The sequence below is a fragment of the Lissotriton helveticus genome, chromosome 6, assembly GCF_964261635.1.
Source record: "Lissotriton helveticus chromosome 6, aLisHel1.1, whole genome shotgun sequence".
In the NCBI taxonomy this organism is placed as follows: domain Eukaryota; kingdom Metazoa; phylum Chordata; class Amphibia; order Caudata; family Salamandridae; genus Lissotriton; species Lissotriton helveticus.
This window is the reverse complement of record NC_136067.1, coordinates 82257412-82545769: the sequence shown is the minus strand read 5'-3', so window position 1 is coordinate 82545769 and position 288358 is coordinate 82257412. Positions and strand designations below refer to the sequence as shown.

At 46.9% G+C, this 288358-nt stretch overlaps 1 protein-coding gene across 2 annotated transcripts; it reads left to right on the top strand.

Annotated features, from left to right (window-relative positions):
- Positions 1-108270: 108270 nt before the first annotated feature.
- On the top strand, positions 108271-267791 carry LOC144762251 (beta-1,3-galactosyltransferase 2-like). 2 transcript variants are annotated; one of them, XM_078647394.1, is made up of 2 exons: positions 108271-108690; positions 264788-267791. In XM_078647394.1, exon 2 carries the CDS (start codon positions 264829-264831, stop codon positions 265882-265884), a length of 1056 nt encoding a protein of 351 aa, XP_078503520.1. In that variant the 5' UTR covers positions 108271-108690; positions 264788-264828; the 3' UTR covers positions 265885-267791. The 2 variants fall into 2 exon arrangements, with proteins under 2 accessions (XP_078503520.1, XP_078503521.1); XM_078647395.1 differs by lacking the exon at positions 108271-108690 and adding an exon at positions 115380-115491.
- The last annotated feature ends 20567 nt before the right edge of the window (positions 267792-288358 follow it).

Genomic DNA, 288358 nt, shown 5'->3' with positions numbered 1-288358 from the left:
TCGGGGCGGCTCGATAGCAGCCCAGGATTCTACCGGCATTGAGTGCGATGAGTTCGGTGGCGTCGTAGTACAGTCAGGTCGTCTTCCGTCGGTGGGGGCCAGGGGTCCTGGCACTGGGCGCGGTCCAGGCGCGGACGGGCGCAGACGGGCTTGCCTTTGGCGCGCCTTCGGCGCTCAGTCGGCGCTCCCGCTGCGCGCGTCCGCTGCGCGGTCACTCTGGGGGCGTCATAAGAAGGGAGCCGGGAGGGAGGGTCTGCTGGGAGGCGGGAACGTGGTAGCCTATCGGCTGGCGGCGGGGCAGGGCCGCAGGCAGGCAGCGGCGGGAAAAAAAAACGATTGCGGGCTTGGCGGGCGGCCCTGCGGCGGCTGGGGCGCTGGAAGAGGGAGCAGGCGGCGGCGGCGATCAGGCAGGCACAGGCAGCAGGTGAGGCACAGGAGCAGGAGACACGAGGAGCGTGGGGGCGACCAGGCCGATAAAGGCGCAGTGGTCGCTCTTCCCTCAAAAGGCTTAGGGGGTCAGGGTGTTTTTACCCTACCCCCTATTCTTTTTTTAACACGTTTTCCCGTGACTCAGTTCAACCGAGTCACTAGATGACTGCCAACACTTCCTGGTTTGAAACATTGGCAGCCAATCAGATCTCAGCACGAGATCTCGGCAGGGGTCACGGATCCTCCGCGTCTCTAGTTGCATTTCTGGAAAACAAATAAATAACTCTGTAACTACTGAATGCATTTACACCAATTTACAAAAAGTCGCTTTCTGGAACAACATCTACTTTTCTGACAAATTTGGTATAATTCTATTCAGCAGTTCGGGCTGTAGGTTTGTCTAAAGTTTCCTATGGAAATGAACATGGGGAAAATGCATTTTTGGCCTCCCCCTTTTTCTCAGCCCCAAAACTACCAAGACAGCAGCTCAGGTGAGCTTGAAACTAGTTTTGAAAATTTCCCAAAGATTCGTCAAATGACGTCAACGTTATTCGCAAATGAAAAAAAGCTCTTCCTTTGAAAACTGCATCCTAACTATAACTACCTACTTTATATATATAAAAAACAAAATTAGCATTTACCAATGAAGGACATAACTGATAAAACAAAATTAAAACTAAAACTAAACTAACCAATAAAATTAAACTTAATGTACAAAATGAAGGCAGTGGTTTCAAAGAAAAAAGCCAGCACCTCTGTTTTGTTTGCAGATGTATAACGCAATATGTCCTCTGACGTGCTCAATGCAAACACTGTGCCATTCACAGTGTCACTCAGTACATAGAGAGAAATTCCTCCATACACATTGATTATAGAAATTTGAACAACAGAGCAAAGCACAACAAGGAGTTCCAACTGACTATCATTAGTCAGTAATGTATTCAATTCCAAAATGAGCAATGATGAAACAATCAGTATAGCGTAATCTTGATCATAGGTGGATCAGTTTTCAAAAATGTTGACACGTGGGTGTAGCAAAAAACAGCCGACACGTGTTTCGTCGTTAAACAACTTTCTCAAGGCTTGAGTTACTATCTGTATGCAGAAAGATCAACAAAAACACCTTTGTCTTCTCCAGTATGAAGATTCGAAGGTGTGTAGCAATTTCCAATACGAATCCGTGGGTCGCAATATATCTGAATAGTCGCTAACTAAAAACAGGTGAGCTGGAAAACCCGTTGTGATAAACGAGTAGAAGCCAATATGTCGAGCCTTTAAAAAAAGTATTGATCTTCAGTACCTTTCGGGATAGGAGCTGGAAACTATGGTACTTTGGATATCTACTGAAGATCTATATTTTTTTAGAGGCTTTACATATTGGCTTCTACTCGTTTATGACAACGGGTTTTCGAGCTCACCTGTTCACGCTATACTGATTGTTTCATCCATTGCTCATTTTGGAATTAAATATATTACTGACTAATGATAGTCAGTTGGAACTCTTTGCTGTGCTGTGGTCTGTTGTTTAAATTTCTAAAGTAAAATCAAACTATAAACAAACCTAACCAATACAATTACACAAACAATTAAATCAACAATATAAAAGGAACACAAATTTTATCAACTGAATACTTCAAAAACGACAAACACTGCAAGATGCTGAAACTCTGCTGGATTCTCTGACCAGACCCTGCAAAAAGAAATATATACAGCTCGACAACTATCTTGCAAAGTAAGACAAATTTATATTTAAACTAAAACTTACTTGTAATTGAAATTATAGTTATAATCGTAAATAGCAAATAATTAACAAAACACTCTCCAGCTTCTCTCTTTACGTTGTACTTACTAAAAGATACATAAATACAACTTAAAAAAGTGCTAGCCTTCCTGAAAACAACACCAATCAAAAACCTGAAAAAAGACATAAAAAGTAAGCATATATAAATTACTATGAAATAGAAACTCACCCCAAAAGTAATTAAAATAAAACCTAACAACCTCAAACTCTACAAACTACCAACAAATAAACATTTAAAATGTAAATTTAGCTTCTCTATTTATAAACACTTTATTAATCTCTTAATATTATTCAATTTTCTAAGTAGTTGCGGACCCCTTGAGGAGGCTTCATGGAACTCCAGGGGTCCCCGGACCAGAGATGGGAACCACTGTCCTAGAAGATATACTTACTTAAGTCCCTGAACACATCACAAGCCAACTTCCATCTATACCCACATTAAAATGTTTAATTGCATGAACTAAAAAAAATGCCAGTGATGCTCCTTCTGCCCCTAGACAATACAATGCCTGGGTGGAATTAGCAGAGTTTTGTTCCACGGAGTGCCGAAAAAACTCAATGAGATTCCTAGGAACACAGCTAACAGGCAGGAGTGCTCGTCCACCGATTTGCACTGCTGTTTTACATGCCTGTAGCACAATACGCACTGAAAATTCAGTTTGATCTGCACCACACAGTTCACATGGGCACGGCCATTTTGTTTTACATGCTTTCTGTTCTCTGCATGGTGCTGAGCCTGATTTTGTAATTTCTTTCAATCCTCTCCAATCCCACTCACCCACACCTCAGTTAGCTGGTTTTGATCAGTGTGTGTCTTAGTGTATGTGTATTTAATATTTTTGTCTTTTTTTCTTAACTTTTTGCTATGATTGTTGGTACTTTTTTTCACTCTAATTCATTTAGTTCTTTTTTTCTGCATCTGTTCCTTTCATTTTCAAATTTTTCTTCCTACCCAGCATTATGTCGAAGCACCAGGGAGTAAGTGGTGGTGCCAGTGCGGCTTCTACAACCTGCCCACCTTGTGATCGCCGGGGACACAAATGGGTGTAGCCCATGCCGTTTTTTCTGAGGTGAAGGTGGCCGCGCTTGTTTTGTATGTGTACCTCCCATCCATGCTGGCAGCAGGCAGCAGGCCTTAGAGGGGGTCGCCCGGCAGCATTGGCTGCTGTGGGAGAGAGTGTGTCGGTGTGTGCAGTGGCACAGTGGGGTGTAGCGTACGGTGCAGCAGCTGATGCAATGCTGGGCAGATATAATTGACTGCAAACAGGACTTGCTCGACCTGCTGGCTGTCAAGGTTGCAAGGGTTGGTGAGTAATTATTTATTGTTTGTTTTCTAAAATGCAAATATATATTTTTTTCAAATATCATGCTGCTCACACTCAGAGGTAAGTTAAGTTTACGTTACACATATTATGTGATCCAGTTTGAGCTAGGCAGGTTCTCGGCGCTACCTAATTGTACTCAACAGTGGCAGCGCTCGGTTAGGCTTATTATGCAATAAGTCATGGAGACTCCTCTGTCCTGTCACTAAGTAGTGGCAGTGGTAATATCAGGGAGTTAGCGTTCTCTGTGCCTTTCTTTATGTAGCTCGCACAGTCCCAAGTAATCTGCCAGTGATGTTTGGTATGCATCTATGCATTGAAAAAGGAGACTGAGTTGACCCATCAAAGGGGTTTGGATGAGAAACAAAGATGATTTGTTGCAATTCATTAGTAGTTTTAAATGTAGTTTAGGTTTAAAAGATTTGGAATAGGGCTTAGTTTAAGGAAATCAGGAATAAGTCAACTCGAGTCGGTACTAGTACTATAGGCAATCTGATTTAGAGAAGTACAATGTTCCTGAGGTTGCCTTTCCCTGCCATAATATTTTTGGGGAGCTTAATTGTACCACTAATCTATTTGTTAATCTTCTTTATTTCTTACATCAGCACCCAAGGACAACAAGAGGGCATCGGAGGCGGGTCAGGAAGCCAGGGCTGCCACCCCCAGTGCTGCGGCAGGTGGTAGCACCACCACCAGCACTGATGGAGCTGCAGGCCCCAGTAAGCTCTCCTGTTAATATATTTCTATTATTATTTCCCTAACTTTACCTCGCCCCATTTAGAATAATTATTCCTTGTTTTCTTTATGCTGGGACTGTCTCCTTTTTTTCAAATCCACTTTGTTCTAGCCAATTTCTGTTAAATTCTTATTGCCCCTGCATTATCCTTTTTTCTAGTAGCTAACTTCCTCCTGCCTGTACTAGTCTGTAGCTTTTTTGTGCTTTGTTAGTAAGCTTTCTCTCTCAGCTTATATATCTTGTGGACTGATATTGTAAGACCAACAGAACAGCTTTTAGTTACTATACTGTGAAGATTACAGGCCCAAGTAACCTATTCTACTCATGTTTGTTGAAAAGGCTTTCTTTTTCTTGCTCATACTCTAACAGTAAAATGAGAGAGTGCCATGATCATGGTGGACCCCCCAATGACGTGTTGTAGTATGTATTATCAATTATCATTCTTATAGAGTTATACAGTATACCTACAGTTTTGATGACAGTTCAGCATGACAGGAAAGTAGCATGAGGACGGTCCATTGCATTTTCCAACCAAGAGCATATGCCCTTCATTTACCAGTGTATTCCTCCCCCACATTGTGTTTCAATGGCTCAGATTAATTATAGCTTTCCCCCTCCATTACAAAAAGGTTTTGGATGGCTTGACTACCTGGCCTTTCTAACATTGTTAACCAACAAAATTCCCAAAGTAATATTTTGGATAGAAGATACTGCTGACCAAACTGTAGTGTTGCATTCCAGATGTATTTTGTTGGAAAAAAAAGATGGGAAGGTATCGGTATTGACACACTGTAAGATGGCCGCTGCAGTGGGCCACACGCGTCAGTGGGTCTCACGTAAGCTCCAGCCCGGAACGTGAGTCAGCCTGTGCCACGCCCCCGACACGCGCGCACGCCTACAGGAACTGAAATATACACCGCGACAGGCAGCGGTATCGGTGTTCCTGGTGCGGCGATTGGGGGTAGGCGATCCAGAGTGGCTCCACCAACGGCAAGGTAATGTTAATGGGGCTCACACGCAGTGGGACGACTGGAGGGTCCGACTACGGCTGATCGTCTCCTTTTCCGACTTCCTACCCGTGGTTCCCACATCGGGGGGACAGCCGCCGGCCGGGAGTACTGCGGATCCTAGGCTAACTGTTTCCCAGCACGGCTGGATCTCCACTCTACCCAAGGGGTTGGAGGGGGTCCCCTTGCAGGGGGAAGGACGGGCGGTTTTAACGGCAAGCGACCGTGAAGCACACATTTCCCGTCTATTGCAGCTCTACTGACCCACAATGCTTGTGTTAATCCCTTCCACCATACAGGGCACCTACTTTGGAGACGCCCTTGAAACTCCCCGCACCAGCTGAGGCATCTCTTTGAATACAGGGAGGTGAGTTTGAAAGTCACAATATGCCTCTTGCATTTAACAAAGTAACCACTGGGCCCAGACCGTGATAGGGCCCTGTTTGCGCTTCCCTTCCCCTGTCTACACGCTTAGCTGGAGTATAAACCCAGCTCGATATACATGACCAGCAGTGGATTACCTGTTTATTTCACCCCATACCACCACATGCCAATAGGGTGGTTATGCTTTCATTACAGGACGTATCCACCTCTAGATGGAGTTTTGTTCTATGTCTTTATGGTTTTAATGTTTGACATTACACTATTTACAAATGAATGAACACTGTATCCAGAATGTGTATAAAGAAGAGACAGTTTACGCTGATTACCGTTTAGGGAGTACCTATTTAGATGATAGGGAAGGATTGATGTAATCTTTTTCCCCTCTTCCTTTTCCTCTACTCCTTGTGTCTCCCTAGGTCTTCAGACTGGCACTACAGCAGAGTACCTTGGCAGTGCCCCCTGAGTGGTAGTTAACATTGAGCAACACCATTCAGTGTAGATATATACACACACATACCCCCCTTTTTTATCACTTTTTCACAGTATAGGTCCTGAAGAATTGCCACGGTATTTTCAACCACTAGGCAAGAAACATGTCGACCGTAAGAGTTGAGCATAGGGTCAACTGACCACCTCTCCCTGAGGATATTGCCACACTAAACATTTTAATAAGGTGGATTACCAACCGGAATAAAAATTATTTGGAATATCCAACCTTTTTTAACGCACTCACTGCACCCCACTATATCTACACCCTCCTGGCCCACACACCCTCACTTCATCATACGTCAAAGGAACAAAAGATCTCCGATAAAGAGCCCCTTTTCGGGGGCCCGTTGAGCGTTGCAGCGTCGGCCCAACGAGGAGCAAGTCCAAATGATGAAGGATGACACCTAGCTTGCTGGGTGTGTGAGGACCCTAGTTCTGCCAAAGCGGGATCCCCACATCCCTCTTCCTCCCAGTGCTCTCAACAATAACACTGTCACCACCACTGACTAGTTGGTGTTTGGCTTGCACATCTCAAACTTTTCAGGCACAATTCTTAGAGGAACAGTATCCCTTTCTATTGTTCACATGACCTAATGGGCACATTTACTGGACCTCCCTAAAAAGCGCCACTGTCCCTCCTTCTTTGAAAATAACCTAAAATGTGCAACACTTTTTCTAGATGCACAAACCACCAGTGTTGCAACCAGCAGCAGTGCCAGTGAGGCAGATGGGGAGGTGGTTGGAGGGCAATCAATCAGAACATTTGTAAAGTGCATTTCTTACCCATGAGGGTCTCAAGGCGCAGGGGGGGGAGGCTGCTACTGCTCGAATAGCCAGGTCTTGAGGAGCCTTCTGAAGGTAAGCAGGTCCTGGGTCTGCCATAGGAGGATGGGGAGGGTTTTCCACGTCTTGGCGGCAAGGTGGGAGAACGATCTGCCGCCGGTGCTTGCTCTTCGGATGCGGGGGACTGTGGCGAGGGTGAGGTCAGCGGAGCGGAGCTGGCGGTTGGGGGTGTGGAAGCTGATTCGTCTGTTGAGGCATGCTGGTCCAGTGTTGTGGTGTGCCTTGTGTGCGTGGGTGAGGAGCTTGAAGGTGATCCTCTTGTTGACGGGAAGGCTGTGCAGGTCTCTCAGGTGGGGTGTGATGTGGCTGCAGCAAGGGATGTCGAAGATCAGGCATGCCGAGGCGTTTTGGATCCGTTGAAGTCATTTCAGGAGTTTGACTGAGGCTCCTGCGTAGAGGGCGTTTCCGTAGTCTAACCTGCTGCTGACGAGGGCAAGTACCTGTAGCGGCAGGGATGGGGGTGGTCAGTCACATTGTTTGCTTATTGACAAATTAATGACTAATATACTCACTGTATTTGTTAAGCGAGGCAGATATGAATCCCATCCATCATCACTCATCACCTCCCTGCCCATGGCATTTTGCCATCCATGATCTAAGTGCAGCATGATTGAATTCAGCACTGCAGTTTTGGATGTGCAATGTGCATCTGCTTTAGTTAAAGCGGCATTTACAAAGCTTTCAATCCATCGCAAATCGAAAACAAGGTGTGTTTCCCTTTTCTCCCAGTGCCCAGTCAGTCACCTCCTAGTCATAGTATTTCACTCCTTTATTCTTTCCTAAGTACTACGCCAGCCTACTAAATAAATTGAAAGATCCTTGGCATGTGCAACATTTTTATGTTCAAGTGATTCATATATTGTATGGCTTACATAACAGATTTAAGCCTGTTAAAATGTTTCCCTTTCGATATTCATCAACTACAGTGACTGACATAGCCAAAGCTTAGGCACATGATAATGATCAATGACACTACACTATTCTATAGCAGAGCCTACTTACCGGCATATTCACTCTAACTTACTCTGCAGTAGAGTAAGTTAAGTTTCCTTTCCTTACTGCCAACAGTGCCAAGTGATTGTATTTTTTTAATTTGTGGTGGAGGGCGAGGCCAGGGAACAAACTGGGACTAAGTGCCTTATTTAGAGTTTTGCGGATGGTCTACTATGTGAGGAACGTGCCAAATAAAATCTATATCCCGTTCCTTTACCTGTAATGCAGTGCATCGTTTTTCCCACCGTCTAATTACGGCAGACAGGCTATTTGTATTTTATACATGACGTGTGTGACATAGGATCTTATTATTTATCTGCCTCTTTGGAGTTAGGGTAGAATTGAAAGGCATTTGGAGAAGAGCATGGCCAATGGAATTAAAGCAAGATAATTGTCCATTACAGCTGCCTCAGCTAGAGACAGCAGAGAGTAGCAAAGTACCTGATGCACTAGCTAGCATGCCTCCATGAATTTAGCACAAGGCGACCTGCACTCCATAATGCATAATGATTTACTCATTAATGAGAGGTAATTTATTTTTTATTTTCCGCACAAAATGTCTGTTTAATTTTTTACTAGTAAATCCCTTAAAAGAGAAAAATCCTTCTGGTTTTTTATCTGTTGTTATTCCCTAGTTCTTTCAGCCAGTCAGTGCTTTTCTGTGAGGCTTGATGAGGTAAAAAATGGCCCTGTGACTCTTCTAATCACATCAAATTCCAATGACCCCGCAATGTACTGCTACTGTGCCACTATATAATTTTAAACAGGTGTTTGCACAGAGACTTGTTTACAATTTGTATTGTTTTCTTTCTTGATTTAGCTAGTACTGCTGGTCCACCACTGACAGGACAGGAGATAGCAGCCCAGCTGTGGTGGCAGAGGTTGGAGGCCATCCAGCTTGAGAACCAAAGGCTGGTGGGTCTGGAGGAGAATGAGGCTGAGGCAGTGGCATCTGCCCTTGTCCCGGCTCTAGTTCCTCCAGCCAGCGGCCAGCACCTCCATCCACCTGGCAAAACCATTGCCAGTGCCAGCGGCAGATGGCAGCTGTCCGAAACACCACTGCTGCCCTCCCTCCCACCAAGACCCCCAGTTCCAACTATGCCTGCTGCGGCGGAAGGCGCAGTTCAGCCGTCAGGTGGCACGCCTCCATGAAGAACAGCAGGAACTCCTGACCCACATAGAGAATTCCCTCTTCTTAGCCCTTTCTTTTTTTTGTTTTGGTTGGAGGAAGTTTTGTTATGGGTGGAGAGGGTGGGAATTTGGAAGGGAGTTGAAACCGGGAGTTTGGACTTTGTTGGACAGTTTTCTTTGGACATTGGCTGGGGTTTGGGTGATTTGTTTGGAGAAAGCAGTGGGCCTGTTGTGGAAAAATAATTCTCCTACTTTGACTTTTTAGTTTTTTCTGGGGTTTTACTGCGCACTGCTGCTTTTCGTGCTGCCTGTAATCCGCTTATCAAAGTGTATACCAGTTAGTTATGATATATAGGCTTGTAATACTACCCTCGGCACCTATATATTGACCTTGGGGGTATGCTGCCATTGCTTATATTGCCTACAACAACGTAGATAAACAAGGAAATTCAAAGTACTTATCTGCAGTAAAAGTTACTTACTTACTAACTAAACCAGTTCACTTCACTCCATAGTTTTCTTACCAAAATAGATGAAGCGATGGCTGCTCCCTCACTCAATCATTTAAAACATTACTGCAGAATTTCCCAAGATTCCTTCTTAATGGTGGTGGTACTAGTTGCAGGCTAAAGCGCTAACAGGGAAGGAATCACAACAAGTGAGGTCCCACTCGCACTTAAGTGAGCTTTAACTGTAGGATTAATCAAAAGGATTATCCATCACAGGCAACTAACCTGAAAGAAAAGCATAGTTATTGGGATATATTTATATCATAGCTTTACAAAGACAGACCAGACTACAACCACCATGACACAACAAAAAATACCTGATAATATAACAAGAACTAGTGCTAGTAACTTTTTCTGAGCAATGGGGAGCTACTATTCAATTAAAACAAAAGTTACAAAATCCGCAAGGTCAGGGAAGTGGACTCAGCGTCAATAATGGAGGCGACAAGGGTAAGCGTTTATGCAACACAAGGCAGAATTATGAGGTTGACAAATGATGTTCTATATCTAAAATATGGTTTCCTTTAATGGGTGGGTAAGTGGAGCTGATGTGGGCTATTGCTCAGGTAATAGAAGATCCTGTGAGTTGGTGTCACTTTCACCACAGCCGCCCAACCAAGTGTGTGCCCCATTTCTGGTGTAAATTAAATCACACCTCAATGAATCACACAGACCGGGGTAAGAGGGTTAGGGGTTTGATGAATGGATGGAAAATGGGATTTGGGGAAAGGTGTGACAAAGACAAACACTACACAACAACAATATTCATCAGGGCAATGAGCAGCACATCATCATCAATCGGCTGTGGAAGTAAATGAAGGAATGAGTATAACTAAGTTCAGTTAAATGCTTTGCAAACAGTCTTTCAGTCCCAGTGACCAAATTATTTATCTATGTGTTCTGTCATCTAGGTTTGAAAAATACAAATGATGGATGAGTGAAAAGAAATTACTGAGGGTGTGCTGCGAGGGCTGTACAGAGTGGGAAGTGCCTGGATACCCAAGCAATTTGCATCCAACTGGCCCCTTGAGATTGAACAGTGACAGAAGCAGATGAATTACTGAGAGAATTCAAATGGAAAGCAAATAAGAGGGGTGATTGTGATCACTTAAATGCTTAAAAATGGGTTGGTTCACTCCCGCGGTTGGGATACCACGAGGGAACTTTTGAAAGGCAATGAGGCGGGGTATTGAGAGGTCAACAAAGGTGTCAGAGGCACAGAGGTATGGGAATCCTGGACCTACAGTGAGGGGGTTAAATGTCCCTGCTAAAATTTACTGTACATCACTGACCAAATTTTGTGCAGCCTGGCTCTCTCTGTAATTAGTGAACCCACACAGTTCTAAACATTATGATTGTGTCAAAGAAAAATGATACTGTATTGCCAAATTGGGCGGTGCATCTGCATCTTTCTCTAAATGTCCATCTTGGCTGCGTGGCTGAACCAGTCTGGTAAGGTAAGCAGAAGTGTTAATGAGTTTTTGCCTTTCATTCAGGAGAAGAAGAGGCCTGCGGATTGTAAAACAGAAACTATATTGTAGGTTAATGAGAAGGACAAAAGGTAAGCTGAGGAGTGTACCAACTACCAAGACTCAGAGGCAGAGCAAGAGCACAGGCTGCTGCAATCATTCATGTTATCACTCATGGCAGATCGATACACTGAGAAATTAGAGCTGTTTACCATCAATCATAAACAAGAAGCTGCATATACCGGACTGATCAGTCTCACAACTCTCACCATAACATTTAGCCAAGTGCATGCATCATGGGATGTTGGTGATAATGATGTGGCATCACAAGTCTGTCTCCAGTTACAAGCAACAGGCCCCCTTGACCACAACCACAACCACAACCACAACCACAACCACATAAGAGGAGTTTCACATTTGAGCCGGCACACACACTCAGCAGCATTTCCCAAATCAACCCACCCCTCAATAGTCCACAAGGCCGAGTAGGCCTCTGAGTCATCATCATGTTGGTTTCTCTTTGAAGTCAATAGACGTAATACCTTCCTTCTTCCAGCTGTTGAGCTAGTTCCCCACCCCAGAGTCCTTCGATCCTCCTCCTGACTCTGAGTAATGATGCAGTCCAACTCCATCCATACCCAAGCAACCTGAAGCTGCAATGCACTGCTGTTGATGAACAAGAAGAGAAACAGAATTTGGGTATTTTGTGTAGATTTGTGTTTGTTAACTAAACAGACTGGTCTGGTCTATGAAGGACCAGATAAAAGGAGTGGACCCTGCAAGTAAATTCACTAAGTGTGAAAATGCCAATAACCTTCAGGAAATATGATCACCCATCAGGCCCCAAACATTGCAAATCATCGAAATCAAGTTTACAAATTATTAGTTGTACACCTTCCCTCACTATCTGCCACTACATGAATCACCAATCATCACTCACAATTACTCAATAATATACAGTCATTGGTTCAATAGATAGTTACCTGTTCCAATCCAAGCACGGTGGTAGGTACACAATTGTATCTCCTATTTGATACAAGCAACACCTTGAAATTTAGCAGTCTTGTAAATCAAATGATCTTTGCTGGACAGCCCTGCTAGGGGATGAAAAAAGAAGGGCATGCATGGGAGGGAGGCAGACGTATCCAAAGTGCTTGAGGGGAATGAGGAAGATACTTCAATGCACACTGGTTCCACTCCAACCCAGCCACACATGTGCCTAAAAATGGTCAGACACAAATATAGTATTCCACTACCCCTGTGTATTAGATGAAAACAGTACCACATATCTGTGTTACACAATACTGTGGTCCTAAATCCTCAGATGTTCGTATGTCTGATATATCGCTATCGGTGATGTATTCGTCCTATATTTCATCAACCATTAACAAATAGAAAAGTCTTCTTCTCCTGTGCGTGCAACAAATTACTGCTTGTCACAATTTTGGGTATAATAGCAAGTAAGCACCATGCATCCTGGTGTCCCTGGTTCACGCCACAAGTATCTTGAGATCACAGATACGTGGTACAGAGAAGGTTTTCATCTGATGAATGGGACAGAAGTAAAACTGGTATCAAGGACTGTAGCTACTAGCCATGCAAAGAATAAATTGCTCTGAAGAAGTCATGGGGTACACCCTTCATGACGAAAAATATGTTTGCTAATGCTAAAATGAAGAAAGAAAATAAAGAAACTGAGAAAATAACATATGCCGTTTTATAATTGTTCTCATAATATGTTGTATAACTAATCTTTGGTAAGGTGATCAAATAATCACAGAGTTTCTGGGGAAAAGGTGAATCCCGCTACTCTTCAGAACACCAAAACATATATTGGAATCTAGGAAAATAATGTGAGATAGTGGGTGAGCGCCAAGCAAGTACACCCCAATTATATTCAACTTGACGCAAAAATAATAGCTATATCCTTTTTTTGGCAAAGCAGTCGACAACAAATAATCTAAAAGTTCTATGGTGGCCTATTGTCAGTCAAAGAAGTATAATTTGTCCTCAATCTCTGGTTGTTTGCCCAGAAGATAGTCAGCTAACTCACTTGAGTCTGGCCAATCATTCTCATCCTCCTCCTGTGGCATTTCAGGAATGATGTACTTGTGTGGTATGAAGTGTTGGTTAATTTTGATCATGGTCAATCTCTCCATGATTTGAGGTAAGAGACTGGTCCTTCTCACTATGACAACTGAGCCAGCTGCACTGAACACATGCTCAGCAGACACACTGGCTACTGGACAGGCCAGATACTTTATTGCCAGCCTGCTGACTCTGGCTATTGGCTCATCTTCCCATACAATATTTTGATCCACACAGACCTCTCTTGGGTCAATCAGATAGACCTGGAACATTCTCTGACTGGTCATTGATGGTGTCAATTTCTTGACCTCTTTTGCCTTTACCTCTGCACTGAACATAAGACTTGCTACTTGAAACCTATCTAATGCAGAGGTTAGGGCTCATTGTTGTGCTCCTGTTGCTGTTGTTGCCAACGTTGTTCTTCTTGCTGGTGTTGGCTGCTGTTAGACAACAGGACTGCCCTCTCTGGAAGTTGAAGGTGGCATCCCTGAACTTGTACCCGGAAGTGGGGCTCTAATTTCCAGCCATTCTTCTTCCAGGTCTCCGGCTCATTCAACAATACACATTTTATATTCTGAAACAACCCCTTCTGAAAAAGGAATGAAAGTGGTTAATATTTTTTCTACCATGGACCAATTATTGTAGCACAGATGTACTCTTTGATTGACATGATGTCTCTTTGCAGCCTTGTATTATCAACCAAGCAAAGGATTGAGCTCTGAAACAAGTTATACGCATCTTTGTTTTCTTTCACACCTGCAAACCTTTCAGACACCATTTTTACAGCTTTTTTTATATCTTGCCCCATCGTACCGTCCTCCATACTGACTTCCCATATGAAAACCTCAAAAGGAAATAGCATCTCTGTCAGGCATTTGACGAGACCCCATCTGTCCATCCCAGTGATCATGTTTTTCACAGTTGCACCCCCTCCTCTTTGGATTAAATACTCATAATGTTGGCACCTCATGTATGAGGGCTGTAACTGGCACACTGAGTGATCCTCAACTGCTAAGGGGGTTTAAAAGAATGGCTGAAAGGAGTGCAGATTCTTCGACACATGGTAAGTTGCTGACCAGGAATTCTTTTTTGAGAAAGTCCTGCAGAATGAGGTTGATGCAATGTGCCAAACACAGGGCCCTGAAATAGCCACCATCTGCAATGGTCTTAACTATATTACTGCCATTGTCCACGGCAACCAATCAACCTATGAGAGCTGTGGGTTGTAGCCATTCAAAAACCTTGCTTTTAAAGTCTTCCAATATGTTTGCAGCTGTATGGGATTTCTCCATGGCGAACATGGCTACTGTTGCATGCCGCCGAATGCCCTTAAAAGTTTCTTCAGTGCCAGGACCTGTAGATAGCTGTTGCCTAAGCCGCACAAAAGAGATCCAGTGTGCAGTGATACACATGTAATCAATAGCTTGACAACTGGTCCACATGTCTGTTGTCAGGTGTATAGTGTGAACAGTACTCTGCTATAAAGCTTGTCCAACCAATTGCAGAATATCACGAGGGAGCGCTGGAACAGCAACTCTGGCAAAATAGGTCCGGCTGGGAACTTTCCATTTCGGGCAGATGGCCGCCACAAATTCTAACAAACCCACTCCTTCCTCAAAAGAAAAAGAGAGGAGGTCCAGCTCTAACATTTTAGCCAGATTCCTGTTGTTCAAAGTGCTGTTGGGTGGTTGCCTTCATAGGGCAACTCCTGCCTAAACATGCCCGGAATAGTGGCCTGGATTTTTTTCTTTTCCAGTGCCACTGTCGCAGAAGACTTCCAGAGAAGAAACTGCAGGCAGACTCAATGTGCATCTTGAGGCAGTCCATGTATTCTGTTGATGTGATGTCTCCATCTGACTCTTGTGCCATTTTGAGGTTGCTGATGGAGGTGGTACTGGTGCACTGCTATGGACAGGGCTGCTTTGTATAATGAAGTCACCCTCTTCTTTCGCATCACCTTCACCTCCCACCATGATCGGAGCAGATTCCCTACCCTCATCACCTTGACCACCACCACCTGCAGCTATATTTCAAGGTGAACCTCCCAGCAGATTGCTATTTTTTCATATGGGTCATTTTGCCTCCAGTACCATAGAGCGAACCTGTTGCGGCGCACCGGGCTGGCCGCCATAGAACACTGTAGGAATGAACCGGCATTGCCTCTGCCGGACATGCCTACTGAAACCACAAGTCCCATGAGACCTGGGGAGAGTGACGCCTGTGATGTCACCGCGTTGAGGAAGCCAGGAATAAGGAGGCTTCTGGGGCACCGGTCGGGCGCTGTTGATTTCCAATTCCAGGCAGATAGAAGAAGGACATGAAGAGGACCGGTAGGGGCGCTACATGCACTGTTTTCACTTCCTCCTTCTGCATTTTGACATTCGTGGGGCTCCGCTGTATATGTGCAAGTGGAGGTTGGTCTAGCTGATGGTTAGCCCTGTTGTATGAGCCGTGCACTGGCTCTTACGGGGCTGATTGTTCAGCATTTCTGAGTAGTCCTATTTAGGGGTTGAACCTAGATACGCTCTCAAAATCTAACTATTTATTTACCAATTTGGGTCTTTTTGTTGTTTTACAAACCTATCTGTTCTCTAGCTATGGTCCAGACTGATTGCTGGACATAAGCTGGATACTGGTTTGCTATCTAACGACACATGCTGGAGAGTGTTTCCAAAGGACATTGCGTTATTGTTCTTATTTATTTCCTGACTTTGGGGCAGTGGCATGACTGGATAATAATCATGTTGTTCTATTTCATAGAGTAATAGTGGCCTCATGGCGCAAGGGACAACGGTTCACAAAAGAAACAGTTATTTTTCTTTACAGGTATTGGTACTAGAGATTTATGTGGTACAGTGTTTTATCGTGCCTCATGGTGTATATACTCTGATCTGATAGTTGTTTACTCTCATTGCAGATCTCCCTCCCCGCTGACCCCATCCTTCCCTTCCCTCACTTGATCACCCCGTTGAGTCTGTTGTTTCACTCAGACCGTGAGGCTATTAAGAGGTGGACCCCCATTTGGGCATCGTATGACTCCAAGGATTCAAGGCCTTGACAGAACCAGGCTTACCTTGATGGACACTCGCATGGCAAATGGAGCATATTGCAATATTATCCTCCTGCTTGCTAATCGTAAAGAAGTCCAAAACTGGGAAGAGGAACTTTTTCAGTGGGCCACTGGTGCCGCTGCCAATGCCCGAAGAAGTGGAGGGAGGTGGGTGTGTCGACGATTGCCTCTCTACAGTATGCAATTCTACTGAGGTAGTGGTGGAGCAGGTCTCAGCAGGGATCTTAAAACTAAAGGCGCTGGAGCTGTCTATGGTATCAGTGCCATATCCCTCGGAACAGGTTGAATAGGAGGGGTAATGTTGGTCCTGTGGGCCAGCTTCCATGACAATGACTGGATTATCATCCTTATCCCCTTCCATAATTTAAAGGCTTTCGGGAACTTTCCTTTTCCCTAGCCTTTCCTGGCATGTCTCACACTCAACCGGGGTCCAATCCATGTCCAGATCATCAGTAGGGGTTTTGGAGAAGATGGTAGAGTGCCTTTCCTTGTTCTTGCTGGAGATCTGGAAGCCACTGGTTCTAAAAGAGGAGGTTCTTGCTCATCAGGAAGCTCAACCTCCTGTTCTGCTCCTACTTCAGGAATATCTATTAATGCTGGCTGTGGATGTTGTCCACTGGGCTCAGTTTCCTGCAACGATTGGTTACTAATTTGCGAAGGAGACAAATCCAATTCATAGTTACTGCTCATCGGTTCGGGTTGGAGTGATGTCGTTAATGCGGGAGTGCTTCTCCCAGATTGCCCCCTGAGGCTGGTGAAGAAGGCATACATTGCCTGAAAACGGTTGTGGTTGGCACACCAGTGGCGAAAATCTCCTCTTCTTCTCCTCACTGGCCACTTTCTTGGCAGCACCTTTCTTTGGGGCCATCTTGAAGCTGTCAGTTGGAAAGGACACTTAGCTGCACCAGCAGAAGGCATTAGAGGACTCACGTCATGTGTTGTGTGGTCACTTTACTTTGTACAGGTCTTCTGTTTAGCAGTACAGTGGGTGATGTCGCTTGTGCACCTAAAAACAAACAAGCATAAAAAACATTTAGTGAAATGTGGCATTGTAATTATTGCAGTTTGAATTAGTACAGACAAAGACAATATAATTAATTGTGGTTACTTTAAGTTATTATCCTAAATAATTAACAACAATAGTGTGTCCATTCCAAGTTCAAATCACACCACCATTACATATTTCATTTTCTATCATGAGAACAGTATACAGTTGTATCTTTTTGCTTTATGGAAACTAAGGGAGACACATGTTATAATCCTTAAAAAATGAGTGCTGGTGTGTGCACCTATGGCAGGCAGACGGTCCAGGGGGAAATGGAATAATCCTTAAAAAATTAATGCTGGTGTGTGTTTGTACCTATGGCAGGCGTTCCAAGGGGAAATGAAAAATACTTGAAGAATGAATGTTGGTGTGCCCCTACAACAGGCACGGAGTGGATGGATGGATGGAGGGAAAATGTAAAAAAAAATGTACATTTATAATAAGTAAAAAAATAAAATGTCATTAAAGAATATTCTTTTTAAATTAAATTTAAAACAAATTGATTGCTGGTGTACTAGGGCACTGAGGAAGGCAGTGCAGGTGAAAATGCATAAAATGCATATAATATAAAACACTGTTCATAATATACATATACTACAATGATTTTCAAGCATATTATTAAACTGATATCAGGAAAAAGTAAAAACAAATGAACAAAAACAAGAAGACATAGTCCTCTCTTGTCATTCTCCCTGGAAAATGTCTTTAAACTGGAAAAAGAGGGTTGCTGCACAAAATGGCCACAGGCCACATGCTCAAGCAACAACAAGGAGCAAGGAGGCATTGCCACAACAAAGAACACATGCAGGTCTATGGCAGAAGCACGCTGGCAGGCTATACAAAATGGCCAAGGACCACATGGGCAAACAGCAACAGCAAGCATGGAGGCGTGGCCACAACAAAGAACGCATGCAGGCCTATGGCAGAAGCATACTAGCTGACTAAACAAAATGGCCAAAAACCACATGGTCAAACAACAACAGCAAACAAGGAGGCATGACCACAACAAAGAACGCATGCAGGCCTATGGCAAAGGCACAATGGTTTGCTACACAAAATGGCCACTAAACACACAGTCAACCAACAAGTGCAGGTAAAGAGGCATGACCACAAAAAAGAACACATGAAGGCCTATGGCAAAATCACACTGGCTGGCTGCACAAAATGGACACCAACCACTAGGTAAAAGAACAACAGCAAGCAAGAACACATACAGGTCTATGGCAAAAGCACATTATAACACAAAAAAACCCTTATGCAAAGGTTTTTGAACTTACTACTGATATCACAAAAAAAGTCCTTAAATCTAATGGTATATATGCAGCAGACTAAGAGAGTGATCCTTCCACTTCAAAATCCAAATGAAAAGTGACTCAGAGATGGACAAACCACTGGGAAGAGCCTGCTGGACAGGAACAGGAAGTTGGAGTTTCTGGGGAACTTCCTTCTTGTTGAAAAAAAAAGTAAAATAAAAAACTACTTTAACAGTCCATTGGAGTAGAATATTAACTCGAAAACGCCTTTTAGAGTAGATTATCTGCTTCTCAAGTAAAGAATCAGCTCGAGGTACAGCCTTTGCTCATGCTTGCCAGCGTCACAAAAATAGGGTAACTAGCGGGCACCAAATCTCTTATGTGCTCACTAGCTGCCAGCAAATCACGTTGCACTCGCAAGCTAAAACAAGTCTCACATGCTTGCAACTGGAAAACAAAATTCGCCGGATGCCAGACTTTAGTGGGAATTCCACATTACACATGTAGCGTAGACAATACCAAGATATAGAAATACCTGAAACCTTACAGATTACAAATAATGAGAATCCCTTCGTGTTATATGACAACCTGAATGATGATAGACAAATCCTAATATTTTCAACAGCAAATAGCTTACAAAACATAAGCTATTGTCAAACATGAATGATGTATGGGTCCTTCAAAATGTATGAAAAAACATTCACTCCGATATACACCATACACGGTGAATATCAAAACACAAATATCCCTTTTATGTCTGCCATATTACCAAATAAACAAATTGACAATTACTACAAACTCTTAAACCACATTAAACATAAAATAAATAACTTCTACCCACAAAAAAAAATCCAACCATGATGGTTTGATTCAAGCCATGAATCAAACCATTTAAAAAATGTACCCCCAGACAGCCACACAAGTCTCTTGCTACCATTTCAATCAAATCTTATGGAGACACCTACAACAATCTGCACTAAGAGGCAGATTACTATGTTGTGCAGAAACTTTATGCCCAACACCGTCTCGGAACCGTGGCAGACTGGCGGCCGGCGGTTCTGCCCGTGCGATTACAATGCGACTGACCACTGTTTGGTCGGATTCCCATTGTTTCCTATGGGAGTTTGTGTTCCACCTGATAACACAGGCCCCTGTGGGGAAATGGGTTCTGTGTGGAAAGCCCTGCATCTTGTCACGGGCACCCCACAGTGCCTGCCACACAGTGCAGGGTTTAACAGGGGGGTCTCTTAGGTACGCCCCTCGGCCCCCAACTGGAGGCCACAGGATGAAGGGGGCCCTGCTAGGGGCCCTCAAAGTCATTTTCCGACAGCCTTTCTGTGTCAGGCCGGCCGATTTGGAAAGGCTGTTGGAAATCGGCATCGTAATCACAAGGGCGGAAATGGTCCCCATAGAGGTGTACCGATTGACACAAATCCTCCGAGAGCCAGTCGGTACTGATTTGGAACGACCGTGCGGCTTACATTCCGACCGCGGACATCGTAATTGGTCGGCCCAAATGTAAACCAACGAGTCGGTCATAAGGGTTCCAACATGGTCAAGGAGATTCGGACTATCGGGAGGATGCTTTCTGCCCGACATCGCAATCAAGCCCTAAGTGTAGAATATGCTACAAACAGCTAATTTGCCTTTGAAATCAACAAATGAAAGCAGTAGCCACTGTCCCTGTCATTGAGGTAGCTAACCACTTTGATTTACTAATAGAAAGACATTTCTACCAACAAAATTAACACAAACTATTCTCCCTTATGGATTATTTAAAAGATACTTGCGTTGGCATACTTCATCACTCCGTACACAGAAGTCAACCCAAATTTCAAATACCATGTTGGAATGTCTGCAACAGTACCTTGGCGCAGGAAGCCAAAACAAACAACGCAGTGGAAGGATGGAAAAAATGCCTTCCAATCCATCCTAGGCAGAACCCAATCTACCCTCTATAAATTTATAGAAGCATTACAAAAAGAACAAAGCTACCACCAACTACGAATGGAGCAATCTACAACCCAAATTGCACCTAAACTTAGCAAACAACCTAAAATAATGTTCAACGTTCTACAACTTAGTCAACTCTTCATAAACAACAAAGGAGTAGATTACTCACCAGTAATAGTCAAAAACATATTATAAAATAAATACTAACCTACAAAACTCCCCCAAAACCATAACATAATCTTAACAAGACAAATTATTTTTTGTATAAATAATACACATAGGGCCTGATTACGTGTCTGGTGGTCCATGGACCGCCAGACATATGATGGAAGCGCTCTGTCTGCTGGATTACGGCTCTCTGAGTCATTCCGGCAGTATACAGCCAGCTGCACCAAGGATCCACCGTTCTCTGGCGGTGGCGCAGCGGAGGGGCAATGTAATATGCTGAGTGGGACTCGCACCGTCCCCGCAAGCATATTACGAGTTCCTCTCACCACCAGCATTTTCATGGCGGTGAGCTTGCCATGAAAAGGATGGTGGTGGGGGAAAAAAGGCAGCCATACAGGGTCCCCATGCCTCCTCACCATGGGGATGCACTTGTGGGGCACAACATGTGCATGTGCACCCCTGAGGGAGCCAGGGCGGGTAGAGAGAGAACCGAAAAATGATCAATTATCCTTAGCTGATTTGTATAACAAAACTAATTTGTTGGTGTAATGTCTGTCCACTTTGCAATCTGTATCCTGTGAAGTAAGATGGTGTGCTGTTGTTTCAATAAAAAGCTTTATATAACAAAATAAACATGTGCACCCCTGTCTGCTTGCACCTCCAGTTCCAGCACGGCATGGACTTCAGAGTCCATGCCGTGCTGGAAAATTTTTTCAGGGCACCGCCATGGGAAAGGCAAAAGGACCATCCACCTGCACGAGTTGAACGCATAATCAGGGGGCGGTCCTTGCATGGATTTGGCGGTGCTGTGCTGGCGGAGAACCGGCGCAGCACCGCCACAGTCGTAAATAAGACTGATATTATAAAATAATATCTAAATTATTTATAATAAAAATCTCAACCTTACCATAAGGAAAGCTCAAATAACTAATGCAATCCATTATATAAATTAATTCGAACAAACAAAATACCCATTTCCAAATGACAATCACATTATAATTACACAAATAATAAAATATAATGTTTCCGACAACTAAAATAAATATGTTTTACGATTCTCTAGCTGTAGATCATCCTCTGTAACCACATAGTAAAAAAGCATAATCCACCTCAAATGTGAAAGATGTTTTCCAGAAACCCCCAAAAAAGCAAAAATAAAACCAATCCAACACAGAGCCCTCATAATTATCAAAAGTATCTAGGAACCATAAAAAAAACTCAATAATGCTCCTGGTAACCCCCCAAAAATTAAATTAAAGTTAAAAATATTGCTTTATTATGTATCAAAAGAGATTTCCTTTAGAAAATCTGAAAATCCACATGCCCACAAAGTGCTTATACATTACACTTAATAATAATACAAGTAACATAACACATTATAAAATATTATATCAATACATTACTAAAACAGTGTACCAAAAATGAAACCTAGTCACTAGTGAGAAATACTACAATTAATAAAACTAAATGCACAAAAAACCCACAAACAACACTGTAGCTAACCTCTAGACCTCCCCCTTTATCCCTGCTACCACCATAGCCCTAAAAAACCATCAAAATGGACTTAGCTGCTCCAACGAACAGCAATATCTTACAGTGACCTGGAGCCCGGAAAATGCACTAAAAATTACGCAAATAGACTACAAAAAAGAAGATAGGAGTAAAAAAAAGCAAGGCAGCTAAATGAAACTAAAAAAAGACAATCTTCCCATAGAAACGAATGGGAAAATATGTAAAAATAGTTGAACATACTAGAAAATGTAGAAAAATGATTAAATAATGTAAGTCTTAAAAGTTGTACAACAATGGTTAACAAAATTTGAACTATAAATTAAATAATAGTTTATAAAATATACAATTCATAAATATGTACTGAAAAAACGTATTTTAAAATTATGTTGAATATATGTATTTAAAGCAAATTTAGAAATGTGAAAAAATATTAAACCATAGAAAAAAACCTGGAAAATGTACAACATACACTACTATTTAAGTAAGATTTACATTATTTATTTAATAATAAAAATGTATCGTTTTTTTTATTTATGAAAACATCAATATTTTTATGTGCAAACATTTTGCCACTATATACATATACATATAGGGCCTCATTACAATGTCGGTCGGACAGGCTCTGACCGGCATTCGATGCCCAAATCCGTGATATATGTCCGACTGATTACGATAGTCAGAACCAATCGGCCTTTCCGAATCGGTTCCAACCAGCACTCAGAAAAGCCGACTCGTACAGGTCTATGGACCACGTATTACGATGTTGGATCTGGACTGTCTTCCCAACTCGGTTTGTACGACACAGATCGGCTGTCGGAAACCTACTTTGAGGGCCTGTAGCAGGCCCCCCTTCACCCAGAGTCTTCTGGTTGAGGTCCTTGGGGGTACCCATGGGTCCCCTCTTTCCAACCATTCATGGTGTGTCAGGCACCAATGGGTGCCCGCCACAAGGTGCAAGGTTTTCTGCAACCACCCCTTTCTTCAATGGGAGCCTGTGTTGTCAGTCTGAACACAGACTCCCATTGAAGTCAATGGGAGTCTGACCGAATGGTGTTCGGAAGCATCATAATTGGTCAGTCGGACTCCCTGAATCCGGTTCAGTCGGAAACCATTCCGACAAGGAGTCTGTCAGAATGCTTTCTGACCGACATCATAATGAGGCCCTAAATAAACTTTTGAAAGAATAAATGAAAATTGAAAAATGTGTAACATGTCTTTATTCTATAAAATATGTAATTAATAATGTTATTCATTACAATATACTACTACTTTTAAATTATCTTTATAAATACTAACTATCCTAACTAAATGACAGAAACTACTCTTACCACATAGAAATAAAAAAATATATATTTAAACTTTCTTTGTTTTATCACAGCATGCAATATTTTTCTTTATCTATACAGTCCAATAACAAGAAAATACTTTCAGCCCCCACCCACACTGCCCACCCCCCACCCTTGAGTTGAATCAAAATGTATTTAAAAAGACAAGAGAAAATACATCAAAACAAGAGAGAACAGGAGAACCCTTTCAATCCATTGTCTGATAGGAGCCCATATTTCCATTCCCCTTTTTAAAGCGTTGCCTCCCCTACATTCGTAAACTGCTATTTCAGAGCTATATGTTGCTAAAAGTCTCCCCAGCCATTGTTGCCCAGATGGAGGTTCGAGATCTAGCCAAGCTGTGGCCTAACGGAGTCTGAGGATAGTCATAGTTATGAACAAAAATATTTGGTGCCACCAACAAATTCCCATATCACTCCCTCCTAAGACCAGTAAAGCAGGAGAAAGAGAAACAGGAAAGCCTAGCTGCGCTTCAAGTAATTTCCCACGTTATTTTTTCAAGTTCTCGAGCTTGGGACAATTTACAAAGAGATGAGTCCGCACTCTGCAGCAAAACAGCCACACTGTGGACGAGTGCCAGTGGATCCCCCCATTTAGCAATCTTCGCCGGAGTGATATAAAGATTGAACCATGTATTATAACATTGTATCTGTAAGTTAGCAGCGATGAATGAAATCTGAGCAAGATACATGGAGTCTTCGCATTCTACCGTCTCAATTTGCAGAAGCTTTGACCAACGAGCCGTATGTTTCGAAAGGTCGCCTGCCATTTCCTTATTTAATAATTTATACAAGATGTCAAGGGAGGGTGGAGATTTCAGCAGTAGATCAACAAGTACAACACGAGTAAAACCAGCACTTCCCCCTCTTTTTTTCACCGACAAAATCCCTAATTTGTAAATACTTGAAGAAGTGTATATTGCTAATGTCTGATTTATCCACATAAGCACCATAAGCAAACAGAAATTTACAGCATATCCCTCTGTATATAAGCATTTGTTTTCACTATAGATATGTACCTATCTTTGTGTATTACTTTGTATAAACATGTAAAATAATATTATGTTGTTAAGAGAAAAAATAATAATAAATAAATAAAAATCATCTTTGGTCCACATGTACACTCTTCCATTGTGCATATATGTACCTTCCATGTACTTGGATCTGTGTGTCTTTTACTTTTCTCCTGAAAAAGCATATCCAATACACTACCCTATTTCTCATCCTGTGCCTCTATCAATATCTTTAATCTACATATACTTACCTCCTTTATGTATCTATATACTTTCAATGTACTTATGGATCTATATATTTATCACTTTCTTCTAATTTAGCATTACCAATGCACTACCCTATTTCTCAGCCTATACTTCACTCAATATATCTTCTTGCCCAAGCTTATGACTCATCTCAAACTTCTTTGTACTACTCCTTCCAATGCACTACCCTATCTCTCATCCTATACATCTATCAATACATCCTCTACATCCACTCTCGCATTTATCCCAAACCCCATACCACTACCATGATCACCAAAATAACCCTTTCTAGACTCTCTCCTACTCTACCCCTCCTTGCATCATCTGACACCTCTTTTTACTATACCGATCCCCTAAAACAAACCTTTCTAAACTCTTCCCTCTGACTCCTCCCCTCCAACACTCCTTTTTACTCATCCAAAAGCCTCCTACTACTGCTAAGACCTAAAACAAAAAAACAAAAACAAAATTCTTCACTCTTTTATCCCTCCACTATCCTTTTCCATCAAAATTAACAGACTAACATGTTCACTTCTCACATGCCATATTCAACTATACTAATATTTAGTACCCAAATAACTGAATACCATATCCACTACTCAAATTACTTCATATTTATACTATACTAATTTTCAACACTAATCCTTTATGGGTTCCGGGGTGGCGTGCTACTCACCAGAAAAGCGCTTCAACACCCATCAGGGTTAACAAGTGCTATATGAATGCAAATCTTTCTTCCCCTTTTATCCCTCTGCTATCCTTCTCACGCCAAGTAACTGACTAATATCCACCACTGAAATTACTTCATATTTCACCATATTAATTCACCAATAATCCTTTATAGGCTTCCTGAATAGCGTGCGTCAACAAGCGCTATATAAATACAAACCTTTGTCCTCCTCTATCCTCTGCTATCATTCCAAATCCAAATAACTGACTAACCTATCCACCACTTAAAATGTACTTGCATGTTTCACTATACTAATTCAACACTAATCCTCTATGGGTCTACGTGCTACTTGCCGAAAAAGCGCTTCGACGCCTCGTCAGGGGTAGTAAGCGCTATATAAATGCAATTACAATACAATACAATACAATACAATACATCCATCTTTAAAAATATCAGAGAGTAGAGTATTATCATATAAAGGAGTATATCTATTTACCCTACCTAGACCAAATTTCTTCCAGACACTTGTCCATACCGTATATGCTCCCATCACCACCTTGAATCTGACCCTTTAAAATAACCGTATTCAATCTGTCGAAGTAGGCAACCTCTGGCCTCAATACCCATGACCAATTCATAGATAGACACTGAACCTCACTCCTCTGGACTAGTTCCCACAAATATTAACAGTGCCGTCATTTGCTGTAGCATTGATGCCCAACAATATCATTGAAAATTGGGAATGGCCCACCCCCCTCTTTGTCTTGGAAGAGTCAAATATTTTAAGGCTCTTCGGGGACGTGGTCTCACCCATAGAAACCCAGACGCCATCTGATTTAAGGATTTAAACCAACGGCTTTCTACCTCTAGTGGGATGGCCCTAAACAAATACAAAATTCTGGGGAGAAACATCATTTTAATCACATTACTTAATGTGAGCTTAAGGTTTAATTCGGGAAAAGTCAGTTTTGAACTTCTGTAATAATGGGCCTAAATTTAAATCAACAATGTTCCCTACGTCTGCTGTTATATCCACCCCAATATATTTCGCCTTAGGAACTAGCCGAAAATCCTCTAGCTGGACAGGGCCATTTATTACAACCAGAATTTTACTTTGATTAAGTAGATATTCGGAAAGCCGTCCGAAGTGGGCAGCTTCCCTTTCAATCACTACCAAGTCTTCTGTAGGTTTGGGTGTTGTAATGGTCAAGTCATCCACGTAAGCAAGAATCTTAGTATCTCCCCACTTATTGTGCAGATCTACGATACTAGTATTTTGCTCGATCTTCCTAATAAGGGGGTCAATATACCGAGCAAATAGTAAAGGTGAACATGGACACCCTTGTCGAGTTCTGCGGCAGATCATAACCGGATCAGACCTATCTCGCATTACGACCACCCTGGCAACTAGATTTCGATACATTGTCTGAATAGCTTTAATAAAGCCGCCACCTAGGCCATTTCTATCTAATACAGCCCATAAAAAAGGCCAGGAGACCCTATTGAAGGCTTTCTCTGCATTAAGCAGGATTAAAGCCATAGGGTCTCCGGCATTCTATGAGGCATCAAACAAAGCAATTGTCTGTCGAATATGATCAGTAGTTCTACGGCCAGGACCAAACCCATGCTGGGCAGGAGAGACCAGCCTCTTGATCACTCTAGCTAAACAATTTGCCAGTATTTTGGCATATATTTTTATATCACTATTAATCAGCATGATAGGTCGGTATGAACCTAGCTCATTAATTGGTTTGTCCTTTTTTTGGAAATACCGCTATATTAGCAAACCTCCAGGAATCCGGAGCCTCCCACCTAGTTGGACATTCGTAACAATCTCTCTCAGCATCTCATTTAACCATGGATAAAAGATTTTATAAAATTCCCCTGGGATTGAATCAGTTCCAGCTGCTTTCCCTTCGGGAAAATAATTGAACCCCTCCCTTACTTCATCCTCTGAAATTGGGGCCTTAAGAAGCTCAAACTCCTCTGCGGTTGGCTCTCCAATAGGCAAATCCATAATATATTCCGCCAATTCTCTATCCTCAAAGCGTAGGTCTTCCGTGTAAAGTTGTTGATAGAACCTCTGAAGTGCCGAGCGGATCTTTAAGGGATCAGAAATTGAGCCAAGGATAGGATCCTTTATTTCTGAGATATCACCCTGAACAGTCCTCTCCCTTGTGCGTCGAGCTAGTAACTGTCCTATCCTTTCATTATTCTCATATAGTTTACAACGTCAAGCCATATACTTTCCAGCTGCCTTTTTGGCTGATAATTCTATTATAGCAGATTTCCCCACTTCGAGTCTGGCTTGTGCTTTATCGAGACCCCCTCCTGCCATAATTGTCGCAACTAATTGACCTTTGGCTTCTTTTAATTCCTTGTATAAATCCTGTTCTAATTTCTTGTTCTTTTTCTGTTCCGCCCAGCAGTGTCTAGAAGTCTTCCCCCTTATCCCTGCTTTGAGAGAGTCCCACACAATATCTGGTCGCGCATTCCCTTTATTTTCCATAATAAATCTGGGAATCCAGACCTTCATATGCTGTATATATCCGCTATCAGAGAACAATGCCTTATCAAAAGTCCAGCGTGAGGCAAATAAAAAATCATCCTGCTTAGTTATTTCAAGCACAAGGGGGTTGTGGTCGGGCATAACCCTGGGATACTTATAGATCTGGCCTTTCTGTGCAATCAATGAAGATACCAAAAAATAATCAAGTCAAGTCAAAAACATTTGTATTGCGCACATATCACATCCAAAGAGTCTCATGGCGCTTGCAGACGGCTCTGACGAGAAAGGGAGAGGCTTAGGGGCCCATTATGATGTCGCCCGACATCCACACTCGTTTTCCCCCCCCCCGCCATATTAGTATGGCGGGGGGACCTCGGCGGACGGAAAGACCGTCCACCGCTTTTCCGCCCCGGTTGCCTTGCGGGCGGGGCGGAAAAGGAATATTATGGAGGCGGTGTCTATCAGACACCGCCAGCCTTATTATGATGGCCATTTTTCAATGCCTTTCCGTGGCGGCATTGCCGCCAAGGAAAGGCATGAGGTCTTCACTTTATGGGCCCCCTGAGGGCCCCCAAAGTGAAGGAGGGGTGGGGGTGCACACGGGGGTACCTATGGTACCCCCCTGCATTTGCATATACAATGTGGTAGGCACCGCGCGGTACCTGCCGCATTGTGTATGCAAATGCATACATGCATTTATGGCATTGTGGCGGGCGGTGCAGAGAGCACCGCCTGCCACAATGTTATAAATGCAGGATGTGGCCGCCACTGTGGCGTGGCGTCCGCATCCTAATACCACCCACGGGACCCCCGCCCTTATGGCGGGTGGTCCCTAGTCCCGCCACAATGTTATAAATGCAGGATGTGGCCGCCACTGTGGCGTCCGCATCCTAATACCACCCACGGGACCCCCGCCCTTATGGCGGGTGGTCCCTAGTCCCGACAGGATGGCGGGCGGACTAAGTCCGCCCATCATCCTAATGACCCCCTTAGTTTGCAAAAAGCCAGGTCTTCAACTTCTTACAGAAGCAGCTGTGCTCAGAGATAGCGTGGAGATTGATGGGCATTTTATTCCACAGGGCAGGGGCGAGGAAAGAGAAGAAACGACCACCATTTCTGGAGGTTTGTATTCTGAGGGGAGTGAGCAGAGACTCGGCGCTAGATCTGAGTTCTCTTCGGAGCACATACCATGTTAGCTTTTGAGACCAATATTTTGGACCCTTTCCGTACATGTGTTTGTGGACTAGACATAGCGTTTTAAAACAAATTAATTTTTTTACTGGTAGCCAATGAAGGCTGTTCAAACATGGGGCCGATGGAGGCCTTCGTGGTGTTCTGACATGAACCAGATGAGGGGCAGAAAAAAAAGTATAACCGGGATCTTCAGGTTTATGTGTAGCCCGGATATCCAAGAGTCCATGAAGCGCACATAAATGTGCGACAGACTTGAATACCTGAGGCTTGTGACCTTGATATGATCTTTCCCCAAGATGACCTCCTTGAGGTATTATATTTATATTGAAGTCTCCACAAATGACTAGAGATAGCGGCCAGCCTACTAACTTGATATTCAATGAAATGAAAAGGCGATTTATAGAGCACGAAACAAACACCCAAGGGTGTCAAGGCTCTTGCTCATTGAGACCATATATGGCTATGGGTTCGCAGGCACTTTAATGAATAAATAACCAAGTTTTAACGCTTTTCTGAAAGCTAACAGATGTGTCTCCTGTTTCAATTTTACAGGTAGAGAGTGCCACAATTTAGCTGTGCCCAATAAAAAACGTTTTCCCCCCACAGGAAAATTTTTTCACCCCAGCAACAATAAGTTCATATGCAGAGGATGAGCGAAGATTGCGTGCTGGGATGTAGGGTGTCGATTTCCATTCTTTTTTTAAAAACATGGCCCTATGTCCTGTGTGGTCGTAAAGACAATACATAGAGCCTTAAACTCAATACATTTGTTTATTGGCAGCCAATGTATATCCTTGAGTGTCTTTGACACAGATTTGTGTCCTGGGATATTCATCAAGAGCCTAGCTGCTGCATTCTGCACAACCTGCAATTGCATTAGGCCCTTTTTCCGGAGGTTGATAAAGAGCCTGTTACAGTAATCGGCCCTGGAGAGGACCAGCACTGAGACCGCTAATTTACGAAGGTCAACCGGGATGAAAGAGAGGATTTTTCATAGGAGTTTTAACGTATAGAAGGAGAGGGAGGTGACCTTGTTGACATGTTTTTCAAATGAAAGTTTGGAGTCAAAAGTGACTCCCAGGTTCTTAACCTTGGTCACTGGTGTCGGTGGTGGCCCAAATTCCAGGGGCCATATATCAGGTGACCAGAAGTCAGTGTGTGCACCAAAGAGTAGGACCTCTGTCTTGCTGGAGTTAAGTTTTAAACAATTAGCAGTCATCCATTCCCCGACCTGACGGAGGCAGGTATGGAACTGTATCATAGGGTCAGAGGGGGATCTTGACACAGAGACGATAATGTGCGTATCGTCTGCATAGGAAACACCCGAAAAACCTAAGGAACTGATCAATTTTGCCAATGGTGCCACATAAATATTAAAAAGAGTCGGGCTCAGGGAAGAGCCCTGAGGCACCCCACATGGTAGTATAAAATTGGGTGATCTGAGATTATCTAAAGCCACAAATTGTTCCCTGCCTGACAGGAAGGATTCAAGTAGGGTAAGTGTGATCCCTTTGACACAGATTCCCCTTAGAACTTCCAGGAGCTTCTGATGGTTCACTGTGTTAAACGCAGCTGAGAGGTCAAGCAGCACAAGTGCTGCACTGCCCCCCGCGTCGACAGTTTGCCTAATCAATTCCGATGATGTGATCAGTGCCAGTTCGGTGCTGTGGTGTTTTCGAAACATTATTAATGGCTTTCTCAGCCATTTTTGCCAGTAGCGGAAGTCTGGAGATTGGGAGGTAATTATTACGATTAGCATCATCCAGATTTGGTTTCTTTAAAAGGGGGAGCACAGAGGCCAGCTTCCAACTGGTGGGGAATATTTGATTAAAAATAGGCATCAAGTGAGACACAAATGTATCAAATAAGAGATGAAAATGTTTTGGAGGACACAAGTCCAGTGGAGAGCCTGATTTAATGGATCTTAGCAAGTTAATTGTTGCTGGGTTGCATAGTACAGAGCCCTACACGGAGCATTCATACAACATTGAGCAATAGCCTATCTCCCCATTTTATCCGAACTTGTACGTGGAAACTTAGCTCGTCCTTTCCGGGCCATGCTGGCTACACCCCGTGTTCGTGTCTCCTGGGAGGTACTCGCAATTAATTGATAACCAGCCAGTTCCACAGCCTTCTGGCGGCCCGCTTCTATGTGAGTCTCTTGAAGACACACAATATCTGCTTTTAGATATTGGATGTCCTCGTTGATTCTGCGTTTCTTCTGCGGGTTATTTAAGCCGCAGATGTTAAAAGATGCAATCCTTACCTTGCCCTTACTCATTTATCCCCTTTTAGTACTAAGGTTCCAGTTCTCTATGTCCAGTAATACCATCCCTTTATAAACTAAACTTGTGATTATGGATCCAACCCTAACCTTCTCCCAGCCCCCTGAACCCGGCATAATAGGTCCGAAGACCCTTGTGAAGCCTCCTGCATCCTGCTGTCACCCAATGCCGCCACCACCCCCATAATAAAACACACCAAAAATAGAAGAAAAAGAATTACTAGAAGACTTACATGTCGTCTTGACCATTAGGAATCAGACAAATGCTCTCTATTTCCCTTCACCCGATATTTCCTGCACCTGGATTTCTGAACTGAACACTCTGATAACCCCCCTGTGTATAACCTTCTGATGTACAGGGCCTATTAGGTATACTTCGCAGCCTACTTTTTGAAAGGGAGTAATTAACTGTCTAAGCCGCCACCTTCTCTCCACTGTTGTGTGGCAAAAGTCTGGCCTGACAAAGAAAGCATGCCTCTCCGCTGAACGTCTGCTTCTGGTCGGGCCTTGTCAAAGACTGCCTGTCTCAACAAAAAATGCCAAAGAAAATCTAAATAGCTCTAGGTTTGTCATCTTGATCGCTCTGGCCCCTTCTCTTCTTCAACATAAGAGGAAATCGGTGTACTCTCTGCACTTCTGAGTGCCAGTCCCAATGTTTCAGCTCCGGGAGAGATCCCTTCAGTAGTCGCAAGACGAACCCTTGAATGTCCTCTTCATCTGCGTTTTCAGGTATGCCGAGTAGCCTCAGATTATTTCGCCGCTGGGTATTCTCGAAATGCTCGAGCTTCTACATGACTCTGTCATTCTGGCCTCATTTGCAGTTGCTTGTTGCCCACTGGTCTCGGCCCCCGCCTCCAACACAACTACACATTCTTCCAGCACCATGGTCCGTTCCGAAATCTCAGAGCAAGCTTTGTTGACTTTCCTTATGGCCCCCTGTAGTTTCTTTGTCGCCATGTGAGCTCTTTTATGTTCTTGTCGGGCTTCAGTTTGTATTTGTTGAGGGTAGAATAGACCATTGAGGGGGAGGATTCAGAGGTGGCATTTGACCCAGAGAATAGCTTGGCTGCCTACAGCTGGATGCCGTCTTCTCCTGTCTCTTTAGCCTCTGATTCCAGAAGGATCCCAGAATAGTCCCATTTCATCTGGCCAGATCAGCCCAAGCCTGAATCATACCCCTTAGCTTGAGAGTTTTTTCTGCCAGTGCTTTTCTGTTTTTTCAATGCAGAAGCCCGTTTCTGAGTAACGGGTTAGGTCTTAGAGCTATCTGAATCTTCTCTAGAATTGTCAAGGTCCGTTTTGCCCAGCTCACTGTCATTACAGATTTCAGAATCGTCAGTAAGGGAGTAAAATTTGTCCCCCGGGGATCCCACTGCTTTTAAGTTAGTCATAGTCATGTTAGGCTCTGTGAGCGTAATAGGTCCCCCTAGGTCCAGCTCCCCTTCTTGTCTCCCAGTAGAGGCTTGTTGTAGAGCTGCCTTGTCAACTACCCAGGCCTCGCAATCGGCCAGCAGCACACTAGAAGCACTTATCACACTCATCAAATTTTCAGTATTTTTCGTATTTTCAGCAAGAGGCTGAGCCAGAGTTTCATTACTCACATTTGAAGAATATTGTTCTGTTCTTTCAGTTCCTTGCTGCTAGACCCTTCTTTGACAATAGTTTTCTTGTTACCGGGTGGTCTGCCTTCCGAGAACATCCCTGGGACTGTAGGCTGCCTGGATTTCCCTGCTGTGTTCAAGGGACGTGCTCCCCCGTCTGACGTCTGGAATTGGTCTCCTCCTCCTTTTCGCTGCACACCGGGGGAGTAGCGTCTTCGTCTTTGCGGCCGACCGGCGTCTTCCGGGAAGAAGGCAGACCTCTTGGCCCCCCAGTCGCAGCCGCCGCCGCACCGCTCTCCGTCCGGTCCTTAGGGAGATTCACTACTACTTTTGGAGGCCTCCTGCACCAGAAAGAGTGAATACCAGTGCGGACGATAAACCTGCTGACAGTGTCTGTCACCAGGTGTACAACTCGTCTCCTAAACTGACCGATTCCTGCTCCAAAGGTAAGTTTCATGGCAATAGTTTCTCTACATCTTTATCCTGCGAGGTGGGAGCGCCACACACAGCAGTCACACAGCCGCCATCTTGCCTCGTGTGTCATAGAAATACATTTTTTTAAACTATTTCACACAAAATGGTTAAACGAAATAATCAAACTCCAACATACACTATTTTTAAGGAAGAGTTTGACATTAAAGGGGCGACTTTTACTATTTCCACTCCAATATAAGGGCCTGATTTGAGTTTAGCAGCACAATCAGTGCTCTTCCATCTGCCCTATTATGATGCATGCAGCATGATCCACCGATCGCATCGACAGAGAGTGTCCCGCCTGTGCCATGGCGGACTGCAATGTTGGCAATTCGTACTCCGTCGTCATCAGGGTCGCAGGTTGCCATCGAGCTAATCATAAAAACATAGTTGTACTGGCGGTATGCTTGCAGCAGTACCCTGACGGCGGTAGTCAGCCACGGTATGCTTTCAGCAAAGCACCATAACATTGCCTATTGGATGGATACAAATACAACACACCTGAAGTCCATTGGCCAAGTGTCTACACCTGCAAATCACACTATAAAACAGACCGCATTTCAAACCATGATCCTTTGCCACTCCAGTGAATCATAGCAAGTCAGAGCCCAATTTTTGGCGAGATAAGGCAGCACTTTTTTACTCCTTCCCCTTTACCACTCTCCACACACTTTTTTCCAAATGTTTTTTATCACATCTCTATGTGGTTTTTTTTCATTGTCACTTGATTTAATTTGGAGCTATGTTAAACGAAAAACAACCCACGTTTTTCAGAGGCTGAGTTGTTAGTCATGGGGGATGAAATCATGCGTAGAGCCGCAATTGTTTGCTGCCCAAGTCCAGCATACTGCTCTCAGTAAGAACATGGAAATGTGGTCCAGAATAGTCATCAGAGTGAATGCTGTAGGTACCACCCTGTGCACACAGGAGGAAATGAAGAAGATGTGGAATGACCGGAGGGGGAGGTGCGTTCCCTGGCCTCCACGCAACACCTGGAGGCCCAAAAGACTGGCGGTGGTCCTCCCAGCACCCCAATACATCTTTTTCCCTGGGAGGAGAAGGTCTTGGCCATCCTATATTCTGAGGTCTTGACAGGAAGACCTGGGAGAGTATAGTCTGGTAAGTTAAACCTCACTAGCTGTCACAATTCCTGAATGTACTAATAATCAATCAGAAGAGGACACTGGTATCTACAGTAACCATTGGTTATCTTTGACAACCCTCATAGACGCTGAAGATTGTAACGATGCGGTATATTTGTTTTTCCGCCCCTCATCTAGCGTCATGGCATAGTCATTGGGTGGTCAAAAGGTATAGTATGCCTGCCTCGCCCGAGGCAACCTCTGGAGAATGTAGAAGTGTCCAGAGATCAAAGGACACCTCCGGAGGGATGATGTCCAAAAGCCAAACTTAGAGGGTGAATTAAAAAACAGTTCTTCACCGAATTGACAGCTTTATTAGAAAAGGTGAGTACTGTTAATAAAATAACTGGGTATATTCGATAATCGAGTTACTGGATTATCATATATGACATTATAAAAAAGTCGACATGTTTCAGCTCCTGTTGGCCCAGCCGGGTCTAAAGAGCTTTCGTCAGGACAAAGACAAAGGGAGGGGTACTTACACAACTTGTGCAGTATACTTGTGCTTACTGGCAATCACAAATTCATATTCCTGTATATTGGAAACAAGAACAAAACATCATGCTGTACACATATGCGGGTACTCTTGGCATACTTGACTGTTCATTTTATTGGCTTATAGCACAATATTATAGTAAATAGGTGCCGATTTTTAGGGGTGCATAATACTAAATGCACTAAAGCTATTGGAGAGCAGTGAATAGGGGGAAAAAAGGGTGAGGGTCTCAATCGGAAAGTGAACACTCTAATTAGATTAGGGCGCTAACATGCTCAATCTCTATAATTGTGAACAGTTTTTGTGCATAATTTCTAGTAATGTTGTCTATTATGCCATCATCTTGTACAAATGTCAGGTGCATATTGGTGGGTTTCTACAAACCACTAGGGCATTGTGTGTTATTAATAGATTTCTTGCAATTGTGCAACTAACAGAGATCTCTCACAGCATACTGGTAAGTCATTATCTGTGAGCGTTTAATATCTCCTTTTGCGTGTGGCCATCAAAGGATGTTGAAAGTTTGCTCACTTATTTCTAGTGTGGTAATAAGTGGATGTTACACGGTCCGGTACGGGCGTATTATGATCAAGGACACAAGTAAATCAAAATACAAGAAGAAGTACCTGATTGCTGGGAGAATTACTCATCTTCAGGGCGCACGATGTTGCTATTCAACATGGTCTCGGCTAAGATATTAAAAACAATGTGTAAATACCATAGTAATCCTGACAGGGCGCGGCGGTTGCACGCGCTCGGTAGCTTTCCTCTTACCCACGTGGAGACTCAGAAATTGCCTGTGCTGACTCTGCCCCTGGAAGCGCCGGGCGCGGTCAGAGCGTCGTCTAAAAGCACTGCGAATAGACATAGACGAGGTCTGACAACAAAAAGCTGACTCTCGTCATGGATTTAAATGTAAAACTAGTGTGTACACTAACATGTCGACTTTTTTATAATGTCATATATGATAATCCAGTAACTCGATTATCGAATATACCCAGTTATTTTATTAACAGTACTCACCTTTTCTAATAAAGCTGTCAATTCGGTGAAGAACTGTTTTTTAAATCACCCTCTAAGTTTGGCTTTTGGACATCATCCCTCCGGAGGTGTCCTTTGATCTCTGGACACTTCTACATTCTCCAGAGGTTGCCTCGGGCGAGGCAGGCATACTATACCTTTTGACCACCCAATGACTATGCCATGACGCTAGATGAGGGGCGGAAAAACAAATGTACCGCATCGTTACAATCTTCAGCGTCTATGAGGGTTGTCAAAGATAACCAATGGTTACTGTAGATACCAGTGTCCTCTTCTGATTGATTATTAGTATATTGTCCTTGGGGAACTGAACAGGACAAGAATTCCTCATCCTTCTTTTGATGAATGACTTTAAGCAGCGTGCAGCTGTGGGAAGAATCTATCCGTGCTATAATCTCAGATAGCAGCGTGATATTGTGTGTTATTGCGTTCCAAGCTTTGAGTGGTGAATGATGGAGGGTAATAGTGGTCTGAGTTTTACCGGAAGTGACATCGATGAAATCCTAGCGGCGCAGCCCCTGCTTCACAATACGGATCTTTCTGAAGCAATTGCGCAGACAGATGATTGGGATACTTTGACTAATAAAAAAAGAGAACAAATACGAACTGCAATTCATGGTATCATCATGACGGAGTATTTACGATCAAAAACTGCACCTAGAGGCCTATGGGTATCAAACGCACCGAGGATTTTTTTACATGACCTAGCATTTCGCCGTGATTGGTCGTCCATATCATGGAAGTGCACTCTTGACTACTTAGTCCTCATAGTCAAGACAGCCAAAAGACTTTCTGAGGCCCTACTTGCAGAGATACAAACCTGTGAAAATTAACTTAAAAGAAACATCAACCCTCTAATCTACAAAAAAAGATTAGATGAGATTATAAAAGAAATGGACGAAACTCAGGAGTTCCTTATGCAAACAAAATTACAAAAACTAGCAAAAGACTTAAAAAAGTTTAGCCAGGAACGTATGCACCCGTATTCCAAAGAAGACTACACGGCAACAGACACTGGCTCTGACGCCGACTCGACGGGTTGGTCGTCAGATGGATCAGAAGGGAATTCTGAGCAACAAACGACAAGAAGAGGTCGTTACAATCCCAGATATCGAGGACCTAGGCGAGGCAATAGAGGAAACAGAGGTAACAGATGGCAAAGACCACCCTTTTTTCAAGGAAATCCAATGCCCTTTTTTCAACCTTACATGCCTCCTTTTGGTGGATGGATGAACCCCTATAACCCTAATATGGATCAACAGCCACAAATGGGAAATCAGATGATGCCGATGCCCATGGCCAGTACCTCTCATCAAGCACAACAACCTTTTTTAGGACAAGGCCAAAACCAACCAAGAGGCAAGAAGAAAAATCTGACGTGGCAGGATCATCTACCAAACGTACAAACACGGAGCATGTCATCAGCCCAGTTGGAGACGAACAAAAAAACTCTCTGATTGTTAATTTATCGGAAATTCCTTTGACACCCGACCAAGTGACAATCCTCAATAAAGGTCTGGGATTTGTCCCAACTCCCCCCCTCGACCCTTTTAAACTCAAGTGTGAGATGTCTGAATTCTGTAGAACTCTGAAATTAAAAGCTTTCTTTGATGGATCACCAACTCAATCTAATGAAGGAGACACTACGCTGCGAAGAAAATCAAAATTTGTACCACCTGCTAACGCTGTTCCTTTAGAAATTCTAGCATTCGAACAGGCAATTTTTAAAGGCATTGACAACTTGGATCACAATAAGAAAGTTTTCCAGAATTTGACCAAACATGAACGCCGTGCCCTAACAGAGCTGAGAGACAATGACAATATAGTCATAAAACCTGCAGACAAGGGCGGGGGAGTTGTCATTCTAACTAAGGAAGGCTATAATCAACAGTGCCTTGCCCTACTCTCCAATGAAACTTTCTACAAACGTCTTGACTCTGACCCCACCGAGAGGATTACCAACACTATAGCTATCATGACCCACGAAGCGGAGGTGAATGGGTGGATCTCTAAGAAGGAAGCAGACTATTTAACACCAAGATCTACAAAAGTCCCCTTCTTTTATTCCCTACCAAAAACTCATAAAAACAAGTCCCCTCCACCGGGTCGCCTGATAGTTTCGGGGATTGGTTCCCTTCTCGAGCCTCTGTCCAAGTTCGCTGACCAATTCCTGAAACCTGTAGTGCAGCGGACACCGACGTATCTAAAAGATACACGAGATCTTCTGATACAAATTGCGAACAGAGATTTTGATCCTGATACTATGCTTTTAGTGGGATTAGATGTCGAATCCCTGTACACCAGCCTGCCACAGGATGAAACGATGCAAATGCTCGAAGACCTACTCTTCCAAGAAGAATGGACATACTGGACTCCCCGCCATTTCATTTTGGAATGTTGCCACATGGCACTAAAAGAGAATTATTTTGAATACAATGAACAACTTTTCCTACAATGCCATGGAACTTCTATGGGCAGCGCCTTCGCTCCTTCGGTAGCTGGACTATACGTCAGCCAATTTGAAAAAAACTGTGTTCTACATAATCACAACCCATTCGTTTCCAGTATACTCTACTGGAAACGATATATTGATGATGTTCTGCTGATTTGGGATATCAGTAAAGATCTGCAGATGTTCATCGATTGGTTAAATGGGCAGGACCGTTGGCTTAAATTTACGTTTACAGCAAGCAACAAGAGCATTGATTTTCTAGACTTGACGATCTTCTGCGAGAATGGAAAATTGGAAACTAAAACATATACAAAGCCCACTGCCAAGAATAGCCTTTTGTCGTACCTGAGCTATCATCCCCAACCCCTAAGAGACAATCTTCCATATAGCCAGTTTCTACGGCATAAACGCAATTGCAGTAAAAACAGTGATTACGCACAACAGGCACTAATCCTGAGCAAAAAACTACAGGCCAGAGACTATACACCACGGGTCATTTCTAAATGCGGCAAAAGGGCACACAATCAACCACGAGATTGTTTGTTACAGACCTACGAAAAAGAACCAGTTAAAGACCTTGTAACATGCATTACTACTTTTTGTCCAGCCACTTATGAAGTCCAAAAATTGATAAAGAAAAATTGGCCGATTATCACTTCGGGTGCTTACAACTGGCCCAAGCCAAGATTCGCCAACAGGAGGACAAAAAACATAAGGGATGTTTTGGTGCACACACGCCCTATGATAAGACGACCACCACCAATCATTAGAGATACGAACATGGCCCCAGTGACCGGACATTACCCTTGTGGTATGTGTGGGGTATGCAAATTCACTAAGAACACCAAAACATTGCAACTGACTGAACATCTACTCTGGACTCAACGCCAGCACATAAATTGTAATTCCACACACGTGGTACACCTAATCACCTGTCCGTGTCAACAGCAATATATAGGTATGACCTGCAGGAAGGTTAAAATCCGCATCGGTGAACACAGGAGTAATGTGAGATTAAAAAAGAAGACAACGAAACTTTGTACTCATTATGTTGAAGCAGGCCATACATGTGACGACCTAAGATGGACGGTCCTCGAAATGCTTCAGGATAAAGACACTAATGCTGAACAAATCCTTTTTGAAAAGGAACAAAGATGGGTGAATCGTCTCAAAACACATCTGTCAGGAATGAACGATAATATTCCTTGGCACCACTTTTACTGATTCTCATCTTATTCCTTGCGATTAGAATTACCGCACATAGCGCTGTAACTATTCTTTCTGTATCTGGGTAATATATACCACTCGTAATCCCTATTGACCACCGAGCGAGGTGTAGCCTAGCCCACACTGGGTCTTTAAAAACTAAATCATCTTTAAAAATTTAATATATCACATTATACCACCTTGAGTATATGAATTGTCGACATTTGCATTGGCATTTTTCAATCCATCAGAATGTATTTATTGAATAACTTTTTGGATCTTAATAATATTGATGGCTCTTACGAGGTGCCGACAGCGCCTGTACCTAATCTTTCCTGTCAGATTTATTAAACTGTGTACACACTAGTTTTACATTTAAATCCATGACGAGAGTCTGCTTTTTGTTGTCAGACCTCGTCTATGTCTATTCGCAGTGCTTTTAGACGACGCTCTGACCGCGCCCGGCGCTTCCAGGGGCAGAGTCAGCACAGGCAATTTCTGAGTCTCCACGTGGGTAAGAGGAAAGCTACCGAGCGCGTGCAACCGCCGCGCCCTGTCAGGATTACTATGGTATTTACACATTGTTTTTAATATCTTAGCCGAGACCATGTTGAATAGCGACATCGTGCGCCCTGAAGATGAGTAATTCTCCCAGCAATCAGGTACTTCTTCTTGTATTTTGATTTACTTGTGTCCTTGATCATAATACGCCCGTACCGGACCGTGTAACATCCACTTATTACCACACTAGAAATAAGTGAGCAAACTTTCAACATCCTTTGATGGCCACACGCAAAAGGAGATATTAAACGCTCACAGCTAATGACTTACCAGTATGCTGTGAGAGATCTCTGTTAGTTGCACAATTGCAAGAAATCTATTAATAACACACAATGCCCTAGTGGTTTGTAGAAACCCACCAATATGCACCTGACATTTGTACAAGATGATGGCATAATAGACAACATTACTAGAAATTATGCACAAAAACTGTTCGCAATTATAGCGATTGAGCATGTTAGCGCCCTAATCTAGTGTTCACTTTCCGATTGAGACCCTCACCCTTTTTCCCCCCTATTCACTGCTCTCCAATAGCTTTAGTGCATTTAGTATTATGCACCCCTAAAAATCGGCACCTATTTACTATAATATTGTGCTATAAGCCAATAAAATGAACAGTCAAGTATGCCAAGTGTACCCGCATATGTGTACAGCATGATGTTTTGTTCTTGTTTCCAATATACAGGAATATGAATTTGTGATTGCCAGTAAGCACAAGTATACTGCACAAGTTGTGTAAGTACCCCTCCCTTTGTCTTTGTCCTGACGAAAGCTCTTTAGACCCGGCTGGGCCAACAGGAGCTGAAACATGTCGACTTTTTTATAATGTCATATATGATAATCCAGTAACTCGATTATCGAATATACCCAGTTATTTTATTAACAGTACTCACCTTTTCTAATAGAGCTGTCAATTCGGTGAAGAACTGTTTTTTAATTCACCCTCTAAGTTTGGCTTTTGGACATCATCCCTCCGGAGGTGTCCTTTGATCTCTGGACACTTCTACATTCTCCAGAGGTTGCCTCGGGCGAGGCAGGCATACTATACCTTTTGACCACCCAATGACTATGCCATGACGCTAGATGAGGGGCGGAAAAACAAATATACCGCATCGTTACAATCTTCAGCGTCTATGAGGGTTGTCAAAGATAACCAATGGTTACTGTAGATACCAGTGTCCTCTTCTGATTGATTATTAGTATATTGTCCTTGGGGAACTGAACAGGACAAGAATTCCTCATCCTTCTTTTGATGAATGACAATTCCTGAATGTCCTGTTTGCTCTCAACTCAGCTCTTGCCATTGTTTTGTGTAACTAGTTTCCTAACATGCAATCCTCAAACCATCAGTGATGTTGGTTTGTCTGTGTTAATGTGTAATGCTGCATATAAGATCACATGTATCAATCTCCATTAAATGCCACATGTTGGAATAGTCTCTGTAAGTGTATTACCATAACAGTATCAGTCCAGGACCCACGATTTATTTATTTACTTTATTTTATTTTATTTTTTTTATTTGAAAAGTTTTATATAGCGCTGGCTAGACCCGGGGGTATTAGAGCGCTTTACATGAGTTACAGCAAGTTACAGGTTACATAGTTACAGCATTTAAATCCAAGAGTCACAGGGGGGGAGGAGGGGGAGGGAAAGGTATACACAACGGGGAAAACAAGGAAAACAATGTCAGATGTCCGGCTGGGTAGGTGACCCCCGAAGGGGTGAAACCAGGGCCAAACTCCTCTTTAGCTGCATATGACAGCTCCACCGGGCATTGGCCAAGGTAGCTCGTGCATCGAGGTGAGTACAAACAGTTTTGGTATCAGCCCAGGGGGCGTCATCAAAGGTCCATCAGAAGTTCCATCAAAGTTTAATCAGGTAAGGGCCATGTTGATTCCGGCTCCATGGAACACTGCCACACTTTCCTTTCCTCCAAGGATACCGGTGGGGATGACTCAAGATCTCCAATCCTGTATGTGGGATGTAAAGTTTCCTGGATGGCACTATTTCGGCCACCATTTTGAATGACTTAGCAAAGTGATCTCCACTGGTCTCAGTGGCCGTCTGACACTCGTGCATACACTGGCAGCACTCCGCTTCAATAGGTGTTCCTGGCAGACCTCCACTCGAGCCTGGAATTCAGGCTCCTCATTGGGTTAATGGCGGGAAAGAGAGCCGCTGCATGTTAGCAGTGATGGCGGGAGCAGCCCAATGAAGCACGCAACCAGTGAGCGGAGCATCTGGATATGGGCAAGGCTACACGGGGTAGAGACAGCGGTAGACATGCATCAACGGCAACCATGCATGGCGGCCAGGCTCTGGGCCGGTCACAGGGAAGCAGAAACAGGAGGCTACAAAATGTAGCTTGATGGTATAGCCCACTACTTCGCAGAGTCTATTTAAATCAAAGCTAGGCCCCAACCACCTCCGCTCCCGGCTGGCTACCCTGATGAGTTTAGGAGCGAGTGACCGTGCGTGGGGTCAAAGTAGTATTACGCCAGTCGGGGGAATCCAGGGCCAAAGGCAGGATAAGGTAGAGCCCATGCTCCTTCCTCCCAGGAGTCTCGTCGTCCACCAGGAGGCCCTACCCAGTCCAACAGCCACACACAGGTGAATAAAGCAAAGTAGGGGAGCACGGCCCCATGGCAGACAGGCCCTGCAGTCGATAATCAGCAAGACAGCCGTGTGGGGGGATGCTGGTGAAGTGAACCCAGCGCGAGCCTCAATTGAAGCTGAAGGGCAGGAGCTCCGGTCGTGCAGAGCCGCCGCCAGCCGAGGCTGGGCCCCACCTCCTCCCCTCCTTACCGGGTGTTGTGTCGAAGCGCCGACGTCCGCGCTCAGGGCCGTCACTGCTCCCCACCCGCTCGGGCACTCAGTATGGATGGTAAGGGCCGCTGCGCAAGGCCGTGCAGTCGAGCGGGGTCCCCCAGCTACGAGCAGCAGAATACAACGGGGTCCGCAGCCGTACCTCGTGTGGTCCGCACAATCCCCAGGCAGCCCTGGTCAGTCCAGCAACAGTGGTCACAGCAGGTCCAGGGAGTACGGCCTTGCCACGCCGTGGTGGCCGCTGCCCACACTCTGCTCAAGCAAGGCAGGAGGGCAGAGTGAAGTGGAGCATAATGGCGTACTACCAGGTCCCAGGAAGAAGAGAGTTCAGCGCCCCAATGAACCCAAGACGCAAGGAATCGGCTTGCTGGGGTCCCCAGGTGTCACGGAAGCAGGGAGCAATTGTCGGGTAGATTGAACTCCCTTTGCCAAGGAAGGATGCTGCAGGATTAGTCGGTCGGCCGGCCGGCAGAGCTCGCCTAAGGTGCAGCCATATTGCTGCTGGTGAAACCATGCCCCTCCATGATGGGTGTTAATATGAAAATGTATGGTACGTTTTAACTGCATTTTGGCAATAGGTATGTAACACTAACCATTTTGCAAGTGTTGGCAAGTAGAGATTGAAATGACTACAACTACCATGAGGCCCTCTTTCTGTAACTCAATACAAGATGAAATTGTGATTTTGCCCATTCTCACTTATCTGACATGCTTGAATTTGATGTTCATTTCTCATGGAGGTAACCATTTTGAAAGTGTTAACAAGTAGAGATTGAAATGACTACAACTACTACTTTCTATTGAGGAGGGAAACATGGCGGCCGCGAGCTAGAGCGGCTCGCACGCATGTGATGGTCTCTACCCCCGCAGACTGATCGAGACGCAATAATACCTGCTTTTCGGAAATATTTTCCGTGTTATTTGTGTGCTGGCGTAGCTGGCAGCTTTGCCTACTCCCCTTCTTATTTGTTGGTGACCAATAAGCGCTTCATCTTCTGACCGATTTCCACTCGAAGGCAGCAGGGGAGGATCGGACGCGGATGAGTGCAATCGCGGCTCCAGCTCCAGCCCCGGCGGCATCCGCCCCTCCCACTACCTTGCAGCAGTGGTTCCGAGCAGCCGTGGAGCTGCGGCGAGGACGCCGGGTGGCGGCCCGAGGTTGTTTTAGATTTGGAGGGGGCACAGAAGGTTGTGAGAAAGCTCACCCGCCAACGGTAACTACACGTTCACGCACCCAGCCAGGAAATGGAGAGCTCGAAGCCGTGAAGACGGCTGCCAGAAAGCTGAAACTGAAAGCGGCTGCATTACACGAGGAGTCTGCCCTCGGGTTCAAAACAGCAGGCAAGGACAAAGATAAAGACGTAACCTACAGTGAAAGTAAGGAGGCGGGCTGGACTGTGAACTCAGAGGGTGGCGGTGGGTTAAAAGTAGCCCCGATTTTCGACAGTAAACAGGGTCCGAAATCATCAAAAACCACTAGTTATAGCAAGAAGAGAGAAGCCTTGAAGAAAAAGGGTGGTAAGGGAAAGAGGAAGGGAGCTAGTCCAGGGTGTAAAGAACATTGTGCGGGGGGTTCCCTAGAGCTGAATGACCCGAGAGACAAAAGTGGCGGTTTTGGAGAAGGGGCAGCCGTAGGTATTACTGGGGAAGCAAGCGGTTATACAGGGAAACTCGGGGTGCCTGGACAGGGAGATAATCAAGCCCCTGTTTTTAACATACAGGTAAGGGGGGAAGACAAGAAGGCTCCAGGCTCGAGAATAACTCCCTCGCTACGTGCCTTTTTTAAGGTGTTGCCTCAGGTTCTAAAGGTCACCCACAGTCCAGACAGCCTTGTTAGACAAGCCCCTGAAATATCCACACAGAAGATGGCAGAGCTGAGGGGTCCAGATGGAGTCATGCTAGAAGTACCTGCACAATTACATGTGCCTGAGGTAACTACGTCACCAATAGAGGCCTCTGGTGAGGTCGTTGAAAGGGATAGTAGTGGTGGAGAAGAGGGGGGAATAAGGCATGTGGAAAAGGAGAAAGAGAAGGAGATGGAGAAGGAGTTGGGGGAGGAGCAAGGAGAGCAAGGAGGGGCTACCCTAGAGGACTTGTTAACTGTCATGAGAAAAGAGATAAAGTTGGGTTTTGCAGAATCCAAACAAAATCAGAGCGAGATCAGGTCAGCCTGCGACACCCTGGAGCGAAAAGTAGATGGGCTCTCGGAGAGAACTGAGACACTAGAGGGATCGGTAGGGGAGCTTAAAGCTAATTTGGAGACAGCACAAGTCAGGATTCAGTCCCTAAGGAAAGAGGGGGACGAGTTGAGGGAAAGGGTCGAATCTTTGGAGAACTTCTCTAGAAGAAACAACTTACGAATCTTAAAGGTTCCTGAAGCAAAGGAAGGGGGGGACCTTAAGACTTACGTAATATCTCTATTAAAAGGTGCCCTTAACTTAGAAGAAACTGAGGAAGAGTTGGCCAAAGACATTCAGAGAATCCACAGGGACCCATTTCGCCTCAACTCTGGGAGAGTGAAGCCAAGGAAAATTCTTGTGAATTTCCTGACATACTCCCTGAAAGAGAAGATTCTCAATCTTGCCCTGAAGGCCAAGCCATTAAAAGCTCCGGACTTTTCATTTGAGGTGCGGTCAGATTTATCAAAGGTCACCTTAGAAAGGCAGTGGGAGGTAGGGCAAAGAATGGACAAGTTCAGGGCAGTGGGGGCATCGGTACAAATGAGGTTTCCTGCCTTTCTTAAAATAATGTACAACAATAAGATGTACAACATTCGCTCCCCCGGGGAAGCAGATGAGTTAATTATTTCCATCTCTGAACATGCGGGGAGAACGAAGCTCTAGGAACAGTAAATATACCTCATAGTTGTTCGGCGGGGTGAAGTACTAGCCTTTAAAGGAAATAATGAGTAAAAATCTTAAAACATAAAATGTAGCACAAATGTAAGGGAAAATAGGAAAAAAAAAATAAAAAAAAATAAGAAGATCAAAAGGGAAAGTATAAGGTTATAGAGGAAAAAACACAAAACTATAATCTAAAAACACATTAAGCATTAAATAAAAATAAAAAAAATAGATACAAAATTAACAAAAAAAACCTTCTTCTCTCATTTTTACTCTTACTTAAAGGGGGATACGGAGGTTACCACTTCTAAAATAAAAAAAATAAAAAAACATAAAAACCAGGGAAAAAAAAAAAACATACAAAATATAGAAAAAGAAGCAGGTAATCAGTCTCACCGAATGAGGGTAGATGGGGTTAGAAACCAAACACACCTACGTAAACCTGGCAAATCAACACGCCAGGAGAAAGTGAGGGGGGGGTTTTCAAGGGTGGGGGGTGGGCAGGGGGGTGCAATGAAAAAACATCAGATGCCTGTATCCATTTTCTTTTTTACAATCACACTCTTAAGTTCGCCCACAAACAATATCAATTGACATCAACCAATATCACAATGTCACCCCGAGAGAGATTAAAAACTCTGCTAAAGGGAGGGGGATATAAAAGGTCGTGTAGGCTTAGAAGAGGAGAAAAAACATGACAGAAACACACTTTTTATCCTGGAACATCAATGGGCTGCGAGTGAAGGGGAGGAGACATAGAATCTTACAATACTTCAGGGATTCCCCGGCCCAGATAATAGTGTTACAGGAGACACACCTGCTCAAACAGGAAGTAGAAACAATACTGAAAATACAGAAGTGGGTTGATTTATTTATTTGTACAAATCAGTCCACAAATATTCGTGGGATTCTCATTCTGTTTAAAAAATCTGCGAAAGCACAAATTTTGGCTTATGACGAAGATCTTAGTGGCAGGTGGCTGGTTTGTAAAATAACGTTAGATGGTCAACATTATACACTCGTAGGGTATTATGGTCCGAACCAGGACGACCCATCCTATCTCCAAAAAATCCAAGGGGCATTAGTCACATCGAATCATCCTATCATATGGGTGGGGGACTTCAATATCGTCCTGAACCCCAAGCTTGATAAGTCCCCAAACTCCAGAGCGCTGGTATCATCTAAATCAAGACAGGTTATGCTGTCCATAATGTCGTCTCTGGGGTTGGCAGATGTATGGAGAGATAGGGCTGGAAATGCTCTCGGGGTTTCGTATAGGAACCTCAAGTACAAACATGGGTCAAGGATCGATTATGCTCTTTTTAGTTACAGTATTCAAGAGACGGTGAAGGGGCTACGGTATCTACCCTCACACTTCTCAGACCACTTAGCAATAATGTTCTCTCTGACACTTACGCAACAAAAAAAAATGTCATCATGGTCTTTTGACCGGACGATACTTTTAGATCAGGTGGAGACCGACTTGTTGGCAGAAGAAGTGTCAAACTTCCTGGAAATAAACCTAGATTCTGCGGAAATAAGTATAGTGTGGGAATCCCTCAAAGCTTTTTTAAGAGGGCATATTACAAATCGTGCATCATTTAGAGGCAAAGTTTACAGGGAAAAAATCAGGAACCTAGAAAGGGACCTGGTTAGTCTAGATAGGATTTGTGGGTCCTCTGGGGGTACCCCTGCAGAGCAGGAAGAACGAAATAAACTGAAGCAGGAACTGAATAAAATTTTACAGGAAAGAGTAGAGAAGAGGTGGGAGGCAAGCAAGATTTCGAACTTTAAATACGGAGAGGCGGCTGGTAAGGTTTTAGCTTTGAAAGTCAAAATAGACAAATCTAAAAAGTTTATAAAGGGCATCTGTAAGGAGGGAGACACTACTGCTAGGAACACCAATACCGAGATCGGTAGGGCTTTTCAGGAATTCTTTCAAAACATATATACCGAAGATATTGAAGACAATCCCCAGGCAAGAAATCTATGGTTAGATAGGATTCAACTACCTACCCTCTCTGGAGATCAGATCGACCGCCTTGATAGGGAGATATCAGAGGAGGAAGTGAGTAAGGCGATAGGTCAATTAAAGCAGGGGAAGGCGGCAGGGCCAGACGGCCTCCCAGGGGAATTATACCGGGTTTTGTGTTCAGAGCTAGTAACAACATTGACTTATTTATTTAATAACATCTTTACAAAAGGGTTAGTGCCTCCTGCATCATGGAGCGAAGCAACTATAGTCCTTATACCAAAACCAGGTAAAGATCCAACTGACTGCGGATCCTATAGGCCGATCTCGCTGCTGAATATAGATTATAAGATCTTCGCTGCAGTTTTATCAGCACGTTTGGCAAGCGAGATCGGCTCTATAATCCATGAGGATCAAAAGGGCTTTATCAGGGGACGTCAGATGGCGGACCTAACCAGGGATTTGGTTGCGGCGATAGATATCGCCACAACTTTTTCCTTACCCCTGGCCACCCTAACATTAGATGCCACAAAGGCCTTTGATAGGGTCAATTGGCTCTATCTGACGGCTGTATTAAGGAAGTTCCAACTAGGCGAGAAGTTTTGCCGTACTATCCAGCTTCTATACAGAGCTCCTACCGCTAAGTTACTAGTAAACGACACACTCACTGAGCCAGTTAAGATTTCACGAGGAACTACGCAGGACTGTCCCCTTTCCCCGCTTCTGTTCGATCTTTATATAGAGCCCTTTGCGCAGATAATAAGAGAAGAACAGAGTATTATCCCCTTTGAGTTCAGTGGATGGGTGAAACGTCTGGGCATGTATGCAGACGACATCCTGATATATACGTCAGATCCCATTCAGGCATTTCCAACAGTTGTCAGGAGAGCAGAAGAATTCGGGGAAATCTCGGGGTACCAGATAAATGCGGGGAAAACCGAAATAATGGAGTGGAACATTAACAATTCACAATTGGACACAACCTCCTCAATGCGCTATCTGGGAATTACGATCACCCAGGAAGTCAAGAATATAGCTCAGGTAAATCTGAATCGGGTATCCCGAGAATGTCGGGCGCTTCTAAAAGCATGGACATTTCTCCCTCTGACGATCTATGGGAGGGTAAGCCTTATAAAAATGTCAATTATACCGAAGCTTACATTTATATTTAACAGCATCCCATTAGCTTTTGATTCAAAACAAATAAAGAAGTGCCAACAGGACATTAACTCGTTTGTGTGGAATTACAAAGCAACTCGGATAGCATGGAAGAAACTGAGGAGGAGGAGGGAAAAGGGTGGGCTCTCCCTCCCAGACATACAATACTACGCCTGGGCCTTTCAGTTATCATTCTCAAGAATGCTACTGAAGACCCCAACAGACTCAACAATAGGGAGAATGTTTAAGGCCATGTTAACTGGAACGGGACTGCCAATGGACGGGTTTTTATTCAAATTTGGAGAACAGAAATTTTTCAAGAAGGTGAGGTTGAAGGTCTTGCAATCGTTGGCCAGAGCCTGGACAAGGATTAAGAGGTCAGCAAGGCTGGCATACTATTCAAACTGGGCTCCAATGTGGGGTTCCCTGGGGCTTCCACCGTGTTTGGGTGACAACCTCTCGACGTCATTAAGAGAAGGGGGGATCACGAGATGGGGAGACTTGTTAGCTGGTGGGGCATTAATATCATGGGATAAGCTGCTTGAAAAGGTGGGCCCAGGGCTATCAAGGTTTAAATACATGCAACTAATAAGCTGGTCTAGAGAACTCTTCAAAAAGAACGCCTTGGTGGGGAGGTGTAGCATGTTAGAACAACAACTGGTGGAGAAACCACAGGGAAGCAAAGAAGTGGCACATTGGTACTGGGCAATTTCGGAGGAGGTGGACGGAGACTTCGACCTTCCTGACGAAATATGGGCGGAGGATATGCTCCTTCAAGGAGAAGATTGGTGGATAAGATCATTGACACTTTTATATAAAATTGTCAAACCGGCATGGTTGAGGTGAAACCACCTCTTTAACTACACCGAGCCTATTGGTCACCACAAAAGCTGGCAAAGTTTCAAGCTGGTAAAGGTTGTAATAAGTGCGGTCTTCAGGGCGCATCAGACGTTCACATGTTTATGGACTGTCCACTAATCAAGACCTTTTGGGCGGAAGTCCTGGAAACACTGGGCTCGATACTTAAAGTATCTTTAACCTGTTCAATAACCCTGATAATTTCAGGAATGGCTGATAATGTGACTGGTACAGCAAGGCCGTTACTGTTTTATGCAATTTTACTCGCCAGACGTCAGATATGTAAATTTTGGATTGACTCAAAGGCGCCAACACATGCCAGCTGGCTATCATCTTTAATTGAAACATCAAAAGTAGACCTGGCTAGATCTTGTAGCAGACAAAACCTATCTTTTTGGAATCTGGTATCTTCGTGGTGTTAGAGTACCGGGTTTTTTTTTTGGGGGGGGGGGTTTTCCCCGGTCCTATGATTATGCCTCCAAACTTCAGAGTCCACTGTGGCGGTTCCGTTAGACAAGAAAAGGACCTCGTGGTAGTCCCTACCTTGATGGAGTCTGTGTCGGGTATGGCTGGTCGCCACTCGTCATAAAATACCTCAGTAAACCCAGATTCGGTCTCCCGCCAGAATGTTCCCCAAAGAGGTGGAGATTGTGAGTGCGTTCTATCCTGAGTCGCACGAATAGGTGGTTGGCTATATAGTCTGCGGGTAAGAGGTACAGGCAAATGAGGACAAAAAAAAAAACTACTACTTTCTATTACCCAAAAAAAAGATGACATTGGGAATTAGCCTATTCTCACTTGTCTGACATGTTACAACTAAAGTTAATTTCTCTCGGAGTTAACCATTTTGCAAGTGTTGGCAAGTAGAGATTGAAATGACTACAACTACCATGAGGCCCTGCGTCTGTAACACAAAACAAGATGAAATTGTGATTTTGCTCGTTCTCACTTGTCTGACATATTACTAATGATGCCCAGTTCTAATGGACTGAACATTCTACATGCAACGCAGTACTTAGAGACGGGTCTGTCTACTTAGATTTATTTTGTCCTGGTCTCCTTAACTGATAATATTGATTTCATGAGTTACATTATACCAAGTGTGTAGCTCATATATTTGTACGGCATGAAGGTAACTCAGCTAATTAGAAGTGGCAGGTGACCCCTTGACTCTGCACTGCTCACATGATGACTAATGCTAAATATACAACCAAGTTGTGTGATCGCCTGTTTTGTTCACACCTAGCCCTTGGAATGGTCAAATACACGTTACCTCTCCGCTGTGTTGCCCTAAATGTTTGTGAGATGTCATGTTTATTCCTTAATCCAAAACGAAACATCTCAGGACATCTAATGAGCTGCTTTATTCAAGTACCTGTGTTTAATATCTCCAAATGTCTTGTTAACTTGTTCAATAGCACGGAAATATAGCACAATAGTAACCTCTCCATATTTTGTTTTTCTAGGTTTCTATTTACTGTGTCACAAAACATTTGGATGTAGATACCACACTTCCACCAATAACAATGTTCTCTATTTCAGAACAGGTCAACCTGGTAGAGCACCTGGCCAGAGCCTGGCCATCGAAGAGACTCCCACTCCACACCAGGATCAAGCCCTCAGTGATGACAACACTCGTTGAGATCTGGAAGTGACTGGTCTGGTGTTGCTTGTCCATCTGGTAAGCCTGGGCAGACGGCAACAGTGAGTCTCACTATGCCTACATCAACAGCGCCGACCCCAGCTGTAACACCTCAGCCAACCTGTGCACCTAGCAGTCCTGGATCTTGAGGAGACAATCATCAGCCCAGCTGGAGAGGTCACGCTGGGCCAAGGGCACAGGTTCACGGGGGTAGAGGTCATGGGAGGGGTACGTGGGCCAGCTGAGTGAGGCCACTGTGGCCACTCACACCCAAGGGATCATCGGCCAAGTCTGGGGAGCCTATCAGGACTCCCAAGGCGTGATGGGCCAGTTACTAACTGAAATCTGGGAGATGATGCAGCTGCAGAGGGACATACACCATGAGATGCACCATGAGATTCAGACCCATAAGGCCAACATTGGCTCCCTCATAGGGGTGCTGCAGGCCATTCACATACACCTGTGCAGGGCTTTTCCAGTACCATCTATGTCTTCCTGTGGTCCAACAGCATAGGGCCCATAAACATCTGTGGCAGCCACAGGAAGGAAGGCCCTGCCAGAGAAAGACATGCCTGCAGACACCCCTGTTTCCGCAGCTGTGGATCCACCGCACTGTCAAGTGGGGACGTCCACACAAATTTCCAGGTGTGAATGGCAAGACCTCCACCACTACCAGCAAGACACCTTGCACCTAATTTCATTCAGTGTGTGTAACACATTCACTCTGTGGACTATTTCTGGACACATTTATCTTTCTAATGGGAGTAGTATTTTGGACGTTGGATTTCAAACAATTTGGCATCTACAACTATGGTTTCATTCACCATGACTGACTTCTTCACTTTTGGTTTTTACTGTTTAGTTTTGCACAATATTTATTTTCTTCTTGTTCACTTCAATAAAACACTAGTCAGAAACTCATTGCGTGCTGTAGAATATCTCACATCTAGCAATAAATATATGTACTCCATTAACTTTACAATGCAAAAAATATCTACTTATGTAAGCATGGATATGTTGCATGTACACAATGTTTAGCTCAGGATCACAACCATGTCTCTCCAACACATACATACATGTGTATTTTCATATACCATCTTTATTCCATTGTTCCAAAAATAGGCTGGCATTATGTCAGAAACAAAGCAAATCACACAACTCAAATATTCTCTGTCCGTGATAACATTTTCAGTTGCAGACCTTAACAACATGGAAGGAGGGGATACAGCAGACAAATTCCTACTGAATAGGCAAAATAAAATTGGTCAATATCATCAGCTAGAAGCATATTGCCTCGCTCACAGAGTGAATCCCACTTCAATAACACCAATACACAGACACTTGGCAGTACTACATTTTCTGATGACCGGATCAATCCAAACTAATGTTGCCGCATCTTGTGGAATGTTACAACCAAATGTCAGTGGTGTGCCACAGGCACTTTGCCCTATAATGAGGAGACACATCAACAGCTACAATACACTTTATACTCTAAGAGAATGTTGCCAGTGTGAAGGGTGACTAGCATGATATGGCCCCACAACAACATTTTGCTGGAGCCCATGATGGCACTCATATTGCATTAGGACCACCACATGACAAGGACCAAGTTCACTGGATTCCTCATAACAAGCAGCCCCTGACCTATGATCCTGAGTGCCGCTCCCCCTCTACTGCTGCATCACTCCTCATGCCTGGAACCGCCTCGGCGCATCGAGCCAAGTCCCTTTGCCACCAGTTCATTCCTGCTGCCTGGAGGCCCACTGGTTGAAATTTCTTCTCCTTCCTTTCTGGGCACATCATTTCAGTGATTATGCTGGGTTGAGGTTAACTTATTTTGCATTTCTGTAGTCTATTCAACATTTTCATTTATTTGGTATGTGGCCTGTTAGTGTTATTTTTCACTGCTATTCTGGGTCACTATTCTGCTGGTTGACCGGCCTGTTTTCCTCCCTGTCTCTCCCACCCCCACCATGGTTACCGTTTCTTGCCCTCCCGTCTCCCTGACAGCCCCTCCCACCTTCCAGGGCTACACAGCAGCCCGCGCCAAAGGAAAGCCCCTCTGCACATGTCTGCACTGGGACCACGCCCAGTGCTAGGACCCCTGACCCCCCCACATCCACTGCTATACTGCTGAGGAGTTCTTAGCCCTGGGCCACAGACACTGAAACAATAGTTGCTCCACAGCCTCCCCATGATCGACCAAAGGACCCTTCATCTCTCACCACTGCCGCTTCCCTTGCCACAGGACACTCTGCTTGCACCTGACTACACATCGCTCCCGCTCAGAAGACTAAGGACAACCCAGCACCGCTCCGATGCATCCTGCTCAACAACCGCTCCCTCTGAAAAAATGCCACAAAAATCTGGGATACCTTCACCACCTTCTCCCCGGACATTGCCTTCATCACCAAAACATGGCTCAACACCTACTTGAACTCAAGCATCACCACTGCAACTCCCAAAGGATACAAGATGATACACTGAGATCGCACCAACAAACACGGTGGGGGCATCACCATCATCATCAAGGAAACCATCTGATGCACAGTCACCAACGATGACCTGATGCCTCTTATGGAGCACCTCAACTTCCAACTACAAACTGACACCAAGACAACAATAAGAGGCACCCTCGCTTACGGATGATTGTAAGACACAAACACTAAGTCCTAAACCATGCATGCCTTAACCCATGGTTTTTACAATGACCACGGATGCCAGTACCATAAATGCCTTTACAATGAATTTCATTGTAAAGGCATGTTTGGTAAAGGTATATGAGTGGTAAAGATCCAACCCCAGCCACCCCTGTCCTGAGCCCTAAAATCCTGCCTTAATTCTAATCTACCTGCTCCAGCCCTATTAACTACCCTGACCGTCAACCCTGAGCAGTAAAACCCGCCCACAGCCTACAAAATCTACCCTGACCCCAGGCCCCCCACCAGAGCCTCAAAATATGTCCCCAGCCCTGAAAACTGCCCTTTACCTCCCTTCCCTGAGCTCTAAAACTCAGCCCCCTGCCCTAAAACCTACCTCGACCTCAACTCCCTGAGCCCTAAAACCAGCCCCCACCCCTAAAACTTAACCCCCACCCCCTCAGCCACAACCCAATTTCCCACACCACGTCCCAGTCCTTCCTGCGCAATCCTTCCGGTTCCTCTCCCTATCTGCTCAGACAGCTAAAAACGCTGACTGCTTTAACCACAAATGGTTAACGCATATGTGTGGTTAAGGCAAGCGTTGTTCAGCTTGCAGGGAAATTACACGTGTGCTAAAGTCTGCATTGTAAAGGCTGTTTCCCCCTACAGACCCCCAGAACCTCAGCCACCTTCGTGCAACGTCATCTCCCACCTCATCGCCCCCCTTGCCATCGATTCCCTCCACTACGTCCTGCTTTGCTGCCTCAACTTCCACATTGAAGACCCCAACGACACCACTCTGCCACCCTCCTGGAGAACCTCAGCAATATCAGCCTCACCAACTGGTCACCGAACCCATGCACAAACACATACACCCAATGCCATATTTATCTCCAGTGACAGAATCAAATTCACCCACGTCACTCAACCCTCCTAGATCGACTACGTCATTTTGTTTACTTCACCATCTCCGACACCCAGCACCCAACTGCCAAGTTCCACAGGACCACCCGCAGCAGCTGGGACAAGGTAACTGAGACTCTATGGACACAATCCCTCAGCACCTCACAACCCTAAACTTCAGCAGATCTTGACCAGGCCATCCAGAACTTCTCCACCTAGATTAACCCCTTCGCTGCGGTGGCTATTCCGCTGCAGCGCTAAGGGGGAGACGGCGCCGCGCGGCGCTCCCATGCTCGTGACGGAACCGCTCCGTCATGAGATTCGGGTGCGCTGTGCTTATGGCGGAACAGTTCCGTCACGGCCCCGCCCGCCTCATAGAACGCTCAGCGCAGGCGCGGAATTCGCGCCGTGCAGGCGCGGCGAGCGGGCCGTGACGGAACCGTTCCGTCACCAGCACAGCCCACCCGAGGCTCGTGACGGAACGGTTCCGTCACGACCATGGGAGGGGTTAACAAATGCATTAACAGAGTCGCCCCAATGAAACCAGCGAAAACCAACAATTCTTTAAAACGTGCCCGTTGGTGCATCAAGCGCAACTGCTACCGCCTCGAAAAGTGATGGCACGCCACAAAGGACCCCTCAGACAGAGCAGCTCACAAAGCGGTCCTAAGCAACTACCACCTGCACATCAAGGAAGACAAGAGAGCAGCCATCACAGTCCATGTCAACACCGCAGCCAGCCACATGAAGGAACTTTTCAAAATTGTCAAGGAATACTCCAACGCTTTAGCTTCTCAAAGTACTTCCACAGCAAGATTGCCACAATCTACAACAACTTTGACCCCCAACCTGACACCCTCAGCTTCGACAATCTCAACCAAACAACAAACACCACCAGAACTATAAACACCTGGTCTCAGCTCACCACCCAAACCACCACAGCCATCATGTCATCCATCCACTCTGGGGTGCCCAATGACCATTGCCCCCACCATTTGTTCCACCTCGGAGCCAAACTAAAGAGCTCAGAACTCACCAGCTTCATCAACACCTCACCTCCATAACAACCTTCCCAGACATATGGAAACACGCAGAGGTCAGACCCTCGTAAAGAAGCTTTCTGCCAACCCCAGCGACCTCAAACTTTTCCCACCGATTTCCCTGCTCCCCTACCTGCTAAAGTACTCTAGAAAGTCACCTACTCGATGCCTCGCAATTAGGATTCAGTTACAACCACAGCACTGAGACCGTGCTGATTACCATCACAGATGAAATCAAACCTCTTCTTGATCGTGGAGAAACTATGGCCCTGATCCTCCTCAACCTCTCTGCGGTGTTTGACTCTGTCTCCCATCACACCCTCCACAACGTCGGTATACAGCACAATGCCCTCAAGTGGATAGCCTTCTTCCTTTCAGGATGCACACAGGTCATCCAACTGCCTCCCCTCACCTTCGCACCCAGGAACATCATTTGAGGCGTACCCCAAGGATCATGTCTTAGCCCCACCCTATTCAAAATCTACATGGCCCCCTTCGCAGATATCATCAGATCCCATGGACTCAACATAATCCTCTACGCTGACGACACTCAACTATTCCTCTCTCTCACCGTCGACCCCTCCAACGCCAAAAACAACTTCCGCAACGCCATAACCAACATGGTAAAATGTATGAGACAGCTGCCTCAAACGCAACACCGACAAAACAGAAGTTCTGATCTTCAAGAACAACACCTCCGTATGGGACTATAGCAGGCAGAACTCGGATCAACACCCACTCCAACAGACCATGCGTGCAACCTCGGCATCATCCTCGACAGCCAACTCACCATGAAATGACAAGTCAACGCAGTCACCTCCTCCTGCTTCCACACCCTCTACATCCTCAACAAACTCTGCAAATGGATCCCGATTAACACCAGAAAGACCATCATGCAGGCCCTCATCACCAGCCGCCTCGACTATGGCAAAGCACTATATGCCGGAATCTCCACCCAGATCCTCAAAGACTTCAAACCATATAGAATACCACAACCAGACTCATCCTGGACCTCCCCAAATGGACTCGCATCACCCCTCACCTCAGAAACCTCGGCTGGCTCCCCATCCAGAAGAGCTGCCAGGTCAAGGTCCTCATACACACATTTAGAGCCCTCAATGATCAAGGACCATCATACATCAACTATTGATTGAATTTCCACCTGTCCTCAAGGCAACTGCGCTTCACATAACTCTCCCTTACAGACACTCCGGCATTCATCACAGTCACAGCAGGGGTCGCATATTCTCCTTCATCGCTGCCAAGGCCTGGATCGACCTGCCCTTCCACCTCTGTAGAGCCCCGTCTCCGGCACACTTCAGGAAGAAACTGAAGACCTGGCTTTTTAGAGACGACACGGCACCCTCAGCGACCAGACACCCTTAGGGATGATAGTGCTGCGCTACACAAATACTGACTAATTGATTGATTTATATATTCCATCCTATTACTGTACAAGCTGATTTAATACAGGATTTGTACACCTAAAGTCTGTGATAGTCATTCCCAGGAGTAACCCATGTCCCCTTCATGCTTCCAAACAGCATCATATACCCGCAAATGTCACAACTCTGAAATGTCCAAATAAAAATGCCATGGTGAAGGGACCTAAAACAGACAAAAACAAAGACATTAGCTATCAAACCATACATGTAAGACAATTCACACAGTCAACCTCTGGAGAACACAGTCCATGATAAAAAGTGAAAGCTAAACAAACCAAGACAAAAAAAATGACCATGTGTCAAAATCTACTTCAACAAACAACTTTCATCTGTATTTTTCAGAGCTTGACCTTTGTAATATTTTACCTTAACATACTTCCTCCATCATCACAACAAGAGTTGCAGTAACAGTAAAATTCATGACATGTCACAAAATACATACACTCATGAGAAGTAGTTGTCGAGATCTTGACGCAAGTCAGCTCCTTCCTCTTCACCACTATCATCATCATTTGCCATTGAGTATTCTCACATAGTGACACTTCCTGGGCTTGTCCAGTCCACCACTTATGAAAGATCTGAATATTGTACAGACAATCACCCAACCTAAGGACTCGGAGAGCCTGACTGACCAGAAGAGGTTGAGAATTAGAACAATCGTACATGAGTGAGTACCTGAGGTCCAACACAGCACACGCTCCCCGCATTTTTCTGGAAGATGCGGATTTCAGAAAAGACTGGCACTGCACTAGAGATTGGATCAATTTAATCATCAAAAAAACAAAAAGATTATCAGATGCCATGCTTATCGAGATCCAAGTCAAGAAGAACAATTTCAAAACAACTCTCACTTCCTTTAAAAATAAGTTAGAAGAGGTGAACAAAGAAGTAGGTAAATACAAGAATTAATTGACCCAGTCAAAAATCAAGAAGTTGGGATGGGCTGGATGGGAACTGTCCAGCCCGAACTGCCAGGCCAGGTACTCCCTGGACTGGAAACAAGCATCTTAGGACTGGTTTCGGGCTTCAGCCCTCATCAGCCAGGATAGCTTGACTCCAGTGGCATGGAGAGCACGGGACCCAGGTCTGGGCATAACCGTCCCACTCAGGGTGACAAATGCAAAAAGAGCAAATGATGGACAGAATGCAGAACAATGTCATACATTCACCCCAGAACAATGATCTGGGCCTAAATCCATCGTTTTTTTGCTTACCATGCCATTCCAGTTTGGACCCAGCCATATGCAAATCAGTCTTGACCCTGCGCCCAATGGGAACAGTCCAGCCCAAACTGCCAGGCCAGGTCCTCCCTGGACTGGAAACGAGCATCCTAGGACCCGTTTCGGGCTTTCAGCCCTCATCAGCCCGGATAGCTTGACTCCAGTGGCATGGAGAGCACGGGACCCACGTGTAGGCATACCCGTCCCACTAGGCGTGACAAATGCAAAAAGAACAATTGATGGACAGAATGCAGAACCATGTCATACATCAAAGCTGATCTTCATATGGCCAGGTCTAAACTGTGGTGGCATGGTGAACAAAAGCATGATGGATTTAACCCATATCTCTTGACTGGGTCTTTTGCTTCCTCACCCTAAGTGCGCCGAGTATGCCCAGATGTGGGTCCCGGGCTCACTCTGCCACTGGATTCAAGCTGTCCTGGCTGAAGAGGGGTGAAACCCCGAAACCGGTCCTAGGATGCTTGTTTCCGGTCCAGGGAGGACCTGGCTTAGCAGTTCGGGCTGGACTTTTCCCATGAGGCACAGGGTGAAGACTGATTTGCATATGGCCAGGTTTAAACTGGGGTGGCATCTCAAACAATAGGCAAAGGAGTTCTATGAGGAAAATCGTTATAGTACATCCCGCAATGGAGTTTGGGAAGCCTTTAAGGCCTCTCTAAGGGGTGAAACTATAAGTTGCTCAGCCCGACTGAGGAAGGAAGACAAGAATAAGATCGAGACCCTGATAAGGGAGCTGGCAGTGGTAGAAGAGCAGCATATCAAGGAAATTGTGCAGGGGATCGATAGCCAGGCAAGCCTAAACAGAATGGCCACTATCAAAGCAGATCTTCAGGAAGTAGTGGCTCAGAAGGAGACCAGGGAATATCAGTCCTCCAGGGCAAAGCGCTATGAGACGGGTGAGCAGGCAGGAAGGGCATTGGCACTCCGGATCAGGCAGGAGAGGTCTAAAAATTCAATTGTCAGTATACAGGAAGACGGTATCGATTATACTGAGCCAAAGGATATCTTAAGAGTTTTTCAAACCTTTTACCAAAAACTGTATGATGAGGAGGGTGGGACGCATGCTCAAACCCCAGAATTTCGGGACGGCGGCCCCGCACTAGATAGTTGTAGTAGGGAGACTCTGGAACAGGACCTGACCATGTCTGAGATTAGAATGGCGTTGCGGGATCTGGCAGCTGGTAGGGCCGCAGGTCCCGACGGAATTCCCCTAGAGGTATACAAATGCTTGGAGGAAGAGATTGCCCCAATCCTCCTGGATCTATTTAATGGCATAATTTGTACAGGCATAATCCCAGATTCCTGGAGGGAGACAAATATCCTCATATTCCACAAAAAGGGTAAAATTAAAACCAACCCAGGCTCATATTGGCAAATTTCGCTTATAAATGCTGATACGAAATTATATTCCAAGATCTGGGCGAAAAGAATGGGGGGGATCATTCGCCGACTCGTTTCCCCTTGGGAGCATGGTTTTGTCCCTGGTAGAGGTACCACGGATCATATAAGACGCGCTATCACCTTGTTTGATACCCATGCTGCCAGGGGAGGAGAGATGGCCATGATCCTCCTCGACGCGGAGAAAGCATTTGACCGCGTGGTCTGGGAGTTTCTGTGGGGCATTCTGGCAGGAAGGGGTTTTGGGGACAAGAGTATGAGAGCTATCAAGGCGATGTACAGAGACCCGGTGGCAAGGGTCATGGCCATGGGTCAACGATCGGAGGAAATATTAATTAAAAGGGGTACCCGACAAGGCTGCCCCTGCTCTCCGATCTTGTTCTCACTGTATATTGATCCACTCATTCAAAACATTTTGGCCTCGGAACAGATCACTCCAGTAGTACTTAATGGATATACTACGAAACTATTGGCATACGCCGACGATCTGGCAATTATAACCACAGACCCGCAACAATCAATGGGTGAGCTCTCTCAATTGGCCAAGGTCTTTGGTGTACATTCAGGCTATCGCCTGAATGAGGAAAAAACACAGATAATCTGCACGAATAACATCACTAAGGTGGACCAAAGATATATGGAATCAGCAGTATATTTGGGTGTTAAGGTGAATGCTAATGTGGATAAGATCATCGCCGATAATTATATACCCCTGATAGATCTGATTGAAAATGAGCTGAAAAGGATTGATATCATGCATTTATCATTGATAAGCAGGGTAAACGTGCTTAAAATGACTATGTTCCCCAAGATCCTCTATCTGTTTCACGCTATCCCTTTGTTACTGGAAGAGGGGATGATTAGGAAAATAGAAACAGCATTTATGCGATTTATTTGGCAATATGGAAAAATTAGACGATCGATTACTCATATGTTACTACCATTGGCGAGGGGTGGTTTGGCGATGCCCAACCTCAGGCTGTATCACTGGACGTGTCTATTGGTACAAATGAACATCTTGTTTCAGTATGACCCTGTAATATCAGAAGCCATGCCCGCTAACATTGTACTTCCCTCCATCTTTGAGCTCTTATTGGGGAGAAAGGCTGTGGGTATATTAACGTGTGAAGTTGATCGTAGGTTTTATAAGAGAGCTAGATTTAAGGTTTTGTTGGGGGCTTGGGGGACTTGGAAGTCTGTTATGAAATACCTGAATATCCCTAAAATTAATCGAGCTATTAATCTCTGGAACTGTAATCTCTTCCCTAACCTAGGGCAAAATAGAAATAGTCTACTTTGGAAGGAGCAGGGTGTAAAGTGCCTGGGGGATGTTATGGAAGGTAATGATATTCTGGGCTTCGAAAGACTACAACTGAAATTTGGTATTCCAGCAAGTCAATGGCTATTATATAGCCAAATCTGCCAAACATTTCGTTCAATCAGGCCCAGAATCCCCCTCCCTCTGTCCAATCCTATAGTCGACTACCTGAGAAAGGGGGGCAGGAAAATTAGCATAGGGTATAATCTCCTACTACAAGAGCTCGAGGACGATATGGAAAAAACTGAATCCTCTTTGGCTCAGAAACTTGGCGATCCCGATGTGGACCTAGATCTCGCCTTAGTCATGAGCAAAAAAATCTTCCGTTCCTCAAATCTGAGGGCTCAACATTATAAAACCCTTTTTAATTTATACTATACCCCCGCTAAATTGTTTAGCTGGGGAGTAAGAGATAATGAGAGATGCCCTAGGTGCAACAGGAGTACAGCAGATCTACTCCATATGTTTTACCACTGCCCAAAGTTGACTCCAGTTCTTAGGGAGATACAGCTGTTTCTGGAGGGGCTGCTAGAACAAAACATCGCTCTATCCCCTACTGTGGTTTTATTAGGTACCGATGGTAAGCTGAGGGCAAATGGGGGACCAGAAGCCTTGGTTTTTATCTCAGCAGCTGTACTGCGGATATTAATTTCCGCTGGTTGGAAGGACACAACTGCACCCACCTTCCAGATGTGGCTAAATAGGTTTTTAGGAATACATAATATAGAAGAATGTTTGTATGATTTTAAGGGAAAGAAAACCCGGGAATTGGGCAGAAAGATCTGGGCCCCCCTTAGGAAATGGAGGGAAGCTAGACGGTGACGTAGGAAAAAAGAAAAAAAAAAAAAAAAGCTAGGAGGAAACAAGTATATGTTTTACCCATTCCAGTGTATATATTTATTGAGCCTGCCAGGTTATGAATTTTTCTCTTAACAACTGTGTGCTTTTTAATATCTGCCATTTTATTGTTGTTAATGTATTTACTCTGATTATGCAAATGTGATATATGTGTTTCGTTTTTACCTCACTCATCGTAACATCTCAATAAAGATATATAAAAAAAAAGGATATTGTCCCTGGAGACAGTGGTTTTATCTCTGTTACTGTATGGTCTCTGATGGCAGTGGTATTATCTCTGTTAGTCTGTAGCCTCTGCACAGAGTGGAATGAACTATCTAAGGGGTCGATTACGATGGCGGACGGAAGGACGACCGCCGTCCTGGAGTAGGCGGAAAATGCCTTTTTACAGTCCGCCAGCCGCGGCCAATCCGTCCGCCATATTAGGATGGGAAGCACTGTCAAATGTCCGTTCGCCGCGGAAGAACATGCACTGCCGCGTAAATACACTCGACCCCGCGGCGGACGTAATCAATCCAGAGACACCGCCGTACAGAATGATGTCTCAGAGACACCGCCGTACAGAATGATGTCTCTGACCGTCCTCTAAATCACGATGGCGGAAAAGACACAGCAATTCGCAGCGGAAAAACAACCAGCCTGAACACGGCGGATTCACCACAGCGGAGAGACAAAACAATGCAGAGATACCCACCACAGGCAGATCGCCGTCATGGACCCAGCACTACACGCATTTCCAATACTCTTCGTGCTTCACCACCAGCAAGTCATGGACCGTCGCTGACGACAACGCAGGTAGGCAAACACTCCAATCGCTGTCGGAAGGGGACTACCTGCCGGGGCCGTGACGTGGGGAGGGGGAGGGGCATGTTGGGGAAACAGCATTTACGATGGCACCAACATATCAACAATGCAAGGAGACAACCAGGAATGACACAGAGAAACCACTACACACGAATAACTTGCTTTATTGCACATAATAGGGGTTGAATCCTAGAGTAGCCAGGAGCATGGGCACTGGATAGAACAGAGCAGGTACATCTGAGGCAGCACATGAGGGCACAATGCAGTATCATAACATCAACAGGGCAGTGTTCATAACAGAGCAGGTACATCTGAGGCAGCACATGAGGGCACAATGCAGCATTTTAACAGCAACAGGGCAGTGTTCATAACAGAGCAGGTACATCTGAGGCAGCACGTGAGAGGGGCACAGAGCATCAACAGCCCATGGAAAAGAAAAGGTACAACTGGGGCCCACATGAGGGCACAATGCAGCATCCTAACAGCAACAGGGCAGTGTTCACAACAGAGCAGGTATATCTGAGGCAGCACATGAGAGGGGCTAAGTGCATCAACAGTCCATTGCACAGAGCAGGTACATCTGAGGCAGCACATGAGAGGGGCTTAGTGCATCAACAGTCCATGGCACAGAGCAGGTACATCTGAGGCAGCACATGAGGGCACAATGCAGCATCCTAACAGCAACAGGGCAGTGTTCACAACAGAGCAGGTACATCTGAGGCAGCACATGAGAGGGGCTAAGTGCATCAACAGTCCATGGCACAGAGCAGGTACATCTGAGGCAGCACATGAGAGGAGCTAAGTGCATCAACAGTCCATGGCACAGAGCAGGTACGTCTGAGGCAGCACATGAGAGGGACTAAGTGCATCAACAGTCCATGGCAAAGAGCAGGTACAACTGAGGCAGCACATGAGAGGGGCTAAGTGCATCAACAGTCCATGGCACAGAGCAGGTACATCTGAGGCAGCACATGAGAGGGGCTAAGTGCATCAACAGTCCATGGCACAGAGCAGGTACGTCTGAGGCAGCACATGAGGGCACAATGCAGCATCCTAACAGCAACAGGGCAGTGTTCACAACAGAGCAGGTACATCTGAGGCAGCACATGAGAGGGGCTAGGTGCATCAACAGTCCATGGCACAGAGCAGGTACATCTGAGGCAGCACATGAGGGCACAATGCAGCATCCTAACAGCAACAGGGCAGTGTTCACAACAGAGCAGGTACATCTGAGGCAGCACATGAGAGGGGCTAAGTGCATCAACAGTCCATTGCACAGAGCAGGTACATCTGAGGCAGCACATGAGAGGGGCTAAGTGCATCAACAGTCCATGGCACAGAGCAGGTACATCTGAGGCAGCACATGAGAGGGGCACAGAGCATCAACAGTCCATGGCACAGAGCAGGTACATCTGAGGCAGCACATGAGGGCACAATGCAGCATCCTAACAGCAACAGGGCAGTGTTCACAACAGAGCAGGTACATCTGAGGCAGCACATGAGAGGGGCTAAGTGCATCAACAGTCCATGGCACAGAGCAGGTACATCTGAGGCAGCACATGAGAGGGGCTAAGTGCATCAACAGTCCATGACACAGAGCAGGTACATCTGAGGCAGCACATGAGAGGAGCTAAGTGCATCAACAGTCCATGGCACAGAGCAGGTACGTCTGAGGCAGCACATGAGAGGGACTAAGTGCATCAACAGTCCATGGCAAAGAGCAGGTACAACTGAGGCAGCACATGAGAGGGGCTCAGAGCATCAACAGTCCATGGCACAGAGCAGGTACATCTGAGGCAGCACATGAGAGGGGCTAAGTGCATCAACAGTCCATGGCACAGAGCAGGTACGTCTGAGGCAGCACATGAGGGCACAATGCAGCATCCTAACAGCAACAGGGCAGTGTTCACAACAGAGCAGGTACATCTGAGGCAGCACATGAGAGGGGCTAATTGCATCAACAGTCCATGGCACAGAGCAGGTACATCTGAGGCAGCACATGAGAGGGGCTAAATGCAGCAACAGTCCATGGCACAGAGCAGGTACATCTGAGGCAGCACATGAGAGGGGCACAGCGCATCAACAGTCCATGGCAAGGAACAGGTACATCTGAGGCAGCACATGAGAGGGGCACAGAGCATCAACAGTCCATGGCACAGAGCAGGTACATCTGAGGCAGCACATGAGAGGGGCTAGGTGCATCAACAGTCCATGGCACAAAACAGGTACAACTGAGGCAGCACATGAGAGGGGCACAGAGCATCAACAGTCCATAGCACAGAGCAGGTACATCTGAGGCAGCACATGAGAGGGGCTAAGTGCATCAACAGTCCATGGCACAGAGCAGGTACATCTGAGGCAGCACATGAGAGGGGCACATAGCATCAACAGTCCATGGCACAGAGCAGGTACATCTGAGGCAGCACATGAGAGGGGCTAAGTGCATCAACAGTCCATGGCACAGAGCAGGTACATCTGAGGCAGCACATGATGGCACAATGCAGCATCCTACCAGCAACAGGGCAGTGTTCACAACAGAACAGGTACATCTGAGGCAGCACATGAAAGGGGCTAAGTGCATCAACAGTCCATGGCACAGAGCAGGTACATCTGAGGCAGCACATGAGAGGGGCTAAGTGCATCAACAGTCCATGGCACAGAGCAGGTACATCTGAGGCAGCACATGAGAGGGGCACAGAGCATCAGCAGTCCATGGCACAGAGCAGGTACATCTGAGGCAGCACATGAGAGGGCACAATGCAGTATCATAACATCAACAGGGCAGTGTTCATAACAGAGCAGGTACATCTGAGGCAGCACATGAGGGCACAATGCAGCATCCTAACAGCAACAGGGCAGTGTTCACAACAGAGCAGGTACATCTGAGGCAGCACATGAGAGGGGCTAAGTGCATCAACAGTCCATGGCACAGAGCAGGTACATCTGAGGCAGCACATGAGAGGGGCACAGAGCATCAGCAGTCCATGGCACAGAGCAGGTACATCTGAGGCAGCACATGAGAGGGCACAATGCAGTATCATAACATCAACATGGCAGTGTTCATAACAGAGCAGGTACATCTGAGGCAGCACATGAGGGCACAATGCACCATCTTAACAGCAACAGGTCAGTGTTCACAACAGAGCAGGTACATCTGAGGCAGCACATGAGAGGGGCTAAGTGCATCAACAGTTCATGGCACAGAGCAGGTACATCTGAGGCAGCACATGAGGGCACAATGCAGCATCCTAACAGCAACAGGGCAGTGTTCACAACAGAGCAGGTACCTCTGAGGCAGCACATGAGAGGGGCTAAGTGCATCAACAGTCCATTGCACAGAGCAGGTACATCTGAGGCCGCACATGAGAGGGGCTTAGTGCATCAACAGTGCAAACAACCCCCTTTGCAGCCGAGCTGCGCTGCCTGGGGTCCTGACCACCATCCGCCATCTTAGGTGAGGATCAGGGCGAGCAGACTAGTGCTCGGCCCCTCCCGCCCTCGACAGCATAAAAAGGTCCCCCCACCTAGGAAGCGCAGCGGGCGCGCCGGCGGCGCGCCAAAGGCGAGCCCGTCTGCGCCCGTCCGCGACAGGCCGGGACCAGGGGCCACAACCCCTGTTTCTCCAACTATTGACAAATCTGGTATGTCCGCACTGGTATATTCTAGAGGGGAACTTCTTAATCTTAATACAACCGCATCACTGGGTCATTCCCAATGTGCTAAAGTAGGACCCTTAAACACCATGGGCCCCTTTGGCTGCTGGAATTGTAGATGGGATGGTAATTACATAGACCGTCCAACATTCGAAAAAGCCCCTACTCTCGATTTTTCTTGCATTTATGTTAATGCAAGGTCCCTTCCTAAACATTCTATAGAAATATGGGACATGTTACAGGAGATTAAACCAGATTTTGCTTTCCTCACGGAGACTTGGCTTGGTAAGCATAGTACCCCTGACATTGCAGCAGCACTCCCTATGGGGTATAAAATTGTAAACTTGAATCGATCAAATAAGAGGGGAGGTGGGGTGGCTATGATATTTAAAGACACTTTTATCTGTCACCAAGAAGCAGCCACTCAAGTGGGTAAACATGAAGTCCTGATCTTCTCTATTTATATAAATACTCAGGTGATGCTGGGTGGCGCAATTATTTATAACCCTCCGGGGAGCACGACAGATTTTAGTACCCAACTCCTTGAACAAATTCTCCCTGTCTGTCTCAAACATAAAAATATTCTAGTCCTAGGAGACTTCAATGTCCACTACGATTTGCATGATAATCCATTAACTAAACATCTAGCAGCTGATATGGAAATCATGCAACTTACACAGAAAATTGTACAACCTACACACAGAGCTGGACATATGTTGGATATTATCTTTACTAATATAGCAAACATTACTATTACAGATATAAAACCTCTGACCTGGACTGATCATCATAGGATTGAATTTAATTTCACCCTGTCCACAAAGAATACAAGACCAACTGTCCAGTCTACAACTAAAATAAGATGTTAGAAAAAAAATTATGTGGATAAATTCCAAAAATATTTTCATCATAATACTATCTTAGGAACCTCTAGTGAGCAAGAAATCCATCAACTACTAGATAATATTGGGAACGCGTTGGATCACTGTTCAACGTTCCGCGTAAAAGATCGACCCAGACGAAAAATGTCAGAGAAATGGTATGGTCCAGATCTAAAGGTTGCTAAAAGAAAATGTACCACATTGGAACATAAATGGAGATTAAGCAAAATTCTTGAGGACAGACTTGCTTATAAAAAGGAGCTGAAAATGTACAACGCCGCTATAAGGAAAGCAAAAAAAGATTACTTTTCGCAAAGAAAACTAGATAATAGAAACTCCTCTAAGGAGCTTTTTAAAATAGTAAAAGAACTCTGTACCCCCTCTAGCCTCACTTCAAATCTGACTCCTTCACAGGAGAACTGCACTAAAATAAGTAATTTTTTCAGTGAAAAAATCGATAAAATCTATGCTTCGTTCTTAAACAACAATCAGGAACAAGCAGAGTATCACTCAGACTCTACTTTGCTGACTAGTTGCTCCACTTTTGGCCCTTTCTCTGAAGAAGAAGTTAGCAAGGCAATGCCAGAAATTAAATCAGGATCCTCATTGGACGTATGTCCACATCACATTTTTTCTCAACTCACTCCCGTAATTTGTCCAGCAGTAACGCAAGCTCTCAATCTGTCTCTGGATCGAGCCGAATTTCCAAAAGTCTGGAAAAATGCAGTAGTAATACCACTATTAAAAAAAGCCGGGGCGGATATAAATAACCCGGCTAACTATCGCCCCATCTCACAGCTGCCATACCTATCAAAGGTCTTAGAAAAATTAGTAAATAAACAGCTGCCAAATTTTTGGGAAACCAATAATCTGCTGGATGTTTCTCAAACGGGCTTTAGATCCAACAATAGTACTGAGACAACGCTCCTAGCTGTGATGGACGATATTAGAACCCAGATTGATCAAGGAAAAACGGTTGCCCTGATATTACTAGACTTATCAGCGGCGTTTGACACCGTATCCCACAATCTTTTAATAAAAATGCTGGCCGCTAAAGGAATACATGACAAAGCCTTGAATTGTCTGGAATCTTTTCTATCGGACAGATCTCAATCTGTCTGCTTTGGTAATTTTACCTCCACCCCACGGAAGATCAAATATGGGGTGCCACAGGGGGCATCATTAAGCCCGACATTATTTAATGTCTACGTATCCTCCCTTGCGTCTATTGGCAAAAAATGGGGTATCAATATTTGCTCATACGCAGATGATACGCAACTGATGGTAACCCTCAATGGCGAAGAGGACGCCAAAAACAGGCTGCGTAACTGTCTTTCAGAGCTATCTAATTGGATGCACAGCCATTATTTGAAATTAAACGCCGACAAATCAGAAATCCTCCTGTTCGGCGGATCCCAACATCTCTGGGATAACACCTGGTGGCCTAATACTCTGGGCATTCCACCTTATCCAACCCTGACTGCTATAAATCTGGGAGTTCATATTGACAGCACTTTGTCTATGAAACATCATGTCACCACAATATGTGGCAAGGGCTTTGCAATATTAAAAATGCTAAAACGCGTTTTTCCATGGATCCCTATCGAATGCAGACAGATATTAGTCCATTCATTACTGATAAGTAGGCTGGACTATGGGAACTCGCTGTTTGTTGGTATGGCAGATTATTTATTTACGAAACTACAACTTGTCCAGAATGCGGCAGCAAAAGCAGTCTGTAACAAGAAAAAATATGATTCTGCCAGGAACTGCTTGAGAACTTTACATTGGCTACCCATGAGGCAAAGAGCATCCTTTAAAATGCTATGTATCGCTCATAAAACTCTGCATAAAACTGGTCCTAATATCCTGCAAAATAGAATCAAGTTTGATGCACCGGCTCGGAACCTGCGTTCACAATTTACAGCTAAAGCAGTCACTACACGAGTAAAAAGAGCCAGAATGGGCGGGCGCGCTTTTTCGCATTTAGCCGCCAACATTTGGAATGATCTGCCAATAGATCTAATGCTCACGGAGTGTTATCTTACTTTTAGAAAAAAATTAAAGACTGCGTTGTTCCCTAAAATAGAATAAACATTAGCCTCTGGTAATTGCTCATAGCATATTGTTCAATCTTAGCGCCGTGATATCCTGCAAGGATGAATGTTGCGCTTTAGAAGCACTAATAACAATAACAATAACAACAATCAACAGTCCATGGCACAGAGCAGGTACATCTGAGGCAGCACATGAGAGGGGCTAAGTGCATCAACAGTCCATGGCACAGAGCAGGAACATCTGAGGCAGCCCATGAGAGGAGCTAAGTGCATCAACAGTCCATGGCACAGAGCAGGTACATCTGAGGCAGCACATGAGGGCACAATGCAGCATCTTAACAGCAACAGGTCAGAGTTCACAACAGAGCAGGTACATCTGAGGCAGCACATGAGAGGGGCTAAGTGCATCAACAGTCCATGGCACAGAGCAGGTACATCTGAGGCAGCACATGAGAGGGGCACAGCGCATCAACAGTCCATGGCACAGAGCAGGTACATCTGAGGCAGCACATGAGAGGGGCTAAGTGCATCAACAGTCCATGGCACAGAGCAGGTACATCTGAGGCAGCACATGAGAGGAGCTAGGTGCATCAACAGTCCATGGCACAGAGCAGGTACATCTGAGGCAGCACATGAGAGGGGCTAAGTGCATCAACAGTCCATGGCACAGAGCAGGTACATCTGAGGCAGCACATGAGAGGGGCTAAGTGCATCAACAGTCCATGGCACAGAGCAGGTACATCTGAGGCAGCACATGAGAGGAGCTAGGTGCATCAACAGTCCATGGCACAGAGCAGGTACATCTGAGGCAGCACATGAGAGGGGCTAGGTGCATCAACAGTCCATGGCACAGAGCAGGTACATCTGAGGCAGCACATGAGAGGGGCTAGGTGCATCAACAGTCCATGGCATGTGACTGATGTGAACTGCACCTCATAGCACATAATCAGCTGGACTGCTTGACCCAGTAGCTTCGGACACAGTGGCAGGATCTGATACAGGATTGGGAGATACAGCCACAGTACCAGTGACTGACACATGAGCCATAGACCCAGTCACACTGCCAGCACCAGAAACAGGAGTGTGAGACACAGCCACAGCTCTTGTGACTGACACATGAGCCATAGACCCAGACACACTGCCAGCACAAGAAACAGGAGTGTGAGACACAGCCACAGCTCTAGTGACTGACACATAAGCCATAGACCCAGACACACTGCCAGCACCAGAAACAGGAGTGTGAGACACAGCCACAGCTCTAGTGACTGACACATGAGCCATAGACCCAGACACACTGCCAGCACCAGAAACAGGAGTGTGAGACACAGCCACAGATTTAGTGACTGACACATGAGCCATAGACCGAGACACACTGCCAGCACCAGAGACTAGAGTGTGAGACACTGCCACAGATGTAGTGACTGACACATGAGCCATAGACCCAGACACACTGCCAGCACCCAATACAGGAGTGTGAGACACAGCCACAGCTCTAGTGACTGGCACATGAGCTATAGACCCAGACACACTGCCAGCACCAGAAAGAGGAGTGTGAGTCACAGCCACAGATCTAGTGACTGACACATGAACCATAGACCCAGACACACTGCCAGCACCAGAAACAGGAGTGTGAGACACAGCCACAGCTCTAGTGACTGACACATGAGCCATAGACCCAGACACACTGCCAGCACCAGAAACAGGAGTGTGAGACACAGCCACAGATCTAGTGACTGACACATGAGCCATAGACCGAGACACACTGCCAGCACCAGAGACTAGAGTGTGAGACACTGCCACAGATGTAGTGACTGACACATGAGCCATAGACCCAGACACACTGCCAGCACCCAATACAGGAGTGTGAGACACAGCCACAGCTCTAGTGACTGGCACATGAGCTATAGACCCAGACACACTGCCAGCACCAGAAACAGGAGTGTGAGACACAGCCACAGCTCTAGTGGCTGACACATGAACCATAGACCCAGACACACTGCCAGCACCAGAAAGAGGAGTGTGAGTCACAGCCACAGCTCTAGTGACTGACACATGAGCCATAGACCCAGACACACTGCCAGGACATGTCCCTGTACAGTGACCAACAAATACCATGCCAGCATCTGAGACATGAGAGTGGCGGACACACACAGTGACAGTACCTGAAACAGGAGAGGGCACAACTGACACAGTGCTACTACATGAGGCATGACAGCGAACAACAGACACAGTGCCACTATCTGACACATGAGAGTGAACTGCAGCTGACCTGCTAGGACCACTGAAATGATGAGCCACAGGGCGGTATGGGCCAGGAGGCAGAGTGGCTCTGGGAGCTGGGGACAGCTGTACTTTTGTGACAATGGGGTGGTCAGGTGTCACTGGTGTGTGTTTCTGTTTCTTTGGGATATGTAAGGGCACCCTGGACATGCCTGGACTGGTAAGTGGTGCGGGCTCATCTGAAACATCACCCATCAAAGGTGGATCATGTGCTGGTGGTGGTCTGCTCTCTGGGGACGTGCTGGACCCTGCTTGATGTTTGCTCTGGCCCTGTCTCCTGCCCTCTGTATCATGTGTAATGGAGGATGCAACAACAGTGTACTCCTTCCTCAGCTTCACCGGGGTGTGGATGGGAGTAGAAGTATGGGGGAACTCCACCTCTGACACATGTGGTGTACGTTCCTTCACCAACACCAGCTTCAGGGGACACAGGGGTGATGTATGCATGTCCTTGGCGGATGTCCTGTGAATGTGAGAAGCCTTGGCCATAGGAGGTTCCTTGGCTGTGGGAGACGCCTTGGCCCAAGGAGGTGTCCTGTCTTTGGAATGTGCCTTATCCGTGGGCGGTGCTCTGTTCCTGGGAGTTGCCCTGTCCTTTGTAGTGTCCCTGTCCTTGGGAGTGTCCATGGCCTTGGGAGGTGCCCTGTCCTTGGGAGTGTCCGTGGCCTTGGGAGGTGCCCTGTCCTTTGTAGTGTCCTTGTCCTTGGGAGTGTCCCTGGTATTGGGAGGTGCCCTGTCCTTTGTAGTGTCCTTGTCCTTGGGAGTGGCCCTGGCCTTGGGAGGTGCCCTGTCCTTTGAAGTGTCCTTGTCCTTGGGAGTGTCCCTGGCCTTGGGAGGTGCCCTGTCCTTTGTAGTGTCCTTGTCCTTGGGAGTGTCCCTGGCCTTGGGAGGTGCCCTGTCCATTGTAGTGTCCCTGTCCTTGGGAGGTGCCCTGTCCTTTGTAGTGTCCCTGTCCTTGGGAGGTGCCCTGTCCTTTGTAGTGTCCCTGTCCTTGGGAGGTGCCCTGTCCTTTGTAGTGTCCCTGTCCTTGGGAGGTGCCCTGTCCTTTGTAGTGTCCCTGTCCTTGGGAGGTGGCCTTGCCTTGGGAGTACATTTTGAGGGGGATGCCTGTGTTCCATGTGAATCCCTGTCCCCCAACACCCCTTGAGGATCCTGTGTGTCAACTCCAGGGTAGCTGATGCCGTGCTCTGTGAAAGATGTCCCTGTCCTAGGGGATGGTGTCTGTTGCCTCCGTGCCCTGCCTTGCTGCCTGTGCCTGCTTCTAGTGCAATACCCAGCAAATGAGGCCTGGTCAGAAATGTCACTCTTCCCTGAGACATCAAGTGGTGTGGATGGGGTAACTGAAGTAGAACCTTGTCCATGCATCTGTTGAATGGCTGCAGACACTGTGTTGGATAATGACTGAACTGTTCTGTGGAGACCAGCAACATCGCCAAGCATCCCCTCCATAAATGCTACCACCTGCTCTGACTTCCTATCGTGGTCTAGGAATGCATTGATCATGTTGGTCTGCCCTACACACAGCTGTCGCAGCACATCAACCGCCTCAGCACAAAGGGCACTTTGTGTCACAGGGGCAGGGGCAGCGGTGCCTGCACCGAAGGCCACTCTGCTCCCCCTACTCTGGCGAGCACGAGCAGTACTTGTTGCAGTTGGTGGCAGTGTGGGCCCTGTGTGCTGTGTACCGACTGAAGGTGTAGATTGCCCACTCCCTGTGTCTACCAACAGTGCTGACTCACCACCACTGTCTGAAGATGAGGACGATGGTGTCTCCACATGTGAGTCCTCAGGGACAGTTCTGTCCCCTCTCCGGGGCTGCTCTCTTCAGTCTCAGTCTGCGTGTGTGTGTGATCTCTGATCCGGATGCATTGCCACCACTGAGCTCTGTCGTTTGTGGGTCAGTGCCCTCGGCCAAAGCTGAAAGAGAGAGAAAAGTGGTATACCTAAGTGCCACACTTCCTTGACTGCTGACCAACATGTAGCACCCATCCTGCACACGAACCACCCCTACCAGACATCCTCATGTCAAAGAACCGGGGGGGCCTGTGAAACATGTACATCGAACAAACAGGGCAAGTACATGCAGACCACCACACATGTGATGGCATGGAACCACAGACCTCAACGGCATGCCCTGGGACCCAGCACTACAATGCAATGGGTATGTCCACCTGGCTGACATGGGTGCTAACGCTCACTCCGCTAATGGCACCAACATGCAATTGCAGCACAACATACACACCACGGATGTCACTACTGTGTCTGAGCAGCAATACATGCATGCACTCACAAGTCACAAACACATTCAGTCTGCTTACCGCTAGTTTGCTGCTGCTCCCCTCTCAACCGGGTGGACAGGTCAGGATGCGTCACAGCTATGATACGGAGCATTAGAGGGGTCATGGTACGTCGTGCAAGCTGGGATGATCTTGGAATCTGCCCTAGTGTCATCTCCGCCACATTCTTGCTGAGCCTGGAGATATCGTCCCAGCGCTTGTGGTAGTGTGTGTGTCTCCTATTGCACACCCCCACTGCCCCTACATCACGTGCTATGGTCCTCCACAATGCCTTGCGAAGGTGCAGCTTGACCTACCATGATGGGAGACAAGAGGGGGCAAGTCAGTGGACATTTGGCCATTCACACAGATAGGAGCAACACGTATCTTTCAGCAGCCATGCACAGTACAACACATGTGAAGGTCCCAGAGCACACCGCCAAGATTGCAGAAGCCAGGAGTCAGTGATCTCATGCACACCAACATGTCCCCCACTGCACTTACCACCTGTCTGGGGGCACCGTAGAGCCATTCATAGTGGCGGAGCACACCGTCCACAAGGACCTCCAGCTCCACTGCGATGAAGGGACAAGACCGGATCTCTCGAACTCTCGGCATGGCAAGGTCCTGGACTGTGGCACAACTGCAGCAGTTGTTGGAGTGCTCAGCAGCAGCAGGTAGAGGTGATGGGTGCAGGCAGCAGTTGTTGGATTGCTCAGCAGCAGCAGGTAGAGATGATGGGTGCAGGCAGCAGTTGTTGGATTGCTCCGCAGCAGCAGGTAGAGATGATGGGTGCAGGCAGCAGTTGTTGGGTTGCTCAGCAGCAGCAGGTAGAGGTGATGGGTGCAGGCAGTAGTGGCTGGAAGCAGTGGATGTGTGCAGCTGAAATTCACACATGTATAGGGCCCTGAGCTGATATCAGTGGCCCACGTCTGCAGCAATTGGTTTTCCCGGGCTGCCTCATTCAAAATGAGCCAATGACTGGCCCTGCCGTGGCAGTGCACAGCTTCCGCTATTTTTGAAATCGCTTACGTGCCCCGCGTTACCTGTTTCCATTGGCTACATGTGCAAGGACCATCACGGTCACACCCCGCCAACCACATGTGCGCGCTACCGCGATGGTGCATCTTTTGAAACTCATCAACCACTGGCATTGCAATGGTGGAACACGCATTCCGCGGGGGCGGGGCAGGCCAACACATACATTTGAATGTGCAAGGGGAAATGGCGGTTGGTACCCCCCCTTTCAGTCACATTGCAGTACCCACTGCAGACCGCCGGGTGCGGGCGGTCACCCACCGCCGGCCATGACCGGTCACCCACTGCCGGCCATGGCTGGTCACCCACCGCCGGGTGCGGGCGGTGGGTGACCGGCCTATATATTGATGTTACCCTGGCATGGATGGCGTTGGCCGGTCACCCACCGCCGGCCATGGCCGGTCACCCACCGCCGGGTGCGGGCGGTGGGTGACCGGCCTGTGTATTGATGTTACCCTGGCATGGATGGCCATTGCCGGTCACCCACTGCCGGCCATGGCCGGTCACCCACCGCCGGGTGCGGGCGGTGGGTGATTGCCCTGTGTATTGATGTTACTCTGGCATGGATGGCCATGGCCGGTCACCCATGCCGGCCATGGCCGGTCACCCACCACCGGCCATGCCTGGTCACCCACCGCCGGGTGTGGGCGGTGGGTGACCGGCCTGTGTATTGATGTTACCCTGGCATGGATGGCCATGGCCGGTCACCCACTGACGGCCATGGCCGGTCACCCACTGCCGGCCATGGCCGGTCACCCACTGCCGGGTGCGGGCGGTGGGTGACCGCCCTGTGTATTGATGTTACCCTGGCATGGATGGCCATGGCTGGTCACCCACCACCGGGTGCGGGCAGTGGGTGACCAGCCTGTGTATTGATGTTACCCTGGCATGGATGGCCATGGCCGGTCACCCACTGCCGGCCAAGGCCGGTCACCCACCGCCGGGTGCGTGCGGTGGGTGACTGCCCTGTGTATTGATGTTACCCTGGCATGGATGGCCATGGCCAGTCACCCACTGCCGGCCATGGCCTGTCACCCCTGCCCACACCCAGCAGTGGGTGACCGGTCAAGGCTGGCGGTGGGTGACCGGCCATGGTCATCCATGCCAGGGTAACATCGATACACAGGGCGGTCACCCACCGCCCGCACCCGGCAGTGGGTGACCGGCCATGGCCGGCGGTGGGTGACCGGCCATGGCCATCCATGCCAGGGTAACATCAATACACAGGGCGGTCACCCACCGCCCGCACCCTTCGGTGGGTGACCGGCCATGGCCGGCGGTGGGTGACCGGCCATGGCCATCCATGCTAGGGTAACACCAATACACAGGGCGGGCACCCACCGCCCGCACCTGGCGGTTGGTGACCGGCCATGGCCGGCGGTGGGTGATCGGCCATGGCCGGTGGTGGGTGACTGGCCACGGCCATCCATGCTAGGGTAACATCAATATACAGGGCGGTCACCCACTGCCCGCACCCGGCGGTGGGTGACCGGCCATGGCCAGCGGTGGGTGACCGGCCATGGCCGGTGGTGGGTGACCGCCCGCACCCGGCGGTCTGCGGTGGGTGTTGCTATTTGTATTTGTATTTCCGGTTTATATAGCGCCAACTCACCGACAGGTCTCAAGGCGCTTTTGACCGAAAGAAAACAACATCTTAATCAGCAGGATGACCAAAGGGGGAGCGTGCTTAGGCTAAACTCAAAGCCTCTCTGAACAGAATTGTTTTCAGAGACTTCCTGAAGCGAAGGCGGTTTCCCTCTTTGCGGAGGGTCTCAGGTAGTTTGTTCCATATTTTAGGGATCAAGACCGAAAAGGATCTTCCACCTTTTGTAGCGAATCTAAAACGAGGACAAACAAGCAGTTGTGCATCGGAGGACCTAAGACACCATTCTGGCTTGTATGGCTCCAGCCGTTTTTTATGTATGACGGAGCTTGTCCATAGATCGCTTTATGGGCTATACAAAGGCTCTTGAATTCAGACCGCTGCCTTATAGGCAGCCAATGGAGGCTCTGTAGCAATGGTGAGGCATGTGAGCGTCTTGGTAGCCTGAAAATGAGGCGGGCCGCATCATTTAAGGTCACCTGCAGTCTGTTAGTTAGTATTTTCGGAAGGCCTAGGTACAGCGCATTTCCGTAGTCCAGCCTGGATATTATGGTCGCGGATACGACCGTACGCAGCATGGACCTGGACAAAAGAGGGGCTAATTTGCGTAGTTGTCTAATCAAACCCGTACAGGTGCCGGCTACGGTGGAAATCTGGCTCGCCATTGACAACTCACGATCAATTTTGATGCCCAGACTTTTTACTTTGTCCGCTGGTTTAGGAGTAGGGCCCAGATCCTGGGGCCAGTACAAGTCACTCCATGGGGAGCAGGTCAATGCGACCACTAAAACTTCTGTCTTCTCAGGGTTTATTTTCAGAAGATTTGAAGACATCCACCTAACGGTGTATCTGAGTACATTCTGCGCTTAGGTCTGAGCTTGTACTGTATTCTCTATACTAGGCAACAATTGGGTGTCGTCAGCGTAATTAAATACGCGACAACCCATCTTTGCCAGGGAGTTAATTAATGGCTGAAGGTACAGGTTAAATAGGAGGGGGGATAAGGCGGAGCCTTGAGGTACCCCACATGTTAAGTTTCCAACCTCTGAGATCTCCTCCCCTAGCTGAATCCTCTGTGTTCTCCCAGTCAAGAAAGATTTCAGCCAACAGAATGCTGACCCCTGAATCCCAAAACTGGTCAACCTGTCCAGGAGCAGTGTATGGCTGACAGTATCGAACACTGCCGATAGATCTAGAAGTATCAGGGCGCTCGGTTTCTTACTGTCAGCCATCTCTCTCAACTCATCCAGCACCGAGAGCATCACCAATTCGGTGCTGTGGTGTGCGCGGAATCCTGCCTGAAGTTCGTGGAGAAGGTGGTGTGACTCCAAGAACAAGGCCAGGGACTTCAGCACATGTTGCTCCAGGACTTTGGCCAGGAACGGGAGCTGGGAGATCGGCCTATAGTTTTTCAAGGACTTGAGATCGGCTCCTGGTTTCTTTATTAAAGGCTTTACCCGGGCTTCTTTAAATCCATCAGGTAGCTGCCCTGTAAGTAATGATTTGTTCAGCAACGAGAGGACATGCTCCTCTAGAATAGGACATGCTAGGCGGAATACACTAGGGGGGCACGGATCAGCTGGGGACCCGGACTTGGTTTTGCTCATAATTTGCTCCAGGCTCATAGGGTCTAGTTGAGGAAAGTGTGAAAAGACAACATCCTTCAGAGGATGATCAATCGATTGATCAATGAGGCCTGGCCCACCATCCTTTCTGATATTCTGTAGGATGGTGTCTACTTTTTCTAGAAAGTAGTTTTGAAAGGTATTGCAGGGGATTGTTGTTTCCGTTTCTTGGGGTCTTTTACTTAGCTCCGTTAGGATTTTAAATGTCTCCTTCTGGACGTTGTCGGCCTGGCTAATCCGATTCTCAAAGTAGGCAGCCTTGGTTGCCAGGAAGAGCTTTTTATAAAGGTGGAATAGATTTCTATATTGTTCTCGGGCTATTTCATCTTTTTTCTTTCTCCAGCTTCTCTCGGCATGACGAAGCTTCTTCTTATGATCCCTCAGAGCTTGAGTGAACCATGGTGCTCCCTTTCCCGCCCCCTTGACTCTTTGTGATTTCTCAGGTGCAATCAGATCAAATGCTTTGGTCAGGCTATGTGTTAAATCCCTATATTCCTGATCCACATTGCTATTAGGAACTATCGGATGAATGAGTTCCGAGAGGGTCGTTCTCAGGGTGCCTTGTTCAATTTTCTTCCACTGCCGAACTTTCTTCACTTTAGGTGGCATCGGTCTTGCCTTTATAGGAATGTCACAATAAAGTAAATGATGATCAGACCAAATGCAGGGTACAACCCTCGGGGGAGCTACCTTAGGATCCAATGTCCAAATGAGATCCAGGATGTGTCCTTTTACGTGTGTAGGTGTATCTACTAGCTGTCTAAAACCTAAAGATGACATGGTCAGCTCTAAATGACATGTCGCAGGTTCTTTTATTAACCTGTCCCAGTGTAGATTAAAATCACCCGTTACTACTACATTTTTGTAGCGTGAGCGGATGTCAGATATGGTAGACAAAAATAGATCGTTGAAGTTTGGGGTGGAGTTAGGTGGACGATAGACTGTAAGGATCACCAAACATAGATTGTCAAATATAAACTTTACCGCAATCATATCAGCTAAGTCTATCATTTCTGCCAGGATTTTAATTGCCGTTAAAGATTTTTTAAACACAATTGCTACTCCCCCCCCTCTGGCGTTGTCTGCTCGATTATGCCATAGAATATCGTATTCATTCGGGACAGCAGCTATAATATCTGGCAGTGAGTTGTCTCCCAACCAGGTCTCGATTAGTGTTAAAACATCAATTTCCCCGTCCTGGAGTAGGGAGAATATCTCGAGATTGTGACATTTCAACGACCTGGTGTTTAGACTGGTCAGTTTTAAGGGGGGTAGGCTAGATGCGGACCTACAAATAGTTGGTCTTAGGATGCCCAGATCGGATAGTGTATTCACAGTACCTGGGTTTAGTACTGCTACTTCAGTGTGTCGTTGGTGCAGTTCTGCCGATGTATAGGACAGTCGACTGCCAAGAGTCCCGACCCCGGCGCCCGTACGTGCACAGACGGGCGCAGACGGGCTGGACTCTGGCGTGACTCCGGCGTGCTCACGCTGCGCGCGAACGCTGTGCGTTAGCATGGCCGCTCTAAATAGCTCCCAGTGAGCAGCTAGGTGAACAAGTAGCGCGGCAACAAAGATGGCGCCGCCGGGCGTCTCCGCGTTCCCTTGAGATGGCCGCCGGTGAATAGGGAAGTGGAAAGGACCCGCGAAATGCGGTGCTTTTTTCGTATTATGGTGCAAGTATGTGGTTTTGGCAATAAAAGCAGGGGAAAATTCAAACCAAATGTAAAAGCAAATACACAACAGGAATTGTTAAAACAATCAAGTCTGTGCCCACACGAAATCAGCTTAGCGCGGCTGCAGTGTATGTAGTGCGCCCTATTCGATCAAGGCTACACTCTTAGTTTGCCCGCCCTAAATAGCTCCCAGTGAGCAGCTAGGTGAACAACTAGCGCGGCAACAAAGATGGCGCCGCCGGGCGTCTCCACGTTCCCTCGAGATGGCCGCCGGTGAATAGGGAAGTGGAAAGGACCCGCGAAATGCGGTGCTTTTTTCGTATTATGGTGCAAGTATGTGGTTTTGGCAATAAAAGCAGGGGAAAATTCAAACCAAATGTAAAAGCAAATACACAACAGGAATTGTTAAAACAATCAAGTCTGTGCCCACACGAAATCCGCTTAGCGCGGCTGCAGTGTATGTAGTGCGCCCTATTCGATATGTGACTGAAAGGGGGGGGTACCAACCGCCATTTCCACTTGCACATTCAAATGTATGTGTTGGCCTGCCCCGCCCCAGCGGAATTCGTGCTCCGCCATTGCAATGCCAGTGAGTGATGATTTTCAAAAGATGCACCATCGCGGTATTGCGCACATGCGGTTGGCGGTGTGTGATCGTGATGGACCATGCAGCAAATGTTACGCACAATTGCAGTATCAAGGATCATCTTCTGTGTTGGCGCAAGGCGTACCCGGATGCCGTGTGTACACACACTGCATGTCTCCGCACACATGTAATGTTTATAGGTGTACATGTGTGTCAGGCCATGTCCTGAATGCGTCAAGAATCCTAATGTCATGTCAATGGCCCGTGTCCACGTGACTCATTTATGTCCATTAGTTGCATGTGTGGTCATACTATTGACCTTGCCAGTGGTTAACAAAGGCCAGTGATGTGAGCCCAAGTTGCGTCAGATGTGCATGTCTATGTGGTGACGTCTTGGTTTTGAGCTCACACGTTTCTAATTGTACACATTTACACAGTACATCAAGCCTGTGTACCCACATTTTTAAGCTGTTGTGAGTGTGTGGTTTGTGTGTGCAAGTAGCAATGATGGGTGTATACATGCATTCTGTGTATGCGTCCGTGTGTCGCCTGTTGTATGCCCATGCCTGTCATGTGAGGATGTATAGCATTGTAGGTGGGGTCATGGGTGCATGAAGACAAGGAGGGTGTGTTCCATGTTCGTGTTGTGTGTGCACGTCCATATGTGTCTGTGGGGACGCTTGTCCACACATGGGCCCTCAGTCATGTGATGTTGGCTGTTCTTTCAACATGTGTGCACGTACCATTGGACATGTTTGCACACAGGATGTTGTTTGTGGGTGAACATTGTGTGTGTAGTTAGCTGTAGTGCCTTATATTTCGGTCACGTCACACATACAATCCATGTCTGCAACATGTATTATTTGTATTGTGTTGGTCAAGATGTGATAGTGTGGCACAACTGTGCGTTGTTGGTCAATTGACATCTGCTCCTATCTACTCCCACACAGGAGGGCTCCAAATGTTCATCGACCATACACTGTGCTGGAGGACATGGTTGAAGAGGAGGTAATCCGCAAATTCTGGCTTGACCGACGGACATTGCAGGACCTTGTAGCCCAATTAGCACCTCATCTGCAGCCACGCAGGCCATATCCAGGAGCAATTACACCCACAGCAAAGGTGATGGCGGCACTTCACTTCTTCGCAACAGGCCCTTTCCAGTACACAGTTGGTCATGCCGGGGGGATGTCCCAATCCATGTTCAGCATGGTACTGCGGGATGTGCTGCAAGCCATGATGCGTTACAAGGATGATTACATCCATTTCCCACGTCCGGCAGAGCTGGCTGCAGTGAAAGGTGACTTCTATGCCCTGGGCCAGATTCCACACGTAGTGGGTGCCATTGATGGCACACATATTGGTCTGATTCTACCCCAGGCACGTGAACCCGTCTATCGCAATCGGAAGCACTACCATTCTATCAATGTGCAAGTGGTGTGCCTGGCTGACAACATCATCTCCCATGTGTGTGCCAGATTTCCTGGGTCCGCACATGACTCCCACATCCTGCGGAGCAGTATTGTCCCCCAACTGAAGGCTAATCTGCGTCAAGAACGTGCGTGGCTTGTAGGTGAGTGTGCTGTGATGACTACTGTCTTGTATGTGTGCCATGCTGTTCCCACCAATACTGGTAATGATGTATATGTCTGTCATCCCCCCGCCTAGGCGACTCTGCGTACCCAAACCGCCCGTGGCTGCTAAGCCCCCTACGGAATCCTACTACCCCAGGTGAAATGCGATATAATGAGGCCCATGGGAAGACACGTCGGGTGGTGGAACGTACCAGGTTTCGCTGCCTGGATAAAACCGGAGGGGCCCTGCCATACTCACCCGGCAAAGTATGCAAAATAGTGATTGCCTGCTGCATGCTCCACAACTTGGCCTTACGCGAGAACATTGAACTGATCATGGACCCTGCAGACCAACAGGTTGCTCCGCCTCCCATCCCACCCATGTCCAGTGATGAGGATAGTGGGGAGGAAGAAGGTGTGGACCAGAGGTGTCAGCTCATTGCTCGCTACTTTCCTTGAATGTGAGTAACTACCTCTTGTGCTGCTGTTCAATGCGTGATGTATGTTTGCTGGTGATGTGTGGATGTGGTGTGTGAATGCTGCCTGTTCTGGTATGTTCTGTTTGCAAATGGGTGTGTGAGATGGTGTACATGCAATGCTCCCTGATGTGTGTCCTGTGATCCGCTTAATTCGTGATGAGTGTGGTTTGTGGGATGTTGCAGTACGGTGTGGTGTGATGGGTGTGAATCAGTTTCCTGACCTGTGCTTGTTGTTCTCTCATTATCCCTAGGTCACTCACACAGAGCCATAATTCAGAAGAACATTGATCCCTGCACCTGGTAATGACAACTACTGAGACAAACCTGTTTTTAAAACATGGAGGTCACACAGCCTTGAGTGTTTCCATGGTGTTTATTTACAGGGTGTGGATTACTGTTAGTGCATATTTACAAATAGGTGTTGGGGGAAGTGTGAGTTGAAGGTCATGTCAGATGACAACACCGTGGGGACACCACATTGTGTGATGTACACCTAGTCCAACAGACGTGTGCCAATGCTTGGCATTGTGGGGCAAGATAGTTCGCAGAGTGAATGCCAGGCTCAAGGTAGGGTGAAGTCAGTGGCGGCCCCTCTTCGAGAGGGTGGATGGTGCATTGCCACTGCTCTCTGATGGATCCAGCCTCGGACGGCCCCTCCATCTTGGAGCCAGAGCGGAGTCAGCTGTGGGGTCAGATTGTTCAGGGACCACCTCCCTGTCAGTGGCCTCAGGTAATGGTGGCGGTGGTGTTGGTGCCCTGTCCCGCTGGCCACTTGGGGAGGGGGATGTGGTGTGGCGCGGGATAACCACTCCCTCCAAAGAGCTGTTTTCTGCCCCATGAGGTCAACAATTTGTCCCATGCGGGTGTCCATGGACCGCAACAGCTGGCAGGTCTGTTGCGAGTCTTGGTGTGCCCGATCCGCTTGTGCCTGCGACCACTCGTAGGAGGCTTCCACTCTGGCAATGGCATCCAGGGTCTCGGTCCCAGGATGGGCTGGCTCTTGTTCCCGACCTCGCCTTGCACCTGCACTCCTGTTTGTGAGCTGTGGCCTCACCTGTGTCCTCCCCCGTCCACTCTCCCTGCTAGCCTGAGAAGTTGATGGCCCATCATCGGACAATGGGTCTGGCAGGATGGCACTGGCAGGAGTGTTGGTGGTGGTGGTGGTGGTGGTGGTAGCTGCACAGCTCACAATGGCAGGTGTTGGTATTGTTACACTGGCCAAGGTGGTGGAGGCAGGGATGTCCTGGGAGCCTGGTGGCCCTGGGAGTGTACTTGGGCCAGCATCGTCCTCGGCACCCGAGGTGTCCATGGAATCTTCACCGGAGAGTCCTGGCTGTGAGGGGGGCGACTGGTGCTGGGGGTTCCTGGTTTCGCCTGTCAAGTTGCGATAACCTGAGGGACAAGAATTTATGAATCAATGCTGTGGACATGACAGGTTTGTTGTTGTTACATTACAAATTTCTAGCGAATCAGGACATGGTTGTTGGTGTCATCATGTTGGTGTGGTAGACAGTACTGGGCATTATGGTGGTCTGGAGGTGGGGAGACAATACTTGTATATGTGTAGTCCGGTCTTGCTATTGGATGTTGCCCCTGTGAAGATGGCTAGCTACCTGTAGGTTTGAATGAGGAGATGCACTGCTCAGCAAATGGTGTGCGGACTCCATCTTGCTCTGTGATGGGACATGGGGGCCTGTTGGGAGTTGTAGTGCTGGACCCACCCCCACCCTCCCTGTGGACATGGGGGCTGTTGGGAGTTGTAGTGCTGGACTCTCACCCACCCACCCCCACCCTCCCTGTGGACATGGGGGCCTGTTGGGAGTTGTAGTGCTGGACTCTCACCCACCCACCCCCACCCTCCCTGTGGACATGGGGGCCTGTTGGGAGTTGTAGTGCTGGACCCACCCCTACCCGCCCTGTGGACATGGGGGCCTGTTGGGAGTTGTAGTGCTGGACTCCCTCATCCACCCCCACCTTCCCTGTGGACATGGGAGCCTGTTGGGAGTTGTAGTGCTGGACTCTCACCCACCCACCCCACCCTCCTTGTGGACATGGGGGCCTGTTGGGAGTTGTAGGGCTGGACTCTCACCCACCCACCCCCACCCTCTCTGTGGACATGGGGGCCTGTTGGGAGTTGTGGTGTTGGCTGCTTTGACAACATGCAAGCCTGGGAACGTAGGAGACAACATTTGTGGTTGGTCATGGTGGGTGCATTTGAGCCCAGGACCTCACATTTGGGTGACTGTGTGGCCCACATGCATGGATTGGAGCCTGGGAGATGTGTCTTGGCAGTTGTGCAAGGCAGACCATGACAGTGTGATAGTGGTTATTGGTTTGTACTTACCAGCCTCAAGTCCCTCTTCGATTCCTTCCAGACTCTCAGGGTGCAGTATGCCCAGCACCTTCTCTTCCCATTCGGCAAATGTTATAGGCTCCGGGGGAGTGCCGCCGCCAGTGTGTTGTGCCCGCAAGTGGTTCTTGGCCCTGATGCCTTTCACCCTTGCCATCGTGCCACCGCCTCTGGATGTCGTGTTTGGTGCGTGGCACGGTTCCTGAAGCATTCACTCTGGTCACTATCCTGTCCCACATGGTGGTTTTAGTTACCAAGGGGGTCTGCTGGACTAGGGTACCGAACAGATGTGGTTCGACACGGATGATTTCATCCACCATGACGTTCAACTCACTGTGTGAACTTGGGGTTTTTCTTGGGTGCCATGGTGTGTGATGTGCAAGGTGTTGGTAGGGTGGGGTGGGGTATGCAGGTGTGTGGTATGTAGGAATGGTGTTGTGGGGGTTTGTGTGGTGGGTGTGTTGGTGTTCAGGTTGTATGTGTGTTTGTGTGCCTCTGCAGTTTGTGCTATTTTGCCTCTTTGTTCCAGCTGTGCTGTGATGCAAAGGATTGTGGTAATGGGAGGGATTCATTTTATACTCTTTGTGGTGGTTGTGTCCCAATGGTTGTTGCCAGTCAGGTGTTCTGTGGGTGTGGTGACTTGGGTGCTCTTGTTTGTGCTGGGGGGGTGTTATTGGGGCGTGTAGTTGTTGGGGGTGGGTGTTTCATGTGGTTGTGTGTCCTGTTTTAGGTGTTTTCTATTTACTTCTGTCCGCCATTTTTGAATCGGTTTGACGGCAGGGGTGATGTTCGTTTGGTCCTTCCGCCGTCATGCTCCGTTTGTCGAGGCTTTTTTTCCGTGGCGGTCGAGGAAGGTGGTGAGTTCCGTTGGGATGGCGGAGTTATCCTAATCGTGCGGACGGACCCTCCGCAGGCCTGGCGGCGGTTGGGCCTGTTTCCGCGGTCAATTCGGACGGTGTTCAATGTGATCCGTCCGCCGCGGTCGGTGTTTGATGGCAGAAATATCCTAATCGCAAACGCAGATTTTCAGCGGTGCGGTCAGGAGTATTTTTGCCGCGACCATGGCGGACGGAACACGTTTCCGTCCGCCATCCTAATAGGCCTCTTAGTGTATTATCTCTGTTAGTGCATAGTCTCTGCAGACGGTGGTATTGTCTCTGTTAGTGTATGGTCTCTGCAGAGAGTGGTATTATCTCTGTTAGTGTATGGTCTCTGCAGACAGTGGTATTGCCTCTGTTAGTGTCTGGTCTCTGCAGAGAGTGGTATTATCTCTGTTAGTGTATGGTCTCTGAAGAAAATGATATCTCTGTTAGTGTTATGGTCTCTGCAGAAAGTGGTATTATCTCCGTTAGTGTTATGGTCTCTGCAGATAGTGGTATTATCTCTGTTAGTATATGGTCTCTGTAGACAGAGGTAATACCTCTGTTAGGGTATGGTCTCTGCAGAGAGTGGTATTATCTCTGTTAGTGTTATGGTCTCTGCAGACAATGGTATTATCTCTGACAGAGTTATGGTCTCTGCAGAGAGTGGTATTATCTCGGTTAGTGTATGGTCTCTGCAGACAGTGGTATTATCTCTGTTAGTGTTATGGTCTCTGCAGAGAGTGGTATTATCTCTGTTAGTGTATGGTCTCTGTAGACAGAGGTATTACCTCTGTTAGGGTATGGTCTCTGCAGAGAGTGGTATTATCTCTGTTAGTGTCATGGTCTCTGCAGACAGTGGTATTATCTCTGTTAGTGTATGGTCTCAGCAGACAATGGTATTATCTCTGATAGTGTTATGGTCTCTGCAGAAAGTGGAATTATCAGTTAGTGTATGGTCTCTGCAGACAGTGGTTTTACCTCTGTTAGTGTTTGGTTTCTGCAGAGAGTGGTATTATCTCTGTTAGTGTATGGTCTCTACAGACAATGGTATCTCTGTAAGTGTTATGGTCTCTGCAGAAAGTGGTATTATCTCTGTTAGTGTATGATCTCAGCAGAGAGTGGTATTATCACTGTTAGTGTATGTGGTATTATCTCTGTTAGTGTATGGTCTCTGTAGAAAATAGCATTATCTCTGTTAGTGTATGGTCTCTGTAGACAGTGGTATTATCTCTGTTACTCTATGGTGTATTATCTCTGTTAATGTATGGTCTCTGCAGACACTGGTATTATCTCTGTTAGGATATTGTCCCTGGCGACAGTGGTTTTATCTCTGTTACTGTATGGTCTCTGCGGGCAGTGGTATTATCTCTGTTAGTCTGTAGCCTCTGCACAGAGTGAAATGAACTATCTTAGTGTATTATCTCTGTTAGTGCATAGTCTCTGCAGACGGTGGTATTGTCTCTGTTAGTGTATGGTCTCTGCAGACAGTGGTATTATCTCTGTTGGTGTATGGTCTCTGAAGAGAGTGGTATTATCTCTGTAACTGTGCGGTCTCTGCGGACAGTGGTATTATTTATGTTAGTGTATGGTCTGTACAGAGAGTGATATTACCTCTGTTAGTGTATGGAATCTGCAGACAATGGTATTATCTCTGTTAGTGTTATCGTATCTGCAGACAGTGGTATTATCTCTGTTGGTGTATGGTCCCTGCAGACAGTGGTATTATCTCTGTGAGAGTATGCTTTCTTCGGACAGTGGCATTATCTCTGTTAGTGTACGGTCTCTGCAGACAGTGGCATTATCTCTGTTAGTGCACGGCCTCTGCAGATGATGAATGCTCTCTGCAGAGAGAGGAATTATCTCTGTTAGTGTATGGTTTCTGCTGACAGTGGTAATATCTCTGTTCATGGATGGTGTCTGCAGACAGTAGTATTCTCTCTGTTAGTGTATGATCTCTGCAGACAGTGGTAATATCTCTGTTAGTGTATGGTCTCTGCAGACAGTAGTATTCTCTCTGTTAGTGTATGATCTCTGCAGACAGTGGTATTAGCCTAATTAGTGTATGGTCCTTGTAGTCAGTAGTAATATCTATGTAACTGTATGGTCTCTGCAGACAGTAGTATTTTCTCTGTTAGTGTATGGTAACTGCAGAGAGTGGTATTATCTTTATCAGTGTATGGTCTCTGCAGACAGAGCATGATCTCTGCAGACGCTATTTGGTCGTTGCAGAGAGTGGCATTAACTATATTAATGTATGGTCTGTGCAGGCAGTGATATTATCTCTGTTAGTGTATGGTCTCCGCAGAGAGTGGCATTATCACTGTTGTCTGCAGAGACCATACACTAACAGGGATAATACGACTATCCGCAGAGACGTACACTAACAGAGGTAATATCACATACACGAACTGGGATAATACCACTGTTTGCAGAGATCATACTCTAACAGAGATAATACCTCCCTCTTCAAGGACCATACACTAAGAGAGAGAACACGACTGTAGTGCCGTAGTATTCCTCTTTTTGAGTTGCCATGCATATCAAAGTCAAATTTGTGCAAATATTACCCCAGTGGGTTGTGGTGCAAAAAGAGGAATACTACGGCACTACAGATCCCAGGAGGCCATGGGGTGGCAACGCCCAATGGGGGGGGATCTAAATTGAATATTTAGTGCTGATAAACTGCTGCTGCTTATTCACTGCTTGTTGTCCATAAGCCCAAGAGGAAGTGTTAATACACGAAACGCGTCGGCCTGGACTTTGATTCTGTTTGTGTGGCAGTACTTCTGTGGACCTCACGGCAGCCTCCATTAAATGATTTTGGCAACACTCACCTGTGTGGGCCCTTCTGTTGTGGGTAACCTTCGTTGTTGATGTTTTGCGGCTGGCCCGAGCCGCTGAAGGAGCCCCGCTGCCCCAAGAGCAGACCCGCTGTGACGCCATCCGGCGCTAAAGCAGCAGGGACAGGAGGGAAACGAATCCTGCTGCACGGGCCTCTGATGAGAAGCTTAGAACGCTTTGAAACGCGTCAGGCCAGGGACGAGATATGGGGAGGGAAAGCCACATGTCTTAAAGAATAAAGGAATGTTTCCAACCCCCTACGGAGTGCGATCCCGCATCTGGGGAACTCTTGTAAATATATATATATATATATATATATATATATATATATATATATATATATATATATATATATATATATATATATATATATATATATATATATATATATATAAAATTTATTTCATTTTTAAATTATGAAATACATTAAAACTATTTGTTTTGTAATTGTTTTAAAGTAAATATATATCTATAAACTATTATATATGTGAATATATTTAATATGTTTTACTTTATTTTATATGTATAAAAAACAATATTTTATACAACTATTTATGACATCGAGGTTTTTTTTCTCAATATTTTTGTAATAAATATAGGATGCTGATATTTTTTATATCTATATTTAGAACTCAATATTGTGCTATGGGGATAATTTTGTTGTCTATATTCTTTCAGTGAACCCTCTGTTAGTGTATGGTCTTTGAAGAGGAATGTATAATCTCTGTTAGTGTATGGTCTCTGCAAACTGGTATTATCTCTGTTGGTGTATGGTCTCAGCATACAGTGGTATTATCTCTGTTACTGTATGTGGTATTATCTGTTAGTATATGGTCTCTGCAGACACTGGTATTATCTCTGTTAGTGTATGGTCTCTGCAGAGACGGGTATTATTTCAGTTAGTGTGTGGTCTCTGCACAGAGTGGTATGTTCTCTGTTAGTGTAGGGTCCCTTGAGACAGTGGTATTATTTCTGCTAGTGTATGGTCTGTACAGAGAGTGGTATTTCCTCTGTTAGTTTAGGGTCTCTGCAGACAATAGTACTATCTCTTTTAACGTTATGGTCTCTGCAGACAGTGGTATTATCTCTGTTAGTTTAGGTTCTCTGCAGACAATAGTACTATCTCTTTTAGCGTTATGGTCTCTGCGAACAGTGGTATTATCTGTGTTAGTGTATGATCACCGCAGACAGTGGTATTTTCTCTGTTAGAGTAGGGTCTCTGCAGAGAGTGTATATTTATTTATTTGTTGGCAGAGTTTTATAAAGCACAAACATAACCCGTCAGCATATCAGAGCGGTGTACATATAGCAGTCAGGACAGACATACAAGAGAAAATGCAAGAGGGGAAATGCAGAGGGCAATGCAAATATAACAAGCATTTGCAATGTAATAGGTCTCACGTTGTTTATAGTTAGAGCTTTTGGTATTCTAAATGATGATGTCTTTTACCTGTGTGTTTTGGTTTGGAGTGTTTTGCATGTATGAACAGAGACACAGCTGCAGCACTGCCTAGAGGTCTTAGAATGAGGAATCACCACTAGAACCAGAGAAGCAGCAAGCAGCACTGTGTAAAAGACTCAGAATGAGGAATTACCACTGGGACCAGAGAACCAGCTAGCAGCACTGTGTAGAGGACTCAGAATGAGGAATTACCACTGGGACCAGAGAAGTAGCTAGTAGCACTGACTAGAGGACTAAGAATGAGGAATTACCACTGGGTGGGGTTGGCAGATCGACCCATGTTGACACAGCACCATGCATTCAGTGCAGGGCTTGAATTTAACAACCAGATGCACTCTGAGTTGTAGTCTTTGGATTATCGTGCAATGAATTGTGGTGAGTGTTTGCTTTGGTGTTTTGTGCCACGTAAGTTCAAGCTTGGTCTGCTGTCACTTGTTAGTGAAGCTAATGGTTAGCCATTCAGTTTTGGTCTTGTTAGTGCTTGTGTTGAGTCGGTCAATGGCGGCTTAGCGCGAATAAGCCCACAGGGTTTATTTCATTGGTGCCATTTGGCTTCCTAGTCATAGTGTTCAGCCCACTGGATTAAGCAGGCTGCGACTTGCACGCTAACGTGTTTAATGGGAAAGTAAAACTACACCTTCCAGGAAGCCTACAGCTGTTTGTGAACCAACGCCTATCAAAAAGTTACCCTGCTAACAGCAGTAAACCGTGGCATTGCAACCAGAAACGCTCCAGCTGGTTGGCAATGTAGAAACACGGTTGGCATACAAGAATAGTTCATTGGTCTCCAATGTTCAAGGCTAACCACGATTGTGCAAGCAGACCTTTGTGTAGATATCAAAGGGCGGGTCAGATCCTCGTAGTGGGCAAAGCAAACGCTTGTGTGCCGGGCTTTCATTTGCCTGATGGTCCCGGTGAGCGCTGGAAGCAGTTGGCACCTCTAACGAAGACTATTGGAAGAGTAAAAAAAAAACAGGAATTCGCAGCAGGCATTGCTTTTCAACATAGGTCTGCGGTACTCACTCGAGACCTTTTCTTGTTATGGAGCTCTGTCTATAAATTTGTAGGAGCAAAAGAAAAAACAAGCATTTACAATGCAAAGGTTTCGCCTTTGGAAAAGTTAGAGCTATTGGCATTGTAAATGACAAAATTTGTATTTATGTGTTGGTTTTGAAAACAGATAAATAAATGTCATAGCACTCTGCACTCCCTAGCCCTCCCTAGTCACTCTGCACTCCCTAGCACTCTGCACTCCCTAGCACTCTGCACTCCCTAGCACTCCCTAGTCCCTCTGCACTCCCTTGCACTCTGCACTCCCTAGCACTCTGCACTCCCTAGCACTCCCTAGTCCCTCTGCACTCCCTAGTCACTCTGCACTCCCTAGCACTCCCTTGCACTCCCTCGCACTCCCTTGCACTCCCTGGCACTCCCTTGCACTCCCTCGCACTCCCTAGTCACTCTGCACTCCCTAGTCACTCTGCACTCCCTAGCACTCCCTAGCATTCTGCAGTCACTCTGGACTCCCTAGCACTCCCTAGCAGTCACTCTGCAGTCCCTAGCACTCTGCAATCACTCTCCACTCCCTAGTCACTCTGCACTCCCGAGACACTATGCACTCCCTAGTCACTATGCACTCCCTAGCACTCCCTTGCACTCCCTAGCACTCCCTAGCACTATGCAGTCACTCTGCACTCCCTAGCACTCTGCAGTCACTCTGCACTATTTCTCACGACAGAGTATTCCCGAGACCGCTTTGGTAAATTCAACCAAGAACATAACCTAACACTAGTTGACTTAGGTTTTCAATTCTGTATGCGTTTCTACACAAACACTAAATTACTGAATCCAATAGTATTTTCTTCGCATGAAAAGTGCAATTCCATAGTAGTAATTTGTCCCCAAATCTCACAATTTTTGGGAGTAGCTTGATAACATAAGGAAATCTAAAATAATTCCCAAAGCATTGTCCAATACTGTGCACATCACGCTACAAGTGACACTTGGTAAGAACTTACACAAGAGCAGTGCAACATGATTTATGCTGTGTAAACCAAGTTTACAATAAGTAAGAAAGGTTTGCTAGTCATGTATGGATTAATTACAATACAAATTGATATTACCAACCACTGCTTACGAGTATTTTTGTGGGACTTCTATTTTTTTTTTACTTGCCTCTACATACCCTACGTCATTCTGCTATATGTGATAACACGGTTTTTAACCCTTTTCCTCCACTGTCCACGCTATCAACCTCAGAAGGATGAAAGGCGGAATGGACCCGCTGGGAGCTCTAACACGTAACCATAAGTGCAAACACAGGGTCTTACAGTGGGAGCATTAGCACACAAAGCCACCAGAACCGGTATTACGTCGCCGCTCACCAAAACACCAACATGCACACCAAAAATAGACAAAGCAACCAGCAGGTAAGAACTGCAACAAAAGCAGTACGCAGAAGCCCAACAAACAGAAAGCACAAACACGCAATCCGCCAGGACCGAAAACAATAGGGCAAAATGGGGGAAATCAACCAATGAAAGCTGCCAGGCAAATACCAGAGCAACAGGTGCCTGAAACCCCACCAGGAATGGAAATATGCACAGAAACATAACACTCACCCAGAGGACGCAGGTCCTGTGGGACAGCACGACGAGATGGCAGAGTCGAAAAAGTAACAGGCAGCAGAAGAGCAGAGATCACCAAACACACACACAGCTGTAAAGCACTTTGTGTTGTAGCGTGAGATAGAACGGAGCGCGCATGCGTGCAAGACACCGCCAACAAACAAACACGGCCAGAAAGCGATGTGTGGAAAAGTGACTACAACCCACGTTGACCAGAAATTAGACAAAGAATCCCACAAGGACATGAGCCACTCAATGGACACAAATAATGTACAGACCGTGCACCCCCGAACTGAGGAACGGCCGAGCGTGCAGCAACACTGGGACCAGGAACATTAACAAACTTGAAAACCTTGACCTGAAAAAGAAAACCCCGGACTTCAATGCGGTGGTAGCTAGAATAGCAGGGTGTCATCCAATTCTTCCTACACTACTGCTTGCCTAGGACTGCCTTGAAACCGAAGCCGCATCTGTGTACAAATCTGTTAAACTTTTGTTACTGCAGGTTTTTTCTTAGACAATTTCATGAACTGTGTGGAAACAAGTCCCTCAATTTTTGTCGGCTGAGTACCAGGAAGCTGGCACATAACCCTACTACAAATGTTTTATTCTTTAGTTATATATCAACCCATTTGCCCATCAAGAATTCCCTGTGTGTTCACTGAGCGGTGGACATTGGCTACAGTAACAGCATCGCAAACAGTAAGTCTCTGCTCTTTGCATCCAGTGAATACGGTAAAACCGTTTGTTTTTCCGACGGGATTGTGTACTTCAGCGAGGGACCAATCAGCTTGCGAGATAGTCGCCTCCTTCTGCTTTATCCTAACTTGTCCAAGGCAGCCCGTGATAAGCCCGGAAGAAAGGGAAAGTTGGAAACTGAGCCTGTTTTCTGTTGCCGCACTTGTGAAACTCGGGGACCCTTGCTAAAATCACTTTTTACACAGCCTACAAATACCAGTGAAATCTGTCAGAAACATTTTTTCCCGGAAAAGTGTAAACTGTCCCTGCCTTACAGAGTCAGTAACAAACAAACAGCAAACGATTTGTGAAATTGTTCGTTGGAAAATTTGGGAGTAAATTAACAATAGGTCTTCAGATAACACTAGCCCCAACTCTATTTATTTATTAATTTATTTTGAAAGTTTTATAGAGCGCGAACAAGATCCTTGCGGATATCAGAGCGCTTTACAATTAGTGAGGTTAATTATACAAAAGATAAATGCAGGTAAATTACGTATACATAACATCTTGTGCAACATAAAGCAATATACATATATATACACACATACACACACACACATATATATATACACACACACATACACACACATACACACATATACACACACACACATACATACACACACACACACATATATATACACACTTATATATACACACATATACACACAAACACATACACACACACATACATACATATACACACACACAGACACACACACACACACACACACGCACACACACACACACATACATACACACACTCATACATGTTTTTTTAAGTTTATTTAAAGTTTTATTTGTTATTATTTGACAGCTAACTTTCGGCAGCAGCTGTTTTTCTTCTTTTAATTTCTGTTGCATATACTTTAAATGAAAAATAAAAATGTATCTTCACACCAACTTTCTAAGCTGAATTCTACCGGCTTTGCCAATGCTCGTTAACAAAGTCTGTATACACCAGTCTAAAAGCTCCTGATAGCAGGTTAGGCTTTTCCCAACACTCCTTTTCCAAAAATGCAGGAAATCCAAGTTTAAATAGTTATTACTAAGCGGAGACGTCTGATAGGACCAAGCACAGCAACATGGCTCCCTGACAGAAGGAAATCCCAGCGCCGATAAGCTTGGGCGGGCTTGAAACGCACCCGGCAAGGCCGTGTGACCAAGAGGACAGGACTCGGTGGACCCGGAAGAGAAAGCGCCTGCACAGCGGGCGCCCCGCAATGCTACAACTGTAAAGACAAAGCGCCTCGTCAGCACTTGAGCCCCGCCGGCTGTTATCACACGGCACGCCGTGTGTAGAAAGGCAAACACCGACCCTGACCTCCGAGCTCTGCTGCCGCAGCACTATCCGGCGCTGCTTGAAGGAGGTGGAAATCCTCGCAGCGCTACAATTGTAAACACAAAGCGCCTAGTCAGCACTTGAGCCCCGCCGGCTGTTATCACACGGCACGCCGTGTGTAGAGAGGAAAACACCGGCCTTGGCCTCCGGGCTCTGCTGCGCGCAGCACTATCCGGCGCTGCTTGAAGGAGGGGGAAACCCTCGCAGCGCTAATAAACTCCAGATGTCACTGACAGAGCGGATATGTCCGTCCGAGGCCGATAATGATAAACACGGGCAAGAAATTCAATCAAAACCTCGTGTTCTGCTCCTGCCGGAGCGCTGCAGCAACCCCAGGGAGCGGAGAGCAGTGTCACTCAAATGAACCAGGGTCACAAGGAGTGTCGGGGGCTGTAGAGTGCCAGCCACGCTTCTGTGGAGGGGGTAAACTGTCACTTTCGACACTATCCAACCAGCCCAGAATTGTTCTGCCTCTGAGTGCCTCGCAGTAAACGATCTTGTTGTAACTCGGGCAACCGAAACAATATTTAGAGGCAGATAAGAGGAATATAAAACAAGTCAGGTCCCGGGCCAGCAGCCAATCACAGCATGGCCCGGGACACACGGCATCAAGGGGCGGGACTTAAAAAAAGAGTCAGAAACGCCCACGATTCGCGTTCTGACCGGGAGAAAGTGATTGACGCTGATGTCTTCCAATGGCTAGCCTCCATTTATGGAGCTAGCCAATGGAAGACAGAGGCGGGACCAAAGCCCCATATGTAGGACATAAGATTTCGCCCTGGGCGGAGCAACTGCTACGCAGTTGCTACAGCCAGGACGAAACCTAAAAATGTGAATAATCACTGGCAATGTTCTTGGCTCACAAAGCACAAAGAAGAACTGTCTGAATAAACTAGCACACAAAAAATACCTTTTCGAGAATGACTCAGCAACAAATGGTTATAAGCAGGTGCTATGCAGACGTCATGCCTGATGCCCTCCAGTCTCCTCCTCAGGGTTCCCTCGTCGAGCTGACATTGGCACAGATCAGGTGAATCACGGTGGCCAGGCGGAAGAACCACCCTGCATCAGCGGCAAACTGAAAACATTAAACAACCAGCCAGTTTCCCCCCAGGCGTCCACTGTCAGTGACATGGAATCCCTGCATGTTGTTATCTATTGGCAAACATGAGAGTCAAGTATGTCAGAAAAACAACGCACAGGAACGTCCTAGAGCCTGTGTCCAATGTACACGAAACTGTGGCGCGCAAAAGCCTGAAAGGTATGCATTGGGGGATATCAGGGAGGAGCTCGTTTCAATCAATTGCCATAACTTTGTGCACTAATGTGATTAAGTTAATTCATGAAGATTTGAAGAAACTGCACCAGCAGATTACCCACAGTTTTTAATTACAGTAAGTGCATGAACAAACTAAGCTTTCTTACCAGTATTATTGGATGCTTGCTTGCTTGCTGGATATACGTACCCAGAATCAGTATTAAGAAAACAAAGCGTTTTAATGAAGGATGTATGGACGGCGGAAAGCAAAGCGGCTGCACCTCAAGCTGTCGGAGCACAGGTGTGCGTCCCCCGCAGCAGCCGCCACCATGCGCACTGCTGCTCGCTCTCGCTGCAAAACTCCATGGGAGTGAACTTTTAATAAAAGGTGGGACTTGCGCCCACCCTTAGCCATTTGCAGGCTATGATTTTTTAGGAACACAGAAAAAAGCCAATCCAAAGCCTGGGAGGAGTCAGGCCCAAAAAAAGTACCTACAACAGATCACCCGACAGCGCAAGTACTGTTTAGGCTCCAGCTAAAAACAGATACACCATATCAAAACTATTTGGTAGATTCTACATCCTGAGGAGTCAACATGAAAATGATCCCGCTGAGTGATTAAAGATACTCAGCAAAGGAATCTATTCAACAAATGTTTTTACTTCTTTTTTGAAACAGGTGGAGAAGGGGTTTGTCTAATTTCTGGTGGCAGAGCATTCCATGTTCTTGGGGCTAGACCAGAGAAGGAGTGGTTATAAGTTTTCTTTTTTTTTTTACTTCTGTGGCTTTAGCAGTAGGGAGATAGAACTTCTTAAGGAGTGACTACCACCAGATAGCTCAAGTTTGATGCCAGGTAGACAGGTGTGTTGTGGTGAAGGGCCTTGTGTGTCATGCCTGCTACCTTCAACTGAATTCTAGCTTCAAAGCGGAGCCATTTTAGAGGTTGAGGTCAGTAGTAATGTGGTTGAATCTTCTGGTTACTGTGAAGATGCTAGCAGCTGAGTTCCATGTGGCCCATCTTGGTGCCAGCTTTACTCTGGGTAAGCCTGGAAGAGTAACGTTCCCTTAATCTATACAGGAGATGACCAGGGATTGGACTTCTATCTGTAAGTCCACCGGGGGCAAGAAAGGGTTGATTTTCCTCAGAGTATTTAGTTGGTAGTTTGCTACCCTGGTGGTGGAACTCATATGGTCTTGCATACTTAGGTATTTGTGCAACGTTACAGCTAGTGAGCTAGTGGAATTTCTCACATGTGGGGCGGAGTTGAGGGCCGTGAGTTTATTGAGCCATTCTTCTATGGGGGAATGAGTGATTGTGAGGGGCGATTAGGAGGAATTCGGTTTTGAGAGCATTAACTTGAGGTGATTGCGGGTCAGCCATTGTTGGGTTTTCATTCGGGGGCAGTTGAGCAATTTGCTCTCTTTGGTAGAGGACATTTCCAAAAACAATTGTGTATCATCGGTGTACATGTGGTAGTGAAAGTTAGAGAGCTTGGGAAGTTTGGTAAGGGGTTCCATGAGCAAGTTGAATTAGGTGGGGAAACATCCTTTACAACAAAACTTTTACCACGCACTGCTGTTACAACGCAAGTATTACAACGAAAACCTTTACAACGCATTACGTTGGGGGGCGCTCTAGGATAGGGATTAGTTTTACTTTACTATCCAACACCTTCCCTAGTGTCCACGGGGACTGGAGTTGGAATAGTAAATTAAACTATTCACTTTCCAGGACCCCCAAGTGTAATGCGATGTAAAGGTTTGCGTTGTAATACTTGCGTTGTAACAGCATGCGTGGTAAAAGCATGCGTTGTAACATCATACATCCAATTAGATGGATGAGAGCATGGATCCTTGGGTACTCCAGTTGTGACTGGTGTGGAGTCAGATAGGGGAAGATTCACTTTGATTGTTTGTGCTCTATTATGAAGGAACGAGGCAAAGCATTCTCAGGGCATAATCGATAATCTGTGTTAGAGCCGTTGCAGTGCTATGACCGGTTCTGAAACCAGATTGAAGATGATCTAGGAGTTGGAATTGATCAATGTGGTAGCAGAGTTGCAGGTGAACCTACTTCTCAAATAGCTTTAGTACTGTGGGAATGTTAATAATTGAGTGGTAATTGTTACGGTCAGACAGGTCTGCATTTGCTTTTTTAGAATAGGGTAACCAGTCCTATCTTTAGGCAGTAGTATTATCTTTGTTATTATATTGTCTCTGCAGACAGTAGTATTATCTCTGTGAGTGTATGGTCTCTTCGAACAGTGGCAATATCTCTGTTAGTGTATGGTCTCTGTAGACGATGAATGCCTTATGCAGAGAGAGGTATTATCTCTATTGGTGTATGATCTGTGCAGACAGTAGTATTCTCTCTGTTAGTGTATGGTATCTGCATAGAGTGCTATTATCTCTATCAGTGTATGGTCTCTGCAGACAGACCAGGATATCTGCAGACACTATATGGCCTTTGAAGAGAGTGGTATTACCTCTATTAGTGTATGGTGTGTGCAGTCAGTGGTATTATCTCTGTTCGTGTATGTTCTCTGCAGACAGCCGTATTGTCTCTGTTAGTGTATGATTTCTGCAGAGAGTGGTATTATCACTGTTAGTGCATGGTGTCTGCAGACAGTAGTATTCTCTCTGCTATTGTATGGTCTTTGAAGATGGAGGTATTATCTCTGTTAGTGTATGGTCTCTGCAAACAGTGGTATTATCTCTGTTACTGTATGGTCTCTATAGACAGTGGTATTATCTATGTTAGTGCATGGTCTTTGCACAGAGTAGTATTCTCTCTGTTAGAGTATGGTCTCTGCAAACAGTGGTTTTGTCTCTGTTAGTGTATTGTCTTTGCAGAGGGATTTATTATCTGCGTTCATGTATGGTATCTGCATAGAGTTGTATTATCTCTGTTAGTGTATGGTCTCAGCAAACAGTGATATTATCTCTGTTAGTGTATGGTCTCAGCAAACAGTGCTTGATCCCTGTTGGCGTATGGTCTCTGCAGACAGTGGTATTATCTCTGTTAGTGACCATGTGGATGCATGCATCATCTTCTGTTACTGTGTTATCAATGTGAAAATCCCCATTATTTTTTCTTTCTGGCTGTTCTGGCCGTACATAATTTATCTTTATGCTTGTCGATTTTACTCCTCTCTGCAGCACTCCTAGCGACTGGGCAGACCGGGCTCTGCTCTGAGTTTATACTAATAAATAGCTATTGGTTTGTATTCTCTACTGTCTGACCGACTCTTCATTTGGTATGGAAGGCTGAGAGGTGGTCATTAGTGACCCGGGTGGCCCTTAACGGGTCACTTCCTTCAGGGGGGCAAGAAACACGGCAGCAAAACTTTGGGTAAAGATGCTAATCTGACAGCCAATAGGTGGCCAGGCGGGATTTGAATTTCACCCCGGGGGCACCTGAGCGGCATATAAGTCCACCAGGTCCCCCTGGCCCAACCATTTGTTTTCAGACCAGAGCCTGCCCATTGCACGGGATGAAGGAATACTGGGCAATTCACCCTCCGGGGAGTGGGCCTCTTTTCAAACGCGCCAACTGTGACTGCCTGGGTAGGTTTCAATGCCAAGCAGTACTGAGGATGGGGCACGCCAAGGCAGGGCTGCCAGCAGTCCTTTGGCACTCACTCATTCCCCATTGGGGCGGCAACAACAGTGGCAAGGCTAGGGGTCAAGCCAGAAGGCATCAAGGGGAGGGGGAGATAGCGCTCGAAAGAGGGAGTATGATAGAAACATCCAGCCCCCCCACAGGCCCCCTTTCAGGGTGCACAACCCTACTCACTCTTCAACCTAGATAGACCAGTTTGTATCAGCAGGAGCGCAAAGGAAAACAGGCTGGATCGTGGGGCACATATTCATTCGGAGGACGCAGAAGTGGTGGTCCCGGGTGGGGAGGAGCTAGACTCAACAGACCCAGCAGAACAAAGATAAGATGGAGGGGGGTGCCTGGGATGCGCTGGGAGAAACTGGGGGAGGCGCTGGAGACATTACACAGGGAGCATCCAGAGGAGCCTGGCATTTTGATAATTCACCTAGGTGGCACTGACCTAGCACAATGGGCTAGGAAGGAGTTCCGGGGGTGCATCAGATAGACCTGACCAGGGCTTCCAGCCTGCTGGGCAGCGCCAGCTTGATCTGGTCAGAGATTGTGCCCCGACAGCGATGGAGGGGGGCATGGTCAGCCAATGCCCTGGAAAAATCCAGAAAGAAGCTCAATGGGGCGGCCGCCAAATATTTCAGGGCAAAAGTTTGGGAAGCCATTAGGCATGGCCTAATAAACTTGAGGCAGCCGGAATATTTCAGTAAGGATGGCGTGCACTTGTCATCACCACCCCCTTTTCTGAATCGTTTTTGGCCACTATAGGTGTGGCAGGGTATACTCAGACATGAGTCCCTTTCTCACTGCTCCATCAGGATTCAAGCAAGCCGGGCCGAAGAGGCTGAAATGCCAGAAACCGGTCCCCGGTAGCTTGTCTCCTTTCTGGTGAAGAATTGGCTTGGTAGTTTGGTCTGCCCTGTTCCCATGATGCACTGGGCCAGGGACAGACTAATTTGCATATAGCCAGGTTCTGAGCTGGGATGGGGCAGTGAGATAAATTACGGTGATGGATCAAGCCCTGATCTTTGGACTGGGTAAGAGTGGTCTGCTTAATTCAGACACTCTGTTCATCACCACCCCCTTTTCTGAATCGTTTTTGGCCACTATAGGTGTGGCAGGGTATACTCAGACATGAGTCCCTTTCTCACTGCTCCATCAGGATTCAAGCAAGCCGGGCCGAAGAGGCTGAAATGCCAGAAACCGGTCCCCGGTAGCTTGTCTCCTTTCTGGTGAAGAATTGGCTTGGTAGTTTGGTCTGCCCTGTTCCCATGATGCACTGGGCCAGGGACAGACTAATTTGCATATAGCCAGGTTCTGAGCTGGGATGGGGCAGTGAGATAAATAACGGTGATGGATCAAGCCCTGATCTTTGGACTGGGTAAGAGTGGTCTGCTTAATTCAGACACTCTGTTCATCACCACCCCCTTTTCTGAATAGTTTTTGGCCACTATAGGTGTGGCAGGGTATACTCAGACATGAGTCCCTTTCTCACTGCTCCATCAGGATTCAAGCAAGCCGGGCCGAAGAGGCTGAAATGCCAGAAACCGGTCCCCGGTAGCTTGTCTCCTTTCTGGTGAAGAATTGGCTTGGTAGTTTGGTCTGCCCTGTTCCCATGATGCACTGGGCCAGGGACAGACTAATTTGCATATAGCCAGGTTCTGAGCTGGGATGGGGCAGTGAGATAAATAACGGTGATGGATCAAGCCCTGATCTTTGGACTGGGTAAGAGTGGTCTGCTTAATTCAGACACTCTGTTCATCACCACCCCCTTTTCTGAATCGTTTTTGGCCACTATAGGTGTGGCAGGGTATACTCAGACATGAGTCCCTTTCTCACTGCTCCATCAGGATTCAAGCAAGCCGGGCCGAAGAGGCTGAAATGCCAGAAACCGGTCCCCGGTAGCTTGTCTCCTTTCTGGTGAAGAATTGGCTTGGTAGTTTGGTCTGCCCTGTTCCCATGATGCACTGGGCCAGGGACAGACTAATTTGCATATAGCCAGGTTCTGAGCTGGGATGGGGCAGTGAGATAAATAACGGTGATGGATCAAGCCCTGATCTTTGGACTGGGTAAGAGTGGTCTGCTTAATTCAGACACTCTGTTCATCACCACCCCCTTTTCTGAATCGTTTTTGGCCACTATAGGTGTGGCAGGGTATACTCAGACATGAGTCCCTTTCTCACTGCTCCATCAGGATTCAAGCAAGCCGGGCCGAAGAGGCTGAAATGCCAGAAACCGGTCCCCGGTAGCTTGTCTCCTTTCTGGTGAAGAATTGGCTTGGTAGTTTGGTCTGCCCTGTTCCCATGATGCACTGGGCCAGGGACAGACTAATTTGCATATAGCCAGGTTCTGAGCTGGGATGGGGCAGTGAGATAAATAACGGTGATGGATCAAGCCCTGATCTTTGGACTGGGTAAGAGTGGTCTGCTTAATTCAGACACTCTGTTCATCACCACCCCCTTTTCTGAATCGTTTTTGGCCACTATAGGTGTGGCAGGGTATACTCAGACATGAGTCCCTTTCTCACTGCTCCATCAGGATTCAAGCAAGCCGGGCCGAAGAGGCTGAAATGCCAGAAACCGGTCCCCGGTAGCTTGTCTCCTTTCTGGTGAAGAATTGGCTTGGTAGTTTGGTCTGCCCTGTTCCCATGATGCACTGGGCCAGGGACAGACTAATTTGCATATAGCCAGGTTCTGAGCTGGGATGGGGCAGTGAGATAAATAACGGTGATGGATCAAGCCCTGATCTTTGGACTGGGTAAGAGTGGTCTGCTTAATTCAGACACTCTGTTCATCACCACCCCATTTTCTGAATCGTTTTTGGCCACTATAGGTGTGGCAGGGTATACTCAGACATGAGTCCCTTTCTCACTGCTCCATCAGGATTCAAGCAAGCCGGGCCGAAGAGGCTGAAATGCCAGAAACCGGTCCCCGGTAGCTTGTCTCCTTTCTGGTGAAGAATTGGCTTGGTAGTTTGGTCTGCCCTGTTCCCATGATGCACTGGGCCAGGGACAGACTAATTTGCATATAGCCAGGTTCTGAGCTGGGATGGGGCAGTGAGATAAATAACGGTGATGGATCAAGCCCTGATCTTTGGACTGGGTAAGAGTGGTCTGCTTAATTCAGACACTCTGTTCATCACCACCCCCTTTTCTGAATCGTTTTTGGCCACAATAGGTGTGGCAGGGTATACTCAGACATGAGTCCCTTTCTCACTGCTCCATCAGGATTCAAGCAAGCCGGGCCGAAGAGGCTGAAATGCCAGAAACCGGTCCCCGGTAGCTTGTCTCCTTTCTGGTGAAGAATTGGCTTGGTAGTTTGGTCTGCCCTGTTCCCATGATGCACTGGGCCAGGGACAGACTAATTTGCATATAGCCAGGTTCTGAGCTGGGATGGGGCAGTGAGATAAATAACGGTGATGGATCAAGCCCTGATCTTTGGACTGGGTAAGAGTGGTCTGCTTAATTCAGACACTCTGTTCATCACCACCCCCTTTTCTGAATCGTTTTTGGCCACTATAGGTGTGGCAGGGTATACTCAGACATGAGTCCCTTTCTCACTGCTCCATCAGGATTCAAGCAAGCCGGGCCGAAGAGGCTGAAATGCCAGAAACCGGTCCCCGGTAGCTTGTCTCCTTTCTGGTGAAGAATTGGCTTGGTAGTTTGGTCTGCCCTGTTCCCATGATGCACTGGGCCAGGGACAGACTAATTTGCATATAGCCAGGTTCTGAGCTGGGATGGGGCAGTGAGATAAATAACGGTGATGGATCAAGCCCTGATCTTTGGACTGGGTAAGAGTGGTCTGCTTAATTCAGACACTCTGTTCATCACCACCCCCTTTTCTGAATCGTGCACTTGTCTAAAGCAGGCAATGAAGTGTTGTGGGCCAATTGGTGGGCAACCTTAAAAGTGGCGGGACACCAATAAAGAACGGACAGCTTTGGTGGAGCTGCCCGAGAACCTCAGCCCACGAGCAGCGTGGCGGTCAAGGATGTAATAAAAGAGCCTATGGAGGTTTGAAAGTCCACAGCCAACCATAATGGGGTGGCAGACCACGTGCTTACCTTGGGATGCCTCACGGCAGGGTAAGGTGGTCTGTGAAGGGGGTACACAAAACACAGCACTTGCAGTCCGTGCGCTGGTGGGAGGACCACACCGAGTAAATGAAGGTAACGAGTTGGGCCTAAAAAGATTTAGTCAGGAACACACACACAGAAGGGAAACAACTCCAGCTCAAAGACCACAGCTGACAACAGCAAGCGGCATAATCAATCAATCAATCACGGCATTTGTAGAGCGCGCTACTCACCCAGGAGGGTCTCAAGGCGCTGGGGGAGAGGGGTAAGTTACTGCTCGAACAGCCAGGTCTTGAGCTGCTTCCTGAAGGAGAAATGGTCTTGGGTTCGCCGTAGATGGATGGGGAGGGAGTTCCAAGTCTTGGCTGCCAGGTAGGAGAAGGATCTTCCTCCGGCGGTGGCTCTGCGGATGCGAGGTATGGTGGCGAGGGCGTGGCTGGTTGATCGTAGCTGGCGGGTGGGCGTGTAGAAGGTCAGGCGGTCGTTGAGGTACTTGGGCCCCAGGTCGTGGAGAGCCTTGTGTGCGTGGGTGAGGAGTCTGAACGTGATTCTCTTGCTGACGGGGAGCCAGTGCAGGTCTCTCAGGTGTCCGGTGACGTGGCTGTGTCGAGGGATGTCCAGGATGAGTCGTGCGGAGGCGCTCTGGATGCGTTGGAGTCTTTTTTTAAGTTTGGCTATGGTTCCGGCGTAGAGGGTGTTCCCGTAGTCCAATCGGCTGGTGACGAGTGCCTGGGTGACGGTCTTCCTGGTTTCGGTGGGGATCCATCTGAAGATCTTGCGGAGCATGCGCAGGGTGTTGAAGCATGAAGAAGAGACGGCGTTGACTTGTCTGGTCATCGACAGGGAGGAGTCCAGGATGAAGCCCAGGTTGCGTGCGTGGTCCGTTGGTTTGGGAGCGGTGCCCAGGGCCGGGGGCCACCAGGAGTCGTCCCAGGCGGAGGGTGATGATCCCAGGATGAGGACTTCCGTCTTGTCTGAGTTCAGTTTAAGGCGGCTGTTCTTCATCCAGTCGGCGACGTCTTTCATCCCTTCGTGTAGGTTGGCTCTGGCGGTGGTGGGGTCGTTGGTGAGGGAGAGGATCAGCTGGGTGTCGTCGGCGTAGGAGATGATGTTGAGGTTGTGTTGGCGTGCGATGGCTGCGAGGGGGCTCATGTACACATTGAAGAGGGTGAGGCTGAGTGAAGATCCTTGTGGTACGCCGCAGATGACTTCGGTGGCCTCGGATCTGAACGGAGGGAGGCGGACTCTCTGGGTTCTTCCGGCGAGGAACGAGATGATCCACTCCATTGCTTTCTCTCGGATTCCGATGTTGCTGAGGCGTTGAACTAGGGTGCGGTGGCAGACAGTGTTGAACGCCGCAGAGAGGTCCAGGAGGATGAGGGCCGCTGTTTCTCCGTTGTCGATCAGGGTTCTGATGTCGTCGGTGGCTGCGATGAGGGCGGTCTCGGTGCTGTGGTTGGCCCGGAATCCGGACTTTGTGGGGTCGAGGGATCCGTTCTTCTCGAGGAAGGTGGCAAGCTGTCTGTTGACGGTCTTCTCGATGACTTTGGCCAGAAAAGGAAGGAGCGAGATGGGACGGTAGTTCTTGAGGTCGGTGGGGTCCGCCGTTGGTTTCTTCAGGATGGCGGTCAGCTCGGCGTGCTTCCAGCTCTCCGGGAAGGTGGCGGTGTGGAAGGAGGAGTTGATGATGTCTCGGAGATCGGGTGCGATGATGGCGTTGGCTTTGTTGAAGACGTGGTGTGGGCATGGGTCGGTTGGTGATCCCGAGTGGATGGAGTTCATCGTGCGGGTGGTGTCTTCGGTGCTGATCGGGGTCCAGTTGCAGAGGGTGGTGGTGGCGGGCGTTGGTTCGGTGGTAGGGTGCGTGGTCTGTGCGTCGAAGCTGTTGTGTATGTCGGCGATCTTGCGGTGGAAGAACGAGGCGAGTGAGTTGCAGAGGTCTTGCGAGGGGGTGATGTCGTTATTTCCGGCGCTGGGGTTGGAGAACTCTTTGACGATGCTGAAGAGTTCCTTGCTGTCGTGGGCGTTGTTGTCCAGTCGTTCTTTGAGTGCCGTCTTCTTGGTTGCGCGGGTCAGCTGGTGGTGTTTGCGGGTGGCGTGCTTGAGGGCGGTCCTGTTGTCTGTGGTCTGGTCGAGCCGCCAGGCTTTCTCGAGGGTGCGGCAGTTCTTCTTGGATTCCTTGATTTCGTTGGTGAACCAGGGGGTTTTCTTCCTGCCGGGTCTGCTGGGAGGGTTCTTTAATGGTGCGAGGTCATCGGCGCAGGCAGTCAGCCACTTGGTGAGGTTGCTGGCTGCTTCGTTGGGGTTCGTTGTGCTGGTGGGAGTGTTCTGGTTGAGGGAGGCGGTGAGCTGTTCGGCGGTGATCTTGCTCCAGCTTCGGTGGGGAACCTGTTGTGGGTGGTGGTGGGCCGTCGTTCTTCTGAAGCTGAAGTGGATGCAGCTGTGGTCGGTCCAGTGGAGTCCGGTGGCGTGGCTGACGGAGATGTGCTTGCTGGATGAGAAGACGGGGTCAAGCATGTGGCCGGCATAGTGGGTGGGTGTGTTCACCAGTTGCTTGAGTCCGAGGTTGGCGAGGTTGTCCAGCAGGGCGGTGGTGTTTCGGTCGTCGTTGTTCTCCAGGTGGAAGTTGAGGTCCCCTAGGAGGATGTAGTCGGCAGAGGGAAGGGCGTGCGGGCTGATGAAGTCTGCGATGTCTTCGCTGAATTGCGTTCGTGGTCCCGGGGGTCTGTAGATGAGGGTGCCTCTGAGGGTGGTCTTGGGGTCGGTGTGTATCTGGAAGTGCAGGTGTTCGGCGGCGGTGAAGGTTTCGTCGGAGTTAGTCGAGATGCGGATGGTGTTCTTGTGTACGATGGCGATGCCTCCTCCCATCTGGTTGACGCGGTCCTTCCGGGTGATCTTGTATCCGTCCGGGATGGCTATGGCGATGTCGGGCGCTGAGGAGGCGTTCATCCAGGTTTCGGTGAGGAAGGCGACGTCCAGTGCTGTCGAGTCAAGCAGGTTCCAGAGTTCCACGGCGTGCCTGTGGACGGAGCGGGTGTTGAGCAGGATGCACTTCAAGTGGTTGCTGCTGGTGCTCGACTTGGTGGGGGTGGTGCAGGTCCGGTAGCAGGTGAATCGGCAGGCTTGGCAGGCGAAGGGTCCGTGGGTGCGTCTCGGGGTTGCTCGGTAGCAGGCAGGGTTCCGGACGATATTGAGTGCGTAGAGAGTGGCGGCGGCGTAAGTCTGTCAGGTGTTCTTGCATCGGTGGCTAGGGCCAGGGGTTCTGGCGCTGGGCACGGCCCAGGCGCGGACGGGCGCCGACGGGCTTGCCTTCGGCGCACAATCGGCGCGCCCGCTGCGCGTGCATGCTGCGGCCTCCGCCATAAATGGCGTAGTGGGAGGGGCGGAGCGAGGGAGGAGCAGCTGGGAGGCGGGAGCGGGGTGGCCAATGGGCGGGTAGCAGGAGCGAGAAGGGGCGGGGCCGCAGGGGAGCAGCGGCGGGGAGGGGTAGAAGCGGCGGGAAGGACACTAGGACGGTACAGAAGGCACAGCAAAACACAATCAGGGTCAGAAGTAAACACAGCAAAGTTAAAACAGAAGTTAAACCTAGCAAACAATGGATAATGGAGAAGCAAGCTAAGTTCACGATCAGGGGCACAGGCAAAGGAGACAGGAACGAGCCGGCAGAACAGCAGTCCAGGCACACGCCTGTGCGAGGCAGCAGCGGAGGGGTCGGGGGTCCCGGCACTCAAGGAGGGAGCTGCGCGGTGTGTGGAGCGACCGGCCCTAGTGATTTATGACTGTAAGGCAAGGGAGCAATATTATTGGATGATTGATTTATGGCACGATATTACCACGATATAACCACAATAAAGTTGAGGGGTCAAATATTGTGCAGCCTTGAGTGATAGAGCTGCAATTTACTTCCAAAACCATTTAATCGTTTATTTCTTCATTGAAGAATGGAAGTTTATAAGTATTTCCTCGGGAGGTACCGCTTGCCAAGGCTTGTTAGTGGGGCTGCACCTGTCTGTGAGATGTCTGCTGTGCCCTTCCCAGCAGCAGCCGCGCGCCAAGATCACCCTCTCTCACCAGGACACCGATTGTTCAAGCATCTGGGAAGAGGAAGCATCGCCGACAAAAGGGAGCGAGGTGTGCAGAGGGCGGGGCAGGAGAAACCAAGGCGCAGTGACGGGCAGTGCCAGTGTGTGCTCTGTAGCGCCGAGAAGGGCACGGATCCTGAGGGCGCTGCCTGCTGCATCGAGACCCGGCTCGGGCGGCGTCATCAGCCGCAGCAGCGCCAGCAGGGGGTGTTAGGAGCCTTTGATCCTCGGACACTGTGAACCCCCCTCCATCACTTGTGAACCACTAGTGCCAACTGCCGCCCTCGGTCGGACGCCCGTCGTGCCGCGGTGGCAAGGCACCAGAGATCTGTAAGTACCTCGGAAGTGTACGAGTGTGCCGGGGCAGGCTCTGTGCCGAGGGGGTGCACAGGTGTGCGTGAGTTACCACTAGAGGAGGGCGAGACAACGAATGGAAGGGAGAGCCGAGCCAGACCCGAGCCAGGGCCAGACCAGGGCCAGACCCGAGCCCAGGGCCAGACCCGAGCCAGGGCCAGACCCAAGCCCAGGGCCAGACCCGACCCCAGGGCCAGACCCGAGCCCAGGGCCAGACTCGAGCCCAGGGCCAGACCCGACCCCAGGGCCAGACCCGAGCCAGGGCCAGACCCGAGCCCAGGGCCAGACCCGAGCCAGGGCCAGACCCGAGCCAGGGCCCGAGCCCAGGACCAGACCCGAGCCCAGGGCCAGACCCTGGCTCGGCTCGAAGAGCTCGTGCGCGATCCGAGCCCTGAATACGTTTGCTATGCGAGTCATTACAACACACATCACATAAGACATCAGTCTCTTCAGCATTCAAAAAGTCTTGTTCTTTAACATGTACAACCTGCTCCTTTAATACGTCACATTATATCACAGTTTTTAAACCTGAATTTAGAACCGTTGCAGCCCCAGCACCCACCATGGCGACATTGCAATTACACATGGCCACATTCATTTTCTTTGTCATGGGGAAGTTAAGTAATTTGCCCAGAATCACAGGATGTTGAAGTGGTGGCGCCGAGAGTCGAACCGGGTTCCCTAGTTCCAAAGGCATCTTTGGTATAGCGAGGGAGGCAGGCAGACGCCACATGAAATCTCGTCTCGTCATGGGCTGGAAAATCCAAAGGGACTAGTTACAACTTACGTTTGTAAGACGGTCTGCCAATTTTCTTCATGCCAAAAAAACCTCGCCTTGATAGAAAGTTTCACTTTAAAAGATAGAATAGCAGATAAAAGAGGCGGAATGGTGACCGCCTTGCCTTGTTCAGGTCAGTCTGCGTACACCGTCAGAGACAACCATTCATTTTCGATTTACTTAAGTGTGACGTTTCCGTATTATAAGCAGGTGCGTGACTTCCGGGGGGCGTTTGGGGTGTTATGCCCCCCTAATAAATGAATTTTATGGTAAATGGTTGAGTACCGGTTCTTTCAGTGGAGTATGGTGAGTTGCCCGTGGTATTTCACCAGGTATGTTCACACACACACACAGACAAATAGGCACACAATCTCTTCCTCTCTGTTTGGAAAGACTTCTAAAATGATGGTTATTTCTCGAAATAATGTGCTTTCTCTCACTTAGTGCCCCTCCCAAGCCGCCTTCTTCTCCCGTATGCCCCTCTGGTGCGCCCTGCTTGTCGCATAATGTGTATTGACATTATGCGCCAGCATGGCTGTTGGGAAAGCTGAAGCTCCCTCCACCCCCCCCCCCCCAAATCTTACTGACTAAGCTGCCCCCTGGTTTTTGAATGCCTGTGCGTGACATCCCTGTGTCCTACAAGGAACCTCCGTGCCAGTTCCTCGATTGTAGAATTAAGAAGTTGTCCCCATGCCCGGCGAGGAATTCCAAAAATGGCCCCTCTTGTGGAATGAACTTCCTGAAAAGGCTCTAAACTTTGGCTAACGCCCGAAGGGCTGTCGCGCGCTCTCTGACTCGCTTCCCTCACTACCAGTATAATTTCTGAAGCTTTTATAGCGTCAATATAAGCATTGTGCAACACCTTTATGGCAATGTATGACATATGCAGCCCCGGATACACCATCCAGTGCGCGGTATCGTTCGGCGCTGTCTGCACAAACTCCCCACAGAGACGCAGTCCTAGGGGTGAGGACAAGGGGTACAGGTGGATAGATGCTGGGACAGGACACAGGATCTGAACCAAATACTCACTGTTAGTTCGGGTGGAAGGCAGCCCCACGCTCATGGTAAATGTGCTAAAACGTACTATGTGTGAGCTTAACTGGCCTTGAAAGGAGCAGTCCTGCTTTACAAGCCTGTGTCTCTTACTTGGCCACATTGTTTGACCTTGGGCAAATCATGTTTGCTCAAAGCACACTCTATGGCTTAGTTCAGTCAGCAAATGTTTTTGGGGGGAGCTCCTGCCGATTAGGGATCCCTCCTGTGCTGGTTTAGGTCCATTCATCTGCAGGTTTATGGCTTGGGGTTAATACAGACTCTAGCTCGCCCTACACTTTTGTATGATAGCCTGATGCATTCTGGGCACACCTGAAATAAATGATTAGTTGCTGAAAGGTTTAGCACTAGAGACAGTGTCTGTACTGAACGGGAATGAGGTGGTTGCCCTATTTACACCCAGCCTCATGTTGTGTTCGACCTCTTCCCTGCAGGTACTCATATTCCACCTCTGTGTCTGTATTTGGAAAGGTAAATTTGTTGCTAAAGCAGCATTATGCTGGTAATTGATTGTTTTGTTATTTAACCTCGATGTGCTCGGGCTCAGGAGTTTGTATAAGTGTGATGTTTGGTGACCAATTTTGTTTAGTTTAGTCATGTATTGGAGGATTGACGGGACTTCTTTGCTAAGGTCTGCCCTTGTAAGGGCCGCCCTGATTTTTAGGAAGCTGTAGAATTCTATGTCTGGGAGTTTATGTTTTGGAGAGGTGTGGCGCCGCGGCCAGGGCGACTGACGCTGGAATCTGGGGATCAGGGTTCGATCCCCGGCTCCGGCGGCAGGATAGCCCAGCACCATGCGACTCTGGGCAACAGCTTGCTAAATCTTCCCGACGGCCCCCAGCGCCTAGAGACCCTAACGGGTGATTGTGCGCTATACAAATGTGGATTATTATTAGGTTGGTGAAGGTGAGTGGGGTATTATTCTATTCTAGCTGGCTCGGGGTGGAGATTCCCTTATTCGCCCATGAGTTAAAGCTAAGTGTTTTATCCCTGTATTTTATTTTGGTGTTTGTCCAGAGAGATTCCCATGTTTTTGTCTACTTTAAGTAAGGCATTCTTAGTGTTTTTGAGTATTATGTTGGTAGCCTCCGGGTGTTTGTTTGCCGTGAGTAAGGCTAAGGGGACTAGGCCATTTAGCATTGCTCTCTCTACCTCAAACCATACTGGCGTGTAATTCTGCTGTGGTGTCAGCCAGTGTATCCCCTGTCTAGCTAAGCATGCTGTCTGGAAAGTCTTGTAGTTGGTTAAATTAAGTCCCCCCAGGTTTTTATTAAGTCTTAGTTTCTGTAGACTTATTCTGGCTTTCTTGTCCCTCCAGAGGAATTTGTTAATTAATATGTCTAATTTCTTGTGGAAATCTTCCGTAAGTGTAAGTGGGAGCATGCTGAGCAGGTAGTTGACCTTGGGTTTTAGCATAATTTTTATTGTTTCTACTCTACCCCACCAGCTAACGTATTTGGGTGACCATGAATCGGTGCTATTCTTTAACTTGTCCAGCAGTGTTTTTTCATTCTGGTCAAGAGTCAATTTTAGGTCTCTCCCGAAGTAGATACCCAGATATTTCATATAACCTTTCTGCCAGGCCAATCCCGAGTTACCTAAAACACCTTTTGTTGTGTGAACGTTCAGAGGTTTGCATTCCGACTTGTCCTTATTGAGTTTGTATCCAGCTACACGTGAGTATGTATCAATGGTGTTCATTAGGGCTTCTATAGAGGTGCCCGGTTCTTCCGGTGTGACGAGTATATTGTCTGCGTATGCAGCAAGTTTGACGTGTTACCTTTGATTGGGATTCCTTTTATTTCTGTGTTATTACCTGTGTCAAAGAACAAAGGCACACCAACCCTAGTACAGCAACAGTCGGTCTCTGTAATCATGACCTTTGTTGGTACTGCCATGAGCAGAAGGGAGACTTGGCACACCTCATTTTTCACTGCCCCAGAGTTAGGACCTTTTGGGAGAAAGTCAGGGATTTCATACACAACATCCAAGGATACTCACCACCTATACACTTTCATAGTGTAGTCACGGCGTTCATGGAGCCAGAACTCCAGTCACAAGATGATAGCCATCTGTTAGACCTCCTATTCACAGCGGTAGTAAAAACAATTCTTTCCAACTGGAAAGACACAAGGAAAGCGACTTTCAAGACCTGGTTCAACTGGATAACTTTCCTAAGGGGGGCGGACAACATAACTTTAAAATACTCCCCTGAGATGCACTCAAAAGGAGAGATGTGGCACACACTAGACAGCTTCCTAGGATCTCATAAGCCGCCTTAGGCAGAAAGCACATTTCCAAAATATTGTATCTATCCACCTCCCAACGCAAAACCAGGGGACCTTGGTAATAACTAAACACCACTTTCCTATCTCTCATTCTTTCTTTCTCTACCTTTTTCTTTTTCCTCACTCGAAGGTAATGCAATATGTCTCCACTCTAGTAAAGCCACGGGCCACGAATAGTTATTTTCGTTGTTGATGCCTTAGCACATGGGTACTCACAAACTTTCTCTCGGGGGCCAAATTTACAGTTTGGTTTGTGTCCGAGGGCCGCATTGGTGGGGGCGGGGTCAGTGGGGGAGGGGGCGGGGTTAGAGCAACAACATAAAACTGACCATGAGGTTGATCACAGGTCCCTGCAGCGGACGCCTTCGTCCACTGTGCCGTCCCAGCATACACACATCTCTCTCTCTCTTTCTCTCTCGGTCTCCCTCCCTCTCTCTAGCTCTCTCTCCCTCTCTCTAGCTCTCTCTCCCTCCCTCTCTCCCGTCTTCCTCTGTCTCACTCTGACTGTCTCACTCCCTCTCTCTCACTCCCTCTCTCTCACTCACTCCCTCCCTCTCACTCACTCCCTCCCTCTCAGTCACTCCCTCTCACTCTCACTCACTCCCTCTCACTCCCTCCCTCCCACTCACTCACTCCATCCCTCTCACTCACTCCATCCCTCTCACTCACTCCATCCCTCTCACTCACTCCCTCTCACTCACTCACTCCCACTCACTCACTCCCTCTCACTCTCTCACTCCCTCTCACTCACTCCCTCTCACTCACTCCATCCCTCTCACTCACTCCCTCCCTCTCACTCGCTCCCACTCACTCACTCTCACTCACTTACTCCCTTCACTAACACTTCCTCTCACTCACTCACTCCATCCCTCTCACTCACTCCCTCCCTCTCACTCGCTCCACTCACTCACTCTCACTCACTCACACTCACTCACTCACTCCCTCTCAGTCACTCCCTCTCACTCACTCCCTCTCACTCACTCCCTCTCACTCCCTCCTCCCTCTCACTCCCTCCTTCCCTCTCACTCACTCACTCACTCCCTCTCACTCACTCCCTCCCTCTCAGTCACTCCCTCTCACTCTCACTCACTCCCTCTCACTCCCTCCCTCCCACTCACTCACTCCATCCCTCTCACTCACTCCATCCCTCTCACTCACTCCATCCCTCTCACTCACTCCCTCTCACTCACTCACTCCCACTCACTCACTCCCTCTCACTCTCTCACTCCCTCTCACTCACTCCCTCTAACTCACTCCATCCCTCTCACTCACTCCCTCTCACTCACTCACTCCCACTCACTCACTCCCTCTCACTCTCTCACTCCCTCTCACTCACTCCCTCTCACTCACTCCATCCCTCTCACTCACTCCCTCCCTCTCACTCGCTCCCACTCACTCACTCTCACTCACTTACTCCCTTCACTAACACTTCCTCTCACTCACTCACTCCATCCCTCTCACTCACTCCCTCCCTCTCACTCGCTCCACTCACTCACTCTCACTCACTCACACTCACTCACTCACTCCCTCTCAGTCACTCCCTCTCACTCACTCCCTCTCACTCACTCCCTCTCACTCCCTCCTCCCTCTCACTCCCTCCTTCCCTCTCACTCACTCACTCACTCCCTCTCACTCACTCCCTCCCTCCCTCTCACTCACTCACTTCCACTTATTCACTCCCTCCCTCTCACTCACTACCTCCCTCTCACTCACTCACTCACTCCCTCTCATTCACTCATTCTCACTCACTCCCTCCCTCTCACTCACTCATTCTCACTCACTCCCTCCCTCTCACTCACTCCCTCTCACTCACTCACTCCCTCTCACTCACTCCCTCTCACTCCCTCCTCCCTCTCACTCCCTCCTTCCCTCTCACTCACTCACTCACTCCCTCTCACTCACTCCCTCCCTCTCACTCACTCACTTCCACTTATTCACTCCCTCCCTCTCACTCACTACCTCCCTCTCACTCACTCACTCACTCCCTCTCATTCACTCATTCTCACTCACTCACTCTCACTCACTCCCTCCCTCTCACTCACTCCATCCCTCTGACTCCCGCTCACTCACTCACTCACTCCCTCTCACTCACTCCATCCCTCTCATCACTCCATCCCTCTCACTCACTCCCTCTCATTCCCTCCCTCCCACTCACTCACTCCATCCCTCTTACTCACTCCATCCCTCTCACTCACTCCATCCCTTCCACTCACTCCATCCCTCTCACTCCCTCCCTCTCACTCACTCCCTCCCTCTCACTCACTAACTCCCTCCCTCTCCCTCCCTCCCTCCCACTCACTCACTCCCTCTCACTCACTCCCTCTCACTCACTCCCTCTCACTCTCTCTCACTCCCTCTCACTCCCTCTCCGTCCCCCTCCCCCTCCCTTTCCCTCTCCCTCCCACTCCCTCTGTCCCCTCTGTCATCTCACCCTGCCTGTGTGCCAGCCGGGACACACACTCACTGCCGCACCTGAGCACTTCACAGGTCTTCAAAAGACCATTTGCATGTTAATGAGGCCTTTGTATTTCACCTCTTCTTAGGCCCCTGCAGCTGTACTCTGGCCATTGCTAGGATCGCCCGGCCGGCAGCCCCCACAGAGCAGCAGAGTCTCTCGCGCTGCTGCAGACACTTGAAAAAAAACGTAAAACACAGGTATGATGTCTCGGGGGTCCGCGGGCCGCCAGGGAAGGCTTGCCGGGCCGCCCCCGGCCCGCGGGCCGTACTATGAGTACCCCTGCCTTAGCATATGTTGTGTAAGCCAAATGTAACTGCAACAGCACAATAACAATGTCCTACATTGCCTTCTCTTTCTCTGTATTGTATAACAAAAAATGTATTTTCTAATAAAAATTGTTGAAATAAAAAAAAAGCAGCATTATGCTGATACATTTTGGCTGCAGCTTGCCAACCTGTTACCATGTTAGAAAACGCTGGCCGCTCACACCTGTTCTTCGCAGCTCTTGTTTATAGTCTCAGGGCTGGGACTGCACAGCCTGCTGAAGGCTTTCCTGCTCGGCTAGCTGTCGAAGGGCTGAAACGTTTCCAGATGTATGACCTGCTCAGAAGAGGTTCAGCTCCATTCTCTGGGCTTCACAAGCTGCCTCTGTCGTCCGGCAACGAAAACATTGTGCATCCCACACAAGCTCTTTACATGATGCAAGACAGACACCTCAAATGCTGGACAATCTTGCAAAAACCCGAATGTCTGGCCAACCTTAAATAGAATGTAATATGCACTGTTTATTCAGTAATGGAACCAAACTGTTTATTTCTGTTTCACAGCATCGGATTGCTAACGCGGGCACTCGGGCAATGCCCGAGGGGACAGTATCTGAATTCCAGACGCAGGCTGCTTTTTTTTAGCAGTCTGGGGGGCCGATTTGGCAGTTTCTGCATTGTTGATGCCGCCAGGGGCCCAGTGTGTGTCTGAGTGGCCTTTCTGGAGGTAGATGCGTCCATTATCTTCCTTTTATCAACGCTAGAGATGTCACTCCCTTTCTCTTGCTGGGCCGGCCCATTAATATATGCATATTGAGCAGGGGCAGTGAGCCTGAGCAAAAGTGACCTCAGTTGTTTCCAGGTGTGTGTCACCAGTGTAAACTAATCCCTGCATTTTTTAATAATACAATTTCGCTGAAGCAGTGTTTTGCAGACAAGCAATATGCAAATGTGGGCCATTTTTTTTTAGCGTGCCCGGGCCGGTTTTTAATCCCAATCCAATCCTGCTGTTTCAGTAATGGAAAGGGAGGTGCACTCCGAGTTGCTCGTGCTAGCCTTTGTTCTGCCCTCATCAAAATACAGCACTTCCGGGGCTTAGCTACCAATGGTACAGCAGGCCCAGTGGCACCATGGTGCAGGGTTCCTCGAAGTCCACTAACCCCAAATATGGCGATCTTTCACTACTCAACCAGGTAGAGTGGCCCCAGGTCTGGTCTCTGAAATAGCTTTCTTTGGGACAGTTTTATCTGTCTTGCCAGTCCACTGTTTTTCCAAAAATATTTGTTCATGGAATAAATAGAATGGCTTTGGGTGAGGGGGGGTTCATTCATTGGTCTATATAGTTTTCATTCACATTGCGCCCCTCCACACAGCACTGAGCACGGGGCAGAGGGTCCTCCCACTTTCCCCATTGGATCCCTTTAGTTTGAGCGCGAGCACAAAGTCTATGCACAGTAATCACATCCGCTTAAAAAGAGTTCCTTCCTCTTCAGTGACATAGCAGGTTCAAACGTGTTCCTTTCATTGATTATTTTACCTTTTTAGGTTCTGGTTAATTGTGTAATCTGCGCTCAGAGTGTGTACTTCGATGATTCTCCCCAGTCTCCTGTGTGTGGTCGGAGTCATAAAGTGACGCTGTACCTTTCCGCTGTCAGTCACTTGAGCGCTTTATTTGTCGGAGTTTATTCTTGGCTGCGTCACAAATAAATGATAATAAAATGCATTGGCACAACTGAAAGGGTCGTTATGGGAAATAAAATCACTAGTAAAACCGCCATATAAATGAACGTTTTTTAAAAAAGTAAAACGTGTATTGCAAACACATCTCAACTACGTTTAAGTGACAGCGTATTTTTTTTTTCTTTCTCTGTTTGTGCCATGTGCTTGCATTAAATAGTATTCATAATAAATTGCGCCTCCTTGCCGCGGCCAGAGCGTGCATGTGCATGCTCCGGTTTGCTTTGGGGTCTGCAGCACCCTTGCTTCGTGCCCCTTCTTGTTTTTACCCCATTTTTTGCACCTATTGATGTTGAAACCAATGCCCATCTCGCCCCACTGTACCCCGTTCCCCGTCCCCTACCGTGAAAGTTTTTCGTTTTTATTTGTACCTTTATATGCTTCACCTGATGAAAAATGTGCATTTCTGCTCACCGGCTTCCACGTCCCCAAATTGTATCAATGCTCATGTCAATGCTATTGTTGGGCCGCGAGGGGACCGGTCAAGTGTTGACTCTCGCGCCTGATATCTACTGTGATCCGCAGGTCTCGAGGTGCAATCCTGGAAGGAACAGCACAGCCCTCCATCATTCCCAGGTTGGCACCTCGAGGGACATTTAACTGAGTAATAGTAATACGTGTGGTTTATAGAGCTTAGAAATTACAGAAATTGAAGCGCTACCAAAAACATTTTTTTTTCTTCTGTTGAGCTTGCTTCCAGGCTTCCTGTTTATTATCCCAGGGTGGTGAACAACAGGCGTTGCCATCACCTAACCCATATGAGCTCATGTTATCAGCATCAGAAGAATGACAGGCTGAGTCATCTAGGACCAGGGCGTGGCCGAAATCGGATTTACTGGGATAGCGCTCTGGACAGAAAGAACATTTAGTGTTTCTTGTGGGGGTTGGGGTCGTTGCTGTGTGACGGCAGGAGGTGTGAGGAAGATGGGAGGAGGCAGGGCTCGAGTCGGGGTACCACGCGGGTGGACGGCGTCCCCCCACTTATTTTACCGGGAGCTCGATAACTGGAGCAAAGGGAGCCACACATTCACTCTCGCCCCAGAGAGGCCAAAGAGTGAATGTGTGGCTCCATTTGTTAAGGGGTGATGGAGGGGAGGCAATGAGTCTGATGGTACAAGCCACCTTTTGTGATGTCACTTCCTGTTGTGACGTCAGCGTCCCCCCTCTTCTTTTTTTAGGACTTGTGCCCTGGGAGGAGGGCAGGGGGTTGATGGATGCTAACAATTACACTGAGGTACATTAACCCCTTGGCTGCAGGGCCGAATCCCCCGCTGTGCTGGGGGGGGGGGGGGGCGCACAGCGCCCCGGTGCTCATGACGAGCTCAGCTCGTCATGAGCCACGTTTCTCGTGTGCTCACGCCCGTTCCTTAGAACGCTCAGCACAGCAGGGGAATTAGCCCCGCACCTGAGCGTTCTAACGGTCATGACGAGCTCCGCTCGTCATGGGCACAAGACAACCGTGGCTCATGGCGAGCTGAGCTCGTCATGAGCGTCGGAGGGGTTAAGGGCTGGTTACAAAGACTTTAACAGGACCCAATTTAGACCAAGTGGGATGGACGAGCTGCTGCTTTGAAGACATTACGTCGGGCAGCTCCCTTGCTGCGCCCCTCCGAATATTTAGCACCCAGTGCCCATTCCTAATGCAGGCCCGTCTAGGACACAGCGGTACAAAAGAGGGTGGTGATGGACGGAGCATCTGAACCAATCAAACACTCACACCCAGTCAACAGATCTGGGTTTAATCCATCCCCGTTCTTTAGCCCACTCTGCCACCCCAGTTCAGACATGGCCATATGCAAATCAGTCTGACCCTGTTCCTCATGGGAACAGTCCAGCCCGAACTGCCAAGCCATGCCTTCCCTGAACCGGAAACAAGCTTCCTAGGACCGGTTTCTGGCATTTCAGCCGTCTTCAGCCAGGCTTGCTTGAATCCAGTGGCAAAGTGAGCAAGGGACTCACGTCTGAGCATACCCTGCCAACTTATGGCGAACAAAGCTGTACAAAAGGGGGTGGTGATGGATGGAGCATCTGAACCAATTAAACACTCACATCCAGTCAACAGATCTGGGTTTAATCCATCACTGTTTTTTAGCCCACTCTGCCACCCCAGTTCAGACATGGCCATATACAAATCAGTCTGACCCTGTGCCTCATGGGAACAGTCCAGCCCGAACTGCCAAGCCATGCCTTCCCTGGACCGGAAACAAGCTTCCTAGGGCCAGTTTCTGGCATTACAGCCGTCTTCAGCCAGGCTTGCTTGAATCCAGTGGCAAAGTGAGCAAGGGACTCACGTCTGAGCATACCCTGCTAACTTATGGCGAACAAAGCGGTACAAAAGGGGGTGGTGATGGGCGGAGCATCTGAACCAATCAAACACTCACACCCAGTCAACAGATCTGGGTTTAATCCATCACCGTTCTTTTGCCCACTCTGCCACCCCAGTTCCGACATGGCCATATACAAATCAGTCTGACCCTGTTCCTCATGGGAACAGTCCAGCCCGAACTGCCAAGCCATGCCTTCCCTGAACCGGAAACAAGCTTCCTAGGACCGGTTTCTGGCATTACAGCCGTCTTCAGCCAGGCTTGCTTGAATCCAGTGGCAAAGTGAGCAAGGGACTCACGTCTGAGCATACCCTGCCAACTTATGGCGAACAAAGCTGTACAAAAGGGGGTGGTGATGGATGGAGCATCTGAACCAATTAAACACTCACATCCAGTCAACAGATCTGGGTTTAATCCATCACTGTTTTTTAGCCCACTCTGCCACCCCAGTTCAGACATGGCCATATACAAATCAGTCTGACCCTGTGCCTCATGGGAACAGTCCAGCCCGAACTGCCAAGCCATGCCTTCCCTGGACCGGAAACAAGCTTCCTAGGGCCAGTTTCTGGCATTACAGCCGTCTTCAGCCAGGCTTGCTTGAATTCAGTGGCAAAGTGAGCATAGGACTCACGTCTGAGCATACCCTGCCAACTTATGGCGAACAAAGCGGTACAAAAGGGGGTGGTGATGGACGGATGCAAAGGTATCAACCCAGGCCAAATTACAAGACAAACACTGGCTATTTAAAGACAAAAATTATGCAAAAAATTATGAACTATAACACAGAAAAATATACTGTTGTAAAAAGGTTTTTTTTTTAATTATATTGATAAAAATAGATTAAACACATACATCATGTATACAAGATAAATTGATACAATAAAAAGATTTTTGTTAATGATAAAAATGAAACATTTGTTTTAAAAAAGGCTCGAGGGAGTTCTATATGTTATTAGCGTGGCTGTAGTCTGTCAACGCGTTTCGACACGTCGTAGTGTCTTCCTCAGGACAATATTTTTTGCAGTCAACTTTTCTAAAAAGAACAAAACATCTTTAGCTTTTCTCAACATATCGTACATTGTGTTATAGTGCATTATTCTCTTATATTTTATCTAAAAAATGAACTTTTTCTTTAATTTCAGGTATTCTTTTTTTAGCCAGGTACAAAAGTCTGATCAATGATTTTTCCACTGAAGATAGCCAAAAGAGCGGTCCTGACAGGAGTCTAAGAACACAATCCCTATAGTTAAGCTTGGCATCAGAAAGCGATTATACATATCTAGAATTTTTCAATACATCTGATAAAGGCAGTTAAACACATGTTTAGTTAGTAAATAACGTGTAGATACAGATAGTAACATTTTAAGGCTTTCCATCATAATCAGGCTTTCTATCATGTTCAAATGCAAATAGTCATATCTTTGGATTTTTACATCGTACTTAAAAAAGAGAGAGAGAAAAGTAATAGAAAGAAGTAAAGTTGTTAGAGGTATAAAACCATATTTCTATTTCTTGTAACTGGTGTATCTCCTAAGGATGGTCTGCTTACGAGTTTACATATTCCCTATTATCTATTGTAAAATCATTCTACATTTATTAATTTGTAAAATATTATTAATAGAAATGACCTATTTTGTATCTGCTTCCGGTAGATACTTTTTCCGTTCAGTATAAATTTAAAAAGTAACTCACCATTATATATAGGATGAACTCAAAATCACTTAGATAGCTGTAATTTCTGGTGATGGACGGAGCATCTGAACCAATCAAACACTCACACCCAGTCAACAGATCTGGGTTTAATCCATCACCGTTGTTTAGCCCACTCTGCCACCCCAGTTCAGACATGGCCATATGCAAATCAGTCTGACACTGTGCCTCTTGGGAACAGTCCAGCACGAACTGCCAACCCAGGCCATATACAAATCAGTCTGACCCTGTGCCTCATGGGAACAGTCCAGCCCGAACTGCCAAGCCATGCCTTCCCTGGACCGGAAACAAACTTCCTAGGACCGGTTTCTGGCATTGTGAGAAGTTGGCCTGATATATGATGTTTCCAATTCTGGAACCACCTTGTATCAGTCCAAGCTTTCCCTTATGGTGTCTGGTTGTAAGTCAACCTTGTAGACAAGCTATCTTAATGGTAGCATAGACTAAGCAGCCTTAAAGGCTTATCTCAAGAGGTCGTGTTAAGCGAGCTGTTTTACCAATCACAGTCCTGTAATATCAAATGAAAGGACACCACAAAAGTATATATTATAAAAATATATGTATTTATTACTCAAAATAATCCCCAGTATTCTTTATGAACAAAGGGGCACAAGCGTTAAATCAAAAGCACAGTATAACATACAAAGTTGCACAATTATGGATGAGGGCGAGGGGCCACTCAGACCATATACTAAGAAAGTGGTATAAGAGATACCAATCGAACAGTGGTTAGGCCTAGGGCCTAGGGAATCGCTGGGAGCAGTCGGGACAAGCAATGCTGAAGTCGGGAAAAGCCCGCGGGATTCGGGTGCAGTGCTGAAAGCACACGCATGCACCAATGCAAGTCAATGGTGCGTTAAATTTACACAAATAAGAGTTTTAAGACACTTCCGCTGAACCTAGAAAGACAAAACTTAAGACACAGACCCTAGAGGTGTGTACCAGTGTGGGAACACCGGCGTTGCAATGTTACCTCACCCACAGGAAGCGGGTGCACAGGGTCGAAGTAGTGTCGGGTTTCGTCACGCTGGTTCTTGGTGCTTGAAGCTGAAGATGCTGCAGGCGCTGTGAAGGAGAAGTGTCCGGTGGGATCCAAGGGCGGATCGAAGTCGAAAAGTACCTGAAAGCAGAGGGGACAGAGTCTGGGTCACTCAGCAGTGACCAGGGTGGAACCAGGATGGAACCAGGCAATGTCGGGCGCAATCAGGTGGTTGTCGAGGAGCTTCTCTCCGCTGTCACGTGGGCTCTTGGGCATCTACGAAGTCCAGGAGCGGGTCACGATCTGTCCCACGAAGGCTCTCGCCGTCGGCGCTGTCAGCTTCAAGATTGGAGCAAACAACACTTGGCAAAAGCAATCCACGCGGAACCGGGAGATTGCTTCTCACTCGGACCAGGAGGGTCAGAGTGGGTACTCCTTTTCAGGGGAGTGGGTGGAAATCTGGAGCAACCAGAATCACAAGTTGTATTTCGTTTTTCGTTGGCACAGGGGCCACAAGCCAGCTGGCAAGGGACTGGCCAACGCGTTGAGCCAAAAGAAGCAGAAGGGCCCCACGCAGCACTCGTCGAGTGTGGAGGGCTGAACTTCGGTGCAAGAGTGGCTCAGGGTTGGGGCTTCTCAAACCCCGGTGTACAGCTTCGAGGGTCACTCGTGGGCTGCACGGTCAGCGTCTCGTGGTCTTTTCAAGATGGCGTGCCCCACGCTTCCGGTCGCCTCCACGGGTCTCAGCTCTGCAGGGACTGTGGATCGGGCTGTTAGAAGGCAGGCAAGCTTGTTCTCGTCGATTTCTGTCGCTCGAGTTCCGGCGGAAACTGCAACAAAGCAGACATCAAGGTGCTGGATGGTGCCTGTTTGCACAGGGTGGTCACTCCTTGACCACAAGGGAGATTCTTCAGTCTTCTATGTTGAGTAGGATGTCGAAGGGTCCAGAGTTTCGTTTCTTATGTTTCATCAGGATAATCTGAAGTGCATTGGCACTGCTCCCCCTCTTATTCGAATCTGGGGGGCTGGATTACCTGCTAGGTCCCCTCCTATGAGTGGGACCCAGGAAGGGGGTGGATACACCCCTTTCCTTAGATCCAGGCCGCGCTGGGACTGGGGCTGGTGTGCCCCAGAACCGGTTTGACCGGATTATGCAAGGGGCAGCCTTGTGCTCCCCATGCAGTGTCTGGTTTCTTTCAAACCTCCCTGCTATAATCCACTATCTCCTGTCTGGGGGGGTGTGACACCTCCCTGCGACAGCAAACCCTTTGTCCAGGCCCCTTTGGCTGAGTTTCGGTCAGCTTCAGGGGGTCAGACTTGTGTCTGTGGCAGAAGCATCCATTTTGTGGATCTGAGGCCCTTTTAGAAATTAACCGCATTTCAGTAAAGTAACATGTCTTACCCCTCTAGAGGGGTGGAATGCTATCCCCGTCGCCAGAACTGGCGAGGGGATAGTATTCCAAATCGTATGACACCTTACACGACATGTTTTGATAAAGCCAAACCAAAGTTGCTATATAACCGCGAGGATTATAATGCACTTAATAGTATATGGTATGGCATTATCCTGAAACAGCTTAGGGATTTGTTCCCGACGGCTGCAGACAGGCTCAGCTCATGCTAGAGCTCCATCTCACATTAAACCACGCACTCTGCCTCCAGAATTGATAAGGCCTTCCATAGGAGTGGCTCACAGGTTTATATGTGTCCAGATATAGGGTTAGATATAGGTATACTATATCTAAGCAAGAGGTGATTACACTATCTTGCCCCAGCTGAGTGATCAGACAGTTGTGTCAATTTAAGAACCAGCCAGGGGTGGCAAAAGACATGCTGCAGCCCCTGGTAGGCCTTGGTGGCACCTATGCCCTGAGCACCTATAGTGCATGGTACAGGGGCTAACAAGGAGTCCATTTCCAATTGTGGTATGTACCTATAGCACATGTATTAATAATTTAGAGAGAGAACAGCAGGCTGGGGGTCTGATTAGCAGGCCCACAGCCTCAGTAGTCGAAAACCAGTGAAGCAAAAAGCAAAAATTTGGTGTGACCATAGGATAGCAGACCCTACTCTCCTACACAACCCCCCCCCCCCCCCCCCACCGCAGGGACATTAAACTAACCTTGACCAGATAAGTCTTCATGTTCTAAGTGGAAGTACCTGGAGAGACCATCTGCATTACCATGGTCAGTCCCTGGGCGGTGCTCCACTGTAAAGTCCATCCCCTGTAGGGAAATGGACCACCTGAGCAGTTTGGGATTGTCACCCTTCATCTGATTTAGCCACAAGAGGGGCTTATGGTCTGTCTGAACTAGGAAGTGAGTACCAAACAAGTATGGCCTCAACTTCTTCAGGGCCCAAACCACAGCAAAGGCCTCCCTCTCAATAGCTGACCAATGTTTCTCCCTGGGGGTCAGCCTTCTGCTAATAAAAGCAATGGGCTGGTCTTGACCATCTTGATTAAGTTGTGAAAGCACAGCTCCCACCCCCAACTCAGAAGCATCTGTCTGTACAATGAACTGTTTGGAGTAGTCAGGACTCTTCAGGATAGGTGCAGAGCACATGGCCTTCTTCAGGTCATCAAATGCCTTTTGACAGCTAACTATCCACTGAACCTTTTTTGGCATCTTCTTGGATGTCAAGTCATTTAATGGTGTCACAATGGACCCATAGTTTTTCACAAACTTTCTGTAATACCCAGTCAGGCCCAAGAAGGCTCTGACTTGTGTCTGGGTAGTTGGAGGAGCCCAGTCCTGTATGGTCTGGATCTTGCTCTCCAGTGGCTGAACCTGACCCCCACCTACTAGGTGGGCCAGGTATACAACCTTACTCTGCCCTATCTGGCACTTGGTAGCCTTGATAGTCAGGCCTGCCTTTTGCAGGGCCTCCAGAACTTTCTTCAGGTGGATCAGGTGATCCTCCCAGGTGGAGCTAAAGACAGCAATATCATCTAGATATGCTGCACAAAAGTCATCCAACCCAGCAAGGACTTGGTTCACCAACCTTTGGAAAGTGGCAGGTGCATTCTTCAAACCAAAGGGCATTACCACAAACTGATAATGTCCACTAGGGGTAGAGAATGCTGTCTTGGCTTTTGACTCTTCAGCTAGTCTGATCTGTCAGTAGCCAGCTGTCAAATCAAATGTGCTCAGAAACTTGGCAGAAGCCAATTTATCAATGAGCTCATCTGCTCTTGGAATGGGATGTGCATCTGTCCTAGTGACAGCATTGAGACCTCTGTAGTCCACACAAAATCTCATTTCTCTCTTTCCATCTTGGGTATGAGGTTTTGGCACAAGGACCACTGGGCTTGCCCATGGGCTCTCTGATGGCTCAATCACTCCAAGCTCCAACATCTTTTGCACCTCAGCCTTTATACAATCCCTGACATGGTCAGGTTGCCTGTAGATCTTATTCTTCACAGGCAGACTGTCACCAGTGTCCACCTCATGGGTGCACCAGTTAGTTTGACTGGGTGTGAGTGAAAACAAGTGTCTGTGGGCTTGCAAAACCTGTCTGCAGTCCATCTGCTGCTGGTCAGTGAGGCTGCCTGCCAAGGCTACTCCATCAACTGAACCATCATCAGGATTCTGGGAAAGCAGGTCTGGGAGAGGGTCACTCTCTTCCTCCTGTTCCCCATCTGTGCCCATGAGCAAGCTCATGTCCTCCCTGTCCACAAATGCTTTCAAACGATTTACATGAAGCACCCTGTGGGGGCTCCTAGGGATTCCAAAGTCAACCAAGTAGGTGACTTCTCCCTTTTTCTCAATGATAGGGTAGGGTCCAGTCCATTTGTCCTGGAGTGCTGCTGGGGCCACTGGCTCCAACACCCACACCTTCTGCCCTGGCTGATACTCAACCAGAACAGCCTTTTGGTCATGCCAAGCTTTCTGTAGTTCTTGACTTGCCTCCAGGTTTTTGGATGCTCTCTCCATATACTCAGCCATCCTGGAGCGGAGACCAAGTACATAGTCCACAACATCTAGCTTAGGCTTTTTGAGAGGTAACTCCCATCCTTCCTTCACCAAACATAGTGGACCCCTCACAGGGTGGCCAAACAAAAGTTCAAAAGGGCTGTAGCCAACCCCCTTCGGTGGGACCTCTCTGTAAGCAAAGAGCAAGCAGGGTAAAAGGATGTCCCATTTCCGCCTGCGCTTCTCTGGTAAACCTTTTATCATTCCCTTGAGGGTCTTGTTGAATCTCTCCACAAGCCCATTGCACTGTGGGTGATAGGGTGTGGTAAACTTGTAGTTTACTCCACACTCCTTCCACATTGCTTTTAGATATCCAGACATGAAGTTTGTACCTCTGTCTGATAACACCTCCTTTGGGAAGCCCACTCTTGAGAAAACTGCAATGAGGGCTTTTGCCACCACAGGTGCTGTGGGTGGTGGTCCTTAGGGGAATTGCCTCTGGGTACCTGGTGGCATGATCCACTACCACCAGTATAAATCTGTGCCCAGATGCTGTTTGAGGATCCATGGGACCCACAATGTCTATTCCAACACGTTCAAAGGGCACCCCCACCACAGGTAGTGGTATCAGGGGGGCCTTTGTTGTGCCACCTGACTTACCACTGGCTTGGCAAGTGACACAGGAGCGACAAAACTCCTTGACATTTTCTGACATATGAGGCCAGTGAAAGTGTGGAACAAGCCTGTCCCAAGTCTTGTTCTGGCCTAAGTGTCCTGCAAGGGGAATATCATGGGCCAAGGTGAGAAGGAAACCCCTAAACTTCAAAGGTATAACCAACCTCCTGGTTGTACCAGGCTTGGGGTCTCTAGCCTCTGAGTAAAGGAGTCCATCATCCCAATAAACGTTATGGGCACCTTGGGCATTCCCTGCAGCCTCAGCAGCAGCTTGCTGTCTGAGGGGTTCAAGTGAAGGGCAATCTAATTGAGCCTGCCCCAGGTCTGCCCTTGAGGGTCCCCCTCTCCCCAGACACTCAACCTGATCAGGCTCAAGTTCCTCAGAGACAGTCTCCTCTTGGACTGCAGAATCAGTTTCCTCTGAAATCTGATCCTCAGCCTGGGGCAAGGGGGAAGACATAGCCTTAACCCTCTTGCTCCTTCTCTTGGGTTGTGGTTGGTCTATTGTTCCAAGATCCACCACTGGTTCAGGAAGGCACTTCTTAGCCTGAGTCCTTGTCACTGCAAGGACATGTGCTGAAATCCCTAGCATTTCTGCATGAGTCCTGTACTCCACTTCTGACCAAACTGAGCTTTCAAGATCATTGCCTAACAGACAGTCTACTGGGAGGTCTGCACTCACAACAACTTTCTTTAGGCCATCTACCCCTCCCCCGGAGAAGTTCACAACAGCCACACTATGTGAAGTAGTGGAGTTGCTTGCATTGGTCACTAGGTAACTTTCACCTAGTACAATCTGTCCAGGGTCCACAAAGTCAGGTGTCACCATAGTGACACTGGCACATGTGTCCCTGTAGGCCTGAGCCAGTTTCTCATTTATCAAAGGCGTCTGCCTATATTTGCCCAAGTTACTGGGACTTACTGCAGTGGACAAAGCTAAGTCCACATCATATAGGAGAACTGCCTGAGTAAGGATTCTGACCAGGCCAGATTCCATCTCAGTACCCAAGGTTAACCCAACTATACCCTTAGGTTGTGTACCACCACTGTTAACTGTACTAAGGGGTGCAGGTGCTTTAGGAGCTACAGTGGTGGGGACTGGATTTTTCTTGGTGCATTCACTGCCCCAGTGTGAAACTGATTTGCAGGTATTACACCAAGGTTTCTTCGGGCCATCATTCTTCTTTTTCTTGTTTCCATTTTGGGAACCACCCTCCTTATTATTAGTTTGGGGGCCTGAAGACTTCTGGTCCTTTTCTTTATCTTTCTGATTCCCACCCTTCTGGTCTGTTTTCTTCTGGTCACCACCTTGGTTCTGGGGTTTCTGCTTAATCCTGGTTCTGACCCATTTGTCTGCTTTCTTTCCCAATTCTTGGGGAGAGGTCAGATCAGAGTCAATAAGGTATTGATGCAACAGCTGGTTCTGACAGTTATTAAGGATCTGCTCTCTCATTATAAGATTGTACAATCCTGTATAGTCTGAGACTTTACTTCCCTGCAGCCAACCCTCCAGAGCCTTAGTGGCACAATCAACAAAATCAGTCCAGTCCTGAGTCTGTGCTTTTTGGGTGTCTCTGAACAACAACCTGTATTGCTCAGTGGTTAGGCCAAACCCTTCAATAAGAGCACTCTTCAGGACAGAGTAGTTTTTGGCATCCTCAGGTCTAACTGTGAGGAGCCTATCTCTCCCTTTCTCAGAAAAGGAGTACCATAAAATTGCAGCCCACTGATCCTGAGGAACCTGCTGTACCATGCAGGCTCTCTCAAGTGCAGTCATCCATTTGTGGATGTCATCCCCTTCCTTGTAGGGGGGCACAATTTTTGTCAGGTTTCTATTATCATAGCTCCTGTCTTTCTCTCTAGGAATTATGCTGCCACCAGTGGCATCTAAGCCACGCAACTTTTGCTCTCTTGCCAAGGCAAGTCTAGCTTGAGCCAGGGCTACCTCCTCCCTCTCTATTTGGAGTTTGACAGCCCTCATCCTGGCTCTATGTTCTATCTTCTGAGAGGAAGTCATCCCTCTCTGAGATTCTCTTGAGGCACTAGAAAGGTGAGAGTCCCCTGATGGAGATCTTACTCTTCTGTTGCCTGGGAGAATGATATTTTGGGATCTGGGGAGGTGCTGGCCCTCTCCATTCCCCAGTAGGTTTAAGTTGGCCTGGTTAAGCCTGGCAACTATAACCTGGTTACCCCTCTGATCCTGATTTTCTGGGTCCTCTACATCTGAGTCCTCCTCCTCCTCCTCTTCCTCCTCTTCTTCTTCCTCCTCTGGAGTGGTATCAGTTACAGGGGGGTTCACTCCATCTCCTGAATCTAGGGGAGCTGCACTCGCCTTAGCTAAGTCATCCTGTTCTAGAATGGCTATCAGGGTAGGAATGGTGGGACCTCTGCCCCTTTTTAGCCCTCTTGATATGCACAAGGCACACAAGTCTTTGTGGCTAAGTTTGTCATAGCTGGAAGTTGCCTGGGTAAGGTCAACTGTCACAGGCAGAGAGCTGGGAGTCTCCCCTGTGCCAGACATGACTGCTAGTGAGGTGTAAGTGGTGCACTTACCTACACTAAGTGTTTTGCTACTGTACCTTGCTAGTGAGTTGTAGTCAGGGTGTGCTAATCCCTTTAGTCTACAACTACTAAGTTCAGTAGAACTTAATATGCCAAGCTTTTGATTTATATGTACCTACGGTACTTGATGTGATCTTTCAATTTGATAAAAAGATTGCAATGGTAAAACAACAGCAAGCTCAAATCCGCACCGCTGCGCACCAATGTGAGAAGTTGGCCTGATATATGATGTTTCCAATTCTGGAACCACCTTGTATCAGTCCAAGCTTTCCCTTATGGTGTCTGGTTGTAAGTCAACCTTGTAGACAAGCTATCTTAATGGTAGCATAGACTAAGCAGCCTTAAAGGCTTAACTCAAGAGGTCGTGTTAAGCGAGCTGTTTTACCAATCACAGTCCTGTAATATCAAATGAAAGGACACCACACAAGTATATATTATAAAAATATATGTATTTATTACTCAAAATAATCCCCAGTATTCTTTATGAACAAAGGGGCACAAGCGTTAAATCAAAAGCACAGTATAACATACAAAGTTGCACAATTATGGATGAGGGCGAGGGGCCACTCAGACCATATACTAAGAAAGTGGTATAAGAGATACCAATCGAACAGTGGTTATTCCTAGGGCCTAGGGAATCGCTGGGAGCAGTCGGGACAAGCAATGCTGAAGTCAGAAAAAGCCCGCGGGATTCGGGTGCAGTGCTGAAAGCACACGCATGCACCAATGCAAGTCAATGGTGCGTAAAAGTTACACAAATAGAGTTTTAGGACACTTCCGCTGAACCTAGAAAGACAAAACTTAAGACACAGACCCTAGAGGTGTGTACCAGTGTGGGAACACCGGCGTTGCAATGTTACCTCACCCACAGGAAGCGGGTGCACAGGGTCGAAGTAGTGTTGGGTTTCGTCACGCTGGTTCTTGGTGCTTGAAGCTGAAGATGCTGCAGGCGCTGTGAAGGAGAAGTGTCCGGTGGGATCCAAGGGCGGATCGTAGTCGAAAAGTACCTGAAAGCAGAGGGGACAGAGTCTGGGTCACTCAGCAGTGACCAGGGTGGAACCAGGATGGAACCAGGCAATGTCGGGCGCAATCAGGTGGTTGTCGAGGAGCTTCTCTCCGCTGTCACGTGGGCTCTAGGGCATCTACGAAGTCCAGGAGCGGGTCACGATCTGTCCCACAAAGGCTCTCGCCGTCGGCGCTGTTGGCTTCAAGATTGGAGCAAACAACACTTGGCAAAAGCAATCCACGCGGAACCAGGAGATTGCTTCTCACTCGGACCAGGAGGGTCAGAGTGGGTACTCCTTTTCAGGGGAGTGAGTGCAAATCTGGAGCAACCAGAATCACAAGTTGTATTTCGTTTTTTGTCGACACAGGGGCCACAAGCCAGCTGGCAAGGGACTGGCCATCGCGTTGAGCCAAAAGAAGCAGAAGGACCCCACGCAGCACTCGTCGAGTGTGGAGGGCTGAACTTCGGTGCAAGAGTGGCTCAGGGTTGGGGCTTCTTAAACCCCGGTGTACAGCTTCGAGGGTCACTCGTGGGCTGCACGGTCAGCGTCTCGTGGTCTTTTCAAGATGGCGTGCCCCACGCTTCCGGTCGCCTCCACGGGTCTCAGCTCTGCAGGGACTGTGGATCGGGCTGTTAGAAGGCAGGCAAGCTTTATCTCGTCGATCTCTGTTGCTCGAGTTCCGGCGGGAATTGCTACAAAGCAGACGTTGAGCTGCTGGATGGTGCCTGTTTGCACAGGGTGGTCACTCCTTGACCACAAGGGAGATTCTTCAGTCTTCTACGTTGAGTAGGATGTCGAAGGGTCCAGAGTTTCGTTTCTTATGTTTCATCAGGATAATCTGAAGTGCATTGGCACTGCTCCCCCTCTTATTCGAATCTGGGGGGCTGGATTACCTGCTAGGTCCCCTCCTATGGGTGGGACCCAGGAAGGGGGTGGATACACCCCTTTCCTTTGATCCAGGCCGCGCTGGGACTGGGGCTGGTGTGCCCCAGAACCGGTTTGACCGGATTATGCAAGGGGCAGCCTTGTGCTCCCCATGCAGTGTCTGGTTTCTTTCAAACCTCCCTGCTACAATCCACTATCTCCTGTCTGGGGGGGTGTGACACCTCCCTGCGACAGGAAACCCTTTGCCCAGGCCCCTTTGGCTGAGTTTCGGTCAGCTTCAGGGGGTCAGACTTGTGTCTGTGGCAGTAGCATCCATTTTGTGGATCTGAGGCCCTTTTAGAAATTAACCGCATTTCAGTAAAGTAACATGTCTTACCCCTCTAGAGGGGTGGAATGCTATCCCCGTCGCCAGAACTGGCGAGGGGATAGTATTCCAAATCGTATGACACCTTACACGACATGTTCTGATAAAGCCAAACCAAAGTTGCTATATAACCGCGAGGATTATAATGCACTTAATAGTATATGGTATGGCATTATCCTGAAACAGCTTAGGGATTTGTTCCCGACGGCTGCAGACAGGCTCAGCTCATGCTAGAGCTCCATCTCACATTAAACCATGCACTCTGCCTCCAGAATTGATAAGGCCTTCCATAGGAGTGGCTCACAGGTTTATATGTGTCCAGATATAGGTTTAGATATAGGTATACTATATCTAAGCAAGAGGTGATTACACCATCTTGCCCCAGCTGAGTGATCAGCCAGTTGTGTCAATTTAAGAACCAGCCAGGGGTGGCAAAAGACATGCTGCAGCCCCTGGTAGGCCTTGGTGGCACCTATGCCCTGAGCACCTATAGTGCATGGTACAGGGGCTAACAAGGAGTCCATTTCCAATTGTGGTATGTACCTATAGCACATGTATTAATAATTTAGAGAGAGAACAGCAGGCTGGGGGTCTGATTAGCAGGCCCACAGCCTCAGTAGTCGAAAACCAGTGAAGCAAAAAGCAAAAATTAGGGGGGGACCATAGGATAGCAGACCCTACTCTCCTACAGGCATTATGTGTGGCTCCATTTGTTAAGGGGTGAGGGAGGGGAGGCAATGAGTCTGATGGTACAAGCCACCTTTATTGACGTCACTTCCTGTTGTGACATCAGCGTCCCCCCTCTTCTTTTTTTAGGACCTGGGCCCTGGGAGGAGGGCAGGGGATTGATGGTTGCTAACAATTCCGCTGAGGTACATTAACCCCCTAGCTGTGGGGCCGATTCCCCCGCTGTGCTGGGGTGCGGGGGGCTCGCACAGCGCCCCGGTGTCATGAGCCACGTTTCTTGTGTGCTGACCACGCCCGTTCCTTAGAACGCCCAGCACGGCAGGGGAATTAGCCGCGCACCCGAGCGTTCTAAAGGTCATGACGAGCTCAGCTCGTCATGAGCACACGAGAACCGTGGCTCATGACGAGCTGAGCTCGTCATGAGCGTCAGAGGGGTTAAGGGCTGGTTACAAAGTCTTTAACAGGACCCAATTGAGACCAAGTGGGATGGACGAGCTGCTGTTTGCAAGACATTACGTCGGGCAGCTCCCTCGCTGCGACCCTCTGAATATTTAGCACCCAGTGCCCATTCCCATGTTCCCATGCAACATCCATGGAACCTGACACATTCCCAGATTTTTTCCCAGATTTACAGAGTTTTGTAAAGCTGGGAATGCGTCAGAATCCTACACCTCCCCAGGGGAAGTGTAGGAGTGGCACTACAAGGAGAAATACTTTTATTTCTCATTGTTTTTTCCTCTTTCTATGCGTGCTGCAGAAAGAGGAAAATGCCATTAATGATTGTTTTTGTGCAGGAAGGTGTACCTATCTGCACAAAAAAAAATCATCCTCACAAGGCAGACACAGTTGCAACAAAACACAAGGGTGCCTGCACTGGCACATGGCATCCAATTGTGCACCAGCGCAGGGAAAAGCACTCAGATGCATCGTATTGTTGTTAATATGACGTATCTATGGTTCTATAATGAAGCAGCTCAGTGCAGCAAAATGGTTTGTAGTGCAGCACCATTTGTTTGTAAGGGCCCTAGTTTTGTGGAAAGAAAAGATATTTTGCAGGTACTGTGTAGAAATGTGTACATTTATGACATTTGGGTAATTTTCAGGTCTTGTCTGTGAAAGAGTATGTGCTATTTGCACATGCAAGAAATATGTTACACATCAAGGGGCTTTGCCAGTGCTTGTTTTGTGTGCAGCATCAGAGGTGAGCTTATATAAATGTTGGGTGATTGTGAACAGTGGGAGTGAATGCAGTGTGAGTTTTGCAATTGTAGGGTGAAAGGTGTGCTGATGTGAGTGCAGGGCGAGCTACATGAGTGCAAGGTGAGAGAAGGGCCCATGTGAGTGCCGGGTGAGAGGAGTGCAAACAGAGTGAGAGGAATGAGTGCAGGGTGAGTGGTGTGAGCTGTGTAAATGCAGAGTGAATTATGTGCCTGTGTGCGTACTGGGGGACCAGTGTGCCCGTGTGAGTACAGGGTGAGGGGCAAGAGTGAAGGGTGAGCTGTGATAGTGAGCGCATGTGGGAGAAGTTACTGCAGGATGAGTGGTGTGTAACTGTGAGTTCTGGTAGACTATTGTTCCTATGTGCAAGAAGACTGAGCTGCGTGAGTGATGGATGAATTCAGTGCCTATGTGAATGCAGACTGAGCAGTCTGCCTGTGTGAGTGCACGGTGAGAGAAGGGAGTGCAGGGTGAGTGGTGTGAGTTCAGGGTGAGTGTTGAGCCTGCTGGAGTGTTGTGAGTGCAGGGTGAGTGGTGAGCTCATGTGGATTAAGGGTGAGCTGTGTGAGTGACCAGAGTGCCTATGTAAGTGCAGGATGAGTGATGTGCCCATGTGAGGAGTAAGTGCAGGGTGAGTGATGTTAGTGCAGGGTGAGGCATGTGCCCATTTAAGTTTGGGTGCAGGTGAAAGTGCAGAGGTGAGTGGTGAGACTACAGGGTGAGTAGTTGGAGTGACAGGTGAGTGGAGTATCATGTGAGTACAGGGTAACGTGTGCAGGGTGAACAGCATGAGTGCATGGTGAGCCGTGTAAGTACAGTGTGATCGCTGTGAGTGCAGGGTGAGACTGCAGGGTAAGAGTGACAGCTGAGTGGAGTGTTATGTGAGTGCAGGCTGAGACATTTGCTCCTGTGGGTGCAGGGTAACAGGAGGGTGAAAGGCGTGAGTGCATGGTGATCGTTGGAAATACAGTGTGATTGCAGTGAGTGCGTAGTGATAGTTGGGAATGATGGGTTAGTTGTTTGAATGCAGGCCAGACAGTTTGAGAAACTCAGCATATTTGGTATCCATGGTAGTGAGTGGGGTCTCAGATATAATTTGTATTTTGGCATCCATCAAAGATGGAGGGTGGAGGAAATAAATAATCTGTGGGTCAACAAACTTTCAGACTAGTGATATGGCTTGATATGTGAAAGTGGAAAGGATGTGGCATAAATGACGAGCTGCTGGCTTTGAGTGGGTGAACATGTTTCAAGTCCCAGTGCTAGCTCAAAATCTTGTGATCCTGGGCAAATCACTTTATCTCCCTGTGCCTTCAAAAATGAATGTGTCCTTGTATAATGTTACTGGTGCTCATGCAAAGTGCCTCAATACCTTGGGATGGAGTTCAAGCTATATGAAACTGCAAAAAAACAACTCCTAAGGTTACTGTTAGACCTAGTATCATTGGCGTGAGTCTCCCTTCCATTTTTTACTGATTGCCTCCTCTCTTTTTTATCTGTTTTGTTGGTTAGATGATTTGGGCACTGTGCTACTGCTATTCAGTGCCACAGTGCAAGTGCTCCCTATGTTAAATTGATGTATTGATTAGTGGTTACATGATTGGGTTATTTAATTTACTTGTCAGACCCTAGTACAGTGCACCATGTGTGCCCAGGGCTTGTAGATCAAATGCTTCTGGCGGGCTTGCAGCACTGGTTGTGCCCCTCACAGAAGCAGCTTGAAAAGTGTGTCTTAGGCCTGCCATTGCAGAGCCTGTGTGCAGTCTAGTACTGCCATATCAACTTGGTAAGTGCACCCACTTGCCAATCCCTAAACCTTCCCTTTTCGTCACATCAGACACCCCTAAGGTTGGCCCAAGGGTACTGTGCATTGTAAGTGTAAGGTAGGACATGCCCTGGTGTGGGTGGCATGTCCTAATAGTGAATTACAGCCATTTTCGTTTTTCACTTTTGCAAGGCTACCTGTTCCTCATATGCCAGAATGGGCAGTTTGACTATAAAATCTTATAATCCTAAGTGACTCATGGAACTAGGTATAAATTCGAGTTTAGTATGCCTGAACTCAAAATGATAAAATACATCTTTTAGTGAACACATTCTGTGTTTGAAAATACCACTTTTAGAAAGTAGGTATTTTCTTGCCTAACTATCCAAGTCTGCCTCTGCTAGGTTGTGTATTCCTTTTCTGGAGTTTGAGTGACGGGGGCTGGGATGTATGTCATTACCACGCATTCTTTTACAACGCATGCCTTTACCACACAACTTTCACAACGCAAGTCGTTACAACAACTTGCGTTGGGGGTGCTGGATAGTGAATAGTTTAATTTACTATTCCAACTCCAGTCCCCGTGGATAGTAGGGAAGGTTATGGATAGTAAATTAACTATTCCCTATCCTAGAGCGCCCCCCAGCGCAAGTCGTTGTAACGACTTGCGTTGTAAAAGTTGCGTGGTAAAGGTACTGCATTGTAAAAGTTGCGCTGTAAACGCTGTTCCCCCAGGGGCTGTCAGCACAGGGCTGAATAGAGAGATCTTCATGTAGATGGGTGGGAGGAGTTGCACCTGGGACCTGAATAGGGCTGTGCCTTCCCTCCACAATGCTGGCTCAACCTCCTGTGGTGTGTCTGATGTCAATGTCCTACACTGTGAAAGGAAGGAAGGGGTATTGACAACAAAGTGCTCCAGGACTGACCAGAACTGGTTTGGACTAGCCAAAGGCCTCTCTGCCTTCAGAGAACAAAGAGAAAATAAGTATAAATATGGGGACCCAGACCCCAAGACTTTAGATCACTTCTGGGAACAAGACGAACCTTTTGCCAAGGAGAAGAACCAAGGAAGCTGCAGGAGTTTCGGACTGCCCCCTTGCCAGTGTGCTGTGTTGCTGGGTTGGCCTGCAGTGGTTTCTTTATTGCCAAGGAAAGGAGAAGAAACTTTTAAAGAACTTTCACCATCTTGCAGAATATTACTCCAAGGGCTTGAACTTGTGCTTGCCTCCTGCTGAAGTCTCAGGGACAAAAAACTTCACCACCAGCTCCCCTCTGAATTTCCTTGCTGGGAATCCTATCTGCAGAAGCCTGCGTGTCGCTGGGAGCTGGAAGCGCTACGCATCGAGATGAAGCGTGTCACAGTCGCAGCTGTTGCCGTCGCATCGCCGGAGAAGCGTGTCACCGCTGCAGAGGTTGCCGCCGCCTCATCAGAGAAGCGTGCCTTCGTCAAAGCTGTTCCCCGAAGCTTCACGGGAGAAGCTCGTCGCCGCAGCAAGGTCGCCGTCGCATCACTGGAGAAGCGTGTCGCAGGGCCTGTTGCGGCTCCAAAGCTACAGAGTTCACTGCACGGCCACTGGGCTTGCATGCATTGTCTTCGCGGCGTAGCATCAAGGGCGCCATCTTATCGCATCGCACTGGATTGTCCCATCGAACCCGGAACGCATCACGAGAATCTACGCATCACCTCCTCTCCGGTAAGGACCAAGACGCATCCCCTACTCTGCACAAGCATTGAGGCGTGACGCATCGTCTCCCCCGAAGCAAGGAACTGACGCATCTCCCTTCCTTCCTCCCTTTTGTTTGTTTTGCGTTATGCATCCAGGTACTTTTGTGAGAACTGTGTCGCATTTACCATCAACTTGAACTAAGTGACTTCTACCATCTTTAAGTCTATTTTAAGTACAGTATTGTGAATTTTTGTTGTTTGTGGTCTTGTATTAAGTCTATATAAAGAATACTTATTTTTATAAAACCTGTGTTGTGTCCATCTGTAGTGTTTTCACTGTATTACTGTATGTGTTCACAAATGCTTACCACACTGCGTCTGAGATAAGCCTGTCTGCTCGTGCCAAGCTACCAAGGGGGTGAGCGGGGGTTATCCAGTAGTGTAATCCCCTTTCCCTGACTTAGAAGTAAGGGTCCCTATTTGGTCAAAGGTGTATACTATTGCCAACTGGAGACCCCCAGTTCTAACAGTTACCTTTCAGTAAATTCATTCTCACACTGTGGCAGGAAAAGTCCTTTGCAACTTTCAGGAATAGGCAGAGTGGATATGCAGGGGCTCTAGGAATGGGTGAAAAACAACAAAGCCTTGTTATCAAGTAAATGGTCTTTTAACCCCTTCCATGCTGATGACGGCCCCCGTCCGTCATGCAACACGTGGTCGTGTGCAGATGACGGCTGGGGGCCGTCATGATCCCGCCCACTCTTTAGAAGTGCCGCACAGGCGCAGAATCGCGGCCGCGCCCAAGAGGTTAAAGACCTGGGAAATAGTCAGGTGCGGCTGCAGTAAGACGGCAGACCAGCCAGCCCACAGCAGCTCAAGAACTGTCTGTGTGTGTGTGTGTCAGGGAAGGTGTCACAGCCCAGGCTGACACACGACGGGGGGGGGAGTGGGTTCTAAAGCCCTTTAAACCCTATGGGTGTTGCGTGCCTGGTAGTGCAATAACTGGCATGGTTAAAGTGGCAGTGCATGAAAGTGCAACAGCGCTTGCATATTGGCCGCTGTCATGGCTCTCAGTTCAGTCATAAAGTGCACTCAGGTTACATTAGAGCAGTTATTCGCTTACCCACAGTGAGACATTGAAATGACAAACACAGTTTAAGTGGTGGTGCTTTGAGTGTGCAGCAAAACATACGTAATTGCCACTGCAATAGCTCTTGGATCGAAAGAGTGCGATCAAGAGAGATCAGAGTGTTTATTTGCCCGCAGCGAGGCATTGCTTTACAACACTTTCTCCAGGTGTGTCTGTGGGGCAAAGGGTGCACACTTAAAGATTCAATTTTTGTTGCTTCTTAGTCAATTTTTCAATCAACTATGGTATTCCATTGGGCTTTCGAGATTCATCTTGATTTTTACTCGAGGCGGTGGTAGGCACCAATGCCCACCTCAGAGTCGTCGTACACTCAGCTTTAAGGAGTTTCTCAGCAATTGTGATCAACTTTACCAGACAGACCTGGGCACTCCAGCCTTGCAGACACAAAAGAAGGGTGTGACGACACGTCCTTATTCCAGGAGAGTTAAAGATCTAACGTAGGAGCTTTCTGCATTCAAACTGCAAAGCAGGGCTGAGCACAATATGTGCAAGAGAGTTTCTTCTAGCCCCAGGCACAGCCTGCATAGCATGGAGCTAGGTTTTGGGGCCCACGCTGGGAGTGTGTCGCTTGTTGGTGATAGAATGAGCCTCAGCGCTAAAAACCAAGGGGCATATTAGCAAGAAACTCATTAAAATTATCACAGTTTTAGCGGCAGGAAACTGCCGCTAAAACGGAGATAGTGAGCTTGCTAATACGCGTTGTAGAATTCCAATAGAAGCCCAGGTTAGATGTGCAGGACATCTAACCTGGGCTTCTATTGAAATTCTATAACGCATATTAGCAAGCCCATTATCACCGTTTTAGCAGCAGTTTCCTGCCGCTAAAACGGCGATAATTTTAACGAGGTTATTGCTAATATGCCCCCTAGATTTATGGAAGCGTTTAATTGTTTCAAACAGGTAGGTCTGAGGACTCAGTGATTTGTATGTATTTGTACATGAGCACGAGTGCTTACGCTTTCTGATGTGCTCCTTGTCATTCGCTCACGACAGTAATTTTATTTCTATGTTCATTGCAATTTTAAAAGCAGTGTGGGGTATGTTTGCTTCCCAGAGATGATGTGTATTCAGCATCTCAAAAGCCTCACTTCTGGGTTGTACCCAACAATGCTTTTTGCAGCCATCTTGAATCTCTTTCCACATGAATGACCGTAGTGTGTCCGGCGCACCCTCTCTAAGTCATGACATATACTTAAGAAGGAAGCCTTGCTTTGCGAGCCCTTGCTCTTGTCCGAACTCTACGCAAATCTGTGCTGGTGAGATATACTGCGGAAGGTGGAATATGTGGTGCAAAACCTTGCACTGAGAGTTGTTCAAAAATAAGTTTTGCTTTCCTGGGAAGGCCACTGCCCCATAAGCTAACTTTGGGATCATTTTTTCTTTAATTGCCGCTAAAATTGGTTTCTAGGTTGGCGTGGGTATTTCATTACATATCGTTTTTGCCAAACTCTGGTAAGTGAAGCCAGGTAAGGTTTTAGTGTATTTAGGTGGAGTCTGGGAAAATGGAAATCATACAGCAACATTCCTACGTATTTGTAGCTGGGACTTTTTTCCACCAAGCTGCCTCCAAAATATCATCTTCCCTTCTTATAAAACCTCCAAAGATTGTTATTTAGTTTTTTTCAAGATTCACTGTCCTATGGTTTTTTTGCACAGCAAAGGGCTAGCGCAACACATTTTCTAAATCAGTTGGGGTTACGTTCGTGAGAACAATATCATCTGTATATTGTAGTGACATCAGCAATTGCTGCCCCAATTTTAGGGGATGTGAGTGCGCCTCGTCCAACATTTTGCTCAGGTCAGAAATAAAGAGGTTGAACAAGAGTGGAGCGAGTTGTTCCTTGTTGAAGACCTCGCCCAGTTTCCATTTGCGAGGATAATTCCTTGCTCATGCCAAGGCTCACCTTTGCACAGGTTTCAGAATACAACATCTGTAACACCCGTAGAGCTTTTGCCTGGATGTTCATGATGCCAGTTTCAGCCACAGCAAATTCCTATCCACATGGTGAATGGTTTTCGAGATATAAAATAAAGCATGTGTAGAACAGTTGCTTTTTCTGAGTATATTCCGCTTTCAGAATTGAAAGAGCCACAAGATTGTCAGTAGTACCTGACTTGGGCCGAAAGCTCATTTGATTTCGTGAAATCAACCCTGCTTCTTCCACCCAGCATTCCAGTTCTTGTAGCAAGATGACCGCCAAAATCCTTCAGGCAGGGTCTAATAAACGATCATTCGATAGCAGTCTGCATCTGAGTAGGGGCCTTTTTTTGTAGATAGCGTGGAGAAGACACCCACCCCAAGATTCTGGTATGGAATTTTTTTGGAGCCAGAAATTGCACAGCTAGAGAAGATGTTTACTCCAGAACCCAAGATCGTACTGGGTCCGCCACTCAATTTCCTCAGATTTTCTTTATTTGTGGTTCAATAGTCAGTCAGTCATAAGCTTTTATTCGATATGCAAGATATCTTATAAGCACAATACAATACAACCATATAAAAATGTACAAAATCAATACATATAAGTCAGTAGTAAACTCATTTAAAAGGGATAAAAAGGACATCAAAATGCCCAAAATAAATTATCTAAAAAGAGAATTAAACTGCTACTGACAATCTCTTGCAACGAATAAGCCAAAACTGCTTTAAAAATTTAGCTATTCCACATATAATTGGGGGGGATGTGTCCGTCATTAAAATACGCAAAGCTACTAGGTAACTACGTGTACCCATGTTCCGGCAAAGAGGTTTAAGCCAAGTGCTCCTGGGCTTTGCATAGTCCGGACATTCAAACAGGATGTGCGTAATGGACTCAATCCTGCTCGGACAGCATGCGCAGTTGGGAGACATGTGAGGAGCTGATTTCCATTTTGATACCACAGCCCCAAGCGGGAGAGAGCCAACTCTAAATTTAAAATATAGTGCTCGATCAAAAGGGAGGGTAATGAGGTCCAAATAAGGCTCAAATGCCACCACATCTTTTACCACTAAAAAGGCAGCAGTAGACTTGCAGTGGTTCGGGTTTGTAACTAAATGTTCCGCGGACCATTTCCAATAAAGACTCTTCACAACCTCTTTTGGTGGGGCTGTGCGAGTTGTCCAACAGTCCCCCAGTCCGATTTTCTCCAGGAGCATTTTAGTGTCTCTCAGCCATCTTATTTTTGCCCAGCCACCCAGACTCATTATTTCAGCCAGTCCATCAGCATATGATTTCAGTTCTTCACCCCTCCAAATTCTTGTCCATAATAGGAGGGGACGGAGTTGGGCCTGGTCTTTGATGTTTTTACAACCTGTGTCCAACAACACAGGTATGGTCGGAGTGCTCGGAGGGATGGCAATAATGGTTTTTAGCAGCTTACTTTCCACTGTGGCCAAGGCCTCCAAGCGGCAATGACCCCACAATTCTGCGCCATACAAGGCCGATGTTACTACCTTGGCTTTGTAGATTTCAATTACTGGGGTAAGCGATCTCCTGGGAGAGGCCCGAAATTCCCTCAACAGGGCTCCTCCTACCCTTTTGTGGTTAAGAACCATCTTATCAATGTGGGGCGCCCAGGACATTTTGTCTGTTATCCGAATTCCAAGGTAATCGAATTCGGATACTTTCTCCAAGGCAACAGAATTGAGCGTGGGAGGACGGCCCAATTTCCGTGGGGGATTTAGGACTAAATATTTAGTTTTGTCCACGTTAATTACTAGGCCCTTGGAAGCACAAAAATCCTGAAAACGGGTTAGCAGTTTTTGGAGACCTTGCGGAGTCTTGGAGATCAAAAGCGTGTCGTCCGCAAATAGCAGGGTGGGTATCCGCACACCTCCAAGACAGGGAGCATCAGCTGGGTCCAATTGAAGATATTCTACCACCCCATTCACATATAGTGAAAATAGGGTGGGCGCCAGGACGCAACCCTGTCTCACGCCCCTGGACACCGGTATTTTCTCAGTGAGCTCTCCGCTTTTACCCCAGCGGACCTGGGCGAAGGTATGGGCATGGAGGGTGACAAGGAGGGACAAGATGTAGGGGGGCAGTCCCAACTCATGAAGCACCCTCCACAATTCCTCCCGGGGAACTAGGTCAAAGGCAGTCTTCAGGTCTATAAAGGCCAAATATAGACTGCCTTTGCCTAGCTCCACCACCTTCCACCCCAAGAGTGCCAACCTGAACACCTGCTCTATCGTCCCCATTCCTGCCCGGAAACCTGCCTGAAAATCCGATAGTATGTTGTTCTCCTCCACCCAGTGTAAGATCCTGCCAAGTATGGCTTTGCCTGCTATCTTTTGGGTGGAATCTATCAGGCTTATAGCGCGGTAGTTCCCCGGGGTTTCTCTACACCCTTTTTTATGAATCGGTACCACCACCGCCCCTTTCCATGATTCTGGCACTGGCCCTCCCCTCATAATGTCGTTAAGGAGTGCTGCAATGACCCTACCCCACTCAGCTGAATATGCCCTCATAAGGTCCCCCGGAAGGCCATCTGGGCCAGCTGCCTTACGGGGGGCCACCCACCCTATCACTTTTTCAATCTCTAGAGGTGTAAAGAGATCATAGGCGTGGGGTTCGATTGCTAGAGGGGAATACGCCCTAACATTCAATTCCCCTTGTGCCGGGAGATATAAAGTTCCAAAATGTTTTACCCAACTTTGTGGCGGGATGTTGCAGGGTCTCGTAGCTGCCTCGGGCCTATTCCGTGATCCTATTAGGTTCCAAAAAACCCTTGAGTCCCTACATTTACTAGCTTGGAGCAGATCTTCCCAGAATTTATCTTCCCACTCCCTCTTAGCATGTTTGAGGGATCTGTTGTAGGCCTTCCTTGCTACCTGAGTATCACTGTGGGAATTACGCTTTACTGCCTCAACAAGCCTTGCCTTATGGACCCTACATGAATGAGTATACCAGCCATCTTCAGGTTTTTTACTTCTCTTGTTACTCGACTTACTAGAGTGGATGGTAAATACATTAGAGAGGGCCTCTACTAGGGAGACAAAAAGTCCACTTGGCCTACCCACCCCTTCTAGGGGCGACCCCAAGGATGCCACTGCATGGTTTAAAAGGGAAAAAATTTCACTGACCCTTGCCTCAGATAGGACCAATTTAGCCCATTTTATTCGTCTGCCGCATGGCGAGACTTCGGACTCATCAGGGGGCATTACCACCGGGTTAACATGACCTTCTATTGCAGATCGCCACCACTGTTTCATACTTAAGGAAAGTGGGTTGTGATCACTTTCAATTGTTGGGACTACCAGCATGTCCATCACATGCTTCCATAGGTACACATCTACTAAAATGTAATCTATTCTGGAGGTGTGTCCTGGTCTATTGTACGTGTGGGCACCCCCCCTATCCGAGGTTGTCCTCCCATTAACTGCCCTTAGATTTAATTCCAGGCTCAGGGAGTATAACTGTAGCGCCACTTCAGACCACCTTCTGATAGGTGGGAGTTCCAATACGGGGATCCCCAACCTAATGTCCTCCTCATCTTGTTTAAGGGCAACATCCGAGCCCAAAGGCTCGAACGTACAGTTCATGTCGCCCACGACCAGCGTACGCAAACTGTGGGGGGTTTTATTTAGGAGGGTCTCAAGAAGGGATATTACCGATGACTTTCTTCCACCCTTAGTCCCTCTGGCATAAACATTATAGACATTTAAAACCAATCTTCCCCGCTGATCTAGTAGAATAATATTTTGGATATCCGGGTGGCCTGTATGAAGTTCCTCTACTCTACAATCTAGGGCAGCTGCTACCCAAATGAGCAGGCCACCAGAAGGTCGCCCTCTTCCAGTTTCAGAGGTCAATGCAGGGACAGAGTAGGAAGAGAATCCCACCCTGTGTGCCGGCACTAAGCTCCACGTCTCTTGGAAGATACACAGAGAGTGTTCATCCACCCATGCAGTGAAGTCAGGCAAGGCCAACTTCCTTGTAATCCCTGCGACGTTCCAGCTGAAAACCTTAAATACTAGGCCCGTCACAGCTGGAGCGTCGCAAGGCGCAGGAATACCCTTAGCTGTGGCCCTCATCTCGCTAGTATCTCCAATATCTCCAATTGGAGAGAAGTCAATTTGGGAGGATAATACTACCTTTGGCTCTGGAACACTCACGGATACTTTGTCCTCGGCTGCATTTTTGCATACCCCAGGTTCGTCCTCCTGTAGTCAGTTGGACCCTGACACCCGCACTGAGTTCATCCCTCCACTCCCAGGTGCCCCGGCCCCAGCTGTCTCGGAGGAGCTTAGGCTTTCTCGAGTTAGAGTAGCATTTTGCCTAGGGTAAAAATAGGACAAATCTACCACTTTAACCCCTGGGGCCCCCATATTTTTTATTGGGGTACAGATGGAAGGGACTACTCTGGGGTCCTGAAAGTTTATTATTATACAGTCCCCCTCCTGGGTTTTCTTTCCCTGCCCTACCCAGCCTACTCTACGCACACTTAGAATAATCCCATCCACACCCGGCGGAATTGGCTTGTTTGCCTTTAGCCAGTGGATGCACTTATTCTTGAGTGATTCGTGGTTTTCCAACTGGTCTTCCTTTAGTGCGGGGACGTTTACCAGAACTGTAACAAAAGGTTGACAGTCTGGAGGGAGATTTATTGGAGGAGTACGGCGTACTGGTTTCCTAGAAGCCGGTACAGTGGTAGTTAGAGGTGTAGGTTGGGAAGCGGGAATTGAGAATTTCCCCGTTACTAGTCCCTGAGCCTTATCACATGAGCCTGGTGTTTGTGTATTTTTTAATTTGCCACTAGTTGTCTGGGGCTGCTTTTGTGGCAGTGATTTGGGCTTAGATGCGGCTACCTCTGAGTGCGCTGGTGGCCCCTTAAAATTCGGCCCTGTTTTAGGAGGGGGAAACGTTTTAGGAACTGGGGTTTGTGGTCTATTAATGTCAACCTTATTTAGTATTTTTAGGGGCTTAGGGACTCTCTGTGGTGGTAAAGAAACTGCTGGAGGCTCACTCTCCATCAGATCCATGTCAGGGCTTTCACTCGCTCTGACTAGTTGTTTAAATGTGGATTTGAGTGAGTAGAACCCATCGAGGGTTGATTGCTCTAATTTGTCTATTCTAGACCCCAGGCTCTTGACCTGTGTTAGGAGGGGCATCAAGAGACTATTTACCCTCTCTAAAATAATATCGATAGTTACAGGGTCAGGCGGGTTTGAGGCATTTACTATGGTATCATTAGGAAGTGGCCCCTTCAGGGTAGCCACTACCCCCCCTTCTGCCACGTCTTTATTCCCCATAGTCGTGCCCCTTAGCTTTTCCATGCCAAAACCTGGGAGCTTTATTGTTGTTTGGTAAAGTGAGGCCTGGCTCACCAATCTGCCCTTTTTACTGTGTCTTGTCTTTTTACTTTTGTTTCTCTTATCCTGTCTAGTCTCTGGGATCTGGCTACTTGAGGGCACCCCTTCTAAGACCCCGTCTGTTATTATCATAATCGGGGTGGGTGAAATTGGCGGTAAAGACTGACTAATTGCATCGTTTGGGGGTTTAGGTGATACAGGTGGAGCTGGAATAATAAGACCAACCTCCTCCTCAATGCCACTAGGAAGAAGCGTGGCCACAAAATCCACCCCGTCTATATTTTGCCCTATTTCAATCAGTTGGGACGGGTCTGTAGAATCGCCTAGGGCTCCTACAGTAGGGGCAAGTAGAACCCGCTCACAAGCCGGAGTAGACGCTTGCACAGCAGCCCCCAGTGATGCACGTCTTGATGGGAGGTAGATCTCGGATAGGCGCCGCTCTGACACAGCGATCTCCTTTTCTATTACAGCCGCCACCCTGGTAAGAAACCGATCCATAGTTCCTATCACAGGGCTCCCTGCAATAACTCGGCTATCGCCTTCGCTCCTGAGAGGTCTTCCTGAGCGGGTAGACATGATGTAGAGAGCACCGTTGGGCCTCAACGGCTGTATGTAGACGCTGCTGTTGCAGGGGAAAGGGACGTGGCCCAGCCCAGCCGCTGTCAGCCCCTGACGGCCACAGACGGCCCGCCCTTTGCCCGGGCTTCGCTCGGCGTCCCGCTCGCGTCCCGCTAAGCGTCGAGCTGTTCTTAAAATAGGGGGCGTTGCAGGCGGGGGCGTGTCTGATTGTGGGCGCGTCCGCCTGTGCAGCTGGGGAAGCAGGGACTCCTGGTCTTCCGAGTCCCTGCTTAGCGCCGACAAGCTGGTCCGTCCAGGCGCCTCCCAGTGACAGCGCTTAGACCTCGCCTCTCCCTCCTTCAAGCCGCGAAGCGGCACCCGCGGAGCGGGTGCGGCGAGAGGCAGCGGCAACAAGGGGCAGCCCAGCAGAGTTGGACCCGAGAGCACAGGGTCAGATAACAGCCTCCACAACTTCCAGGTGAGTCCCGCTGAGAGCAAGCAACACGCGCCTTTTCTCTGGTCAGGCGGGGGCGTGTCTGATTGTGGGCGCGTCCGCCTGTGCAGCTGGGGAAGCAGGGACTCCTGGTCTTCCGAGTCCCTGCTTAGCGCCGACAAGCTGGTCCGTCCAGGCGCCTCCCAGTGACAGCGCTTAGACCTCGCCTCTCCCTCCTTCAAGCCGCGAAGCGGCACCCGCGGAGCGGGTGCGGCGAGAGGCAGCGGCAACAAGGGGCAGCCCAGCAGAGTTGGACCCGAGAGCACAGGGTCAGATAACAGCCTCCACAACTTCCAGGTGAGTCCCGCTGAGAGCAAGCAACACGCGCCTTTTCTCTGGTCAGGCGGGGGCGTGTCTGATTGTGGGCGCGTCCGCCTGTGCAGCTGGGGAAGCAGGGACTCCTGGTCTTCCGAGTCCCTGCTTAGCGCCGACAAGCTGGTCCGTCCAGGCGCCTCCCAGTGACAGCGCTTAGACCTCGCCTCTCCCTCCTTCAAGCCGCGAAGCGGCACCCGCGGAGCGGGTGCGGCGAGAGGCAGCGGCAACAAGGGGCAGCCCAGCAGAGTTGGACCCGAGAGCACAGGGTCAGATAACAGCCTCCACAACTTCCAGGTGAGTCCCGCTGAGAGCAAGCAACACGCGCCTTTTCTCTGGTCAGGCGGGGGCGTGTCTGATTGTGGGCGCGTCCGCCTGTGCAGCTGGGGAAGCAGGGACTCCTGGTCTTCCGAGTCCCTGCTTAGCGCCGACAAGCTGGTCCGTCCAGGCGCCTCCCAGTGACAGCGCTTAGACCTCGCCTCTCCCTCCTTCAAGCCGCGAAGCGGCACCCGCGGAGCGGGTGCGGCGAGAGGCAGCGGCAACAAGGGGCAGCCCAGCAGAGTTGGACCCGAGAGCACAGGGTCAGATAACAGCCTCCACAACTTCCAGGTGAGTCCCGCTGAGAGCAAGCAACACGCGCCTTTTCTCTGGTCAGGCGGGGGCGTGTCTGATTGTGGGCGCGTCCGCCTGTGCAGCTGGGGAAGCAGGGACTCCTGGTCTTCCGAGTCCCTGCTTAGCGCCGACAAGCTGGTCCGTCCAGGCGCCTCCCAGTGACAGCGCTTAGACCTCGCCTCTCCCTCCTTCAAGCCGCGAAGCGGCACCCGCGGAGCGGGTGCGGCGAGAGGCAGCGGCAACAAGGGGCAGCCCAGCAGAGTTGGACCCGAGAGCACAGGGTCAGATAACAGCCTCCACAACTTCCAGGTGAGTCCAGTTCAATAGTGGTTTGAGAAATAAAAATAGTTGCAGAGTCGCTCTTGTCAACTGTTTGCAATGGTGTTAATTGTCCATGGTAATACAGGGATCCAATGTGGGTTAGCCAGGCTTGTTGCGGGACATGATTGCAAGCTGAAAAAGTGTGGCCATGCTTTAGCTGGCTAATCAGGGCCCACAAAAGTTTGTTGTTCTTTGATTTGCAGGCTTGTAAGACTTTGATCCAGTCGTGCTCGCTCGTTGTGTGCTTGCCTCCCAAATTGTTTTTTTGGACTCTTTCCTTAGCTTCATAAATATGAACAGATGATATCTGGATGCGTGTGCATGTTACTTTGCCTTCATTGCTTTTAATGCTCGTTTATGGTGTTCAAGGGTGCTATTATACCACATATTTTTGGCCAAACTTTGGTTGGTCAGCCGTTGCCAATTATTTGCTCCCCTAAAGCTTTTGACTTCTGCTTGTGCATTTTCCCAGGCAGCTAGTGGATTCAGTGGATCCCATCTCTTTTGCGGGTCAGTCTGTTTCCACTGTTTGTATTTTTCTTGAGCAAGCTCCGACCATCTTACACGTCTCTACGTTGAATCGGGGTCCTGAGGAGCTATGTTATTCCTCTGGGCAGCATGTTCGTTTTCATATAGGAACTCTACCATCAGGGGTTGGTGGTCTCTTTCGGGACGATCCCCCACTATGAATGTTGTGATCTTTTTGAACCCGTAAAGGGAAATTAACACATTATCCAGCACAGGCTCTGCTGGCTTGGTTTTACATGTTGGCACCATTGGGTGGTCTGTAAAAAACCTCCCGTTTAGTGCCTTGAGGCTCACAGCTTTGATCGTGGACAGCACCCGATGATCAAATTGGCCTGTCTTTGCGTATTTTGGAGCCTGATTCGGTATGCCATGGCTTACTTCCAGAACATTCGCTTCCTTGCTACGCTTGTTGTGTTTTGGCAACTTTAGGCTGAAGTCACCGGCCAATATCCATTCGGCGCTTGGATGACGACTATTTACCCCATCTCTCCATGTCCTCTGACCATGTCTTAGGCACCTGAACTGCTGGTGCTTCTGCTGTGTTTTCAATACCTCGGAGTCTTCATTAACAAGGATGGGATAAGGGCGTAGAATTCTAACCTTCAGCTCTGGCTTGATGGTCTCTACAAAGTCATTATGTTTTGGTCTTCCCTCCCACTACCCCTACTGGGTCGCTCAGCCATCTTTAAGATAGTTTCCCTGCCCAAACTTCTCTCTCAGGTCCAATATTACTTGTTACTGCTGCAAAAGGAAGAGACGTAATTCTGATTTGGGGAGGGGATTTTAACATAAGTGTCTGTAATCTGAATGCGTGTGGCTTTGGGGAAAATGTATTTGAAGAAAATGGGTGTTTGAAATATTTTGCTCACACAGAAAGAGGGGAAAATATAATGATATTATGGCCATGTTTGATCTAGGCTTTGCAAACATGATGTGTTCCCCAAATGTAAACTTTAGTCCCACTTATATAGGCTGAGGATTCAAAACTGTGATCGATTTTATTATCCTTCCTACTCGATATTCTAACCGGGTGGAAAAATTCATGATTTGCCCTAATGGTCTTAGTGACCATTTGCCCCTTAGCCTGCATCTAAAATTACCTGATATTATTGATTCCTCAACCATAGAGTGTTTGGCATGGTCGCAAGAAATTGTATTGGCCTGCCAAAACGGATTCGCACTTAGGTGGGGTAAAAAAGAACCAAAAATATGAATGCCGATATTATAACAAAGGCTGTAATACCTATTCTTGTATGTTTAGATGACCCCTCACGCTGAGACCCTAGATGCCTTTATGCAGGTTACTACCGTTATCCAAAATTCCCTCTCTACGTCTAGTAAAAAGAGACAAATCAAGAGTAATGGGTGGTTTGACACCCAGTGCACCAAAACATATTCCCTACTTAAGGCTGCACTTAGCACACTAATAAGGGATGATGATGTAATCAGAGCATGCAGGAAGGCTTACAATACAGCTAGGAAACAACGTAAAAAAGAAATAAAAGAACAGGCTTGGCAAAATCTGTTTGAGGCCGCCCAACTTAGAGATTCTTATTTATTCTGGCAGGCAGTGAATGCTCCCTTCTTCTCTAAAAAGGATACCTCGAGAATACAAATCGTGATTGATGAAAAACACCTGGATCGATTTCTTCTCGAAGGTATATAATAAAGAGGTTGGTAACCATGTGAGGCTCTTAGAGAATAGTGATCAGGATCACTTTCCGCTATCTATAGAGTTTTCACATGAGGAAGTGTTATTGGCAATTAATAATAGCAAAGGGAATAAAGCTCGGGGTCCCGATGGGATTCCAAATGATATATTTAAACTAATTACTGATCTTTGGGCCCCACTTTTAACACGTGTTTTAACGGCCTGTTGCTCAAAAGGATTTATAAAAACTTGGTCCGAATCAGTAATAATACCCATCTACAAAAAAGGGGATTGAGAGAATCCAGCTAGCTATAGGCCTATATCACTTCTGGACTCACTAATGAAGATCGCAGGAAGGGTGGTGTTGAATAAACCTGGGCAGATGATAATAATATTCTGAGCCCGGTACAGTATGGTTTTAGGGAGGGGATGGGTACTATGGAGCAAGTTTTACATTTTGTGTTACTACAAGGGAAATACACGCAGGCAAAGACAGGGTGTTTATACGCTATATTCGTTGACCTCACGGCCGCTTTCGACTGTATAGACCATAACAGGTTATGGGGAATTTTAGAAGAAATAAGGGTGGAACCCGCTATTCTGCAATTTCTCCGACAATTGTATGCAGGACACCCCCGCGTCGCACGGCCCCCCAGCTGTGTGTGTGCCCCTCGCTGCTGCTCACTGTCACGATCAGCCGTTTTTGCCTGTAATCCCTCGCTCGTTTTTCCTGGTACTGCCTGCTGTCTCATTGTAATATTTGTACTGTAATATTTGTGCTTTGTATCCTGTATTGCCTGATTCCCCTGGTGTTAGCCCCGCTCCCCCTCTTCCCGCCGCCGTGATCTCGCGGCCCCGCCCCCTTTTTCTCCGTGTCCTCCCCGCTCCCGCCTGCCAGCTGCTCCTCCCTCCCACTTCGCCTTAAATGGAGACCGCGCGGACGCGCAGCGGGCGCACCGATTGTGCGCCGAAGCCGCGCCAAAGACAAGCCCGTCTGCGCCCGTCCGTGCCTTGACTGCGCCCAGCGCCAGGACCCCTGGCCCCCGAGGATGCCAGCCCACACAACGGACTTACGACTCCACCACCCTCAACGCACTCAACGCCGGCCGAAACCCCGCCTGTTAACGAGCCACCCCGAAACGCACCCACGGACCCTTCACCTGCCATGCCTGCAAGTTCACCTGCCTCCGGACCTGCACCGCTCCCGCCAAACCGAGCCCCAGCAACAACCACCTGAAGTGCATCCTGCTCAACACCCGCTCCGTCCACAGGCACGCCGTCGAACTCTGGAACCTGCTCGACACAACAGCACCAGACATCGCCTTCCTCACGGAAACCTGGATGAACGCCACCTCAGCCCCCGACATCGCCATCGCTATTCCGGACGGATACAAGATCACCCAGAGGGACCGCGTCAACCAGACGGGAGGCGGCATCGCCATCGTACACAAGAACACCATCCGCATCTCGACCAACTCCGACAACACCTTCACCGCCGCCGAACACCTCCACTTCCAGATACACACCGACCCCAAGACGACCCTCAGAGGCACTCTCATCTACAGACCCCCGGGACCTCGCACGCAATTCAGCGAAGACATCGCAGACTTCATCAGCCCGCACGCCCTCCCCTCCGCCGACTACATCCTCCTAGGGGACCTCAACTTCCACCTGGAGAACAACAATGACAACAACACCACCACCCTGCTGGACAACCTCGCCTACCTCGGACTCAAGCAACTGGTGAACACCCCGACCCACTACGCCGGCCACACGCTTGACCCCGTCTTCTCATCCAGCAAGCACATCTCCTTCAGCCACTCCACCGGACTTCATTGGACTGACCACAGCTGCGTCCACTTCAGCTTCAGAAAAACCACGACTCACCACCACCCGCAACAGGTTCCTCGCCGGAGCTGGAGCAAGATCACCGCCGAGCAGCTCACCTCCTCCCTCGACCAGAACCCTCCCACCAGCACAACGGACCCCAACGAAGCAGCCAGCAACCTCACACAGTGGCTGACCGCCTGCGCCGATGACCTCGCACCACTAAAGAACCCTCCCAGCAGACTCGGCTGCAAGAAAACCCCCTGGTTCACCAACGAACTCAAGGACTCCAAGAAGAACTGCCGCACCATCGAGAAAGCCTGGCACCACGACCAGACCACAGACAACAGGACCGCCCTCAAGCACGCCACCTGCAAGCACCACCAGCTGATCCCCGCCACCAAGAAGAAAGCACTCAAAGAACGACTGGACAACAACGCCCACGACAGCAAGGAACTCTTCAGCATCGTCAAAGAGTTCGCCAACCCCAGCGCCGGAAACAACAACATCACCCCCTCGCAAGACCTCTGCGACTCACTCGCCTCCTTCTTCCACCGCAAGATCGCCGACATACACAACAGCTTCTGCGCACAGACCACGCACCCAACCACCGAACCAACGCCCGCCACCACCACCCTCTGCAACTGGACCCCGGTCAGCACCGAAGACACCACCCGCACGATGCACTCCATCCACTCCGGATCCCCCACCGACCCCTGCCCCCACCACGTCTTCAACAAGGCCGACGCCATCATCGCACCCCATCTTCGGAACATCATCAACGCCTCCTTACTCACCGCCACCTTCCCGGAGAGCTGGAAGCACGCCGAGCTCAGCGCCCTGCTGAAGAAACCCACAGCGGACCCCACCGACCTCAAGAACTTCCGCCCCATCTCGCTCCTCCCTTTTCCTGCCAAAGTCATCGAGAAGACCGTCAACAGACAGCTCGCCGCCTTCCTCGAGACGCACGGATCCCTCGACCCCTCACAGTCCGGTTTCCGAGCCAACCACAGCACCGAGACCGCCCTGATCGCAGCCACCGATGACATCAGATCCCTGCTCGACAACGGGGAAACAGCGGCCCTCATCCTCCTGGACCTCTCCGCAGCGTTCGACACTGTCTGCCACCGGACCCTAGTGCAGTGCCTCAGCAACATCGGAATCCAAGAGAAGGCACTGGAGTGGATCATCTCGTTCCTCGCCGGAAGAACTCAGAGAGTCCGCCTCCCCCCGTTCAGCTCCGAAGCCACCGAAGTCATCTGCGGCGTACCACAAGGATCATCACTCAGCCCAACCCTCTTCAACGTCTACATGAGCCCCCTCGCGGCCATCGCACGCCAACACAACCTCAACATCATCTCCTACGCCGACGATACCCAGCTGATCCTCTCCCTCACCAATGACCCCGCCACCGCCAGAGCTAGTCTACACGAGGGGATGAAGGATGTCGCAGAGTGGATGAAGAACAGCCGCCTGAAACTGAACTCATACAAGACGGAAGTCTTCATCCTGGGATCATCGCCCTCCGCCTGGGACGATTCCTGTTGGCCCCCTGCCCTGGGCACCACTCCCAAACCAACGGACCATGCACGCAACCTCGGCTTCATCCTGGACTCCTCCCTCTCGATGACCAGACAAGTCAACGCCGTCTCCTCATCATGCTTCAACACCCTGCGCATGCTCCGCAATATCTTCCGATGGATCCCCACCGAAACCAGGAAGACCGTCACCCAGGCCCTCGTCACCAGCCGTCTGGACTACGGGAACACCCTCTACGCCGGAACCACAGCCAAACTTCAAAAAAGACTCCAACGCATCCAGAACGCGTCCGCACGACTCATCCTGGACATCCCACGACACAGCCACATCTCCGGCCACCTGAGAGACCTGCACTGGCTCCCCATCAGCAAGAGAATCATGTTCAGGCTCCTCACCCACGCACACAAGGCTCTCCACGACCTGGCCCCAAAGTACCTCAACGACCGCCTGACCTTCTACACGCCCACCCGCCAGCTACGATCAACCAGCCACGCCCTCGCGTCCTTACTACGCATCCGCCGAGCCACCGCCGGAGGAAGATCCATCTCCTACCTTGCAGCCAAGACTTGGAACTCCCTCCCCATCCACCTTCGGCTGACCCAGGACCACCTCTCCTTCAGGAAGCAGCTCAAGACCTGGCTGTTCGAGCAGTGATGTAACCCTCTCCCCCAGCGCCTTGAGACCCTCCCGGGTGAGTAGCGCGCTATACAAATGCCGTGATTGATTGATTGATTGATTGACATGGCCTAAAGGGAGAATGCACCAAGCCCTTCCGCGTAGAGAGGGGAGTCAGACAGGGCTGCGTCCTGGCCCCATTCCGTTTCTCCATATATACGAACGCTTTGGAGGAGGAATTGGAGGCCGGGGTAGTAGATTGGCCAAGATATAACAACAAGCAGGTTGTCTCCCTTCTCTACGCGGACGATGCGGTGCTAATGGCCAGAACTAAGATAGGCGCCCAGAAAGTACTTTTCCAAATACATTGAGTTTATGGATAATAGGGGCTTAAAACTCAACGCAAATAAATCATGTGTGATGTTGCGTGGGAAAGGACGGGTTAAATGTAAATCCATCCAAGTGGGTGATGTTTCTATTGAACATACTAAAACATTTTCCTACTTGAGGGTGCTTCTCGATGGGTCGGGCTCCTGGGGTCCCGCAGTTAAGAGCAGGACCCTACTATTTAAACGCTCAACTGCAGCATTAATAAATTTTGCCCAAAAACTGGGAAAAAGACCACCGGAGATCCTCTTAAAAATATATACAGCTAAATGCAGAAGTATAGCACTTTATGGGGCGGGTATTTGGGGTATTCAGAATGTGTCGTCTATACAAATTGTAGAAAATAGTTTTTAAAGATATCTTTTAGCGTTACCTCAGGGCACTTCAGTTTTTAATTGTCATGCAGAATTGGGAATGGAGTTTATCACAGACCTTATAAAATTACAACCTATTTTACTCTGGCAGAGAGTCTGGTCTGCAGATGCCCTAGGCCTTAATCGAGAAATCATTAAGGATGTAATGGCACTGGATAATTCAAGAAATATCCCATGGTTAGACTATGTCAGAAAAACGTTAACGGATCTGCATAGACCTGATCTATATAATCAGGGCCGGCTCTAGGCTCATGGTGGCCCTGTGCAGGGAGCATAGGTGGGAGCCCCAGAAGAGGGGGTCCGGACGGGGCGGAGCTCAGGAAGGTGTTTTAATGATCTAGGTGTCTACAGTCTAATCCCCTGCAATAAACTATTTTAAAGTGAAGCCTGCTCGAGAGAAAACAAAGTATAATTAGAGGAGGTATAATACAGCAATATATGGTAGACACTCGAGCACAAGAACAAACGTTACGTTCATAGGCAAAGGCAATGGTGGCACTTGTGCAAGTATCAAAGCAAACAAAATGCCATTCCCACGCAGTCCCCAGCCTAGGGCCGGCCCTGCTTACCTTGCTGCCAACACCAATTGTTAATCTTTTATGTCCAAGAGGGACAATTCATGAGGTGAAAGTAATTTTAACAATAAATTAGCCTAACAAGCCATGATCCACAAAGACAAATCCAACATCTATAGATATGAAGTTTGTGCTGCCAACATAGTCAGATCCAAGAACGAAAGTAAGACCTGCCTACGGAGCACCAATTCTATCCTGCCTGAAGTTGTCTTCTTTTAATGTTCAACAATGAAACTGAGTTACCACTACCCAGTGACACTAGCAGTAGTACCTGTGGCCTAACAGGAGTATCCCCTGGGTTCTACTGACCCAAGGTCAGTAAAGCTTCCACAGCATGTCTCTGCCCCTGCTCAGATTAATGCACCAACCCCAGGTTGCACCACTGCCCACCCAAAAAAGAAATCTAAACAAAAGGGCCCGCAATTAGGCCATTCCAAATTCAGAAAACGAAAGTGGAGATAAGAGGCTTGATAATACGCCCTTGAGAATTCCTATAGAAGCCCATGTTCTGCTGTGAACATGGGCTTCGATTGGAATTCTCAAGGGCGTATTATCAAGCCCATCATTGCCGATTTAGGGACAGTTTTCTGCCGATAAAGCGGCGATAATTTTAACTCAGTTTCTAGATGATATGCCCCTCGGTGCGTGAGGTTGTTTTTTCCAGCCATTAAATCACAAGGTACCCCATATTCCATGTGGATTTTCCACATACATTTACCACCTGCTGTAAGTAGGTTGAACATTTATAGGGGGACCTGTGCATAGGGTAAGGGGTGAGAAAGGGTGTGGGTGTTTGGGGGGGGTGATGCATTGTATGATTTTTCTGGTTAAAAAAGAGTGGGTCAAGATCTTTCACATCAAGTAAATCCAGATCCGGAAAACCTAAATACTAATAATCAGTCAGAGAGAAATTAAGGCGCAAACATCCCTTAATTTTGAGAGTTTGCCATATATTTAACTAAAGCCAGGCAGTCGTCAGGAAGGGAAGGAAGGGAACCTAGCCAAACAGCCAATTAAATGTAATTGTAATGATAAGAAGTGTGTCCCTTTTAATGTCTGAAAAGTCTTTGACTACTTCCAGAAGGACGTTTGATGTCACACTTTTCTTTTGGCGCTCTTCCCTATTTATCATTAACATGGTACATTGTCAGGGAAATAATAAATAGCCTGTGAACACTGATTTGGAAGAAAGAAAGCAAAAGACTTTGTGATATCTAGCCAGCATCTGCATTACAAATATGTGCAAGATTTCACCGCAGTGACAATGTCGCTCTGTAAAGATGGCATGTGCTGCGGGATGGTGACAATGTCCTCAGTCAAAGTAATTGTAAAGATGCAGTAAGTGTACTGTACACATGAGCGCATTGCAGAACTGCCGGCAATACCTGGCAATCCGGAGACTCGGAGTCGGACACGTGACAGGTGTTCTTCTCTGATGATCGTCGTTGCCGCGTAATTGTTCTTTATTCTCACAGTCACACTGCAGTCACGATGACGACGCACAGTCAGTGGCACCACCGCTCACGCACTCTCCCTGGCGAGAGCGTGACCCACCGTGACGCGTCAGAGCGGCAGCAGGTGTGTAGTTCCGCACTGCGCACAGCGCGCAGCCGCGGGGGCTGTCCCAGGGCCGTCACGTCATACGGTCATTGGTAGTAGGGCTAGATTGACGGCCCTGGGACCCCGTCGCTGGGCAAAGTGAAACTGTAACAACAAGATTTAACAACGCTGCCATTGCTAGCCGGGGTCGGAGCCGGAGGCCGCCAAATCCTGCCAGTGGGCCGCCACTGCCACGATTATCAGATCCTAAGTTCCGATCCGATCCTCGTCGCGGCGGCCCCTGGGGTTTGGCGGCCCTGTGCAGGTGCACACTTTGCACATGCCTAGGGCCGGCCCTGATATAATAACCCTGAACTAATCTGCACGATATCAAGAAAGGAATTGAAAATCCTATGTATGAACCACTTTGATCTGCTTAGACTATCGGGCGAAATTACTAAAACATCAGTGATTCAACACTAAATTACCCTGGCCTCCTACACTATTCAACCATATTTGCTTCATTGCATAAAGGGTTTTGATAGATTTATCTTGACCAGGTTTAGATTTGAAACATTCCATCGCCTGGTAAAATTTCCATCTAAAAATGATTGGTCAAGGAATTTGGGGTTTTGCCCGTGTGATAATCTATCATTGCAATCCACATTTCACGTGGTTTTATTTTGTAAATATTATGAGAATGAACGTGGAAGGTGGATTAAGCAGCATCTGAAGCAGGACCTATGGTGGCAATGCCGACCAGCGTATTTATTCCTACAACAATTGGAAAGTGAAACTTGCATTGCAATCATGTCTGTTTTTTAAAAAAGTATCCTGAGGAAACGGAATTTTATAACTTGCTAAATTGTATTATTGAAAGGATTTAGCCCTGTCATTGCAATAGTACAATCTTATTTTTTTTAATGTCCCCTTTTTATGATATTCGTATGAAATTGTTTTGTATAATTATTGCTTTTATGATTTTATGTTTTTGCTAAAATCGAATAAAGCTTTTCTGATTCTAATTCTTGTTACCGGTGCAACAGACCTTCTTTGCTAAGGTTAACGCTTTGATCCGCGAGTTGCAATGGAAGCGGGGAGTCCCTTGCTTTTTCCTTGATAAATGCTGCCGATATACCGTTGACACGGGTTTAGTGACTTCCAACATCCTCCTCTATTATAGGGATGCAAACCTTCTATTTGTGAATGACTTTTGGTTTGAGGAGTTTGAGGATCCGGCCTATGCAACAAAGGGGTGGATAATGGGTTGTAGCAGTCTCTCCCATTTGCTTTATGGGGGAAATATCTCACCTACCTTACCATCTGCTTCAAAAGTAGGGCTGAAGATCTGGGTAGAAACAGCAAAGTCCATGGGGTGGGCTGGCAGGCTTACCTTAGAGACTCTGCTGTGGGCGGGAACTAGGCTTCCTCAAGTTATGACCGTGTGGGGGTTCTCGACCTGCGACACCATAAGCATATTCTAGCTGGGCGGCGTGCTCCATGAAGGGTCCCTGCAGTCCTTTCAGGACCTTCAGACAGAGTTTCAGCAGCACTGCACTCACTTTTTGCAGCACCTTCAACTCCGACATGCGTTGGTTCCCTACCTACAATCGGTCGCAGCCATACCTAAATTCTCTTCCTTGGAGGCTAAGGTCCTACTCACTAATATTGAGGAACATAAATTATCCTCCATTTATCAGACTCTACTTTGTAACCAATCTGATCCAACGGTGGGGTGAGGACATTGTGGGAGCTGGACCTTGGGCCGCCGGAGGACGAGGCCTAAATTGAGGCCGTGGCCGCCACCAGAGAGGCGGTGATAGCTTCACAGTTCCGCTAGAATCAACTCAAACTATTACACTGCACTTATTACTCTAGATCATGTCTATTTAGTATGGGTTAATGGCGACAGGGAGCTGTTTGAGCTGCAGTGACCACGATGGAAATTTGATGCACACATTTTGGCACTGTACCGCTTTTTCGCTTTGTTGGAATGAAGTGCTAGGCACCCTGGAGTCGGTACTATGTTGGCCAATCCCTAGAGAACCAAAATTGATCCTCCTACATCCCACGGATGAATTGGAGGGGAATAGGTACCTGAGGACACTACTCTGGCTGGGCCTCATGATTGTTAAGCAAGACATCGCACAAGCTTGGAAGAGTGCGGAGGCCCCATCTTTTACTAAATGGGCCACGGGAACGATCACTGCAAGGGTTTGGAGTGTCCCATATATCTGGCTAGGGGCTGTCCCCAAAAACATCAAAAGATCTGGGAGGATTGGGCCGAATATAGGGGGATCATGCAGGAACCCTGTCTGGCTCGACCATGCTCCTTGGATGGAGACTCACTCACATTTGTGTGGGACTGACTGGCATGGTGGATGGGGTGACGGGGTCTCTGGAACTGTGTGGTCGGCTCTTCTTGCATATTTTGATTTCCAATGTCATGTTTTCTTTACTTTTCCTGTATATTGTCATGATTGTTCCTGATTCATAATCTTGGTATGTACTAAATGTGGGAGATTTTTTTTAAAATACCTGTATAAACGGCGTTAGTATATGTAGAGGGATGCTACTCCTTTTTGCACACTGCAATTTGCCTGCGTTTGCTGTGCCTAGGTTGTGTTTCACCCTACACATTACTTTGGTACTTTACAAAGTATACGACAACTTTCAAAGCTATCAAATGCTTTGCTGGATTTGTTCCATGCTAATTGGCCAATCTGTAATACATTTTGTAGGGTTCCTGTGGGATGAAAAATCTGTCCGAAAGTGCATTAGATGCAGTCAATACAAAACGGTTTCTAACAGCCCCAGATGAATAGTCAACAGATGCGGTATGTTTAATGAGGGTGGAGGGAGACAAGACACAAACTTACAGTACTCTCACCACCGTAAGAGGGACCAATACCTTATTTACAACCACCAAACTTGTAAGGGCATCAGATGGCACTGATCAGATTTCATGAAACTGGCAGTTTCACAATGCCATGAATTGCCCGGCACTTCAACCCACGTTACTAACCTTAGGCATCACTTCATAGGAATGCCGCTTCGGTGCATTCGTGAAAAACTCACAAAAAGATTATTTCCAGGACAATCAAACCACTTCTGTCTTGGGGAGTGAGATTACCTATTTAATGGGCCGGCTAGAGTGAGGATTGCGTTGTTTAGATCAACAGCAGTCGGAGGATTAAAGTACAGGAAGCACGTTTTTTTTTTTTAACTCAACTGCTATTGAGCATTTTACACTCTTAATGGCACATTCTTTACAGGGCGAAACTTCGACAGGCCCAAAAAAATATCGGCTAGGTTCTGCGAAAAAAACTGCATCCTCCTGGCACTATCGTATTCTTGTGGCTTCCAAGAACAGCAGGATTTCCGCCACGTCCTTGAGTTCATGGAAAGCACAATGTCAGTTTTTATACCAAGAAGAGAAACAAGTCCTTCAAAAGGGAATGAAGTGCCTGCACTTCACAATGCCAAGGCACCCCGTGAAAATACAGAATGGTCGCCTTGCTCCGCTCCTGTCACGAAACATCTGGCAAGCAGTGCTTAATTTGTGCCGGTACTCGTTTTTGGAGACGGCGCTTATCTTCACCTTCAAACATGTACCGAGATAAAGGTACACAGAAACACACAAGGGCGAAGCAGGAAGAGAAAGATGTGAACAAACCTTGACAAAGAAGTAAAGCAGGGCCCTGTACGAGTGAGATAAAGGGGCAGGGAGTGCCTGATTGTGGGTTAAAGAGGCCGGAGGTTCAAAGCTACCCAGCCTTGGCATGGTGAGCGCAGACATTCAAGAGCGCGAGTAGAACGTTGGGCACCGCTACATGGACGCCAGGGGTCGACACCTGTTGCGACCGTTGCCACTTTGCTTGCGACCCCTGACTTCCATCACTGTTTTCAGGACGCAGTTACACTTTAGGCCCCTATCTTAAGTCCACACTGTTGAGTGCTTCAGCATGGCGTGGGCACGCGGCCTGCAGAGCAATAATAAAGTGATCTGTACGTTGGGGTACCACCGAATGCTTCCATCCGGTCCGCTTCCCCATTTATTTTCCTGGACCACATCCGGCCCCTCCTTTACATGGCTCGTCCCACTAGGCGGCATGGAACAGGGGGAGTTAGCTATTTGCACCCCACTGGTGGATCCCCACATGGTGTGGTCCATCCTAAACACATAACACACACATTCTGTTTAGGCATTAATAATGGAAATACCAGCTGTTTCCGGCCCGGGACTTCCATTGGTACACAGCAGGGCACGTCCAGCATGCGCCTGTCTCCTGCGCATGCGCGCGCCTGGGCGTGGCAGGTGTGGCCGCATTGGAGCATCTTCAGCTCGCGCACTGTAGTGAGCGCGGAGCGTGCTCAGCCCAGTGCCACTGATTGGCGAGCGTTCTGCTGGACCGTGAAACATTGACATAGCCCCAGCACAGTGGGTGAGTTCAGGGGCCATCTTAACTCGGCTGCGGGCCTCTTTAACTCCTTCCATGCTCTTGACGGAGCCGCTCCGTCATGAGCCTCGGTTGAGCTGTGCTCATGACGGAGCGGTTCCGTCATGGCCCGCTCGGCGCGCCTGCGCGGCGCGAATTCCGCGCCTGCGCTGGACGTTCCATTGAGCGGGCGGGGCCATGACGGAACCGCTTCGTCATGAGCACAGCTCAACCGAGGCTCATGACGGAGCGGCTCCGTCATGAGCATGCGAGCGCCGCTCGGCCCCCCCTCCACCCTAGCGCTGCGGCGGAATTGCCGCCGCAGCGAAGGGGTTAAGAAGGCAGCCTGAGGCGGGGTGGTGTTTCTGAAAGTGATGCTGTTGATTTTAGGGGCACGAGAGGGAACGTAAAAGAAAGCCTGGAACTGGGATATTTCTGTTTTCAGGAGTCGGAAACAAGGGCACCTGGGAGGCACTCCGGGATGCCAGATGTAACAAGCATTTACAATGCAAATTGGTCTTGCATTGCTTGAGTTAGAACTATTGGCGATGTAAAAGACAATGTCTCTTACTCCTGTGTTATGAGTGTATATATGTGGTGTGTATTGGAATTATGTGGGTTGGATTGGAATTGCTAGTTGTGGAATAGTGTGGCGTGGAGTGGATTTGTGTAGTGGAATTTTGTCACATGATGTGGAATTTTGTGGTGTGGATTGGATGTATGTGGTGTGTTGTGTTATTGTGTTGTTGAGTTAAATGATGTGGTTTGGTGTTGAATTATGTGGCGTCGATTGGAAAAAACCCAAATAGGTAGGAGTTAAGCTCCAGATCTATGTCTCTGGATATAAAAAAAAAATAAAAGACAAGTGCGTGGGAAAAAGGATACCAAACACTCGCCAAAAGGAATCACACTGTCCATTATAACAGGGACACCTGGCAACTCTGCCGCAAGTGTAGGATAGGTATGTTGCAGCATGGTCTCATCCTTCGCCATAATGTCACCTGTAACAGCAGATCGCCATGCTCGCCTAAGTGTTCATTTGCCTTTTACAGCTGCATGATTACATATTTCTCTTAGTGCAGTGCATGGTTTGCAGTTACATTGGACGAAGTCGAAAAAACCCTGGCCAAAATGAAAAGTGGCTCCCCCTAGATCCCGCACCCATGAGGTTTCTCAAAGCAGTCGCCCCAGTGATTGTTCCTCCAGTTATGGAGCTGATCAATGTCTCTCTGTCTCAAGGCACGGTCCCTCCTAGCTGGAAGGGAGCGGTAGTCAAAGCTCTGCTAAAAAAAAAACAACTAGACCCTTCCGACCTAGCCAATTACAGACCAATTTCGCTCCTTCCTGGCATCAGCAAAATTGCCGAAAAACTGGTCAACGCTCAGCTGTCCCAGTTTCTCGAATCAAACAATCTGCTGCGTCAGTCCCAAACGGGGTTCCGCCCTGGCCAGGGCACGGACACCGCCCTCCTCGCTGTCATCGAGGAGGCAAGGTGCATTTTGGATTCGGGGGGATCAGTGGCAGTGATCCTCCTGGACCTTAGTGCAGCCTTTGATACGGTGGACCACCGTGTCCTGCTCCATCGGCTGGCTAGGGCGGGACTCGGGGGCTCAGCGCTGGCCTGGTTAGAGTCTTTCCTCTCGGGCCGCTCTTTTCAGGTCTGGGATGGCTGCTCCCGGTCTGACTCTCTTCCTCTAATAAATGGGGTTCCCCAGGGCTCTTCACTGAGCCCTACCCTTTTTAATGCCTATATGGCCCCTTTGGAAGATGTAGTTGCCCCCTTTGAAATCAAGATTGTGAGTTACGCGGACGACACGCAACTGGTCGTCTCGCTGTCACATCTAGACCAGCGCCCGGACAATCTTCTGCACTGCCTCCAGAAGATCCATCACTGGATGTGCGAATCTTCGCTCAAGCTCAATGGGTCCAAAACAGAGGTCATGCTGATGGGCAAGAAATGGACAACAATTCCACCGTCTGTTTGGCCCGACTCCATGGGTGAGGTGCCCACCCCCAGAAAAGAACTTAAGAGTCTGGGGGTCTGGCTTGAACCGGACCTAACCATGAAAACCCAGGCCACTAAAACAGCCGGTACCTGCTTTGGACTCATGCGGTCAGTCCGCAAGATCCTTCCCCTGCTCCCCCCTCTCTCCAGGAAATTACTGATTCAAGGACTGGTTCTTGCCCGACTGGATTACAGTAATGCTGTCTATCTAGGAGCCCCCAAATCCACCTTGGGTAAGCTGCAACGAACCCAAAATGCAGCTGCTCGGATGTTGCTTGGTCTCCCTTCCAGATCTTCCGCAAGACCTGCCCTTAAAGCACTCCATTGGTTGCCAGTTCGAGAAAGGATTGAGTTCAAGGCCATGTGCATTGCTCACAGGCTCCTAAATGGACAAGGCCCCTCTATTCTAGGAGAAATGGTTACCCCGTACAAAGCCTCGAGGTCCCTGCGATCGGACAGTGAACGACTGGCGAATGTTCCCAAGTTTAGGAGGGCACGCACCGGAGGCCGTCGTTTCACAGTAAAGGCAGCCTCCCGTTGGAACTTGCTCCCCCGCAGCTTGCGATTGGAACCCTGCTACCTTCGCTTTCGCAAACAACTCAAAACGCTGCTTTTCCCTAAATAAAGAGTTCCGCTCCTCCTTTCTCCCCTCTTAGCCAACCTACAGTTTTTATAGCGCGGGGATGCCCTCGGGTCACCAGGCGCTCTACAAATCCTTAAATAAATAAATAATAAAATGGTTTGTGTTTCTAAAAGAAAAAAGAAAGAGGAGACTCAAAAGAGGGAGGCAGACAACAGGTTTTCTAACAGACACCAGTAAAAAGACACCAGTAATTTTCCCTTGTAAATCCCGGTGCCTAGTGAATTTAGTGCCCGCAGTACACCCTCTAGCTTGGAAACCAGTACCACGTCAGGGAAAAGAGAAACAAAACCAGAGGAGCACGCAGGTGGAAGAAGACATGCTGAACCTGGGCACGGAGGCAGCAGGGAAGGCATTAAAAAAAGAACACAGGGTAAAAAACAGAAGTAGTTTGAAAACTGTTTTTTTACAGCTGCATGCTTACATATTTCTATTTGGCAGTGCGTGTGTTTGGGAGGCAGACAACAGGATGTCTATCAATAAAGAAACAAGTATTCTCCCCTTGTAATTCCCGGTGCCCGGTACATTCATTGCCCGCTCGTACAGCCTCCGGCTTGGAAACATGGTGGAAGGGTGAGGGATAGGACGGGAGCACAAGGAGGAATGGGAGGGGCTGTAACACCTCATGCCTTCTCACAAACAAGACCAATTCCCCTTAAAAAGGAAGCCCAAAACCAAGCAAATATCCTACTGAAAAAAAACCAAGTGACTGTGTACATCGAAAAGTGCAAAAAGGCTAAAACAATATAAGCAACAGAGCGGGAAGCATGGCACAGGATGCAGCACTAACACAATTGTAGCAGTAAGAGGAGGTGGGAGGGAGGAATGCTATATGTACATGTAAGCAGCTATGGCATCAAAGCTGAACACAGGCAAACAGTAATCATGCAGGACCCCAAAGAACAGATGAAGAACCGTACCGGAATGAGAGAGTACTTAGTCCTTGCTCCGTGGGAGGAACAGAAGAAGAGAAAATGAGGGACAAAGAGGAAGAACTGACCACTAGCAAGTAAGGATTTTTAAAGGACACTGAAACAAACAAATCAAAAGAAAGGGGATGGCTTTATTCCCACAGAGAAGCATACCAAAGTATACAAAATGTTGTATGCTTACGCGCAGCTTAAAAAGTAAAGCCTTTTCATGGCACTGGTGGGCTTGAATTCTACCTCAGTTTTGTTGCATGCTAGTTGCTTCTATTTCAAAGAACGTGTTTGGGTCACTCGGGACCTAAACAAAATGTAATTGCATTGGTTTAAGTTTTATCACTGATTCAAGTCTTTTTATCGATTAAATATTTGAATTATTTTGCTATGCAATAATTGCCATAATGGAAAGAAATGTTGTTGGAAGGCGTTATGCATTACATTTCTTGCTGGCTTGCAGAACCTTTTCAATTTTTTGCTTACTCAATCAAAATGGGAAGTTACCAGTTTATCCTTGGAGTAGCTGGACGTGGGTGAGCTACTGAAAGCTCGAGCTAGGCTTGAGCGTGAAGCCTGGTTGTGGTTCAGCTTGAGGTCCTGTAGGAACTTCGAGTCCATACAGAGCAAAGCTTTCATGTGATGTCTGCCTGCCACCCTCTGTCTTGCCAGGATGTGGCATTAGGGCCAGAGCCACCTATCTTGGAACTGGGAAAACCACATCCCCCTGTGACTATTAACAATGAATATGACCATGTGTAATGGTGCTGGTGCTCATTTAAAGCACGTCAGCACCTTCAGGCATAATTATTGCTATATAGACATGCATTTGCAATGCATTCTGCCTTACACAAAACACTACAAACCAAAATTACCGCTCCCAACATTAGAAAAAACATGATGAAAATTCCGGTAGTCCTCAAATATCACTGAATCAAAACTGCATATCAAAATATCCAAAAAGGATTACCAATGTAACATAAAAATATGAAAGTCTAATAGTTACCCCCGACATCAGGATACAAGTTCGGGGCACATACACGATACAGAAAACTTTAAACTAAACGTGTTCATGTTTCAGTAATTGGTTATATACTGAAGTCATCGGCACAGAATGAGGACCATAGTCAAAACTTCTGACATGAAAGACCGCTGGTGGTGGCCATGTTAAAAGTGCAGAACATCTCACAAAAGAAGGTTCAATGCTAAACAGATTATAACTAAAGGAAGTGCTTTGATGCATGTATAATGAAATTTGAAAACATATTAATACAAATATTACGTTGTGAACAAGAATGTTCCAAGTTATTTTAGATACAGGGAAGTTCCCTAACAATTGGAAGGGTGCAATAATAAGGCCCATACACAAGAAAGGCGATATGCAAGCCCCAAAGAACTACAGGTTAATTAATCTGATAGATATTGCTGAAAAGATCTTCGCAAAAATAGTATTAGGTAAACTAAAAGATTGGGCGGACCGGAACTCAGTGGTGCCGGTTGAACAGGGGGGATTCAAAAAAGGTAATTCCACCATAGACCATTGTTTCACCCTCTGGGCACTTGGCCGGAAATCAATAAAACAAAAGGGGAAAATGTATTGCTGTTTCGTTGACTTTCGGGCAGCCTTTGACTTAGTGGATCGCAAGAGCTTATGGGAGTGCCTGATAAAATATGATATACCGGAAGGCCTACTGGCCATCCTAAAGGAACTACATAGAAGGAACTGGGCCCAAGTCATTAAGGACACACAAGGGTCACTGATACAGAAAATAGCCATATGAAATGGGATAAGACAGGGCTGTGTCTTGGCCTCCCTGCTCTTTGCAATATTCTTAGCCGACCTACCAGCAGCGCTGGAAGTAGAAAGAAGTGCAAGTCCCAGAATGAGCGGCAGAGTCTTCTATATGCTGATGATCTTGTGATAATTGATCAAACGGAACTTGGGCTCCAAAGGAAATTACATCCTTTTAGAGAATACTGTTTAGTAGTAAATATGGATAAAACTAAGATTTTATGTTTTGGTAAGAGAGACAAACATTTTAGTTGGTATTTAGGACAAATAAAACTAGAAATTGTAAAAGAATATAAATATCTGATTTTTGGTTCGACAGCTCCCTAAAATGGTGTACCCACCTAGAAGCCCAAAAAACAAAAGCTTTTCATCCATATGTAACGACTGGATTCTCAGACCAAATTATTAGCTCACCTCTTATAGCACACCCAGCCGTCACGTAACCACACCCTTCCCAGGCCCTATAGAACATAACATCCAAAATACCTACCTGAGAATGGGGAAAAGCCTATTTACAAGCCTATATAGTCAAAGATACCACTAAAATCTAAGGAATTCCATATCATATCCTATGACTCACTGACGCCCGACAACCTGCCGACGCCTGACGCCCTAACTAGCGCCTTTTACTCACTGACGCCCGACAACCTGCCGACGCTTGACGCCCTGCTAGCCCCTCTTCTCTTTATAGTCTCCCGACTGCCTCTTATCTCTTATGCTATGTTGGGTTAATCTATCACACTAAGGGCAAATTATAAGTTCTGTCTTGCAACCATCCCTGATCCTGAGTAGTGTACCTAGTTATCAACAGTTACCCGCAAGTGTGGGTGTCTCCCAGCCCTCTATACATCAGCATCTGGTTAAAAAGGAACCCTTTACTCTCTCTCTCAGAGACAATAAACAAACAGGATTTGCAAACTGGGGTCTCTTTATTACACAATGATAAAATGACAAAGAGCTAAATAACTAATGCTCTTTATGGCGCAATGATAGACTAACAACTAACCAGCAATCACCAACACATACATTTATATAATCACCAACACATATGAGGAACTAAAAGTAAAGTGATTAATTGTGACATACAAATAGGTAGCTGAAAGAAAAGTGATTGATTATGAACAGATATAATGAAAGTATTCTTAGAACACCTCACCCTTAGAAAGGGGATCCAATTCTCTCTGTTCCTCTCGGATTGAATCAGGTCTCTCTGGTCACTGAGCCACCATCACCAACGGGCCAACTTCTGTTGTTCCTCATGGCCTCTGCACTCCACTGGCTCCAACTGCACTCCAGATATAACTCCACGAACTGTCTTTATCAACTCCAAAGAACCATCTCCAGATGTAACTCCAACTGTCATCTGTACTTCAAACTCCAAACTGACTTCATCCACTCTAAAAGACCACCTCATCACTCCAACTGCCAGCTCCTCTTGACTTCTCAACAGACAAATCCTTCTGACTCGAACTGTAGCTGGCTCCTTCTGACCACACCGCACGTTTCCTTCTGAACATGTAATTCCAACCGCTCCAAAAACCATCTGCCAACTCTGCTTCACTGCTCTTTGATAATATAAAAAGCTCTCTCCTCATGTAAATATCCAGCCAGCAGCCTGCCTCCCACCGAATTCCTGTACCAGTCCCCAGGCTCCCCGCGCACCCACAAGGGCCATCTGTGTGTTGCGTCTAGGACCCAAGAGACAAACACATTCCTTCGATAAGAACCAGTCTTCACCCGCTCCTCACTAGCGAATAACAGGCTGAATTCTAAATATCACCTTTACCCTCCAAGCACCTCAGACAGCCGAGGCAGGAACAAAGATGGCTTCTCTCTAGCTTTAGGCCAGAAAAATGATAAAGAAGGCACCCGACTATGTCAAAGCCAATAGGTAAACCCTACAAATAGGCACAAATAAGGCTGAAATAAAGGATTCATAGCAGTATACTGAGATGGCAGTGGATCATAGTCACCATCAGTCCAAATAGGACAAATTATCCTGTCGCTACACCATATGTGGGCTGAAAAATGTAATAAGGACTATGGGGACATGTGGCATAGACCTATGTTAAATGCTTATGAAGCTATGATCCCACCCCAAGTACTGTATGGGGCAGAAGTCCTCCATTTAAGTGGTAAAGGAGGGTGGGATCGGGATGAAGGTAAGGCCCTAAAAATGCTATTGTCCCTACCAAGTTCCGCAATGATACAGGCAATTAGAATGGAGATAGGAACAACAGCATGGAACAGCCAGGTCCAAATGTCCTTGGTAAGATTCTGGAAACGCCAGAACCCAGGGGGAGTGCAGAAAGTCTCACACTGGTGTAGTGGGGAGATCCGGCACAGTAGTTTAAAATGGGAAAAGGAACAGAGAAGGAAAATCCAGGTAATAACAAGGAGTTTAAATGTGAGTTCAATACCGCACCCCCTGGACGTAGAATTTACCAAGACATTGCTCAGGTACCAAGGCATGGAGCAGTCAAGGAATAACGACCTAGAGTACCTGAGTAAATAAAAAAATCGGTCCAATGCATAATAAACTCCTGGGTAAATGCTGCATGGTATTCATACCTAGAAACTCTGCCAAACCACGGGCTTAGGTGCGAAATCCTAAAGATACGAATTGGCACTAACCCATGGCTAATGGAGGGAAAAATAAACGCAGAAATGTTATACCCAGATGGAACATGCAAATGTTGGCTTGAGACTAGACCTGAAACTTTGCATATATTGTTAGATTGCCTTGAGGTTTTAGACTTGAGAAAATTATTTATACGCCCAGTATTTTTTAAATATGGAATAAGGTCACGAGCCCAAGCTATTATGTTACTGACAGAAATGACAAGTCTTGATATTGCTATTGCATTAGGAAGCTACATGAAAGGCGTAAACCGTTTTGTATGGGATAACCTTAAGCAAGGGTAGAAATTGTATTTACCCTTAAAATCCCCCTATTCCGTGTACATAAACATCTAAGCCTAAAGAATAGTTATAGATCCAATGGTTTTAAAGTACTGCTGCTATTAAGGAAGGACGTGGATAATGTACCCCTTTTAAAGTAGAGCTCAATGGTACCGCTGTGTAATGATTTTTTAATGCCATTTTGAATTATTTAATTGTGTATATAATATTGAAAACGTTGATGCTACTAGGGGAGAAGGAGGATACCGGACCCTTTTAACATATGTTTTAAGTTAGTTTTAAGGAATTGTATGGTTTTATTTGCTTACGAGATCTTTTAGTGTTTAAAGACTATGGTCTAAATAAACAGAGTTCTCTCTCTCTCTTTCTCCCTGTTAAGGGAAATTTTCCTTCACAGACCCACTTTCATAAAAGAGAAACGTACACGGTAGGTGTACATTTATTGTACTGCACAATCCACTTTTAAAAGAGAAAAGCAGCACTTCACACTTCGTTTACATACAGAAGACTTTTGCAGCATAACCAACATCTGTGAATGTGAGGTAGACAGCGAAGCTGTTGAGACAGGGAAAGAAAAGGGTGAGGTGAAAAGAGAGGGGTGTGAATCAAAGCGAGAGGAGGAGTGAAGCAGTGAAAAGTAACGTGAAGCAGAGAGAAAAAAAAGGCACACACGTAACCATAGGAAAACACAATGAAAAGAAATTCCTAAGCAGAAAGTAAAAAGCCGAAGCAGAGAAGTCCTGGGGCAATGCCCCAAAGCCTACAAAGTACGTACAACAAATCTTCCAGACAGCGCAAGCACTGTCTAGGCTCGACCTTAAAACTGCAGGAAAATGAACCCAGGTAAAAACAAAGCTTTAAGATAGGAAGAGACAAATAGATACCCCTTTACTTTGCACAGAGTGAAATCAGAAAACCTGGATAAATTGAAGCTTCCCCGCATAAATTGTGTGATCTTAGATAAATATTCTATTTCACATAAACTTCTTTTTTTTCATTATCGTGAATAAGAGCACTTTAAATATGGGAATAAGAGCCCTTTAAATATGTGCGTTCAGTATACCAGCTGTACAAAAATCTATTGTTTTTGATTTATTAGACTATAGTGTTGCTCTATAATATTCTGGGACATGTAAGGATTTAACTGTTTTGCCTCTTATTTCACTGGTGGTTCATGTTTAAAAAGTATCACTTAATAAGCACTTCTCAGTGCAGTGCTATAACGTGACATATCAATGTCTAAGCTTTCACATTTTAAATAAATACACTTTTTGAATTCTGAAGAGACTTTATCATATTTTACGTGATGTTTGTTGTATGATTTACATAGCAAACATTTTCAGGGATCGGCTCGTGTGTGGGCTCTAAGAGCCAAGCCAGACGTTTGGCTCATCGCTGGCCTAATTCTCCTTTTAATTTGTTAGCCTTCCCACCTGTAGGAGCAGCTCTGCATGGTACATGGGTTGGCATTCAGTTTGGTTTTGTCTTCGGGATCCTCACAAACAAGTGCCATTGTAGTACCACTCAGTTTGGCTGCATGCACGTAGCTGTTTTCCCTCTTGCACTGTATGTGCTGCCAGTCTGCCCCTCAAGAATGTGAAAGATGTGCACTTTTGCCCATTGCATGAATTAAAAATGGTCAGATATGGCCAAAATGTTTCTGCAACATGTATTCATACTTTGTTCTTAAAACTCCTGTACTGAAGTAACGGCGAGTCTGGGGAACTTTGGGCCAGAAGTAGGAAGCCTATTACCAGTCGGTAACGGCTGAAAGTACCGAATTTCTGCCGTTACGGACCGGTAATAGGCTTTTCTGATGTAGGGGCCTAATCTAAGGATTCGGTACTTTACCGAATCGGTTATTTAAGGAATCGGTAAATTACCGAGGGCCAGATGTAGGAGCCCTAATACCGGTCGGAAACTGCCGATTTCGGCCGTTTCCGACCGGTATTAGGGTTTTCAGATGTAGGGGGCTGAAAATGACAGAATCGGTACATTTACCGAATCGGTAAAATTACCGATTCGGTAAATTACCTGTAATTCCAAATGTAGGTGGCACAGTTTACAGTGCCACAGGCCCTTAAGAGTCGGTATTTTACCACACAATCCTATTGTGGGTAAAATACCGAATTCAGGTGTGCATGCACATCTGTGCATGCACACCTGTGCAATGTGACACACAGACATGCCCTTAGGGCATGTATGTGTGCCACATGTCACACAAGCCTGTACTTGGGGTGCTAGAGGGTGTCAAAGTGACATCCCCTGCACCCTTGCAGGATTCGGTATTTACCGATTCGGTAAATACCGAATCGGTATTGCCCATTGATTCCTATGGGCTTCAAGGCCCATAGGAATCAATGGGCAATACCGATTCGGTATTTACCGAATCGGTAAATACCGAATCTTACAGATTCAGTATTCCAGAATTCGGAATTACCTACATCTGCCCCCTTCCCATTTACAGACTCTTAAATACTGAATCGGTAAAATTCGGTATTTAAGAGTCTGTAAGTGGGAATTACCTACATCTAGCACCGAATTCTTAAATACCGATTCAGTAAATTACCGAATTCCTAATCTAGGGAGCACTTAAATGAGTGCTTTTCCCATGTTAGGATTCGTTATTTACCACCAACTACAAGTTGGTGGTAAATAACGAAAACCCCTAAAAAAGCAATTTCATGCAAATTATTTCAGTGCCATGTGGCAGACATACGTGTGCCACATGTGCACCCATACACAATTGAGGGGTGCAACAGGGTGTCAAAGTGACACCCTGCCACCCTTCAATGTTTTCCCCCTTTTACTGAATCGGTATTTACCGATTCGGTAATTCCCATTCATTCCGATGGGCCTCCAGGCCCATAGGAATGAATGGGGAATACCGAATCGGTAAATACCGATTCGGTAAATATCGAATCTTAACGATTCGGTAATTTTTACCAAATTTTTCCCTACATAGCATTTATTGATTCTAAAATACCGAATCGGTAAAATTTGGTATTTTAGAATCGGTAAATTTACTTTACCTATATCTAGCCCTTTGACACATGTTTAATCCTGAAGATACAGATGGAAAGTAGCTCAGTGTTCACTCAGGGATGGGGCAGTTCTGTGCTACACCTGCTTTTTCTACTTGTGAAAGCGTTTTACCTCATTACAATATCCATTTGCATATTTTCTAGACGCAAATCACATGAAGCGAAAAACTGGTTTCTATGCAGTAGGTGGGACGGATGGTTGTATTAGTCAAGTGTTAGTACCTGCTTGTCTAGATATATTCTTTGGCTGTTGGTACAGTATCTGGGAGTCACTTTGAAAGTCATTGTTACTAGAGGGGTATTCTCGAGGCAGGTTAAGCTTGACTGCACACATTTGAGACAGGGGTTGCTGAATCCTTATGTTTTTGGAACACTGCAGTTTTGGCGGATGGGCGAGACTGCAGTTTCTGTTGCTCAGGTGGGGGAACCTCTGGGCAGGTCCTATTCTTTGTGTGTCTTATTGCTGCTACAGGCGTACTACACGACAGCCAGATACAACCTCTGGTGCTTCATTGTGCTTATGTTGTGGGTGCTTGTTATAAACAGAGATCAATCCTCCACAATTGATTTAGTATCAAATAGTATATTGGTGTTCCCTCCACAGCTGGAAAGTAACTGATCATAGAACACAATCATGTCACTGCACGTAGCAACATTAGAATGCAAATGGAATGTGATATTTAAAGTAACATGCAGAATAAAGTATTAACACTAAATACAACATATCCTCTTCTCTTCATATTCTTTCAAATAACAGCACTAAATCAGTGGTCGAAGTGGGGGAAAAAAAGTAGGGGAACTGTGGGCGGAGATCAGGGGCGGGGCCAACCCGAGGATTAGCTCAGTGGGCGGAGTCAGAGGTGTGGCCAGAAAGAGCAAATCATTAGAATTTTTAGTGTTTGTTTGGCATTTCACTACCCAGCTGCAGCTTATTACGTTATTTAATTTGGCCAATGGATACACGTTTTTTTCAGGTTTAATATGAGTTATTGACATTAAAATACATTCACAAAGTGGGATTTGATTTCAATAACAGAATGTCCCAAATACGATTAAAAGTGAAATCAGAAGCCATTTGTCTCCGAGCCATGGAATTTCTGTCATCAGCACTTCTCCCTTTTTCCACAAGTGCAGTTCAAACATGAATAGCAAAATATCCTAGTTTGCAAATGTTTTCTATACAATTATGGCTCTGCAATATTTGCCAGATAATGCACCACCAGCTGCATAATTTGATGATTTTAACTAATAATTTTTTTGTAGCTCAAACGGATCAAAAGTTACAAACAAACGTGACTTGTGTTTCTGCGAAGTGGACAGCCCTTTGCAAAGGTTGACTGATCACGCTTCTCACTGCTGCATTGGTGTGTTGCACTGCTACTAATAAGGCAAAATCTTTGCAGACTGTTAGCATGTGTAAAAGAAAATATACATTATATAGGACGGGTCCAAGATGGCGGATTGACACCGCCGGAGTGGAGAACACTGAAACGGGTCCAGGCGGATACTAAGCTAATGGCCTGAAAATAGCAATACAAACTGGAGCGGCGAAGTTGTAAGCCTACGGTGCTTTTTGAATTATTCGCCTTGTAAGGAGAAAATCGAATGAAGACTTACTCGCATTACAAGGATCGAGGACAGAGGAGGGTGTTCTGAATGCTGCAGCTACAGCTACAGCGGATTGGGAGCCGTATCCGGAGCCTGCTACAGTCTGCTAGCACAAAGAAACCTGCGGCTTCACCACGTCGGGAACCCTTGAGTGGCAGGCCGAGCTGGGTGAGTCTGACGCGGTGGACGAAATCGAGATTGACGGCAGTCAGCTGGTTTGGCCTGCGTTCCCCCGCAACACCGGCAACAGCACAGCCAGAGGAGACGAGCGTCAGCGGGAGCAGCGGCAGGATGGCGCCGAAACCTCCTACACGGACAACCCGCACAACAGCGGCTAGCGGGAGAGCGACGGTTACACCGGTCACCCTGCCAGTCTCAGCTACGGCCACTAATGCTTTTACAACAAGCAAAAAATCCTTTTGCTTCAACAACGCGAGGAGCGCAGCTTCAGATGCGGAGCAACTGAATTCAGGTAAACTTGGGGAGAAAAACCCAACTCGTTTGAAAGATAATGCAGCAGATAGCACGGCTGATGACACAGCAGAAAGTCCATTATTAAACGAGGGCGCTCAAATGAGAACAGAGGACTCTCTTCAAAGCAGTTGTGTTACAGCACAGAACGATGATATCTTAAATAATGTAACTATGCTATCTACATTAGACACTGCGGAGCTGGTTGGTGTAGAGGAAGAGGTAATTAATCTATCTACTACTCTAGCTAAAGGAGAGATCGAACCCTCAGAAGCTCTGAACAAGGTGATTAACCTTGATATTGACACTGATACCAATACTAATGTGAGCACCCCTCATACTGAAATAATTAACACGACTAGCATGCCTGCAGACAAGGGGAGCGCTGAAGGTGTGGAAGAAAGCGAGAGAGCTGAAAACACTGACAATACAGATATCGCTGAGACAGATGAAGAATATGTGGATCTTAACGATATAGGAAGTAATGCGACTAAAAACAAAAATAAAACCCTCACTACTAAGAAATCAAAGGGCAAAAATAAGAATAAAGTTACTAAAATCACAAGCAAATCCAAAACAAATGTTATGAAATTGATTGCTGAGAATAGTCCAATCAGACAATGGGTACAGGCTAAGGGTGGTGTAAAATCTATGGCAATGAGACTATCTGGTAATAGCCCTAATGATCAAAACACTATTTCCAAAGACTTAAAGCAGATTACGGTACCACTCAGCCCTACTCATTCTAGTGTGACAAAGGTGACAAAAGCAAAGACCGATAGTTTTGACAAAGCTGGCTTGAGTAAGGAACCAGCAGAGTCTTTGGGGAAGAGTCTATTGGACCAGCCACACCCCCCTGTACCTAATACGATACTCACGGAAGACAACTCCGCTTCTTTGTCAATTAGCTGCAGCAGTGACAAAAGCAATAATAACAGTAGTGGCAGCATAACCCAAGACTTGCCGGATACTCCAAATGGGTCTACAGGTGAGGCAGCAACTACTCCGATAGAAGAGGCTATACAAGAAATACATCCGGAAAATATCGCTTCTTCTCTATCTAGCGGGCCAACTGAATGGATTCCACAAGGGGAGGTGTCTGCTTCTTTCCAGACAATTTTACAACTCCTACATGAACAGAAACAAGAAGCTAAAAATCATTATCAGCAAATGAGGGAGGACAACAACAGAACTCAAACCTCTCTGCAAGAGATGGCGTGCAAATTGGGGGCAGTGTCTCAAGATATAGAGGAACTACAACAAAGAGTAGTGGTGACAGAGGAGAAATCACAGCGCTCGGAAATAGCGGTGAATAAACATGCTTCTCAATTACTTCAGATGCAAAATAAGCTGGAAGACTTGGAAAATAGACAGAGAAGACAGAATCTCCGTGTTTTTGGAATTGCTGAAGGAGCGGAGGGGGCGGACCCGAGAGCATATATTACCCAACTATTCCAAAAGGCCTTTCCCGACCTCTCAGACTGGGATTGGGACTCTCAGATCCAGCGGGCACATCGCTTACCCCTAGTTCAAAAAGATAAGAGTGGTAAATTCCCACGACCGATTTTGATTTACATAGGTAACTACCTGCTCCGACAAGCTATTTCTTTAAAAGCAAGGCCTAACACTCCAGTCACCATTGATTCTACTATTTTTTTTGTGAGATCTGACCTAAGCAAGCTTTCGCTAGAAAGACGATGGAAATTGAAGCAATTCATCGATCCGATTAAAGAACTTGGATATCAAGTTTATTTGCAGGAACCTGCAAAACTGAAAGTGATTAAAAACGGCCGATCCTATTTTTTCTTGGAAGCAAATGAGGCTGAAAGCGCTATTGCTTCCTGGAGACAGGGGAAATGATTAAGCTAATAACTAAGTTAGTGTCTAATGCTCTACACATACGGTTTTGTAGACTCGTCAGTTATAGTTATATTTTAGATAGCTATAAAAGTTTTCTGTGGTAATTAAGCGATTGTTCCTATGAACGAGCATTGGGTAGCACGGGTCTCTTTCTTTTCTTTTTGTGTTACTACGATTAGTATCTTATGCCTGGATCTTATCAGCGTTCTATCCGCTCACTGACTGCCAAGGGAACGGCAGTCAACCGAATGGGGGGACCAGAAGGTAGCTATTGGGTGGGAAATGGGGGAGGGGAAAAAACAAAAAAATGCATCATGAGTATAAATATATCTGTGTTTTTTTTTTTGGCTAAGAGAAGCTTATATGGTATGCAAAAGTGCTTTTGTTTTTTCTTTTTTTTGGGTAGAAGCTTTGTCAGAATTTTTAATAATACCAATTAAATGTATCAATTAAAACTTCTAGTTTGGAATGTGGCTGGCTTAAACAGTCGGAATAAGAGGAGATTAGTATATGAAGAACTTAGGATGCATAACCCTCAGATAGTAGTTATAACTGAGACTCATATTGCATATAAGGATAGACGTTTATTGAATCAGTTAGGCTATGATCTTTTGGTTAGTACAGAGTTTAATGCTTCAATCCGAGGTGTGGCCATACTGAAGCATAAACAGCTCAAAATAGAAGTTAGCAAAAAAATGACGGATAAAGCTGGCAGGTGGGCCATGGTACAAATGACTCTGGAAGGTCTCCAATATATAATTTGTGGGGTATATGCCTCAAATCAGGACGAACCAAGAATAATTGATCAGGTCAATATGGAGTTACTTACTTGGGAAGGGGAGCGAATAGTGTTGGGTGATTTTAATTGTGTTATGGATTATAATATGGACACAACTAGAAAGGGTGCGTTTCAAAGGATGCGTAAGACGAGGGCTGCCATCATAGATTTGGCTAATATACATGCAATCAAAGATGCTTGGAGGTATCTTCACCCACACTTAGCAGGGTATACTTATTACTCATCCGCTCATAAACTCTGCTCACGCATCGATATGGTTTTTGCCTCTGACTCTACACTGTCAACTAGTACAATGTCAATATGCCCTAGGGTAACATCGGACCATAACCCGCTTTCATTTATAATAGAAATTGAAACGGACAGGCATCCACCTAGGCCCTTCTCCTTTCCCAGATACTTATTCCTTGATGCTAACTTTGTAAATTTGTTGAAAGTACATATAAAAGATTTCATGGATATCAATGGGTCCTCTACATCTCCTTTGATGGTGTGGGATGCATGTAAGGCCAGCATTCGGGGGTTCACACAACAGTTTGTTTGGCAGCAAAATAAAACCAATAGGGGAAAAAATAAAAAATTACTAGATGATATATCTAATATCGAAGAGAGGCTATCTAAGAGGCTAGCTACTAGCACTACTACTACAAGGGCAAAAGAAATCGAAGATTTAAATTTAAAACTGAAGGAATCAAGACTTGTTCTGAAAAATATTTTTAGGGAGAAAAGCATTTCTAAATTAGCTAAATATAGGTTGAATCAATATGAAAGTGGGGAAAGGATAGGAAAAATTCTAGCATATAAAGTGGCAGAAGACCGAGCCCAAATGCTGATTAAGGAAATAAAAGGTGACGATGGACAACTACATCAAGATTCTAAATCAATTTTACTTCAGTTTGCCACATACTATCAAAAGTTATATACGCCTGAAACAGTCCCAACAGGAGATAATATAAAAGTCTATTTGACAGAAAATGCCGTACAGAACATAGAGGATGAGCAAGCTGATCATTTAGAAGAAGATATAACAGTAGGAGAAATACAGACAGCTATTAACTCCCTAGCATTGGGAAAAGCTGCAGGCGAAGATTCAATTCCCCTTGAACTTTATAAAAAATGCATGGAAGAATTAATTCCTCTCCTGATTATGGTTATTAAAGCTATTGGTAAAGGAGAACAAGCTCCAAAATCTTGGAATCGCACTCAAATTATTTTTTTTCTTAAGAAGGGGAAACCCCCACAAGAGAGAGGGTCTTATAGACCCATATCATTAATTAATGCCGACGCAAAGATATTTGCAAAAATACTAGCAACAAGGCTTGCGCTACTAATGCCACAGATGGTTTCACCATTTCAACACGGGTTTATCCCCAAAAGGGATACTGCCGCTCACATTAATACTGCTATAGCGGCATTTGATGTTGCTAGGACGTGTCCCACCTCCCTCGGTATGATCCTTTTAGATGCGGAAAAGGCATTTGATCGCGTGGGGTGGGACTTCCTTTGGGCAGCTTTGGTTGCATTCGGCATAAAAGGTCAGTACTTGAAATGGGTTAAATCCTTGTATGATCAACCAAGGGGTAAAGTATGCTACTCAGGACAATGCTCACCTATCTTTCCAATTGAACGTGGCACACGACAAGGGTGTCCTCTGTCTCCTCTGTTATTTGCTTTAGCAATAGAACCCTTCTTGATTGCATTGCACAAGCAAGAGATGATTGTACCGTTTAAAAATGGCCTTAAAGCACTAAAAATAACTGCTTATGCAGATGACGTAGCGGTTTTCTCTACAAATGTCCCTGAAGCGATATTAGGTATTGGTATCGAAGCAGATAAATATGGTATGGCATCAGGGTACAGATTAAACATCAGCAAAACGCAAATAATCACAAACTTTACCTCACTAATACCAATGGATGGAGTATGTAATGTTGCAACATACCTCGGTGTAAAAATCTCTGCTAATCCTGATTCAATAATCGCACTTAACTATGAACCTTTATTAAAATAAACTTCTCTTCTTCTTAAGAAATGGCACAAACTTCCAATGGGGATCTTGGGACGAATTAACTTAATCAAGATGAAGATTCTACCTAGATTTCTATATCTTTTCCGGTCCATACCTTTAAGAGTATGCAATACTTATTTTAGCAGACTGGAGGGTATCATTAGCAGCTTCATATGGGGGTATAAGAAAGCACGACGGGCGATATCTCTGCTTAAACTCCCCTATGATCAAGGTGGACTTGGGTTACCAGACTTTAAGTTATATTATTGGGCTGCTTTTTTAACTCGTTTTCGCAGCCTACTCATTTCCGATAAATGTCTTTATTTTCATAAATTCACACTAGGGGAGGAGGCAATTATGTTTTTGTACAGACTCAATGACCCCAACTACTTTAAACGAGTACGGTTCAAGACGATTCGAGACACAGTAAATATCTGGCGATCTATCCTTAATAGGAATAATATCTCCCTATTTCATGCCAAAACACCACTCTGGTATAACCCAGGGCTACCAGGTGTTTTTCATGATTCAGCTAGTTTTATGTTTTCGGATAATGGCATGAATAATCTGGGAGACTTGTATGACCATACTGGATTTTCTACTTTCGAAAAGCTAAAGATGATATATAAATTACCAGAAAGGGCTTGGTTAAAATACAATCAGATCAAGGATTATATCATCCGTAGAACAGGCCTTGACAGTTTATCTGAATCGGAAATCTGGAGCTGTATGTATAGGGATTCTGACAAGGCACTGATCAGCTGTGGGTATAAGGCTTTCTCTATCTTACACAAGGATGACATTAGTAAGGTGGCAGAAAAGTGGAGTACAAAGCTGGATGTGAATGTAACATCAGATATGATAACTTCCTCGCTAAATAGCCTAAATAATGCAGTTCAATCGTCTAGTCTGAAAATACAGCTGTTTAGAACTTTGTTTCAATTGTATTATTCACCAGACAGGATTTTAAAATGGGCTTGTAATAATGAACTGAACGAATCGAATGATCGTACAAAATGTCCTAAATGTGCACTCAAAGGGGCAAACATCGTTCATATGTTTTTCTCATGCCCTGAGCTTTCCATTTTCTGGAAGGATGTAGTGGGGGTCATCTCGAACAAAATGGCTAGGCCAATTATACTCACGCAACTGGATATTTTGATTGGAGTTGTTGGGGCAAATAACAGATTTCGGGACTTGATGAATATACTTTTTACATGTGCCAGATTAACTATTGCCAGGGCTTGGATACAAAGTCATCCCCCCACGGTCATGGAATGGTGGCTTTTGGTTAAAGACATTTATAATATGGAAAATTCTTTAGCAATGACTAAGGGACCGAGGCAAAAACGGAAGATACAAGAAATTTGGGGAGTAATTATGTCTTAATGGTCAAATAAAAACATTGAGTTTGTAGTATTATTTTAGATCAATGCCCTTTCATATATGATTTGTCTGATATTGTACATATATATGTATTTGATGCTACCCATGATGCTAATAAAAAAATTATGGAAAAAAAAAAAAGAAAATATACATTATTACGCTGCAGCTTTTTTTTACTGCATAATTTAGTCAACACTGCAGAATCATTTTGTCCTCCATTGCTACATAATTCCAGTGGTCCCAAAGCAGGCAGCACATGCCTAAAGTGCTTGTGCATGAAGCAGAAAGACCATGATGTTTGTAAACTAAGTTTGGTGTGCGTGCAAATCCTGCATCGCCGACCCCTGGTGAGTTGCACCTGCTGCTGCTGGAACAAGGACAATAGAGGTACCAATAGCTGCAGCAGACTGGTCTCAAGGGCAAGGCCGTATTTAACGCGGGTGGAAGCTATGTGAGACAATGTTTGTTGGTGCCCCCAATGACACCCTGCTCCAAGGATTCCCTCATTACCACCCTTCAACTGTGCCCCTCGAGTCTCCATCACCACTTTTTCGCTCAGATGCATTTGATTTGATTTACAGCGCCACTGATACCAGTGTAGGGAGTCAGAGCACTTTACATCACACACATTACAGAGAGACAATCAATCATATGTGTGTAAATCACTCTCTGGGAAATACATAAGGAAAAGTACTACATGGTGTAGTAGTCACATGACACCATACTAGTAAGCAGTATAGTTTAATAAGGATTTGTCTGGAGAAACAGAAACTCTGAATTTAGAACGTAATACCATGGTTGGGGGTTCTCTTTAATAATCAGAATTGATTTTATCCATATGAACACCCTTTGCAACATTAGGATAATCAAACACTGGGGGAAAGAATATAACTGTCTAATTTATACCTTGCAGTTCGATTGCAGCTCTTAGATGACAGTTAATAGCTCACTGTTCTATGTGATCACGGGGGCAACGAAGGGGAGACAGACAACAGCAGTCACGGACACCAAGAGAGTGCAATACAATGGAATGACAAATGACAAACAAACATAAGGCCTACCACTGGCCACCGGGGAGGAGGCGCAGGAGGTAGCCTGCGGGTGGTGGAGGGCCGTGAACTTCCTCAGCACCGGCAGCTGAGGCAGGGGATACATAGGCGGCGCTGTGCGGAAGGGAAGCGACCTACCTGGTGGGGTCAAGGGTCGCTTTGAAGGGAGTCGTGAAAAGGTTTTGAAAAGTTGCCATAAAAGTAGTGAGCTAGTTGTACCTCTGGGAAAATGCAGGGGTGGCCTCCGCAATAGTGGAGGAGCGTAGCCCCACTGTCTCAGAGCCAGCAGCAAAAAAAGAAAAATAATATTTCAATATTGTTTTATTTTTAAGCCTCTGGCTCAGCAAGCGTGTACAGTGAGTGGCGGACTGAGGCCTGGGAGGGGGAGGAGGAGTGCTAGGTGCACTTCCTAAGTACTCATGTGTGTTTGGCCGGCCAATCAGGCCGACCACAACACACATGCACACTTAGGTTTCTCTAACCATTGTATTGAACAGCTGGGTTAGAGAAACCCCACAGACTCCCTGACCTGAGTGGAGCGTCTTTCCAGCCCGCTCAGGCCAATCCCCACGCCCCAGAGTCCCAGCACCGTGTCGCAACGCGGGAGGCGCCCGGCATCATGTCAGCATAACTTTTTTTTTTTTTTTTAATAATTGTAAATTCTCCCTCGTACCCCCACATTCCCTCCCGTGCAGAGGGAGAATGAGTCTGGCGTTCAGTATGTAATGGATGGGAATATCCATACTCTTGCAGCCTCAAGCAGCCCACTTTAGATATCAAAAGCCATGGAGACCAGGACGGAGCCCAAGGGTACTCCACAAGGCCTGGAGGTGGCATAGAACCTGGAAGATCCCAATTGGGCAAGGCGTGTTTGCAGTAGCGGTCGGCAGTAGGTGTTTCTGTAGGGCGGTGATGTGGGCAGGGGGAGGGGCAAGGTGGGTGGTAGTAATGTATGGATTACGGAGTTTTACAGATAAGTAAACATTTAAATAAATAAAACGAATTTCGTTGCGCGCACTGCATCACATTTTGTGATGCAGTGAGCGCAACGAAATTCGTTTTATTTATTTAAATGTGTACTTACCTGTAAAACTCCGTAATCCATACATTACTACCTCCCACCCTGCCCCTCCCCCTGCCCACGTCACCGCCCTACAGAAACACCTTCTGCCGACCGCTACTGCGTGTTTGAACAGGCAGAAAGGAAACCATGTCAGGACCTTCTTCCCAGACAAATACTGGCCAGTAGACTAGACAAAAGTGCCCCATGGGCTACTGAGCCAGAAGTTGCTACGAGATGAAAAGAACAAGCAAACAGGCACCACTGGAGGGTTCTTGGTCCAGAGAAACACAATACAGTTTGGTAGGGGCACAAATGCTGCTGGGAAGAAAAGTATCGGGGCTCTTCAGATTCTTTAGCTCTGCAAATGGTAGCTACTTTTCAGGAACTCGCCTTTTCCCATCATGTGAGCTATATTAACTTTACTCAGCTTACCTTTCAGCCGCTCGTCGTGATACATTCAATGTAGTTGCCTCAAGGCAAAGCAACTGTCTGCAAAGTATCCCAAGCCCTCTGGTCTAGAGTGGCAATTTACTAGACAGGGTATAAAGAAGAAATTCAAAGGGAAAGGGTCGAATGTGGCAATTCGTGGATGTAGTCTAATGTCAATTCACAGGAAAAGAGTGTCCCGGTGCAATTTCCAGGATTTGGGTATAAAGTGGCAATTCCCAGGATTTGAGTGTAAAGTGGCAACTATAATTAAAAGGGTTTAATAGCAACTCTTAAGAAAAGGGTTTAGGTGAAATTCATAGGAACAGGGCTTAAATGCCAATGTGTAAAGAGTTTACAATGAATTCATTGGAAACGGGTGTAAAATCATGGTCAATTCTTGGGAATAGGGAGTAATATTCCAATTGAAGGGAATAGGGCTTTCAAGTAACAATTAGTTTAAAAGTGGAAAAAGTAAAGTTGGAGAAATTGAGAAAAAAAATCATCACAAAGCCTAGAGCTGAAATGGTCTGCTCAGGAATTAGCATGTTTAATGTTTTATGTTTCTCATACAAGCAGTGCTTTAAGTGGGCAGGTACTCACAAGTACTGTACTTCTCTGAGCATGAGCAATACGTTTAAAAGGAGAGTCCCGGCACTTCTTGGTAGCAACCAGGTACTGTGTGATAGTAAGTATCTGCACTTTTCGTTTTCCATTTTAAACACTGCATACGACCCATTTTCCTGCAAAAATGATTGAAAGGCTCAAACATTGTTTAGCATGCATAAGCATGTGAGGCAGCTGGCAATTTGGGTTTCTTCATGATCTAGGAATGGCAGGATGGTATTTTATCTGCAGTCACAGAATGAATGAGAATAGTGATGGTCACTGGTTTCACTCAAGTCAGGTAGGGGTATCATGCGCAGAGCCCAACCACAAAAAGGTGATGGAAATGACTCTGGTCACCCGTTCCATTGCGTCGTTTTTAGCTCTTACATTACATTACAGACAGGGACCAGCCATGTGGAAATTAGCCTAGTTTCCGGTTCAAAGGGGACAACTCACCTCCTGCAAGCGCAAAAAGCAACTTTACCCATGCACAGATTTACATTTTGTGGTGTGCTCCTTGAGCGCAGCAGCCATGGCCTCATGCATCATACAAATTTGCAATTCATCCGGGCGCAGACTGAGGAACCATGTAGGTGCATGGTGTAAAAGCAAAGAGTACCGGCAAATTGTAGCCGTTTCTTTTCAGAATGCATCAGTGCAAATCATAAATTCAGAGGACAAAAGGATATTTATTGTTCACACTTGTAACAGTGTTGAAAAACTGTTAATGTTGCACAGGCACTGGAGTATTTGTATGGCCGAATATAATTTAGGGCATTTTTTTATCAGGGAGTTTGTCTGCATTAACGGAGTCTCCCCACATGCACTCTGAGTGCGTTAACCTTGGACGCATACCATGTGTATCTACTCTCACATGGGGAGGGCGGCTACGAAAGATTTCAGTGGGGGGCTGACTCTTCTAGCAATATGCAGAGTGGAGATGCAGGGGCTCTAAGAAGGGCTGAAAAGCAACAAAGGCCGCGTTAGCAAGTTAATGGTCTTCTGAAGACTTGTGAAGTGCTCGGGTGCGGCTGTGTGTGTGCCTGAAGTTGTCTCAGACAGGCTGACACACACAGGTGGGGGTGAGGAGGGGGGGCGGCAATGGGCATTGCAGGGCTTCTGGGCAGGAAACGAAGTCCTTTTTAGGTTTCGCCTCACCGAAAGCTGCGCAGCAGACTTTCGCGCAAGGCGAAAACTTTTGTTTACCAGTATGGACAAAAGTCCCGCCTCTCTGTTCCATTGGCTAGCTCCATAAATGGAGGCTAGCCATTGGAAGAGAGAGGCGTCCGTCTTTCAGCGAGGCGATTGGTGGGCGTTCCCGGCGATTTTTTCTCATCCTGCCCCTTTGACAACGTCATTGCGGTGGTTTATTTTTTTTTTTTTTTAGGTTTGTTTGGGCATTTCTTTGAAGATGGCGCCCGGTGGAGAGTGATTTCAGCCCCTGCTGCAACACAAACAAGCGCTCTTCAGCTCGCGGGAGCCGCTAAGCGCTTTTCTTAAACCTATCCCGCCCCCCCTCCCGCTGTCCGTTCCGGCCCCCCCCTCCCGCTGTCCGTGTGCCCGTTCCGTCCCCCCACACCCCCCTGTCCGTGTCTCCGGCCGGTGGAAACCTCACGCACGTTCTTTCTGTGCCCAGCTATCGTTGGCTCCATATGGCTTTGATTCTAAGTGAGTGCTGCAGGGATGAGGGGGCGCGGTGGCGTCTTGGTGGTGACCCGCGTCTATTTAGCCAGGCTAGGGTTACCCTTGCAGCGGCCCCCATTGTGTATAAGTGCATTGGTGCATATGTACATGTTTTTTTGTCTCCCCTTCACGCTGCTTGTCTCTCTCTTGTCAGTCTCATCTGTTGTCGTAGTCCGGCCCCTTGCTGAGGAGAAAACGCTAAGGTGACCCCAACACCCCCCGCCCGCCCTCCCTCACCTGATAAGAAAAGAGTGGCAGCTTTAGTTATCCACTGCTGTTCTTCCTGGTCTTTTTGCGGTTCGGAGTGTGCACTGACTCGGCATTTCCGCTGTGCCCGCCGCATTTTCCATGGCTTCAAAGAGGCCGTCGGACGGGGGGCAGAGGTGAGCACTCTCACTCTCCTTCCTACCGGCAGAAACAAGAAGCTCTCTTCTCGGGTGACAAAGGCCGGACTTTCAAAAGCGCCCGTAGAAAGCAGGGCAGGAAGCGATACCTCAGGTGAGGCACGTTCGACCGTGCAATCCGATGCCACAGGCTCCCCGGCTTTTACCGCACACCAAACAAAGTGTATTGTTTATTCGTCAACACAACGGCTACTGGAGGCTGGACCCCGCCTGCCTTCCCATACTCAGCAGCTGAATTACCAAGCCTGATGGTTAAAAACTCGCAAACAGGGCAGGAAGCGAGTCAACATCGGAGGCTGGCCGTAACTCTTTATGCTGAATTACCAAATCATGAAAAGGTTTCCTCCTCATAGGCAACTGATATCTTTTCGTTTTATCTCGTACATATAGGGAAAACCCTGTTAAGAATTCGTTAAGGATCTTTTAAAAACAAGCGTGCAAATGTACATTGTTGAACTGTACTGATGACATTAATACTTTTATAGTGATGGTCTTTCCTTGTGCTAACTAACTCGCGGTGTGAGGCATTTCAGTCTCGTTTTTAGGTTTGTCTCCTCTTATGGTTCCCGTAGTCTCATTCACCTATCTTAGGTGTTCCTTGTCTCTCGTTCTGTACTATAAATTTGTGGAAGTATCTTTACTCTCCCTATATCTTATGTTTCCTCTTTCTCAGCCTCGAAGTTTCCGTCGCTCTTTCTCAAACAGTTGCCTGTTTCTTTCCCTGTCTCTTTTCGCTCTCTCTGCCTCTTTACGCCTCTCTTTCTCTATCAGTTTCTCCACTCTGTTTGCACCGGTCCCTGCACTCACCTGTCCGCTCTTTAGACTCTCTGTCCCAGTTAAGCCTCTGAGAGTTTGGGCATCACTTCTCTATGCCTCTGCCTCATGCTCTGAGCCCTCCCCTCTCGCTCCTTGTGATCCTCTGCCGCCTGTTTCACTGTTTCCTCCCTGGAGACTGGCTGACTGATTTGCAAGTTAAAGCCACCACCAGCCCACACGGGCTGCGAGAGGCAGCGGTTAAAGGGAACGCTTGGTTCAGTATTCCGAGCCCGGGGTGAAAGCAAAGACGTAACAACAATGAACAACCACCTCGAGAACAACAAAAGCGCCGCTAGCGCATTAAAGGCAGATTGTGAGACAATTCCGAGAAAGTCTGAGGAGATCTTAGTGTAAGGGCAAAAGCAGACCCAGGACCACGGGGATGGGCACTATTTATTTAGGCAGGGAGTTAGACGTACTAGAACACCCTGGAAATTTTTATTTTACAGCAAGATCTGTATATTTCTATCTTTCCAAGAGTGGGTGACAGTGACTGCAGCTATGGTTCTTTGGGAAAACCCAGACTGATGCTATGGTGTTTGCCTGAACCTACACTCTTCAGTTAAGGTTAATTAATTTAAAGTTTCATCATTATTTTATTTATTTATTATTATTTTTTTTGTAAGACCTTTATTGATAGAAATCGCAGATACAACACAACAAAGAGCCCGAGGGCTCACATATACAGTACGGTGCAATACAGGAAGCGCAAAGGATCCGATTCAGGAATATTGAGGTCTAATTTTTAAAGTTCTTGTTCCGAAGGATAGACAAGAGCAGGATATCATATCACAACAGGTTGGATGCCGGTCTATTACGATCAGGATAGATAAATGCACATTGTAACAAAAAACCAGAATCGCTGCGTACCGCCTAGGAGATAAACGTCTAAACCCAGAAAGAAAGAAAAAGAAAAAGAATAGAAGGCCCATAGAACCAAAAATAAAAAACAAACCCCCCGCCCCCACCCACTCCCCACCCTGCACCCCTGCAGCTGGCTACGGCCTACCCCCCCTAGCAGTGTGCCTGTCGCCCAGTAAAAGGAGTCCCGAAATATAGAGAGTAAGAAAAGAGTCCTAATCTAAAACTCATCCCTGTCCCGTTTTATCTCGTTCACCACTGCTTACCAAAGTGTCCCAAAAGAACGCGAACAGCAACCCAAAAATGTCAAATCGATTCAACCACCCAAACGTGTCAGCTGCGCGCAAGTCCAATGGTCCCAGCCTGGGCAAGAAATGAACCATCTCCATGGTATAGTGCGGAGCCGAGCCAGGAAGGAAATTGTCAACATCCAACAACAGCCGAGGCGGCCCCCGGGCAATGGGGAGTATGGCTTGGGGCGAGCACTCCCGTCGCGATACCAGTCCGAGGTCTTCACATCGTCCCAGACATGCAACATCCTCAGCATGGTATGTTTCGAGGTTCGGAGTCTCAGATCCGCCATTATAATGTAGGGCAGCCATCTTGTTGGAGACGGACGTGGAACAAGGAGAATCGCTATGTACCTGTAAATCTTTCATTCTCAATCTTCCCAGTGCGCTCACGATATCATCCACCGTGTTGATCAGGGTTTGAACAGAGTGAGCCATGAAGTGACGGAGGGAGAGAACAGCTGCCAAAAGATCGCCATAACCCAGGTCTCCTCTACTCTCCCCTCCGAGTGCGTCCCTCTGCGCCACAATTCCGCCATCACACTGTAGCCCAGGCTCCCCCAGGCTGTATTCCATCATGTCCGCTGTAGGCGTAAGTGTGGACACTCCGAGTCAGGCCAGGGTACTCAAGGTGGGAAGCCAAAGTTCCGTGCACTATGATAGTGGCAGACGATGCCAGTATGTTGCCACAAGCTAAGACCCATAGAGACGTTTTCCTGCAAAAAGTAGCGGGAGTAGAAATCCGGGAGCCTCCCGCCGATTGCGGGACATTACTCAAGCCGTTTCTCGGCGGCCAGCAAACAGGGCACTTGCAGCCGTGCGGTTGCCCCGTACAAAGAGCCAGGCACGATTAAATCCGTACCTACAGTCCAACGGGGTTTGCATGCTGAAGTTCGGCCGTCTCGCACATGAAATGATCCGACCGGCTCACCGCGATCGTTGGCATCCCGTGTTGTGCACTTGGTAGCCGGCCTCGCTGCCTACTCGGGGCCCCGGTCTCAGAGCTGCTGCGGGCCGCAGAGTTCAATCGGTCATTTCTCCCGCTTGCAAGGATATTACAGCCTCAGGATTTCTCCGTGGGCGCCGGAAGTCAACATCGTCCACAATTCGCCACTGCGGTTCAGGATAGCCGGCAGGATTGCTGCAAAGGAGGAGATGGTCCTCGGAGCCGAGGGACTGGACGTCCTACCCGGACGCCATCTTGGCTCCTCCCCCGTTTCATCATTATTTAAACATATTTGCAGATTAGTTAAAGTGTGGCAACGTTATTTGGGGAGACTGGGAAGGACATTTCACACCGGAAGTCTCATACAAATTTGTGTTCACCACTATAGCAAAAAAAGGCCGAATGGAACTACACTAAAATTGCAGGTCCTTATTATTGGGTTAATGTAAATTTGAACAGTTGTTTCCTGAACTTTGCGCTACAAAAAAGCGTGGTTCTGCTTTGTAGAGTTACATTTATCTCTATGTGTGGGTGGCTCTGTGTGTGGGTGGCTCTGTGTGTGTGTGGGTGGCTCTGTGTGTGTGTGTGGCTCTCTGTGTGTGTGCGTGTGGGTGCAAATGCAATAGGTCTCGCATTTGCGAGAGATTAAGCTATTGGCATTGTAAATGACAATGCCATTTATTTATCGGCTTTCAAAACCAACACATAAATAAAAAATTTGTCATTTACAATGCCAATAGCTCTAACTTTTACAAAGGCGAAACCGTTGCATTGTAAATGCTTGTTACTTCTCTGCCTCTGCCAGTCCTGCCTCCCTGACCTTCCACGATCGGCAAGCCTTATCTATAGGCTTTTGCTATTTCTGTCCCTGGGACGCTCTGGGACGCGTGTTTAACTAAAATAGTAGGGGAACAGACTCGGCTAAATGAAAGAAGTAGGGGCACGCCGTGCCCTGCCGATCCCGCCCACTTCGACCACTGCACTAAATACAACAAAGCTCCAGGTTCGAGACGGGCTGCAGGCACTGAAAAGCATCACCTCACACACGGTCACTAAAACAGGCCCTGTTCTCCTTCTTCGGGCCCCGATTATTTGATTCACTTTCTCTCTTGGTTCATAGAAGCAGTGCCTGGCCACATTCAGCTCTTCAGGGGCGTCAGGCTATCACCAGCAGCAGGAGCTCCCAGGCGGCACACATCAGTCTTTTCAGGGGCCACGTAGCACATTGCTTGGAGGTTCATGGCAGCAGTGGAGATGTCTGTTATGTGACCTCTTCCAGGTGGTGGCCTGAGATTGAGGCTCACTCCAGCACTCTGGTGGTGACTTGATTCACAGCATGTCTCACCCCAACACTCAACCACACACCCTCAGATAATGATTCTTTTTTGTTTTTTAACAGAGTTTTATATAGCGCGAACTTGACCCGAACCGGGTATCAGAGCGCTTTACATAGCACCAGTTACCTTACATGAGGACACATTCATTTTCGTTAGGCGCGGGGAGATTAAGTGATTTGTCCAGAATCACAGGATGTTCAGCGTCGTTGCCGGGACTTGAACCCAGTTTCCCAGATTCGAGGTCGACCGCCCTAGCCGTTAGGCCAACTCCTCTCTCCCGAATCTTTGGCACAGTGGATGCCGGGGAGCCATCTACGGCACAGAGTGCTCTAGGTGACAACCTCGATTCTTCACAAGCCACTCCCAGGGCACTTATCGGGCCACACAATGTTTAGACCTGGTGCCGATCCAGTGGCACTACTTGGGAGGCACAGAGACAGCCATCAGGTGCTTACCTGACTTTCGTCGGGCTTACTGCACGAGCACAGCACTCCAGGTGCATGGTGTCTAGGATGGGGATAAATGAAGATGGCACTGTCCGAGGCAGCAGCACTGCAAGTCATTCAGCACACTTGGTCAGTGAGGCTCTGTAAGACAGACTCTACGCCAGGGTCATTTACACCATTCCATTCCATGGCCTGCTCCAAGCAGGGCTGGTGCTTCCTTCCCTCACTCACAGAGAGGATATCTTGGTACCAAGGAGGGTTGGGTAGTTCCTTCACCAGCTCAGACTCCAGGAGATGGCCCCCAGTCTCTGGGGAGTTGGCTGCCAGCGCAACACCAAGGCGAGAGCAGGCTGCACCCAGCTACTTACAACCTCTCCTCACAGAGGAAGAGGAATAAGAAGCTCATTGTTGCCCTTCAAAGGTCATGGGGAGGGGCGTCCTTAGTCGCGCCAGGGAGCCGAGACTCCTCTTGGGAGGGGGGGGGGGGGGGGGGGCTGGTTGAAGGAGGGAAAACATTGTCTCCAACCCGTAAATGAAACCGAATCTGTACATGAAGTGATATGAGGCGGCATCCCTCGTCCTCTTTGTTGCCTTGGATCCCTGGGAAGCCGCAGGAGCATCGACGTCGGCGAGGTGGAGTGTGGCACGGGGTTCAAGGAGGCCGTGGCGGAGCATCGAAGGTTAAGTTAAGTCCTCTCTCGATTCCCCTTATGGGCAAGGTTGCAGTTTTCTATTGTATTTCCATTCATTTGAAGGCTGCTGCGATGGCGGAGGGCGTCCACATCCGTGCACGTCTCTTTGAGGTGGGCTGCGAGCAGTTGTGCTGGTGTCATATGTCCCGCATAGCCGCTTTCATAGCCGCGGCAGGTAGCGGTGCAGGCTTGGGCGGGCCCGTGGGCGATTGGGGCGTGAGGCGGCACAGTCCTGGAGGCTGCGAGGGGGCGGAGGGCGCATCCACGTGATCGCGTCTTTTCAGGATACGAAGGATGAAACGTTGGGCTGTGAGCGGTTTCATAACTGGCAGGCACATTGCTTTTTTTTTTAAAGGCGTTTTTATATAGCGCGGACTTTACCTGAAGGTGCCATAGCGCTTTACAATAGGAACAGTAGTGAAACATGAGGAAAAATTGCAAGTCAGCATGTTACAAAAGCAAACGCTACGTTACATAAGGCAATGGTGACAATTGTGCATGTATCAAGAGCAAACAAAATACAAGAGGTAGCAAACGGTACGTTACAAGAGGAAAAAAAAACGTGCCGGTGTTGGGTCGTATTTATCAGTGTTGTGCGCGGCGAGTGTGACATGCTTGCGCTGCTTATACCTGCGCTCTACTTGTACTGTGCATATACGTGTAAGAGACGTGTATTTTGTTTCATAGGCAGTACTTTCTTTGTGCCACATGATAATGCATTTGTGCATCAGAGGTGCTCGAGACAAAATACTTTTGGCTTTGGCAATGGTTATCTAGCATGCTTTGTGCCTTTTCTATTCAATATCTCATCGTTTCATTTTAATTCATGCTGTTGTGTGTAACTGTTTCAGACAGCTCTCTTGTGCGTCATTTGCCCCTGTGTTTCAGTTCTCCCAGAATCCTTCGCGTTGTATTCTCTGAAGTGCGGTATAAACCCGCTGGGCATAGACGCCTGACGCCCCCCCGCCCCCCCTGCCTGTCACATGACTGGGCTGGGGAGGGGGCTTCTACTGTCAGATTGTGTGGTTTATTTTGATTTATATCAGATTATTTCGGACTCGCAACAAGGAATTGCGTCTAATAATACACAAATAAAGCCAGGCGTTGATTGGAAGGCATCCATCCGTTGCATCATCTGCCATCCACCCTTTGTTCATTTGTTGCAGCTAAAATTTCTTCCCTTGTTTTAGTCGCGGTTTAATGCATTGTAGAGCTGGTTTGAGCAAGGGTGTAGCTATCAATGGTGCAGTAGGGGCAGTGGCACCCGGGCCCAGAGAAGATCATTTATGCATCTAATTACCCAGCTAACACCCCAGCGGAGGGGCCCACTGTACTGGGGCTCAGGAAGCCTTCCTAGCTTTGAACATTTTTGCCAGGACTGTTTTTTGAGGCAATTGGATGGTAACTTAAAGCCGATTTGGTTAAAACATTTTATAATTTAATATTGATGCCGCATTGTTGTATTCAAATTCACGTTCATTCTTTATAGTTTTAGGTTGTGTTGCCTACATATCAGTACCGGTCTGACAGCAATGATACATGGGAGGTATTTGGCTTTTATTGAATTCCTTTATTGTGCTGTTTAACAACCTCGGCACAACAGCCGTCCATTCCGGTGCCCTCATGTGTCATCACACGCGGCATTAAGCATGGAGGGGTGGTGTAACGGCCTGCGATGCCCACTTCAGCGTGTAGGGATCTATGTTGAAGTATTGGCGGGGTGTTTATGGGTCGATTAATTGACTTCTTGGCGCCTTTACAAATGCCTACTTTAAAGGACATTGCCAAAACCCAGCATTTTGGCTGAGGGGAGGCTGATCTCCATAAAAAATGCCACAATAGTGGTTATTGCAAGGGGAGAGTAGCAGCTGATTGCACATTTCTTGGCACTAATAATTGAACCGCAGAGACGGTGAGCTGGCAAATCTGCATCTTTTAGGCTGAAGTATCTTACCTTAGTGTTGCGCAGGGCACAAGTCCTATACAAAGAAGTGGGGGGACTGATAGTATGCAAATGACCTCGTGACGTCACATGCTGAACGTGTCCCGGTGTCTGAAATTTATACCGGGACACGTTCAGCATATTTCTGTGGGGCCCAGCTTCTTGGCAGGGGGACGGCGTCCACCCTGTGAAATGAGTGGGGGGACGCCGTCCACCCGCGTGGACCCCCGACTCGAGCCCTGGTGTTGCGGGTTAGATCTGTCCGGTAAACAGTGGGCAGTGACATATATGCAGTAGGTTGCAAAGCTGTAGTTCGGCTACAAATGGGGGCATGTAGCCATTTGTATATAACCAGAAGGGGGAGAGAGAGAGTCAGTGGATTCGGTCTCCCTAGTTAATATGATCAAACAAAGTGGAATCCACTCAAAAAGTGGCGGTGGTCCCTAAAGTGATGGGGAGCACACAGTGTTGTTTAAATGCCCCTCACACACCAACAGGCCCCTTGGTGTCATGCTTCATCATCGGGGCCTTCGCACCCCTCTACGGGATGCGGCGTGCTACGACTCACGAATACGCAAGAGCACTTGATAGTGAACTATGTGAGGGAGAGTGTTTCTAAGGGAAAGTGTGAGTGAAGTGAGGTGAAAAAGTGAGTTACTTAAAAAATACCTGGCACGTAGGAAAACATTTTTTATTATATCCTCGGCTGGTATTTGTTGGAAATGGGATCCCCGGCTGGCCAGGGCTTTCGCCAAAGTCAGTCAGAGACCACCACCCCCAAGTCAGGGCAAGGGAGTTACACGCCAATATAACCCCTACTCACCCTCTAGGTAACGTGGCGCGAGCAGCAAGGCTAAACTTGGAGGCGATGTAAGTTAAGTATTTGCGCACGCACCCCAGCAACAACACCCAAAGGCCCACCACAAAGGAAACTCCACACAAGGTTATATAAAAATAGCCTTTGTATTACACCAAAACACATTAGATAAAACACACTTTACAATGTGCCAGAGGCACGGGCAGAATTTACAAGGGATTATTTACAAGACAGGGCCACCTGGACCACTGTCAGGAATCAGCACTTTTAGAAGTAACAATACAATACTTGTAGGCCTAGAACTTAGAACATAGCCTATCAGACAGTACCTTCCATCCTGGTTGCACGGGATAATGCGAGTGACCTCCTTAGTAAGCTTGGAGCGGGCGACCCAGCGAAGCGGCACGGCTCAGGGGAGAGCGGCGCTGCTCGAGGCTTGGACGGGCTGCCGGCACGGTACAAGCGTTTCTCTGGGGCGACCAATGTGTGCGACTCAGAAGAGGAGGGGGAGGCAGGATGCGGGCGACCCAGCGAAGCGGCGCGGCTCAGGGGAGAGCGGCGCTGCTCGAGGCTTGGACGGGCTGCCGGCACGAGCTGCCGAGGGGAACGAGCGAGGCACACTTCAGCGAGGCCCCAGGGGCCAAGGGAGATCAGACAAGTCCCAGCAATTTGGCAGGGAAGGCACCATAGAGTCCACTGGTCCTGGGACTCTGGTCAGGGGGCAAGCTCAGTATCAAGCCCTTGGGATCACTTATAACAGAAGATCACTGTAACACAAAATAGGACATAAAGCACAAAACCAGTACCCACTGGTAACTGGTAAGTCCCCCCTACGCAATCCTAACCACCCTAGGAACAGGTCACGCAGGGAACCAGGACCTTACTAGCACCACCTGCACTAGCAAGAACAACCACCTCAGTATCACAATACACATAGGGGCATAGACCTGGGGACAAAACACATGATGCAGAACCTACATTCAGCGGTGTAAGGAACACATGACGCATCAACACACGTTCAGCGGTGTAAGGAACAGGGCACATAATGTATCAACAACACATTCAGAGGTGCAGCAAAGAGCACTTTGCAGAAATCACAGTAACATGAACTTACATCAAAGTCCAGGGTCCAGGTTGCGCCAGAACCTAAACGTAGCAGCTGCCCACTACTTGCTGGGCAGCTGAGGGACAGGACAGGGGGGCCTAAACGCTGCAGCTGGCACTAAGTGCTGCGCAGCTGGGGAAAGGCCAGGGATGAAGGAGTGCGCCTCACTCCCAAAGTCCAGAACATGTCCCTAGAAAAGAAAAGACCTACACGGTGCAGCTGCCCACTAATTGCTGGGCAGCTGGAAGACAAATCTGCGCCAGGGGCCCTCACTGGCCCCTCGGGAACACTGCGCCACATTGAGCCATCTGGCTTCCAAAATAACTGGGCACCTGAGCCTCTCAGGGCTCAACAAATATGCCCCCATGAGCCTCACTGGGCTCGCACTGCAAGGAATGCCCGGAGCCTCACAGGCTCGAAATAGGGATGCTGCTGAGAGCCTCTCTGGCTCCAAATATGCATTGCCGTTGGAGTCCCCCTCTCTGGGGACTCGGAGTGAACAAACTGCAGCAACCAAGAGCCTCTCGGGGCCCGGGGAGCAAGTGGGGCGCCTGGAGCCTCCTCGGGCTCCCAAAACAACTAACTCCGCGGAAGGGAGGGGGCGGGCACCGGCAATGTGCCCCGACGCCCCCCCCTCTCTTTAGCACACACACGGTCCCCACTCACCGGTCTGCCCTCACAGGGTCGTCTTCTCCATGCGGCGGGCTCTCAGTGTCCAGGCGGCGGTAGCGCTCGGCGGGGCTCTCTCTCCTCATGGGAGCCCCGCCTTCCTCATGCGCCCGCTTCGCTGTTCCCCGGTCCCCCATCTCGGGACCGGGCCTTCAATGGCTCGCGCTTTGCCTGGTTGGCGGCCCCGGGGCTCCCCTCAGCTCATGGGAGACCCGGGCCGCAGGTAGACTTCACTTCTCTCCTTCGGGGCAGCGCTGGCCAATCACAGCGTGGCGGCGGGCGGGACTTCCTCCGGCAAACCGGAAGTCCCGCCCCGCATCAGGCACCGTAGTGCCTGACTTCCTGTTTTGCGGCGCTCGGGCCGCGGCGGTGATTCTCGGGGGCATTTACGAGGGGTGGCCTCCCTCGAGGGGCATTTAAAAGGTACCAGCGAGGTGGGCACTCGCTCAGGACCAGATAAACGGGGTGGCACCCGCAATTTAAGAATAGAGCGCAACGAAGCACTCTGGGGCACCAAAGGGGGCAGGAGCGCTTCCCTCCGAGGGAAAACGACAGCGCTCTGCCCAGGCAGGCAAAGTAAAGCGCTCACGGGGCGCTAAGGGCAGCCACAGCCCTGGGGCAATAATCCAGCGCTCCCTGAGAGAAGGAAGCGCTTCCAGGCGCTAGGGCAACAGCCAACAATCAGGTCCTGGTAGAGTCCAGGACAGCAGAAGTCCAGGGGCTGGGCAGGGCTCAGGGAGGCAAGCCATCCCTGAGCCCAAGCAGCAGCACGCCCCTGAAAAGATTCGAGTTGGGAACAAGAACATTTTCATGGGGTCACAGCCCCTCTTTTATACACCTTTTCCCTTTGTCTTTAGGTGCAGGGTTGGGGCAGAACCAGTCGCAGCTGGTTCTTGAGTACTCTTGATGGCCCAACCACCCATTTCATTCACTGGGGAGGCTTGGGTCATTAGACGCACCACAGGGGGGCGGAGCCAGCATTGTCAGGGGGAAAACCCAGCCTCATTCAGGACACAGGTACACTCCTCCCACACATCACTCATGCTAATCTCCCACTCACCACCGGGCAGACCCAGCCAGACTTCCTGGAGCCTGGCATGCCAGCCAGCTCCAGCCAATCACGCTCCAGTACCCTCACTGCACACACACAGCCATGTCTAGAAGTGGCCCTTCCCCACTAGACACATACAAGCCGGGCATACCGTTGCGCAGCATTTATTCCCACGAGTTCACACATACCAAACTCGAGCCTGCACTCCCCACGCATCAGGAACTACCAGGGACACATACATTCCCCATGCATTCCTATGGGAGGGCAGGCCTATCTCACACACACACTCCAAGTGCGCACGCACTTTACACTGCGCCACAGTGTCAAAGTGCGCAAAGACCAGAAATCACTATTATTTAAGGCAAAAAGTTCAGGGGTGAACCTGCCACAAGGCCCAAGTCCAACACAACCCCCTTCCAGCCAAAACGCAGGGTAGGCCAATCACCACCGTGATGGACTTCCCTGCTTGGGGCGATAGAACACGGACGCGGGCCCGCACTGCAGGGACACCCTCCGGTTCTATGCCACATTGATCCATAAGACAAGCACATACTTAAAAAAAAACAGGTCTAACTAGGCTACCCCACTGGTACTCCTTAGCTGTCCACGGCTAGGACCAGGCCCTAGGCCACCTAGATACCACTGGTCCTTGCCAATCCACAGAGTGGGGGGTAGTAACCCCTGGCCTGCACTAGCCATTCTCCACTCCCTCTCAGTGTAGTTCCAAACTACCACTGATCCTTCAACCTAGGGTCCGCACCCTCAGGCTGACCAGAGGTCACGGGCAAGAATGCCCCACCCTACCTCTACTTCTGAAGCACCCTCCAGAACACAACTCTCCCACCAGTTTAGGACCTGACTTCCTCAGCAGCAGTGACCACAGTCAGACCAGCACAAGAACGGTGTAGTAAGGCGTTGCACTTTGCGGGTTGCCAGATGCGGCGCAGGCGTCGGCTCGCGGACCGCGTCGAGACGGGGACGGCGAGCGGCATAGGCTGTGCGGCCGAAGGCAGACACGGCTCAGTGCGGTGGCTACAGGACACCAGGCTGGTCATGACAGAGTCACAGCTCCCTTAACTGGTTTACCACCTGGGATTCAAATTCACCGGATGCACAGGGGTCAGACTTCCTCTGACCCCCTTCCAGAGTTCTGCACCCTCCCACTGTAGAACAGGGTCCCTCCACTTAAGGTAGGCCCCACCTGCTCTCAGGGTAGTACCACAACACTCAGCCAAGAACCCTAAAGATCCCTGCTAGGCCTGTACCACCCCTTCTGGGAAACACAGGGTCTCTTCACTTAAGATGAGCCCCACCTGTGTTCACAGGGGTACCCCTAGAAGACAAACCGGCCAGGACACTGGCTACAGTCGCCCTGCCGTCCAGGACAGGCAACACCTGACCCTGGCTCCCCAACCTAGGGACGCTACCCTTTGGTTAGATGCCTGGACTTCCACAAGTTGGAAACAAAAATCTAAGACTTTCTCTCCTCCTTCAGCAGCAAGGCAACCACTGCAGGTCAATACCCCATACAGCTTACCCGGTTCCTTCTCTTCAGGCAGGAGTTCCCTCTTGTAACTTCAGGACACTACATACAGTTGCCCTGACGTCCAGATCCGTAAACACCGGCTACTGGCTCCCCAACCGAGGGACGTACCCTTTGGTCAGATGCCTGGCGCACCAGGACTTCCTTGAGGGTGACACATAACTAATGTGTCGTGTACAAGTCTGCCTGACACTCAGGACAGAAGTGGCATCACCATGGTCACTCACTGGCGACACAACCCTTCTGGCTGGCCCCTGACCCACTGGCTCTTCCACTGGGGAACCTATCCCCCTCGCACCCCTCCATCTGGACTTCTGCACCCTCCCAACTGGAGCGGTACTGCCAGACACCAGAACTACTGGAACCCTGGTTACAGAGGTTCCACGTTCTCCAGACACTCTGGAAGATCCTCCTCAAATGACCTATTGGTACAGCCTAGGTCCCCGACCGGATGTTCCCTTCAGAAACATTCCAGGCCCTGACACTGGGTTTCGGGCACCTGGAGACACGCAGTCCCACCCACTCCTTCTCCTCTTGAGACAGGACGTGAGCCCCTACACCGAGACCTAGCTGGGCTACACTGAACCTCTTCCACCACGCTGGGCTAGAAGACACCTCAGACACTCCTTTTGGAATCACTCCATCCCCTATGCCTCTCTCCTTCCAGAACATTACCAACTCCAAAATTCTGTCTCTCAACAGACCACAGAAATCAAAAATCAGGCTCCACTATCTGCAGACGTTCTTGGGAAAAGTTCAACACACAGGACTTAGGTATCTGAGCAAAACAAGAGTACACAAGCATTCAGCAAGCTCCCCATCCAGAGAACTCACAAACACGTCCAGTGCCACACACCATTCATCCACACACACCCCTCCCCAGACTGGTAAGGCAGTTTCTACCACCCCTGACTTCTCAACCTGACCACACTTGACACAGGTACCATTACTCCAGGGCAGGGACGGGGGACACATGCACTGGACACACTTATGCTGCCACCACTGGATCCCACCCTTCTGTGAAATCCAGAAAACACACTGCACTTAGGGGGATGATCTACCCTCCCGAGCTAGGGACACTAACTCAAAGTGCACAAGAAACACATTTCCACAGAAATGATATTTTCAGCAAACTTAAACAATAATCCCCAAAATGTGGTTATCTAAAATGCAGAGTTTTGTGGTGCAGCCAGCTGCTACTGTGGTACAACACAAACACAAATCCTTATCCTCACCGCTTGCCGCCAATGTTGGAAATGGGATCCCCGGCTGGCCAGGGCTTTCGCCAAAGTCAGTCAGAGACCACCACCCCCAAGTCAGGGCAAGGGAGTTACACGCCAAGATAACCCCTACTCACCCTCTAGGTAACGTGGCGCGAGCAGCAAGGCTAAACTTGGAGGCGATGTAAGTTAAGTATTTGCGCACGCACCCCAGCAACAACACCCAAAGGCCCACCACAAAGGAAACTCCACACAAGGTTATATAAAAATAGCCTTTGTATTACACCAAAACACATTAGATAAAACACACTTTACAATGTGCTAGAGGCACGGGCAGAATTTACAAGGGATTATTTACAAGACAGGGCCACCTGGACCACTGTCAGGAATCAGCACTTTTAGAAGTAACAATACAATACTTGTAGGCCTAGAACTTAGAACATAGCCTATCAGACAGTACCTTCCGTCCTGGTTGCACGGGATAATGCGAGTGACCTCCTTAGTAAGCTTGGAGCGGGCGACCCAGCGAAGCGGCGCGGCTCAGGGGAGAGCGGCGCTGCTCGAGGCTTGGACGGGCTGCCGGCACGGTACAAGCGTTTCTCTGGGGCGACCAATGTGTGCGGCTCAGAAGAGGAGGGGAAGGCAGGATGCGGGCGACCCAGCGAAGCGGCGCGGCTCAGGGGAGAGCGGCGCTGCTCGAGGCTTGGACGGGCTGCCGGCACGAGCTGCCGAGGGGAACGAGCGAGGCACACTTCAGCGAGGCCCCAGGGGCCAAGGGAGATCAGACAAGTCCCAGCAATTTGGCAGGGAAGGCACCATAGAGTCCACTGGTCCTGGGACTCTGGTCAGGGGGCAAGCTCTGTATCAAGCCCTTGGGATCACTTATAACAGAAGATCACTGTAACACAAAATAGGACATAAAGCACAAAACCAGTACCCACTGGTAACTGGTAAGTCCCCCCTACGCAATCCTAACCACCCTAGGAACAGGTCACGCAGGGAACCAGGACCTTACTAGCACCACCTGCACTAGCAAGAACAACCACCTCAGTATCACAATACACATAGGCGCATAGACCTGGGGACAAAACACATGATGCAGAACCTACATTCAGCGGTGTAAGGAACACATGACGCATCAACACACGTTCAGCGGTGTAAGGAACAGGGCACATAATGTATCAACAACACATTCAGAGGTGCAGCAAAGAGCACTTTGCAGAAATCACAGTAACATGAACTTACATCAAAGTCCAGGGTCCAGGTTGCGCCAGAACCTAAACGTAGCAGCTGCCCACTACTTGCTGGGCAGCTGAGGGACAGGACAGGGGGGCCTAAACGCTGCAGCTGGCACTAAGTGCTGCGCAGCTGGGGAAAGGCCAGGGATGAAGGAGTGCGCCTCACTCCCAAAGTCCAGAACATGTCCCTAGAAAAGAAAAGACCTACACGGTGCAGCTGCCCACTAATTGCTGGGCAGCTGGAAGACAAATCTGCGCCAGGGGCCCTCACTGGCCCCTCGGGAACACTGCGCCACATTGAGCCATCTGGCTTCCAAAATAACTGGGCACCTGAGCCTCTCAGGGCTCAACAAATATGCCCCCATGAGCCTCACTGGGCTCGCACTGCAAGGAATGCCCGGAGCCTCACAGGCTCGAAATAGGGATGCTGCTGAGAGCCTCTCTGGCTCCAAATATGCATTGCCGTTGGAGTCCCCCTCTCTGGGGACTCGGAGTGAACAAACTGCAGCAACCAAGAGCCTCTCGGGGCCCGGGGAGCAAGTGGGGCGCCTGGAGCCTCCTCGGGCTCCCAAAACAACTAACTCCGCGGAAGGGAGGGGGCGGGCACCGGCAATGTGCCCCGACGCCCCCCCCTCTCTTTAGCACACACACGGTCCCCACTCACCGGTCTGCCCTCACAGGGTCGTCTTCTCCATGCGGCGGGCTCTCAGTGTCCAGGCGACGGTAGCGCTCGGCGGGGCTCTCTCTCCTCATGGGAGCCCCGCCTTCCTCATGCGCCCGCTTCGCTGTTCCCCGGTCCCCCATCTCGGGACCGGGCCTTCAATGGCTCGCGCTTTGCCTGGTTGGCGGTCCCGGGGCTCCCCTCAGCTCATGGGAGACCCGGGCCGCAGGTAGACTTCACTTCTCTCCTTCGGGGCAGCGCTGGCCAATCACAGCGCGGCGGCGGGCGGGACTTCCTCCGGCAAACCGGAAGTCCCGCCCCGCATCAGGCACCGTAGTGCCTGACTTCCTGTTTTGCGGCGCTCGGGCCGCGGCGGTGATTCTCGGGGGCATTTACGAGGGGTGGCCTCCCTCGAGGGGCATTTAAAAGGTACCAGCGAGGTGGGCACTCGCTCAGGACCAGATAAACGGGGTGGCACCCGCAATTTAAGAATAGAGCGCAACGAAGCACTCTGGGGCACCAAAGGGGGCAGGAGCGCTTCCCTCCGAGGGAAAACGACAGCGCTCTGCCCAGGCAGGCAAAGTAAAGCGCTCACGGGGCGCTAAGGGCAGCCACAGCCCTGGGGCAATAATCCAGCACTCCCTGAGAGAAGGAAGCGCTTCCAGGCGCTAGGGCAACAGCCAACAATCAGGTCCTGGTAGAGTCCAGGACAGCAGAAGTCCAGGGGCTGGGCAGGGCTCAGGGAGGCAAGCCATCCCTGAGCCCAAGCAGCAGCACGCCCCTGAAAAGATTCGAGTTGGGAACAAGAACATTTTCATGGGGTCACAGCCCCTCTTTTATACACCTTTTCCCTTTGTCTTTAGGTGCAGGGTGGGGGCAGAACCAGTCGCAGCTGGTTCTTGAGTACTCTTGATGGCCCAACCACCCATTTCATTCACTGGGGAGGCTTGGGTCATTAGACGCACCACAGGGGGGCGGAGCCAGCATTGTCAGGGGGAAAACCCAGCCTCATTCAGGACACAGGTACACTCCTCCCACACATCACTCAAGCTAATCTCCCACTCACCACCGGGCAGACCCAGCCAGACTTCCTGGAGCCTGGCATGCCAGCCAGCTCCAGCCAATCACGCTCCAGTACCCTCACTGCACACACACAGCCATGTCTAGAAGTGGCCCTTCCCCACTAGACACATACAAGCCGGGCATACCGTTGCGCAGCATTTATTCCCACGAGTTCACACATACCAAACTCGAGCCTGCACTCCCCACGCATCAGGAACTACCAGGGACACATACATTCCCCATGCATTCCTATGGGAGGGCAGGCCTATCTCACACACACACTCCAAGTGCGCACGCACTTTACACTGCGCCACAGTGTCAAAGTGCGCAAAGACCAGAAATCACTATTATTTAAGGCAAAAAGTTCAGGGGTGAACCTGCCACAAGGCCCAAGTCCAACAGTATTGTTAAAAAGGTGCAAAAGTGGGTTGTTTGAATACGAATTAGGGTATTACAACCAAAGTGTCAACATGTTTCGGAGCGCAGGGGCTCCTTCTTCAGGACAAGGATATGCACAATATCCTCACCTTACTCACATGAAATGTAAAAGTGTATAAAAACCTTTTTTTTTAAAAAAGAAATGTGTAATATGTTATGTTATGTTATGCATTTTTTATTAGGCGCACAGCTGCTCCAGCGAAGGAGCGTCCTGGCGCCGCGACAAGGTAGCAGCACAACACAACAGGATAAAAACAACAGTGAGGATGGACTAAGGGAACAGGAAGGTTTTCACCGCTCGGCGGAATGAGAGCAAGTCCCTAAGGGCGCGAATCGCCGGGGGGAGGGAATTCCACAGCGTAGCCGCGCGGACTTGGAAAGAACGTCCGCCGGCTCTGCTGCGCTTGACACGAGGGACAACCGCTAGTTCCAGATCAGCAGATCTTAATGCTCGTGCAGGGGTGTAGTGGGCCAGAAGTTTGGACAAGATCATGGCTGGGGATCCCTTAAGTATTTTGTAGGCGACACAGAGGATCTTAAACTGAATCCGCTGGGCCACCGGTAGCCAATGCAACGATCGCAGGGTGCTAGAGGTCGGACAAGATCTAGGTAGTCCAACCACCGCTCTCGCAGCGGCATTCTGAATCCGCTGCAGACGACCAATTTCTGCTTGGTTTAAGCCAGCAAATAAAGAGTTCGCGTAATCCAGCCTAGAGATGACAGTCGCTTGGATCACGAGTTGCCGGGTAGCGGCATCAAAAAACTTAAGCACCGGACGTAGCCCCCGTAGAATGCCAAAACAGCAGGCCGCCGTACGTTTAGTATGACATACAAACGTAAGGGTGGGGTCCAACCAGACTCCGAGGTTTTTAAGCTCGGAGACTGGGAGAGGTGTAGGACCCAGCTCCCCCGGCCACCATCTGCCTCCCCAGAGTTCCGGTTGCTTCCCAAAAATCATGACCTCGGTCTTACTAGCGTTCAGCTGGAGGCAGTTAGACGTCATCCAGCCAGTGACCGCCCTCAGTCCATGTTGGAATCTGGGTGCATCCACATCGGCATCCCCGCTGATCGTGACCGCTAGCTGGGTGTCATCGGCGTATGACACCATTGTCATACCCCATTGACGAACAACCTCAGCCAGCGGCCTTACGTATAGATTAAACAACGTAGGACTCAGCGAGGAGCCTTGGGGGACCCCCAGATCCAGCAGATGGGGTTTGGACTGGTATGTAGGGACGGTCACGCTAAAGGTCCGATTGGCTAGGAAAGACCGGAACCATTGGAGAGCGATGCCAGTGACACCAGCCTCCTCTAATCGACGCAGAAGGATGGGATGAGATACGGTGTCAAAGGCGGCGCTCAGATCTAATAGCACCAGCGCCGCCGTTTGACCCGCATCGAGCACGGAGCGCAAATGCTCTACCATATACAGCAGAGCCGTCTCCGTGCTGTGGCCCGCTCGAAACCCATTCTGCGTCGTGTCGAGGATATCGGCTTGGTGAAGCTGTTCCGAGAGGACCGCGTTGACATGCGCCTCAGTCACCTTGGCAGGCCACGGCAGAAGTGAAATTGGCCGATAGTTTTCGGGCTTACTTCCGTCCAGGCTTGGTTTCTTGAGAATAGGCCGCACCACGGCCTGTTTCCACTTGAGTGGGACTACGCCGGATGTAAGCGACGTGTTGATCAAAGAGCATAGCGGTGAGATGTCATGCACCGCCAGATCTTTGAACACAGCCGGGCAGAGCGGATCTGCTGGAGACCCCGACCTCACTTGACAAGCCAGTTTGCCAAGGCTTTCAGTTGTTAAGATCGGAAAAGAGTACAATTCCTCAACCGTCAAGGGTTTGAGAGGTGAATCTGCAGGTGGACTGGCCGGCGGAAAAGCCCGATAGATAGCGTTCACCTTCTCCACAAAAAAATCCGCCAGAATTTCACAATGCTCCACAGAGCTCTGGAGAGTAGCAGTCACCTTTTTGGTGGTAAGATCTTTCAACACCTTGAAAATAGTTTTAGAGGGATTGTCGCTAGTCCGAAATTGTAAGGCGTAAAAGGCAGCGCGGGTTCTGCACACTGCTCGATGGTAGAGTTTAACAGTGGCTTGGTACACGGCCTTCTCCTGGTTGTTATAGGTTTTACGCCATGCCCGCTCTGCACGCCTACAGGAGGTCTTGAGTACCCGCAGCGCATCATCATACCATGGGCTAGTATTTCTGGCCCCGGATTTACACCAAACTGTGGGGATAAGGGAATCTAATGCCCTAGTCACCCAATTACAGAAGCCATCATATCCTTGATCTATCGTACCAGTTATGTCTAGTGGGTCGGACGATAGAAGCTGGTAAAATTCATCCAGCTTTAGTTTATTCCAACGCCGTCTAGGGGTTGGACATGCCACTGGTTTGGACTGCATAACGGGTACGGGGCACTGGATCTGTATCAAATAATGATCAGTCCATGCCAGCGGAGTGAGGCTAGTGATGCTGGCTTCCGCCAAGTTGGTGAAAAATGGGTCGAGAGTATGTCCCCCTATATGAGTGGGTTGTGCAATCATCTGGGCCAGCTGAAGCGACTCCAAATCTGCAATAAAACTAGCCACCGACGGGCTAGAAAGATTATCAAAGTGCAGATTCATATCCCCAATAATGGAGAAATTGGAGCACCCAACAGCCAGCTTACAGATGGCATCTGGTAATGCAGCTCTAAAGGCCACCTCACTCCCGGGGGGTCGATAGATCAATAAGCCCGACCAGGTGAAATTGGGCGTGATAGCAACTTTAAAGACAGCGCTTTCGCAGCCAGAGATCCTCTGTCCCTGCCACGAGCAAGGGTAGCAAGACTTGACCGCGAGAGCTATCCCTCCGCCTCTAGAACCTCGGTTGAGTGTGAATACCGAGTATTCCGGCAGTGATCGAACAGTTACCTTCAGAGGTTGGACTCTTGGAAAAAGAGCAACGGTGGGTGTTCCGTTTGGGGACCGACACCATCGGCCTCAATGACTCCATTCCTTGGAGCCTTTTGCGATGAGTACCAGTTCATATAACATTTAGTGTTTACAGTATGTAATTTTGGGCATAGCTTTGGTCCTGACATAAGTCACGTGTCCACACCCTGCGACCATTGCTGCAATCTAAAAATAACCTCTTCAGTAATATATTTCTCTCCTAAGCCTTGTACTCAATGATTGAGCCTCATATACCTGCTCACAACACTGTTCTAGTATAAGTGTTCGGAGATCGCAATAGTTTGCTTGTGATTATCGATCTAAACCACTTCACTTGCGTTTTTTCCTTTAAAATCTGCGCAGTAATCTGAGTTGCTACATGCAAGCACTCTTAGTCACTATTCCGTTCCTTTATTAAGTGCCTATTCCATTCAGCGCTCTGTAGTGGACTCGCGAGCAGTGTGAGCCTTCTGCACATGTGCGCTTACATCTCAGGTCGTGCATGCGCAGTAATCCCTGTACTACAATTGAATACACGCATGCGCGTCTGCAACCGGCACTACACCCGGTCGGGCGCGCAGTACCGGAATAGAAGGGCGGATTTACTCCGTATTTGGGCATACTTTTCCGTTTTCAATCATTCAATTGTCCACATTAATCAGTCTGTTAGAGAAGTATAAATAGAAAACCGCCATAACCCATCCTCACTTCTTCGGAGCAGCGTTGAGGGGAAGGCAGGCGATTTGCTATGCAGTAACCGTGAGTAAGGTTGGCAACTGGGACTACGTTGGTACTCTTGGCACGTTGTACTTTCTACAACTTAAGCCCATTATTGAATACTCCCTAGGTTCCTTTACTGAGCAGTATGGAAGGATCCCCCCAATACTACGCATAGGCTCATGAGGTGATCAGACTGAGAACAATAAGTAAGCCTTGAACCACTTTTCCTCTCCCTCTTTTTCACCTTAAAAGGGAGAACAATTTAATTGTAGTTGTATGTGTTTTTGTGTGTGTTTGTCTCTTGTCATTTTCATGTTTACAGGGTGTTTTGAACCTCATTTGGGTTCTACCACTTACCCTTATACTCTAAGGAACCATTTTTTCCTGAGTTCTTGTACAGTAGACAATCATGTTTATTGTGTCTTCTTTTCACAGGTTCTCTGCAACGCCAATTGGGCGCAACTGAACTCACCTCTACAATTAACATTGTTAGGTATATTACACATTTCTTTTTTTTAAAAAAAGGTTTTTATACACTTTTACATTTCATGTGAGTAAGGTGAGGATATTGTGCATATCCTTGTCCTGAAGAAGGAGCCCCTGCGCTCCGAAACATGTTGACACTTTGGTTGTAATACCCTAATTCGTATTCAAACAACCCACTTTTGCACCTTTTTAACAATACCAGCCGAGGATATAATAAAAAAAAAATTCCTACGTGCCAGGTATTTTTTAAGTAACTCACTTTTTTCACCTCACTTCACTCACACTTTTCCTTAGAAACACTCTCCCTCACATAGTTCACTATCAAGTGCTCCTGCGTATTCGTGAGTCGTAGCACGCCGCATCCCGTAGAGGGGTGCGAAGGCCCTGATGATGAAGCATGACACCAAGGGGCCTGTTGGTGTGTGAGGGGCATTTAAACAACACTGTGTGCTCCCCATCACTTCAGGCATGTAGCCATTGGCATGCTTGGGAGCGGTCTTCAGCAGAAATAGTTAAAGTCCAGGATAAGGACAGGAGACGCAGACAATCTTTGCAGATCCACATCAATGAGTGGGGCAGGAGCAAGTACAGTTAGGTGAGGTCTTGTCCCAATTAAGGTCGATGCACACTGATCTAGAAGGTTGGAACAGGGGTGTTTCTAACATTGTAGAGGGCACCATTTTGCATACAAGCTCTGGTGTTACTCGCCTGGTACAGGCGTGCAATTCTTATTAGGCTATACGGTAACCCGGTTATCGTACCGTGGTTGCATTTATGCCAGTAGGATTCAGTATGTCCTGCAGTGCCACACAGGGGTTCACAGGCCTTGTTATGCCTAGAGGGTGAACCATCAGGCAGCTAAGGGTGAAGCATTTTACTTTTGTGTGGGGGAGGCTGCTTCTGAAGCGGCAAAGGTATGCAGTTCACCAACATTCTGGGAATAACATTCTGATTAGTAGCTGTTTCTGCCTGTATCAGTCTTTTCCAAAGGTTGGTCACAAAAAGAGCAGTATCACTCAACCAAACCTTCAGTATTCCACGTGTTTAGGTAGACTGAGCAGAACGGCCAGTGGCAGGGATACGCTCAAGGGTTGCTAAATCCTAGATAAGCAAGCAGGATGACTTGAAGTCTCAAAAGGGTTCATGCTACCCATAGAAATCCTGACAGCGGCAGGATGTCTGCAAGGCGACAGTGCGCTTTATAAGTTTTATAAATAAATAAGAAATAAGTGGCCTAGCTAAGATATATTTACATTAGGCTCTTATTTGGAAGGAAGCTCATATCTTTAAACACCTATATAAAGGTGTGGGTAAATATCCCCTTGAGGAAAGGATGCATCTGTTCTAAAAAAAAAAAATCTGCTTTAAGCAGCGGCACAATCGTAATGGGTGTTAACGAGACCCTTCAGTTGAAACTCAAAAGAACAACAAGTTCGCCAGTGTGGTGCGTATTCTGGTGGTAGAAATAATGGCTTTCCAAAAATGTTGCTAATGTACTAAACTTTCTCCTTGGATTTGCCGAAGTAACAGGTACCCCGGCAGGGCCGAGGTGCTAGGCGGTGATTTTAAGGATCATTCCTGCCCCAGGTAATTGTTCACTTCACGTTAAGATGATTATGGATGATGATGCTGCATGCTGCGGCTTAACGACCAACCATTGGGAATGAAATTGAGGGATAAAGGGTTCTCAATACCTCCATAAAAGAGGCAGGCACTTTCAGAGGGGATAGTTAGGGGGGCTTTGGTAGCCTCCAGGTCAGCACACCATTTCCTGAGCTTTGCTGTCAAAGCAATTGTCGCCGGTGCCGCAATTGGCACAATTCGGCACAACTGGCGACAGCCAGAAAAAGGGAGTTGTTCCATTGGATGGGGTGCATCTGGTCTCACAAAGGGCAGCAGATCGTTATCCAGACTATACTGGACTATCGTGCAGCACAGTCAGCATCGGAGGGGGAGGGTGAGTGCGCTAGGGAGATTCTCACCCTGTGGCGGAACGCTGACAGATAACAGCAAAGGGGCATGCACAGCAATGTAGGATCAGCTACTGAATGGACCCTAGCAGGGCTTTGGATAGAAGTGTCCAGAGGGTAGGCGGGGAGGGGACTGACCTGCCGGTGGTCCTGAACTCTACTACCCAATTTCAATTTATAAACTTTATTCGATTGTTTAAAAAAAAAACATCATAAAAGTATACAATTAAAACATTGCACATTCAAGAATCCATTCAAATACAACACCGGGGGGGGGGGTACATATCTTATTGTTGAGCAAGAAAATTTTTGACATAAAATGTAGGAATTACTGTACATTAATTTAAGGAAAAACCATACTTAGTCTTGCTGTGATAGATTTCAAAATAAAAGTAGCAGTAAAGAAACATAGATCTGGGCTCGCAAGTGAGAATAATAACCTCATTGCATTTCCTGTAGTATACGTAGAGTATTTCAAAAACATAGGTTTAAGGTAGCAAATACGCTGGGCTTTGTACAGAGGACAGAGTAGGAGAAAGCGCGGTGTGCTTTGTTTAGTTAAACCATCACACGGACAAGGGGTAACCGAGTGACATTTCATTGTGGGGAAGGCAACCAGGTTATGTGCTATGCCTAGTCTCAGTCTTGAAAGTACAAATTGATGGGACTGTCTATGGATAACATTAAGGTACATGGGTATACCAGGTCTGTCTTCTTTCAAAGAATAATAGAAGACATGGGTAGAATACTCTTTAGTTGTACTTTTCCGCAGATCAGATTTAACCCGCAAATATTCATTTTTGACTTCCTGTTTGGTCAAAGAATTCATACAGACAGGGTCAATACACACATCCATATCAAACAGATCCTTAACAGTTGAAATCACATATTTTAGCCAAGGAATATTGGAAACTTTTTCCAGAAGTAAACAGTCCTTAATAATGTCTTTGGTAAAGGCAGTTTCTGTCTTGGTAAAAATGGATTTCCAGACCAACAGTGGCCTTAATCCGGTTAGGTCAGATAAGTAGTCCAGATCTAGTTCCATGTGTGTTAAAACAGTGGAAGCCGAAGATGGAAGGCAGAGCAACCGTTTGAGGAACATGTTTTCCATAATTTGCAGAACCCTTACATTGTGATGTCCCCACACCCCAGAACCGTACAATGCTACCGATGTACATCTGTGCTTGTAAATATTCAACATATCTACGATACGGCGGCTTCCCACTTTAGAAGCAAAGCGGAAGACGCCTAGGGATGCTTTCCCCATTCTAGCTTTTACATTTGTCTGCTCTGGAGCCCAGGAACCACTGTTATTAAAAGTAACGCCCAGATAACAGAAATTGGCAACAGTCTCAATATGGTTTTCCTTAAAACAAAAAGGTTTAAAATGTTTTAACTTTTTGCCACACTCCATGACAAAGGTTTTGGAATAATTGATTTTAAGTTTCTTCCTCTGAATAAAATCATAAAACCCATTCATCAATTTTTGAAGGCCTATAGGGGTCCTGGAAAGTAGAACAGTGTCATCGGCATAAAGTAATACCGGTATGGGAAGACCTCCTACTTGGGGGGCATCGGCTTGGATTTGCTTTAAATCTTGCTCAACTGAATTAATAAAGAGCGAGAAAAGCAACGGGGCCAAAACACATCCCTGTCGGATGCCAGATCTTACCTTGATCTTTCGTGTACACTCCCCCGCTGAACCATAACGAATTTGGGCCGATAAGTTGGAATAAAGTCTGGCTAAAAAGAGTATAATGTCAGGGGGGGCCCCCATGCCCAACAAAGTTGACCATAACAAGGCGTGGTCAACCAAATCGAAGGCGCTAGAAAGATCCGCAAAACACAGGTATAGGGATCCCGGTTTGGCCTTGGTGTATTTACCAATTAGGAGGTTCAGATTAATACATTGTTCAATCGTACCAAGGCCCTTTCTAAAGCCATATTGGGATGGGGCGAGGATATGGTTATCTGTGGCCCAGTCTTCCAATCGTGTTAACAAGACCCTACTCAAGATTTTTAATGAGGAATCCAGAAGGGAGATAGGGCGGTAGTTCTTGGCCTCTCCTCTATCCCCCTTCTTGTAGATAGGAATTATAATGGATTCACCCCAGCTTGGGGGAGTCTTGTTAACCACAGCGGCATTAAATGCTAAGGTTAATAATGGGCTCCAAAGGGCCAAATCATGTTTGTAAAGATCAATTGGCACCCCATCTGGGCCAGGTGCCTTTCCCCCTTTACTATTCTTTATTGCCATATCCACCTCATGGATCGTGATTCTCAGGGTTTCAACTGGGGTGATAAGATTGCTACAGAAATTATCATTAGACTCTCCAGTTGGCTCAAAAATCCCTGTGAAGTGTAAAACCCAGCTATCTTCGCTTACTTGGGCGGTAAGGACTGGGAATTCTTCCTTTTGGAGGAATGGACTGTTGATGGTGCTCCAGAACAACTTGCTGTCCCGGAGGGCTGCAGCTTTATTCAGATCTTCCCAGGCTAGTTCTCTTAGCTCTTGTTTCCTGATTTTCAATTCGGTTTTATAATTGGTCCTCAAGAATTTAACTGCTTCCCTGTCTCTAGGATTGATGGAAAGGGCAAGCTTAAGTGCTTTTAACGCCTTAGTGCACGCCTGATTGAACCAACCCAGTGTTTCCCGTTTAATTGGGGCCTTCTTGGTAGTAAGGGTTTGCTTGATTATGGTACCCAATTTCTCGAAATTATTTACGGTATAATCAGGTGGGACATCGGTTTCTAGACAACAAAGTATCACTTTTAAACCGGCTTTCACAACACTACGGTGTAAATTCTCGGATTTTTCCCCGCACCACTTAATGCGTATCCCATTTGGTCTACATGGGATAATGTCATCAACAACCCTGCCGGAGAATACCTTCCTAGTAATCTCACAGAAGATGGACATAGTTAGTGCGTTGTGGTCACTCAGTCCAAGGTCCAGGATGTGCGGGACCGTACAATGCGGAACTATCCGGGTGGAGATGAGCAAAAAATCAATAATAGAAGTAGTATTCCTCCCCGTAAAAGTAGGGGCCAAATTACCCTCGTTGTCAGGGGCATGTTGGTGGATGGACACATCATACTTTAGCATCAGGTTGTTAAGGGAAATACCGTAGGGGGAGTGTAGAAAATGTAATGAATACTCCCCATTATCCCCATCATATCCACATGCAGATGTATAAGAGAGAGGGCAAGTTCTGATGTTAAAGTCTCCCCCCCAAATAATATCATAGGAAATAGCCGATTTACAGAGAATTGAGTCTAAAACAGTTTCAAGTTCTTCCACGACAGTGGTACTGGAAGGGTCAAAGATGTTATTATAGTAGTTGATCAATAGAATATTTCTACCCCTGCTGACCAATATTTCCAATATCTGCGAATGGGACCCCACTAAATGGCTTTTCCTTACATGTATAGGGAGGTGTACAGATAGTAAAATCAGTAATCCGCCTTTAGCCCTCCCCATAACAGACTCTACAGCATTAAAATTGTAAGAAACAAAACCATCATAGTGAACATCTTCCACTGACCATGTTTCTTGCAGACACAAAATGTCAAAATCCCTAATGTGCTCCCTCCAGCCCAGGGCTGTAGCTTTTTGCCGCCACCCTGCAATATTCCAACTCGCCATTGAATATCCTTTTAGCCTAGGGGCCTGTACCATATGAGTGGGGATAGCTGTGATGGAAGAAGTTGCATGGCCCACATCGGTGGGAGCCTGTACCAAATCAGTGGGGGTAGCTGTGATGGAAGAAGTTGCATGGCCCACATCGGTGGGAGCCTGTACCATATCAGTGGGGGTAGCTGTGATGGAGGAAGTTACATAGCCCACATCGGTAGGACCCATGACATGAGGTACAGGAAGAGCTGCCTTCAGGACAACAGGTGGAATAGATGGCGAGTTGGCAGCGGTTTCCATGCATTGGGTCGGAGGTTTGACAGTAGATGAGACTTCACTGTTAACTGTGGCAAGAGTCAGCTCCGGGGAAGAGGAAACAGGGGGTAGTCAGTCGACTCCCTCCAGACCTTGTAAGCAACCAAAGCGATTATAATCCGTAAATGGGTGGAATTGGGGCGCATATTGGGGTTGTTTAGGTGGTCTGGTATCATAAGGTCGCTGCCTGCCTCTACGTTCCACAACAGTCCAGTCCCCTCTTCTCGATTGATGGAAATTATTGGTTGGTGGGAAGAAGTAGGAAACTGGAAGGGTCTGGATAGTGGAATCATACGATCTGTTGAAGCCTGCACATATATGGAATACCGTACGGGGATCTCTAAAGCTAACAGTTATACAGTCTCCGTTGATGTTTTTAGGAGTCTTTCCAACCCAGGGAACCCTCCTGACCATGATGATTTCGTTATGTAAATGGGTCGGGAGGGGTCTATTCCAATTAAGCCATTTGATTATCATGCTTTTCAAGGAACTGAAAGTTTCTGTCTCCCCTTTATCTAATGGTGGTACTCCAGCTAGGATAACTGTGAACCGGTTAGCTTCTGGTGGGAGATCAGGCCGTCTAGGTCTAGGAGTATTGTGTTCCCTAACCGGGGATCCCTGATTTACCTCATCTATGTGAACTGGGGGATTAAATTGACTGGATTGAAAACTCGCCACATGCTCAGCGGTTGTATTGCTGGGCATGGGAGGGGTGGGTAGACTGTTAGTTAATGGGGGAATAGTAGGTTGAATCGGATTTGGAGGTAGAGGGACCAGAAGAGTTGGGACAATGGGCGGGGTGTTTTGACATTGGGGCTTACTAAGAGTTGCTAGGATTGAGGTAGTAGTTTTCTCTAAGTTGGATATTCTAGAATTTAACCTATCCAATTTTGCCTCTAGTGGTGATATAATTGATTTAAGTAAGGCCACAGCCCACTCCATGGACACCTCTCTACCCGGGAGGGTAACTTTATGGGGGTTGGTAATCTGAGGTGGCTCGCCCCGCGCTTTGGCTGATTTCACAGACCTTCCCGTTTTGGTTTCTTTTTTGTTATACACTCTTTTCCGTTTCCTAATTGCGCCTTCTCTCTCCCCTTGGCTATTAGTTTGAATAGTACTCTCTTCATGGTGAGACGAAAGGGAGACATTATTGCTTTCGGGGACATAATTAATATCCGTGACAATGTCAATTGTAGTAGCCAAGGTACCGGGGTCTTCTCTTGGCGGGGGTGTTACCTCCAGGATAGCAGATTGTTCACTATTTCTGTTAGGTGTTTTAGCATTAGCAAGGGGCCCTATGGATGAGCGTTTAAGAGAGATAAGTTCAGTTGATAGGCGTTTTTCCAGATTGACAATCTCCTTGTCTATGATATTATTGGCCCTTATGAGAAATTTTTCCATACCTCCTGGGGTTGAGAGACTTCCGGTTAGCGATGATTTAATCCTGGTATCTCTTCCAGCCATGGTCCCCGAATGTAGGAGGGGGCTTACACAGGTTAGAGGGTTGGGCCGGTCCGGTCTCTCCCGGTCTCTAACGGGCACAAACGGGCCCGCTCTTGGCCCGGTCTTCGCCCGCTTCCTCGTCCGCGCGCGTCCCGCGTACGCGTTCAAGGCGGGGTTAAAGTAGAGGAGGAGAGAAGGGGGCGGGAAGAGGAACCAGGTGCGCGCGGTGGACGGCGCAAGCACTGCTGGACCTCGCAGTCCCGCTCCCTATGCAGGTTACGTTTCAGACACTCCCCCAGCCAAGGTGACCGAGCCGAAATGCTCCCAGGTCACAAGAAAGATCAGGTAAAGGGCTCCGCTGCAGTTCTTTCCCCAAAGGTGGCCACAGACACAGTTCAAATATCCTCACGCTGCACGAGCGGCTCCCGCGCCAGCGGGGGCCGCGAGGAGTTTAAAAGCCTTCCAGGGAGGTCGGAGGGAGAAGGGGGCGGGAAGAGGAACCAGGTGCGCGCGGTGGACGGCGCAAGCACTGCTGGACCTCGCAGTCCCGCTCCCTATGCAGGTTACGTTTCAGACACTCCCCCAGCCAAGGTGACCGAGCCGAAATGCTCCCAGGTCACAAGAAAGATCAGGTAAAGGGCTCCGCTGCAGTTCTTTCCCCAAAGGTGGCCACAGACACAGTTCAAATATCCTCACGCTGCACGAGCGGCTCCCGCGCCAGCGGGGGCCGCGAGGAGTTTAAAAGCCTTTCAGGGAGGTCGGAGGGAGAAGGGGGCGGGAAGAGGAACCAGGTGCGCGCGGTGGACGGCGCAAGCACTGCTGGGCCTCGCAGTCCCGCTCCCTATGCAGGTTACGTTTCAGACACTCCCCCAGCCGAGGTGACCGAGCCGAAATGCTCCCAGGTCACAAGAAAGATCAGGTAAAGGGCTCCGCTGCAGTTCTTTCCCCAAAGGTGGCCACAGACACAGTTCAAATATCCTCACGCTGCACGAGCGGCTCCACAAAGGGCAGCAGATCGTTATCCAGACTATACTGGACTATCGTGCAGCACAGTCAGCATCGGAGGGGGAGGGTGAGTGCGCTAGGGAGATTCTCACCCTGTGGCGGAACGCTGACAGATAACAGCAAAGGGGCATGCACAGCAATGTAGGATCAGCTACTGAATGGACCCTAGCAGGGCTTTGGATAGAAGTGTCCAGAGGGTAGGCGGGGAGGGGACTGACCTGCCGGTGGTCCTGAACTCTACTACCCTAACCTGCAACATATGGACTGAATAAAATATTGGGGAGGTTGCTTGTGGTCAGGTACCCCGGTGGGCCGGTGCGCTATGCGGTGCCCTGGATTTCAAGTAATGAACTGTTTGCTGTAGCGCGTTGGGGCCTGCCGGCACAATGTGCGCAGCTGAGTGGGTCGGCCGAGTCGGCCAAATTGACATGTGGATGTCGCTAAAAGTCTGAAGCTGTGAATAATGATATATCCAAGTAGAATGCTTTACTCTCCTAATATACAACTGTTTGCTGTAGTGCGTTGGGGCCTGCTGGCACACTGTGTGCAGCTGCGTGGGCAAATTCTAATTCTAGTGTATAGCCAAGCTGAAGTCCAAATGTAATGTCATTGCTCAGTTCCCTACTGCCTTGACAGGTTGATCTCGCAAAAGTCTGATGCTGTGAAATAATAATATATATATAAAGAGTATATTTTACTCTTGTAATGGTTTGTGGTGAGTCACCTGATTTGATGTGAATAAAAGTCTACGCCTTGGACAACATAACCTGATTCCGAAAGTTCTTGGGCCCAGTGGGGACAGAAAAGGGGTCAGAAGGGGGGGAGGACTGAGTGTTACGTTGTGCGTGTACTATAACAAATATTTCAGGCCTCACCCTGTACGCCATGCCATCTACCTGCTGGTAAATGCATTCAGAAGGTCCGATTTATAGTTTGGAAGACAGGCTATTCAGCCAGAAACATGAAATATCCTGTCTGCCGTATTACAGGAGCATTAACCTATGACACTTGTAATAAGGTGGAAGGGATATCCGTCATGCTTGTGACAGAGTAACCTGTCTGCCAAAGTCTAAATCGGGCCTAGAGTCATTTACAGGTCAATGTATCAGGAAGTGCATTGCCATTTATGAGGAAAGCCTGTCTTCTTTTTCCTCACCGTAGTGGTTGGAGACCACCTTCACATCTAGATGCCAGCAATACACATATTCTGTCTGTAGAAAGCATCCTCTCTTCCATCTTGTACTCTGATCTAGGCGGTGAGAAGGTGCCTGAATGCATAGTTGGGAGAGTAGTGCACCTGAGTGTAGAGATTGGTGAGCAGTGTGCCTGAGTGCAGAGTCGGGTGAGCAGTGGGTATTTTGCAGAGAGTAGGGTAAGCAGTGTGTCTGAGGGCAAAATGTCTGTTTGCAGAGTCGGTGAGCAGTATTCCTGAGTGCAGAGACGGGTGAGCAGTGTGCCTAAGTGTAGAGACAGGGGAGCGGTGTGCCTAAGTGCAGAGTCAGGTGAGCAGTGTGCCTCAGTGTAGAGACGGGTGAGCAGTGCGCATGAGTGCAGATATGCGTGAGCAGTGCGCCTGAGTGGAAAATCGGTGAGTAGTGCGCCTGAGTTCAGAGCTGGGCAAGCAGCGTGCCTGAGTGCAGAGACCGGTGAGCAGTGTACCTGAGTGCAGAGATGAGTCAGCAGTGTGCTTGAGTGCAATCAGCTGAGCAGTGTGCCTGAGAGCAGAGTCGGTGAGCAGTGTGTCTGTGGTCAAAGTGGAGTGAGCAATGAGTCTGAGTTGTAAATCGGGTGAGCAGAGTACCATAGTGCAGATCTGAGTGAGCAGTGCACCTGAATGCAGAGTCGGGTGAGCAGTGCGCCTGAGTGCAGATTCAGGTGAGCAGTGCACCTGAATGCAGAGTCGGGTGAGCAGTGCGCCTGAGTGCAGATTCAGGTGAGCAGTGCACCTGAATGCAGAGTCGGGTGAGCAGTGCACCTGAATACAGAGTTGGGTGAGCAGTGCCCCTGAATGCAGAGTCGGGTGAGCAGTGCCCCTGAATGCAGAGTCGCAGAGTCGGGTGAGCAGTGCACCTGAATGCGGAGTCGGGTGAGCAGTGCACCTGAATGCGGAGTTGGGTGTGCAGTGCACCTGAATGCAGTGTCGGGTGAGCAGTGCCCCTGAATGCAGAGTCGCAGAGTTGGGTGAGCAGTGCCCCTGAATGCAGAGTCGCAGAGTCGGGTGAGCAGTGCACCTGAATGCGGAGTTGGGTGTGCAGTGCACCTGAATGCAGTGTCGGGTGAGCAGTGCCCCTGAATGCAGAGTCGCAGAGTCGGGTGAGCAGTGCACTTGAATGCGGAGTTGGGTGTGCAGTGCACCTGAATGCGGAGTTGGGTGTGCAGTGCACCTGAATGCAGTGTAGGTTGAGCAGTGCACCTGATTGCAGAGTTGGGTGAGCAGTGCGCCTGAGTGCAGAGTCGGGTGAGCAGTGCGCCTGAGTGCAGAGTTGGGTGTGCAGTACACCTGAATGCAGTGTCGGTTGAGCAGTGCACCTGATTGCAGAGTTGGGTGTGCAGTGCGCCTGAGTGCAGATTCAGGTGTGCACTGCGCCTGAATGCAGAGTCGGGTGAGCAGTGCACCTGAGTGCAGAGTCGTCTACCTGGAGGAGTCACCCTTTCCTCTGCCAGTGAATCAGCTCTCTACAGAGCTCAGTCTCCAAACCTTAACAGTTATGAAGGTGGGAGTCAGGTTTCCAACCCCTGTACACCTCTAAATGCCTTCCCTGCTGCCCCTTACAGTGCCACACAATTTAATGGTACCACAGTGCTTCCTAGGGCGCCAGCAGACATCTAGCACCTACCTTCCACCCATGACTAGAAAGTACAGGGTTACTGAGTGCAGCCTCCCAGCTCTGTGGGTGTAGGGCATACAAACAGATATTTGGGGTAAATCACAACTTGCACACAATAGGGTGTTAGTGGGAGGGGGGGGGGGGGTCTAGCAAAGTGGCTTTGTGGGTAGGCCAACACAGGTTTGTGTATGGAGGCCCCACAACATGAATATGGGAGGCATGACTCCAGTGGAATGCAGCGTCAGGGGAGTTTGGCTTGGATGTGACACCGAACCTTTGATGGCACCTGACACTGATGGCACATGCCACTAAGGATGTTGTTGTAGAGAGAGAGGGCACTAAGGGTTTTCTGTTAACATGGCACCAGACATTTCAGCAGGAACATAAATACAGGATTTTTGGTGGGAACCAACAAGAGAAATTTTGGGAACGGCAGCTCTTACATAATGATTTGAGAGAAGAGAGCGTGAAACGAGGACAGACAGTATCAGGAAAACGCCTTCACAAGACAATGCCGTGCAATTAATGGGTGTGTTCATCAAAAAATGAATAATGAGAGGCCATAATTGAGTTTGCAGTGATCCAGCTCACATTTGCTCTCAGTTCCTAGAAGCAAACTGCAGGCTGTTGTAGACACTTGGAAGAAAACACCCCGATTAATTATTTGTGATGATGCTCACTTAACAAGGAAGAAATCAGGTTCACCAAAACTATGTGTCCATCAGTAAAGTTAAAAGAATGAATCTTGGTATATATCTAACAAGCAAGAGTTTAAAAAAGGATTAAACCCGTGTCTGCAATCAGGCATTTTGCCAAGATCACTCAAGAGAGTGACTGTGATTTTACTGTTAAAGGAACTAACCACACACCCAGCCACACCTTCAAATGACAGGCCCTTCTCTGGCACACCTTGTGTGGTGAAGCTCAAGGGTCAGCAGTAGTCGAGGAGCTGTAGTCGTTATAGAAGGCAACAGTGTTTTATAGCATCCTGGATTCTAGAACCTGGGCGTATACACTCAATGTATTTTACACCTGTAACTATGTGCAAAGGTGCAGCATTCTTGAACCCAACGGTACAGTTTATTCATCAGTTCACTCTGCTAGTCATCCAGAAACTCCTGGGCCCTGAGTCACAAAATGCATTCCCTTCTTTAGGTTAAGTTCACCTGCCTCTCTTAGCCAGGTAGACCTGAACCCAGCTGCCAGTGATGTTCTTACTAAAATACCATCCCTGACAGCCAGGGGTTATCATGTCCCTTTGTTAAAGAAAGACACTCTGACGACACAGAAAATGTAATGTGATAAATGGTTCTTAGCACTCTCAATATATCCTTACGTATAAACAAACATTTGCTAAGCCAATAGACCTGGCCTTGGCACGCTGGTGCAGTGTTACATTTTGATTACACTTTTATTGCAAGCATATGCCACAAACATAAGAAAACAGGTTGCCACCTAAATGTGGCCACCATACGCTTACAACAAAAACATTTTAATTGATAAAAATCACTGATGTAGCTGTTTTACTGGTGATTTAAAAAAAAAAAGCAAGCCTCTCAGTTGTGTCACGCATTTTAGTATTATTGTTTGCAAAGACGGCAAGAAGAAATCATCATCCAACCAAGCATTGAACCTGCAGACGGCAACAATGTCACATTAAAACGTTATAAATGCAGCTTTAACAAGCATTGGTAAATGGATTAGGTTTCATCTATGTGATTAATAATAGGCAGTTTTTTGTTGTAAGTTGTAGCTTGCTGAGTAGTTGTTGTCCAACATAAGTTACAGAAAGTCTGTTAAAGTGTTATGACTTGTTTAAGTACAAAAAGGCAATATTTTGTGATGCTACTAGTGGTATAGTGAGGGTAAGTAATAGCAACATTTTGAAAAATGAAATGAAAGAGGGAAATAATAGAATTAGTTAGCAATATTATGTGTTTAGAGGAGTTCTGACAACTTTTGGGTCCGGTGCCGCTGCACCTGCTGCACCAGTCAAATCATGCCACTAGTTCCTTCAAGATAACTGCACTGTGGCTGCCTGTTTAGTACTGAAGTTTAGCAATACTATGCATTTAGTGGGGTCCCTCGAGATTTTGGCCCCAGTGCCATAGCACCTGCTGCACCATTCAAATTAAGCCCATTTTAACTGCAAGATAACTGCAATTGTGTCTGCCTGTATAGTAGTAAAATATAGCAATAAATTAAAAAAATTATTACGATTTCGCTATTAGGAATCGCAAATTACCTTCAAACTAAAGTTGATGGTAATTTGCGATTGCTTTGAAAAATGCACTAAAGTGCACTTTTCAAAGTTATGTTTTGCACACACACATGCCCTTGGGGCATGTGTGTGTGCACAACATGTGGAAAAAGGGAAATTTCAGGGGTGCAACAGGGCATTGCATTTTGCAATTTCTAAATAGCGAATCAGTAAAATTCGCTATTTAGAAATCTCAAAATGTGGGCTTGATGCATGTGCCCCTTTGTTACCAAGCCTTAGAGTGAATATTTTCTTAATCCCACATTTTAATTGTACCGTACCTATACCTGTTTCACTGTTGTTTTCCTTCAGCAATTTTACTTAGTTTTCCTCCGCCTTTATGTTATTGTTATGCTTTTATATTTAAGGGGGAAGGTGTGTGGTGTTCTGTATTCATGTTTCTATGGGAACAGAGTGCCGCACTCATGGGGTTCTGTTCCGAATGTAATTGAAGTTGTCAGTTGGAGATTGCGGTCCTCTGCACAGGACCTGTTCCTGTGCTCTCCCACCCTTATACTTAAATAAAGAAGTGTCTACTCACCATTCTGGCTGCCGGTCCTATCTTACACATATCACTCAGCTGGTGACATGTCTCTTCCCCATCTGCATTTATGGAAGCTTGCTGTAGGGTGGTGGCTGGTTGCATTGCATGATAGATGAATCCAGTACATGGGCCAGTGTGTTCAACGGTGGCCAGTGCTTAATTTGATCCGGTGGTTTCCGGTGCTCAGCACTGGCACTTATGACAGCTGCCACATGGTGGCACTGTTTGTGTGATTTAAACATGATCAGAATAACAGTTGTTTATTAATGCAATATACATTCAAAACAACTAATATCTGCCACCCAAGTCATCCTTATAGCTTTGGGGGCCTTGAACCGCGGGAACTGTTACACTTGTAACAGTGTTATGGGTAATAGTTATGTAGGTACTGTCACTAGTTGCTCTGTTAGTGGCAATTGGTGGTGCAAGCTACAGTGGCCTTCTGACGAGGGCCCTGGCTCTAATATGTTTTAGAAATTAAGCACTGTCGGTGGCAGCTATGCAGAGTCTGTCTTTTTATGGCTTGAAGGGTGACGTCACTTCAGGTAACTCCAAGGTGTGCTCCCCTTGCCTTCTCTTGCCCACACGTGCCCGCTCTTGCTCCCTCTGCTGTCCTTCATTATAGGCATTTTCTGAACTTAAAAGGCTTTCTCATGAACCCCAAGGCTCCTCCAGGGTCTGTGGAGCTGCAAAATCAGTGCTTGCTCATGGATTCTGCCAGCTTGGCAGCAGCAACTGGTTTATCACTGAATGGAAATGGAAGCCGGAAGCTGCGTGAAGTTACATTGACAATGTATATATTATATAGCGTTTGCCACCACATTGGTATCCATTTCTTAGCACTGTATATGCCAGATATGATTTACTTCCTACTCAGTGCCATTCATGATATCCAGGAGTTACCATAGGCCCCAGCACCACAAGAAGTGTTGAATTTGCATGGCTGTGTTTGCCTGTCTCTTCACCTCATTCGCAAGCTCTCCGGTATGTGCAAAATAAGGGCCCGATTCACAGAAATAACTTGACAAAATCCTAAATATACTACCATTTCGGTATTCACAGAAGGCACTTACTCATTTTTGTATTCACAGAAGGCACTTACTCATTTCGGTATTCACAGAATTCATTTAGGAGTCCTAAAGTTAGGACTCCTGACTTTAGGACTCCTAAATGCCTTCTGTGAATACCGAAAGTCTTAAAGTTAGGATTTTGCTAAGTGACTGGTATAAGCCTTGAGCTCCAACATTCCAATGTTTCTTTGTTCACAGCTCTGGCTGTGAACAAAGGCTTCAGGGAGCCTGAGGGGATTCCAATCCCCTCACGCTCCCAAAAGGCTTTGTTTTTTTTTGTTATGTTATGTTGTTATGTTAGAACATTCTGCCCTCCAGTGGCAGAATGTTCTGATAGCCTTATAGCCCTTCTCAGCTGGGCTATACCGGCTATTAAAGTCCCTCTCCCCTGTTATGTTATATTATGTTATGTTATGTTATTAAAATTTCATTTCTGTAGTGCACAGCTGCCCCAGCAAAGGGGCGTCCCGGCGCTTATAGACTAACAGAGGAACTCCAGCTGTTAAAGGCCCTGTTTAACGCTGGAGAGGGCCTTTAATAGCCGGTATAGCCCACTACGGCGGGCTATAAGGCTATATAATGGCTGGTATAAGTCTGGAGTTCCAACATTCCAATCTTTCTTTGTACACAGCTCTGGCTGTGAACAAAGGCTTCAAGGAGCCTGAGGGGATTTCAATCCCCTCACGCTCCCATAAGGCTTTGTTGTTTTCTCTAGTGGCAGAATGTTCTTATAGCCCTTCGTAGCTGGGCTATACCGGCTATTAAAGTCTCTCTCCCTTGTTAAAGGCCCTCGCCTTCGGCTTGGGTCTTTGACGCTGGAGAGGGCCTTTAATAGCCGGTATAGCCCTCTACGGCGTGCTATAAGGCTATATAGGAACATTGGAATGTTGATAACTCCATTGAAAACAATGGAGTGCCTCTGGCTAATAATGGGTGGTATAAGCCCGGAGCTCCAACATTCCAATGTTTCTTTGTTCACAGCTCTGACTGTGAACAAAGTCTTCAGGGAGCCTGAGGGGATTTCAATCCCCTCGTGCTCCGTGAAGGCTTTGTTTTTATTTTTTAGAAAATTCTGCCCTCTAGTGGCAGAATGTTCTAATAGCCTTATAGCCCTTCATAGCAGGGCTATACCGGCTCTTAAAGTCCTGCTGCCTTGTTAAAGTCCCTCGCCTTTGGCTTGGGCCTTTAACACTGCAGCGGACCTTTAATAGCCGGTATAGCCTGCTACGGCGGGCAATAAGGCTATATTATATTATCACATGTGTTACTGCTTTCTAGGAGCACACGTAGAATTCTCTGTGAAAAATGTATAACATGAATATAGGGATATTTTTTCAAATAAACTGCATTGAACTCATGCACGATCCATGTATCTGATCATACTGGGTGTTAAAATATGTTTGCAGGATATTGCATCCATTCTGTATTTTTATTACTTTTCTCTGCTGGCTCACACAGACTTGTAATAGTATCCCGTTTCTAAATATATGGCAGCCTGCAACGCCTGTATACAAGCCCGTCTTTACAGGCGACGTGTGAAGTCTCTTGCAACCTGTAATTAAGAAATAACGAAGCTACTCACTAATTCATTCCAGGAAAATATTTTTCGTGTTTGTCGTTGCTTTCTATTACACTTATCAGAAATCTCTTGCACAAGGATGACAGGCGTTAACATGTTTTATTCTTGTTTTACCAGTCTGTTATTAGCAGTTAGTCAGTGCAAGGTTGTATCTTAAGAAAAACACCTCCTATTTAACCGTTTTTGTGCGTTCTTTTTTCTGCTAATTCAACTACAGTGCCTCGTGCAAATGCTCTGTGGAACTGAGCTGGATAGAATTTTTCGGCGTAGGGCTCATGAACTCACGCTGTAGGTGCTGGTCAGCCAGCAGCGGCCACTAAAGACATATTACTTCAGACTAGGGTGACCAACTATCATGGGTGCAAATTCAGGATGGTAAGTGTAAAAATTCAAGACAAAGGGTCAAAATTCAGGACAGAAGGTCAAAATTCAAGCTATAACTCCGGGACAAAAGGCAAGTTTTACAGAGACATCAGAGGAAGTTGCGCCATAGTATGAAAGTAAATCGACAACCACTCGAAAACAAGTCCAAATAAGTTCATATTAGGTTAAGACAATCGTGCACTTAATGGTTTTTCGGTATGCGCGCAGCTTTGAGCGACTGTGCAGGTCTTTTTGTGCTATTTTATATGATAACCTATTTATATGGTTACTGCACTGGGTTGTCCAGTCTGATATTTTGTTTACAACTCATGGTCCTTAGCAGGCATGTTTGGTGAGAGAAGTGTTTGGGAAGATCTGCTCAGATATTCTTTGTCACTAGCATCTCTCATATCTGATTCCTATTGTGAGATGTAAAGCAGCACGCATAGATGAACTAAAGGGAGAATTGCTGTTATAAACCCAATATAGGGAACCATTATGGGTGTTTCAGCAAGTGGAACTTAAAATATGGAATCTGACTTTGCTTATGGGGGCTTCGCAGAGAGTTGCACTGGCTGATGGAAGACACAAAGGTGATTTTGCCTGCAGCTTTGTTAAAGAAGGCACTGTTGATACACTATTACATAGTTTATTTTTGACGCCTTGCCTATAGCTACAAACACAATATACATCTCAAGTACACCTCATGGCACTATGAGGGTCTCCCTGAAACCTTACACCTAAAACAAAACATGCAAATATTTACAATTACTAGTGTACCATTCAATTAGCAGTTGAGTGTCACTCAAAATGTTATAGGCATGATGTATAGATCCCACACATAGGTACAAAGCATATACAGAATAGTAACTCTTGGGCAAGCGAGCAGCTGGAAAATGTAAATACCTCCCACTTTGAACTAAAGCTCTTATGGCACCAAGGAGGCACAGTAAGTCATCACAACCTTCCGTAGAAGAGCTCCCTGGTCCAAGGATCTAGCCATTCATCCTTCCATCAAACTACTGATTACTGATATCCACCATTTAAAACTTACATTCTGTCATCTATTAATTCTTTCATCCATCATTCAGTCTTTCACCATTCACTCTGTCCTTCCATATGTGTGCCCATCCATATCCAAGCCTTTTCAACCATTTGGGAACCTATCCATCAGCTATCCTTCCATCCATAATTTCAATCATCCATCCCTCCATCCACTCTTTCACCCAATCCATCCTTTCACTCATCCATCAACTATTCAACACACCCATCCATTCACTCATCCATCCAACCATTTACCCTTTCACCCATCCAGCCATCCTTTCACTTACTCATCCTTCCACCCAGTCACTCATCCGTCCACCCATTCCATTTTTCACTCTTCCATCCATCCTTTCCTTCAGCTCTCCACCTTCCCTTTCAATCATGTATGCATTCTTTCACTCATCCATCTTTACATTCTTCTTTTCACTCATCCATGGACCCATTCGTACATCCATTCCGCCAATCATACATCCATGCTTTCACTCATCCATCCAGCCATCCTCTCTTTCTCTCTCCATTCCCCTTTCACTTAGCCACCCATCCTTCTATTCACCCTTCACCCATCCACCCACTCATCCATTTACTCATCCACTCATGAATCCATCCATTCACCCTATCGCTCATCCATCCATCCTTTCTCTCATCAATCCACCTTTTCACTCATCTAGCCATCCCTTTTGTCCATATACCCTCTATTTCACTCACTCGTCCATCCTTACATTCACCCTTAAACTCATCCATCCATTCATCTTCGCACTTATCAATTAGTCAATCCATCCATCATTTCTCTCATCCATCCACCCATTCGCTCACCCATTATCCACCCTCTCACTCATCCATCCATCCTTTTACTGATCCATCCGCGCTTTTACCCATCCATCTACCCTTCCACCCATACATCCATCTATTTACCCGCATCCATCCTTCCACTCACACATCCACCCATCCTTGCTCTTATCCATCCATTCACCCTTTCACTAATCCATCCAGCCATTTACCCATTCCTTAATTTATTCACTAACCCACCTTTTCACATTAATTATGAGCTGAGCCTTTGTCTACTGAGTTGCAGACACAAGAGGCCCATAAAGAACGTCACCCTCGCTGCAGTTCCTAAAGTAAGGGGTGGGGTGGGGTGGGGTGTGGTGTGAGAGGGTTCACTATGCCCCTGCACATAGGCAATATGAAAACTTGAAAGTCATGAGTCATGCATGTTGCACAGTGCCAGGACTGGGGGACTCTCCAAGGGACCTGTCAGATGTAATTGAGGGTGCGGCTTAAAAACACCTAAGCTAAAAATATGTGCTGAGCATAATGTCCTGCCCGAGTGGTATTTTGCTGTTTCTATCATTGCATCCAGTAACATTAGACCTACAACAAACCATGACTATTGGCTATGGCAATGGATGTTAGTTGCATAAAATAAATAAAAAGCAGCATCTATGACTTCATTGTATATAATATTAAATATGTTTCAGCTCTGAAATGATGAGACTGTGTATGAACTGTAACCTCTTCTTTTTAACTTCTTTCACCAGCTTCTTTACATGAACTGGCACATAGCAGCAGCATGGGCGATTTTGTATATTTGTTTTGTACATTTCTTCCATCTCACCCTAACGGACTGCCCGGCCCTTGACCGCGGCAGGAGGAGGCCACGCATGTGCACAATCTTCATAATCACCCGTTGTAGGTGGCTGCTAGTGTGTAGAGGTGGGTGAGCCACTGAAAGCTCAAACCAGGCTCGATCCTGAAGCCTGGCTCTAGCTCAGCTGCAGGTCTTGTTGGAACCTGGATCCCACAATGAGCTGAGCTTTCATGTGGGGATAGCATTGTAAAGCTGGGGATCTGGCACTCTGAATGATCTCCTTGCACATTTGGCCGAATGCAGCATGGGATCTCAAATAAACATTGGCTTTCAGATCTAAGCTGCCACACGGGAACCTAGGGGGTAACTTATCGCAGAGTACTTTAGGGCCAGTCTGGTAGATGCAGCTTGGTGCACATTTACTTCCCTCTAAATAACTTGCAATAGTGCAATTTCACTTCAGAACATCTTTGCATGGTGGAAACATGTCAGCAAATGTTTGTAAATATCTGCAAAGTCAGGAGTTTTCAAGAGTTCACCTATTTTGCAAGGCGTCCCCACGCTCAAATGTCCACTCCCTAGTCATGTGCGGAGACTTGCTCACACCAACATTACATAATGCTGGTTGGACAGTGCGTGTGAGTAAGTCTGGTTGCGAGTTTTACTTTCTACTCCTGAAATTAATTGAGCTAATGGCTTTTTGGTGTGGGTGTACCTTGATTTGTAATTGGTTTGGGAAGTCTGAAAACCTATTTTATGGTTATTATATTTTTCAATATCTTCCTATGAATTAAGTGCATCTACTTTCAATCCGCTCCCTTGTGTGTTTTCACAAAATCACTCCAATGGGAGGGGGTGTTTTACACTCTTATTAACAGAGCTCCTTCTGAACTTTGATTTTGTGGAAAGATTTTGAATTGAATTCAGCTTTGGTAATATGTTAGTAACTTTTTTGGTTAAGATTTGCATCAATAGATTATTGCTTGTACCAGCCTCGTTGGTTGGAGTGGCCAAGATGCATTTGCCCATTTTGACACGGGTTGATCTAGAGGAAGAGGCTGGGAGTAGCACGCTGGGGCCTTATTTACTAATGCTTTCCGTGGTCTCCTTCAGTACAACGTGACGGGACGCAAAAGACGGCCACCGCGTGCTGGAACCGCTCAAACTGGCTCGTCATTCTGTGTGTGACCATCAGCCAGCATAAAGAAGGACAGTGGGTGGAGTAGGCCTGCTCTTGTGCTCTGAGGATGAGTGCGAGGTGGCCCCATTAGGGAGCTGAGGCCTCTCGCAGGGGGACAGCTCTGCTCCCTGCAAGGCCTAAAATTACAGACAAAGGGCATCCGTAAAAGGGATCCTCATGGACGATCCGTGAAATTTACAGACGGTTGGTCACCCTACTTCAGACTTCATAGCAATAAAACACAGCTTTTTTGCGTCAGCGCTACTTTGCTTGTAAACTAGCTGTGGCTCGGCCCTTTCCCAGTTTCCCGGTGCTGTATGTACCTATGATGCATCTAAAATTGTCCCGCCAATCTAAGTAGGAATTTGCTTTGCAACAAAGGTGCTCTAATAATGCACAGAGGCAAACCAGTCCTGTATGATAGTTTAGCACCCGGAGGAGACTGCGAACACTGGGACTTTGCACAGCATTGGACCGGGTCGCACAGTATGGCCTGTTTCACCGGGGATTGGGAGAGCGTCGTGCACGCGCTTTGTGCACGTCATTAGTTTTAACACGTGGCGCGCAGACCAGGATGAATCAAGTAAAAACATCTCTGTGCACGGCGGGGATCAAGGCGGTATCAAAACACTGGCAGCCTGGCATTGTGTGGCCCAGTGAGCAGATGCCACTGTCACTTAGAAGCATGCCACATATGTATTTCTTGTGCATCATTGCCATATTTATTCCCAATAAGTACATCAAACTTCAAAGAAAAAGAGGCATTGGGCAAAGGAAGAAACAAGACCAATCTTAGTAATTGGGAAGTCCAACCACCACCCTGAAATGTGTTTATGCTCATAAAGGTGACCCACATGCACCAAAGAGGTGATAATTTCACATCCTGACTCAGAAAGTGTTGTCATTTGTACTTCCCATGTTGCAAAATCCGCCACGATAGTCGGAGTGACACTCGGATAAATTGAGGGTTGAGGCCCGGAAAGTGTGTGTTAGAGGAGGATGGCCATGCAAAATGGATGAAAGAACCACACACTCGTTGGAATGTGGGCACCCACCGACATTTGGTATGCCTTTTCCCACCCTGGAACTGCTTGAGAATGTACTCCTGCAGGGGGAAGGTGTTAGCCTCTCTCCGGGTTGGGCAAAGGAAATTGCCCCCATTTCCCATGGGAGCACAAGCGAAAATAAAAGTATAATGGAATGTGTAAATGCATGTTTTCTCCAGGTGAGTATATTATCCGCTCTGTCAACAATCCACACAGTGACTTTGGAGCAGCAGGAGTACTCATTAAAATCAAAGACTTCTCTGGATTTCCATCAATGGCGGCTGGGGACATTTGAAAGTGGTGAGCCGTAAAACAATTGTCTACTTCACTGCAACGAGCAAACGAGTGGGGCAAGTGAGCCTGAACCACTTACGGGAGGTTCGGGGGGAGGTTCTCTCCACCGAGAACATTTTGAAAAAAGAGTGGACAAACGGTGCATTTTCAAGCAAACTAGAAGGCGTGAAGAACAGCTCAGTCAATACTACTGTTTAGAGTTGTGGGAGTTAAGAAACCTTATATAAGTTTGACACATAATGAGAATGCTCTGGGAATATGGAACTAAAATGAACAACAATTTACTGGTACCGCAGTAGCACAACTATTCTTAATCATACTGGATAGAACCACAAGCTAACATGTACAATACCATGATTGGCCGGGTGATGAATTTACTGGGACACTAGCGCTTAGTATGTGCTTGCACTATTAAAACTTATTAGAGCTGTTTTTTACCTTACCGACATACACATGCATCAATACTAAAGTGGAACAAGCAGTCAACAATATTGGAGCAATTCTGACTTCCCTCATTGTCATGGCCCCTACTCAACATTGTGAAATGCGTGTTCCTCTTTAAGGGGTATTTAATGCAAATTAAGTTGCTTTTCTTTGCAGCACCCGGAGGTTGATTAACTTCGTCAGTGTCAAGCACTAAGGGGCACATGCATCAACCTATTTAGGAAGTGCAAACGGTGCGAATCGGTAAATTCGGCCGTTTGCGCTTCCTAAATAAGTATTTGGGATGCATGAAACAATTTTTGAAAATCCGCATTTTTTTGCAATTCCTAAAAATGCGATTGCATTTAAGGAATCGCATTTGTGCGATTCCTTAAATGCAATGCATGAATTTTTAAAAAAATGCGAATTTTGAAATAGGAAGTGCAAATTAACACGAGGTTGACCCTCGTGTTAATTTGCGAAATTCCGAAAAAAAGCACAAAAATGCATTTTGGAAAGTGTCATGTTACACACACACATGCCCTTTGGACATGTGTGTGTGAAACTTGCACTAAAACAAACATTTCAAGGGTGCAGGGGGGGTCCTTTGAACCCCCCTCAGCACCCTTGCAATGCATCATCAAAATTTCATTCGCAAAAAAAAAATTCGCAAAAAGGCATTGATTCCTATGGGCCTCTAGGCCCATAGGAATCAATGTAATGCCATTCCTTAATTGCGATTTGCAATTAAGGAATCGCAATTTCCGAAAATTAAGAAATCCTAAAAACCTTTAGGATTTCTTGATGCATAGGATTTTGCAATTCCTAAATTGCGATTCCTTAATTTTCGCTATTTAGGAAATGCAAAATCCTACAATGATGCATGTGCCCCACAGTGGCTATGTCTCTACTTATTCTCATTCACACCTGACCATTTCCATGGATACATAACAGTGTGCCTTTCTCTGAGTTTAAACTGTAGGGGAGTGCCCATTTCAGCAACCGAGGGTGGTGCCTGTGTATTTAATAGCACTTGCTCGCCTCACCCCTATATTGAGAACATGTGCTGTATCTGACAACATAGGGTTAGCTTCTCTCATACTTTAGACAGGTGCGGGATAGTAAGCAGCAGTGCAGGCTAAGCTTCCTTCACATACAGAACAGGTAGACCACCGGTGGCAGTACTGAAAGACAGATTACACAGAACACAAAGCTTCTGCAGCACAAGCTTCCCTCAAAAGCAGAGGAAGCACGTGAAGGGCAGCTACAGTGCATATATCCTTAAATGGAGAACAAGGCGATATGATGCAAGCATTAAGCGTACACAAAACATGTATGCCATGGACAGCAGCAGTGCAATTTTCTCTCAAGCACAACCAGCCCAAGATAGAAAAAGAACTCACAGCAGAAATTCTAACTTCCCTAGCTAAACTGAATGTGTGTGGTGAGTTTGCTGTTCCGATTCTTGGATGGAATATGAAGTAATAATTTATAAGTTTTACTTTAAATGAAGCACATCTTTAGTCCCAATGAACAGAGTCTGACATAGTTGACGAGGAACATATTTTTTGTCGTGTAGCTTCCGAATGAACGACTAAACAACGCTCATAAATGAGTCAGAAATATCTAGTAGACAAGGTAACATTTTCAATGTCAAAGACATGCAAGGCAAACTTATTTTCGCAACAGATTTAGAGAGAGGGGTGATACTAGCTACGTCACTAGATCATAGGCGAACCTAGTCATCCATCCGTTAGGCCAACTCCTCTATACATTTAAAAGGTAAAAGAACCGTGCCAGCAAAGTAGTCTGTAATGATTTAGCCTTTGCGCGACATGCACGCGACCCCTGTCCAGCGTTGGCCTCGCGCCGCCTGCGTGCGTGCGTCTTGAGCACTCTGTGACAGTTGAATTGTCAGTTAAGATTTCCCCTGTGACCTGTGCAGCTGCATGAGTTCGTTTTCCTGTGGGGCTCATTGAAGACTTTTCCTAAGCTTATTTACGAGTGTTTCCTTCTAATTACTACACTCGATAATGGCGACGAAGGATTTTGAGTCCCACAAAGAACCCACTAGGAAGAAAAAATAAAGAGAGTTTGTGTGAAGAAATTCAATCACACTCACCAGAAGAGCAGCTGATCGTCGAGCCAGTAAAGTTACACGTGAGTGAATCTTCGGGGGGATTCTGCTGATTTATTTAGGAAGAATAATCGCGCTGTGGCCAGTCGCACCAACTTGGTGAGGAGGGATTGACAGACCTCTTACACGGAAGCGCTGTGCCGAAAATCACGTGACTGTTGGCCCCGCCTCGCTCCCTCTACAAACGTATTTGTTTAACTCCTTCACTTCAAGGGGATTAATTGCGCTGTGCCCAAGCGCGTTTACTCTGTGAGGAAGCATCGACAGACTTCTCACACGGAAGCGCAGTGCACTCGCTCCCTCATCAAGCCTGACGGTTTAACCCTTTACTTCAGGGAGCTCTTTTGGGACAAAATTAAAGCGGCGAACAAGGATAAATAAAACGGCTCATTTAACAGTGAAATTGACATGCAATCTGCATGCAACGTTATACACGGTGACACGCACACCTTCTAAGTTCTATGTAATTTATTAACAGCTCATAAAGGAAGACTAAGGGGAATATATTAAACTTTTTCTGTGCAATTTCCTTTCGTTGTATTCCTTAGAGGGGAAAAGACATATCAAGACAAGATAAAACGTGGTTAAAACATCTCTTTTTCATAAGTGAGACAATTCTACATATTAAGGTTCTTGTCTCTTCAGTGTAATACGACATGCAGTCTGTCCACCCTCCACCCCCATTTCTCGATGCTCCAGGTGAACCTCCCATTGTGTGGAAGAAATGGTTTGATGCTTTTGAGAACTATTTGGGGGCAATAGGTGCACACAGATTCCGTCCTGAAAGGAAAAAGGTTTTGTTATTACACTCTTTAGGGTTTGAAGGAAGGGACACCTTAAAACACTTACCAGAACCCGAGAATGAAGGAGAGGAGGAAATTGATGAATACAAAAGCACAGTCAAAAAATTAGAAAAAAGATATGACAAGAAACCTAGTATTGTTGTACAGAGACACAAATTCTTTAAAAGGGCACAAAAAATAGAAGAAGATGTTGATACCTATATAACAGCGCTCAGGAAAATGGTTGCAGAATGCGAATTTGAGAACTTTAGTGAACAGTTAGTTCGTGATCAGTTCATCAGTAAATGTAGTGACAAGACCATTAGACAAAAACGTTTATCCCTTGAAAACCCCTCTTTAGATAAATCCATTCGTATTGCTAAGAGTATTGAAACGTCACAGACATCCATCAAAGAATTGGAAAATAGAAATACTGAAATGGTCACTTCTGTGCGCTCATCTAATTTCAAGAAGAAGAAAGAATTTCAACCAAATAATTTCTTCAAAAGAACTGATATTTGTTTCAGATGTGGATACACTCATCACGCTAAAAGTGGTAGACCTTGTCCTGCAAAAAATGCTGTATGCCGCTCTTGTGGAAAGGTGGGGCATTTTGATAAAGTGTGTCAGACTTTAAAAAAAGGAAATACTCGTGTGTGTTGTGTCAAAGACTCAAGTGATATTGACAATGACGACACACTTAGTGAATTAAAGGAAATGGTTCTGGTGGTAAGTGAAGATGGTATAGAAAGGGGCGATCCCAATGATTGCGTAGATCCTCAGGTGATGATTGAGGTGGGTGACAAGAGTCTAAGACTTCTTGTGGACTCGGTGTCGCGTATTACAATGATAACTGAGTCAGTCTTTAGAGAAAAATGGGGGGAAAGGTCTCTTCAACCACCGGACCGCGAACCGGTGTCTTATGAAGGGCGCAAAATTGACCTCCTTGGATATTTCGAGGATGTTATGGTATTTAAAAATAGGCGCATTCATGGGAAAATATATGTGGCCATAAATGGTTTAGACATATTAGGTTGGTTCCATCAGGGCCTTTTCAGTATGTTGTTACACCCAGGGGCAAAAGAGCAGGTTTTAGCTGTTCGTGATCAGGACCATGTGGAAGAATTACTCAACAAATTCCCAAAAGTATTCTCTGGTAAATTGGGAACAATTAAAGGGTTCAGACATAAGATAAAAATTAGAGATGATGCTGTACCTTTCAAACACAAGATAAGAAGTGTTCCCTTCAGTATCAGGGATGATTTGGAAAAAGAGCTCATGTCCATGCAAAGAAAGGGAGTGATTGAACCCATAGAATCCTCGGAATGGGCTTCATCTTTGGTGATTGCTAGAAAAAAAAATAACGAATTGAGAATCTGCATTGATTTACGCAGTCTCAACAAGGTTATTTGGGTGGACTCTCACCCCTTACCTAATATAACAGAAATGCTTGGAGTGGTAGCAGGGGCTAAAGTTTTCACTAAGCTAGACCTAGCCTCTGCTTATCACCAAATTGAGTTAGATAAAGATTCACGTCACTTCACTGCATTTCATTCCCCATCAGAAATGTTTCAGTTTTGCCGCATGCCATTTGGCCTGGCATCGGCCGCATCGGTTTTCCAAAAAGGAATGGTCAATTTACTAAAAGACATAAAAAATTTAGCTATCTTCCTGGATGTTGTCCTTATTTTTGATAAAGATCAGGCTGAACATGATGTGATATTGAGTCAAATTCTTTCCATCTTCCAAGAACATGGTGTGGTCCTAAAACATGAGAAGTGTGTATTCTCTAAAAGCAAAGTGGAGTATTTAGGTCACACCATTTCTAGTGAGGGTGTCACTCCTAAGCCCAGCTTGGTCCAAGCCATTATTGATGCGTCAGCTCCCAAAGACAAGGCAGGCGTCAAATCCTTGCTTGGTTTGACTGAGTTTTATGCCCGATTTATTCAAGATTGCGCCTCAAAAGTTCGCCCCATCTCAAAGTTACTCAAAGAGAGGAATGAATTTGTCTGGGACTCAGAATGTGAGCTAGCATTTACATGGCTCAAAGAACAATTGAGCACTGCTAAAGCACTTAAACCGTTTGAACCCTCTTTGCCATGCATACTGACTGTTGATGCAAGCAGCTATGGGCTGGGAGCCATCCTGACTCAGGAGGTTGACAATCTGGAACATACCATCGGATTCACTTCAAGGGTATTGAGAGAAGCAGAAGCACATTACTCTGTTATAGAGAAAGAACTCTTGGCATGTTGGTGGGGTATTGAAAAGTTCAGGAACTATCTGTGGGGCAAAAAGTTCACGTTGCAAACAGACCATAAACCATTAGTTACTATCTTAGGCAATGTCAATAACAGCAATGCTACGCCACGTATAGCTCGCCTGGCATCAAAACTCTTGCAATTCAATTTTGATATAATACACATTGCAGGAGGGAAAAATGTTAGGGCTGATGCTCTTTCTCGCTTACCTCCTCCCTACAATAAGTCTATGCATTGTGAAGATGATGTCGAATATGATGACAAAGAAGACTGTATAATAGCAAGTGTAAAATTGGAAAAAGTGTGTTCAGTAATGGAAAGCAGTTGGCATGCTGCCTTGGAAAAAGATGTCTTTTTGAGTGATGTGAAGAAATACATAATGCAAGGTTGGCCTAAAGAAAGAAATGTTTAAGTTGATTTACAACCTTTTGTGAAAGTTTGTGATGAATTATCGTTAGAGGATGGTCTTGTGTTCAGATCCGACAAACTGATACCCCCAGTGAGTATCAGATGCACCATTCTTAATAAAGCTCCTGAGGGACATCTGGGCGCCACGCTCACCAAACGTAGAGTGAGAGAATACTTTTAGTGGCCACAGATGGATAGGGACATCGAAGCTCTGGTGTTAGAGTGTCCAATTTGTGCCTCAAGTGACAAGTGCCTTCGCACTTCGGTTCCCCCTCTCACCCCCATACCTCTTCCCGAGGCTCCTTGGGAGAAACTTGGCATTGATGTACTTGGACCTTTTCACAATTTGCCTCATCAATGCAAATTTGCCATAGTGATGATGGACTACTACACTAAATGGCCTGAAGTAAGGTTTGGACCCAGAGCTGACTCACAAGAAATTCTTGAATTTTTGAAAGATATCTTCATGAGAGAAGGTTTCCCCAGATATGTCGTATCTGACAATGGGGTTCAATTTGTTTCTGCCGAGGTGGAAGAATTCCTTAAAGAATCCTCTGTAACCCACCTCAGAAGTTCCCTGTATCATCCCCAAACTAATGGACTGGTTGAAAGACTAAACAGGGTTGTGGGTGACTGTGTCAAATGGGCTATACAACACAATAAAATGGTACCCCCCACAGTGAGGACAATGTTATGGTTCTACAGAACCACTCCTCATTCTTCAACAGGCATTTCCCCTTTTGAACTTCTGAGAGGCAGGAAACCTTGCACGGAATTTAGACCTGCTTGGATGTCGAAATGGTTTAAGTCTAATAGTACTCCACAAGATTTGGATGAAAGAGTCAGGCACAAGGTTGGTGAAAATCAAGCCAAACAAAAAGAATATTTTGATGAGAGAAAAAGGGTTGCCAGCAGAGATTTTGTTGTGGGAGATGTAGTTAGAATAAAAAGACAGGGTTTTGTAAAAAAAGGTGAGTCCAAATTCAGTAACCCTGTTATTGTTGATAAGGTATGTGGAAGTGCTGTTCGCGTCAATGGACGTAATTGGTGGAACATGAACAAGATTGTAAAGAGTAAAGTCATTAACAGTCATCGGGGCAACACTAACGATGGCTCAGAAGCTGCCCCTCATGTTATACCTGGTAACAGTTCAGTTCCTGATTCATGCAATCCTCCTATTGTTCCAAGGAGGAGCTCAAGAGTGGTCCGTTTGCCTGTCAGATACAGGCCTTAATTTCTTTCTCTCTTTACTTATTTTTGTCTTACTCTCGTCTTTGCTTGTTCTCAATCTCTCTCTCTCTCTCTCTCTCTCTCTCTCTCTCTCTCATCTCTTTCTCCTCCTCTTCTCTGTTCTCCTTTCCTCTGCTCGTTCCTATTTTCTTCTCTTTCGTCTGTTAAGAAAAGGAGATATATGTAATGATTTAGCCTTCGTGCGACATGCACGCGACCTCTGTCCAGCGTTGGCCTCGCGCCTCCTGCATGCGTGCGTCTTGAGCACTCTGTGACAGTTGAATTGTCAGTTAAGATATCCCCTGTGACCTGTGCAGCTGCATGTGTTCGTTTTCCTGTGGGACTCATTAAAGACTTTTCCTAAGCTTATTTACGAGTGTTTCATTCTAATTACTACATAGTCCCTTGTGGGCGTGTCTGCGTTGTGCTGTGGGCGTGGGCTGGGGGCGTGACTAACGCTGGGGGCGTGTGGTACGGCCATCACACCGTGGGCTGTGGGCGTGTGCTGGGGGCGCGACAAACGCTGGGGGCGTGTGTCCGCCCTTCATGCCATGTGAGTCGTACATACAAGCGCCAATTACGTTGCTGCGCAGCATCAAGGGGCACGCTGGGGGCGTGAGAAACTCTGGGGGCGTGTGTCCGGCCTTAATGCCATGTGAACGCAATTGCGCTGCATCAAGGGGCACGCTGGGGCGTGTGCTACGTTCCGCCCTTCATGCCATGTCGGTAGTACATTAATCAGAAGATCGTCTGCTGTGGCCGTGTGCTGGGGGCGTGACAAACGCGTTCACCTGGAGGCCTGGTAAGTAGCGTTACTGCAGCCTCTCCTGCGCGCTGTTACTGAACTCTCTCATTCAACGAAATTACACGCGCCTGCTACCATCAACCAAGGCTCTAGCCGGGCTCAGGCGGTGGATCAGTACACTAATTACACGCGCCTGATAACATCAACCAGGGCTGCAGCTGGGCCTCAAGCGGGGGAACACGCGCCTGCTAACATCAAACAGGCCTGCATCTGGGCCTCAAGCGCGGGAACACGCAAATGAGCGTGTCTGCGGGGACAATTACTGCAGCCTCTCCTACTCGCTGTCACTCAACTCTCTCATTAAACGGATTTACCCGTGGCTGATAACTCTCTCATTCAACGACATTACACGCGCCTGCTAACATCAACCAGGGCTGTAGCCGGGCTCAGGCGGCGAATCACTACACCAATTACACACGCCTGCTAACATCAAATAGGCCTGCATCTGGGCCTCAAGCGGGGGAACACGCAAATGAGTGTGTCTGCGGGGACAGTTACTGCAGCCTCTCCTACTCACTGTCACTTAACTCTCTCATTAAACGGATTTACCCGCGGCTGATAACTCTCTCATTCGACGACATTGCACGCGCCTGCTAACATCAACTAGGGCTTCAGCTGGGCCTTCTCCGTCCCTATTCTAATGAAACAAAAAATGTTGTCTACCGCGAGATTTAAAAGAAATTGCCCTTGCCAAATACACACATTACACACATTCTATTTCATACCCGGACAACGTCGGGACGGGCTGCTAGTATGTAAATAAATTGCAGGACAATAGATTGGAATGTAGGGATATAAATAGTTATTTTCTTTTTTTAACGGAAGCTAGCTAGTTAGGTGGAAAGGGAGCGACAGAGAGGAGGTAGGAGACGTAGAGGACAAAACAGCAGCCAGTAGGTGAATAGAATTATGCAGAAAAGGTGTAAAGGTAAACACTGCATGAAACATAGATGGCGCTTCTATTAGAAAATTACCTAAAGCTGTGGAATTATTACAATTTCTCATCACAGGCATTTTACAGGCGTTAGTGCTGTGATCGCCTCTATAGCATAAAACACCAAAATCACACGATTTTGCAGAAATCATTTTCGCTCTTTCCGTACTTTGTGCTTCTAGCACAACTGCCTCTGACAGATACATTATAAAGCACCTTTCTTCCAGTGAACTTCTGAGCACTTCCGGGACTGGTAGAGAGACACCATTGCATGCAAGCCCACATGTACGTGTTGAGGTAAAAACATTTGTTTAGTGGTATTTTAAGCTTGCATTGGACAAGACTGATGTACTCCCAAGTCCCGGGTGTGCATGTGTCCCTTTGTTGAATTTTTCATAACATGGCTGGTTACTTCCTTCCTTCCACTCTTCTGTGCGTGTTATTGTTTTATCATTGCATATTCGGGTGATATGTAAGAGTTGCTTTGTTTTTTTTTATTTCTCAGTAGGTTGCCAATTCTGTTTTTACTATTTTTCATAGATCACATGTTTTTTGTTTTAGCTTCTATAAATAAATGTTTTTTTCTGTTTTCAGTCCTCGTGAACGCTCACATATACTTTGTTGCAGACACGTTTCAAAGCAGCCCTTTGCCTTGAAACTGTAACTACTGTCCCCCAAAAGCCTAAAACATCACCTCCATCTTCAAATCCAAACTTGTTGGTTCTGCTGTCAGTAGATTTGTCATTTCTTCCTGCTGTGAACGCAACAGTGCATCTAAGGAATCAGTACCCCGTTTAAACGCCATCAGTTTTCTGCCTAACAGTGCCACCGTGGCACTAAAAAGAAAAACTGCAGCAACATTGTGGAGTCTACATCGGTCTTCACAGGCATTGAAGCAAGCTAAAAACAAGCACTGGCAATGCCCATTCATCTCGCTTGTAAGTAAAAGTGAGGCCACTGACATTGCAAATGCTTATCTACACATTCTTAGCCTCTGCACTTTTTTAACCTGACTTACCTTAAACTGATTCAATTATATTTTTGGAGCAAATTATTAACTGCTTTTTTATGTGTTTTACTTAATGCTAGGGCCCAATGTATCATTTTTTCACGTAACGCAACCCGGCAAGGCAATTGCTGGGCTCCATGAAAGGGTGAGGGCAGGAATGCACCATATTTGCGTAGTGCATCACTGTCTTCTCCTTGCACTGGTGCACTCAGCGCAGCCTAGCGCCAACGCAGGCCGCGTTGTGTCATGGTGCAAGGGTGCCTGCGTTGCAGGCAGGATTGTTTTTGTGCAGAAAGGGGCACACGCGTGCATAATACAATCCTTAGGGCAATTTATCTTTTTGAGTGTGCTGCAGAATAGATCACACTTAGAAAGAAGAAACAATGAGGAGAATTACAGATATTTCTCCTCCGTGTGCCTCTGGTGGGAAGGTGTACAATTCTGATACATTCCCAGGTCTCCCAGTGTTGGTTAATGTGGCAATGCGTCAGAATACATGGGTGGATGGGTGGGAAGACCCTTGCTCCACCCATGTAATGCCTCCACCACCCAGTGTAATGCAAGGGAGGGACTTGCGCTACCCTGCATTACACCAGATTTACCAAGCCACGCAAGGATATGAAGGGGGGTCCTGCGGGCTTGAATTAAGTGGCTTTTAAGAAAGGTGATGACATGAATGCATATTATAAGGAATAAATTACTCTCTGGTGTACATTTATGGATATTGAAAGGCACCTTGGAATTCCATGACCATATTAAAGAACTCAGCCGACATACATGTATATGGTCACAGAACTCCTCTGTGACTTGCAGTCTTCTTATATTGTACAGAAGGTTGTATTTTACCCTGTATATGTGGCAGCCAGCAATCAACTTATTTTTTATTTATTTTATTTGTATTTTTGAAATCCTATATAGTTGGACCTTATTCCTGAAGGGTTTCAGCGTGCTTTACATAGGTCAGCAATAAAAATCTTAGCAGTGACATTGAATTAACAAGTAGAATGGGATGCTGCTAAACAGTAGAGCTCAGGAGCGCGCATGCTCGAACATGTTTATACCTGACTTATGGAGAATACAGAGAAAGTCAACATATGTTACTTACTTATTTATGAGAAACAACATTTCTTAAGATGGGGGATGCTTTTGAACTTCGTTCCTTTTTGAAGGAATCAATGGAGGGAATGGTTCTGATAGCAGGTGAGATGGCATTCCATATTTTGGGGGTGGTACCTGATAAGGCTTGCTTCAGAGTATAAAAGTATGTCTCTAATTCCACTTGTGAGGTCTCTGGTCACCTGTAATAAAGACATGACATAGCTGCTCAACTGTAATTCGTTTTTACAGTCGACTTCTGAGATCACAATGCCTGCTGCAAAGCGCCAGCAGCCAGGGTGAAAGGTGAGTCATGCACAGTTTAAACACGGAGAACAGGAACTAGCTTTTCCTTTTTCTGATATCTGTTTCTAAAAAGAAAAAGTGATTAGCAGAAGGGAGATATGGATGGCAACATGTTAAAACCTCTCTCCATGTTTTTATACACTTTCATCTACAGCATTCTTTACACTGACTTGCATATAAAAAAAGAAACTGCTTTTTCGTGTGTTCAATTTTGCAGTACAAATTTTGCTTTCAGTTTTCTTGTCTGCGAGGAACACGAAAGAGCAAAACACCAAGAATGTAAGCAGTTTGTAAGAAGGGTAATGGTATGACTATGAATTAAGCAATACAGTTACCCCTGCCATACATTAGGATATTGCAAGTCTCCTGAGAGTTCCACAACCTTATAAAGAAACTCAGCATTTAGCCTAATTTCTCTTTAAAGTCACAGAACTCTTCTTTGATGTGCAAAATGGTTTTAATATATGTCAGGTTGCGCTTTATCCCAAATTTATTTCCACATTTCCTTGGCTTGGTCTGAATATTGCCAGCTGATGTCACCAGACCTCTTTTCTCTCACACCACCTCATCATTAACAAGTAAGGGGTACAACATGCCCAGATGGTGCCCGATATGGATATAATTTGGAGGTACATGTTGGTGGAACTAGGAACACAGTTCATAAAAGGTTACATTATTGACAAGTCACACCATCAGCCTCGTCATATTGTGCACATATATAAATCTGTTAGCATCAAACTGCTACATCATTGTAGGACACTGGCTCTCCATACAGTGCACTAAATCAAGTACACTATGCAGAGAGTATAATGAGACCCAAAATGGTATACAGAGGCAAGAGTAGATATTACTGATGCCCTATTTGTAGTAGTGTGTGCGAGCAGTTAGGCTTATCAGAGGGTATTGCTAAGCTTTTGTTATACACACAGAGGCAACAAATTTGACACACTCTCAACAATAAATCTGAGACCAATTTATGAAAATAGCACCTATTTTTATGTAAATTTTCAGACTAAGAACTTCGTTCACCAGTAAGTACTTTTTAAGTTATGACTTTTCAAAGTTCACAAAATTAATCACTTTGGTGTGGAATAACGCACCATTGAAATCAATACGGAAAAAGACAAAATTGCATGTAAAATCATACAGTCAACTTTCAAGGTTCTCCTCTTGGATTTCAGTAGTTAGTAAGGCCAGGTTCAATATTCCACCAGCTGATTCTCGGGAATGTCCCAGATTCAGCGGGGAGCAGGGTACTGAGGTCATTGGTAGCTGGTGCGCTACGAAGAAGAAGCTCACCTGAAACACACTGCACAAAGGGACTTAAAGGTAAGTCCAAGGGTCCCACTCGAGGGAGCAGGCCGCATGGGCTCCAAGACCACGAAACCACAGCTGGATCATCGTTACCAAGGACGGCTGGGCCAGGTGCAGAGTGCGTCAAGATGTCCTCGAGGTCAGGGTCAGGCAGCTTGGAAAGGTGATTTCGGGGCAGTTGGGCCACACATGAATCGATCTCTGGAGTTTCCGCGTCCCTTGAAGGGTGCTTGCTTCCTGGGCAGTTTGAATCCGGAATGGGCTCTTCGTCTTGCTGTGTGTTTAGGAGGTCCAGTAACCTGGCTATTGGTGCAGAATGGCCCCAGTAGATCCTGGTGTCTCCAAACTTGGTGGGGAGACAGATCTGATAGTCCGGAGCTGAAGTACCCCTTTTGGTTTGAGTGCTGCATAGGAGTTGCTGGGGAGCTGCAACTCAACAAACCAGACTTCGCAGGTTCAGTGCCTGGGGACGGATGTATGTCAGTACAACGCGATCTTTTAGATCGCGGTACTTGACATCGCAGATTTTACAACGCAAGTCGTTACAACGACTTGCATTAAAGGGCGCGGATTTAGGAATTTTATAATTTTATATTCCAACACCAGTCCCCATAACAGTAGGGAAGGTGTTGCAATATAAAATTACAACATTCCTTATCCCACAGCGCCATCCAGCGCAAGTCGTAGTAACGACTTGCGTTGTAATAGCTGCGTGGAAAAGGTCGTGCGGTGTAAACACCACGTTGTAAACGACGTTTCCCCCTGGGGACTGCAGGGGAGTGGCACCTATACTTCAGGGGAGTGCCTTGGTTATTTGTAGAATGCTTGAAGAGCTCTGGGGTTCTTGGTGGCCTCACAGTTATAGGACGACACAGCACACCACAACTGTAGTTCTACAGCAGGCCTTTAGTCCACGAATCAGCAACTCATCGTTGTCATTTTCTTCTTTGTGTCCGTCAAATCTGAGTTTAGGGTCCAGGGATGCCACCTAAGTACGAAATTTAGGGTCTTTAAAAGGGGGAACAGGTAGTGGCCAATGGCCCCGGCGTGATATTATTGTACATGGCATAAGTCAGGCCTGTTGCCCTTAATCCCTCCCAAATTACCCAGGAATCTAGACTGACATTTACCTGTATCTAGAGGTCAAACCAACTAACCCTGCTTATTTGAGTCTGATGTATTGTATGATCCATTGTGGGGCACGGCATCTAGCTTATCCTCACTGTGTTTTGTGTATTATTGCTAATGTTCAAAACGTGCAAATGTGGGAATGCCTGTTGTGTTCAAATTGTTCGCCTTAGCAAAACCATGGAAGGAAGTCTGTTGCACTGTTTTATTCAGGAAAATCATTTGATGTGATATGAGGCATGCTCTGAATAAGGCCTCTTGTCCCTGAACCTTCCAATCTCCTGATCTTCATATAGACTTTGTGTCTTTTCAAAAGGTGAAACCATGTATACACAGTTGGGACTAAAAGAAGCAGAATAAATCAGGTTAGTGTATGTGAGCATATTTTTCTTCAAAGGTGTAGGAGAAAGCCTATAGTAATATGAGGCCGGGTCAGATGTGTCAAAACCTGAAAAATATGCAAACTTTGGTGCAAATGTTTCAGAACTACCTTTCGGTGGTGTTGGGCACTGTTCCCATTGGGTGTAATTGTAAACAGCACGTGGGTACAAGTTTTGTGTAAAAAATGGTAACCATAATGTTGATAACAGAACTTGTCGCCAAAGTTAAATGTACCATCATACAATTCATCATTAGAAAATGCAGCTGATTGCTCCAAATCTGAAAGCAAATTATGCTCAGTTTCAATTTACTAATCATCAGAGAAAGTACTAGAGGTGATGATATCATTTAAAGAAATTTAAACAAATATGGAATTTGCAAATTTACACATCATATGATACCCTGTCCCATACAATTTCTTCAGGAACTGAACCCGCTGTAATGTTCACGTCTTAGTTCACAGTGTGATGATGCATGTGGTTTGAGAACCAAGTTCACGTATTGGACTGCAGAGCGTTCTGGGAGATAGTGTCTATTCAGAAGTAGAAAAAAGACAGTTACCACACCGGTCCAAAGTACCAGGAAAAGTAAGCCACTTGTTATCCATGAAGTAAGTCTTTTTCAGCCAAAGATATAAAGCATACACTCGAAGCTTGAAAGGAAGAGGCAGTGTCGGCAGCTCAGGTTCACTAGGATCTGATGAAAAATCGTCATAATGCACGAAGTAGCGAAAAGCGATCTGGTCTTTTCTTGGCAGCTCAGCAGGGTTTGTAGAGCTGGTAGATGACTCCATCTGTGGCATATTGGCATAGACATCGTCAATTTGTCAATTTGTCGAATTGCAATTTCTGTACTTGTTGACTGTACAGCTGTAGTTGTTTCAATGGGGGAGACGCATTATCTCATTTTCGTTGACAGCCTCTCTTTGGAAAGTGGAGTCTTCAGTGGTTATTAAAGCTTCCATCTGAACATCCTGTACGGTAGCGAGAGAAGTGTGGCGGCTTCCCTGGAGCCCACATGGCCTACTGTTGAGAATAGGCCCCATAGTATGGTTGGATCAGATCAATTGAGACAAACCTTTTGTTTCGACACCCAGCAAAAAGCGAAAAAAGGACAGTTCTGGTTCCTTCGACAGCTAGGAGAGGTACAGACGCTCTGTAAAATGGCCCAAATTATTTCTGTCCACTATTTTCTCTCTGACCAGGTCCCTAATCTCTGGGACCCAGGCAGGTGTTGCTGTTACCGTTTTCACTTCCCCAGTGGTGGTGCGTTTTATTTGGACATTGCTTTGTTAAGCTCTTTATTGTTTTAGGTCCTGTGAAAGGTCCAAACGATCATTGAGGTCGAATGGTGTTTCAGCCACCTCTGTGCTGACACTATTGAGGTCAGGTACCCACATTCTTATCCCAAACAGGAGCTCATAAGGTGTACAACCCCCCCAGAGATTTTCTTGGCATGTTGCTAAGTGCCCTCTGGACCCCATATAGGTGAATCACCCAACTACCACCTCAGACTAATACCCTTGCTGTTTAGGACTGCTTTAAGTCACAGTTTTTCCTCTCTGCCACGGAATTTCCCTCTGGATGATAGGGGGAGGAGTACCGCAAGGCAACACCCAAACTTCCTATGGCTTCTATGTAAGCCGGGAGCTAAACGCCAAGCCCTGGTCGGAGTGTAGTGTGCCAATTGCTTATGTCCTGATAAAGACTCGCAAATCCCTTATACCAGTTCGAGCGTCAGCCGAGTCCAGGGGCCAAACCCTCAGGAATCTAGAGCATGACTTACTGTCACCAAGGTGTACTTGTAAGCCCCACCAGAGTGTTAGGGGCTGAGTGATCCAAATAGACACATGCAAGAGGTTTGTCTGAGATCAATAATGGTGTTTGTAGTGGACGTGCTGGCAGATGTCGCATTGGAGGACAAAGTCTTTGGTCTGTTTTGTAAGACCTGACAACTAATAGCACTGCTTTAGTAGTGAAACTGTAGCAGTAATCCCTGCATAAGATGAACCCAGACCCTCATGTACAGCTAGTATTAATCCCAATCTGCAATTAGTGTTTGGTATTACTCTATCCCCAACTCCTGGAATTTGAGCATATGGAATGTGTTGTGCATCTAACTTGTAGGAGTACTTGAGTGGAAAATCTTTCGACGGAGCTGGGCTGTTGCACGCGGCATTAACAGCTATCATAGTGGCTCCGTCTATTCTTGTGGTAGAGCGTGTTATTGCAGCCACGGCAGCAGTACGAACTGTCGCCTTCATCCGCCATTTAAATTCCGTTCAACATGAACACCAACACATTGATGACTCAATGTATGAATAACACAAGCTGGTGGCAGGCCTTCTTACATCTTTGCCACTTGTTCCCAGAGCATCTTGAGCTTTACTGTGCAACCTTTAAAATTCCTAAATTCATTTTGACCCCAATAATGTAATGTTCATTAGAGACTGTGTATGTTTTTCCAGGAAGAAACTTTCCAGCGTGCATGCGCCCTTTTACAATTGTGCATGCCATGGAATATTGCTGTTTCATTCCTGTAGCCGGCTGGGCAGATCAATCAATATCAAGGATACGTTCATATCGATCTAGAGGCTTTATTTTATTTGTGAGAGGATATTCTTGTTCATACTGCAGGAATGTTAGTGTTTGTAATGTAGAATCAAATCTGTAATCTACATCCTTTGCAGTGAGAGTTAGCCCGTTGAATCCATCATGGATGTAGTGCTTTAGCATTCCGAATACTTGCCTTTGTAATTACCTCCAAGGTTGTATTTTTTCAGTGGGTGCAAAACGCATTTCAGGGTTTGTGTACAGTTGTGATTTGTATGCTATGGGTACCGTATCACCCTCATTGAAAGTGATATATGTGTACCCGGTTGGTCCAGTGACTACGCGGATCTCCAAGTTAGTTGTGTTGACACGTGTGTGTAAATGCCTTGAAGCTAGCATGTCAGCTTGTACGGAACGTTAAATATCTGTATGTTCCTGTGTCCAATGGTGCACTAAAAAATCAGGTCTAATTAAGTCGTAGAAAGTTTCACCCTTTCTGCATAATCCAAAATGTATGTCCTGCCAAAATTCAAAAATCCTAAAATGGATTGTAGTATTTTCAGAGTTGTAGGAGTCTGGAGTAGTGCACAATTTCCTAAAAAATGTGTCAGTGGGCTTTTGCCTTCACTTGACAACTCGCACCCTAGTAATAGGGCACTGAGGTGGAAATTTTTTGATTTTCTGAAATTGAATTTGTATCCCAGATTAGCAAACCCAAGGATTATGTGGTTCACTCTGGCCAAGTGTTCCATTAATTCATCGTCCATCAGATACATATAATCTACATAGGACAATGCCTCCTTGTGAAAGTTTTGAAGCAACTCTGTTGCCCTGGCTGAAAACAACCCTAAGCTGTTCTTATACTAGTGGGGTGATCGGCAAAATTGACGTTGAGAACCTTGCCACGAAAATGCAGTCAAATATCTGCTTCCAGGTTCTATGTTTTGGAGTATAGTGTTGTTTTGTATTTTTTCCGCACATTGTTATTCATTAGTGCAGCACTGTGCTCATTCTGTACTACAAAGGTGCATGTGGATGCATTTAAATGTCTGTAATCCAAGACTAGATGATATGAATTATTGGGTTTCAATACGGGAAACAAAGCATTATTTATAGGTGAGGTGCAATTCTCTATTACACCCTGGTACTCAAGTTGATCTAGGATCTTCCTGACTTGTTTCTTTGCTTCATGTTTAGTAGGGTAATCTCTCTGTGGTAAAGGAATTGATTCTAATGGAAATTCATAATGAGGTGATTCATCATCCCACCAAACATGATGGACCACATCCTTCCTCTCCGGCAGAGCCCAGAGAGTCCGCCTCCCTCCCTTCCGATCTGAAGCCACCAACATCATCTGCGGCGTACCCCAGGGCTCATCCCTCATCCCTCAGCCCAACGCTATTCAATATCTACATGGCCCCCCTCGCACAAGTGGCCCGCCAACACGACCTCAACATCATCTCCTACGCCGACGACACCCAACTCATCCTTTCCCTAACCAAGGACCCGCGCACCGCCAAAACCAACCTTCACGAGGGAATGAAAGCTGTCGCCGAATGGATGAGAAGCAGCCGTCTGAAACTGAACTCGGACAAGACGGAGGTCCTCATCCTCGGACCCACCCCCTCCGCCTGGGACGACTCATGGTGGCCTACCTCACTGGGAACCCCGCCAACACCGACCGACCATGCACGCAATCTGGGCTTCATCCTCGACTCCTCCCTCTCCATGTCTAAACAGGCCAACGCAATCTCCTCCTCCTGCTACAACACCCTCCGCAGGATCTACAAGTGGATCCCGATAGAAACAAGAAAAACAGTGACACAGGCCCTCATCAGCAGCAGGCTAGACTACGGCAACAGGTATCCAGGCCAAACACCTACGACGCCTCCAACGCATCCAAATCGCCTCCGCCTGACTGATCCTCAATGTACCCCGCCGCAGTCACATCTCCCCCCACCTGAGAGACCTCACTGGCTCCCCATAGACAAGAGGATCACATTCAAGCTCCTCACCCACGCACACATAACAGTCCACAACACCGGACCTGCCTACCTGACCACCAGACTCAGCTTCTACACCTCCACCCGACAGCTCCACTCCGCAAGCCTCGCCCTCGCCGTCATCCCGCACATCCAACGAAAGACATCCGGCGGCAGATCCTTCTCCTACCTCGCTGCCAAGACCTGGAACACTCTCCCCACCAACCTACGACAGACCCAAGACCTACTCACCTTCAGAAGACTCCTCAAGAACTAGCTCTTCGACCAGTAGCAGCACCCCACCCAGCACCTTGAAACCCTAGCGGGTATGTAGTGCTCTTTATAAATATTGTGATTGATTGATTGATTGATGCAGTAAAGTGCAAGAGCTAATGCTAAGGCCCACTCCTGCGAGTATGAATTTGTAACTGATTCTGGTACAAGGTCGGAGAAAGCAAGTAAAATAACTTCTTCTCCACTAGGCAATCCATTACGAACTCAGGTCACCAATCCTTTTCAGTCAAACGAATATCGTAACCACAGGTCAGCTTTTCCCAAATGAGACCCCTCACTTTCCTGGGTATGTCCCAATCCATTTGGAGCGTCATTTCGTATAAACGATGTGGGACACTTTCCCTTGTATCAGGTGCTTCCACCGTGATATGCTAATTCAGCGCTACTATCCCCAGAAAGTTCACCAGGTCCTGGCGTGCTATTGTGACTTCTGCCACCCTGTCCAGAATCTTAACTGCCCATTCCCCGTTCCTCAGCAGCCTGGGCATTTCTAATTTTAATCCTGGCTACCTTTTTCCTTTTAAATTGAGGTTTTCAAGTATTTTGTTTGTCTTCCTGTTTAATGATTTAATCCGAAGTGCAATGTGACTCCTTTTTTTGGCTTGACTCTCTCTTCCAATCTGTGCTCTGACCGTCTGTCTCTCTGCAAATGTTTTTCGGATTGATCCTGAAAGGAACGAGAGGAACGTGTATCAGTATCCTGACACTTACCAGGCTTTCTAATATTGTCACAGTTGCGCAAATTATATCCCGCCTCAGTGTGTTACTGTTGAGGTGACCCACCCCGTGACTGTGTTTTGTTTTGTTTATGTTTTTTGTTTATTATCCCATTTCTTCTTTGAAGAATCAGGTGCTTGCTTAGAGTTTTCTCTTTCAGAACTACTCTTAACTATTGGTTTCCCAGGTTGGGCTTCCAGATTATCTCTGCCTAGAGAGGCATATGTTTCTTCGATAATCTTAAGTAATTCACGGTCCTGCTGTCCGGGAGTGAATTCCCTCAGGCTTTGGAATGCAGTAACTGCTGCTGCCTCCCCTTTTATGTTACTCAACATAATGCTAGATACCTGGGCAAAATTGCCCATCAGTTTCATTCCCAGATCTAAGGCAGGCTCTGCCCCGTATTCATTAAGGGTGTCTACACCCTCTAAGTGACCACTTCCTGTGGGAAGGGGCACTACCCTGACCCTAGTTGGCAAATTCCCTCACAAAGCAAGAACGAGGGAAATTAAAATGGGCTCCACATCAGATGCCCCACCTTAGGGGTAGTTCTGTCTGAATGGGGACCTAACTCCTAATTGTTCTGCTTGTCCTCCCACCAAATGTATAGCGGGAAAGGGGGGGTTGGCATTCTCCACTAGTCGAGCTGCCTGGATCGCATTTCAAAGGTGGCATTGGCTTCGAAGCCTCTTGCCTCGGAAAACCATCTGGTCCTGGGAGAGCTGCGTGCCTGACACGAGAGCGCCACAGACGACTGAAGAAGAAAGAGGTTGTGGTAGCCGGCCGAGTGAAGCCCAAAGGTATGGAGGAGGGAGGACCCAAAATCAGGGCGATCAGCTACTACCCGTATAATGGCAAGGCCATGTTGAGTTGCAGCCTTGTGTCCAGGCAGTCCGCGGCTCGAGCCCAGGCACCCCCAGCGCCCCGTCCTCTCCTGCGCCCCCGGATAACTGACCTATGCCGAGGGCCGCCACAACTGAGAGACAAGGCCAGATGCTGGCCTTAACTGATACATAAACCCCGGAGCGTTTCTGGAGTAACCAAAATAGAGCCTTAACTTTGACATAAACTGTACGCCTCGAAGACCGGCACCAGATCACAGTGCCTAAATAACGTTACTGTTTCTCTCTCTGGCGGCGGTCCTGAACATTCCCCAAGATTGAAGGGCATCCAACCCAATAGAAGGATGTTGGGGAACAAATGTGAGCATGCAAACAAACAAACAAAACTAGATACGTTTGCCCATGCCAAATCAGACTCCCAGGGAGCACAAAACGAAGGACAACTAAGGCTCCCCTGGTCCTGAGGACACACCTACGCTACAGGACATGATGACGGCAGTACGGGGGTGGGCATGGCGTTGGAAGAGAAAATAGACACAGTGGGACCAATTTGGATGGCGGAAGGCCCACCACTGCCAGCTGTGCAGTGGTGGGCCCTCCACCAGCCAACTGGCAACTTCCCCTGCCACATCACGTTGGCGGGGGAACCGTTATGCAAGCGTGGCGGGCGCAAAGACCCCCTGCCACACTTCTACCTCAGGTAATCGTCACGATTGCCTGGCGGAGCAGACAAATGCATGTGAATGGTGGCGGTGCCTAACAGGCACTGTCCGCTAGATCACAATGCTAGCCTCAGCCAGCTTTTCCATGGCGGGGAAACCGCCATGTAAAGGTTGGCGGGGATTAGGTTTGGGGGCCCGTTGCAGGCCCCCCTTGTTTTGGGTTGAGTTGTGGCTGCACTAGGGGGGTACCGATGGTACCCCGCCTGCATTTACCTGCACTGCGTAGCAGGCACCGTGTGGGAAATGCACAGCATCACATTTGAACATTGCATACGGTGTTGCAGCCAGCAGTACTGTCCGCAATGTTAAATGCCCGGAATGCGCCCGCCAGTATTGCGGGTGCATTGTAATTTCAGTGGTGGGACTGCCGCATGACTGTCAGGCGGTCCCACACACCGCAACAATCATAATGGCGATTAAATCCAGCGATAGCGGCTTGAAACAGAATCCCGCAAAGCGGGAAATGCGATATTTATCGCGTTTCCTTGATAATATGCCCCGTTGCCTCAGCTGTACAATCCACCTGCCATTAAAAGTATGGCTAGGTCAGTTTCTGACCAGGCGTTACAAACCTACGATAACCGCGGCTAACGCTGTTTATTTTATTGCATCGCAGGTTTGCTTGAGGCTTTATAACCTTGTGCTGCCATGTCAGTGCGGATTTCAAGGGAGTAATGAAAGGGAACGCCTACTATGCATGTCATTAGCGATATTCATCGCTGACATGCAAAGTGGCATTTAAAGGGCTGCTAAAACAAGGAAACACACGTTAGCGTGCCCTTGTTGATACTGCGATAGAATTATCACCGCTTTTTGGCCGAAAACAGCCGCTAAAGCGGCAATAATTCTCTTGATAATATGCCCCATTAGTTTTTTAAGAAAATCTGCTTTAACAAGCGCAAAACACAGGTGATTCTAATTAACTGAAGGGCAGAGAATAAATAGAAGGCTTAGCCTCCCCTTAGTTCACAGCTTCCTGACCGGTCGATCATGCGGACAGGAGTGACTCACTACGATAAGAGACTGCTAGTTGCTGAGAGAAAATATAGTGTTGGTGAATAGATTAAGTGGGGACTCTGGCACAAAGTGAGCTCGTTACAATCAAATATATTTCAGAGTGTGTTTGAGTTTAACAATTTATGAGTAAAAGAAGTAAATTAATAAAATTGGGTCTCTCGAACACTCTCACCCTCATGAGAAGAATTGTGCAGAGATGCAAAAGAAACACTGCTGTTAGAGACTGCGGGATGCTGAGATTTATTTATTTATTTATTTATAAAAGATTTATAATGCGCATGGCTGCCTCAGCGACGAGGCGTCCCAGCACAACCAGAAACCCAAGGGAAAAAACAGAGAGACCCAGAAGCGACTAAACCTCAGACAATAGGAAACAGCCAAGTTTTTAGAGACTTACGAAACGTCAGAAGATGAGGGATATCACGGATATGCGCTGGAAGGGAGTTCCACAGTTTGGCTGCCAGGAGGCCGAATGAGCGGCCCCCAGCCCTCGCTCTCCAGACTCGGGGGACACAAACAAGCCCACGATTGGCAGATCTCAGAGCACGCCTGGGCATATAGTAGGTCAATAGACCAGATAGCCCTGTAGGTGCTTGGTGCATCAAGATTTTATGAGAGATGCACAGCACCTTAAACTGAATGCGTTCTTCAATGGGCAGCCAGTGTAGCCTAGGAAGCACATGTGCCACCGACTGAGATCTTGGTAGGGCCACTAACATACGTGCAGCCGCGTTCTGAACCCTCTGCAGGTGTTTAATACAGGCTTTATTGGCACCCAGATATAAAGATAAACTACAGTGTAATTTTCAGATTATTTAAAATGTGGGCAAATTGATTTAGTGGGGACTTTGGGACAAAGTGAGTTCATCATTGAGTATATTTCAGAATGACTTTGCATTTAACAAATTATCAGTACAAGAAGGGATTGCATAAATTACATATCTCTACCGTTTTCTCACTCGCGAGAAGAATAGTATTGAAGAAAGAGTATTGCACTAACAGTCTAAATAAACATATAAAAAAATAATTCATAAATAGTTAAATAAGTAAAATAATATGGACTGTTCAAATTCTGTAAATAGATAACTAGAACTGGGACATAAGAAACACATACGTATTATTTTTCAGTATCCCTTACATCAAGGGGAATGAAAATAAGAACTGGATAAAAGGGAATAGATATGGATGAAATTACAGATGCTTCCAATTGGAATACAACCAGATGAGAAGAGTACAATAGATCAACATAAAGTACTATTGGAAACCATTTAATAACTACGGTACAGGTAAAGTAAGTCTCCAAAATTATGTAACAATACAGGAATTAATTTGGGAGCATGTTAAATTAATGTTCATGTTCTGAACATCCATTAATTTCTTCTGCCTTTGTACCACAATCACTGAAGAGTGCTGTCAAAAAGTTTTGGAGGATACAACATATATCGAATTAAGCCTTCTCTAATAGGAAAGAAACAGACATTTTAAGGTAAATGATTTTCAGATACATTGTTTTAAGGTATAATGAAATCAATGAGGTCATCATTGTTTAAGCGTCCAGACCAATATGATTGAAAGTTAATTGTGGACTAAATGAGTATAAGTGATAGACAAAATTGGAATGAATAAATGTAATGAACTAATAGCTGTAAAACAAGAAATTTTAAAGTGTTTAATAAAAAATAAATGCTACTAGAAATTTAATGGGGATGCACAAGGAGGTGAACATTTGTAATAGAGTGAGTAATACATACTGTACCGGTATATGCTATGAAATATGTTGGTTGTGAGTCTGTTTAGCTTTTATGTTTAAGTTAAATAAAGGATGTATATTTCTTTTTTGTCACAGGCCTGAAAAAGTTTGTGCACGAAACACGTGTTGGCTGGCTTTAGACATTATTGCTGTATATTTTTTAAACGTTGAGGAAACAAGAATAAAGAATATAAAAAAATCAATGAAAATGTTTAATGTTTTATGTTGATAAACACAAAATCAATAGAGAATGGATCACTAGTAGACTACAGCACCAGGGTTTTTATTCAGGACGCCCTTCTTAAAAAACCCTCATACGCGCACGTTTTCGATCTATATCTTTAATAAAACCATTTCTTTTTTAGATTGAAGGATTTTTTAAACTATATCACTTTTGGGAGACCTATTTCTGGAGCACTGCTACAATACCAGTGGGTACCACCAGGTGGAGGTTGCATATACACAAAAAAAGAACCCTATGATAATGCACACACGCTACGTTACTTGGTGGAGAATCAAGATTATACCACCTTATCGAAAACGTGCGTGTATGAGAGTTTTTTAAGAAGGGCGTCCTGCATAAAAACCCTGGTGCTGTAGTCTACTAGTGATCCATTCTCCATTGATTTTGTGATATATAGAGTGGAAGTTGAATGGATTAATACTTCTACCTCCCTCACCTTTGATTGAAGAATTATGTTGATAAACACTCAGTCAAAAGTTTGGATATATCTAGATAGATAGATAGATAGATAGATAGATAGATAGATAGATAGATAGATAGATAGATAGATAGATTATATATATGTGGGAAATTGGAGGGAAATCTAAAACCAAAGCAACCCAATACTTTACGTTTAGTCTGATATTGCAATGCCCTTTTTTTGGTAGTGAGCAGACAAGATAAGTCTAGCTTTGTCCTAATGCATACCTTCACAAAGGCAGTCATGTGATGCAACTCTGTGGCTTCAGGTATATGTTGACACTCTTCGGCACATAAGTGCTTCAAACAAAACACCTACAACTGTATCCTCATGCAACAAACTGGTGCTTATGTAAAGCGCTCTGATACCTGATGTCTCGGGTCTAGTTCGAGCTATATAAACCTCTAAAAAAAAAATGAAAACAAAATATTCATTCAAGAACTGTTAGACCTCATACACTTCAGGTAGTGTTTATCTAAAGCTTTTGCTTTTTCCTCCTGGGTTCTGCTGACTCTCTTGTAGTGGCCTTAGGGCTTTTGGCACTTTCTAACTGTAAATGCAGTGTGAAAGTGTGAACACCCTTCCTATACACATTAGGAAGTGGTGCTTACCTGATGTTTTTAAACATGTCACTGGCATGCCATTGCCGGCCAATGTGTGTGCTTGCACCTTTGATGTTTTTAAACATGTGTCCCGCCTGCCATTGCAGGTCTGTGTGTGCGCAATAGCACTTTTGCTCAGGCTGGCCTTTCGAAATCAATGCCAATACTGAGAGGATCTTTCACTACCACTAGAGTACCCCTAGGGTACGTCTTAAGGGGTGAAGCAAGTGATAGGTGAAAGGCAGGGCAGGTACACGTGTACCCTGCCTAGGTAGTGAAGAAAAATGCACATGTGTGTTTTCACTACCTATGAGGTTTGATCTTCTTATAGGTTAACATAGGGAGATAAGTGAAATAACTTCAGGCTGCAATAGTAGATTGCAGTGGAGCAGCCTCATCATGTTTCCTGTCAATGTATTCACAATGCGTGTATCAAGAGGGAGAGAGAGGACCAGAAAGCTAGTCCTTGTCCCCCGATTATATGTCAATAAATCAAAATTGGACTAGCTAAATAATCAAAAGAAAATAAATTGTATTAAATTTATCAGGGACTCAAGTATGCTTTGTCAACGGTTTGTGGCACCTGGTAGGTGTGCTCATAAAGCCCTCACCCACCAACCTAGTTGGTGGCATGCTTCATCATCGGGCCCACCCAGTGACACCTAGCGTGTCCCGGGTGTGCTTCGACGCCTGAAGACAGCGGAGCAGGTATGTCGCTGTGTGTGCGGTGAAGACTGTTAAGGATTGTGAATTTAAAACGGCTTGGCGGGGATCCCAGTGCCCGAGGGCAGATACATGGGTTGACCTGAGTTCTTGGTCAGAGCCTGCCGTGGACCTGTACTGCCTCCTTCGCTGCACCGGTGCAGCGAAGGAGGCAGTACAGGTCCACGGCAGGCTCTGACCAAGAACTCAGGTCAACCCATGCCACTTCTCAAACCATGAAGTAGCCCCTTTGACTAACTAGCGTGTTTTCTTGAGATGGGAATTCCCCACTCACACATAGAAAAACACTTTAGGGCGTGTATACACATAGTCTGGATATACACTCACTAGTTTTAACTGCACACACCTTCTTATCTTTTTTACCCGTCCTGAAGAAAGCCAGCATAGTAATAAGGCACTGGCTGAAACATGTTGACACTCCCCAGGATGTGGGAGGTCGTAACTCGCCTCTAACATCCAATAGCCTTATTTTTAACCGCTGACGGTGACCCAGCTATTAAAGTGTATCTGCCCTCGGGCACTGGGATCCCCGCCAAGCCGTTTTAAATTCACAATCCTTAACAGTCTTCACCGCACACACAGCGACATACCTGCTCCGCTGTCTTCAGGCGTCGAAGCACACCCGGGACACGCTAGGTGTCACTGGGTGGGCCCGATGATGAAGCATGCCACCAACTAGGTTGGTGGGTGAGGGCTTTATGAGCACACCTACCAGGTGCCACAAACCGTTGACAAAGCATACTTGAGTCCCTGATAAATTTAATACAATTTATTTTCTTTTGATTATTTAGCTAGTCCAATTTTGATTTATTGGAATGTATTCACAATGACAAGCCCTCTCCTGTGGTAAAGATGGTTTTATCACTAAGAGCTTAGAAATGCCACTTCTAGAAAGTGGGCATTTCTCTGCTCTAAAACTCTTGGTGTGCCTTTTAGCTTCACTGCTGTCCATGCTGGGGGAGCACATCTGTGAATTCCCCAGCGACATCTATAACACTTGGGCATGCAACTGGATCAATAGACCTTTACCATTTGAGGGCCTAGCTGGAGAGCCTGGAGGGAGAGGTTGTGACGTTTGGTATTGGGAGCTGGATCATTGCCCCACTAAAGATTATGATCTGCATTCCACAGCCTCAAGGCAGACAGGACTAAAATTTAGGGGAGACAATCTGTGGTTCAAAGGAAACCCTCTGAACCACCCCCAACTTCAAAGGCACACTACATTGTAACTACTGGTGCTATATTTCAGCAGGGCAGAAACACACTCGTGGAGAGATGAGACCGGGGATCCTGGAACTGCATGATGCACACTGCCAGAGGAATCTGTTGTGCTCAAGGAGGATTACTGCCATTGAAAGGGACCATGCACCCTTCCTGAGTAGTGGCTGGCCTGGGCTGATATCTGGGGAAGTGAGTCACCCTGAAGTGTGATCTCCAAGGGTTTGTTGGCTTGCCCCCTGTTCTTGGATGCCTCGGGGACATCAAAGATCTCCTACGGGTGAACCTCACCATCTACTTGTGATACCCGAGGAGTGGTGGACTATTGAGTTCCCCCATAGTCTACTGGATCTAAACTGGTAGCGCAGAACTAAGAATTGTGCCTGGAGACTGGATTGCCTTGTACTGAGCCCCCAAAGTCTTGCCCGCATCTAAGACATGTGGTCTCTGCATGGTGGGGACCTCGACACGCATACGCATCTTGTCAGTGGTGAGTGGATTCACCGGTTGTGGAATCCACCGTGGCCTGCTACGTAGATCGTGCCACATCCGTCTCATGCGACATGGCTGCATGCTCAGTGTGTGTGGTGTCCGAATCACAGATTGCGACCCTCGGAGGTGGCGGTGTAGCTGTAGTAGTGCTTCATTGTACCTCGAGTAGCACTGCTAAACTTAAGCCTTTGTGTGGGACCAGAATTGCCTGGTGCGACCAGTATTAACGTGCACCAGGTGTTGTGCTTCCTTTTCAGGGAGGTAGGTACTGACAGTGCGACTCTTCATTGTTGGAAGCCGGAATTGTCTGGTGTCAATAGCTTCACAGTGCACCAAATGTTGTGCCCAGATGGCTTGGGTACTACTCTGATTGACGTGTACCTTACAGGGTGCCTCTGTCTTCCGACAGGCTCCCCTGCTTCCTTCCCTATTCATCGATTGTTCTCTTTTTGGGCCTCAGTGTGGCAAACTAACTGCCCTCTCTTCACCAGGCCCCCAACAACATAGTGTTGCCACGTAGTATTGCCTGGCTTGGGCCTGGGTAGTAAGAATCATTGACTGGACTGCGATCGGAAGCTGGTCAAGAGACTGAGTGACTCCCCCCTGTGCTTAGCAGAACTGAGCTGGTGCCAGAAGACCTTTGTGTAACCCTTTTTGAGTGACTGACTTTTGCCCCTAGTGCACTTATGCTCTGCATTCATTAGGTGAACTTCCCCGGTGGCTGCTATTTGACGACTTCCTCCTAATTGTTCCTGTTACGTACCCTCACTTGTTTGACTAAGTGTGACTTCGGCCTAGTATCCGGGGGGGGGGAGGGGACTGGTCATCTCTAATCTGTGGGCATAGGGTATTCGGAGAGAACTGGAGTGTGGAGGGAGGCATGGGTCACAGCGTTTACAGTGCGTTGTCAATTGACCTGCTGCGTATCAGTTGCATTGCATTACGGTGCTGTGTGCATGTGTACAAACGCGTTCCATATGGACCTGCCTGATATCTGTTGCACCGCGTATCAGTGCTGAGTGCATGTGTGGGAGTAAAACCAAAGGGGATGATGGACGGAGTGTTGAACATTGCAAGCACTCGGCCCCAGTGAACTGATCTGGGTTTAATCCATCATCATTCTTCAGCTCACTCAGCCACCCCAGTTCAGACATGGCCATATGCAAATCAGTCTGACCCTGTTCCTCATGGGAACAGTCCAGCCCGATCTGCCAAGCCATGTCTTCCCTGGACCGGAAACAAGCATCCTGGGACCGGTTTCTGGCTAATCAGCCGTCATCAGCCAGGCTAGCAAGAATCCAGTGGCAAAGTGAGCAAGGGACCCACGTCTCGGAATACGCTGCCAATTTTGGGAGAACACAGCCAAACCAAAGGGGATGATGTGTGGGAGTGACAGTCTACGATCTGACTGTGATTAACTACACTGGCCGACGGTGTTGCCTTACACATTGATTTCTTGCCAGAAGAACACTACATTTGACATTGATTTTACCCTTGCGGCCTCGGCCCACGGTGCCGAGGCCCATGGTGCTGAATCCACGGTGCTGCTAGAAAGTGTTATAATTCTTTTTATGTACATTTTTCTGATATCATTGTGACCTGAGGTGCACCCTATAACTGTGTGGTATTGAATTATAAGAATTGCCATGGTGGACCTAGGTTTGACAACATATTGCACCACATAAGGGTGTTGGGAGGAGGGGTGGGTAAAATAGGATCGGTCCCAAGTGTGCATACTGTTGGTGTCATTTCAACAAGGTTGGGCCTAGTGCTGATAGTAATATTTCCACGTGGGATTTTTGCACAGAAATACATGATGGTCATGTTGTACTGATTACTGTGTGTGTTGAAAACAAACGTTATTTACATACATCACGTGCGAAGTTTCCTTTGTAATGCTCAGTGTATTGTGAGTGCCGTGCCAATGCTTTACTCATTGCCTCTGTGATAAGCCTGACTCCTCAGTGCCAAGCTATCCATGGGTGAGCGCAGGTTATACAGTAAGTGTAATCACCCACCCCATAGGAGTGGTAGGTTCTGTCTGGCTAGGGCCTCGCCTCAGCCAAACAGAAAATGGCAGTTCCAACAAGAGCCTTCTTGCACGAGAACCTTCCAAGCCCTTCGCTGTTATGTTATGTGCATTTGTAAAGCGCACTAAAATGCATGAGGGTATCTTCGAGCTGAGCAGGTTGTGTGTGCCTAGCCGTGTCTATGGTTGGTTGGATGACCAGTTCTAGGCCACAGCAAGAGGTAGCCACGTAGCCAGAGGTGTGAGAAAATTGTTAAGAAAATAATTAAATAATGAATTTAGTAGAGGGTAAAGTTGTGAATGTTTAAACAATTGAGATCAAGCTGCCACCATGTCACTTTCAGTAACAATTGCAATTTATCTAGATTTGTGAGTTTCAGTGAAAGAGCAAATGTAAAAGAGTGGCGGGGTCAAAGGCCTCTGGCCTGGTAGAATGCACATGGTCTATTTGCATGCAGTTATTGCTATGCATAAGGGCTTGGTCCTAGGTTGTGACCTTCTGCCATGTGCAGTGGGGGTTTGATACACATGGCCGTAAGTGAAAGGCCATATGCTACAGGGACCAGCTGCATGGCAGTTAGATGCAGGTTTTGGCCTACTAGCGGGCAAGAGGAGGTAATCTTGGCATATCTTCTTTATTTAGCCAAATCATGTTTGGAGTACACCTCTATAAAAGTTAATTTGGCGACCATTACAGCCTACTGAAAGTCACCTAACCAACCTTCTTTCTTTCAACTTCAGGTGGTCAAGGATTTACTTCAGGGGTTGAAGAAGGTTTTTCCCCCTGTCCGACCTCCTTCTCCACCTTGGGAGTTGAATCTAGTCTTGTCCAAATTAATGGGTCCTCCTTTTGAACCCTTTCACAAGGCCACTCTACAGCACCTAACATGGAAAGTAGCTTTTCTAGTGGCTGTTACATCAGCATGCAGAGTGAGAGAAATCCAGGCACTCTGCTCTAAGGAACCGTATACGGTCGTCCATCACAATAGGGTGGTTTTGAGGACACTACCAAAAGTGGTGTCTGACTTCCATGTAAACCAGACAATTTCTCTTCCCTCTTTTTTCCCCAATCCAGCTACACCAGAAGAGAGGTCTCTTCATTCACTAGACCTCAAGAGGGTTCTTAATTTCTATTTGAAGGGAACAAAATCCATTAGAAAGTCTGACCAATTGTTTTTAAACTATGGCGCCGTTAGGACAGGTTTTCCAGCCTCCAAACAATACATTTCGCGGTGTATCATGTCCTGCATTAAACTGGCTTATCAATTGGTGAAAAAGCCTCTTTTGTTTTCTCCTAAAGCCCACTCCACTAGGGGAAAAGCGGCTACAATAGCCTTCTTATATAATGTACCGATGGACGAGATTTGCAAGGCAGCAATTTGGAAGTCGATGCACACGTTTACTAGACACTACTGTCTTGATTCTGACTCCAGAGCTGATACCCAAGTAGGCCTAGCCTCCTTGAGGAATCTTTTCCAATGCTAGTGTGATTGGAGTTATAATATTTTTTTAATGTCTGCTTTTTCTTTACGTTTATATGCAGGAAGAGGGGATGGGCTTGCTACTCTATTCATGTGCTTATGACTATTGATGTGGATCCCCTGGAAGAGAAGGATAAGTGACTTACCTGTAATCCTAGTTCTCTTCCAGGGGTATCCTCATCAAAGTCATAAGCAACCCTGCCGCCTCCCCGGGCAAATGATCAAGGTAAATGCCATCTCTTTGTGCCCTGGCCTTCGGGTCTCCGCAAAGAACAACTGGCCTAACTGTCACCCCTGAGGCATGATGGGAAGCTAGGGGGTCATGGCTGCCTTAAAGGCACGGTGCCAGTTTTGTTCTGTGTAGTTCTATGGGTTAGCTTTTCAGCTTTACTACACTATGTTTTCTACAATGCAGGCTGTGAGCTGGCAATGCTTTCATTCCTCTTTGCAGGATTATGTTTTCTACTGTACATTAAAGCATTTTCAAATGTGCTTTATTTTTCTCCTGCTTTTTTTTGGTTTGCGTATATGTGCAAAGAGAGTTCTTACAGTATTACTCAGCTCTTGGTTTATGTAAGGCTGCATTTGTTTTTTTTTTGTTATTATATATATATATATATATATATATATATATATATATACCAGTATTCTGAGGCGGTCCAATACTGTCTGGGTAATAGACCTATCCCAATATCAGAGCACAATAAGATGCTGTTAGCCATGATTGCCTACTGTCTGAACAATAATTTCTTCATGTTCAACAATCAATACTTCCAACAGATCAGGGGTGTTGCTATGGGGGCCTGCTTTTCTCCCAGTTATGCCTGTCTGCCTATGGGCTACTGGGAGGAGCAGGTCCTCCATGGCATTTTTCAGAACATCTGTGTTGAGCATATTGTACATTGGTATAGATATATCGATGATATATTTTTGATATGGCGAGGCTCTCAACAGCAGGCTGTGGACTTCATTGATCAGATTAACAACAATGTATTCAATCTTTCTTTTACTTTCAATATTAGCCAGAAAAGTGTGTACTGTTTGGATGTGGAGATTATCATCAATAATGACAAACTAGAGACAGTCTTGTACAGAAAACCCACGGCAGGCAATACGGTGCTGCATGCTAGGAGTCACCATCCAGCGCATCTGATACGCAGTATCCCCTACGGGGAGATGCTGCGCATCAGTCGCATCTGAAGCACGGATCTGCAATGCCAACAAGCACAAGAGGCCAGCAAAGTACGATTCCTAGCTAGAGGTTATACTGCTAGAGGCTTTAACATGCAAGAGAACTCAGGTAGCAAACTCCAATACAACCAGACAGCCTACCAGGCTCATTTGGACATACAACAGGCAGCATAAAGCTCTACGAAAAATCCTCAATAAACATTGGAGCTTAGTGCGTTATGATCCAGTCATTGGGGAATCAATGACAGGTAAACCAGAAATAGCTTTCAGGAAAGCACGCTCTATGAGCGAGGCTTTGGTTAAATCTAGTCCTGAGGTGGTAGCACCCACCACATGGCGGCAGGCTAGCAAGGGCTTTAGAAAGTGCTCTACCTGTAAAGCTTGTAAACGTGGAGTTATCAGAACTGAGTTCACTACACCTTTTTCTGACATCCCTCGTTCTATCAGTAAACAGCTGACTTGTTAGACTGAGTTCGCGGTCTATGTGCTGGAGTGTCCGTGTGGCCTGCAATACGTTGGTAGCATCAATTTGCAGGTTCACAAACGGATACTCAAAAAACCTTTGAAATTCACTCAAAAAACTATAAGTTTTAGTGGTGTTATAGTTAGCTGGACATTTTACTCATACAAAACCAATGAAATTGCTCCTATATAGTTAGTTGTACTAACTATATTTTGCGCACCCGCAATCCACTGCTGATGATGTCACATATTAGATCATTCATGACATGGTCAGTGACATCACTGATGACATCTCAAATGACATCGCTGATGACATCACTGATGACATCATCCACGTGACAATCACATACACCTTTTCATACACTATTACAATTTTTCATCACTGTTTGTAAAATACAGAGTATCATATTTAAATCCATTTTCACAGCAATACAAGTATCTAAAAATCCACTCAGTGATTCATAGATGTATACACACATCTAATCACTTACCTATGGATTCACTCATACATGCTGTCAATGAACAATAGAACACTATCAAAAATACTTATACATCTATATCGACATTAAACAACAGCACGCATCCTATTCACATATGAAGTCATCCTACTCACTTATGCAAACAATGGATCATACTTACATATTTACTTAGAAAAACACTTATACAAAAACACCACTTCTTCTATTCATTTAGATAGTAAGTCATACTTAGTGAATTATAAAATCATCATTACAAGTATACAGTTATCCATACAGTCACTCACACAATCATTGTGTCTTATGTATACTTATTTATATACAACAACTGACACATACACTGCCTTTTATTTTTCTAGTTTGTTGGACCTGTACCTATGAGAAATATATTTGCTCATCACCACACCCATATAGAGATTCCCTCACCCAAACTGTTAGAACATGTAGTTTTAACTTCATATATCTACTGAATCAACTATTCACACATCTTTGGACAGTCACACACCCCCCACCGAACCACACACACTTTCACACTCCCATACAAATACTCAGTTAACTAATCAATAACTAATATAGACTTTCACATAGCTAGTAACCAACTGTAGAATCAGTTTACACAACAACTGACAAAGTGATACAGATATTCACACAGTTTAGTCACTATCCACTATATTTAGTGAGACATTATAAATTGGTCAAGTAAACAGTCAATTACACTGCTACTAAATCCTCCATCCAAATATTTATTTATATATATCCACTCATTCTTCAATGTAAATTGCTATATATATAATGCATATTTAAATAACGAAGCAAACCACATTCACTGAATGATGTCATCAGTGATGTAATCAGTGATGTAATTTGAGATGTCATCAGTGATGTCACTGACCATGTCATGAATGATCTAATATGTGACATCATCAGCAGTGGATTGCGGGTGCGCGAAATATAGTTAGTACAACTAACTATATAAGAGCAATTTCATTGGTTTTGTATGAGTAAAATGTCCAGCTAACTATAACACCACTAAAACTTATAGTTTTTTGAGTGAATTTCAAAGGTTTTTTAAAAACTAATTCCTAACTATATAACTCCTGAAACCTATGGTTTTTTCATTGAATTTCAAAGGTTTTTTTAAATGCTAATTCCTAACTATATAAGGCCTGAAACCTATGGTTTTTTCAGTGAATATATATATATATCTCTTCTTATATGTTTTCACGTATATGTGTATATGTTTTTCCAGGGTCCCCGCGAATGGGCGGGAATATTCATGTGCTTATGACTTTGATGAGGATCCCCTGGAAGAGAACTGGGTCCGTTGGATGTTTGTTCTTTTTAATGTGTTATGTTGTTGGTTTGTGTGTTTTAGTTTAGTAGTTAGTACTGTTGTAACCCACGTGATAGCCAGCTTTGTTGCACAATAATAAGTCAAGGTTATCATTAATAAATTGTCAGTATTAGTACAGCTGTAGATTATAGATATTGTACTATTAACATAATTTTTTTTCCTTATAGTGACTTGTCATGTGATTGCTTCCAAATCTTTGTGAGTGAGTTTGGGAGATCAATAACTATATGTATGCTTTCAGAATATACAGTATAAATGAGCATTGTATCAGTTAGTACGTGTATAGTGCAAAATGACTGACTGGAGCCCATTACAACACTGTACATTAAGCGGTGTGAGAGATGATTTAAAATCATGTATATCGAGCAGGGAGGGCTGGAGAAGGTGGTATTACTTGTGTTGGATCCAGGTTGCTGTGAGAAGCAGGGAGGCGCCATGTTTTTTCTGGGTAAAAAACTGAATCCAATAATAACCTCTTTTCAGTGCCTAATTGTCATTAACACGCTCATATTTGCCTCCATAACTTCCTTAGCACCTGCTAACACTGCATTTATTTTTGTTTGCTATTTAAGGTAATTCTGAGGTTCTGCTTGGATTCTTCAGGTCTGACATCATGAAGGCAAGTCCATTAAAGCGACTTCGGTACATCCATTGCACTCCCCTGCTCTTCATGTGTGGCATCTTCACAGTTTCTGTGTTTAGGAATGCAAAAATTGGTGTGCCAGGGACTATGTTGCATCATATTACTCCCAGGGCCAGCCCCATCTTGAAATATACTGCGCGTTCTACAACCCAGATGTCCACTACACGGCACCCACTCATACCGCCTTATCCCTATAACTACAAGTTCATTCTCAATGAACCAGACAAGTGCAAGAGGGAAGCACCTTTCCTGGTTATCATGATCATCGTAGATAGCAAAGATGTTGCCGCTAGGCACGCCATTCGCAGCACTTGGGGTAACGAAAGCAGCATACCTGGGGTGTCAATTGCAAAGATTTTCCTGACTGGGATATCTCCCACAATGACCAATGAAATCCAGAACATGCTCCAGGAAGAGAGTGTAACTTTCAAAGACATTATTCAACAGGACTTCCTGGACACCTACAATAACCTGACCCTAAAAACCATGATGGGGATGGAGTGGGTGACCAAATACTGTTCTCGAGCCAGCTACGTTTTGAAAATAGACAGCGACATGTTCTTGAATGTGGACTTTTTAGTCCACAAACTTCTGAGGCCTGAGCTACCAGTAAGGACAAACTATATGTCTGGTTATATTGTTTCAAATACAGGGCCACTCAGGAGCAAAGCATACAAATGGTACGTCCCGGAAGAGGTCTATCCAAAGGACAAGTATCCTCCATATTGCGCTGGACCAGGCTACGTTTTTTCTGGAGACTTGGCCATGAAGATCTATGATGTGGCTCAAACCATCCAACTAATCAACATGGAGGACTCTTTCATCGGAATATGCATGGATGAGCTGAAAATTGATCTCACAAAGCCCCCCAGCAATGTGTTTAATGGGCACAAAATAGAGTACAACAGATGCCAGTTCTCTTCTCTCATCACTGTGCATCACTACAGCCCTCAGCGACTGCTGGAAATATGGCCAGACTTCCAATCCAGGAATGACTCAGAGTGTATAGCAAAGAAAACAAGGTGAACTGGAGCTAGGCCTAGTGACCATTGTGCATCAAAGGGTTTATGCTGATGTTAATCTGAGGGTCTGTATCCTAAGATACTCAGGGTCATCCTGTATCCAAACAAACATAATGTTTTTTGGGGAAGGAAGCTGGACAGGAGGTTACTCAATCCTGCGATACCAAATAAATCTGTGAGCCTCAAAATTCACTGTAAAGAGAGGAATCATGACAGATATGTGCCTACTACTTGGGTCCTGCAGCTAACATTATTTTATCGTAAGCTAAGACTGACCATTTCCAAACTGCATACTTTTTAATTTTTTTATATTTTCTCTCAAGTGCAATACAGAACATCCAAAGTCATTCTGTTGTACCTTCATACTGCAAATGGGACTTTCATGCAGTGCTTGTTTGTCACTTATCTTGAAGACTGTCAAGGCTTTTAGAAAATGTTGCTGTTCCAAAGACTCTTCTTTTACTTTAAAATGAAGTTTTAATCTTTCACTTGTGTACTTGTTTACTGTTCTGCACTGTTAGACTTCCTTTTTGTTAAAGTTTATCTTAAATTGTTAACTTTTCCTTAATTTCAGATTCTGATAAAGTTTGTTTTCTCTAAATGTTTAATAGATATAAAATTGCCAATCTGTAAATCAGTTTCTTGAAGTAAGTAAGAATCATGAAAATGAAATGTGCTTTCTTCGAATTTTATATGTGCAGCAATTCAGTAAGGTCATATTTGGTTATTATCTAAGTCCAAATAAGGCAATCCCAAATGCATGGTTTAAAAGTCTAAGATGGTCATAGATTGCTTTATGTTTAAATTTAGGTGTGGAGATTTAGAATTATTTATGAAAGGGCAGACACTTCTATATGTCCCCAAACCTCTCCTTACAAACCATGTGCACATATTGGGCTCTTATAGTACATCACCTAACTAGTGCATTATATATTTGTCTGTTGTGGAAGTCATTAGGGGGCTCATTAGGATGACGTAACTATCGCCACCGCCAGGCCGGCGGTGGCGATCGTTACGCTATCCTCATGTGAAATACCCCCCGCCATATTATGATGGCGGGGGGTATCACAGCCACCGCTGTTCCGCCGATCGGCAATTGTTACGATTGCTGGCCGGGCGGAGGTGGGCCACTAATAAGGTGGTGGTGCCCAGCAGGCACCACCAGCCATTTTAGGATGTGGGTGGTTTAAAGGCCTTTCCATGTCGGTGAGACCGCCCCACATCTGGCGGTCAGTCCCATCACCGTTATGATGGCGGCGGACTGATGTCCGCCCGCCATCATTATGAGCCTCTTTGTTCCCAAGATATAGACATGGTATTTCATGACTTCCTCTCTAAAACGTTAAATGAAGTGCTGTGTATATGGAAGATTGTATGGTTCATGATAAACCATTAAGAAATTATTATTAAGTTTAAATTGTATAATAATTTGGATAGAAGAACAGTTAGTTCAGAAGAGACAAGTCTCAAGTTTTACTAGTGAATTATTGATTAATACTCGAAAACTATCAGTCGTAAATGATGAGCACCCATATTTTGGAAAATAATGACACTATATAACGTGTAGAACACTGGTTTAATTGATTGGTTTTAACAAATAATGTGAAGTTGTTACCTGTTTCCTGTACTAAAATATTGTTTATATATTATCAGACGTTTCACTGCAGGACTTAGTAGATCGATTCATGTCTTTTTAGTATATGTTTCTAACCCTTTTTTTGTTCTAAGGCGAATTGTGTTTACATGCTGTGGAATCCAAAGTGCTGTATTCCAATGTTATATATTTAATGAGAAAGGCGAAGCTAATTTAGATGTTATTTTGAGAAAACAAATTGTTCTGGTAACAAAGTTTTTCACTATTTAAATGTCATTGCACTCTGTAATTTAAATCGAAAGTACAAAATAACCCTGTATTTTATAGAGCCTATCAATTTATTTTCATTTTCTTTAGTGAATTTGTATTAGTAACCAGATTTACTCACCCATACATTAACACCAACATGAGTAAATCTCCTCATCCCGAGAGTTATGGGGGTCAAATTGCAGTCAAATATGATAATGGTAGTCATAACACCAACAAACTCGTAGCTACATGGTATTCACAACTCTTTTTCCGGTACTTGCTCAATATGAAAACGCACAAAGATCTACTCAAAGACAAGAACATTTTCAGTGTGGAAAAGTGGAGGAATGACTCCGGAAATTGGTAGAGGGAAATGGGTTTCTCACAAGAGAAAAATATTTTTCTATCGGCCATAAAAAATGTCATTCACACTTAAATGTATGCATTCACGCAGTGTACATTTCCGAGCGAGTGTTTACACAATTGTGAACACAAGTGAATATGCAAGAGTTGCAGATCCCAGAAGAGAAGTACCTATACAATTCATTATGATAAACAAAAAAGATGTACAATTGTAAATGTATCAAATGCAGGTGTAACCTCCCATTTTTGTGGAAAAAGGAGGAACCTGTAAGTGTGAGATAAAGGGGCAGAGAGGGATGGTGGATGAAAGAGGCATGAGGTGGAATCAAGACTACACAACCTTGGTATTCGTCAATCCTGACATTCGGTGGCTCCCGCTGGAGGACTGTGAAAGAAACTTTTGGCTCCAACACTTGTTAGTTTCCAAATTAGGTAGTGAGTATGGGGGAGGGAGAGGCTATGACTAAGATGAATGGCTAGAATAATGAATGAAAACCATTACGCAATTTATTCAGAGCAAGGAACCTTGCGCATGGGCATCCGTAGAAATTTTTCCGGGGGGGGCTAACCTGGCAAACGAAGGGGCATGGCTAATGTTAATCAATAGGGGCGGGCTAAAATGGCAGACAATCAGGATCGGGTAATGCTCAGGCCAAGCTGAGAAAAAAAAAAGTGGTGAATTCTGCATTTGAAACTTTGAACAATAAAGCACACATAAGAACCCTAATGTTACCCCCTTGGCCCCTTAAAACTCATACATTCCCTGATCCCTAAAATCAGCACCCTGGCACCCCATAACCCATACCCACCCTGACCCCTAAAATTGTCCCCCTGGCATCCCAAAACCCATACCCGCCCTGAACCCTAAAATGTCCCCCCCTTGCAACCCAAAACCCATATCCACCCTGAACCCTAAAATTACCCCCCTGGTACCCCAAACCCATACCCACCCTGAACCCTAAAATTACCCCTGCCCCCCCAAAACTCATACCAGCCCTGAACCCTAACATTACCCCTGGCACCCCAAAACCCATATCCACCCTGAACCCTAACATTTCCCCTGGCACCCCAAAACCCATACCCGCCTGAACCCTAAATTACCCCTGGCACCCCAAAACTCATACCCACCCTGAACCCTAAAATTATCCCTGCCACCCCAAAACCCATACCCACCCTGACCCCTAAAATTACCCCACTGGCATCCCAAAAGCTGAACGCTACGGGAAGATTTACAAGCCCCTTGCGCCACTTTTGCGTCACTTTTAATATGGCAAAAGTGACGCAAAAGTGGCCCAAGGGGCTTGTAAATCTGCCCCTACAAGCTTACATTACATTTGCATATTCGGAGGGGACTGTCCTCTTTGACGTTTCCATGCATGTAAGTCTAAAACACAGTAACCTAGATATGCAGCCAGTAGGTAATGTTGGTGATGCTGTAGAATGCATTAAGGTTACTGGAACTTACTTAAAAACTGCTGCCTGCTCTTATGATACTATTCAGTGGAGTCGGGTTGATCAGTAATGTAAATGTAATGTAAAATCTCATTTATATAGCGCTGCTACCACTCCAAGGAGCACCTTGGCGCTCAAAGCCAACCCAGCTCGAATAGGTTGGTGGACTGAAGGCAACACAAAGCACATTACACACTCTACACTAGAGCCCTACATGCAGCGTCAGTAAGGGAGAAAATCCAAGTCTTCAAGGATTTCCTGAAATGGCTCTCCTTGGACATAAGTCGAAGCTGAAGTGGCAATTTGTTCCAGGCCCTAGAGCCCAAGGCAAAAAGAGATTTCCCACCTTTTGTGACCTGTCTAAATCTGGGAATTACCAAAAGGTTTTGATTAGCCGACCTTAAGCAATGTGCTGGCTGATAACATTTAAAGCCCTTGGACAAATATCTGGGTCCTTGTGACTGAAAGGCTCTAAAGGTGATAACAAGGACCTTAAATAATACACGCTTGTGTATTGGTAGCCAATGGAGAGTTTTTAGCGCGGCCGAGGCAGATGACTTTCTTGGCCACCGAAGTACTAGACGGGCAGTGGCATGCTGGACTAACTGCAGCCTGTGAAGCACTGTCGTCCTGGCATCCAGCCCCTCCCAATGGTCTCACTTTCTAGATAGGTGTGGGTCAAATGTCTCCTGGATTCTCCTCGCCTGGGCCTCCTCTGCTTCTTCGTCGGTGCCCTTGGATGCAAAAAGAGACAGATCCATGGCCCTGTTCACCATTTATCTGGTGAGCAGCGCCGTGGATGTGTATTCCATACAAGTGTACAGACAGCAGGGTGAAAGGGATGGCAGTGCAGGTGAAACTTTTCCTTTGTAAAGTAATTCCTGCTGGTGTCATAGCCCAGGGTGTGCTGTCTGTGCACTTGTATGAAATACACATCTATACAAGTGCACAGACAGCAAACCCTGGGCTATGATGCTAGCAGAAATTCCTATACAAAAGAAAAGCGTCACCTGCACTGGCCAGCCCTTCCCCCTGCTGTGCACATCTTCCCACCCCATGACGAGGCAGCTAGAAGTGGTGATTTTTCATTCTGAGGGGTATGAATGTTATAAGAATGTGTGTGCCTGTCTGAGACAGCTTCCCGGCACATCACATACACAGCCGCATCACAGTACTTCACACAGGTCTTTAAAAGACCATTTGCTTGGTAATGAGGCTTTGTTGTGTTTTCGCCCCTACTTGGAGCCCCTGCATCTCCACTCAGCAGATGTATGACATTACAACGCATGCTTTTACCACGCATGCCTTTACAACGCGGTTTTTACAACGCATGCCTTTAAAACGCATAGCGCTTTGGGGTGCTGGATAGTGAATAGTTTAATTTACTATTCCAACTCCAGTCCCCGTGGACACTAGGGAAGGTGTTGGATAGTAAATTAAATCTATTCCCTATCCTAGAGCGCCCCCCAGCGCAATGCGTTGTAATGGTTTGCGTTGTAAAAGTTGCGTCGTAAAGGCACTGCGTGGTAAATGTTGCGTTGTAAAGGATGTTTCCCCCACTCAGCACATGGCTTTGGCTGGATGAATTAGCCCCCCTCCCGAAATTTGAGAGAGACGAGTTGACGTGAGGTTTAAAAGAGGGGTGAATGAGGGATTGAAGACGCTGAATGGTGACCGTGATGTGTCAGACATTTAATGCAGTTTCCTTTTCAAATGGGTTTATTGTACAAATCCACTTTGACAGGCTCGCAGACAGCAAATGCTGCTGTCTTCCCATGGCGTCTGAAAGTTTTTTTCTTGAAGTTGGGTCGACGAGCTGATCGGGTTCTTTTCTTTCTTCATGTGGTGGTGATGAGTGGGTTGCAGGGCGCCTGCCCTTGTCACCTCTGTCATTGGTAGTCTCCTGCTTCCATCTGAACGCCGAAGATCACCGCCCCCCAACCACCGGCACCTGGATGGGTCGCCATGATGCTAGGGTTACCAACTGGCATGGGTGCAAATTCAGGACAGTGAGTGTAAAAATTCAGGACAAAGGGTAAAAATTCAGGACAAAAATTCAGGACAGGAGGTCAAAATTCAGGACAAAAGGTAAGGTTTACAGGGATGTATGACATTACAACGCATGCTTTTACCACGCATGCCTTTACAACGCAGTTTTTACAACGCATGCCATTACAACGCATAGCGCTTTGGGGTGCTGGATAGTGATAGTTTAATTTACTATTCCAACTCCAGTCCCCATGGATAGTAGGGAAGGTGTTGGATAGTAAATTAAATCTATTCCCTATCCTAGAGCGCCCCCCAGCGCAATGCGTTGTAATGGTTGGCGTGGTAAAAGTTGCGTTGTAAAGGATGTTTCCCGGTTTACAGACACATCAGAGAAGGTTGCGCAATAGTATATAAGTAAGTAAATAGACAACTACTAAAGTACAAGTGAAAATAAATTTATATTAGGTTGAGACAATTGTGCACTTCATGGTTTGTCAGTATACACGCAGCTTTAAGCAAATGTGCAGGTCTTTTTGTGGTAACAAAACCGCCCCCACATTTCCAGCTCCCAGAGAAAACGTCTGATGCCCGGTCCGGCCAGTCTGGCCTTGATACCACCCTCCAATGGCGCCCCTCATCTTCACATAGACACTCTCTCATGTGTATTTAATTTCTTCTATAGTGCTACTCATCCCAAGTATGTGGGGCAGAGTTTTGGAGTGCGTTACAACACACACACATATTATATAGAGACAATCACTCATATAAACGGGAAATTCAATGTATAGGAAATGTTGCTTAAGATAATGGTGCTTACAATGTGTAATCATACTTTAATCCATCATTCAGTCTTTCACCATTCATTCTGTCTTTCCAACTGTGTGCCCATCCATGTCCATATTTATCCATTTACAAACCTATCCATCACGTTTCCTTTCATCCATCATTTCACTCATCCATCCCTCAATCCACCCTTTTACTCATCCTACATCCACCCTTTCACCCTATCCATACGTACACTCATCTATCCATTCTTTCACCCATCCATCCATCCATTAACTCATCCATCCAGCCATTCACCTGTTCAGTCATCCATTTACCCATCCCCCTTCCTCTTTCAATTCCCCTTTCACTTTGCCATCCATCCTTCCATCCACCCACCCATCCATCTACTCATCCACTCATGAATCCATCCATTGAACCTATCATTCATCCATCCTTTCACTCATCCATCCACCCTTTCACTCCTTCACTCATCTATCCATCCTTTCTTCCATCTACCCGCCCTTTCACTCACTCTCCTAGCCTTACATCCACCCTTTCACTCATTCCGTCCATCAATTCACCCTTTCACTTATCAATTCATCAATCCACCCTTTCACTTATCAATTCATCAATCCATCTATCATTTCACCCATCCATCCACCCATTCACTCGCCCGTCTTCCACCCTTTCACTCACTCATCCATCCATCCATCCTTCCATCATTTCACTCATCTATCCAGCCATCCCTTCACTTACTTACTCACTCACCCTTTCACAATAATTATGAGGCCCATCAAGAACTCCACCCTCGCTGTAGTTCCTAAAGCAAGGGGTGGGGTGGAGCAGGGTTCACTATGCCCCTGCACATAGGCAATCTGAAAAAGTGGAAGGCATGAGTCATGCATGATGCACAGTGCCTTGACGTGGGGCGACTGGACATGGTGTTGTTTCCAGAGCTTTAAGTGGGATGAAAAAACTAGGGAGGTCTCTCCAAAAGGGTGTTTGATGTAATAAAATGCGTGTCTTAAAACACATAAGCTAAAAATCTGTGCTTAATATAATGTGCCGCCCGACTGGTATTTTAGTTATTTCTGTCATTGCATCCAGATATATAATACAACAAGTAACGTTGCACCTACAACAAGCCAGAACTATTGACTTTCTGAATGGTTGTTAGTTGCATAAACTACAAAAGCAGCAACCATGGCTGCTACACTATAACTATAATCCTTTCCTTTCATCTTCTTTCATCACCGTCCTTTGGCTAACTGGATTCTCACCTAGCAGCAGCATGGGCGTTTTTACACTTCCAGCTGACAGAATGCCCTGCCCTGGACCGAGGCTGGAGGAGGCCCTCGCATGCTGTGCCAGCCCAGACTGACCCATTGTCATTCTGTACGTGGCAATCAGCCCCACACAGAATGACGATGGGCGGGGTGGGGCTGCTCTTGTGCTCAGGGGAGTGCGAGGCGGCCCCATCAGGGAGCTGAGGCCTTTTGCAGGGGAACAGCTATGTTATCTGCAATGCCTAAAATTATGTCCTGCCTGAGGACGAGCCCCGGCATCAGGCCTCCCTCTGAGATGCATTGACGCACATGGGCGTGTGCAGGGAGGGGCAAGGAGAGGTGCTGGGGGGGGGGAGGGCAAGTGCCCCTCCTTGCCCCCCCCCCTGTGGACGCCCATGACCTTGCGTGTGGAAAAGGCTACCCTGAAAACCTTTGGATCTCAAAGGTCAAACAATAACGCAATGGGGTGAAGGGCCCTGTGAGAAATCAGTCCAGAGGTGGTGTAATGAGTGTGCTGCGGATCATAAATGTGCACAGTTCAGTGTTTGGCCGCAGTCATAGCAGGAAGGGCACGTGACTTTCAGTGTAATAGTCAATTGTAGAATACACCAAGGGAAGTACAACAATCATTTGGGGCAATAGTAATAAAGTCAATGTTGGATGAAGAATGCCCAGGTAGCAAAATGTATCATTTTGTGACATGTAGGCATATTGGCACCATGGATAACTTCCAGATTCTGGTCGGTTTGAGAAGGTGCTGGGAGTGAGTCATTGCAATGACAGAGAAGGCCTTTCTGACCCTACAAGTAGAGTCTGGGATGTGGCGGCAACGAGGCAGAAGCAGTTTTGATGCTGCACTCGTTTTTTAATGCTCAAGAAAGGCAGTCTGTGAATTGGGGATAAGCACTTGCTGAATAGAGATTTTGATGGGCATCTTATGACTGACTGTAAGAGGGCTGAGAGAGGCACCACCACCTCTTTCTCAGAGCATTCCTGTCCAACACCTACAGAAAAGGCAGCCAAAAATGCTTCTTGCATGCATGCAATTGACAGCAGCATGCCGCATGCCACACATACAGTGACACTGACAATACTAAGGGCCTGACTACGATCTTGGCTTCAATTAATACGTATTGGAAAGGAATTGGAAATAAACGTAAGCAAGACCAAATGTATGTCCTTGAAACCTCATAGGTCCTTTAAGAAAAACGCCCATCTTGGTAAGGAAAATCTTGAAATGGACTCACATTTTAATTATCTGGGTATTACTATAGACTCTGGGGTGTCGTGGAACACACAAATACATCACGCTAGAATGATTCTTACATGGTGCAAGGGTGGTCTATGGTGAATATCATAAGTCTCAATAAAAGCTTTTACTCTGCCTGTAGAGATACACAAGTATAAAGCCCGGGCTGCAGCATTGTATGGGGCTGAGCTATGGGGCATAGAAAATTCGAGGCAGCTTTCCATTGAGGAAATAAATTCATGAGCGGGCTATTACCCTACCAGTGGCTACACCATTAATGCCCTTTTTCCATGACCTTAATGTAAAATGGATAGAGCATATTGCAAACTTGAGACCACTGCTCTTCTGGATGAGATTGTGGATGATACAAAGTTGGATCACTTTAGAGAAGGCCTTAAAGAAATAATAGCCTTGGATGAACTGCTACCTCTCCCTGCATTATGTGAAAGCATGGTTCGTTAACCTTGGTTCAAGTGATTATTAGGACGGGCCTACAGACACTGTCCCAGACTCCAAGAAACAGTTGAAGCAGATATATTGGGAGTACCAGCTGAACATACTGCGTAGTAACCCAAGATTAGGCCGATTTACCAAGCAGGTTTTGGAATTTAAGCCTTTTCCAGGGTTCGAGGAGTTGTTGGACGCTGTTTATCCTCCCCTGCCAGGAACAGTACATTTGAAGTATTGTTATGGTATCTGTAGTAATCACACTTATAAGCTGTTTAGTTAATCTTCTTTTATTGAAGTTCACAGGTAATAAGGTGCATGCAGCCTAGTAGCAGGGCGACCTCAGAATGAGGCAAAACTTTCTAAAGATATACTATTCTGATGACATGCAATAATTCTACATTCTAACCCCACAACATTAATAAAGAAACCGTGTTACTACACATCCCCTTTCTTTATATAAAACGAATAAAGGATAACAAAAAATAAATATATTTAATAATTAACAAACTCCTCTAGAGTTTTGGGAGTTTTGATACGTCTGCCAAATTTACTGGATCTCTCTGCAGAACTGGTCTCAACACAAGAGCCAGATTCACCATCAAGAGGTCGAGCACCATCCAGATGATCTTCATACTCAATTCCAGGTTCACATTCAGTCCCAAGTTCAGGTACATGTGAAACTGGGACAGCCCCAAAGGAATGTAAATTCTTATCCAAGTCTTTCCCCTTTCCAGCAATTGGTAAAGCATTCATCCACCAATAATTGGTACCTTTAATCTTTATACGACTTTCATTCACAGAAACAGGCCCACTAGAAACAGAAATACAACTCATATGATGAACACTGCCATCATCTAATTCCAACAGTGTTACGCATGACTTTAGTCACCCTTTTAGGTTCAGAAAACCGAGAGTGTAATTTGCCCACTTTCTTACCACACTTAACTATGACAAATTCTCCAACCTTAATGCACACTTCTTTAGTGCCATGCTTGGCATCAAAATAATTTTTGTTCTTAATTTGAGAATTGGCAATACATTCCCTTACCTGATTACAGTCCCATTCATACTTTTTACTTCTGCTCATCCATCCAGGATTAATTCTGCAATACAGGAATCTGCCACGCATCAATCCAAAAAGAGTTTTCCCCACAGTGTCATGAACCATCACCCTGTAAGAACAAATCAATTTATCCAGTTCATCGTTCCAATTTTTATTTCCTTTGCTAGCCAATTGTAAAACACCCTTAATACTCTGTTAACTCTCTCCACAACAGAGTTACCTCTGGGATGATATAAGGCTGTAAATCGTTGTTCAATACCTGTGAAATCCATACATTTTTTCATCATGTCAGAATTAAATTGGACACCATTATCTGTTACAATTGATGCAGGAAAGCCCTCTCTTAAGAAGCACTTTTCCCAAAAATTGATAACAGCTTCAGTGTCTACTTTCTTGACCACTTCAATTTCAATTCACCTAGAAAAAAGGTCAACTAATACCAAAACATACTTTTTGCCACGAAATAGGTCCAATATCTAAAGCAACCTCTTCCCAAGGTTGTTTAAGACAACCAAGAGAAGACATAGTAGGATTGAGGGTTTTTTGAGTCTTGGCCGCTGTCACGGGGTCGGTGACACTGACGGACGGGGTGTGGACTTTAACGACTGTTTCTTTCCACCCCGTCCGCAGGACTACGACGGCCCCTTTAATGCAGCCTGGATTTCTTCAGTGGCCACGCCCTCATCCCTGACGTCATCTCTGGGGAGCCAATCCGAGGGAGAGACGGCGGATAAGGAAGCTGGACACCGCGAGGACAGCGCGAACGCCGGCGGAGGAAGTGTCCCAGAAGCAAGGAAGACGGAAGGCGTTGCTGCTGTGACTGATCGGAACGTGGAAGAGGACCGGACCGGAGAGATCATCACGCCAGGAGGCCACGGGTACTGCGAGCCGTCCCGCCGCACTTCTGGAGAAGTGTGGCTGGACAAGGTACGGGGGCGTTTAACGGGACTTCTGTATTCACCGGGTGGGACTGGGTATGGGAGGGTGGGGCAGTCACGGGACTCTTTGCGTTCTCCGTTTGTCTCACTGCCCTATCACTCAGCATAGCGAAGTTCATTGTTGAAGTGTCTACAACGGGTGATGGTCCCCGGTGGTCCCCTCACTCCCCTTCCCTTCTTGTTCCCAATTCATGTCCCAGAGCCCCACCAGTAACTTGGGGTGTTTCTTTTCTCTTCTTTCCTGAGCCCGAGCTTCGGAGACGTATCCGGAACCCCCCCTCCTGGAACACCGCTGACAGTTGAAGACTTCAGAAGAAGCCCAGAGCGGATGAACCTCCTTGTTTTTCTTATAAACCCGATTTCCTAATTTGAATAAATCACTACGTAAGATCCCATTCTCTCGTGGACCTGCTTTCTTCAAAGCCTCGTCTTAGTGATATTGTGACAAGTGGCGAGCCAGCCAGGAGAGAAGAATCACCATTCGATACAGGATGGAGCAACTACTCGCTCAGATGAAAGAGGGACAGGCTAAGTTAGAATGGGCAATGGAACAAAGCACTACCTAGGCCGAAGCTGACCGAACGGCCTTCACTCAGGCTATACAGAATCAGGCTGACAACCTCCTGAAATTGGCCGAGGGGCAAACACAACTCTTGACGGTGTTGGGACAACGACGAACCAGTGCTCCACCCCCTGGCACCGTAGTTCCCCTTCAGAAGTTTTCCCTTGGAGAGGATCCCTTGGCTTTCTTCTTGAACTTTGAAAGAGCCGCCAGAGCCAGTTCATGGCCAGGGGACAGGTGGCCCTTCTACCTCGCTCCCCTCCTAACGGGAGAAGCCCAAGCAGCCTATCAAATGGTTAACAGAGATGGGACGACTGCCTATGCTGTGGTCAAACAGTACATACTTGACCGATTAGGGGTGGATGAGGAGACCCATAGGCTTAGGTTTCGCCAGGAAAGAGGGACCCCCGGAGACCTACCCAAAACCATATTCTTCAAACTCAAGGAAGCTGCCGATTTATGGTTAAAACCCCAAGAAGGCAACATGGACGACGTCATGAACAAGATCTACTTAGAGCAGTTCCTCGAGGCTCTCCCCTATAGCACCCAACGATGGCTCAAACAACACGCTGGCCTGACTTTGGAACATGCCATAGAGATGGCCACCAGCTATGCCTGAGCACAGGGTAGACCCTATGTCAAGGAGCCTGAAAAAACAACGAAGAGCATGACGCCTTTGAAGGTAGAGAAGAAACCACAGAAACCGATAGCCGAACAACCTCGTCCTCGTTTGCAACGACCGGACGTTTCTAGTGTTTCTGGGCCCCAGTGTTACGACTGTGGAGAGTGGGGCCACATAGCCCGGTACTGCAGGAAGAAAAAGGAAAAGGAAGATGAACCACGATCCATTCTGTATGCACAGGAAACAGGAACTGTCTTCTATGTGAGTGTGACTCTAAATGGGGTATCCATTAGGGCTCTGTTGTACTCCGGTTGCAAGCACTCGGTGGTGCGACAAGAGTTAGTTACACCTTCCTGTCTTATACCTGGGCGGTCTGTTCATATCCGCTGTGTCCATGGAGATGTCAAAGAGTATCCTGTAGCTAAGGTCACCCTATACAGTACCACAGGGAAGGGGACTGAAGTAGTAGTTGGGGTTATATCCGATCTTACGGAGCCTGTTATCATAGGGGTGGACAATCCTTCCTTTAACACACTCATACTAGACGCACTACAACACCTGCAAAAAACACACGACTCCTTTCTGTCCTCAGAACCCTGGGCTAGAGACACCCATTTCCGAACGGCCCAATTAAATGATGCAAGTCTTACGAATGCATGGCAAGCCGCCCTGGCTGGTCAGTTGTCCCTAACAAAAACATATCCCACATTTCTTGAGAAGAACGGGCTCCTCTATAGACTAGCCAAAGCAGATGCCGAACCCCAATTGCTGGTACCTACAGGATTCCGTGATCAGATCCTCTTCTTTGCGCATGCACATTTGTTAGCTGGCCATTCCGGAGCAGAGAAGACAAGTCAGGCAATATTACGTCATTTCTTTTGGCCTGGCATATACGCCCAAGTACAGAAATACTGTCAGGAATGCAAGATATGCCAAAAACGCAATCCCTACACTCCCCCTCAAGTCCCCTTGAATCCCTTACCTATCATAGGCACTCCCTTCGATAGACTAGGGATGGACCTGATAGGTCCCCTGCCCAAGTCTGGAAGAGGACACCAGTATGCCCTTTTGTTGGTCGACTACGCTACGCGTTATCCGGAGGCCTTTCCTCTTAGAGCGGCTCCCTCTTCAGCCATTGCCCAGAGACTGGTAGAGGTCTTTTCTCGCATGGGATTCCCTCGAGAGATTGTCACCGATCAGGGCACCCCGTTTGTGTCTCGGTTAATGCAACAGGTATGTGGGCAATTAAGGATTAAACACATCAAAACATCCGTATATCATCCCCAGACAGACGGGTTGGTTGAGCGCTACAACGGCTCCCTGAAACTAACACTAAAAAAACTACTGTCTGGGGATGGAAAGAATTGGGACCAGCTTTTGCCTCTTGCCCTTTTTGTACTCCGCAGTCAGACACAATCTAGTCTGGGCACGTCTCCGTTTGAACTTTTGTCCGTACGGAAGCCAAGAACCTTATTAGAGATCACTAAGGACAGTTGGGAAACCGAGGGAGCTCTTGAAGCCGAAGCCCTGTTAGACTACACTCGACAGTTACAAACACGGCTTCACAAGTTACGAACCCTTGCTCATGACCACTTGGCCATTGCACAAGCAAAACAAAAGACCTTTTACGATCGTGGTAAGAAGTGGAGAGAATTCAGTGTGGGGGATTGGGTGTTAGTCTTACTACCCACCTCTACCCATAAGCTGAAAAAGGAGTGGCAGGGACCCTTTAAGATTGTCAGGAAGATAGGGCGTACCACCTATGTGCTACAATTGGCTGGTGGTAAAAGCCAAATGTATTACATAAATATTCTAAAGAAATGGCTCGGAAAACCCCCACAAACAATCAATACCATCTCCACAAAACCGACATCACCACACACCGTCAGAGACACCCCGATTAACACAGACCTCTCACAGAAGCAGAAAGAAGAGGTTCTGTCTCTCCTCCTTCATTATTCCGAGGTCTTTTCGGACCAACCGGGAAGGACACCATTTGCCGAACACACCATCCCAACCCCTCCCGGAGTTGTCGTAAAGCAAAAGATATACCGCATTCCTAAGGCTAGATGCCTAGCCTTTCAGAAGGAGGTAGAAAGCATGTTACAGGCGGGGATAATAGTGCCCTCCCACAGCAACTGGTGCTCGCCAGTGGTCCTTGTGCCGAAACCGGATGGCAGCATCCGGTTTTGCATAGACTTGCGAGCTGTAAATCGAGTATCAAAACAAGACGCATATCCGTTACCGAGGGTTGATGAACTGCTTGAGCGTCTTGGTGAGGCCCGATATATCACAACCATCGACCTCACCAAGGGGTATTGGCAAATACCCCTAGCCCCCGCGGATAGAGAAAAGACAGCCTTCTCTACCCCCTCAGGTCACTATCACTTTACGGTCCTCCCCTTTGGTCTGCATGGGGCCCCAGCGACCTTCCAAAGGGTCATGGACACTGTATTGTCCCCTCATTTGGACTATGCCTCGGCCTATTTGGACGACATCGTAGTGTTTAGTAAGACCTGGGAGGACCACCTTGAACACTTGGGGAAGATGCTTACCAGTCTACAGTCCGCCAATCTCCACATTAACGCAAAAAATCCTGAGTTGCCTTCAGAAAAGTCAAATATCTCGGCTATCTTCTGGGAGAAGGCCACATTGAGCCGCAGATTGAAAAAGTGCAGGCTATTAATTCCATACCCTACCCTACCACTAAAAAGGATCTTCGAGCCTTCTTAGGCCTAGTGGGTTATTACCGCCGATTTATCCCCCAGTTTGCTAACCTGGCAGGTCCTCTCACCGATCTATTCCGTAAGTCCCACAGGTCTTCCGCATTACCTACTCCTTCTGACAAAGAAACTTCTGCCTTTCAGGCCTTAAAGTCGGCCATCACCTCATCCCCTGTAATTGTCTCCCCTGATTTCCAGAAACCCTTCATTTTACAAACTGATGCCTCAGGGGTGGGAATAGGAGCAGTTCTTTCTCAGCAGGGCGAACAAGGGGCCGAGAGACCAGTATTGTACATCAGCAGAAAACTCTTTCCCCAAGAGTTGGCTTACTCGACCATAGAAAAGGAGTGTCTGGCTGTTAAGTGGGGGGTGGAGAAGCTCCGATATTACTTGGACGGAAGACCCTTCATTCTTTACACTGATCACGCTCCCCTGACGTGGCTCCAACGTAATCATGGCCATAACGATCGCATACTGCGATGGTTTTTGGCATTGCAACCCTTTCACATTGACGTCCGACATCGGAAGGGCTCGGAACAGGGGAACGTGGACTTCCTTTCCCGCTTTCCAATTTCCCCCGATCGGGTAAATCCCGGGGGTGGGATGTGTCACGGGGTCGGTGACACTGACGGACGGGGTGTGGACTTTAACGACTGTTCCTTTCCACGCCGTCCGCAGGACTACGACGGCCCCTTTAATGCAGCCTGGATTTCTTCAGTGGCCACGCCCTCCTCCCTGACGTCATCTCTGGGGAGCCAATCCGAGGGAGAGACGGCGGATAAGGAAGCTGGACACCGCAAGGACAGCGCGAACGCAGGCGGAGGAAGTGTCCCAGAAGCAAGGAAGACGGAAGGCGTTGCTGCTGTGGCTGATCGGAACATGGAAGAGGACCCGACCGGTGAGATCATCAAGCCAGGAGGCCACCGGTACTGCGAGCCGTCCCGCCGCACTTCTGGAGAAGTGCGGCTGGACAAGGTACGGTGGCGTTTAAGGGGACTTCTGTATTCACGGGGTGGGACTGGGTAGGGGAGGGTGAGGGCGGTCACGGGACTCTTTGCATTCTCCGTTTGTCTCACTGCCCTATCACTCAGCATAGCAAAGTTCATTGTTGAAGTGTCTACAACGGGTGATGGTCCCCGGTGGTCCCCTCACTCCCCTTCCCTTCTTGTTCCCAATTCATGTCCCAGATCCCCACCAGTAACTTGGGGTGTTTCTTTTCTCTTCTTTCCTGAGCCCGAGCTTCGGAGACGTATCCGGAACCCCCCCTCCTGGAACACCGCTGACAGTTGAAGACTTCAGAAGAAGCCCAGGGCGGATGAACCATAATCCTCCTTGTTTTTCTTATAAACCCGATTTCCTAATTTGAATAAATCACTACGTAAGATCCTATTCTCTCGTGGACCTGCTTTCTTCAAAGCCTCGTCTTAGTGATATTGTGACAGCCGCACATTCACAATTAACACAAGAACGAACGAATCTTTCAATTTCCAAATCTACTCTAGGCCACCAGTACAATGCCTTAATATTTCTTTTTGTGCGTGACACGCCAGGATGTCCTTCTTGACCAATAGATACAATCTTCTGCCTGATACCTACTGGAGGAATAATTCTTCCACATCTACAGACAAACTCACCATCCACACTCAATTCATCCCGCACTTCCAAAAAAGCTCTTAATTCTGGTTTACACTTGCAGTCATAAGACCAGCCATCCATAATCTTATTTTTCACGGTAAGTAAAATTTCATCTTTTTTATACTCGTCTTCCTATTCACTTTTACTCACCCAGAAGTGTCAGAAAACATACTAGCTACACAAAAATCACTGAGGGGTCATGGTCAACTTCCTTTAGAGGTAAAGAAAGTCTACTAAGAAAATCAGCAATCACATTTTTGACCCCTTGAACATATTGTACCTCATACACAATCTTGGAATCTCATTGACAATCTAGCAATTCTTGCCGAAGCCCTTGAAAGGCCCTCTGTAGTAAGTAATTTGGTCAGCGGTTTATGGTCATAGCGCAAAATAAATTTCTTCCCCAAATTAATTTCCTGAAGTGTTCCATGGCCCAAACGCATGCCAACGTTTCTTGCTCTATTACATAGTATTTTTCCTCTGTAGAAGACAATGAACGTGACACAAAGGCCACCACAACTTCCTTACCATGTTCTGAAATCTGTGATAAAACACCCCCTAATCCAGTACCACTGGCATCAGTGGTGACAAATGTATCAGCAAAAGGATCAAATCCTTGTAATGTAGGAGCATTATAAATAGCCATTTTGATATCCACAAAAGACTTTTGACATGCATCACTCCATAAAAAAGTAGCTTTGCTCTTCATTAGTAACCACATTTCATAAGTTTTCTGAGATAAGTGATTAACAAAATTTTGAATAAAATTCAGCTAAACCAAGGAAAGATCTAAGTTCATCTTTTGATTTAGGTGCTGGAGCATTCATTATAGCTTCAACAAGTTTGTTTTTAGGCTTGATACCAGTGTCACAAATTTCGTGTCCTAGGTAAGTAACAGACTTTTCCGCAAACTTACACTTACTACCCTTAGCCACCAAACCATTGTCCCTTAGGATGGTAAAAACCTCCCTGAGAATGGCATAATGATGAGTTTTATTCTTCCCCATCACTAAGATGTCGCCCTGAAAGAACACTACTTCAGGAGTATGACCAAAAAGTTTCGAAATTAACGTCTGAAAAACTGCAGTGGCTGATGCCGACCCAAAAGGCATGCGTTTAAATTTATAACACCCAAAAGGTGTGCAAAAAGTAGTCAAATGTCTGCTTTGGGTATCCAACACAATTTGGTGGTAAGCAGCGGAAAGATCCAATCTGGAGAGCCATCTAGCATTTTGTGTTAAAGACATCAATTCTTGGAAGGGGAAATTGATCCACCAGTATATTGTTGTTGAGAGCCCTTAAGTCCACACCCAAACGAGCCTTTCCATTGGATTTTTGGGCAACGACCAATGGAGAAACCCATTTGAAATGAGGTACTGGGTTTTTAAGAACCGGTACCGAACCTACAGAACCGGTAACCCAGCGGTGCCAGGGGATCAACACCCAGAGACCTCGGGTTCTCCTGAGTCAGACCTACAGAAACTTCAGAGTCTTCCAGGTGAAGTCAAAGATTAGTTTATTGGCTGCAACCAAGGTGACAGGGTCCTAGAAGTACAATACCAGTATATTCAGGAGACTGCACACTTTCACAAAGTTAGGTTTCTCTTCTTATACACAATTTTCACCCTTGGGCAAAACATTCCTTGGATTCGCGGTATTTCATTTATGGTTACTGATTACAGAAGAAAAGCAGAGTCATGATGACATGTACATATTTCACGTCGTGCTGCTCATAACAAATCATCCGGCAAGGCCCAACATTTCATCAGATATCGCTGGACCCCTAATAAAAATGGTCACCTCCCCATCATAAAATAAGTGAGGAAAAGGAGTGGAGAAAGATGTGAGCGAGATATGGCAGGTGTGCGCGCTGAAATGGCTTTATGGCCGGTTGGGCCTAGATGCTATCTTGCTCGGCCACTGGGAGGGAACTGACCTAACGTGTTCGGCCTGGGGCAATGGTTCTAACTTGTACTGGGGTCAGGGAGAAGTCGATTAAGGAGTATGTGTCCTTGTGGAATCAAATTCAACTGGATTAAGGCCTATGTAGAGGGCAACATGCAGCTAAGGGTTTAGAAGGTAAATGACGATTTCGAGGTGAAATCGTCACTCGAATATGCCGAAAATACATGTACTTGATGTACTCGTCATTCTCGGTCTTTTGATACCAAATTCGTCCTATTTCGACGAAGTTTTTATTCTCGAGTCCAATACTATAATATGAATCCAGATTTTTCAGAACCACAGACCCTCCTTTTGCCCTTACATAGGCAATTAATCTATCCTCATGTCAATCTGAGTCCAGATCTATATTCCTAAAGTCATTGAGATGTTGCTGCAACATCATTCTAGTGCTGAGCTCATGTCTTGACACAGGCTTCCTTACACATGATGTAACACAGAGGCCACATATTGCAGGAGCACACTGTATGCATAGACAGAACAGAAGAAGAATGGCTAAGACCATCCCAACGACCATCAGAATTTTCCATCCCCAGGCAGATATCAGTCCCCAGAACCATCCCATTAATGACCAATCTCCTTTATCCAGATGAATAGATTCGGAAATCTTATGTAGTTTGGAGATGGCCCCGTACACTGTTGGAGCATTATCTGGAATAAAAATGCAACAACTGGACTGGATCAATTTGCATACTCCACCTCGGTCCGCAAGTATTACATCCAAAGCGACCCGGTTCTGAAGGGTCATCAGTCGATACGACTGGAGCTCAGCAGTCAGGTTACTAAGGGCACCAGCAGTTTCAATCACGGTGGATTCAACTACCCTTGTTAATTGCCTTATGTTTCTGCTGTTAACCATGGCTCCCCAGAACGGCAGAACACCCATTGCAAAGTCACCAAATTCTTGACCTGCAGTGTCTTCTTTACTCAAAACACCTCTAACTACCCTTGTCCGATGGTAATCCGCCGCTGCTGTGTAGGTGGGAGGTAACAGGAATGAAACAAAACATGAGCCCGAGAAGTCAGGGGGCAACCATGTATAGGCTCTATCATGACAGATGAAATAAGTACCCTTAGCGGCTAAAAAGGCAGGGGAAGTCTGAGATCCAAAAACGTACGTTTCTGTGCAGACACTCTTCCCTAGCTGAGCTCTGGGATTCTTACCAATACCTTGCAGACACAGGTGACCTTGATGGGGTACGATCCAGATAGGGGACGATCTCTTGGCTTGCTGTTTCTCACTTAATGTAGTGCCATATCCGGTCACATTCCAACCTACATATGCAAGTATCTCATCATCCGGGGTATCTTCGTAAGAAGTTACTTCCTTGATCATGTCAACTATACCCTTGACTAGGGCGCTAGTCTTGAGGTTGTCTTTTACAGAACGTAGGGGTTGGATTTCTCGTGCATATATGAACATTGTCCTATATGCCCATACTGACCCATTGTGACTAAATGGCAGGACCAAATAGGGGATACCTCTATCCGTGGTGTGGGGCATGAGACCACACACCCAACAGTTGGTTGTGTTCATTACAAGTTGGTGTTGGTGTAATAGCTGAACGAAGGAGTTATTAATGAACTCTAATCTCCTATTTGATTCGTGGTCAGGCAAAGGGAGGAAAGAATGAGAGGGAACAGTAGGAGGAGGTATGGGTGATGTAGTGGGCGCAAATGTCACATGAAAATAAAATAAAACATAGCTTATCAAAAAGACCATTACGCTAAGTAGCATAAAAATACACATTATTATAAAAATTTTCTTTTTCATTGTTTTCAAAAGTCTCTGCTTAAAGTTCATTTGTTTGGCAGTTCTCTCCACATCAGGAAACTCCATCCTCTCTAAGGTGCTGCCCGCGGCGGTAGGTTGTTTCTGCTAAAGGATGCTTCCGTCAGTCTAGGGTGACTCCCTTGGACCAACTGGAACCAGCGACCTATTGTCGTCAGCTGCACCCAAAAGTCTTTAATCAACCGCGACCCTAGCAGCGGAACCCAGATGGCGGTTCAAGAAAAACAAACATAAGCAAGTTACCTAGATGGGAGAATCTGCACTTTCAAAAATAGGATTTGGGGAAAAAAACGTATTTTATTAGTCCACAGGTTTTTCTCTCGGATCATAAAATAAATCACTTTTACTTTTAGTCTGTTTTTCTTGGTCGCAAATTGTAGCGTCTTTTCCCGGGTACTGTCTGGTCCAGAAATAGTAGCTCAGGTTCCACAGAGTTCAATTGTTCTGATGGCGGCGTAGTTTCTTGAAAAATGTTCCCACTCTTACATTCACGTTTAGCTTCTTTTACACGTTCATCAGTTGTGCGCTCTGAGTCAGTGCCTCCTTTTCGGACCCCTTGGTCATGTGGCAGAGGGAAGGGTATCTTCTTACAATGGATCCCGTGGACCCAATTGGCCTTCCCCTCCACTTTAACAGTCGACCTTGTGGACAGGAGGACGAGGTGAGGCCCGGTCCATCTGGGCTGGTCGTTTCTTGTCCTCTGGAAATTGCGGACCAATACCCAGGAGCCGGGGTCAATGGAGTGACCCGGTGTCTCAGAGACCGGAGGCAAGGTGTTGTGGACCTGTTGATATAAAACACGCAATTTAGCCGTCAATTCATACAAATAGTCAAGCAAAATGGGGTGTTGCAGCTCGCTAAACTTCATGGGCCTAGGCACTCCCCATATGTTGGCTGGCCGACCAAAGATTATCTCATAGGGGCTGAGCTTCATTCGCGAATGCACAGTCATTCTGGTGGATAGGAGTGCTAAGGGTAGAGCGTCGGGCCATTTAAGACCCGTGCTCGCTTGGATTTTGGCCAATTTAAGTTTAAGCGTGCCATTGTAACATTCCACTAATCCAGCTGATTGGGGGTGATTTGCAGCGTGGAACTTCTGCCTAATGCCTAGCCCTTCACACACTCTTTTCATCACACAACCCACAAATTCACTTCCGTTGTCCGACCAGACCATTCTAGGCATTCCGAACCTGGGGAAGAACTCTTTCACAAGGGCTTTCGCTGTGGACAAGGCAGTATTGTCCCTTAGGGGATAAGCTTCTACCCATCTTGAGAAGGCACAAACAACCACGAGCACATATTTTAAGTTGTTGCACCTCTCCATGTGTATGAAATCTAGCTGCAAAACCTCGAACGGATACGTAGGAGGTGCAAAATGACCAGCTGGAGTTGGGGTTCCCCTACCAGGATTGTGCTTCAGACATACCATGCAATTCTTGACAACATTCTCTGCACACTTGGGAATCCCTGAATTCTTCCACACTGGGGCCAACGACTCGCAAATCCCTTTCGCGCTGATATGGGCCATCCCATGAGCCATTGTAACCACTGCAGGCACATATGCATCGGGTAACAACCATCTCTGTTGCTCTGTCGATTCAATCCAACAACCATTTGCATCCATTCTCCCTGTACTTTCTCTCCACATGCTTAACTCTTTCTTCGTGGCCTCAGCTTGGATGGACTTCACACTTTCTATCGTGTCTTCACATATTCCAACATCACCAGTCCATCTTTCTGGGCTCGCGACATACATTCGGCTCATCATATTCTTTGCCGTTTCC

Excerpts from the sequence above, each read along its gene's own strand:
- LOC144762251 (XM_078647394.1), top strand. The coding sequence starts at position 264,829 with ATGAAGGCAAGTCCATTAAAGCGACTTCGGTACATCCATTGCACTCCC.